This window comes from Arachis ipaensis, chromosome B2 (genome assembly GCF_059453495.1).
Source record: "Arachis ipaensis isolate K30076 ecotype BB chromosome B2, ASM5945349v1, whole genome shotgun sequence".
Classification (NCBI taxonomy): domain Eukaryota; kingdom Viridiplantae; phylum Streptophyta; class Magnoliopsida; order Fabales; family Fabaceae; genus Arachis; species Arachis ipaensis.
Genome location: NC_142437.1, coordinates 123742320 through 124004513, shown reverse-complemented (window position 1 = coordinate 124004513; position 262194 = coordinate 123742320). Strand labels below are relative to the sequence as shown.

At 30.8% G+C, this 262194-nt stretch overlaps 33 protein-coding genes, 3 non-coding genes and 2 pseudogenes across 69 annotated transcripts; 19 read left to right on the top strand and 19 right to left on the bottom strand.

Moving 5' to 3' along the window:
* The first annotated feature begins 14909 nt into the window (after positions 1–14909).
* On the top strand, positions 14910–17092 carry LOC107626385 (F-box/kelch-repeat protein At1g57790). The gene is made up of 2 exons (XM_016329258.3): positions 14910–15079; positions 15834–17092. Exons 1-2 carry the CDS (start codon positions 15048–15050, stop codon positions 16930–16932), a joined length of 1131 nt encoding a protein of 376 aa, XP_016184744.1. The 5' UTR covers positions 14910–15047; the 3' UTR covers positions 16933–17092.
* A 2070-nt stretch (positions 17093–19162) lies between these two features.
* Positions 19163–24456, top strand: ABCB29 (ABC2 homolog 12). The gene is made up of 10 exons (XM_088504287.1): positions 19163–19952; positions 20852–20938; positions 21037–21144; positions 21311–21577; positions 21892–21975; positions 22183–22399; positions 22514–22599; positions 22735–22922; positions 23070–23199; positions 23823–24456. Exons 1-10 carry the CDS (start codon positions 19323–19325, stop codon positions 23967–23969), a joined length of 1944 nt encoding a protein of 647 aa, XP_088360413.1. The 5' UTR covers positions 19163–19322; the 3' UTR covers positions 23970–24456.
* Positions 24457–24672: 216 nt separating this feature from the next.
* Positions 24673–25865, bottom strand: LOC148575495 (uncharacterized). The gene is made up of 2 exons (XM_088506422.1): positions 25664–25865; positions 24673–24958 (listed from the first exon to the last, which is right to left on the bottom strand). The coding sequence occupies exons 1-2, from the start codon at positions 25775–25777 to the stop codon at positions 24812–24814; spliced, it is 261 nt and encodes an 86-aa protein (XP_088362548.1). The 5' UTR covers positions 25778–25865; the 3' UTR covers positions 24673–24811.
* Positions 25866–27275: 1410 nt separating this feature from the next.
* Positions 27276–29694, top strand: LOC107628051 (Pentatricopeptide repeat (PPR) superfamily protein). Its single transcript, XM_088504286.1, has one exon. It carries the CDS (start codon positions 27433–27435, stop codon positions 29314–29316), a length of 1884 nt encoding a protein of 627 aa, XP_088360412.1. The 5' UTR covers positions 27276–27432; the 3' UTR covers positions 29317–29694.
* A 65-nt stretch (positions 29695–29759) lies between these two features.
* Positions 29760–32737, bottom strand: LOC107626383 (4'-phosphopantetheinyl transferase superfamily). Of its 2 annotated transcripts, none has more exons than XM_016329256.3 (9): positions 32544–32737; positions 31758–31880; positions 31483–31658; positions 31264–31331; positions 31039–31140; positions 30732–30887; positions 30515–30634; positions 30245–30374; positions 29760–29923 (listed from the first exon to the last, which is right to left on the bottom strand). In XM_016329256.3, exons 2-9 carry the CDS (start codon positions 31865–31867, stop codon positions 29796–29798), a joined length of 990 nt encoding a protein of 329 aa, XP_016184742.1. In that variant the 5' UTR covers positions 31868–31880; positions 32544–32737; the 3' UTR covers positions 29760–29795. The 2 variants fall into 2 exon arrangements, with proteins under 2 accessions (XP_016184742.1, XP_016184740.1); XM_016329254.3 differs by having other exon boundaries at positions 32539–32736.
* On the bottom strand, positions 32710–32781 carry TRNAP-CGG (transfer RNA proline (anticodon CGG)). The gene has a single exon. It is a non-coding gene; the product is annotated as a tRNA-Pro (tRNA).
* A 7705-nt stretch (positions 32782–40486) lies between these two features.
* Positions 40487–41236, top strand: LOC148575494 (SAUR-like auxin-responsive protein family). Its single transcript, XM_088505449.1, has one exon. It carries the CDS (start codon positions 40584–40586, stop codon positions 40995–40997), a length of 414 nt encoding a protein of 137 aa, XP_088361575.1. The 5' UTR covers positions 40487–40583; the 3' UTR covers positions 40998–41236.
* An 867-nt stretch (positions 41237–42103) lies between these two features.
* Positions 42104–44878, bottom strand: LOC107626381 (uncharacterized). The gene is made up of 3 exons (XM_016329252.3): positions 43933–44878; positions 43015–43183; positions 42104–42712 (listed from the first exon to the last, which is right to left on the bottom strand). The coding sequence occupies exons 1-3, from the start codon at positions 44680–44682 to the stop codon at positions 42261–42263; spliced, it is 1371 nt and encodes a 456-aa protein (XP_016184738.1). The 5' UTR covers positions 44683–44878; the 3' UTR covers positions 42104–42260.
* Positions 44879–45504: 626 nt separating this feature from the next.
* Positions 45505–49044, top strand: LOC107626382 (Tyrosyl-tRNA synthetase, class Ib, bacterial/mitochondrial). The gene is made up of 12 exons (XM_088504309.1): positions 45505–45659; positions 45746–45798; positions 45960–45992; positions 46114–46261; positions 46771–47060; positions 47166–47262; positions 47626–47731; positions 47813–47895; positions 48076–48221; positions 48442–48547; positions 48654–48713; positions 48830–49044. Exons 1-12 carry the CDS (start codon positions 45645–45647, stop codon positions 48848–48850), a joined length of 1158 nt encoding a protein of 385 aa, XP_088360435.1. The 5' UTR covers positions 45505–45644; the 3' UTR covers positions 48851–49044.
* A 464-nt stretch (positions 49045–49508) lies between these two features.
* Positions 49509–51870, top strand: LOC107628611 (pentatricopeptide repeat-containing protein At2g33760 pseudogene; annotated as a pseudogene). Its single transcript, XR_015905255.1, has one exon. The product of XR_015905255.1 is annotated as a pentatricopeptide repeat-containing protein At2g33760 pseudogene (transcript).
* A 7675-nt stretch (positions 51871–59545) lies between these two features.
* Positions 59546–65098, top strand: LOC107628609 (beta-fructofuranosidase, insoluble isoenzyme 1). The gene is made up of 7 exons (XM_016331237.3): positions 59546–59788; positions 62305–62313; positions 62424–63283; positions 63712–63870; positions 63965–64203; positions 64489–64579; positions 64690–65098. Exons 1-7 carry the CDS (start codon positions 59602–59604, stop codon positions 64867–64869), a joined length of 1725 nt encoding a protein of 574 aa, XP_016186723.2. The 5' UTR covers positions 59546–59601; the 3' UTR covers positions 64870–65098.
* A 112-nt stretch (positions 65099–65210) lies between these two features.
* LOC107626379 (ubiquitin-ribosomal protein eL40 fusion protein) lies at positions 65211–67125 on the bottom strand. Its single transcript, XM_016329251.3, has 5 exons — positions 66934–67125; positions 66688–66774; positions 66060–66162; positions 65536–65602; positions 65211–65418 (listed from the first exon to the last, which is right to left on the bottom strand). The coding sequence occupies exons 1-5, from the start codon at positions 67034–67036 to the stop codon at positions 65392–65394; spliced, it is 387 nt and encodes a 128-aa protein (XP_016184737.1). The 5' UTR covers positions 67037–67125; the 3' UTR covers positions 65211–65391.
* A 164-nt stretch (positions 67126–67289) lies between these two features.
* Positions 67290–67369, bottom strand: TRNAL-UAG (transfer RNA leucine (anticodon UAG)). The gene has a single exon. It is a non-coding gene; the product is annotated as a tRNA-Leu (tRNA).
* A 99-nt stretch (positions 67370–67468) lies between these two features.
* TRNAL-UAG (transfer RNA leucine (anticodon UAG)) lies at positions 67469–67548 on the bottom strand. Its single transcript has one exon. It is a non-coding gene; the product is annotated as a tRNA-Leu (tRNA).
* Positions 67549–68027: 479 nt separating this feature from the next.
* LOC107626377 (chaperone protein dnaJ-like protein) lies at positions 68028–71267 on the bottom strand. Of its 2 annotated transcripts, none has more exons than XM_016329249.3 (8): positions 70980–71267; positions 70715–70841; positions 70098–70220; positions 69571–69657; positions 68898–68974; positions 68673–68800; positions 68373–68509; positions 68028–68203 (listed from the first exon to the last, which is right to left on the bottom strand). In XM_016329249.3, exons 1-8 carry the CDS (start codon positions 71159–71161, stop codon positions 68126–68128), a joined length of 939 nt encoding a protein of 312 aa, XP_016184735.1. In that variant the 5' UTR covers positions 71162–71267; the 3' UTR covers positions 68028–68125. The 2 variants fall into 2 exon arrangements, with proteins under 2 accessions (XP_016184735.1, XP_088360411.1); XM_088504285.1 differs by having other exon boundaries at positions 70715–70832; positions 70980–71211.
* Positions 71268–72587: 1320 nt separating this feature from the next.
* On the bottom strand, positions 72588–74496 carry LOC107626378 (uncharacterized). The gene is made up of 3 exons (XM_016329250.3): positions 74054–74496; positions 73696–73749; positions 72588–72903 (listed from the first exon to the last, which is right to left on the bottom strand). Exons 1-3 carry the CDS (start codon positions 74369–74371, stop codon positions 72670–72672), a joined length of 606 nt encoding a protein of 201 aa, XP_016184736.1. The 5' UTR covers positions 74372–74496; the 3' UTR covers positions 72588–72669.
* Positions 74497–75605: 1109 nt separating this feature from the next.
* SNX1 (sorting nexin 1) lies at positions 75606–79767 on the bottom strand. Its single transcript, XM_016329248.3, has 10 exons — positions 79484–79767; positions 78753–78888; positions 78120–78253; positions 77546–77617; positions 77176–77335; positions 76901–77034; positions 76707–76775; positions 76508–76587; positions 76167–76227; positions 75606–76078 (listed from the first exon to the last, which is right to left on the bottom strand). The coding sequence occupies exons 1-10, from the start codon at positions 79670–79672 to the stop codon at positions 75869–75871; spliced, it is 1245 nt and encodes a 414-aa protein (XP_016184734.1). The 5' UTR covers positions 79673–79767; the 3' UTR covers positions 75606–75868.
* A 5778-nt stretch (positions 79768–85545) lies between these two features.
* Positions 85546–87191, top strand: LOC107628050 (uncharacterized). Its single transcript, XM_016330855.1, has 3 exons — positions 85546–86106; positions 86888–86988; positions 87134–87191. Exons 1-3 carry the CDS (start codon positions 85546–85548, stop codon positions 87189–87191), a joined length of 720 nt encoding a protein of 239 aa, XP_016186341.1.
* A 3374-nt stretch (positions 87192–90565) lies between these two features.
* Positions 90566–91701, top strand: LOC107628049 (protein S40-6). The gene has a single exon (XM_016330854.3). It carries the CDS (start codon positions 90743–90745, stop codon positions 91400–91402), a length of 660 nt encoding a protein of 219 aa, XP_016186340.1. The 5' UTR covers positions 90566–90742; the 3' UTR covers positions 91403–91701.
* A 4549-nt stretch (positions 91702–96250) lies between these two features.
* Positions 96251–104291, top strand: SPY (Tetratricopeptide repeat (TPR)-like superfamily protein). Its single transcript, XM_016329246.3, has 18 exons — positions 96251–96681; positions 97093–97520; positions 98309–98470; positions 98589–98764; positions 98877–98952; positions 99278–99406; positions 99537–99656; positions 99756–99824; positions 99913–99994; positions 100564–100658; positions 101300–101364; positions 101714–101912; positions 102094–102288; positions 102398–102492; positions 102603–102738; positions 102832–103049; positions 103152–103279; positions 103428–104291. Exons 2-18 carry the CDS (start codon positions 97110–97112, stop codon positions 103886–103888), a joined length of 2817 nt encoding a protein of 938 aa, XP_016184732.1. The 5' UTR covers positions 96251–96681; positions 97093–97109; the 3' UTR covers positions 103889–104291.
* Positions 104292–105303: 1012 nt separating this feature from the next.
* LOC107628608 (casparian strip membrane protein 2) lies at positions 105304–107770 on the top strand. The gene is made up of 3 exons (XM_016331236.3): positions 105304–105622; positions 106436–106559; positions 107482–107770. The coding sequence occupies exons 1-3, from the start codon at positions 105372–105374 to the stop codon at positions 107698–107700; spliced, it is 594 nt and encodes a 197-aa protein (XP_016186722.1). The 5' UTR covers positions 105304–105371; the 3' UTR covers positions 107701–107770.
* A 2292-nt stretch (positions 107771–110062) lies between these two features.
* Positions 110063–112661, top strand: LOC107628607 (casparian strip membrane protein 2). Its single transcript, XM_016331235.3, has 3 exons — positions 110063–110396; positions 111249–111372; positions 112233–112661. The coding sequence occupies exons 1-3, from the start codon at positions 110140–110142 to the stop codon at positions 112446–112448; spliced, it is 597 nt and encodes a 198-aa protein (XP_016186721.1). The 5' UTR covers positions 110063–110139; the 3' UTR covers positions 112449–112661.
* A 2376-nt stretch (positions 112662–115037) lies between these two features.
* Positions 115038–116420, top strand: LOC107626374 (casparian strip membrane protein 3). Its single transcript, XM_016329245.3, has 3 exons — positions 115038–115371; positions 115801–115924; positions 116082–116420. Exons 1-3 carry the CDS (start codon positions 115118–115120, stop codon positions 116295–116297), a joined length of 594 nt encoding a protein of 197 aa, XP_016184731.1. The 5' UTR covers positions 115038–115117; the 3' UTR covers positions 116298–116420.
* A 283-nt stretch (positions 116421–116703) lies between these two features.
* On the bottom strand, positions 116704–118557 carry LOC107626373 (uncharacterized). Its single transcript, XM_016329244.3, has 3 exons — positions 118227–118557; positions 117596–117994; positions 116704–117052 (listed from the first exon to the last, which is right to left on the bottom strand). The coding sequence occupies exons 1-3, from the start codon at positions 118491–118493 to the stop codon at positions 116891–116893; spliced, it is 828 nt and encodes a 275-aa protein (XP_016184730.1). The 5' UTR covers positions 118494–118557; the 3' UTR covers positions 116704–116890.
* Positions 118558–119831: 1274 nt separating this feature from the next.
* Positions 119832–121276, bottom strand: LOC107626372 (F-box family protein). The gene has a single exon (XM_016329242.3). The coding sequence runs from the start codon at positions 121128–121130 to the stop codon at positions 120087–120089; it is 1044 nt and encodes a 347-aa protein (XP_016184728.1). The 5' UTR covers positions 121131–121276; the 3' UTR covers positions 119832–120086.
* Positions 121277–136296: 15020 nt separating this feature from the next.
* On the top strand, positions 136297–144978 carry LOC107626369 (uncharacterized). Of its 3 annotated transcripts, none has more exons than XM_088504283.1 (18): positions 136297–136496; positions 137207–137681; positions 138204–138298; positions 138755–138919; positions 139024–139411; positions 139906–140024; positions 140334–140406; positions 140486–140706; positions 140786–140854; positions 141161–141254; positions 141753–141944; positions 142376–142479; positions 142617–142692; positions 142935–143081; positions 143245–143370; positions 143664–143834; positions 144217–144276; positions 144380–144978. In XM_088504283.1, exons 1-18 carry the CDS (start codon positions 136453–136455, stop codon positions 144491–144493), a joined length of 2733 nt encoding a protein of 910 aa, XP_088360409.1. In that variant the 5' UTR covers positions 136297–136452; the 3' UTR covers positions 144494–144978. The 3 variants fall into 3 exon arrangements, with proteins under 3 accessions (XP_088360409.1, XP_088360408.1, XP_088360410.1); XM_088504282.1 differs by having other exon boundaries at positions 142617–142704; XM_088504284.1 differs by having other exon boundaries at positions 140334–140410; positions 140490–140706.
* On the bottom strand, positions 144597–146583 carry LOC148575493 (protein trichome birefringence-like 8). Its single transcript, XM_088506257.1, has 4 exons — positions 146249–146583; positions 145371–145760; positions 145054–145278; positions 144597–144906 (listed from the first exon to the last, which is right to left on the bottom strand). Exons 1-4 carry the CDS (start codon positions 146581–146583, stop codon positions 144597–144599), a joined length of 1260 nt encoding a protein of 419 aa, XP_088362383.1.
* An 11866-nt stretch (positions 146584–158449) lies between these two features.
* Positions 158450–161410, bottom strand: LOC107626371 (AP2/B3-like transcriptional factor family protein). Of its 2 annotated transcripts, none has more exons than XM_088504280.1 (2): positions 160373–161410; positions 158450–158895 (listed from the first exon to the last, which is right to left on the bottom strand). In XM_088504280.1, exons 1-2 carry the CDS (start codon positions 161151–161153, stop codon positions 158627–158629), a joined length of 1050 nt encoding a protein of 349 aa, XP_088360406.1. In that variant the 5' UTR covers positions 161154–161410; the 3' UTR covers positions 158450–158626. The 2 variants fall into 2 exon arrangements, with proteins under 2 accessions (XP_088360406.1, XP_016184727.1); XM_016329241.3 differs by having other exon boundaries at positions 158450–158892.
* A 21943-nt stretch (positions 161411–183353) lies between these two features.
* LOC107626368 (bric-a-brac protein) lies at positions 183354–183667 on the bottom strand. The gene has a single exon (XM_016329236.3). It carries the CDS (start codon positions 183665–183667, stop codon positions 183470–183472), a length of 198 nt encoding a protein of 65 aa, XP_016184722.1. The 3' UTR covers positions 183354–183469.
* Positions 183668–183822: 155 nt separating this feature from the next.
* On the top strand, positions 183823–184498 carry LOC107626367 (small ribosomal subunit protein eS17). The gene has a single exon (XM_016329235.3). The coding sequence runs from the start codon at positions 183933–183935 to the stop codon at positions 184362–184364; it is 432 nt and encodes a 143-aa protein (XP_016184721.1). The 5' UTR covers positions 183823–183932; the 3' UTR covers positions 184365–184498.
* Positions 184499–202373: 17875 nt separating this feature from the next.
* LOC107628606 (E3 ubiquitin-protein ligase) lies at positions 202374–203545 on the top strand. The gene is made up of 2 exons (XM_088505113.1): positions 202374–202509; positions 202650–203545. Exon 2 carries the CDS (start codon positions 202682–202684, stop codon positions 203045–203047), a length of 366 nt encoding a protein of 121 aa, XP_088361239.1. The 5' UTR covers positions 202374–202509; positions 202650–202681; the 3' UTR covers positions 203048–203545.
* A 1808-nt stretch (positions 203546–205353) lies between these two features.
* LOC107626366 (uncharacterized) lies at positions 205354–209236 on the bottom strand. 2 transcript variants are annotated; one of them, XR_001617531.3, is made up of 3 exons: positions 208925–209236; positions 206354–208499; positions 205354–205849 (listed from the first exon to the last, which is right to left on the bottom strand). XR_001617531.3 is itself a non-coding variant. In XM_016329234.3 (2 exons), exon 2 carries the CDS (start codon positions 208497–208499, stop codon positions 206454–206456), a length of 2046 nt encoding a protein of 681 aa, XP_016184720.1. In that variant the 5' UTR covers positions 208925–209236; the 3' UTR covers positions 206053–206453. The 2 variants fall into 2 exon arrangements, 1 of the variants encoding a protein (XP_016184720.1); XM_016329234.3 differs by lacking the exon at positions 205354–205849 and having other exon boundaries at positions 206053–208499.
* Positions 209237–209789: 553 nt separating this feature from the next.
* MMT (methionine S-methyltransferase) lies at positions 209790–217233 on the bottom strand. The gene is made up of 12 exons (XM_016329233.3): positions 216851–217233; positions 216083–216276; positions 215629–215835; positions 214882–214977; positions 214270–214458; positions 214000–214188; positions 213674–213910; positions 213390–213524; positions 212682–213002; positions 212397–212576; positions 210719–211678; positions 209790–210399 (listed from the first exon to the last, which is right to left on the bottom strand). Exons 1-12 carry the CDS (start codon positions 217065–217067, stop codon positions 210076–210078), a joined length of 3249 nt encoding a protein of 1082 aa, XP_016184719.1. The 5' UTR covers positions 217068–217233; the 3' UTR covers positions 209790–210075.
* Positions 217234–221586: 4353 nt separating this feature from the next.
* Positions 221587–224149, bottom strand: LOC107626364 (ubiquitin-conjugating enzyme E2 variant 1C). The gene is made up of 4 exons (XM_016329232.3): positions 223852–224149; positions 222988–223127; positions 222345–222470; positions 221587–222021 (listed from the first exon to the last, which is right to left on the bottom strand). Exons 1-4 carry the CDS (start codon positions 223883–223885, stop codon positions 221881–221883), a joined length of 441 nt encoding a protein of 146 aa, XP_016184718.1. The 5' UTR covers positions 223886–224149; the 3' UTR covers positions 221587–221880.
* A 6177-nt stretch (positions 224150–230326) lies between these two features.
* LOC107626363 (putative CCR4-associated factor 1 homolog 11) lies at positions 230327–231523 on the top strand. The gene has a single exon (XM_016329230.3). It carries the CDS (start codon positions 230566–230568, stop codon positions 231421–231423), a length of 858 nt encoding a protein of 285 aa, XP_016184716.1. The 5' UTR covers positions 230327–230565; the 3' UTR covers positions 231424–231523.
* A 9923-nt stretch (positions 231524–241446) lies between these two features.
* LOC107628048 (transcription factor TCP7 pseudogene) lies at positions 241447–242055 on the bottom strand (annotated as a pseudogene).
* A 2124-nt stretch (positions 242056–244179) lies between these two features.
* On the top strand, positions 244180–245080 carry LOC107628047 (transcription repressor OFP13-like). Its single transcript, XM_021116692.2, has one exon. It carries the CDS (start codon positions 244189–244191, stop codon positions 245065–245067), a length of 879 nt encoding a protein of 292 aa, XP_020972351.2. The 5' UTR covers positions 244180–244188; the 3' UTR covers positions 245068–245080.
* Positions 245081–250090: 5010 nt separating this feature from the next.
* LOC110269116 (protein virilizer homolog) lies at positions 250091–260707 on the top strand. Of its 27 annotated transcripts, XM_088504266.1 has the most exons (14): positions 250097–250368; positions 250463–250610; positions 252134–252190; positions 252515–252571; positions 255929–255987; positions 256410–256583; positions 256807–257038; positions 257114–257213; positions 257473–257606; positions 258372–258439; positions 258519–258670; positions 259007–259503; positions 260162–260222; positions 260319–260707. In XM_088504266.1, the coding sequence occupies exons 8-11, from the start codon at positions 257186–257188 to the stop codon at positions 258616–258618; spliced, it is 330 nt and encodes a 109-aa protein (XP_088360392.1). In that variant the 5' UTR covers positions 250097–250368; positions 250463–250610; positions 252134–252190; positions 252515–252571; positions 255929–255987; positions 256410–256583; positions 256807–257038; positions 257114–257185; the 3' UTR covers positions 258619–258670; positions 259007–259503; positions 260162–260222; positions 260319–260707. The 27 variants fall into 27 exon arrangements, with proteins under 27 accessions (XP_088360389.1, XP_088360385.1, XP_088360386.1 ...); XM_088504263.1 differs by lacking the exon at positions 256807–257038 and having other exon boundaries at positions 250091–250368; positions 256433–256583; XM_088504259.1 differs by lacking the exon at positions 256807–257038 and having other exon boundaries at positions 250091–250368.
* Positions 260708–262194: the final 1487 nt, after the last annotated feature.

Here is a 262194-nt window from a genome sequence, read left to right as displayed (position 1 = left end):
ATATATATTCTTGTACGTACTATTTTTTTTTATCAATTTCATTTTGTATGCATTTTTATAGTAAATATTATTTTGATATTAGTATTTTTTTAATAATTAAATATATACTTTTTTATTAATTAAAAATAATTCAAATACACAATTAATTAATAATAATTATATTTTTATACGAATATCAAGAATATTTGGTATATAAATAATGTTTTTTAAATATATCTTGTATATTTTTCTTTTCTTTTCATTTTTATTAATTATATACAAAATATATAAAAAGGTGCATATAAAAATAATATATAATATTCCACTTTGTATTATAGCTATAGTATCTAGCTAGCTGTTGTTGGTTTGTTACAATCTCATATTATTATCCTATATGATTACCTGATTAGTATGCACGAGGTGTGTTTAACCTTAACACATCATCGAAAGCATTCACTATCTATTATGGTATTTGGTTTGAATCAAAATCACAAAGCTTATTACCTTATTAGACACGATTCTTTTGTGAGAATCAATGTTTGGGAACATGTGAAAAATATTTAATATATTTTTTTATTTATAAAATCAGAAAACAACTTTTTCTAACTTGGGAAAAACCTTTTAGAAAAATATTGCGAGCTAGCTAGATGAGCCCACTGATTTACTTACCAAAGGATAAGGTTAAAAGAAAAGGGAAGGAAAAACTTAAGAAACTAATTGGAGTAGGTGTCATTAATTTTTGTTAGGTTTGTTTAGGTTTCAACTAAAAGTGAGAGTAAAAATTCAAAACCGAGGAAGAGATAGCATCCACACTTCTTACCAAATAAATAGGTATTATAACTAATTTAAGTTTGTTGAGTGTGAATTTATTGGTTTGTTATTTAAATAAGTGTGAAGAGTTTAAATCTTGTTTTATTTATATAATAATTTATTGACTAACAATAAATTGTTAAATAAAATTTAGATATATAACAAATTAATCTTTGATATGAAGAACATCGTAAAATAAAGGTACTATATACATATCTTGTGTGGCTCCATGCATTTACCTAATAACATGCGATAATATATGTAGTAACATTGGATTTTCGACTTAATAGTTAAAATCGTCTCTGAAAGATACTTTGATCTCTATTTTGGTTTTCGAAAGATAAAATTAATCGAAATCGTTCTCGAAAGATACACGATTTTATCATGTTAGTCCTTCTATCAGTTGGATGATGACGTAATGAGTTAATGCCCCGTGTTACAAGATGATTGGTTGACGTGTCAGATCAGTGACACCTAACACGCTACGTGTCACTTGACATGTAAAAAAGTTATTTATAATAAAAATAGTCATTGAAAGTTCAGACGTAAGTCATTTTCATCCCTAAAATTTTAAAAATTAATTAAATTAGTCTTTATATAATTTTTTTTATAATATTAAATTTAAAATATTTTTTGATACTACTAATTTTAATAAAAATGTAATTGGCAAACAAAAAATTAGTAATTATATCCTTTCTTCTTAAAAATTTTCTCAATAAAATTATCTCGCTCCTTTAATTCTTCTCAAAATCTCTCTTATTCTTTTTTATTCTAAAATCTTTTTTCTTATATTATTACATTTTGCTGGAATATATATATATACTCAAAATTAAAATGTATGTAGTTGTTAACCTAAACAAAGTTATATGCTCAAAATCAAAATTTATGTATGTTAATCTAAACAAAGTTATACCACTATTTTTTTTTTACTACATCTTTTTTTTTTTTTCATTACGATATCACTTACATATAGGATGTAATGGTAGTGATATTAAAAGTTAAAATTCAAGAAGATTCACAAATTTTGCTTCAATTTCAAACTTTATAAAATATTAAAAATTTGTTGCTTAATTATTATTATTATTATTATTATTATTATTATTATTATTATTATTATTATTATTATATATGCTAAACGAATTGATTCTTAAGCGCACTGCATGTAAAGATCATAATAAATTTTTGTGTGTTTCATGTGTTTGAGATAGATTATATAATTTTTTTTAATATCACTACCATTACATCCTATACGTAAGTAATACCGTAATGAAAAAAAAAAGATATAGTAGAAAAAAATAGTGGTATAACTTTGTTTAGGTTAACATACATAAATTTTGATTTTAAGCATATAACTTTATTTAGGTTAACAAATACATACATTTTAATTTTGAGAAGAGAAAAGAATAAGAGAAAAGAAGAGAAAAGAAAAAGAATAAGAGAGATTTTGAGAAGAATTAAAGGAGAAAGATAATTTTATTGAACAAATTTTTAAGAAGAAAATATACAATTACTAATTTTTTGTTTGTTATTTATATTTCTATTGAAATTAGTAGTATCAAAAAATATTTCAAATTTAATATTATCAAGAAAAAATAAAAAAATTATGTAAAGACTAATTTGATTAATTTTTAAAATTTTAGGAATGAAAATGACTTACGTCTGAACTTTCAACGACTATTTTGATTATAAATAACTTTTTTACATGTTAAGTGACACGTGGCATTGATCTGACACGTGGCGAGCCAAGTGTCACTGATCTGACACATCAACCAATCATCTTGTGACACGTGACATTAACCCACCACGTCATCATCCAACTGACGGAAGAACTAACGTGACCAAGTCATGTATCTTTCAGAAACGATTTCGATTAAGTTTATCTTTTGATGACCAAAATGAAAATAGGTATCTTCAGGGCCAATTTTGACTATTAACTCCTGGATTTTTCTAATATAAGATGCCTTAAAAAAGTTTCTTATACATAGAAAGATAACTTTCATCTTGCATTAAGTTAAAAGAGACTTCTCTGTCATATTAAAACTATAATTTATGAGAATTATTTAGATAAAGAAATTTAAAATATCTTTTTTAAGACGTTTTATATTAATTAAAATTTAATATATATATAATCGATTAAAATGTGTTATTTTGATTAAAATTAGACTAAATAAGTTGATTTAACCAAAAAATTAATAAATTAAATATTGAACCAATTTAAATTAATATTTTTTTAAATAAATAATTATAATACTCTTATTATAATAAAGACTAAAATATTCTTATTATATATATATATATATATATATATATATATATATATAAGTATTTTAGTTATTTTTTATAATAAAAATATTATAGTTATTTTATAAAAAAATATTAATTTAAACTAATTTAAAATTTAATTTATCAAATTTTTTATTAAATTAATTTATTTAGTCTAATTTTGATAAAAATAATATAATATAATTAATTATATATATGTGTTAAATTTTAATTATTAAAAAATATTTTAAATTTCTTTATACGAGTGGTTCATAGCTTATAATAATGTTTGTAAAAGGGTGTGAATCACCCCAAAATCATTTAAAGAAAAAATTTGAATCCAATCGTTAGTGGCAATACAAAAGAGACAACAATCAATGATAGATCTTTTAAGTTTTTAATCATTTTGGATTGTTGAATTTCACAGTCAACAATTAAATTAGTCTCCTATATAAAATTCAAACACCAAATCAAATAATAGATATAACATACTCTTTGTTCGAATTATTGCATATGCATATTTAATTAATTTTAAGTGTAATTATTCTATTAATTTTTATAATTTTATTAAATTTATAATTAAATTTTTGTATTTTTTAATAAATAAATTTTTATATTATTTTTAATTTTATAATTTAATTATTTTCATATTAAAAACATTAAAATTAACAAAATATTTTTTAAAAAAATACATAATCAAATATTTATTTAAATTTTTAATTATAGATATTTTTAATTTATAAAAAAATATTTTATTAATTTTAATATTTTTTATATTAATAAAATCTTAATTATAAAATTTAAAATAATATAAAAATTTAATTATAAATTTAATAAAATCATAAAAATTAACTGAAAAGTTAAACCTTAATTTTATGTACCACCAAAAAGTACACATATCATTTCTATTGTTTAATGTTGAGACGCCGAGTTAATTAGATAGAGTCAAGGCACAAATAATTTATCATTTCTAGAAGATGTGAACAAACACTGGATTGAGACTTAGAGGTGGGGTTATTCGATTATGTCTACTAGTGCTGAAAAAGTGTTGAAGTCAAATCACGTTTAGGTATAACATTATTTTCAAACTCACAAAAAAAAAAAGAATAATGATAAATATATTTTTCTATTATACTAGCTAGTAGCCATATTAGGATAATTATTCTTTATCAAACCTGGCCTTGAGTAGCACTACTCCTTATTGCTTCTAGAAACGTTTATGATATACAGATTATAGAAATATGATATGAAATTATAATATTTTTTAATATGTAATTGATTGTAAAAATAATATAAAAATATTAAAATTTCAATAAGCAGATAATATTAGTTTGATATATTTTTAGAGCGGTTAAAAAAAAGGAGAGAGGGCCCCGGGGGGTTGATTAAATATATGTTAGGTGGTTAATATTTATATTTTAAATTGTTTAGATTTATTTTATATTTGAGTTAATATTAATTAATTTTATATTTTTAATTTTTTATTAAAAATGTTGATTTTCTAATATTCTTAAAATATATACATTGGTATTATATAGGGTTTATAATTTCATATAAATAAAATAAAATTATTAAGTTGTGTAACACACCTACTAAAGTAAAGAAAATAGTACTCCTATTATTATCGGAGTAATAAACACTTAATTGGTCTTTAAAAAATTTTAGTTTTGACACTTCCACCAAATTATTGTTACTCTAAAAGTTCTCGAATTGTATTGATCTGCCTTTGCAAAGGCATTAATTTGTCTTATCATGATTTTTTGATCTAATTATATGATAATAAAATTTGTTAAAAATTTATTTATTCAATACGTATAATAAAATTTTATTAAAAGTGACAGAGAGTCTAATTTATATAATATTAGTAATTTTCAATGACTTTTAAAATAATAAAATTTTATTAGAATTAAAGCTAAAATATTTAACTTAAAATTTGTTAGAGATCAATTTAAATATTTTCTCTTATTAATATCTTTTATTAGGAGGAATAATACTTTCATTCTTTTATAATCACGCTCTTAATAATAGGACAATGTCATCCTTTAACGATGAAGGGCCATAAATCAGAAGCAAAATTTTATATAAACTTAGCTAATAATTTTATCCATACACCATTTCTTCTTATGATCATCACCAATTCACACAATCCTTCATGCTATATTGTGAAGTCTTGAGTTTTACATGCTTAGGATCCGACCTAAACTGAAATCATAAAATGTTCTAAAGCAGCGTTTGAAAGAGAAACAGAGATTGAAAAATAAATACTGAAATAAGTTTTAATATTGTGTTTGGTGTAAAGTGGAACTGAAATAAAATAAAGTTCAAGTTTAATTTGTACAAAAGATAAAATTAAAATTAATTAATTAAAATGAGAGTATTTTAGGTATAAAATGTTATTAAAGTTTCAGTCTCCGTCTCCAAAAATTTTAATCCTTTGTGTCTCTAAAATTTTAGGAATAGAGACTGAAATTTTAATAACAGTCTCTAAATCAATAAATATAATATTAAGTCCAAATTTTCTAGTCTCTGTCCAAGCACCTAAAAAACAAATGCTACCTAAGTAAATTATAGGAGCATCGTCCTTCACTCATAACATTCCTTTTCTTTGTGTTTCATGCTTTTTGCAATTTTTTTTCGAATAAATTGGACAATCCTCAGTCTTAGATATTATAAAACTACAACACACTCACACAATACTTAAGAGTTTTTGATCTATTGATTTAAATTTGGATACCACATATTAAAGAGTAAAGCCCATAATGGTTCCTGAGATTCGAGTCGTTACTCAATGTGGTCCCTAAGATCCCAATTGCACCATTTTAATCTTTTAGATACGGCTCCGGGCACCATAATAGTCCCTAGACAACTTTCTGGTGATGAGTCATCATCGACGATCTGATGTGTCACGAAGTTGCCACGTTGGAGAGAGCCAAAACGTTGGTGTTTTGGTTTGGCACCCCATTTTGTTTAAAACGTCGTCGTTTGACCCAAAATGAAAATATTAAATGGGCTTGATCAAACACACACTCTCCCTTCACTCGTCTTCTCCACTTCCACCATTTGTCTTCTTCTTTTCTTCTTCTTCTTCTTCCTCCTCTCTTCATCAATGTCGCTACCTTAGGGTTCCATTGGAGGTTGAAATTCTTGCACTCAGAAGACATCAAAATTAGGTCTCACTTCGTCGTTTGTCTCCTCCTGCGTCAGAAACAAGAGGTTCTGCCGTTAATAAAGGTAATTTTTTTTTTATTCTTTTTTTTGTATATGCTTGTATTGTGAGTGTGGTTGGTGTTATGTGTCCTTTTTTTTTTCTGTTACTATGGTTCTAAGGTTTGATTAGGTTGGAGTTTCATGATATGCTCTGTTTGATTATGGTGTTGTGTTATTGTCTCTTTCTTGGGCGGACAACATTCGTCGTTAACAAAGGTTTAGCAAGTTTACATTTGATTGATTTGGGTTTAGGGTAGCAATGAGTGTTAACTAGTGGAAGGTTTACTTACTGAAAAAAAAAAGTTGAAAATCATGCTCTGTTTCATGGTCATGACTGTTCTGTTTGATAAAACTCTTATCTGTTGATGTCTGTTATATGAGTGAGTACTGCAATGACTTGTAATGTAGACAATACTATAAATATTTCTACTGCAGTTGTACTGTATAATCTATAATTTCTCTAATTCAGTTCTTATGTATAATGATGAGAATATTTAGAAGATATATTTTACTTAAGCCACTTTAATATTGGCAGGGACTAATATCAGTAGTGCAAGAGGTGATGCCCAATGTGTACCATCATTTTTGCGTCTGCCATTTATAAAAAAATTTCAACAAAAGTTGGAAAGATTTACAACTAAGGGGGCTTTTGTGAAAATGTGCAAGGGCAACGACTCGTCAAGAGTTCAGGGATGGAATGGACAAGATAAAAAGACTGAATGAATATGCATGGGCATATTTAGATAAATGGCAAAGAGATGCATGGACTAGAAGCGCATTCAGCCATAAGCCGAAGTTGGATAGAATTTGTAGCAATACATGCGAGGTGTTCAATGCAAAAATCAAGGATGCAAGAGCCAAGCCTATTATAACATTGTTGGAGGAGGTTCGAATGTTCGTAATGCAGACCATAGCCAAGAACAAGGTGAAACTAAACAATTGCACTAGAGTGCTCACACCGGTTATAAAGAGTCGATCGGAGAAAGTTAGAAAAGAATCTAAAAATTGGAAGCCTATTTGAACAGGGGACAACGGATACGAAAAGTTTGAGGTGCATGGACACCCAACTAATCATGTGGTGGACTTAGGAAAAAGATTATGTACTTACCAATTTTGGATGCTTACAGGTTGTTTGCATTGTTATAATACTTGTTTTTGTGCTATTTTAATAATCTGATTAATGGTATATGAGTAAAACCCATGGTTGCTGTGGCTGTTTTTCATATGCAGGTATTCTTTGTGCGCATGCATGTGCTGCACTGTTTCGGGTTAACAAGCCCCTAGAAGACTTTTGTCACCGCTTGCTAACAATGGAGTCATACAGAAAAATATATAATCATCATATTAATCCAATTCTTGGACAACCATTATGGGAGCATGCAGAAGAATGTAACAGGCCACATGCGCCAAAAATAAAGAGAAAATTTGGAAAACTACAGATAAAGAGAAGGATGGATACTGATGAAAATGGTGGTAGAGGATCTAAAAAGTCTAAAGCTGATCCCAAGCCTCAAAATAACAATGGAGATAATGTTCATCTAAAGAGGCAGTTGGGCCCCTTTACTTGCAGTTTCTGTGATGATAAATGACATACAAAAAAAGGTTGCAAGAAGAAGAGAGCTTGTGATGCTGCAGTTGCTGCTGTTGAGGCTGATAAGAAGAAGAAAAATGAAGGAGGTGCGCCTGCATCTGAGCAGCAACTTCAACAGCCTCAAGGTGATAGTGACCAATGTGATAGAGAAGGCAATCCTCTTGTGCAGTCTACTGAGATTGCACCAGCCATTTCTGATGCACAACCTGTAAAGATAGATATATCTCAGTCAACTGCTTCTGATGTAAAAGATTCTCAAAAGGTAACTTCCTATTTACATTTCTTAAATTTTTTGTGATTCAAGTGAATCATCCTTTATGTGTAATGTAAATTTTTTTTATCTAGGATTATGGAATAAAAAAGCCTTTAAAATTATCACCAAGGAGAAGATCCTCTCCACTAACAATCTCTGTCCTAGTGAATTTCATGCAGGGTGCTAGTTCAGGAACTGCAACAAGACTTGTCAATTACATAAAGTTTATCCCAAATTCAGGATTTAAGGCTCCAAGAAAGAAGAATTGAAGACTTTAGCTTAATATGTATAGGGCTTTCTGTTTCGAGTTTAAAACTTTTCACTAGACAAAGACTACACAAGGAAAAAATAATACTTTATGTTTTGCTGTAAAGCCCTCTCTTTTGAGGCAACTTTGTTTAACAGCTCATGTTAGTTGGCTGCCCTTTGTGTTATGTGACTGACTGTATTAAGTTGAACCATTATCTTAATACATTTATCTTTTAAGTTTGAACCATTATCTTAATACAGTGCTTGCTGATTTTCAATCACTTATGCTGCCTTCTTTAGCATATTACTGTTTTCATTAATTGAGTTATCCAAGTTTATATTCCATCAACAAACACCATTCATCAGTTTCTAATACCATAATTATGTTATCATTTTTTTACATATTATTCATTCAATGAATACAGGGTACACACCACCAACTCTTTTAACTAATGCTTTACAATATAGGATAACCATTAACACTATCAATACAGGCACAACTAATACCAACAATTGGTTAACCAATTTTTTATTCTGGACATCTTCTTCTAATCTCCCAAGCCTCCAATCAAAGTTCATCTTCACTTCATGATTGTCTCTATAAGATTATGGTTTCTCAATTGGTTCATCTTGTCCAGTGTCTGCCCACAAAAAAAGTCCACATAATCTCTTTCTACTTATCTGTAATCAAGCAAACATATAACATGCTCAAGCTTCAGGGAAGAAGAACAAGAGAAGAACAGTGGGGTAGGTAGGAGCAATCATAACAACACAAGTAATATTGATAACTCACATCATAATTAGAACCACTAAAAAAATGGTTCATTTGGGTTTGAATATGTCCCAGACCACCTGAGAACTGGCTGCCGGCCGACAGCCGCAACCGCACCATTCCGGCACCTCAGATCTTCTGCTCCTGCTTTGCGTTCTCGTCCGATGGCTATTGGATGGTGAACTAATAGAGCTTCTAGCTCTAGTGCTCCCACCACCCATCATGGATATTCACTTCCAACTCTAGGAACAACAGCAACAACAAGAATGAGAAGAGAACGATGAAGAAGAAGAAGAAGAAATTAACTTACTGAACATTTGGGAATTTAGGGTTAAATATAAAGGAAGGGACTACATTGAGTATAAATTAAAATTGTGCCAGCTCAACTAGCCGTTGGCACCATCCAGCGTGGCAAAATGAGGCCACGTCAACGTCTTGATGATGACTTATCACCGGAAAGCTGTCTAGGGACTATTATAGTGCCCGGAGCCGTATCTGGAGGATTATAATGGTACAATTGAGATTTTAGGGACCACATTGAGTAACGACCCGAATCTCAGGGACCATTATGAAAATTTACTCTATATTAAAAAACATACAGTTTACCACTCGAGTTAAGGTGTCAATTGTTTTTTTTTCTTGGCATTGAATTTTTTTTTCATTGAAATTTGGATCCTTTTTATTTTTGGGTTTACTTGAGTAACGACCCGAATCTCAGGGACCATTATGAAAATTTACTCCATATTAAAAAACATACAGTTTACCACTCGAGTTAAGGTGTCAATTGTTTTTTTTTTTTTTTCTTGGCATTGAATTTTTTTTTCATTGAAATTTGGATCCTTTTTATTTTTGGGTTTACTTGAGTAGTTGTGTGGGCAACTATTGGCTTACAAGTATCATTCGAGGCCCATTTATAACGTCCATTTTGGAGAATTAGCTGAATTGTCTTTGAAAATTTTTGCATGTTAGACCCAAAATATGAACATCATATTGCTCATACAAATGGACCCTATCTATCTATGGAGAGTCAAAGTCAATGTTGCTTAATATGAACCCCAAAAAACTCACAATACCCTAAAATATCTTGAAGACTTGAACTCAAGCTTGAATTATCTATTGACTAATCAAACTAGAAAAAAGAAGAAGAAGTTAGGTATATATGAAGAGTGAAATGCTATATTGACTACTATCTCATTATTATTATTATTATTATTATTATTATTATTATTATAAGAAAGACAGTACTGAATATCTATACTTTATTTAATCAGTGAATCTTATTATATACCTTCCAAATTTAATAATATTTATTGTGGCCAAAGCCAATGACTAATAATTCAATTGATCATAGATTATTAGTTTCAGTATAACTTGGAAGTTAAAGCTTGCCGTCACATCCAGGGAAGAATAAATACTCCCTTCTCATATTAGCTATCTTTTTTTAATTGTACATACTTATTAAAATCATCATTATATTTTATTAAAAAAAATAAGCAAATAACCAAAAACAAAAATATTTTAGCATTATTTGCTCTTTATATTAATATTTTTCTAACTTTCTTTTTTTTTTTATTTAAAAAAAAACTAAAACAATATAGCTTTAAAATAACTAAGATTGAAAGACTAAAACTCAATATTGTGTTTAGTGATTAGAGATTAAAACTAAAATTTTAGTATTTTCAAGGAGAGTGAACGAGTCTTATCCTGGGCAGCGGTTCAATTCGACGGTAGACAAAAGACCCTCCTCATAGCGGCGCTGTGTTGGAGCACTTGGAAAGCGAGGAATCGGTGTGTTTTTGAGAAGATAATAAGTCCGGCACCAGAGATAGTGAAAGAAGCCAGCAATTTAGTGCGTGAACTCGTGAGCCATACCTGATAGATGCTGCTAATTTTCTTTACTCTTACTTTACTCTTCTTTAAGCTCTTAGGCTTTCGTCACAGTTAGTGATAAATGGAAATACCCAATTCTTTTGTACTTCCTTATAGAAACACTTTTATTTTATATTAATAAAATAACATTTATCTTTGAGAAAAAAAAAAAAGAAGTGAAAATACAGAACACTGAAACTTTAAAAAATATAGACTGAAATTTTAATAATATTTATTCTCAAAAATATCTTCATTTAACTTTTTAAACTTTAAATTTATCTCTTAATTTATATTTATTTTAAACTAAATATAATACAAATGCTTAATTTAATTTCTGTTTTTTAATTTCAGTTTCTCTTTTAAATGTAGCTACAGCAACTATATAATTATTTTTTTTGAATAAAATATTTATGAAAATAATAAAATAAAGGAGAACATGAATGATTTGATGAATTTACAAAGGTTTTCAACGTGCCAAGAAACAATTAGAGATTGACCATGGTGATGGGAGTTTCTGGCACACCAGCTTTTACCAGCCAACCAAAAGAAGACAAAATGCCAAACGAACACTCAAAGACCCAACAAAGCTTGCCGGTGATTAGATGTAAGGCTGTAAAGTGCAACCACCATTTATTTTGCTGTGTTTGGATTGGATAATAATATAGAGGGCATTCTATTCTTTTAACAAACTTTTCATTTTAACAGGGTATTATTTTTTGTAACAAAGTTTTCATTTTAAATTTAATATATACTATCTAAATCTCTTATTATTGAATCAGACTTAATAAAAATATTATTTATACATTAAAACCAATCATCAAAATTAATTATCTATTTATAATAAATATTATTATTTAATTTAATTTTAATATATATTTTATATTTTAATATATATTTTATATTTTAATATATATTTTATGTTAGGAAATTAATTTTTTAATTTGTTTGTGTGCAATACATATATTAATTGTAATCACAAATTATGTTATTTTAAATTAAATGACTTATATAATGATAATCTCATTTATTGTTATAAATACTAATTGAATAAGTCATTATTACTTTTGATTTGGAATTAAATGAGAATAAAATCAGATATTATCTTTTGTTCCTTAGATAATTATTTTTTTGGATTTTAGATATATTATTTTTTGGGCTTTAAATATTATTTTATTTGGGCTTAAGGGTTTAATAGGTACCATGCTCAAATATAAATAGGCCTACATGTTTCGATCTCCAATATACCAAAGCCGCCTTTGTTGCTCTTTTCCCATCAAAAGAGTTGTAGTTCAGCCACCTGAAAATATAGAAAGGCTTTGGTTGAGGAAGATCGAAAGAACCAAGATCCAAACTCTTCCGATCGTATGATTCATGTTTATAAATTCAGGTACGTTTCCGCATTCAAGTATTTCCTTTTTTATTAATTTAACATAGATAATTTTTAGGTCGAAAAAATTCTAACATTTTATGTTAACGACTGAATTTTGTATTCATCAAATATGATCGTAAAGCGTGTATAATATGATATTTTTTACATGTTCAGCATCCATTTTGCTAGTTGAGTGCTCCCTTTAATTTTTTTCATACTTATGATCATCCATCGAATTTCATTAACCAAAATATTTATCTCTATTACTCTCTAATTTGAAAGCTTTCAAAATAAAATTAAGTAATTGAAAAATGATATACAATTATTTTGCTCGGTAATATATTAATATCATTTTTAGACTAATCCAATTACATGCTAATCTTAATAAATTGACAAAGGGGGGATTTGACTCATTTTTTTCATTTTGTTTGTTTCTATTCTTTTTAAAAAATTAAAAGTAAAAGATAAGGCAAGTTACCAAAATAAATTATTTGCAGACCAGTATTATTGAATTGCATATGAAATTGCAATTTTTACATATTTATGAAAATCGCGAGAGGGGTAGGATGGATTAGGTATTACACGTAAATCGTCAGAAGAATATAACAGTTTATGATAGAAAGGTACCGTGATTTCTTTTTTTTTTTTGTGTTCCAACATAAACTACTATACCCCTCTGACAATTTACGTATAATATCTAATTCGTCCTATCCCTTTCGTAATTTTCATAGATATGTAAAAGTTGCATTTTTACATGCAATATTTAAAAATTATAATTCAGTAATATTAGTTTACAAACAATTTATTTTAATAACTTACCCTAAAAAATATTAAAAATAAAATAACAATCAATCAAACTCTTCACGTATAAGCTTACATACAAGTCTTCACTTTACTTAAATAGTCTTTTAGTATTAGACTTTAAGAGTAGTATTAGGTAATTAATTTTTTTCAACTATTTTTTGTGTGATAGATTATTAAAATATTTCTAAGAAAAACTATTTACATAAATCCTAACAAAAACGAGTCAAGATTTTTTAAAGTAAAAAAATTAGTAAAATGATAATGTCATAGGTTAATTTTTCTTAAATTGAAATAATAAGACACACATTTTATGAATAGTTAAGTGCGATTTTGATTCCTAACGCAGAGGTCGAAATTTTTTTGTCGTCGACCTTTTTTTCTGAAGGTTTAACTTAGTTTTAAAATCGTCCTTTTTACCAAAATTTTTGTTTTTATTACCAAATTACCCCTAACTAAAAAATATAAAAAAAAAGAAAAAAAAGAAAAAGGGAAAAGGAGAAAGGGGGAAGGAAAGGTCGCACTTTAGGAGGGGTGTTGTTTCTAGGAAAGAGGGGGAAGGGGGAAGGAAAGGTAGAGAATCTCCGTGCCGCCGCTGCTCCTCGGCACCACTGTTGCTTCCTCGCCGCTGCTCCTTTTTTCCTGAGCACAAACTCACACTAACGGCAAGAGAAGAAAGAGTAGAGGGAGAGAGAAAGAGAAGAGAGGAACGGAGTTGTTCTCGTCGCCACACCCCTGCCCTTGTCGCGATTCGCGGCACCGCTGACTACCACAGCGCCCTCTTCGTCGCGATTTGCAGCTCGTCACCACCGCATCGCTGTTCTCGTCGCAATTCGCGGCGTCGCCATCACTGCCGCAGCCCTTTTCACGTGATCCACCACCACCACTACCGTAGCTCTCCTCCCCTCGCGATTCGCAGTTCACCGCCGCAGCACCCCCTCCCCCACCACCACCGCAGCCCTTTCCTGCAATGCTGTTTCAATTTTTATTCCTTTTTTTTTTCATTTTTCAGATTTAAAGGAAGGTGTTTTGTTTCTGTTTATTCCATTGTTGTTGTTGTTGATGCTTTTAGTTGCTTCTGTTTATTCTTTTTTATTCCATTGTTGTTGTTGTTGATGCTTTTGGTTGTTTTTGCTTCTACTTCTGGTTCTGCTTTTGTTGTTGCTCTGATTCCATTATCCATTGTTATTGTTGTTGTTATTTTTTTGGTTATTTTTGTTTGATTGTTGTTATTCTGCTTCTACTTTCTGTTTTGCGTTTGCTTGTGCCTCTTCGCTTCTGCCTCTGGTTGATTTTGGGAAGAAGAGAGGACAGGTATTTTCGTCCGAATGACTGATTTTAAAACTAAGTTAAATTTTTGAGACCATTTTGTAGTGAAAAAAGGCCGAAGACAAAATAAATTTTCGACCTCTACGTTAGAGACCAAAATCGTACTTAACCATTTTATCAAAGTTATAAAATCAATAGTTTACTATTTTATTAACTTTTTCATTTTAAAAATGTTAAATTCAATAAGAATAAGATATTTTTAATTTCCATTTTTGCCCTTTTTGCTTTTTCACCCTCACCCAAAGTTGATGTTCTCCCATACACTGAAATGAAAGGGTAGCACTAGTAAAGGACTAAAGGCAATTAGCCAATAAGGTAAAGCATGGTCACGTGACTATCACGTGTTTCGCACGTGAGAGTAGCCGCCTCGCACGTGCCACACAGGCCATCACTCACTTTGTGTGTTGTTTGCTCCATTTTTTTTTCTCCTCTCTTATCATTTTTCTCTCTCAAGTTGCCAACTTTCTCTCTCTTCAGTTTTTTCCCCTAAGCTCTCTCTTTCTCTCTCTAGAATCCAGCTCCTTTTTGTTGCTCAATCTTCAATTGGATTCTCGTAATGTCAGGGAAAAGAAGGAGAAAGCTGAAATCGTGAGCTTCTCCTCTTTCTTATTCAATTTTCAATTTCCGAATTAGCATCCCTAAATTATTTATCTTTCTTTAATTTTGATTTAGTTTAATTTACTTTAATTAGAGTAGTTTTGTGGATATGGGGTTATCTCATGATGGATCAGTGTGTTTGGTAATTTGTAAGAAATTTTGGTTTTATAATTTTGTAATTTGTAGTTTGAATTTCATAAGAAAGGAGAATAGCACTGCACTAGGGTTTACGGATCAGATCAGGTTTTTAGTGGTTTAGTTTTGGTAAATTGGATGAAAGATGGGGTTAATTGAGTGTTACTGTAATGTGATTCTTTAGAGATCAGACTACTAGGCCTTTGATTGAGAGAAAGAATTTGATGTTTCATAGTTCATAGTATATAACATTAAATTTGAGGACTTGTTTTTACTGTGTGTCTTAGAATTTGGTATCACTTCAACCCATATGTTTATTGTAGAATTACAGTCATCTTTAACAAACTTAGGAAAATCAACGCCTTAGGTTTGCATCAAAGGAATCTTAAACAAAAGCAGAACATAAGCCACTGCTGTGATTGCTGTTAATTATAGCTTTTCTAAATGACAAATTAAGAGTTCTGTTCTCCCCTTTATCCTATGCTTACTCTAGTCCTATTGTTGTTTATCATTGGTATATCATGTATTTGAGATGTTATAAATCTCTTGCTTCCTTCGCTGAGTACTTTTGAAGCTTTGTTTCACCTGACACTTGTTTCTTGTTGTTCAGGTTAGTTGATACAATTAATGACAATAAAAGGTTGGCAATTGAGGTGAAAAATGAAAATTTAGAACTACAAACTTGGTCTGATCTCCCTGCGGAACTCTTAGAGTTAATCTTATCTCGTTTAGCTCTAGACGATAATGTTCGTGCATCTGTTGTTTGCAAGAGATGGCATCCTGTTGCTATTGCTGTACGCATCGTAAACCAATCACCATGGCTGATGTATTTTCCGAAATTTGGTGATTTGTATGAATTCTATGACCCGGTGCAGCGGAAGACTTATTCAGTTGAGTTGACCGAATTGAGTGGATCTAGAGTTTGTTACACAAAAGATGGTTGGTTACTGCTATACCGCCCCAGAACTCACCAAGTGTTCTTCTTTAATCCATTTACTCGAGAAGTGATCAAATTGCCAAGATTTGAGATGACATACCAGATAGTTGCCTTCTCTTGTGCTCCAACATCGCCCGGCTGTGTTTTATTTACCGTTAAGCATGTTAGCCCCACAATCGTGGCTATTAGCACATGTTATCCTGGGGCAACAGAATGGAAAACGGTTAATTACCAGAATCGCTTGCCCTTTGTTAGTAGCATATGGAATAAGCTTGTGTTTTGTAATGGACTCTTTTATTGCCTAAGTCTTACAGGTTGGCTAGGGGTTTTTGACCCATCTGAACGCAGTTGGAGTGTTCTTTCGGTCCCTCCTCCAAAGTGCCCGGAGAATTTTTTTGCCAAAAATTGGTGGAAAGGAAAATTTATGACAGAGCATAATGGAGATATCATAGTAATTTATACATGTTCTAGTGAAAATCCCATTCTTTTTAAGTTAGATCAGTCAATAATGGAATGGGAAGAGATGAGAACACTGGATGGAGTAACCCTTTTTGCTAGTTTCTTATCATCTCATTCAAGGATTGACCTTCCAGGAATGATGAGAAACAGCGTGTACTTCTCTAAAGTTCGATTTTATGGAAAGCGTTGCATATCATTCTCCGTCGATGACTATAGATACTATCCTCGGAAGCAGTGCCACGATTGGGGCGAACAAGACCCATTCGAGAACATTTGGATTGAACCGCCAAAGGACTTCTCTGGCTTCACATGAAGAATTTTAGTGAGAAAAGTAAGCATTTCCATTATAGTCATGTACAATGCTATTTGTTATGATGCAGTTTCTAACTTGTATAACATTTGGATGTGCACAATAAACCAGCTTATGTTTATGCTTTATTAAGTAATTATGTATACTAGGAACTTTTTGTCAATGTTGTTTACTTGATTATCAATGCTTGTTAAGTAGTCTAAGATGCACTTGGTTAACTATATACTAATGTTTGTTTATAGGATTTTCTCTTTCTAGAAAAAAAAAGTTTTTTTTTAATCTACTATCAATGCAATGGTCCAACCAGTGAAATTAGCAACTTTAGTTTTTTTTTTTAAACATGTGTGTGCATATATATGATTCTAAATGAAGATTGTCCATCCTTCAGTTTTGGAACTTTCTAGCCTTGTTATATTTTGGTTGTTCTACCTTGGTTCAATGGCAAATGATAGTTGTTATCATTTAGTGCTTATGCACAATATTTGTTTTATCAGATTATCTACTTATTTGTTCAATTATTTATATGTTGGACATGATCTATGAAGATTTTCATCTTTCAATTTATGTTTGGTTTGGTTTGGTTTGGTTGCTATCATAATTCAATCTATAGCTCCCTCTACTATCTCAGAGAATGAAAGCTTGTATTCTCTATTTGGTGAATTGAGAATGTATATTACTACTAATTAGTGTCAACAAAATTGGACCATCAATTGGTTGGGATAGATTTTTTTCATTAAAGAAGTGTAACAGCTCAACATTGATAAGGACCTTAGAATTTGGCGTATCAATAATCTCCAAAAGACACAAGAAGATGACCTTGTTTGAAGTTTGATGATGATAAATGAAAAGAATGATACTTGTACTCACTTTTGTTTGGATATTGAGCCAATTTATTGTCTTCAATAGTCAGATGTGACACGAAAATCGCATTATATTAATTTCTCGCACTTAATAAAAGAGAAGAGTATGAGTTTGTTCAATAATAATAAAGTCTTATCTCACTAAGTAGAATTGATTACATAGATTAAACGGCGTTATCAAGCTCTATCATACATCAATAATATTTATAGTAAGATTGTTTGCACATAAATTTCTTGATTACCTTCTTTATAGCCTTTTCGGGTTTTCTTCTATCTTTCTTCACCTATTTATCTTTCATCTGATTTATTATCTTAGATGTTTCATCGATCTTCTCTTCATATGTCCAAATAAAATAGTTCAATGTTGAATTAAAAATAAGTACTAAAAATATTGTTCTTCATGGATGTAGTTAACATGAAGTTCAAATGAGGCAACTACCGTTGGTTTCATTTTCACACAAATCACATCACATTGTGATTGAAGATTAAACGACTCACAAGTGTACAAGAAGCCAATGCAACTTGTGATCATGCATTTTCATTTCCAATCTCACATAGTTCAATAGAAACTCGTTCATGCATGCATGTGGTTTCTTTTCCTAAAAGAAAAGGCATATGATTAAATGTACCTAATTCACAAACGAATTGGCTTTGCTAGAAACAAACAAAGAAAGTGGGAATGGAATGCTTATTGAAAAGAAGAGAAGCTTCCTTTGCTTCACAAACACACAAAAAAGAGAGAGCATATTCTCCATACAAATGTTTGCATATTCTTGCACAGCTGCATAAGATTGAACTTGGTTCACAAGTTCAGATTTTTATTTCAATCAAAAGAAATGTTCAAGTACTTGAGAATAAGCCATTATTTCTTTGTTCTCATATGGTTATATGGCACGTGTTGATTGGAAAAAAAAAAATAGAAGCCTCCACAATTTCTTTCCTAATTTTTTTTTCAACATTTCCTATGTATTAAGAGAGCAACTAGCAATTCTCAAAGCATTCAAGATATTTTTCACTTTCAATAACGATTATATTATGATTGATTATACTATTTGTACACAAAAGTTAGTCATCATATAAAATGTATATTAAAATATAAATATATATTAATAACAAATTAATTTAGTGACTAATTTGTAGTGGTTACATACCATTTTTGTATTACTATATCCCCTTTGTTGGTTTTTCAACCTCAAAACTATGTAATTTCCACCAAAAAGTGGTTGATAGGAATGAGTCTAATTCTAATTTTTTTATTCACAAAATTATGCCAAAACTTCAATCAATATTAATGGAATACTCTTCTTTTCTACTACCCTCCAAAATTTTATTTTGACTACAAAATTATCATCCTTCCATATCAATTTCATTCATCAAAATCAATATATATATAACACCTTGTGAATGAGTCACTCAATTCCCTTGATCATATTTCTTTTTTCTCTATTACCTCCATATAAGATATAACACCACCTTCCTCTTCAAAAAAATTTAAATAAAAATACAAAAAACAAACACCCAAAATAAAAAAAAATGTCCTCCAATTCCATCTTCCTCCTAAAACCTTCATTCCAATTCTCAATCCAACACCATCACCACCACCACCACCACCACCTCCTCCTTCTAAAACCCAAAACACCATTTTCAAAACCCATATTTTCTCCATATTACCCAAAATACCCTCCACCACTTTCCTCTACTAGAATCCACAGCTCCACCACCCCCATAACCAAAAACTCTTCAAACACCAAAAAGAACGAAACTTTACGATTCCTGCAACCTTTTATCATCTCAAACCGCAAACCCATTATCTTGGGTTGGCTCTGCAGTGCCATCTCAGTTTTCTCCCTCTCCCAGCTCGTCTCTAGACTCGGAAAATTCAGCAACGCCGCCATTGATGGACCTCAATTGAGGAGTCAAGGTCTCATCTTGTTGTGTCTTGTGGCTGCCCGTTTGGTCTCCGGGTACGGGCAGCATGCCCTTCTTTGGGACGCTGCCCTTAAGACAGTGTACGAGGTTCGTGTCCATGTCTTTGACCGTGTCCTTGAGAGGGAGCTTGGTTACTTCGAAGGAAGAGAAGGTGGTGCTTCAGCTGGGGACATTGCTTATAGGATCACTGCTGAAGCTTCTGATGTTGCTGACACTGTTTATTCTGTTCTTAATGTGAGTAAGAACATAATTTCTTATAGTAAATCACTGAATCATAGTTAACACTCTTTTGAGATTTTTTTTTGTATGTTCTTAGAGTAAGGATTGTTCTTGTTCTAGTATATCAGTTCAAACCATGTTAGGATTTTAGTGGATAATTAAGAAGATAGAAGTAGCTTACTTACATACAAGGGGGAAATTTGTTGTGATGAGAGAGAAAGGAGAGATTATTTCCTCTTCCGTGGAGGAAAAGTAATGTTGTATCTACCTTTTATTCATGTGGGTTCTTACAATTTTTTAGAGCACTTAAATGGTATAAGATTCATGTGCTGGAATAATTTGACTTCCTAGGTTGAGGACATAGGAACTTTCTGAGATTAAGTCATTGTTTTTTTACTCTGATATATTAGTTGTATTCTACATGAGCTTTTTGGGGTTTAAGTATAACTCAGTCTTTTTAATGGGGTCTGGTTTATAGAACAAGTTTATTTATTTATTTGTTACATTCTAGGTGGTGTGTAGAATGAATGTTCTGTGTCAGTGTGGAACATGATATTCGGGCATATACTTATGCATATCATCTTCCTCGAAAAATTCTTAGTTAGGCATGGTTTACCAGGCTATCCGTATGCCTTGTTAGCTAACATGCATAGACATATTTGTAAGGACTGTCAAGTAGAGCCAATGTTTCAATTTCTGCACAATTTCACTTTTATTCTTTTGCATAAAGTCTAGTGAGTGGATATGAGGTGTGCAGATGTGCAAGAAGCATTGTTCTATCATGCAGTATTCTCATTTAGATGCTATTTGCGTGTGCAAGTGTTTGTCTTTTTTACAATGTGTATCAATTTTGAATTCATTTGCATAATGACTCTTTATATGTTGTTCTCTGATTATAATCCAATCTATGACAGACCATAGTACCTAGCACTCTCCAGTTATCGGCGATGATGGCTCAGATGATAGTTATAAGTCCAGTCCTTTCTTTGATTTCATTCACGGTGAGCGAACGGCTATAGCACTAAGTTGTCTTCCTTGACTTTCATTAATGCTAGATCATGAGCATATATTTAAATGTTATCATGCTTGGAAATTGCAGGTCATTCCTTGCATGTCACTTTTTGTTGCTTATCTTGGTCAAGAACTTCGAAAGATATCTAGAGAGGCACATCTTAGCATTGCTGCTCTCTCAGCATATCTAAACGAGGTAAACTTCAACACTCTGCTCTGCTTCTTGTTCTCTGTACCTTCAAGAAAAAGTTTGAAGGCACGCCTAATTTTCACAAACTTCTATTCTATTGGAACTCTTGCAAGATCATGTTCATTGTTTATTAGTTTATATCACAGTTTTATTCATGCTATTTTTATTCTAGATGCTTCCTGCGATTTTCTTTGTGAAAGCAAACAACGCGGAGTTGTGTGAGAGTGCCAGGTTTAAGAGGCTGGCTCAGATCGACTATCATGCAAAATTGAACAAAAGGAGGATGAAAGCAGCGATTCCTCAGGTCATACAAGCTATTTACTATGGAACTCTCTCCATACTATGCGCTGGTTCGCTGTTGATTTCAAGAGGTTCATTTGATGGCCACAGCTTCATTTCCTTTGTGACATCATTACTTTTCTCGATTGAACCAATCCAGGTATTGTTATCTGTTGGGGTATATCGTCAATTAGCTCGTGATAATTTTCTTGTTTGTTTGTCTATTTTCCTTGTCCACTGTAGTTTTAGAACTTCCTTCCTAGTATTACAGAAGCCTTTTTGGATGATATTTGGTACCGGAGTGATTCTAGCTGTGCTCTGTTGATGAAGTTATTAATTCCATTTCGACCTTTTTTGTGGTCATTTTTATGAGATGGATGTTTGTATTTGCTAATTATTATTTGCACTGTTAACATGGTTCAGCTTTTGAGGAGCTGTATTTGCTTATCAATCTGAAAATAAAGAATCACGCAGGATGTGGGAAAAGCTTACAATGAATGGAGGCAGGGAGAACCGGCCGTTGAACGCTTGCATGATATGACCAAGTTTAAAGATAAGGTGAATGTATGATACTTGATCGGCAAAAACTTGTTTAATCTTGTTCAAGGGAACACTTTGTGTTTGAAATTGATAAAATTCCAATAAGAACGAAAGGAAAAATGAGAATGATTTTTGAGGAACATAATTCATTACTCTGTTATTAAAATTTTCGTCCAATGTAATATGTCGCACTTCAATAATGGATCAATTTATCCTCAATAACAGGTGGTTGAGAAACCAGATGCTGTTGAATTAGGCCATATTATGGGAGAGCTGAAATTTCGTGATGTCTCCTTTAAATATAATGATGACATGCCACATGTTTTGAATGGGTTGAATCTTAACATTAGAGCCGGAGAGATAGTCGCTCTTGTCGGTCCTTCCGGTGGCGGGAAAACAACACTTGTAAAACTATTGCTTCGGCTTTATAACCCTGTGTCCGGTGAGTCATTATTGAAGGGAAAATATAAATCTCTATTATTTACTTTTAAGATCAATATATTGAATCAGATGTTTCTCATATGATTAACTTTTACTTGTATTCTTATGCATGTAGGCTCTATTCTAATTGATAACCATAACATTGAAAACATTCGGTTGCGAAGTTTGAGAAAACATGTTGGTCTTGTTTCTCAAGATATAGTAAGTAACTCGTGCCTTTCTTTTTCTTCTCTGTTATGTAAGCAGATTCGTACCTGCATTCATTTCGCTGAAGCACGCTTGTACTGTGCTCGAATTCCTTGTGCTCAGTAATGCTGATGTATATATATACTTTAGACACTTTTTTCAGGTACAATTGCTGAAAACATTGGTTATAGGGACCTAACAACAAAAATTGACATGGAGAGGGTAAAGCATGTAGCTCAAACTGCTCATGCAGATGAGTTTATAAGAAAACTTCCTGAAGGATACGAAACCAATATTGGACCGAGGGGCTCTACCTTAAGTGGCGGCCAGCGGCAAAGGTAACTTTTAAAGTTCAAACTTATTTCTGTTTTATGTATGGTTAATGCAAAGAACAAATTTCATGGTTGGTATATTTATGAAACCTCGGCTCTGATATATGACCTTTTTCGTTGATCTATCACTTCATTCCTTTCTCAAAATTACAGGCTGGCTATTGCAAGGGCGCTCTATCAAGATCCCTCTATTTTGATTCTGGATGAAGCAACTTCAGCTTTAGATAGTAAATCCGAATTATTGGTTAGAAAAGCCGTCGAGCACTTGATGGAAAATCGCACGGTAAGGCACCAGCTACCAGAATTGCTTGATCTGCCAAATTATTATTGTGCATTTCATTCATCTTATTTGTTTACACTTCCGAGTTTAATTCTTAGAAATACAAACATTTTGAGCCTATGCAAGATTACTATATCAATTTGGTCCTCGAATTATCTTTGAGTACTACCCAAAGAAATTTTAGTTGGAAACTTTAATCCTTAATAAATTTTAATCACCAACTCAGTCTCTAACCTTCTATTTTGTTAGATAAATCAACCCTCGCGTCAAATTTTGGTAAAAAATTAGACAAATTAAATTAGTTCCTATCCGTATTTAATAAAAATATAACAGTCTCTAATTTTTTTAAAAGTTTTTGGATTAGTTTCTCTATATAAAAAAACGATCTGATGTGGGAATTGATTTATCTAACGAAATAGAAGTTTGAGGATTGATTTGATGATTAAAGTTTGAAGTCTAAAGCGCCCGACTAAAAACAACCATTCTGAGTTAGTTTTCCACTGCTATTTTTCATCTTGATTATGAACTTAACTACTTTAATAGTTTGCTTGGATTTAATGGTCTTTTCTTTCTTGGCACAATATTGTTAAATTGTAGAATCATCAATCATTCCTTTTGTGTTATAGGTGCTTGTGATAGCTCATCGGTTGGAAACAGTTATGATGGCTAAAAGAGTATTCCTCATGGATAATGGGAAGCTACAAGAAGTTCCAAGATCAACTATGTTCAATGGTCACAAGGATTCATTGTTATCATCTGGCCTTGTTATTTGAATATTCTTTTGCTAGGTTTTAGTGTCACAATAATGGACCCTGCTTGAATACTTCTTGTAAGGGTGATGTATAGACACATAGTCTACTTTTCGAGAAAAGGACAAATAGGTCCCTGATCTTTTGTCCTGTGGACATTTTTGTTCCTGATCATTGAAAAATACTTTTAAGTCCCTAACATTCACAAAACTTGGACGGATCAGTCCCTAACGGAGGCATTTGGACGGATCAGTCCCTGACAGAAGCATTTGGACAGAGGGACTGATCCGTCCAAGTTTTGTGAAGGTTATGGACTTAAAAGTATTTTTCAATGGTCAGAGACGAAAATGTCCGCGGGACAAAAGGTCAGGGACTTATTTGTCCTTTTTTCTTACTTTTTTTTTTTAACTTTTGGGGGAGGTTGGGGGAAAATCTTGTACATCCTTCTGTAATCACAAATTACTTTGATTTAAAGGATATAGAGAAATATATTATTTATACAATCATTAAACTTTGTCTATATTAGATACTTTTTTTTTGGTTTCACACGGTATTTCTGAATCTGACAAGCGCGCAAATCAGAGTTTCATTTAAGGGTTTGTCGCTACTAAGGATTTGAACTCAATTAACACAAGTTGGTTTTTGTAACTTGTATTTCAATGATCATGGTACATCATAAAATGTGTATACATGATATATGATATTATAATCTCTACATAATGAAAAATAGTATTTGGGGGGTTTCAAGATTTATTTGATAACCCAAAAAATGTGTACTAATTCTTATAATAAAATAATAAAGTGAGGAAATAACAAAATGAAACTAATTTGATAGTACACAAATCTTGTATCAACAATTGGTGTGGTCATTTCTCTTTTAACTTTTTGGTTATGACAATTGCAGCTCCTGCCACAGCCACAACTATGCCTGAGATTATAATTGCTGATTTAAGTGTATGCAATGCTTCCTTCTTTTTCCTTTCCTTTCTCTTCTCCTCTGCCTCAGCTTGTTCCTTCAAACAATTATACCAAAACATATATATAGAGAAACACCATTCAATACATGATGAAAAAAATAAAATAAAAGGCGTAATAAAAGGCGATTGGTTTGCGTTTTTATTTTTTTATTTTTTTTATTTTCATAATTTTTTAAAAAAAATCATATTTTTTATTTTCACCTTTTATTTTTTTTTTAATTCTGAAAATAAAAAATATCGAAAATGAAAACAAAAAATAAAAAACATATACTAAATGCATCCTAAATTTCTTTCGCTAAGATCAATCAATAGTTTAATACTTTTATGTCATGTAATGAATCATGTCTGTTGGCAAACTTTTTAGAAAGCCTTTGATTTGAGAATTTAATTTTGATTCACTATCAATGTAAAATAATTTTACACATATATTCAATTACGGTAATATCATATTATTAAAAATAACTATTTTTCACATTGACTGCACTGTACATCATAATTAAACTCTTGATTTGTAGGTGATCTATCTGAATTAATGGTGATATTAAGATTAATTACACGAACTCAGAGTATTACTTTGTTGAGTAATATCTCTAATAACACAATTTTTTCTTCTGAAATTATCATCTAATCTAATTAGATAGTACATATCAAAGATCCTCTTAGATAATAGTAAATGACATGTTCATTATTATTATGTTATAAATGAAAAAATAATAAATAAATAAATAATATGAAATGTACCTTGGCAGCAGCCACCTCAGATGAAACAGGATCAACTTGAACTTTGGTGTTACTCCCAAGATTCAATTCAGCAGCAACATCTGCAGCTGGAAATGTTTGGTCTGAGTCTGCCATTTTTCTTCTTCTAATTCTGTTTTTTTTTTTTTTAATCAATGGTGTTGTGTATGATATTCTTGCTCTTATTACCAATTTGCCTATTAATCCAAATTGTTGGGAGAGAAAAGAAAAGACACAGAAATAACTCCATACATTATTATTGTCAAGTATTCATGGTCAAATCAATGCCAAGCAGTTGCTGATTGTTTTTGTTGACACGTGTCAATGTTCCAATTGATGAGGTTGTTATGGTTTTGTGGGTATAACCAAATTGCATTTTGGTTCTCAAACTTACCGAGATACTTGCTTAGACTAAGTTAATCTTTATTGGTAAATAGAAAATTAGAAGGTGTGATCAAGTGATTATTTTATTAGGTCACTTAATTATTCTTAACTAAATAGTGCGGGTTTGATTTTTTAAAATGATATAATGTAGTGGGTACTTTGTTAGGGCTTTTAATCAAATAATGAAGCTCAATTTCTTAGAATAAAATGATTTAGTGGTTTCTTTTAGGGGTGTTTATGGGATGGGTATCGGGTTCCTGACCCAGATCCGTCCCTAAATATATACTGGGTCTATTTTTTAGATCTTAATTCAATTCTAAATTCGATGAAATCTAAATATTTTCGGGTCACAACTATATCGGGTCTAAAACGGGTGAAAACTGGATCTTTAAAGCTTTAACAATGATTTATAAAAAAATTTATTTATAAAGAAACTTGTTATCGAAAAGTTGATATCTATATTTAAACTTGAATTTGTCCATAAATTCTAACTTGATACTTCTTTTATCTATTTTCTAATTCAACAAGTGTGATTAAAAATAAAATAATAAGCTTATAATTAATATAATATAATATTAAAATTAATTTAAAACATATATACCTTTTTTAGTTGTCTTAAAGTGCACATAGGTTGGGGTGAAGCCGGATTCATCTTGATTCGGACTCGGTCCAAAATAATGATGGAGTCTATTCTTGAGACCATTATCTGACCCTAAACCCGATAAAATCACATCAAATTAGTCTCTAAAATATTCGAAATCGAACCAAATCTTTAGACCGGACCAAATTATATGCACCCTTAGTTATTTTATTAGGTCTCTTAGTTAAATAGTGCAGTGAGAGTTGGATTTTTTAGAATGATATTATCTAATGGTTATTTCATTAGGTCTCTTAATCAAATAATGAGGATTGCATTTTATAAAATAATATGATCTAATTATTTTATTACAACCATGTTATATATATAGTTATTATCTATAAAATCAGTTATTCGTATAAAATATAAATTAAAATTGTGTAAAATAATACATGTACATACTACATAGTAGTTAATTTAATATTTGATTTTTAGTGCATATGTATTTTTTATTTTCTAAATTTTAACCGAATAATCAGGTTTGATTTTATAGAATAATATGATATAGTAGTAAATAACAAATGATTCTATTTACTCTTACTAATGAAGAGCATTTTGTGACTATTCATATAATTCATATCTAAAAATTTAAACAGCATAAGAATTAGTTATTGTTTTCAACTGTAGATCCTTTAGAAACCTAGGACTAAGCAGAATCTTTTGAACATGATTCAGTTACTGGAAAAGTAGAAAGTAAAAGAACACAACAACAACGTTGTTCGTAGTATACATGCAAATGCATGATTGATTCATGAGCATCCTCATCCACCAACAAAAACAGAACCCTAAATTTCTCGATCAAACCACAACACAACCATGGAATTCTCGTTTAGCAGAGTTAGCAAAACAGCACCAATACCCACAAGCACTCTCTCTCTACCGCCACATGCTTCGTTCTTCCTTCTTTCCGAACACATTCACCTTCCCTTTTCTCCTCAAATCCTGTGCCCTTCTTTCAATACCCATCACCGGTTCCCAGCTCCATGCTCATGTCATTCGAACCGGGTGTCACCCTGACCCATATACCCGAACTTCCCTCATCACTATGTACTCTAAATGCCATCTTCCCAATAATGCACGAAAGGTGTTTGATGAAAATCCCCACTGGGAAAACCCCACCATTTGTTTCAATGCAATGATATCTGGGTATTCCTTCAATTCAAGGATCTTTGATGCTGTCTTGTTGTTTAGGAGGATGAGGGAAATGGGGCTGAATGCAAACTCTGTTACCATGTTGGGTTTGGTCTCTGGGTGTGTTGTTCCGGGTCACTTGAGTGTTGGTGTTTATCTTCATGGTCTTGGTGTTAGGTTGGGTTTGGATGGTGATTTGACTGTGGGGAACTGTTTGATCACTATGTATGTGAAGTGCGGGGAGGTGGAGAATGCGCGCAGGGTGTTTGATGGTATGCCTGCAAGGGATTTGATCTCTTGGAATGCGATGATTTCTGGGTATGCGCAGAATGGGCATGCTAGGCGTGTTTTGGAGCTTTATCGTGAGATGAAGTTGAGTAAGGTGACTCCTGATCCTGTTACCCTTCTTGGGGTCTTGTCATCGTGTGCTAACCTTGGTGCGCAAGGAATTGGTCGCGAAGTGGAGAGGGAGATTGGGGTATTGGGGTTCAGTTCTAATCCATTTTTGACTAATGCACTAATCAACATGTATGCTAGGTGTGGGAATTTGGCACGCGCACATGTGGTCTTTGATTCTATGGCTGAGAAGAGCGTTATTTCTTGGACGGCTATAATTGGCGGGTATGGGATCCACGGACATGGCGAGGTTGCTGTTGATTTATTCAATGAGATGGTTGAGTCTGGCATCAGACCAGATGAGACTGTTTTCGTGAGTGTTCTCTCCGCATGTAGTCATGCAGGTTTGACTGATAAGGGCTTGGAATATTTTGATGCAATGGAGACGAAGTATGGTTTGCGGCAGGGTCCTGAACACTACTCTTGTGTGGTGGATCTCTTAGGCCGAGCAGGTAGACTGAAAGAAGCTATGGATCTCATAGAGTCAATGAAAGTTAAACCTGATGGTGCTGTTTGGGGAGCCCTTCTCGGCGCATGCAAGATTCATAAGAATGTTGAGCTAGCAGAATTGGCCTTTCAACATGTCATTGAACTTGAACCAACAAACATCGGTTACTATGTTCTGTTGTCAAATATATACTCTGATGTTGAGAACTTAGAGGGGGTTCTGAAAGTTCGAGTAATGATGAGGGGGCGAAAGCTTAGAAAGGAGCCAGGATACAGTTATGTAGAATATAAAGGAAAAGTGCACCTTTTTTACTCAGGAGATAGAAGTCATCCTCAAATTGAAGAAATATATAGAATGTTGGATAAATTGGAGAATCTTGTGAAGGAGATTCATCAACCAGCTGTAAAGTATCAGGGAAAGAGTGAAGAACTCTTAATTGGCACAGGGGTGCACAGCGAAAAATTGGCAATTGCGTTCGCTCTCTTGCACACCAAGTCTGGGACTGAGATTACTGTGATGAAAAACCTTAGGGTATGTGTAGATTGTCACTTGTTCATTAAGCTGGTTAGCAAGATTGTCAATCGCCAATTTGTTGTTAGAGATGCCACTCGTTTTCATCATTTCAGAGATGGGGCGTGTTCTTGCAAGGACTACTGGTAAAACTAATGTAGTGCAGTTTCGGGGACGTTCGCGTTTGATAGAACACAAACATTGTTTTGTATTTTCAGCTGATTCCACCTTACCAGTTACAAAGATTAGATTTTATTGTTGTTATTGGTGACTATGGAGAATACAACAATTTTTTGGGAAATTTTCATGGTCAACTCCTTCAAAAGTGACAAGGAAACACCCCACTTGGGAAGGAAGACTGCAATTGCAAAGTGCAATTTCTACTGAAATGTGTATAGCATCTATCAAATGTCATTTAGGGGGAAAAGAACTACTGAGAGGGTAACCAACTTTTCAAGGCTTAACACTTCTTCTGAACTTGTGTCTGTATAAATTATTAATTTATTCAAATAATGTATTTTTTTCATAGACCTTTTTTGTTTTGTTTGTTTTGTCCATTAATTCCAAAATTCTAAAGGAAGGCAAAATTTAAAGCCATTGCCAAAACTTCCATTTGATTACAAAAATAATCATTCACACTCTAATAGTGTAGTCAAACCACCAATTACTACAGCTTTCTCAGTTCCTAAAATACATTCATCTTCAACAAATGGGATTGTTTTCCTTAGCTTCAGATTCACAGGAATGCTTCCTTTTCCTGAAAAACCACAAACATGAGATTGTCTCAACTACTCAAACTCATGATACTGACACCAATAATGCTACACAATCATTCCCTAGATTCCATATTGAGAAGTACTTTTGACCTTTTTCTTAGATACAAATTGCATCTAAATACATCAATATATAAATGGATCATACAAATTCAAACAAATAAGCAATATGGAATGGAGGGAGGATTGTTAGAACCACAAATGAACACAACTACAAATGTGGTAGCATCTATGTGGAATACAAAATAGTTAAACTTGCATCAACTTGGACTTTGATGTATCAAATAAGACTTATCAATTAATACCTCTATTGGTGCTTTCCTGTTCTATACAAATGGCAGCATAATGAGAACCATCTAACTCGAGGAGTACAAACTGCCAATTGCCTGAGATATTCTTCGACTCATCAGGAGGCTCGACGGTAATTTCATGCGCCTGTCGACAAAGTAAAATTCTAAAGGCAGTCAAAACCAATTATCCATCAACATTAAACAAGTTCATTGACATTAATCATATTATTAATGTCTTTGATTAATGACTCTTTCGATTTTAGGCACTACAAGAGTGAGGCATACCTTTGACATCCCATGAGGTCGAAGATGGATGCCGGTTTTCGTATGGTGTCCTAATCGAACAGTAAAAGTATTAAAAGGTGAATTTGAGAAGCCCTTCCCTACAGCTTTTACATATGCTTCCTAGAAATGGGAAAGTCTATTAAGTGATAGAACATAAAATAAAAAATAAAAAATTTACAAACTGGCAACAATATTAACATTCAAAACTATAATTAACCTTCAGAGTCCATAACTTGATTAACTCCAGACGCCGAAGTTCAGGGTCTGCAATCTGAGTCAGCATTTCTATTTCGTAGGGAGAAAAGTATCGTCTTGCAAATGCCAAAACATCATTCTTCAATCTCCTTTGTTTTTCTTCCACATCAATACCAATCTACAATGCAAATGGCAAATTAAAATCAGTTAAAAGATCAAATATTCTTGAGAGACAAAAATGACAACAGAAGAATGAGAAAGTCATAAAACTAGAAGTATATATGATGACCAGTTTACCAAAATAATAATGGTAAACAATCTATACATACCGGAGAGCCCACAGTTACTCCACAAGCAATCAAAGATGAAGTATGTGAGATATTAAAATGAAGTTGTGGTAGGCTCCAATCTTCAGGATATTGCCAATCCACCTATTCAATATGCTGTTAAGAATAGTGTCTTCTCAAGAATACTCAAATGAATAATGTGTTAATGAAGAAATAAGAGAGCTAAATCATACGGAAGTTACAGATAATATCGGTTAAGAAACACACCTCAGGCTTCCCATAACTGTTCTTCTTAAACCTCAAAGCTTTTGGATCAATCTGACAATTTGTCTGATCTAGCAACAAAAATTACTGTTTAGATGCAAATACAGGATGTTTTATGCATATATATCTACTATGTGGAAGGAGTTCCATATTGTTGATAGAATAACATTATACATGACAGGAAAAAACTCAGTCAGTAAGCACAAGAATCATAAAACTTACATCTTGCTAGTGTGGTGCGAACCAATGCACGAGCTAGGATCGCTCTTTTCTTTAGCCGTTCCCCACTCATACGAAATACATTTTCTTTTTCAGAAGGCGATAGAATTTCGAAATATTGGTTTAGTAGGTTTGTGTCCTTTATCTCATCAGGTAAAACATACCAAAAATGAGCTTCCCTACAACAAAACATCCACAAGTAGCGCCGAATGACATTTTATTTAAATTAAGAACATATGAACATGTTCGACAATTAGATACACAAATTAATCACTTACTTTTGCGCCGGAAGTTGTACATGATGCAAGGATGAAGAAGCAGTTACAAGGTTCCTTCCAAGGCAATGTATATTCATCATTAACCGCGCTTTATCCAGCAATGAACTCATGCATACTCTGGACCTAGCATACATATGATTGTCTTCTATATCAGTTCATCATAGCACTAACAGCAAAGAATTCATATAAAGAACAGATACAAACACAATTATATAGCAAACAACACAAGCCATTATTAGTTAAACTTGGATGTCATGTAAATATGAAATTAACAATGTAGCTTAGTAGGCTCGAAAATGAAAATTAAGCAATGTCCATGATCAGAAAACATACAACTCAAATCCCCCTAATCCTAAAAGCATTAATAATGATCTTTTAATGAGAAAAAAAAAGGGGGGAGGATTTTGGTGTGGCCCTCATGGAACGAAATGAATTGAATCTCAAATTCTCTACCTTTTTTACATGTGAACATCAATAATGTCTATTGAAGCAAGCATGAATAAAATCCCAAAACTTAAAAAAAAAATTGCTATTGACATATCATAAGAATAATGATTATCCAAGTAGGTTTTAATTTGTTTAGTAAAAAAAAAAAAATCTAATTTTTATTTCTCCCCTTTTTTGATAATTAGGATGCGAGCTTCAAAACCTAGGGGGGATTTATCATAGTCTCAGAGTTTTGTTGTGGCAATTACTGAACAGTTCAATTCAATTTAACGGTATACGAAGGATGAAAAATGAAATAGTGCAGTAACAAAACAAAGAGACAAAGGAAACGAACCTTACTCAGAAGCAACACCAGAAAGATGAGATTGAGAAAAACCATGGAAACAATTGGAAGGAGGCGCTGCAGAGAGAGAAGGAAAGAGAAATTTTGCAAATGCATCAGAGGTTAATAGCCTCAGAGATGCACCCTACGGATTTTCATCATCAAGAAAAGAGGAAAAAAAATGGGGTGTTCCGAGAATCGAACTCGGGACCTCTCGCACCCGAAGCGAGAATCATACCACTAGACCAAACACCCATTTTTGATGATCTTTACATTGCATATATATAATCAAAATAGATATAAAATTACTGAGTTAAAATGTCGGCACGATAAGAAATCTTGAACATCAACTAATAAATAGATTTTACGGTAATATATGTAAATTTATTGAATTTTTAATTAGATTTTTATATTTTTTAATTAAATTTTTATATCATATTAGATTTTATAATTGAGTCATTATTATAATAAAAGCATTAGAATTAACACAATATTCTTTTAAATAAAATGGAATATAAAGTCAAATGTGAGGTATATTTATTTTGTTTGACAGAACATTATGTTAATTTTAACATTTTTATTACAGTATGAACTTAATTACAAAATCGGATATAATATAGAGACATAATTAAAATATATATATATAATGAATTTGACAAAGTAATTAAACCTAATGAATTTGATAATGCTATTATGTGTAAGGGTAAAAATGGGTAGGGTAGCGTAGGGTTTAGATTTAATTCTAATCCTAACCTTACTTGCAGATTTGAAATTTTTATATAAACTGAATCCTATTTTATTTGCGGGTTGAGAATATTTCAATCCTAATTCTATTTGTTCATAATCCGTAGGTATTCGACTTTATCTGCAACATTATTATATAACTTGATAATAATTTAAAATAGAATTGTCTTTTATGAAAAAAAATATTAAATTATTAATTAATGATCTTCTCTTAATGGTTAAATTTTTTTTGCATTTAGTGAAAAATTTTGGTTCAACATCTACTTAAAACATATTTTTATATAAGTATATAATTTGTACATATATAAAGTACGAATTGATCGAGTAGGGTTGAGACTCAATTCGTACCCTACCCGAGCTGTACGAAAATTCTACTAATATCCTATTCTATCTGTTGTAAATCGAATTAACAATTTTAACCAATTAAATTCAATCGAATTAGATACTTGTAAATAGAATGCATATAATCACCCCTAAGTATGTGGTTTCATTGCCATTACAATGTCAAGTAACTTTCGGTCAAATGGCATTGCCGGCATAGCAACTAGCAAGCAGTTGACTTTGTTATAGAAACCCTATTTCACTTCCAAATGCCATAACACTATATTAGAGAAAGTCAAATAACAGCAAAAGTCAACGTTAAGTTGTAGGAATATATTTCTTTCTTTTGTGTCAACGAGAACATAAGTGAGTGCCTAAACACTAATTACAAAATCATGGGACCCCTCTCTATCCCCCTTAGTGCTATGTATGTTATTGCTAACGAATACAAACACACAATTGTTTACAATAATTGTCAAGCATTAATAAGTATAGCCTACATACAAAATGTTGTACATTCTCCCTTTTTTTATTTCTAAATTTCATTTTTTTTTGGACTTTGTTTAGCGTTAGGATTACATTTGACGTGTTGTGTTCAATTTGTCATTGTTATGAGACTTTTTTTTTTGGTCCAATAAGAATGCATTTATTTATTGAGATATGAACACTAATACATAAATATAGTTATATATGTTTATTAAATACATATTGTTCTTGTGTAAGTAATTTGGACGTAATTCGATTTTTGGAAGCCGACGCTGAGCAGCTAAGAAGATCCGAGCTCTTCATCTAAAGAGATATCACGTCATGGAGAGTATAAATAAAGGAGTAGTGTACCTGCAAAAGACACTCCAATACTTAAGTTAGTATTGTGAATTCAGTCCGTCATTTTAGGATAAAATATCATATTTTTATAGGTGAGATAAAATAGATCGATTACGTTTCTGTTGATCATCTGAATTGAAGAGCATTTATTAGGTTTTAATAAGTGATAATGTCCGGTCGGACATTTTTATTCTAAGATGTAGTCCGTTGAGTTTGATTGCAACGTATAACGCCGAATTATAACGTAAAGTGCCAAATTATGGTGCATAATACCGAATTATTGTTTATAATGCCGAATTATGACATTGAATTTGTAACGACTGTATCACATATAAAATACATATTTTCAGTATACTTTTTTAAAGTTAAAATACCGAGACATAAATTATAAGACACAAATTTTTCTACTCCTATTCCTAATTAATTTTATAAAATCTTATTTCTACTTTAACTTTGTCCCACTTAATTCCTCTTTTTACTCTCTTCTTTTTTAACATTCTTCAGTCTTCTACATCTTTTTGGTAAAGATAAATTTATCATTTTGATATGGATATAAATTAAGTATACTATTACGTATGATGTTACCAAATAAAATAAAATTTTTGTATATATTCATGTCTATGTGTTATTCTATTTTTGTATTTCTATTCATTACTTGTTAAGACAACAAACAAATAGAGTTTAAGTACTCTTAAAATATATTATAAAAATAATTTAATTTTGATGTATTATAAATATAAAGTAATTTTACATATATATATCTAATCGTATAATATTATATCAATAAAAATAATTATTTTTTATATTAATAATGTAATAATTATAAAAAAATATATATAATTAAATAATTATGTAAAATATTTTAAAATAAACTCTTAAAAAAGCTATTTATAAAACATTAATCAACTTGCTTCTTTGTACACAATTAGGGTATATTATGAATAATGTAACTAATCTTTTATTGGTTGGACAATTAATATAAAAGTTTAAAGGTTTTTCGTGATTGTTAACTTAAGTTGGATGATGCACGGACACTGACACGTACAGACATGGGACACGATACGCACGAGATACACTGACACGTGAATTTTAAAATCTTATAAAATACAGGAACACACATACATATAACATATAAAGTATTTTTTAGATAAATCGTAATAATATTTTGATATTTTATTGATATTAAATATAAATGATTTTTTTAATTATTTTTAACGTCTTATTTGAATTATATCAAGTATTTAAAATATTTTTTATTCTAATAAATAATAATATATACTATATCTAAATTTATTTCCATAATATATGTTAAGAATAAGATTGGACACACTGACACGTGATGATATTTAAGTGTGTCCAAACATATCCGAAGAATAATTTTTTATTTTTTATTAAGACACGTTTGAACACAACAGACACGTATGTCGAACGAGTGTCGATAAATTTTGTGTCCAAAATATGTCTGATAAACAAATACGACAACTCAACAAAATGTCCGTGTTTGATAGATATTAGGGATTTCAATTTTGATAGGCGAATGACATGCAAGCATTGAGAGCTTCCTTGTATATATGAAACATGACTTCATGCTGACTTTGTTTTTTCATTTTCTAGACAAAGGGAACAATAAGAAAACTAAAACAATTAGTAAAATATGACTTGCTGAATTGGCAAATGCCCAATTCGATTTATCTCCAAGAAATAATAACTAATAGTATTTTTAGAAATTGTTATACAAATTTTCTTTCCTTTCAAAATTGTTAATAGTGTTTTTTCTTCCGACCCATACTAATATCTCCAAATTCATAACATTTTAAGAAATTAGACAATTTATGTTTAGTTTCATATTCAAATTTTTGAGTTTGAGTATATCATCACATTTTTTTAGATTAATCTTTTTGTCTCCATTCCATTTTTTGAAAATCAATTTTTTTTTCAATCAAATTTAAATTTATTCGTTTGAAATCGAAACTCTTCTACTATATTTCACTTTTTTTTTTCTTCTATTCCATCATACTTTAAGTTTTACATAGAATCTGATCCATTTTTTCATTATGCGAAAAATACGAAATAAATCAAATTAATTTTTTTGATAAAAAATATTGTGTAAAATCTTCAAATTTTTCTTTTTTTTTTCTATTTTTATTTTGTAAGTATAATATTTGAATCAATAAATTTTTTTCCGTATCTATATAAATCGATATTATTATATTTTAATTTCTTTTCGATACCTCCCAAAAAAAAATTTGAATTAAATCTCAAATTAACAGATTAATGTGAGCTTATCGATAAGATTATACACCCTTCCCATAAGAATCCATTTTCCTGAAAGCTTTCAATCTCAAAGCGTGAAGTAGTGTTGTGTTGCTTTGCATTTATCATAATGTTGTTAGTCAAAATATTCGCTTTCACGAGCACTTTTTCAATTTCCATGGCTCCACCAACGTACCCACATATAATTTAATTTAATTTGCATATTGTGATTCCCTCAATTTGCGCATATCTATGAGCCTTTGACAAAAGACCATATGAAAATTAGATTTAATTTTGTTGCATTTATAATTATATTTATTTTTTTAGATGATTATTATTTATATTGTCAATAAAAAAAATAATTATTTATAATAATATAATATTAAATAATTAAATATATCTATAAAATTATTTTATGTTAATAACATATTAAAATTAAATTTATAAAAATGAACAAAAACATAATTTCAATTCAGCAAGATAAGAGTTAATTCACTAATAAAATAAATTACGGTATAAAATAAAAAATATTTAATTTTTAATATTTATTTAAACAAATAAAATTTATTATTCGATCAACTTAAATCAGTTTATACTTTATACATTTTTCTTAACAAATTAATTTTTTTATAGATATATAGTTCTAACAATATTATAAATATTTCTGATTAAATATATTTCATTTTCAATTTAGCCCCCTTGTTTTGTTCCTTTCTTCTCTGCACGTCGTTGTTGATCTTCAATGCATGTGAGTGAGAGCTTAAAAAGAATGAGAATAAGACGCAATTAATGCCTTGATTTTGCTTCTTCTTCTTTTTTATTTATTTAAAAAAGTATTGTTTTGTAATATTATTATATTTTATTTATGTAGTAAAGTATATTTTTTGTCCCTAAATTTTGACAAAAGTTTTAAAAATATCTCTAAGTTTTATTTTATTTTAATTTTGTCCCATAAGTTTTCGATTTGCATTAAATATACCTCTGACGATTAATTTTTCAAAAAATTTAAGATAAATTTAACAACAATTTCATAAAAACAATAACACAAGCAAATCAAACATCATTTTTATGTATTATTGTTAGATTAGTCTTAAATTTTTTAAAAATTTAACCTTTAAAACTATATTTAATGCAAATAAAATTTTTTAGGACAAAACTGAAACAAAATAAAATTTAAAAATAATTTTAAAATTTTGGCCAAATTTCAAAAATAAAAAATATACTTTATCTTTATTTATGTGATATTATTCTTTATTATTGCATTTCTTGCAAATCTAATTAACATTTTCTCTCCCGTATTTTACTTGAATTAGATTTTTTCTCTTGGCCAGTTGGCCCCATTATTTTATTTAATTTTATACAGATAAAAAATCACTAGCTCAAATAATTTGATTACTTTATTCGAAATTAACACGGGCACATACATACACATGCACTCTTGCATCAAATCTTAATTATTATATTTATTTAATATGTCAAAAAAAATGAGTGGTGGAATTGTAAGATTCAATTTCATGAAGCGTGATTGAATAGTGGGAACATCATCATAAGCATTCTATTAGTTCAAGGGTCAACATTATGTACCTTTGGCTGAAAATTCTATTGGTTTGGTCTAAGTTACCTAGAATAATTAATACCAAACCAAATCCATAAAATTATTATGACTTGCTGTTAATTTCAATTCTTAAGATGTAAGACATATGTTATTATAATATATTAAGTTTAAATTTTTCCTTCTTTTTTTTTTTGAAATATGACAAAAATATTTACTATTTTGAGTTCTCATTATTAATAAATATCTCTAAGCATATGTCACATTAAATGAAAATTTCAAAGTATGCATAAGTCATTTTATTTTCAAACAATAATGATAGTTTCACCACTAATGGATTAGTCATTAGTGTGATCTTATCCTTCTTAATCAATGGTACAAGATGTTTAATTATCTACCTACTACCAATATTAATTTTTTTTAATTTTGTTCAAGTCTTAGACAAATTAAAAAGCCTTTAATTTTAGCTAATTCATTGACTCATGTTCATGTATGTACATCTTGCCACCAAATAATTGACAACCAACAAATGTGGAGTTGAATCTCACACACCAACTGAATTATTATGCTAGTACTATATATTACTTTAATTTAAAGTGGTAGTGTGCCACACATTGCTCATGTTTAATTCTTCTCTTAAGTCTTAATCATATGAAAATATATTAACAACCTTTATCTCTAGCTTGAACTACTATTATAAGGTCATGCTTAGCCAATGACCAATCAAGACAACTTACCAAAGTTACATTAAAATATTTAGTAATAAAAAAAATTCTATGTACAACAAAAATTAACTATTAAATTAATTATTATATATTTATTTACATTTTTTTAAAATAGAATAATCAAATATGTCATAATATAATAATTAAATTTGTGAGTAAAATATTGTTTTTATCCCCAACGTTTGGGGTAAGTTTTAAAGTTGTCCCTAACATTTGAATCGTCCTATTTAAGTCCCTAACGTTTCAAAATTGACTCAATATTGTCCTACCGTTAGAAATCTGTTAACATAATTCACGGCGGGTCAAAATTGAGACGATTTTGAAACGTTAGGGACTTAAATAGGGCGAACACGTTGGGGACAAAAACGATATACATAGAAATAAATTTTAATTTTATCCTTTAATAATATCAATTTTTTACGGTACATAGTTATTCAATTATTTTTTAATCAAATCTAAGTAAATTACACTTAATCACATTAATTTTATTCTAAATAAATTTATTTTTTTATAATTTTACTCTTAAAAATTTTTACTCATCATAAAATATTTGTAGAATGATTAATACATAAACTTGTGAGGAAAAAATGATACATATACAATAAAGTAATGTGTTTCTAGTCATTTTACAAACATTCTATGATGAGTAAAAATTTTTAAGAGTAAAATTATAAAAAAAAAGAAAATTTATTTAGAATCAAAGTAACGTGATTAAGTGTAATTTACTTAAATGTGATTAAAAATTAATTGAATAATTATGTATCGTAAAAGATTAATATTGATAAAGGATAAAATTAAAATTTATTTCTTTGTATCGTTTTTGTCCCCAATATTTTCGTCCTATTTAAGTTCCTAACGTTTTAAAATCGTCTCAATTTTGTCCCACCGTCACTTTCGTTAACAGATTCTTAACGGCAGCACAACATTAAGTTAGTTTTGAAACGATTCAAACATTAGGAACAACTTTAATACTTATCCCAAACGTTGAGGACAAAAATGATACTTTACTCTTAAATCTGCAATAAACAATAATATAATAATCTTTTATGAAATGTTAAATACATATTTTTATACATGATGATTAATTTTTTGTGTATACATAGCATGATAGTTAAATAAAGTAAATTAAGACACTAATAATTCATATCCCATTATTTGTTGATATATAAATTAAAACAAACAAATAAAAAAAATGAATGAGAATTTTTTTTCATATTCAAGTGTTTTAATTTGCTTACAACCAAAATAATATAATCTATTATTTTATTTAAATAAATTAATATAGTTGTTAGATAAAATAAAGTTGCTCTACCAACTAATTAAGTAATCATTCAAACAATTAAAAATCTCTTTATAGAATAAAAATATTTTTCTAAGTCAAAATTCAAAAGAAAATGACCCTTTTATACATACATCACAACATGCCCTTGATTGTACCCTCTTTTGTCCTTCAAATTCTTATAATCAACTCATTCACACACATATATATATAGTCCCAAACCTTTCTCTTCACCTTGCTCAAAAGCCATTTTCTCTACAAAAATCTTCTCTTTTAATTTCTTCCTCAAAAACCCATCTAGTAAATTCATATAGCTAGTTCAATCAAACCTTTTTATTTTTTATTTTTGGGAAAAAAAATGTTGGGGAAAAAGGTGGTATCATTGAAGAAACTAGCAAAAAAAGTGAAGGTTGTTGGTATTGGAGCTGAAAAAGAAGCTTCTTCATACAATGAATGTTTGTTAAAAGAGAATGAAGAAGAAGAAGAAGAAGAATCATCACCATCATCCAACACAAGAAGAACAAGAACACCAACAGGTTATTTTGCAATCTATGTTGGTGAAGAGAGGCAGAGATATGTTGTTCCAACAAGCTACCTCACTCACCCTTTGTTCAAGATCTTGCTTGAGAAATCATACAATGAATTTGGATTCTCACAGAGTAATGGCCTCATTGTTCCATGCAAAGTTTCCACATTTCAAGAGGTTGTTAATGCTATAGAATCCAACAATGGCAAGTTTGACTTGGCCAAAATTTTTGAAGATTTTCTATAATATTATGTGCCATCTTTTTTCTTTTTTCTTTGTTTTTTTTTTTAAATGGGTAAGTGTTAAGATATATATAGGATACGAGAAAGTTTAGGGGCATCAATTTTTGTATTTTGTGGCCAGCACTTAACCATCAAAAGAAAAGTGAGTGATTTTTTACCATTGGATATAATCTTACACCATTAAAAACACTATTGATGACCAATTGATGGTTACAAAACACAAAAGTTACTAGCCCTAGCACTCTTCTGTAGGATACACTTTACTAGAATTAGAATATAGACACACTTATGTGCAATATGTATGCAATTTTCATAGGTCTCCAATTCTTGGAGATATTAACTTTAATTAGCTTATGTTAAACGTTTTGTTATGAATAGTTTTTCAATTGAATGATGTTATACTTATTTGAACATTAACCGATAAGTATTTAATTTGACACTAGTATGTAAATAATTAAGAGTTTGTACGACATGATATGTAAATTATTGGGCAATTTATATTAATAAATAATTGAAAATCAATTTTACGCGGATATCTTAAATAAAAATTGGCTACATGCATGCATGTGTTAAATAAATTTATATAAATCGAATTAGACCAATTCAAATTATTAGAGCAAAAGAAACATTGTATCATTTTTGGGATAAAAACTTGTGAATAATATGAAAATTCGTGAACAACCAAACCTAATTTTAATTCTACTTGTGAATCGAATTAGTTGGAATTTAGTCAAGATCCCAAAAACAATACCATGTCATTTTTGTTCTAATAAATCGAATTAAGAATGCATGCTAAATCGAATTGGACTAATTCAATAAGTCAGTATATAGTTCTGAATTAGACTAATTTAATAATTCAGTATATAAATCTATTTAGGACATCTGTGTAAAATTGATCTCCAATTAATTTATTGATGTAAATTTACCTAAATTATTAGTACTATATGCTAGTGAAATTTCAATATTGGAAGAATCACAGTACACTCTTTCTTCAATGTTCTCCCTCCTTTTACAACTGTCATCCACCCAATACCCCAGTAATCAGTGGCAACAATTGTGTTGGGAAACTTACAAATCTTCACATAGTCAAATGTTGTCTGAATTGAATACTTTAAAGGGTATAACAATTTCGGTGGATGATTTATTCCTTCATTATTGCAGTTTACATTATTTCTTACCAATATTTCAATAGACCAAGTACAACCATAAATTGGGATTGAAGAAGCAACATATAGTTGTATGAATTTGTAAATGATAATTATCACCATCATTCAATCTTACAACCATTCAGAAGTATACTCTTCATATGATCAATTAATTCTTGAATCTGCTCTCTTGAATGAAGTGGTGATGGATACACAAAAGCACAATCCAATTTTCCATCCTTAATGGTGTCAAATAAGGACATGGATGTTCCTATACCATGTAAGGAGCCACAACTTAGATAGTCCTCCACCCCAAGCTCTTGACGAATTCCGGCCGAATCATCGACAATGGGGTCTTCGAACACAGAGATCAATGAAGTTCTAAGCGATGATGACGGCGTCAAACCTGGGTTTTCAATAGCCTTGAGCATGAGGAAGTTGAGGTCAGACATGTCTGTGAAATGCTTGTTGCTGTTCTTAGCATTTGCAAAGGATGTGTAGATTCTCTCTGCTAGTTCCCATAGGGTTTCTTTACACACATCATGTGTGTTCATGATTGCAGAATGGTAAAAACCTGAACCAAAACAATATATTCAGAATCAGAACGTTAAAGTGTGCATCACATTCCTTCATGTACTCTGATTCTCACTTATCATCTTCACGTGAAGGTAAAGACAACTTCATGCCAGTGATTACCATATTCTTAATAGATTCTGATGGAAAATGATTCATATTTGGTAGTTTCTTTAAAAGTGATGACCATAACATTTTTTTTTTCTTCTACAAACCAAACTAGGCTCTATGTTAAGGTACCAATAGCAGTACAAAACAATCTTTAAGAAAATGGCAGAAAGAATACAAGAAATTAAGGCTTACCAACATGGTCCCTGGAAAGAACAGGATCGAGCATCGAACGGCAATCGATAAGGGTAACCATACCATATTTTTCCCTTTGATAATCAGGAAGATTCTTAGAGGTCCATGAAGCAATCATTCCAGCTGCTGCAAGTGCTCCACAGAGCTTAATTCCTCTTGATTTGCATGCCTACATGATCTTTTAAAATTAAATTAATCCAAAAGGGAAAAAAATGTTCTAGGAAGAATATGAATAACAAATATGTTACTAGTAGTCTGATACTACAAGAAGAACAAACAAATTTAGCATTTTGAAGGGAATTCTATACTTCCATTAAGCTAAATTGGCCCATATCAAATTTTTGTTTTCAGCATGAATAGTAAAGCATAGACACTTTGAGGAGTTGTAGGGTCCACATATTGCGAAAAAATAAATGTTTTTAATTTTAATAATATCACTCTTATTTTTATAATTTCGAGTACTGCTAGAGAATCAATAGCCTAAGCCTAAGCGTACAATGTGTACAATAGACTAAATCTTTGGTCCATGAATAAAATGAATATCTGGATACTAGAGATAATAAATATCTCATGTAACTCTAATACCATATCATGAAACCATTCTTCACCTAAAAATCGGATCTAAATCTCTAATACCATGTCATTATACTCATCTCAAAAGCTTCAACTAATAGATAAAAATAACACTAATTGTTATATCTTTAATACTCCCTAAATCTCCCTAAATATTCCATTGACTCCACGTACTTTCCCTTTCATATAAATATATTAGCTCAAATCAGTGGACAGTGGACACTACACTAGTGATTAAAATCATAAATCTTCCCATTCGCAACACTTAAATATGTTAAATTACTTGAAGTACTAAAGAATATACCGAAAATTATTATAGAAAATTAGAAATTAGTAACTTCTCACATCAATTAGATTTTTGGTTTCTTCTTCGTTGAATCGCAACCTCAGAATCCTAGAGCTTCTTGGCGAATCAGCATCTACGAAATTCAAATTCCCAAGCCTGAACCCGTTCAACGAATAGCCAAGCATGTCAAATCCACGCGCCCAAAACGGTTTCCTCTTTTTCTCTTCAGGAACCAGATCCTCAAGCGCCACGTTCATCTCTTCCACTTCCATCTTCCTTCCGCCGCCATCGCCGCCGATGCGCAACCGCTCGATCAGCTCCCCTAACAGCGCCGTTGAAGTAACTCGGTCACAGACCGCCGTGTGCAGGCGGAGGAACACCGCTAACCGGTCATCTTCGATCGCGTACGCGCTCGCAAACATCGCGTCGATCTCTCCCTCGCTGTGATCGCGCCACGTGTTCACATTCAGCTCGTGCTCGAAGAGAGCGTGGAAGGGCTCGATTTGATCGTGTCCGTTGGATTGGGTTTGGATGATTTGGGAAGCTGATTGGTGATCGTACGGTTGGATTTCAACGTAGGGAGTTTGTTGAGTAACGAAGTGGAAGGTGTTGGTGGAATCGTCGAAGTGGATTTTTGAGCGGAGGATAGGATGGGAATTTTGGATATCGTTGAGGGCATTTTGGAGAAACGAGATGGTTGGTGGTTTAGAGAGGATGAGGCCTAGTACAGTGATTCCAGTGCCACCGGGAACAGCCTTGCACCAGCTGAACTCGGTGCCGCCAACGGGTCGACTCGTTGACTCGGTCATTTGATGAGAGACTCAACTACACACTCTCTATGCAAGTGAAGTAACAAGAGCAAGTTAACGCCACATATATATACTAAGAAATTATGTTATCTTATCTACTTAGTAATATAAAAATATACTCAAGAAAGTAAATTACAATGGGATTGGGAAATGGGAATAGATGGTGGCTGAGTTCTAAGTGGGAATTCAAGAAACCATTGGAAAGTGTGGGGTTGAATGACTAGGACTAATTACTAAGCGTGTATTGAGAAATGAATTTGACCTTCTAATTGGTGAGTTAATGTAAGTTGTAACATTTAATCTCGCACAAAAATTGACCTGTATGCTGGCATCAAATTACCAATAGTTATCACATGAAGATGACCTTTCATAAAAATGGTGGAAACATTTGCATCTCTCTAACAATTGTGGATCTTTTTGTGTTGGTTACGAAAGATTCGAGCGTTGTTTTTATTATGAAATATATCAAATTAATTTATATATTCGACAAATTATTTGTTTTGTGCAGTGAAAATGTCACTAAATCAATCATCATATATTCATATATAAAATATGTGTTGCTTAATTGTACATATAACATAGTTGTTCACTTGTTTGTGCAGTTTTTTAGAAATAACCTCATCTTATATGTTATAACTAAAATTGTGAATGTTCAAATTTTTTATGGTTAAAAATAATAATTTGTCCTAAATTAACTGTAATCATATATTCACCTAACTATTAAAAACTTAGTTGAATTTTTTTTTTCAAAACATCCTCACATTTCAAGTGTTTTTGGACTGTGAGCAATCTTAAAGAAGAAAAACTTTTATATGAACACAGGCCCAATTGGATGACCCGACCCGAATATCTAACGAGCTGGCGGCCCATTTACTTTAGCAGCCCTATGAGATGAACTCTTCAGACTTCAATCAGATCCTTTCAACTCACTCTCCGGCTGCTCGAACTCTTCCTCTACGTCAATGGCGGAACCTCAGGTTCGGAACCACCCTCTCACCTTCACTATCACTTCTACAACCTTCAATCTGTAAACCTCACTTTTTATTTTTGTTTTCTTCTGCAGACTGATGAAGCTTCCTTGGAGCAGCAACTCAATGCTACTTCTCTCTCGTCGTCGTATGCTTCTTTTCTCTCTTTCCCTTCTGTTTCCGTTTCGTTAATTTTTGTATTTTTATATTTTTTCTTTGACTTGAAAAAAGAAATAGTTCTCTACTGAACTGTCTAATGAGAATTGTGAATCTATGTGGTGGTGGCGGCGGCGGCGGTGATCGGTGCAGTTCCAGCACTTCCGATCAAAATTCAGCTTCTCAGTAAGTTTCCTCTTCAAATTCTTAATTCAGGTTTTTAGTTTCCAGCATTTGACTATTTTTATCGTATTATAATTATTATTATTATTATTATTATTATTAAATTAATTAATTTTTGCGGTAGGTTGACCTTAGATCAGAAGTTTGCTATTGTGAGGAGTATTGGAGAGGAGTGCATTCAAGAAGACGAACTCCGAAACCTCCTTGACAAGAAACCCGAGCCAGTTTGCTATGATGGATTTGAACCTTCTGGAAGAATGCACATTGCTCAGGTTTTTTTTTTCATATATAAATTGTTTCAAATGAATGTCATTTTTCAGTAGGTTCGTCTATTTTAGTGGAAGAAATGTTGCTGATGATTTGTGTTGCTAGAATAGGGGTACGAGTTTTGAATATGATGGATTTACCATATTGTAACTAGGGAATTTTATTAAAATGTGGAATATGAATGTAGCAGTATCTATTAAATGAATAATATATACATAATTATCTTAATTAAATATCCTAATCACTATATCCTTTATATAGAGACATAATGGCTAGACTCTATTGCTGTTAACTTCATCTCATCTGCATGAGACATGGAGTAGAGAGATCAGTCTTATCTTTAATTACAAAATTAGTGAAATGCACAAGAAGACTAAAGTAGCAGTAAATGATATGAATACGTAGCAAACTTTGAGTATTTGTGTATCATAGGCTAATAAATAGTGTATAGTTGATGACTAAGGTAAATGAATATGGCGTGAATGGTTTTGAAGGCCTTGTGGTTTATGTATAGGGAGTGATGAAGGCAATCAATGTGAACAAGCTGATATCTGCTGGCTGCCGCGTTAAAATCTGGATCGCAGATTGGTTTGCCAAGCTAAATAACAAAATGGGGGGAGACTTGAAGAAAATTGAGACAGTGGGTAATTACTTCATTGAGATCTGGAAAGCTGTTGGGATGGATTTGGATGGAGGAAAAGTTGAGTTCCTGTGGTCATCGAAAGAAATTAATGCAAGGGCTGATGAGTACTGGCCTCTTGTGTTGGATATAGCTCAGAAGAACAACCTAAAAAGGATTCTCAGGTTCTTGCTTCTTTTAATGATTTTATTTATATGATTTGGTAAAATGGTGAATTTGGACTTGCATATTGACTTTTTTTTTATTTTTTTCCCCTTCAAATAATATAGGTGTAGCCAAATTATGGGAAGAAGTGAACAGGATGAGTTGACTGCTGCTCAGATATTTTATCCATGCATGCAGTGTGCTGACATATTTTACCTCAAGGTGAATTTCTGCTTTCTTCTTTATATATACTTGCATCGTTTATTTTACATTTGTATAAACAGTGCTCTTATGTGTGAACTGTCTATATTTGTAGCTGGGGAAATATGGTTTGGAAACTTGTAGATGACTAGATGGTTTGGATGTTTTGATTTCTGCATTTACTGACTATTGAATGATTTTGCTATACTGCTTTTCCCCTCCTACTTTCTTCAGTTTCTATAATATCCAACTGGTATATAATTTTTTATTCAAATTAGTATTCAGATGTCGTGATGTCTCTCAATTCCTAACCTTTAAATCTATAGTTGTCAATTTTCTTAAAACATGTTAGTAAGTAATGCATTATGTTTTATCTTAGAACAGGCTGACATCTGCCAACTGGGAATGGATCAGCGAAAAGTGAATGTACTTGCTAGAGAATATTGCGATGACATTAAGAGAAAGAACAAGCCCATTATTCTGTCCCACCGTATTCTCCTACACTCACTTTTTAAACTAATGCATTGTGAAGCTGTTTATCTTTACTAATTGATTTTGCGGTGATTTGCAGACATGCTGCCCGGTCTACTGCAAGGGCAAGAAAAGATGTCAAAAAGTGATACGTCTTCTTCCATTTTCATGGAAGATGAGGAGGTAAGCTGCTGATAGTGTCATGGAAGTGCTTTTTTCTTCTTCCAGTAAAAGATTGCTTATAATCAAAAGGGATAAAAAGTCACAAATATGTAAAATTGTGTCTGTTAAATAGTTTTTTCAGTTCCTTCTTCGTAACTTTTTTTTAAATGACTTCTCAACTTTATATTTTTGATATCACAGGCCGAAGTGAATGTGAAGATAAAGAAGGCATATTGCCCACCACAGATAGTGGAAGGAAACCCATGTTTGGAGTACATTAAATATCTTGTCTTACCATGGTTTCATGAGTTCACAGTGGAGCGTAGTGAAAGTAATGGTGGTAACAAGTAAGTTTTTGCTACCTTATGTCCAATAATAAGTGGTCCTTATGTTGATGACATTTGAGTGGTCTACTTTTTTTCCCCTTCCTCGGTTAGTCGGCTTTAACATCACATTGTTAGCTGGAGCAATTTTCTTGACCATTCTGGTGCATTCCGTATATGTAGCTTCCTTTTTCTTCTGTACAATTTATTGTTGTTATGTGTTCCTGATTTCATTTAATCTCAGGACATTCAAAACCTTTGAAGAGCTGACCGCCGCGTATGAAAGTGGGGAAGTACATCCAGGTGACCTCAAGCCAGCTTTGTCGAAGGCATTGAATAAAATTCTGGAGGTGATTTTTCTGATTTTGTTTATGCATCTTTTACTTTTCTTTGGTCCCTCTTAAGTTTCAAAGCAACAATGTAGCATACTAAATTATTGTTTCTTGAAATATGCAGCCGGTAAGGCAACACTTCAAAAATGACAAAAATGCTAAAGAGCTTCTTAAAAAGATTAAGGTGAGTATCAATTTATATTTAGTAAAATATAATTCATCAAACAATCTTAGTTATTTTGTATAAATTTGTATTTATCTTTGAACATTCAATAACCTTAATTGGTGTTGGTTTTGCAGGCTTACAGGGTCACCAAGTAATGAGCTAGTATCCTCCATGCTAATTCTAGTATTTGCCAGTGCCAGGGTCATTAACTCTTTTTTGTTAGCAAATGCACGTTTTTGTTGAAAAAAATACCATAGAGGTCTGCTTTTTTATGTGAATTCACACAGGAAAATTTTCAGATATTGGGGATTCATTTTTTCTGTAATGTTCTATACTATTTTTGCAGCAATATTCTGTTCTATACTATCATCGTCAACGTCTTTTTTTTTTTTTTCACTTTGAAACCCTTTCGAATGTGACTTGATGCACACGTAACTTTATTAAAATTAATGAGTGATTGGTTTACTCGTACAAGGGAGTAATAAAGGTTAAAATTAATCACCAAAAGATAGTTTAGAAATGCATAATGAAGTTGACTAGTCAAATGCGTTAGTTATATTGGTGTCTCTACGTTAGATATATTTATTATTTTTAGTTACAATATCAACTTTATATGATTTTAGTACAAGGTATTTTATATTACAAACGAACCAAATAAATTGTGGTGTTTATTAGTTTATTACAATTTTTTTTAACAATGTTATATAGGGTTATTCTACAAGGTTTAATAATACACGATTAAATAACTGAATAAAATCAATTTCATTGAACTGTATAAGAATTAAATTAAAAATTAAAATTTTAAATGTTACACTAGTAATTTGCAAATCTATTTTGCAACTGGTAACTGGATTTTCAAAGTTTCTCTCCTTGTTCACTTCATCCAAATTTTGGATACTCCAGTCAGAATCTACGAAGTTCCTTTGATTATGGTTTTGTTAGATATGCTTTATTGCTTTTGTTCACAAGCCACAACATAGTATTTGGTCTAAAACACTTTCAAAGAATAACAACTAGACTCAATGGGACCCGATTCTTGTATTTCTCTGCTATTAAGGTGCAAGAATGTTTTTCAAGTCAGACAAGTTCATGCCCATTTGATAGCCAATGGAACATTACGGCACCTTGTTCTTGCAAACAAGCTCCTTTACCACTATGTCCAACACAAGGCCATTGATTATGCTCATTACCTGTTTGATAGAATGACAATGAGAGACCCCACGACTTGGAGCGTCATGATTGGTGGGTTTGCCAAGGTTGGTGACTATGCTAGTTGCTATGCCACCTTTAGGGAGATTCTGAGGCGTGGTGTCACCCCTGATAACTACACTTTACCCTGTTTGGTAAGAATTTGTAGGGACAGAAAGGATCTTCGAATGGGTCGTGTGATCCATTGCGTTGTGTTGAAAGATGGGTTGCATTTGGATCATTTTGTTTGTGCTTCCTTGGTTGACATGTATACAAAGTGTGTGGTGGTTGATGATGCCCGGTGGCTGTTCGATAGAATGCTTAGTAAGGACCTTGTGACTTGGACAGTGATGATTGCTGCGTATGCTGATTGCAATGCCTACGAGTCGTTGGTATTGTTCGATCAGATGAGGGAAGAAGGTCTTGTTCCTGACAAGGTTGCTATGGTGACTGTTGTCAATGCCTGCGCCAAATTGGGGGCTATGCATAGGGCTAAGTTTGTTAATGAGTATATTTTGAGGAATGGTTTCTCTTTGGATGTGATCTTGGGGACTGCAATGATTGACATGTTTGCTAAATGTGGGAGTGTTGAGTCTGCAAGAGAGGTTTTTGATAGGATGAAAGAAAGAAATGTTATGACTTGGAGCGCCATGATTGCTGCATACGGCTATCATGGTCGTGGCATTGAGGCCGTTGATTTATTTCATATGATGCTGAGCTGTGGTATGTTACCTAACAGAGTCACCTTTGTTTCTCTGTTATATGCTTGTAGTCATGCAGGATTGATTGAAGAGGGCCTTCGTTTTTTCGATTCGATGTGGGAAGAGCATGCTATCAGACCTGATGTCAAGCATTATACTTGTATGGTTGATCTTTTAGGCCGCGCCGGAAGGTTAGATGAGGCTGTAAAGTTGATCGAGGCGATGAATGTTGAAAAAGATGAGAGGCTGTGGAGTGCTTTGCTTGGGGCATGTAGAATTCATAAGAACATGGAGTTGGCAGAAAAGGCAGCAGATTCTCTACTTGAATTACATCCACAAAATCCAGGGCACTATGTGTTACTATCTAATATTTATGCAAAATCTGGTAAGTGGGAAAAGGTTGCAAGATTTCGGGATATGATGACACAGAGGAATCTGAAGAAAGTTCCAGGATGGACTTGGATCGAAGTGGATAACAAAACGTATCGATTTAGCGTTGGAGATAGATCTCACCCTCAAGCAGAGGCGATATACAAAATGTTGATGAATGTGATCAAGAAGTTAGAGATGGCTGGTTATGTTCCTGATACAGATTTTGTGTTGCAAGATGTTGATGAGGAAGTTAAGCAAGAAATGTTATACACACACAGTGAAAAGTTGGCTATTGCATTTGGTTTAATTTCCATTCCTGATGGAGACCCCATTAGGATCTCCAAGAACTTGAGGGTATGTGGTGATTGTCACACATTCAGTAAGATGGTTTCTGCCATTATGAGAAGGTCCATAGTTGTTAGAGATGCAAATCGTTTTCACCATTTCAGAGAAGGGTCTTGTTCCTGTGGGGACTATTGGTAAATATGATCACAGCATACAGCCATACAGGTCAATTTTTGTGTTAGATTAAATGTTACATATGCCCTCAAAAGAATATGATAAATTGAAGAGTGTAGTACCAAAATCATTCACAAAAGTATCTTGTTGCTAACAAAATTACCTATGAAAGAACGAAAGGTCACCAATGACAAATCTACCTAAAATTTGGTTATCTTGTTGGCCACATAATCTTTTGTGAGTAATTGTGGTACTTCACTTAAAATTGATTTGATTGGATAGATTATAGATAGGTACTCTGATAAGTTTAGAGCCCATGTTATCCTTGAACATGTACATGTAAATTTTTGATAATATACCCTGATGTATAAACAGAAGAGCAATCCCTTTGATACACCAGTAATTGATTGAAAAAAAGAAAGAAAGAAGGAAGTAAAGTAGTTTATTTTGATGCACCCATTACTACAAAACAGTTTTACAGGTGCATCCAATCATGTAATGTCGTGTTAGCAAACTAACTATTTTTATATCGACTGTGTGAATGGTTATCTAAAAGAACGAATGTGATTGGACGAGTTTGCAAAATGTTTTATATTATGAGTGCATCAAAATCAAATTCTTATGTTATTTCAAGTTACTTTTCAGTTATTAAGAAGCTTTCAGATAACTGCATTGCTATTTGGCTGAATAAAATGATATTGGAAAAAAGGTTCAAGGTTCCATTCCATATATGTATTTTTGGACTATTGTTATTAGGTAAATATATATGTGCTTATTTATGATAATGATTCGCTTACTTTCACAGGCTTTATATTAAATTAAGGTTTACAAAATGCATGCTATGTTTAAGATTCCATTTTGATCTTTACACCTATGCAGTTTGACATATACTGTTGTCCACCAATTTTCACTGGTTTTCTTTAACAGTAATAGGAATACATGCACATGCATTTTTTATTTTCTCTCCCTCTGGTTATTATCTAGAAAAATATTTGATAGACCAAGAATTTTGGCTAGAATTTCTTTGCTATAATGATATAGCATGTTTATTAACTTTTAAATCAACAAATACTCAGTGCTATTTGGTTCTGTATTACAAGATTCTGACTACATTTTTTTCATGTTAACATTCTTTAAGAATAAATTTTATAAATTATTTCATAAACTGTAACACTCTTTCTTCATATATTGAGTCAATTCACTTTTTTTCTTTTCAACATTAGATGAGGCGTGAATTATTTTATAAATTATTTTAGACAGATACATATAGACATTTATTTTTGAATTAACATAAGCATTCTTTTTTCTGGTAAGTTCTCCATGGCTTATTGTTTCCAACTTACATTATTGGAATTTATGTTTATGCAAATCTAAATTATTTATTACTGTATACAGCATGTCTGGCAGGAAATTTGTGTGTCCAGATGAGTCCAATTGAGTTCTTTCAGGTAAAGTTTAGGGACATAATTAAAGAGAGTTGTATGTAGTGGATGGATAGCATTATAATATTACTTTGACTTGTTCCTTCTCTTGAATTGCTGTCTATCCTTTTCACTGATAGTATGTTAATGCTTGTAAGGTATGTGTTCTTTTCTATAAAACTCACCAACTAAACTTGTTTTTTTATTAAGTTCATCACATGATTGAAAAACTAACATTCTTCTTTAAAACATACACTAGCTTCCCTCAACATTGAAGTAATAATACACTTTTAATATTCTTATATTTTGTAAAATTGATGAATACAGAGAAATTATAAAAGTTTCACCTAACTTTAAAGAAAATCAATGTAATTTGCCATTATTATTATTAGGTTTAATTACTTTGTCAGTCGTTATAATTTCACTGAATTTTCAATTAGGTCTCTATATATATATTTTTTTCAATTAAATCCATATATCATATTAGATATTATAACTAAGTCCTTACCGTAACAAAAATAATAAAATTAACAGAATATTCTATTAAACAAAACAGAATATCAGTCAAGTGTTAGGCATATTTATTTTATTTAACAGAATATTCTATTAATTCCAACGTTTTTGTCACAATAAGGATTTAATTACAAAATCTAATATGATATAGGAATCCAATTAAAAAAAAAAGGCCCACTTAAAAATTCAATAAAATTATAGGATCTGACAGAATAATTAAACATTATTATTATCCTCCATGAATACTTATATTAGGTCATTATATATATATATATAATTTAATTTTAATACACTCACTGTGTAAAAGAATTTTATACGTACATCTAATTACATAGCAACAAAAATTACTTTTAACGATTAACACATGAATAATTATCTAAATGAATGAATATGATTGAACGACTATGTAAAATGATTACCACTGTCATTGCATTAAAATTATATATATAATCAGGGTATCCAGCTACCTTCTAAATTTGAATTATTATTGCTAACCTTGGACTAGCACTACAAAATGTATTAAGAGTAGACTAATAATATTGTTAGTAAAATATTAACTCCTCATAATTGGTAGAACTAAGCTTATCTGGTATATACATGCACTAGTCTTTTCCAAAGGATTATAGTACTAAGTTTAACCAAACATTTCACTATGTAAATTTCTTGTTGTTAGGATTATTGTGGCAACAATTAACCTGACCTATTGGAATGCCATAAACCTTTTTTTACCCAAAAAACATATAAAACTTTTTGTTTGAAACATCTGTGAACAACTTGTTAGGTAAGTATGTGAAGGAAGCCAAATCTCTTTCTTTGCTTTCACTGATTTAGAATGTAAAAACAACTACTGTCACAAAATTAGGAAACTGTCACGAATTATTTTGCAACAAAGGTGAAACTTATTTCATAAAAAGCAGGAGGGTAATCACTTTTGGAATGTAAATAACACTTTCATCACGCCATGCATTGTTTTACATGAACAACTTGGAAAAAAAGAAAAGGAGGAGTGATTAATTAGTGGAATATACATCTATAAAAACAATATCATCATGAATGTTTTAGCTTGAATTCTTTTCAATATATTGTTTTATAACTTTCACATTTTTAGTTGGTTGATTTTTTTTATAACATTCAAAAATGATAGAACAATTTTGTCTATGCTTTTGTTCTAAAATATTTATTATTTTAGTTAGAATTTTGATAAATTCATATCTCATTGTATTTGAATATAAATTCTATTGAAATATATTGAGTTATTAATATACTAAACATATTTCTGGAATAGAGGAATATTATCTTTGCATATACCAATAGAATATTTTTTACTTGTACACAAATACTCACAAGTATTATTATATTGAATATATTATTAATACATATATACCTTACATTATATAAACATCTATAGCACATATATACAATTAAATAAATTAGTAAAATTAAATATTATTGTTCTGCATGGATTGAATTGCATAATAAGATTGGTTCTTCAAAATTTCTTGGATGAAAACTAACTATACTTCTTTGTCACAGAAGGCATGCAAGTTAGTAAAATGCATGGTAAAAGATTGTGCGCAATATTATTATAGTGGGGGCATTGTCATAGAGCACATTCATCACTGCCATGCCAACATTGATTCCAGCAATTATCTATTTATGTTTTGATAATGAGTTTCTCATGTCACTCACATTTTGTTTTTCTTACCATTAAGAATTGACATATGCATTGCATTATATCATGCGGCGATTTATGATCTTCCCATAAAGTTGTGATTTTGTTAGTGACATGTTATATTTTTTACTTGATATTATTTAGTATCTATTTTTTTTAGTGCATAATATAATGACTTTACTTTTCACTTTTCTTTAGCTTTTCTTTTCTTTTAGGCTTACTTTTCTCATATGTTTAAACTATAATTTTTATGAGTTTATTTACTATCAATAATACCTTTTCATAAGTAACTTTTTTTTTTACTTTTAATTTATGATTTTAATTTATAAAAAAATATAGTATTAATGTTTGGTGCAATTTTCGAAATCAAATTATACTTTTTTAAGAAGCTATTTAAGTATTTATGGATAAGTTAAAAAAATAACTTCTCTAATAATAAATTTTTTTTTATCACATTTTTTTAAAAATAAACACTTTTAGAATTAAAAATTCAAACATAAAATAATTTATTTATAAATTATTTTTAATATTAACATTTATTATTAAAATTTTTTTTAAAAAAAACTTAATTAAGCAATTTATCTAAATTGGGTCTAATTCGAATCCAACTTGAGTTACGTATTTGGTTATGGTGGGTGAGTCTCGCATAAAAAATAATTGTATACACTAAATCTTTAACTTGAGACCTTAAACAAATTCGAATTGCTTATCATTCGAATCAACCCGATGATAATCATACATTAATATAGATTAAAGTTTAATTTTGATGTATTGACAGTGTAAAATATTTTACACAATCGTTCAATCACATTCTTTCTTTCAGATAACCATCCATACGATAGATGTGAAAGATAGTTATTTTTACTAATGTGGCATTACCTAATTAGATATACGTGTAAAACTATTTTACACAATATATTAAAATTAATTTTTATAAATTAAATCATGAACTTTATATAGATAATTATTTCATCGAATGATTAAACTATTAAAATTTATAGATAGAAAACCAATAAGTTGAATACGCAGAGGTAATTAAACTGCACAGATAGTTTCAAATTCTATAAAATTAGTTGGAGTGATGAGGAACTTTTAATTTTTTAATCATATCAAAATCTATCCAAGGCAAACAAGACAAAAGTGCAAATGATAAAGAAGAGTTAGTTCACAATACTAATCGTATGTATAAATCAACAGGGAAAAGAAAATTGATGTGAGGTCATAAAAAAACTGCTAATTAAGCATGATATCTTTCTATTCCAAAACTTCATCATAAACTAATTTGACTTGGTTAATTTATAACAAGTCCTCTTTTTAAAGATGAAGTGTCAACCTTTTCTTGCTTTGCATTATCTCCTTACTTCTATTTAGGCCATTTTGTAACGGCATATTTTTCTTACTTTGATATATTAATTATTTGTTACATTAATTTTATAACTATTTTGTTTCTAACAGTACATTGCTTTAGCTAATAACATACCAAATGATTAAAAAAAAATACTTTAATCTGCTGAAAATATTTGAATTGTTATAATTCATACTTGACTCATTTTATTACTTTTAATTTCATTTTTTTCTCTTAAAAGATAAAAGTTTAGATACAATAGAACAATAAATATTTTTATTCCAAATAATAATAATAATTAAAGAATACAAGTTTAACTATAACACAATCTCTCTCTCAACTTCCTACACCCACCACCATCCATTTTACTCGGTTCATTGATATTTTCCCAAGAGTAATGTCTAGAAGATGAAAACAAAATATTGTTAGGCAACAAATAATTATTATCAGCCTAGTCAAAGGGAATGATTCATGATTCCATCACTACATTCTATTGCAAAAGTTATTACCACAAGTTATATCCTAGAATGTTCTTTAATAAAGTTGCAACAAACCGTGAGCTAATTCTATATATATAAAAAATTAATTTTAGAGTAAAGTATCGTTTTGTCCCTAACGTTTGGGGTAAGTATTATTTGTGTCCCTAACGTTTAAATCGTCCTATTTGTATCCTTAACGTTTATAAAAATGATTCAATGTTATCCTACTATCAATTATACTAACAAATTAGATTATATTTTTCAATTATTCTCACTTGGATGTATTCATTCTCAATTAGGTCTCACTTGGATGTGCTCAATTTTAATATTATACCCACTATTTCTGTTTAGATTCAATTATGTCCCTAGAAAAGTGAATTATGTAAATGTCGTAGGAATTAGTTTCAACATTTGATGAGCTGTTTTTCGGAGTAGATCATCAATTCTATCCCAGACTTTGTATTTTAACTTCAAGAAGAGATTTTTAAAACTCAAACTAAAGCGTTCATGATGTGTAATTGGCGGCAGGATAACATTGAATCACATTTACAAACGTTAGGGATATAAATAGCACGATTTAAACGTTAGGGACACAAATAAAATTTACCCCAAACGTTGGGGACAAAAACGATACTTTACTCTTAATTTTATATAAATTTAAGTTCCATTTCATATGATAAAATACACTAAGAACTTGTAATATCTCTTTATTACATTTCATCACAATATACTTTGTTATTATCTTATTATTTATGTAGTTCAAAGTGACAATACTGCTTGTCCATTGAAGAAGTTGCAAAATAATTCAAAAATTAAAAATAAGTTGGATAAAGTGAAATTAATTAAAGTGAGAAAGAAATACAACTGGGTTGACCCTAAAAATTAAAGGTTGAAAGTGATGAGCTTTTTAATGTATGTCAAATCACCAAGCTAAGATTGTTTAATTTTTATTGCTGCTTAAAACATTATAATCTATATATAATTAAATACTAATAAAAAAATTTTGTGCTCTATATATGCACATATGAAAATTAAACTAAAAATATATTAAATGAACATATGACCATTAATTTAAACTATATTCTATAATAATGTTTAATGAGAACATGCATTTTTTTCTCATTCGGCCTGACAGGTTAAAAATTAATCCATCACAGATTAAAACTCTATTTAAAAATTTATTGTTGACTAATGAATTACTACATATACAAATTAGGATTCAAACTCCCAACTATAATAGTTAGAATCCAGATTTAACTCTTAAAATTTTCTGATATTACGATTTTAAATGAGTCAATCGATTTTACGAAATTTATACTAGATCTAACGATTTTACGATTTAAAATTAAAATTTTACTATTTACGTACTTAATTTACTTTTTCGATTTTACGTAACATCTCGATTTTTTCTACCTTACTCCCAACACTTACTTAAACAGACTAGTAATCTAACCATTGTTGTCAAACTCTCGAGTTAACTCATAAACTCGTACGAGTTTACGAGTTTAGATATGGAATCGAGTTGACTCGGGCATAGACTCTATCTTGAGTAAACTCGGCTAGACTCGGACAAACTCGTGAGTCTAGGACCGAGTTAGCGAGTTTGTGTTTTTCTTCATTTTTGCTCAAAAAAGCGTCATTTTGAAACCAAAAAAATACTTTTTTTTATTAGGGTTACGATAACACTCCCAAAGAATGAAAGAAAACTCACTCACAACTCACTCATCTGCGTCGTTTCTCTCAAGTCTCACTTTCTCCATGTTCTGCCGCAATTGTCTTTGTGAATTTTACCTATGTTGCCATCTGCTTTGTATTTCTTCACATCTCCACTATCTGCAACTCCATCGTGCTATCACCATTCACGAGTTCGACTACTTCTCCTACAGTTCTATCTCTACTCTGTTTTGGATCGTCGTGAAATTCATGACTATTTGTCGCCGTCGTTTCGTGCTGCTATTGCACCCTCACCACCGCTGCCTGCTGCACTCTTATCTTCGATCTGTTGTTACTAGGACTTTGCCCCTTCTTTTCTTCTGTATCTTCTATTTTTGTATGCCTTTTACCTTTTCTTTGAGCCTTTGCTTCTTGATTTAGTTTTTTGTTTTCTTTTTAAATTTTATTGCTTCTAATTTTAGCCTATTACTTATCGTTTATGTTAGATGGTCAGATGGTTCATCCATTCATGGCTGATTAGTAATTAATTATTTTGATTAGAGTTAATTTGATTATTTGATATTATTCAATGTTCAATTAAAGATTTAGTATTACAGATTTAGAATTTTTAATTTTGTGTGTTCTATGTTGTATTTGTATAAGAATAATTATAGAGGATTTGAATATGCATTTTAAAGTATTTGTTATAATGTATGCTATTATTTTAATTTATTATATGCTTTAAGATTGATATTATTAATTTTAAAGGTTTAGAATTGAGTATATATATATATATATATATATACACTTTATAATAGGTGAACTCGTACGAGTCTACGAGTTAACTCGCGAGTCGAGTCTAGGTCAGCTCCACGAGTTTACTTAGACTCGCGAGTTTGACAACCTTGAATCTAACCACTAGACCAAATTGATTTCAATAACTTTGAGTACATAACATGCATATATCTCTACCTTCCTTTTTCTCTTCCCTTAGTTGTATAAATAGTGGCAATGGGTGCATCTCATTCATTCATTCATAAACTCTTATATACATCAATTCCACCCTCATTATATTATACACAATTTTTTTTTTATTCTATTTAATGGGTCTCCCAAAGTGCCTTAACTTTTTAATACTTGCTTGGTCACTTTATGTGATATGTAACAAGAAGAATGGAGTAGAAGGGCTTCATAAAATATACCCTCAGCTTCAATCCATTTCAGCACCATCTGTGGGAACACTACACCAAACTGGATACCATTTTCAACCTCCTAGAAATTGGATTAATGGTAACCTTCTTATTAATTTCTCTCTTCAATTCCTTTTTTTATTAGTTTTCCCCATAGCTAGCCCTACCATGCATGCATTTAAAAATAAAAAATAAAAAATCTTTTTTGTTATATTGACTATTATAATGCTTAGATGAGTGTTGAACATTAGTATTCTTGCCTTGCATCTTCATATATAAACCATGCACAGATAAAAATAATAATAATTTCATTTGATTTATTTTAGCTATATACAATTTATTTAAGTAATTAAAATTTGGTTAATCCCTTTATTATATGTATTATATTGTTATCTAAGTCTTAATAAGTGAAGTTATTTTTGTGCACATGACATACCTTGACTTGAGAGTTAAATATTAATAAGATAATGAATTAAAGCTAAATTGTCATCCTAATTTAGATGATTATTGTGAATAAACAAAATAATTTAAAATTACTTATTTTTTTAATCAAGCAAGTGAGAATGACTTCATTCCTAATATAAAAAGAAAAAAGTGAACGAAAAGGTGACATAAATTAAAGCATAGATTATATGCTTAGCTTGATTATTTTTAAAATATAAATAAAGGTACCCAAATTTCAAAAAAAAAAAAAAAAAAGAAAAAACTATGAATCTAAGGTTTTGGTCATTGGAGCAAAGAGTATATATCTAACCCGGGATTTTTTATGGCAAAAATGTAAAAAAAAATTATGATGAAAATGAGTTCTTTTTGTCTTCCATTCTTGATGTGGTAATGATAACCCTTTGACATCATTTTGGTAATTCATAGAAGGATGGTGGAGAAAGAAATCATCTTTATTTTTATATACAACTTCATATATATCAACTTTATTATACCTTTTGCATGGCCTTCTCTAATTGATGCCAAAATAATGCGTGCGGAAGTCTTCTATTGGCCAAAAAGTATAATTTGATTAACCATACTTAATTATTTTATTTATAGGTTGAAATAATGTAACTTTTTTTAATATTGCATTTGATGGTAAAACTTATTTAATTTTATGTATGTCCATATTTTATTAACCTATGAAAAATTATGTCAATATGTTAGTGTATATATACATTTTCTTCTAAATACTAAATAAATATGTAGATATAATTAATATTTTAAAATAATGTTAAAATATAATCAATATTTAATCTATTATTAAATATATAGCTAGGAAAATTTTTAAGTGGATAAATCATTTCCTTTGAGCTTGAAGTGTGGTTGGTGATTTTGTTGGAGAATCCAACAAGGTGACAACACTTGTATATGATATTGGAGTTTTTACACCTAATAAGATACTTTAATTATATGTTCCAAAAAGGGAAATTTTAGGGTAGCTAGGGAATACCTTTTCAAGTACAAAGATGTGATTTGCAAAAGGATAGATACAATTTTTCTTTTTTAAAAAATAATTTTATATATTTGTGTCATGTGTTTGAAAAAAAAATATTATTAAGAATTAATATCCCTTCATAAAATTTTAAATACTAAACAATTTTTTTTTTTAATTAAAATAGTAGTCTTTTGATGTCATCCACAATAATAAAATAATCAACTACTATTTAGTAATTATGAACCCTAAATTGCATGCTTGGAAATGAGAGTGACCTAGCCCACCCTATTCTTATCAAGTTGCTTGAACCTTCTTGTCTTTAATCCCCTCTCTCACTTCCACATTCCCAATAATATTGGACCACTCACACACTCAAAGATGGAGATGCAATCCTAATTGGTATTAAACACATATGGAAAATTGCATATATGCTTTACATATATATGAATTGACCTAAATGTGTGATAAATTGATAATATATATTATTTGGTCAATTTTATTTGATAATTTTAGTACCTTAGCATTACCACATAGAATAAAGAGCTTGTTTGCTATCCCAACTTCTTTGGTGAAACATCATGGAAGAAGTAGCTAACATGCTTGTTTGAGAGAGTGCAATGCACATGAACTATCTTTTTTAAGAGTGCAATTATGCATTTTTCATTTTGGGTTCTCTATGCTTTTAAAGTAATTGTGCAAAAATGGCCACTAGTTCTTTATCCTTTAATTTGCATTCACTCAAAAGGATTTTTTTTTTAAATAAAAAAAGTATACATACATTGTGAATAAATTTTATATTATACTCTACATACTACTATTATATATATGGTTTATAAATTATAGGAAAAATTTTAAGTGTACCGAAAACACCGGTGTTCCAGTTATTTTAACCATTAATTTTAATTAATATATATTATATATATTTTTTATAATTCAGATCAACGGTTAAAACAACTGGAATACCGGTGTTTTCGGTACACTTAAAACTCTTCCTAAATTATAATCATATATAATTTGGATACTAGCTACTACACATATTTTAGTTTGCTCATCTTTTTACTTTCATAATAACCAATTACATTTTTATTCATCATTTTGCTAACTAATAATTTTCTTTGATTTCTAATGCATTATTCATTGTGTTTTATTATATCTACGCATGCAATGATCAATAATCAATCACAACAAACCAGATCCTAATGGTGAGTAGTCCTTCTTTTCATGTTTGTTTTTCCTATTAATTTCATTAACCATACATCTAATTATTTTTTTTTTTTATTATTTGTATGATGCATGTAATTTCACAACATAGCACCTATGTACTACAAAGGACTCTACCATCTATTCTATCAATACAATCCAAAAGGTTCTGTTTGGGGTAACATTGTGTGGGGCCACTCAGTATCAACGGATCTTATTAATTGGAAAGTACTTGAACCCGCCCTCTACCCGGACAAACCATTTGACCGATACGGAGTTTGGTCCGGGTCGGCCACAATTGTCCCGGGTCGAGGGCCCATAATCCTCTACACCGGTGTTATTGATGAGAGGAGTAATGAAGTACAATGTTACGCCGTACCCGCCAATGCATCCGACCCATTTCTTAGAAAATGGGTCAAACCGGACGATTACAACCCGATCGCGATCATAGAACAGGGCGTGAACGGGAGCGCGTTTCGCGACCCGACCACGGCCTGGTGGATAGATGGACATTGGAAGATGCTAGTTGGTGCAAAGAAAAAACATAGAGGGGAAGCATATTTATATAATAGTAAGGATTTTGTGAATTGGGTTCGGGCCAAACACCCGATCCATTCGGCGCCAAATACGGGTATGTGGGAATGCCCGGATCTTTACCCGGTTTCATTAAGATCCAAAAAAGGGTTAGACACATCCATAGTTGGGAATAGTGTTAAACATGTTCTCAAAAATAGCCTTGATGTAACAAGGTATGATTATTACACGGTTGGAACATATTTATGGAAGAAGGATAAGTATATTCCGGATAACACCTCAGAGGATGGTTGGGGTGGCCTTAGATATGATTATGGCAATTTTTATGCTTCTAAATCATTTTTTGATCCTAGAAAAAATAGAAGGATCATATGGGGTTGGGCAAATGAATCAGATTCTACAGAAGATGATGTTAAAAAAGGATGGGCAGGAATTCAGGTAGTTTATTAATTACATGCAATCAAATTTAAATTATTATTATATGATTTCATTTTGAATAAGTTATAAAAAAAAAAAATAAAACTTTAATTGGTCAATATTAATCAACTTTTTATTGTAAAATTATTTTTTTAACTCTAATTTTTGAAGAATTTAGAATTTAAGTTTTTTAAAATATAAGGGAAAAAAATAATTTTAAAATTAGCTTATATATCTTCTTTCTTAGCTACATGTTACTTTTTAAACAAAAAAAAATAATCTATGATTATAAGTTACATATATGAAATTATTTTATTTTATCATTTCTCTAACAAGAGAACATTTTTTAACACACATTTTATTTATCTAAATTCATGCAAGAATAACTAAGCACTTCTGTTTTTATAAAGTTTTACTTATTTTCCATCTATCTATATTAAATTTTCCAGGGGATTCCAAGAAGTGTGTGGCTTGATCCTAGTGGAAGACAGTTAGTACAATGGCCTGTGGAAGAGTTAAACAATCTTAGGAAAAAAGAAGTTCAGACAAGCAATCAAATACTTCAAAAGGGAGATTATTTTGAAGTGAAAGGGATTACTGCTGCTCAGGTCAATTTCTTTGTTAATTAAAACCTTAACATTATTATAATAATAATAATTACACATATAATATTTTGTAATCTATGCTTATATATTATTGTAGGCTGATGTGGAAGTAACATTCTCATTCTCAAGTTTGAACAAAGCAGAGCCATTTGATCCTAGGTGGGTGAATGCACAAGATCTTTGTGCCCAAAAGGGTTCAAAGATTCAAGGTGGGGTTGGACCATTTGGCCTTCTAACATTGGCTTCAAAAAGATTGGAAGAGTTCACTCCTGTGTTCTTTAGGATTTTCAAAGCTCCAAATAAGCATGTCATTCTCATGTGCTCTGATGCATCAAGGTCTGTCTTTCACTAAGCAAATTAGAGGACATAACTTCCACTTTTGCATTGTTTTTAAAACATTAAGCAAAATCATGTGTTAATAACTATAGATTTTTAAGTCATTTTATTAGTAAATCTGCTCAAAATGTTTAACTTATATTATTATTGAAAATTATGAAGAAACACTCAAATTAGTTCTTAACGAATTTAAAATTAGACACACTAATTTCTAACAAATTTTTTATTACTCTGAAGTCTTAAAATTATTTTTGCATGACTTCTAATATGTGCATTTCTTAACAGTTCCTCTTTGGCTAATGAACTGTACAAGCCATCATTTGCTGGATTTGTAGATGTGAATTTAGCCAATAAGAAACTTTCTCTAAGGAGTTTGGTATGTGAAACTACAATCCCTCATTTTGTATCTATCCCATTCATGAATTTTTTTTTCTTCCATAGTAATTACTAACACTTGATTTTTCTTTTCTTTTTTTTTAATGACAGATTGATCATTCTGTCGTGGAAAGTTTTGGAGCCGGAGGAAGAACAAACATATTGTCTAGGGTTTATCCAACCCTAGCAGTGGATAATCATGCTCACTTGTTTGTGTTCAACAATGGTACTGAGAAGATCACAGTGAAGAGCTTGAAAGCATGGAGCATGAGATCTGCTCATATAAACTGAACTTAGCTATAAATCAATATAAATAAATTGAATTGAATAAATTATTATTGAGATAGTAAATAATATTATTCCTTATCTTATTCTATAAGTGAAGGTGTAAACTTTTTAGCCTTATATTCATGCATGGTGGTGCTACCTGCATTTGATGCTTAATTGATATACTAAGTTTTTAACTGAAATTTGTAATTTAGGACTAGTTTAATAATTAATATATATTCTACATGAGCAATTATATTCTATGAGACATTTATGTTTGGATTAATCATTGTTGTGATTTTTTTTTCATGATCGCAAATTGAAATTGTCATTAACAAGAGAATGTTAATAAGCAAGACTTAAGATTTAAAAATGGTAGAAATCATAATGCCATCATAAGTAAAAGTATGTATAGTTGAATGCTACAAAACAAGTCCAAAACAATTTGAAACCCATTAATACCAAAAAGGGGATGAAATCAATTGTAAAATGAAAACTTGTAGGAGTTGCACAACACTGAAGAAGACAAACAAGAACAGACATAATTTACTTGATCTTCTTCTTTGGCCTCAACTGCAAAGAAAAAAAGAAGACAATGTTTCAAGATTTTGTGGTTTAACAACAAAACACAAACCATATCAAGGTTAGAATTTATATCTTACAAATGGATGGATCGGATATCAATATTACCTGATTACTATGGCCACACTTCTTTTTGCGGCAGTTTACGGCCCTTGGATGAAGACGAGCATAGCATCTAAAAAAACGAAAATTTTGAAACTCGGTGAATAAAGGAAATGACAAAACACAAAACTTGCAATCTGTAAAATTCACCCTTATTAGTAAACTAAACGAATTAATAAGACTCCATTTGTAAACTACAGAACATTTATGGAAAAAAGGTTCCTCTTCAAGACAAAGTAAATAGTGTTCAAACAAATAAAAGCAAGATATCAAGCCATATGCTAATGCAGACATTGAGAAATAAAATTTTACTGTTGAAGATTGTCTACTAAGAGCTCATTATTCATATACACAGAAAATTAATTTGATAAACACAACTTTAGTTGAAATTAATGTCTACTAAGGTATATATACAACCTATGATAAACAATAAGAAAGTGAAATTCCAAATAGAAAACATTCGGAACCCTCAAATGCCAAAAACAAAAAAAGAAGACAAACAATTGCAGGTTAGATTAGAAAAGCATTACTTGCGGCAAATCATCTTGTCTTGATTGTACTTGCGAGCCAAAGCCATCAAAGAAGGCTCAATGATACCACCGCGGAGCCTCAGCACAAGATGCAGAGTAGATTCTGAGACAAACCACAACAATAAAAGTTTCACAAGGTCACAAAAAAATGAGTAATACTCTACATCAGTTCTTAAACTTTTTATTTCATTAGATTGTTTGTTTATATGAGAGTTTTAAAAATTCATAGGGACTGTTATGTCTTTATAAAATAACGAAGGTGATTCATTTGTCTAACTTTTTAGACAAAATTTGACATTAGGATTGATTTGTTGAACAAAACAAAAGGTTAGGCACTGATATGGTGATTAAAATTTGTTGAGAATTAAAAATGTTCAACTAAAATTTCCTTGGGGGAATGATTTAAGGTATTATTCCAACAAAAAAACTATCATTCTACCGTTTATAAGAGTAAGCTAACATAAGCTTGGATAGCATAACATAGTATAATACTATAATCTAATTATGTAACTTGGAATTCAATTAATAATACATGGGATTTTTATATACTAAGTAGCTATGATAAGTATTCATAATTGGAAGAGAAATGAAGAGGGAAAAAAATTAGATTAAAAAAAATTGAAGTTACCCTTTTGAATGTTGTAATCAGCTAAGGTCCTTCCATCTTCAAGCTGCTTCCCAGCAAATATCAGACGCTGCTGATCAGGTGGGATTCCTGCTCAAATTCAGATCCCAAAATTCAATATTTTTTTCTTTTTATATCCAAAAAAGAAAGTGAAATTGAGCCGAAACCCTAAATTCAATTCAAAGTCCAAAGCTTTTCCCAATTGATAGCAAAAAAATAAATAAGCAATAAAAATAATTTAATTAATACCTTCCTTGTCTTGGATTTTGGTCTTGACATTGTCGATGGTGTCACTGCTCTCTACCTCGAGAGTGATGGTTTTCCCAGTTAAGGTTTTCACGAATATCTGCATCTTCTTCTTCTTCTTCTTCTTCTTCGGCGCTGGGAAAATTTGAGTTCTCTCTATATATGATTTTGAATTCTAGGGTTTCTCTTTCTTTTTGTTCATTTGGGCGAGGTTTATATTGGGCTTAGTGGGCTTGGATTTGGTATAGAGAATAAGATCTAAAGATAGCTCGACTTATTGGGCTTATTCGTTGAAGGAGATAGGATTTGGGCCTCATATTATTAGAGGCCCAATAATAAAAAACGAAAAAGGAAAAGATTGACAGCTGTGGGATTTGAACCCACGCCCTTTCGGACCAGAGCCTAAATCTGGCGCCTTAGACCACTCGGCCAAACTGTCTTTCATGATGACTAATTGGGCTTATGTCATTGAAAAAAATAAGATTTGGGCGTCATATTGTAGAGGCCCAATAATAGAAAAAAATAAAAACGAAAACATTGACAGCTGTGGGATTTGAACCCACGCCCTTTCGGACCAGAGCCTAAATCTGGCGCCTTAGACCACTCGGCCAAACTGTCTTGTATAACGGTGAATAAATACAAGTTTTATGATAACATTAAACTCAGGGAAGTGCAAATTTTTGTAAAATTATTCTCAAGTTTGATTCGAAAAATAAAGTTTAATTTTAATGTACTAATAGTATAAACGTCACATTTTGCACAGTTGTATAATTACATCATTTCTTTTAGATGATCATTTACGCGATCAATCTGAAAGATAGTTATTTTTGCTGATGTAAGCGTTACGTAATTAGATGCACGTTTTATACTGGTGGTGCATTAAAATTAAATTCCAAAAAATATCAAAATTAAACAATAACTTAACACGACGGTTTCATTTACTTTCTCTGTTTCTCAATGAAAATTGCCATGTAAAATATTTTAGATCAATATGAAAGCTAATTTGACAAAATACATGTGTCGAAACCTTAGATTAAAGTGAAACTAGGAAAGAGAATAGAACTTGACAAAGATTTTAACCCTACAAATTAATGAAATGGAGCTATGATTAACTTTCCTTGCAAAATATAATTATCACACATATAAGTTTAGAGAATGTAGCAAAATTACAAGTTCTGGAAATCAAAGTTTAGAGTTAGTCAAATGGGTCTATTCTCAGATCATGTTCACTTGCCATCATCATCCCAGTGCAAAGGCATGTTGGACACATAACCTACAACACATTATTGATTATTAGTTACAAAATACCAACAATAATTACATTTAAAAAGCTAATTTATTAGTTCACATTATAGTTTATTTGGACACAAAATCTATTTCACATAAGAGTTCAAAGTATTCTATGAACAAATGAAGCAGATTGGAATATATGACACATGTACCTTTCCGGCACCGGAGCAGTTTCCACACCTTTTGGTTGTCGGAACTTGCAGAGGTTTCGTCGATGTACTAGACACCGAAATAGGATCAATGTTCAAGCACACACCACTTGCCGAACACCGAGCACAAGCCAAGTATCCTGTCCAAGTAATTCCCATAAAAGTTTAACAAGCAAGATCATTAAAGTTTTTAGTCAACTATTAAAGTTTAAGAGTTGAGTTTTTTCAATTCAACATCTCTAAAAACTGCATGATTTGAGAGTCTCAAAGAGAATGAACATGTTAAAAGAAAAGGAAACATACCGGTTCCATGGCAATACTTGCACCTTTTTTTCTCTTGCTGCTCAACATTACTAGCCTCAATTAACATCAGCACCGAAATCACGCCTACTGCCCCGCCCGAAAACGATGCCACAATCGGATCAACCTGACTGGATTCACAAGAAAGTGTGATCAAATATTTGATGGAGAAACCAGATACTCATCGAATTAGTAACGAGTGCAAGTCAAAAAAGTTAAACAATGTACCTTAGTTGCAAAGGCAAATGCATGCTTCTTATGAAATCTTCATATGAGGTTCCACCAATGCCTAATTTTAGCTCAAGCTGCCGTTAATTTAAATGCTTTCAATATTTGAATGCATGTATATAACAGATGAGATCAACTTATATACTTCTTTTGTATCCAAAACCATAAATTTGATGGCAGAATAAAACACTTTAACTTAAATCACTATCAAAGTGACTAAAACCATTTGAATAAGGTAATCCGGTGCTTTTTAATGCCATTTGCAATATTGCTTCTAGATATGTCGATCAAACGATGTATCAAATTCAAAATGATGGATAGAAGAGAAACAAAACAAGTTATTGGTGTGCTTAGGAATGAAAAGTACCAAAAGCAACAACAGAAGAATGTTCTACAAGCTGCTATCATTAATCATTAATCATTTGCTCTAATAAAGAATGTACCTTAAGCTGCTATCAACATATCTAATCTAAGCATAACTTCGAAACCAGCCTAGCCCCCAAAATTTCAAATTGTCACAACAGAAGAATGTTCTACAAGCTTTTAGAACATGTTATTGAATAAGAAAATAAACAGGGAGAATAAGAAGGATACAAGGATGATTAACATTGAAATTATGTAACAGTAAAGTTTGATTCTCTGCTATCATAAAATATATGAATAGAAACAATACCGTTGGCGCAATAAGCCCGCCAAATACAATTATTCCAGACATGAATGATATGCTTGTTGTATAGAGCTTCTTCAGAGTCTTGGGAGTCTACTTCAAAAGGAAAAACAGTTAGAAGATTAGAAAATAATGTCAAATGCTTTAGCTTTGTTTCATTCTCATAAGGATGTGCTTCGAATGTTCAGAAAAAAAAAGTATATGGATAGATTTTATTTGAAGTGAATCGAAACAAAATGGTTTGATTTGATTTGTAAAACAAAGGATTCTTTGTTACTTTGAATTGGTGTTCCTCTGCAATATGTTTCTCTTCATACACCACTAATCCATTGAAGGATGATTCATTCAATAACTATATCCTAATCAAAACAAAGTTTTTCATATGCTATGACCTTAAGCTCATTATTAGTTAGTTTAGGCTCATTAGTTACAATTAGGTCCATTAGTTAGTGATTAAGGGGTATAAATAACAGCACTATATTTCAGCATAATTCATAATAGAGTTGAAGAGAATTAACTAAACCAACACTTACCACATGAGGAAGGAATGGAATTGATGATGGAATTTCCGGCATTTCATTTGTTTCTTCCTCTCCCTCCTCATTCACAACTTTTCTCAAACTTTTCAGGCGCTGCTGCACACGCAACCTTCTCACCTGCCATATGAAAATTCCAAACTATGTTCCTATCATTCTCTTCTTTGGAAGCAAAGATATATAAGTGACTACTGATATGAAATATGAAGATGGTTAGAGTAGTAGCTTAATGCAAAGATGATAACCAAGAACCGTTAGATGTTTGTCCATATCTCAGCTATCATCTTCGTACGAAAATGCAGGTGCACTTCAATGTGAAAATTGCAGGAAACAAAAACATATATATAACAAACATGCTACATGAACACCAAAAATCAGCAACTAAATCAGCTATCCGTATAGAGTACATAATATATAAATACAAAATATACATTGAAAATGAGTTAAACTAACAATTTGCATTTATACAAAAATATACCGTGGCTGATTTAGTAGTTGATTTTTTTAGTGCACACTGCCCTTTTTTTTATATAATGGCAGCAATTACCACCGTGATGCTGATATGGAAACACAAAGTATTACTAATACTATTTCATTAAAATAAAAGTTAATACCTCTTCCATGAGAAGAAAGATTTTATTGCGCCTACTCTTTATGTTGTCTTGAATTTCCTGAAGCTGCATCTGAACAAAATCCTGAACCGTTTCTGGCCCCTCAATGATGCAAAAGTTGCTGCTTTCACTTCACCACACAAAAGAAAAAAAAAATGTAATTTTTATTCAAACAAATAGCAAAAATTCAAACTTTTAATGGGTTTAGAGACACCCAAAAGCCAAAAGAACAAAAAGATAGAGTTAATCAGTTATTAATATTGTTAACCTTGGTGTGTTGTCACCATCTTTTGAAGAATAGCAGAGAGTTATCCTTGGCTTCAAGAATGAAAATCCAGACAGAGTAAATTGTTGGTTGGTGTTTCCTCTGAAGATTGAAGCTTTAGAGTGTGATTGAATTTGTGGAATCTTGCATGAAAGAAATTGAGACTGAAGAGAGAAGATGGTCATTGTTTTTTGATGAATGAGTTCATGGAATGGAAAGTGATGGAAAGTTCAATCCATAACATGTTAAGTTGCTATACGTCACCATGACAACACGTGCATCGAATGTGCCAGCTTGTAGGTTGATAGATTTTTTTTATGGGTAATGTTAGGTGGACAAAAAAACCAGCTAGAGCTTGCCTTATTTAGCATTAATTAATTATCGCAACAAAATAAGGCAAGTTATAGTTGTTTTTGGTTGATTTTCTTTGGTTACCAAACATTTCTGTTTTTTATAAATATATTTTTTGTCCTAAAATTTGACAAAAGTTTCAAAAATACTCCTAAGTTTTATTTTGTTTCAATTTTGTCCCAAAAATTTTTGATTTGCATCAAATATACCCCTGACAGCTAATTTTTTAAAAAATTTAAGACCAATTCAATAACAATTTTATAAGAACAACCTTCAATATAAGCAAATCAAGCATAATTTTCATACATTGTTGTTAAATTGGTCTTAAATTTTTAGAAAATTTAGCCGTCTAGGATATGTTTGATGCAAATCGAAAACTTCTAGGATAAAATTGAAACAAAATAAAACTTAGAAGTATTTTTGAAATTTTTGCCAAACTTTAAAAGCAAAAATATATTTTACCCTATTTTTTTTACAGGACATGCATATTCACCGTTAACTAGAATGTCCAATTTTTTGTTACCTTTGTATATATGATGTTGAGTATTATTTCAAATCAAAATTTTTAGTTATTAAATCGGATAAATCAATTCTCACATCAAATTTTTATAGAAATTAATTTTTTTAACTTTTAAGAAATTGTTAAAATTTTTAGATAAATGAATAATTTAATATAAAAATCGATTTATTTATCTAATAAAATATAAAATTGATATATAATTTAATAATTAAAATTTATTAAAAATTAAAATGTCTAATAAAAAATATTTTAGAAACTGATTTAGAATAAAAAAAAATGTTTTTAACACTTTTGTCACTTTGCTTAGGTATATACTTGCATATTTGTCCAAAGATTCTTCTCCTTATCACATGTTTTGGTAAAAAATGTCTGAGAGACAATAAAAATCAATTCAAATTTGTTAAAAGCTGTTTTATTTTATATTTATTAATTATTTTTAAAATAAATACATTATATTAAATATAATAAATATATAATTTTAAATATTAATATATAAAATTAAGATATTAAATTATATAAATTAATTTTAAATTATTGTCTTTCTAATATTACTATATCTATATGCATATATGTACTTCCTAGATATTACTACTTTCTTGCAACTATTTAACAGAATGAACTGCAGAATCATTCATATCAAATCCATATATTATAATATGATATAAATGAATTGGAAGATATATATATATATATATATATATATATATATATATATATATATACACACAATAAATTCAAACTTCTTTTATGTTAATCTTCATCAACTCAAACTTGTTGTAGTACATGGTATGAAAAAGAAAAGAAAAAGAAAAAGAATTTAATTCACAATCTGGCAATTTCAACAGATTTCTGAAGAGCTTGCAGAAGGCTCCTCATGATTCTTGGCTCACCAGGTGGTGCATTATCTTTCATGGGGCCATTTCTGGTGGCACGGAAAATCGGAGCAGAATTTTCCGTCGCCGGAAAAACCACACAGTCAATATGCACAAGAACTTCCGGTTTCCCATCATCAATTGTGATGAAACCCAATCTAGCTCCACCAGCTATCTTATCCACCTGTTTAATTCAAACCAACATTCTTAGATCAATGTATCTCAATACAATTCTGTATCATATCATTCTTAGGTGCCAACACTTTTTTTTTTTTCCTTTTTGCTTTATATTTAAATTTTTGAGAAAAAAGTAAATACGTCTCTAATTTTTTTATTCAAAGATATATAAATTTTTCACTGATTGAAAATATAGAAATGTCCTGATCTTTTAAAATACGAAATATTTAAATCTTTACATCCAAAATATATAAAAACAAATTGGTCCACTGAATAGATTTAGAATGTGTTTGATTTACATTTTCATCTTCTATTTTTATTTTCAATGTTTTTTATTTTTTGAATTTTATAAAAAAAAAGGTAAAAATAGTGAAAACAATCAAGTTGTTTTCACTTGTTTCTTCATAAATTTTAGAAAACAAAAAATACTAAAAATAAAAACAAAAAATAAAAATATAAACCAAACATATTTTTAGATGTCTCATATTTTAAAAAGGAGAAATGTTAGGGGCCAGTAATTTTGGTGTTTTGTAACAATCAATTAGTCATCAATAGTGTTTTTAATGGTGTGAGATTACATCTAATGGTGAGAAATCACTCACTTTTGTTTTAATGGTTAAGTGCTGGCAAAAAAACACAAAAATTACTGTCCCTAGACTTTTTCTTTAAAAAATAATGTTTTTGTATTTTTACTTACTCAATAACTTATTTATCTTCGACATAAAAAATCATATACCTATTTATCCATTGTTCTAAATTTTATATTAAAAGTGTTGACTCTCTAAAATTTTTCTTATACCTTGAGAGGCACAGGAAGTGGCAGATTGGCTCCCTGGCAAAGGCTGTTTGCCCACTGTCACAAAACAATAATCACATCTTAACGAATATCACAACAATATTCAAAATATTTTGTACATACCAAAATCAACGACTAAATTATTTACTGTGTATTTATATATATTAGTAGCTGATTCCTTACCAGCAATTACAACAAGAATTTCAAACTAGGTTTAATTTTTCCTGCTAAACCTGAGTAAGGCTATAACTAACTCTAACTAGTTTCTAACGGTATCTAACAAACTAACTAAAAGTGTGCAAATTGTGAATTACTACAAAGCAAGCAATGTTTTATTGTTAGTTAGTTAGTTAGTTGGTACCTGGAAGAGCAAGGAATCAAATCTCTGAAGATCAGTATCCGAAGGCAGCTTCATTGTCCCCAGAGAGACGCCGTCGTCATCCTCATCAGGAGAGGTGGCGCTGTTATTCCCCGGGGAGGCTCTGGCCACTAAAACAGGAACCTCCGGTGTTAAATGATGAATCTGGTGATTGATTAGAAGCATGCAAGAACGGTTGCTGTTTGAGAAATGAATGAGTGAAGAAGAAGAAGAAGAAGAAGAGAGTGAAACTTGGGAATTGAATCCACTTAGGAACATAGTGTGCCTTAAACTAGAACAACTACCACATGCCATTGCCATGGTTTGCTCTTTCAGTAGCTAAGGTTTTCTCTTTCAGTGAGGTATGAATGTATGAGATTCATTGTTTGAGGAGGAAATAGCTCCACATATTGGAAAAAACGGGCCCACCTACCTTAGCTTGTATTATTCTATATACATTAAGCTTAAGACAACAAATAGGTCCTAATTTTGTAAGTAGAAGATAAATAATTTTTTTATTAATTAAAAATACAAAAACGTTTATGATTTTTAAAATGTGAGATATTTAAGTTTTTTTTATGGACTAATTTGTCCTTGTATATATTTTAGACGAACAAACTTAAATGTTTCATATTTTAAAAAGTTATGAATGTTTTTGTATGTTCAATTAGTTAAAGACTTATATGTCTTTGAATTAAAAAAATTTGGAGGTATTTGTCTTTTTCTCTTTTTGTGATTGGTAGCTATCAAATAGCCATCAATAATGATTTAATGGTGTGAAATTGATGTGAAATTTCATCCAATAACTCACATTTTTCTGCTAGTTACATGCTGGCCAAAATTCAATAAAATTGCTGGCCCTAAAGTTTTCCATTTAAAAAAATAAGGAGCCCAATCTCTTGAACATAAAACAAAATAATAGTAGTTAGGTCTCAACTATTATTTTAATATTGACCCTTTTGCATAAAAATTTAAATACTTTAATTTGTATTATTTAAGACAATAGAGAATAAAGAACGATATAAACATAAGATTCAAACAGATTAGTTAAATTAAAGAATGCTTTGAGACTAATATATGACAAAAATATCTTTTAAGACTTAAAAAGAAAATTTTATCGCACACTTAATAGACCAACTATATTGTATATAACAGAGTATTGGATGATAAATGGTAAACATGTATATAAGTTTAATGTGACCAAAAATAAGAATGTTTTGGTGCATGAGTGATCATACTCAAACAGATAGAAAGGAGTATGCCAATTTTGTGCTTAAACCATTAATAACAGCAACACATTTGCCAAAATCATCATTCACGATACAATACTACAATTATAGAGTAATGTAAATCAAACATGTATTGGAGCCGCAATTAGTTTCACTCTTGCACAAGATCCATTATGTTTGTTAAATGAAGACCGAAGAGCGTATCTGCTAAGTTAAAAACAACATGCACTTCTGTGATGGACTATACAAAAGAGAGGAGAAAGAGACGAGAAGTGCACTCTGGAGACAAGTGTCCAGGGCTTTGTTACCAACGTTAAAAAAAATCATGTTTCAAAGATGTACCTTTTTTACTTTTGTTTTAAAATTTGTACAAAATCATGTGGTAATAAGAAATCACAACTTTTACAACATAATTCGAAAAAGCAGGTAACTTCCCCGTAAAAGCCCTTCTACAAAACAAGAGCTTTCTTCTGCCATTCCCTACTCTCTCTCTTTCTCTCTCTCTCTCTCCCTCTAACCATTCATGAAGTAGTACTTCATCTACACTCTGGAGTGCTTGTAGTACACTAGTACTCACCGATTTGATTCTCTAGGCGGCTGAACACGCTTCCAATTTAGGAAGCAAACTTCTCCATGCACCAGCAATGTCGTTTGCTAGGCGTGCCTGACCTTTGGCGAATTCATGGAAAGCAATCCCCATATCTAGTGTCTTCTGTTCCTGAAAACGCCCAATTTCTTCGTTCATTAATCTCACGATTGACTCGAATGTCTTTGTTGCCTGTTCGCTCTCTGTCTTCAACTGCACGACAAAATCGTGTCAGCCCAGCTAAACAAACTGTTGATTATAATTCTTTAACTGAAAAATGCCAATAATATGCAAAACTTGCCTCGTGATATTCGCGCTCAGCTTCTGCCAACTTTTCAGATCGATGCAACCTTTGCCTTTCACTGCATTTCAGACAATAATGAATTAATAAATAAATCCAAAGTAACTACATACTCTTCTTTCTAGCTCATGTGCAAGATAGAAAACGAAAGCTTATACACAGCAATACAAAACACAAACAAGGCTCATTTGGATTCAGGATATAGACATGAGTTACGGGACTTGTGCAACAGATTATAAAATGCTAATTCAGCCACAAAAGAAGTCACACAAAAAAAGTACTTAATTTTCTGTAATACATACTAAAACAGGAAAATAATAAAAACAGAGCCAGGAATTTACAGATCAATCTCCTTCAGCTTCACTGTTTCAGCCAGCTGACATTGCTTCCGGAAAGAATTGGCCCTCTCTGCTATTGTTGCCTGTTTCAGAAGAATATTTATTAGATTGAAAAATAAGATAAAATCATCCATTCTACTCCATTTTGATCAGATTAGATGATTTAGTTATTAAATAATGAAAGAAAACAAATCCGGCCTACCTTAATGGATTGCACAGCCCGGACATAATCTTTTAAAGGTTCTTCAAAATTCATCAAGATCTGATGGGCCTGCTTGACAGAGTCAGATTAGGATTATTCTTTTCACGTTTTACTTCTATTAGCATGCATACCCTTTTGCAAGCATATATATAAATATTTAGTAAGATAATGTGTGTGATACCACCAAGACTTACCTCCTTTTGTAGCTTAGTAGATAAAATCTCTGACTTAATCCCAAGTTCAGAGAAAGCTTTGCCAAGAGAATTTCCTTCAGACGCACCAAGAAGTTTTACCGCTTTCCCAAAATCTGACAGTGATTGTCCCAATTCTGCTTGACCATTATCAAGTTCAGAGAATCGCCCGGGTCGATAAAACATAAAACAGAAGCAGGAGAGGGTAGAATACAACGGACAAAAGATGTAGAAGGCAGCAATAGAAACCAAAGCAAAATATTAAATTCAATTATCACCTCGATGCCTTTTCACAAGACGATATGCGTGCTTTTGAGCTTCAGCCAAGTGGTTTTCAAGCTCAAAGATGTAGTGTTTCAGCTTTTCATAGTCAGGATCTGATTCTTCCACTGGCTTCTCTTTCCCAAGGACAACATCACTCACTTTAGATTGCACATCCTGTCAATATTCACATAACATAAGCAATAGGAAATTAGGAACACATGGACGGACAGCAAGCCCCACCCAGACAGGAAAGCAAATGTCTCAACAGAAAAATTGCAATTTCAGAAACTGTTTACATTGCAGGCATTCATAGCGATGGCTTCTTGAATATGCATTAATAGCATTCATTACAAACAGGCATAAGAGAATTAAATCAGATCTAACCTTAAAAATCTGCATTAAATCAGATGGCTTCTTGAATATGCCAGTCTCTTGGGCCCTTAATCTCTCCATTGTCTGCATAGTATGGTGAATTAAATCAGCTTAAAATTAGGACTTCTTTTCCTCTTAAAACTTAAAGATCATATGTGAGAAAAGGAGTAGAACTAGAGCACTTATATTATAAATACGACAGATAGACATTCATGGGAAAGAACAGGGACAACAAAGTCTTGTACATCCCGCAATATGCAAAATTTACTGTGATTGTATTTGTATGGTAGCTATGAAATCAGTAACCATAAAGCATAATTCCAATTTCTATCTATCAATCACTAATATAAGCCACAGAATATGAAAGCAAGCATTTGATAGTGATTTCAGGAGACTCATCATCAAATTGAAGAGCTTATTTCATCACAGATTGAAATGAAGATTTAGGCTCAAATGTAAAAAGTTAACAATGGCAGATCAATAGAAATGGAGACCTGAAAGGAAAGTGAACGAAAGCTAATCACATCTAGAATATATAAAGCTGCATGGAGGAATAAATTAGTCTATCAAGGATGAGAGACGTCACCTCTTCTTCTGCCTGCAAAAACATCCTCAGATCCTCACTTTGTTGAAGTTCATGATGCGATGCTATCCTATTTACAAATAGGTCCAATGCTTGCCGCCTCATCTCAATAAATTCAGCACTGAAACGGAATTTCTCTGCAGTAATAAACCAGAACATGTGGAACTTGAGAACACCTTTAGAATGAACATTCAACAGGAATGACCAAGTCACCATCTAATTAAGTTATGATCATGATCAAACTGTTCTTATGATGACCACAGTTGTTTACTAGAATATATTTCAAACAGGGAAACAATCCATACTACTGCTCAGGGCCACTAAGCTCAACCAGAATCTGAAAAACCTAGGCAACATGTAAAGTATTTGACGAGGACCTTCAACTTCATCATTGAACACAATCCTTTTTTTTTTATGCTGGGATTTTCACTACTAAAAAGACATCAGTTAAAATGTTCTCACTACAGCAATTGAAAAGACAGATTTAAGTAATTAACTTCTGAAAATTAATATAAACAAGAAGATGGTGCATTTAAGGAATCAAACTAAAGGTGGCATAAGCTTTCCAATGGCAGCAGGTAGTTTAAACTTCAAACAATTATTATACATACAAGAAAGAGTTTGCTTAGATGTTACCTACAGCACTTTTCTCTGGAAGAGGGGGAATGAAAATTCCTTTGTACTTTTCAAAAAGACGATCGCGTAACCACACAAAGTCACTGTAACGTCGGATGACAATCTTCTCAGGCCCCTGGTATTCTGGAAAATTCGTCTGTCATAGCAATTTATGGAAGTCAGATGATGAAATAACAGATTCTTATAGTTACACAACTCCCTGAACCCCAATACATCTCATAAGAAAAACTCCTCGTGTTCCATAATCGAAACCAATTCTTAAACACAACTAATGCCTAATGTCATCTCATTAAAATTGTGAAAGCAGAATCCAAACATAAACTGCATTTCAACAATAAAGCGCGCACACACACACACAGAGTTCTGCAATCATTACCAATCATTGCAGTTCTGCAAGTTCATCAGAAATAGTTATTTAACTGCATTTACTGAGCCCAAATCATGATCCCTAATGCATCAAACATCAAAACCCCCTAAACTGAACTCTTAACTCATCATCCAAAACAATATCATATAAATAAATTACTTAAAAAGAAAACAACGATTCCACGCGATCCACATTACACTACACTGCTCAACCATATGCTGAGTTCAATCGCAATTTCAGCTAGCTAGCTCCATCTTTGCCGAATCTCACCAATGCAAACACACACAACAACAAAAAATCGAAGCTCGATTCGAAATCAACAATAATAAACAAATAACGTAGAGTGATACAGAGGCGTATATACTTTGGTGATGACGCGATATGAGATATAGGCTTGGACGCCATTGCCGAGCTTAACGGGATCGGTGACGGAGACGGAGAGGAAGGGCGTGGAAGACGACGGAGATCTAGGGCTCTGTGACGAAGCGGCGACTCCACTTCTCTGATGTTGTTGCTGTTGTTCCAAATCGTACGGTGCAGTCGACATTTTCATCCAAAATCAACAACGCAGAATCGTAACATAACAAAACAAATTCTCACATCAGAAGAAAAAAAGAGAAAGATCGTAGCAGTAGTTGAAATTTGTATATTGTAGAGTTTATGAGGGATGGCATAGTTGTAATTACCGGTGGGTTCATGGGCGATTATGGGAACGAGTTGAGTTGAGCTGAGTTGGGGTGACCGAGTTGCGCCGGGTTATTCTAATTCTTCTTCTAATCTTACTTTAACTAACGAGAGAAAAAAGGAAACAGTTGTGTAGCAAGTAAGTTGTGTGTGTGTGTGCGCTTAGTTGGAATTTTAGACCAATGAGGTTGAAGCTATGACGTGTCACGTGTATATCTCTGACGTGTCACCCTTAGATTTTTTCTAAGAAAGATTCTCTTTTATTAAGGGCATATTAGTCTTTTAAAATATTTGGCAACTAAAAAGTGTTAACATGGTTGGTTGATGGGGAAAGCCATAAAAATTGAAAATTGTGGATGATTTACGGGAATACTGAGAAACAGAGAAATTTTAGAGCCATTTTTCAAATTAACCATTTTCTTGGACAAATTGTAATTTTTTTTAATTTCTAAAATATAATTTGTCAAGTTGAATTTAATTTTTAATTTTAGTTTTTCAAAATATAATTGCCAGGATAAACTGGTAATCTTTTAAAAATACTAACAAAGTAAAATTGGCTTCCAACAAATTCTTAGTAAAGTTACATCATTTTGTGAATTCATCTCACTTATGATCATTTGAAATAAAAAAATGCGAATTTGGTTTTTAGAAAATCAGATATTTTAAATTTATTTTAAAAATTTGTATTTTTTTTCATAATAATGATAATGTATTGAAAAATATTTATGACTAATTAAAGGTGAAAACTCAGGTGCAGCCGACTTTACGTGAAGTTGATAGTTGAGAACAATCAAATGATTTGATTGATTTGACTAAATTTTTATCAAATAATTCTTTTCATAATAATTTTATGTAAAATTAACTGTATCTAAATTTTTATTTTAATTTGGTTTATAGTTATATTTTTAAGATTAAATTAAGATGTTAATCTTTTGAGAATACTAGATTAACACTATTTTGATCATCATTCCAAAATTATTTTTAATTTGATAGGATAAATATTTTTTCTGATATATGTTTTTAGATACCACAAAAAGTTTACTTCATAAAATAAAAGAGCATGACTTTTTTTTTCATATGGTAGCAAATGTTAGATTAATGTCAACATATAATATCTTGGATTTATCTCCTCTATATTTGTTAGATATTTACTTATATGGATTAGGTTCCATTATTAAGTCAATGTTCAATTAAAGTTTTACACTGATTGATAATTAATATGGGCATATTATACATAGGTATTTTATAAATAGGGCAATTTACATAAATAAAATAAGTTGGAGAAATTGTTACACAAATACAATATTGTGAAATTGTAGACGAAAATACAACAATCAAAATTATATGTAATCCGCGACACCCTAGTGCGGAATCTAAATACACGTAATTCGATATACCTTGTCGCAGATTACGTAATCCAGCGAACTATAAGGCTCTCATACAATCTGATAGTCACGAGACAAGTCAGCATTGTACCAATGTATACAAATAAGTGGAGGAAGAACTAATAAAATATTGAAAACAAAACAAATGACTTACATCTCGATCACCCAGTCGATCTAATGCCAGACGATACTGAATAATCTGTTGTTCCTTCCCATCAGACGTGAGTAAATATGTGGCTCATCTGAATGACAGAAATATCACATCAATTTGTAATTTCATATGTAGAATGTTAATAACTTGAAAGAATACGTGTATTAACGAATACCTGGATGCCAACGGAAAAGAAAAAGCGTCAAAACCCTGTGGCCTCAGTGTGGGGAACGGCCAAAAGATCCATGACTGTAGCAACTGTAGGGGCCCAGCCAAGTTGGTGACGTTTCTGTTTGCCACCCTACACATGCATCGATACAACCAGGCCAACGCAGCTGCGCCCCAGCTATAGCTGCCTATGTTGTCAAGTCTTGCCACAAATGGCAACCAGCGAAGGTGGACCCGATTAGGCGATTACCACTCTTGTCCATGAACAGTTGTGTCGACAGAAGCATCATAATATATGCACGTGCATATATGCACACGGTCTCCTCGGAAGCATCAGCCGGTAACACCCTGAACCTCTCATGGAACCATGTGAAGTGGACCGTGTATAACTTTCTCTTATTCGGTGGCAGAAGCTCACCAAATAACTCCTGGAACCACTCTCATGCCGGTCTAGCCCCTCGATGTGCAGGTGAAAGTCAGTCATGCACCCAGAAACAGCCTAACCATCTACGGGCAACCCCAACTGATATGCCACATCCTAGAGTGTGATAGTACACTCTCCGAATGACATATGAAAAATGTGGGTCTCAAGCCACCACCTCTCGATAAATATGCTGATCAGAGGCTCATCCAACTAGAACAATGCGCGTTCAGCCTAGCCAGGTGGTACAACCCAACCCTCTCCAAGTAAGGTATGATCCTATTATGTAACGGCATATTTTGTTGTCTACGAACGCTATAAATACATCGGGTTGGCTGCATATTCAGAAATAAAGAACACCTGCTTAATTTCTAACAATGACATCACCAAACCATAGCTTATGTTTCAAGACTTAAACTACCTAGGTTTTAAAATTACTAATTTACCATCCACAACTTAAATTTCAAATTTTGATTTTCAAAACCTAAGCTAAACTAAGGTTCTATCTTTCTAATTAGTAAATACTAAATAACTTCCTTAATATTAAATAAACAATAATGCTAGGGAACCAAGATGGTTTCAGCCAAAAATCAGCCAAATGTCTCTGAGTAAATCTAAAATCTCTACGTGGATGGTACTTATACTAGGCATTATGATGTTTTTTTTCGTTGTAAATTGGATGATTCTGAATCTACTTTCTGATTTATCATGTTTTAGGCATTTAGAGAGGGAAGGAGGATGAAGAGACGGAAGCTAATTGAATCAGTTTCCGTGATTCATGTTGCAATGATACTGAACGTATCTTCTCCTAATTTGAATGTGGTGAAACATTTAATAACCAATATTTTAAATCATAAATAAATAAAACTAATTACTATATTTATAATTAATTAAGTTGTTCTGTTCTTGGCTGATTTGGAGTTGGTTCCATATACTTCTCCTTAAATAAAATATACAGGTATCATCCAATTGAAAAAAAATAAAGAGACTTACCTCTTCATTGATAGTTCCAGTTACGTGAGCAACGCCGTTGAGCCGGTACAACCACCATTCATCTTTCATTGTTCCACTGCTCCAAGAATATCCTCTCCATTCTCTCTATTTTCTCTCTCTAAGTCTCTGCTACTCTCCTCAAATGAAATCCGCTACAGCCTTACGCGGTTTTATAGTAAGCCACTCTCCTTATAATCCGCTACAGGGTGTAGTGAAATATGCTTTGTGCCCATCTGTTCATAAACCGCTACAGGGTATAATGGTTTATGTGAAATCAGCTTCTCAACGTAATCCGTGACAGGATGTAGCAGATTACGTGTATTTAGAATTCGCGTTAGGGTGTCGCAGATTACATATAATTGAAATTATTGCATTTTCGTCTGCAGTTTCACAATATTATATTTGCGTAAGAGTTTCTCCAACTTATTTTATTTATGTGAATTGTCTTTATAAATATCTACTAGTCTTTTGTGAAATAAATACATGTTCGGATATTAAATTAAAATGAATATTATTATTAGTTTCATTTGCACACAAAGTAGAAAAAAAAAAAAACAGAAGTTTATGTAAGAGGAAAATTCATTATTAGATTCATTGAATATTATTATACAATACTGTAAATGGAGAAATTTAATTGTATTAAAAAATCATATAATTCTTTAATCTTTGTTAACCTCCCATGTTAAATTTTAATTACTATTATTATTGGGCTATTGGCCAAAATAAATTGAAAAATAACAATATCACTTTTATTTTTAAGAATATTACCCTTTATATAATTTTTTGTATTGTATAATTATATGAATTTATAAAAATAAAGAGTAATTTTATCAAAATAGAAGTAATATTATTAATTTCTAAAAGATAATCTAATTAATGTCTGAACATCTAAAATATATTAAAAACCACATTTAGAACGAAAAAACAAATATATATAAATAAATGATTAATTTAAACTATGCTGCTTTTAGAGTCATTTGTTAATCTTTGCCTTCTTGCTAATTCAATCGAGTGTAACTATGTCAAGTTAAAACTTCAAACTTTCTTAAATCTAATGATATTTAAAGCTTTCATATATAATTCATGGGTTTAGATTTTTTAAATTTTAAGTTTTATTTTAAAAAATAAAATATAATTTTTTATTATTTATTTCATAAATAAGATTTAAAAAAATATTAAAAAATTATTTAAAAATAAAAAATTACACTTTACTTTTTAAAATAAACATTCAATAAAAAATTTAAATTCATAATTCATATCTTATCCATCTAATAATTTAACAAAAACAATATATATATTTCTTCTCAGTAGAAAAAACAAAAAAATAAATAAATAAATATATAAAGAAAAGTATGTATGCGTCACAGGTTGGTACCAAGTCACTAGCCTCAGCTTATCCAGATGCAGAGTCTGACACCTTGAGCTCCCTAAACAAATTTCCTTTTAATTATTTTGAGCATGCTTCTTGGAATAGATAAAGTTTGTGCCATCTTCAAGATTTTATACCGTGCCATTTAAGTAAACATTTTTTTTTATTTAAGGATTATGTTATCTTAACTAGTAAAAAAAGTTATTCATTTCAATAATTAAGTTCATCGCTATTAGGTGTGATAGCTAGTGACCTTTACTTTAACAACTATTATCATTATTATTAGGGTAATATTTTTTTTGGTCATTGATTTTTTTTCATAAATATAATACACTTTAAATAGTTTTAAATCTCAATAAAGCCTTCATCTATTAAAAATCAAAATACTAGATACTTTCATAACATTGTCTCGGCTAGAAGACGGAATAACAGGATTGATGCTCTGATGATTCATGGACGGTTAGTGTGGAATCAAACCAAAAAAAAGGTTGCAATTAGAGGGTTTTATAAGGACTTGTATCGACAGAAATTTGTTTCGAGGATTGGCTTTCGGGATGGGTTGGTGAGATAGATTGATGGAGCAGAGGCTGTAGCTTTGGAAGTGATGCCGTCTGTGGAGGAAATTAGGGAGGCAGTTTGGGACTGTGAATCCTCTAAAGCCCCGGATAGTGATGGGTACAATCTGAACTTCATCAAACGATGCTGAGAGGATATTTGTCAGGAGTTCACTGCAGCTGTGATGGATTTCTTCCAAAGTGCTAAGTTACCAACCGATGCAAATGTCACGTGGGTGACGCTAGCTCCGAAGTTTGTGGGTGCTAAAGATATTAAGGACTTCTGACCGATTAGTATGGTGGGATGCGTGTATAAAGTGATCTCCAAGGTATTAGTGCGGAGAATGAGAACAGTAATGCCGGATTTGGTAGGAGAGACACATAGTGCTTTTGTTAAGGGTAGGAAGATACATGACAGCGCCCTCATTGCTTGTGAGACGGTTCAATGGCTCAAGACGAGGATAAAGAATACAGCAATCATAAAGCTCGACTTTTAGAAAGCCTACGATAGAGTTAGATGGAGTTTTGTGGATATTGTGCTTCAGAAGATGGGTTTCGGTCAAAGGTGGAGGAATTGGGTGAAATAGTGTGTCAGTACAGCCTCTATGTCTGTCCTCATGAATGGTTCACCTTCCAAAGCGTTTAAAATGGAAAGGGGATTAAGATAAGGAGATCCACTCTCTCCTCTGCTGTTTGTGCTCATGGTTGATGTATTGCATAGAATGTTGGGGGAAGCTGTAAGGAATGGGCGCATTGCTTCGTTGCTTGTCGGGAGGGATCATATTGAATTGTCTCATCTCCAGTTCGTATATGATACTATCTTGTTTTGCCATCCGGAGACAGAAACAATTGCGAATTATAAGAGGCTGCTGCGTTGCTTTGAGTTGATGTCTGGGCTGAGCATCAATTTTGATATGTCGAATTTGATCCCAGTTAATTGTGAGCAGGAGTGGGTGGAGCATGTGTGTGGCCTTCTAGGGTGTAAGCAAGCGGCGCTACCTATTAGATACCTCGGTATCTCTTTTGGAGCGAATCCACGGTTGGTGAAGACTTGGAAGCCGATCATTGACAAGGTAGAAGAGAAGCTCAGCTTGTGGAAAGTAAAGGTTTTAAATAAAGCAGATAAGCTAGTGCTCATCAAATTGGTCTTGAATAGCTTACCGATTTATTACCTTAGTTTATACAAGATGCCGAAGGCGGTTGCTAACAAGCTGATTGCACTTCAGAGAAGTTTTTGTGGTGTAAGGAGGATGGTAACTATGGTATGCCCCTAGTGAAGTGTGGTCCAAACTCTAAAAAAGGCTGGAGGATTAGGGATCGGAGATGCAGTAATAAGGAACACAGCACTGTTGTTCAAATGGTGGTGGCGTTTCTCAAAGGAGGATTGCCCGTTGTGGAAGAAGGTTGTGTGTTCGTGTAATAATATGATCCCTAATGTTATGCTCTCTAGTCAGACTCTTCCAGTGAAGGGGGTCCATGGAAAAACACCTGTTAATTGAATATAGTAGAACAACAGGTGAAAGAAAAACTTATTAGTGGCCTAGCGATGGAAGTAGGGAATGGAAGACGGACGCAGTTTTGGGAAGATAATTGGGTGCAAGATGGTCCTCTAAAAGGGATTTGGATCCTCTAAAATTTGAATTTTATTTTAGAGAGTAAAGTGTGATCTTCTACCCTTGAATAGTTTCTCTTTCATATTTATTCTTGGTCTCACTTATAAAATCAATGGTGAGAGATCACACTTTACTCTCTAAAGTGAAATTCAAACTTTAGAGGATCCAAATCCATCTGAAAGTAAGTTTTCCAAGGCTCTTCTCTATTTCAAACCAACAAGGATTAGTGATAGGGGACTGTGGGTTCTAGGATGGGATAGAGTGAATTTGAAATTTTCATTAGAGGAGAGAGTTGTTCCAATGGGAGTTGGAATTGGTTCATCAACTTCATGAGAGGTTAAGGCCAGTAAAACTATTAACTGGTAGAGAGGATAATATTGTGTGAAAATTTGATAATAAAGGTATTTTTTCTATTAACTCTTTTATGCAGGTGTTGCAATCGGAGACTCTCTCAAAAGAGATTACGAGCTACGGTTTCAGTAGCTCAATTTGGGGAGGATTGGTACCTTCGAGAATTGAGCTTTTTGGCTGGTTCGTTTTGATTGACAGGGTAAATACTAAAAAACGGTTGAGCAGACTAGGCGTGCTTCATCAGAATGATACTTTATGTGCCCTGTGTAAAAAGGAAACGAAATATGTGCATCATTTGTTTCTTTTATGTGAGTTTACGTGGTAGGTATGGTGCGCTTGACTTAGACATTTTGATAGACCGTGGGCGGTCGCAGGAACCATGAAAGGACTGTTTGAGAGTTGGATTGGCATACATAAGAGAAAGAAGGAGGAGCGGTTGTTGTTGGTTGGTTTCTTTGTAGTGATTTGGAATATCTAGATGGAGAGAAATGACAGAATCTTCAACAAAAGAGAAGCAGGTGTTGAGGACATACAAGGAAGGATGTTTTTGAGCTACAATGAGTGGTCCGGTATTGATCATTTTGATTGTTGATGGCTCTGCTGAAGATGACCGGGATTCATCCTTCTGTGTTTTATTTTATATTTTTCTTTGCTGCTCCACTCCCTGTTGAGTTTTCTTTGTTTAAAAAAAAAAAACAAAAAGACAAATCGACTTTTGTTATCGAATGATAAACGATTACCTACTAACATATCAAGTAACAACATCAAGTATAAATTCTAAATAGTTGTAGGGATTAAAAACTTCTTTCTTTTTTATTTTTGTTCTTTTCCTCTTCTTTCTCCTCTTTTTTTTCTCTTTTTTAGATCTATCATCAATGGCTGCACATATTAACTCAGTTTATTTAAGTTTGACTTAGTAACCAAACCAATTAAACCTTAAAAAGCAACATAAACGAAATTAGTGTAAAAGAAACCCTAACAATTGAAGTTTCCAAATCGAAAAAAATAAAAAAATCCCAAATCATTCCAAATTAGGTAATGAAATAAGGAAAGAAGGGAACGGGAAAAAAGAAGATGGTGGTTGAATCGTTGGGATAGCTACGAATCGAAAGAAGATTTAGTCTTTATAATTATTTAGAGTTGACATCTGCTATTGTCACTGAACATGTCAATAAATAATCGTTTGCCATTCGGTAGTAGAATCGATTTGTCTACTTTTTTTAATGAGTGAGGATTTGATTGAAATTTAAAAATTATTAAGGTACTATGTCTTACGAAAAAAAAAGATTAGAGATTGAATAGAATATTTACCTTTATCATTACATCTATCTATTGTTGATGATAATAATTAGTTGTCTAAATTGACAAATAATTTTAATTATTCAAAATTTTGTTTTGACAAACTTAAAATTATTTTTGGTGTTTATATTTATCTACAACTATGTTACATATATACTAAAATCTATAAAATACATGTTATAATATATTAAATTAAATAATATATATTTATATATAAATACATAATAACTAATTTTAATAATTAATTTTTATATACAAATAATATTTTTAATTTATCTAACTATCTGTCTATTACTTTATAATAAGATCCTATCATTTTGCTAAATATCCAATTTAATTTGTATATTAAAGTTTTGTAATTTGATTCTTATACTAGATAAAAATATTTAATTGAATTCCTAAGTTACACAATAAAAGAAATAATTTTAACTGTGCCACTAAGTATATTTTATTGTTTTTCTTAACAACAAAGTGAAGAACTAATTATAAGAACTTATTTATAATTTTTTTTTATTGTAGAAACCTATTTTAATAGAAGTGTTTTTGAGATAAAATAATTAGAAATTATTTTAGATATAAAAAAAATGGTGTTTTATTTAAATACAGGTGTTTAAGATATTTTACAGAATTGTTGAGATATTAGAAAAGCAGTCCAACATGTTATTTACGTGTTGAATGGATGTGCACTACCTGTGACTTGACAAGACGTTACCTACATGTTGCATACGATTATGTAACGTGTCCAACACGTTGGTTGCGTGTTGATTCAGTATGTTACCTGCCAGCAACGTCCACTCACTTTATATATACAAAAAATCTCCATTTTAAGATAAAACATACTTCTAAAATCCATATTAAAAATTTTTAGCCTAAAATAACACTCACCCACCTAATACTTCCTTTTAAAATATAATATATAATTTGGCAAAAATACTATTAAACGTAAATTTAATCCATCCTTTTTAAGTATTCTTTTTAACTTACCTTTAACATACATAGTCGAGTTGAAACCTATTTTGGTCCCTGAAATTTTCGATCGGCTTCAATTTCGACCCCCAAATTTATAGTTATCCAATTAATACCCTCAAATATTAGATTGTGTTCCACGTTTGCTCCTGTAGCTATTTCCATTAACATAAATCTGATGTAACACATTAAATTGATAGAATGTGTATCCACATGACACCCAACTTGACAGAATGGATGTGTAATGAGTGAATGACATGACAAAAGTTAAATGAACTCAATTTCTCCAGCAAAGTCTCAAACATACTAGGAAAAAGAGGGCTGCAAATTGAGTTCATTTAACTTTTACTACATCATTCACTCATCACATATCCATTCTAGCAAGTTGAGTGCCACGTGAATACACATTCTGTCAACTTAATATGCCACATCAGATTTTCATTAACGGAGATAATTACAGGAACAAACGTGAGATACAATCTAATATTTAAGGGTATTAATTGGATAATTATAAATTTAGGGCTCAAAATTAAAATTAGTCAAAAATTTGAAGGACTAAAATAGATCAAACCAAACAATTTAATTCTTATAACAAATAATTTTGTAACTAGTGGTTTTCCTGAAAACTAAACCCCGTGAACACTGAGAAGTAATTATCTATTGAATCACTTTATTATCAGATAATCTTTAGCAATAATATTATTTGGAAATTAAAGAAGTTGGAATTCTACAATGCTATTTAAAATTTTAAATATCAATGGATAAGAAGCAATGGCATTCCCCTTACCCTTACTTAGCATGCGTGTCGTGTTGTAAGGAGTATGTCCTCAAGTTCCATAGCTTACGTGTGGGATCCCACAAATCTCAAATCCAAACAAATACCACTTCCAAATCCAAAATGATAATGATATGCATTTTTTTTTTTCATTTCATTATCTAAGCCAATAATTAAGAACTTGATTAATTTATTTTTATAACTTATAATTACTTCTTATATTATGTATACATACATTAAAATTAACTATTAAAATAATTATAGTATATATTTATATATAAATATATATATATTATTTAACTTATTTTTAATATATATTTTATATTAATAATTAATTTTAAATTAAAAAAATTTATGATTCGATTAATAATTATGTTAAATATACAGACAAAGTAATTATCAATTAAGAATAGTGTTACATATATATTAAAATTAGTTATCAAAATTAGTTATTAATATAAAATATATGTTAAAATATAAATATACATTAAAAATAAATTAAATCACATATATATTTATATACAAATATATTAATAGCTGATTTTAATGATTAATTTTAGCGTACAAATAATATTTTTATCAAGTAAATACTATGTATAGAGATATACTAGAGATACATTATTATAAATAAATTTAATTAGTGGGTATTTTAGTTTTTATTATTATTAGGGTAAATTAAAAATAAAAAAAAATGAATATATTGTTCTTCTCTTTCTTTCTGATTGTGCCACCACATTCTTGATGGCATTTAAGACCTGCTTTTCTTCGTTTTGTGTCTCTTCACACTTTCGCCACATCACACAGAGTCACGGATAGATACACACATTCTCTCTCCTCTCTACTTTCTCTTTTTCATCACTTTTTCTTTTTTCTTAACAAATTAAAAAAAAAAAAATGGATCTCACTGCCAGTTCCCGCCACCGCCGTTCACCACCATCTTCCTCCTCTGACCGCCTCCTCGGCCTCTTCGCCGTTTCACCCTCACATTTATCTTCCGCATCCGCCGCCGGCGCTGAGCTCAATGAAGCAGAACTCTTCTACGCCGCCGACGAAGCTTCCGAGCTGGAGAATCAGTTCTCGGCATGGCCACCGGCGAACAACAACGACCACCGGAGAGTCCGCCAAAACTCCGGCATCCTCGCGGCGTTACCAGAATCCAATCGTTTAGCAGTTCTTCGCCGGAAACCGTCGTCATCTTCGACGTCAACGGTGACGATTCCTTCGATTCCGAGGCCGAACGGCGACAGTTACTTCTCCCAATCGGTTCCCGGCGGCGGATGTGGAGGCCGGAAGTTTCAGCAGTCTGATCCGGTGAAGGTTCCGGTTGCTGCAGCAAAAACGAGAAAGAATGCCGGCGATCTTGCCGATGTGGACGACGGATACGACGACGATGACGAAATGCTGCCGCCGCACGAGATCGTAGCGCGAAGCTCCGGCGCTCTACCAAATACGACGTCGTTTTCGGTGTTGGAAGGCGTCGGTAGAACTCTCAAAGGAAGAGATCTTCGCCAAGTGAGAAATGCAATTTGGCGCAAAACCGGTTTTCTTGATTGATACTAATGAAGTAATGATATTATTAATCAGTTAAAAACTTAAAATTAAGTTAATAAGTTAATTAATTATTATTAGTGTTTTTTTTTTCTTTTAATTTGATGAAGCTCAATTTTGATAGCTTCACATATGGTAACTAACAAGAATTTTAGTTATTTGAATTGGGAATGTTCTCTCAATTTTTTTCCTTAAATTAGTATTAGCAAGTGTGATCTCTTGTTATATATTGTTTTTTTTTAATAAAAATATATAATAAAACACTATTTGATAATAATTAATAAAATAGAGAGGCTTGATTTCTATTTGATTTTTTTTTCATTTATTATTATTTCAGCTGACTAAGAACTAATTTAACACCTACTTATTTAAGTAAATGAGTGATATTTTATTTTTTATGATATTTTCTCAACTAGCTGGTGAATGATTAATTAATCAGGTGCAATATTTGTTTAAATAGATAAATAAATAATAATCAGTTGCGATATTTGTTTAAGTAGATAAATAAACTAGACTGACTAACCCAATAGTTATTATTGATGATTATTTATATGTTTATATTATATGATTATTCTATTAAACTAACTTAAGGAAAGATTTTGTAAATACATATTTTCCAGATTAATGAATCAACATAATTGAGCTTTTATAGATCTTGAAGATTAGGTAGAGCTGTTGTGTCGATTATGATGTCGTACTCTATGATTGAATTGATTATGAATAATATAATATAATATGAGTTAGTGGTTGCTTAGATAATCACTATTAACTATTTAACTTTACGTCATTAGAGATAACAAAGATTAGTGGTTGTTTAAGGTTATTTGTTGTTTTTCCGGGACCGAATAAACAGTTTTGTAAATGACAAGCCGGGTGAATATGAAGCATTTGACCTTTTCTATAATGCTCTTTGAAGCTTTTTTTCTTTTTTTTTTTTTAATGAAAAACTTAACTTCATTTTAGTGTATATGAAATAAACCACTAGTATTTTTTTCACAGTTTTATTTATTTATTTTGTGGTTGTCTATGACTCTATGTAAAAAAAAAAAAAATTTAAAAACTATGTTATAATAATGTGTTTATTTTTTTGAATGAAAACAGCCTCTTCTTATGCCATAGGCATCAAGAAAAGAGAGATGACCTCAACAGACTGTTACATATTTTAAGTATATTTTTAATAATCAATTTAAGTTAATTTAATAATTAATTTATTAATCTATTTAAATAAGTATTGGGATTTAAATTTTGTCTTAGACTAATCCTTAATTTGCTAGAGTGAAAAATGATTTGGGGAACAACAAAAAAGAAGGTACATCTATAGGAACTTTTTTTTTTTATGATAGTTAACATTTAAAAAATGTATATATATTTTAAGCTCAAATGATCATATGTGTGTACTTTATTAATTATGTATTAAATGGGTTAGAAGCCTACAAATATTTCTTCCTTGTTATTATTATTATTATTATAAGTACTAAATTGAGTTTTTGAAACTTTAATTATAGGACAAATCTTGTGCTTACATGAATCAAAGGTCAGCGCAAACTTGGTTCTTTCACCAACCCTTTCCTTGTGATATACCCCAAACAAATAAAATAAATAATTGATTAAAGTAGGGTGTTTATTAGTGTTGTCTAACATTAATTACTTGAATTACATGTAGAATATAACAAGATACCAATAACTCAAAAAGTTTATAGTTGGGAAACTGGTATAAAAGCTTAATAAAATCTAGCTCAAAGTTTGAGCTATTATTACCTTACTTCGGACTAGGGTCATAACACATTGGGGCAAAAAGAATCCTACCTAATTGACTAATTCATAAACTTTTTGTTTATTGAAATCAAACAAGCCTATTTAAATTTAGAAATTAATACAAAAAAAAAAAAAACCAGAGATAATCCTAAGGATACGTTTGATTTGAGTTTTTATTTTTTATTTTTATTTTTAATATTTTTTATTTTTTGGATTTTGTAAAAGAAAAAATATAAATGGTAAAATTTTATTTTTTATTTTTACCTTCTGATTTTACATTTTTTTTTTATAAAATCCAAAAAATAAAAACGCAACTTAAGCTTTCTGAAATTTGTATCATTTTTCAGTTTCAAAAAAAAAAAAAAAAAAATTCATAATGCACGAGCACATTACATTTGTGGTTTTGTTAAAAGAAACCCAAGGTTTTTCTCTTCTTCGTTTTGGTCCAACTTTTTTTTTGGTGTGGTCACTAAAGAAGTCCAATGTGGAGGGTTGTTATAATGGACCAGGATTGCCAACTCAACTAAAAAAAAAATCAATTTATTGTTCCTAAAAAAAGTTTTAGGAAAAAACAAGATTTTTACTAAGAAATTTATTGTTTTAATAAACTAGGAGTGTGTTTTTTAAATTTTTGTCTCTTTTCACTTGGTATTTTCACTAAATTTAATAAAGACAAAAATAAGAATAGAGTAAAAAAAAAAAAAATAGTTGAATACTCCTATACCAATATTTTTTAAAACTTATCATAACTATATTTAAATGACTGATATTATAAGTGTATGAACTATGAAGTATCAAATATCAATAAGAACTATGAATCTATGTCCAACAAATTTTTTTCCTTATTGTTCTCCTTCTCCAAAATTGATATAATTATGTTACCTACTTAATTATACATTATATTCCCAAAACTCTGATTATGTTCAATATTTTTTGTAATTTTTTTTTTTAAAATCTCACTTTTTCTTGTGCCATTAGTTCTTGTGATCATCTAATAATTAATCATTTTTAATAGATGAGTTCTATCTTTAATTAAAAAAATCTAAATTATTATACTTCTCACTTATATATATTTGATCACATTCAAAATTTAATATATTTCTTACTTTTTATCAATAGGTCATATTTAATATCCAAACGGCACTACTTTTAGAAATTCATTCATAATTTAATTCCATGTTTTTTAAGATCCATAATGTGTTCATTGTCATTAAGGAAATCATCTATTTATAGCATATCCACGTTTTCCTAACATTTGCCTAACACATATTATATGCATCAAATTTCCCATCTTAGAAAAAGCCATGGAACCCTTTGTCCTAATTGGTGGATAAATGTGTCCATATCATTCAGAAAAGTCCATCCAACATTGTTTGTCACGCTTTGGGCTTGATTACAACAATTTTCTTTTTTATATGTTTTTTATACACTTTTTTTATATTAAAAATAATTTTTTAAAATTTTTTATCAATTAATTTTAGAGTGAATATCCAATTCGATTCCTGACCATTACCTCGAAAAGACTACGAGACCTTTAATAAAAAAAATACTCAACTCAGCCCCTGAACTTTACTTTTATGAGACTGATTAGCCCTTGTGCAAAAAAATAAAAAATAAAAAAATACTGACACAGAGACTAATCAGTCCCATAAAAGTAAAGTTCAGGGATTGGATTGGATATTTTTGTTTGTTAAGGGTCTCGTTATCTTTCGAAGTAATTGTCAGGGCTGTTTAGAGTTTTTTTCTTAATTTTAATATTAAGAATAAAAAATAAAAAATATATATCAATTTTCTTTTCTTATTTCTTTTGGAATAAAATTCTCTAAAATGAAAAATTAATTATTTTTAAATTAAGATAATAAAATACACATTTTATAGAAATTACAAATTTAATAGTGATTAAACTCACACTTTATTACTTTATAAAATTTTCATTGTAAAGATCTAAATTCATTTCTTTTATAGCTCATCAATCAAACCATGCATGTATTCCATCCAAATAATTAATTCTTAACTAATAATGTCTTTGCCTCAAAGTATGTCTACCCTTTTCTCCTCTCAAGTTGATTCTAAATAAATAATTATATTGGTAATCCAATAAAGGCGAAAAAAAAGGAGGCTAAAAGTGTGATTTAATTTAGTCATTGAATTTAAGGAAGTATGTAAAGATATTAAACTTTATGTAAACAATTTCCCCACTCCTCTTTATGTTCATGGCTTCAACTGATAAATCAAAATCATTAATGATATAATCCACACAAGAATAAAGACATTAATCATTACTTCATTAGCATACATAAAGTTTAGAGGCTAACAAATTTAGAGTAATTTGCTCTCATTGAAGGTACAATTTTTGTTCAAGACTAATTAAATTATTTTTTCATGTATAATGTATGTTGAGTTTAATTATTACATATTTGCACCCTATTGTTTTGGTTTGCATGTTAGATAAATCAAATAAAAATCATTTATCCTTTTAAAAGTTCTAGTTTTCTAATAAAGTACTTCTACTTTATCTCCATCTAATTTTAAGAGTCACTAAGAATATTCACATTTTCTATTTCTTTTTCAAAGATCACTTGTTAAAAATATCAAAGTAGAATAACAATATAGAAAAAAAATATTTAATTATGACATTTTTAGTAATATCCAATGTATAAAATTTTATTTTTTCTATAAAATAAAAATCTTTCCATTTTAGTATTCTTAACAATTGATCTTAAATTATTAATGCCTAAATAAAGCTTATGGTACTCTAATTAATTAATAATTTTAATTTTGATTCATTGTCAATATAAAATAATTTTACACGTGCATCTAATTACGTAACGTCACATCAACAAAAATAATTCTCTTTTACTTTGATCGCGTAAATAGTTATTCAAAAGAACAAATATCGTTGTACGATTGAGTAAAACGTTTTACACTATCAGTGTATCAAAATTAAACTCTTAATTAATTACACTCAAATTAGATCCATGTTTCCCTTTTTTTTTTTTTTCATAGTTGATGTAATAATTGAAGATGATGGATCATTGATAAATTAAAAAAAAAAAAAAAAAAAAGAGAAAAGGGGTTAAAAGAGGAACAACAAAGTTTGTGTTGTCCCTATGCAATTGCGTCCAATGCTGTAATCAAAAGGAACAGTGTCAGAGAAAGAGAGAGAAAGAGGGTTTCTTTCTGGGTTTGTGACACATTCAACCACTGTTTCTCTTTGTCGGAGGGGGAAGAGAAACTCAGAAAAGAAGGAAAAAAAAAAAAAAAAACCCTCAAAACAACACAACCTTCTTCTTCTTCTTCATCTTGAATGCCCCTCCTTAATTTCTTCATATTCTAAAACCTTTCATTTCACCACTCTCCTTCTTCTCTCTCTTCTTTTCCTCATTGTTTATTTTCTTCTTTCTGCTTTTTCTATATTGCAACTGCCCCTTTTCCCAAGATGCTGTTTTTTTGAGGGTTTATGATTAAAGTTTCCAACTTGCCCATGCCCTTTTCCTGCATCCATTGAAGACGCTTCTGGAGCTTCCCCTGTAAGTTTCCATGCCCTAATTTTGTTGCTAAAGATCTAACCTTTGCTATGTTGGTCTTCTTTTGTTCGAAATCTTCAATGTTAGTTAGTTGTAGTTACTTGCTAGGGTTTTGTTTTCATGATTGGGGGGTTTTGGGGTTTTGATCAATTTGCGTTCATGATGCTTTACAGTGTTACTTGATGCTCACTTCTTCAGTTTGATTCCATTTCTATTGCATTTGGATGGAATTCAAGGCATGTTTAGTAACATCTTATTTTGGGATTTTTTATTTTACTTTTATTTTTTTGGAAATTGTCTCATGATTTTGATCTTAAGCTGGTTTGAAAACTAAGCTGATCCAAACACGGTATTGTATTGTTTCATCAGAGTGCAAGAATAACAGTGTCTGTGATATGCTTTGTTTTTGTTTAGGGAAGTGTAGTGCTCAGATGGCATGGATAGAAAACAATGATGGGAATGGGGGAGAAAAGGAATTATCTAAAGACAATGGTTTTTTGAAAGTCTCTCAGAATTCTATAAGTACTGGTGGCTCTGCTGTGGATGTTGGTTCGGCGGATAAGCAAAGCGAAGGGAATGATGATCTTGCTTTTGCGAACATCTTACGGTCAAGGAACAAGTTCGTCGATGCTCTTGCTTTGTATGAACGTGTCCTTGACAATGATAGTGGAAATGTGGAGGCTCACATAGGAAAGGGGATATGCTTGCAGATGCAGAATATGGGCAGGCTTGCTTTTGAAAGTTTTGCCGAGGCTATCAGATTGGATCCTCAAAATGCTTGCGCTCTCACGCACTGTGGTATCCTGTACAAAGAAGAAGGTCGCCTTGTGGAAGCAGCTGAGGTATGTCCATGCCAGTTAAGTAGCTTTGTGATAAATTCCGCAGCATTGTTGTTTTCTTCATTTCGGTTGTTTATGATGCGGCATGATTGTTACCGTTTATGATGTAGAATAAGCATAGCTAGCTCCTTGGTAGTGGATCTACTATCTATCTTTTCTTTAGAAATATACGTTTAGATGATGTAGTATTTGACTGGGAATTCTGATACGAAGACTGCTACAATTATTTAGTAATTTATGAAAGTAGTGTCGAAACATGAAGGGTTGTATTTTTTCATACTTTTTCAAGTGGCTGTTCTTGTTACAGCCTCAATATATTACCTAATGGGAATGGATCCTTTCAGTTGGAAAATCCACTGGACCATATCAAGCGTGAATTTTCACCACATGGTGGACCCTAACATGTATCCCACAAGCGTATCCAATCAACAGTGAAAATCCACAGTTTAAATGGTCTAGTGACTTAAGTTGAGAGGATCCATTTTCATTAACTAGTAAGGCTAGATTTACCTTGGAGGATGAAGGTATAGATTAGGCGTAAGGTTTCAACTTCTTAAAATTTTCAGAGCTGTTTCTGGCTCCTGTATTGTGAGAATATGATGTTTGGGAATTGGGATGCATAGGTTAATCTATATAACCTCAATATTACATTTTGTTTGCTAATATCACAAAGTTTTAACTGTCATTGTACTTCATTATAATGTATATTTCTGATTCTAGAGCTTTAAGAAGTTAGTAGAAAATTTGCCTCGAAGTCATAACTGAGATCATATTTGATGCACTTGGAACAGTCATATCAGAAGGCTTTACGAGTAGATCCATCGTATAAAGCAGCTGCGGAGTGCCTAGCCATTGTTTTAACAGATATTGGTACCAACATAAAGCTCTCAGGAAACACACAAGAGGGAATTCAAAAATATTTTGAAGCCCTCAAAATAGATCCGCGCTATGCTGTAATTCTCTTACATTTCCAATCATTTTGCCTTTTTGGAATGCTACATCCCTTTTTTAAATTTATTTAGCTTTGTCTGCATAATAATACATTTTCTCCCGGATAACGTGTTCCTGCAGCCAGCATATTATAACCTCGGCGTGGTCTATTCTGAAATGATGCAATATGACATGGCCCTCACTTTCTATGAAAAGGCTGCATCAGAAAGGCCTATGTATGCTGAAGCATACTGCAATATGGGTGTGATTTACAAAAATCGTGGTGATTTAGAAGCGGCTATTACTTGTTATGAGAGGTTATCTACAGCTTGCATTATCTTTCCAGAACCAAGTTCTGCATCTAATATTTTTGTTGAATTATTTGACTTTTGATGTTGGCTTCTATGTTCAATCAATGTTCTGTGGCAGGTGTTTAGCTGTTTCTCCTAACTTTGAGATTGCAAAGAATAATATGGCTATAGCTTTGACCGACTTGGGAACAAAGGTGATGCTCGTGAAATTCCACGTATAATCTTATTATCAGCATGAATAATAACGCAATGGTAATAGATTGTAAAAATTGTAGAACCGTGTTACACTATGGTTCTTTAACACAGTTATTTACTTTTGATAGCCATGGAATCCGCAGTTTGTTGCTTAGTGACTGTTGTACTTTAAATTACTTTTGCACAATTTCGAAGTGGCTTTCTGGAAATACAAAATAATATCTTCTCCTTGTTCCTTCTGAATTGGGAAGGGAAGTCGAGTCTTGATACTAATATGCTATCTTCTTTCCGGTTATTGTCCTAAATCACTGTTTTGGTTTATAGGTTAAACTCGAAGGAGATATCAATCGAGGTGTGGCTTTTTATAAGAAAGCTTTGTATTATAATTGGCATTATGCCGATGCCATGTATAATCTTGGGGTTGCGTATGGGGAGATGCTTAAATTTGATATGGTATGTCTTACACACCCACGTGACTATTTTTCCAGTTGCAGATATAAACTTATCGTATTATATTATGATACAAATGTCAACTTCTTCTATGACTAATCGAATTTGTGGAAAATCAATTTATACTGTTTAGGCTATTGTGTTCTATGAACTCGCCTTCCACTTCAATCCACATTGTGCAGAAGCTTGTAACAATCTAGGTGTTATATACAAAGATCGTGACAACCTTGACAAGGCTGTAGAATGCTATCAGGTAATGACTAATGATAATCATGTCCATTTTGTAACGCTTGTGTCAAAATGCATTGTTTCGTTAGCAGTTATCACAACTTTGTCCTTTTGTTATATGCAGCTTGCATTGTCAATCAAACCAAACTTTTCACAGTCATTAAATAACCTTGGGGTTGTATACACTGTCCAGGTTAGGTATTGTGTAATTTTTTAATTTGGGATTAATCAGAAGTTTCTTCAGTAACTGATTCTCTGCATGTTTTCCATTCTTTCTCCAGGGTAAAATGGATTCTGCTGCAAGTATGATTGAAAAAGCTATCATGGCAAATCCAACATATGCAGAAGCATACAATAACCTAGGTATTTTCTCCTTTTTCCTATGATTTATTTGTTTGCTCGTTATGGTTTGAACATGGATGTGGTTGTCTTTGTCTACAATTTAATTCTTTTTGAAAGGAGCATAATTTTAGAATAGGTATAGTTGGACTTGCTAATCTTCACCAGGTTTCTCAGTAACTGTGATTCAGTAACAATGTAACATTATAGACTTAGATGGTTGGAGAAGGTTTACAAAAAAAGTTTAAGTTGGTTCAAGTGAATCTGTCTACTTTCTCTTTCGATAGGCCAATTTTCATAGTAGCATTTTGGTATTTTATGTACAAGAGATCAAACATAATGCTGGCTACAAAGTTTATGTTGAAATGATATTACTGTTTAGGTGAAGATAACTAGAATGGCAGTTAGTGCGGAAGGGGTTTCTGAATACGTGTGATTTATTGTCTTTAGACTTATGCAAGTTATCTCTCTTGGCCAAAAGATTCTACGTTTCTCGTTATGTTCAGTTACAAAATATGATTTAATAAAGTTCAAGCAAGAAGAACTTCTATAACATCTGCATACACTTAATATAATGTATTATTGTTGCGCAGGAGTTCTTTATAGAGATGCTGGTGATATTGCTTTAGCTATTAACGCTTATGAGCAATGTCTAAAGATTGATCCTGACTCACGAAATGCTGGCCAGGTCTGGTGCCTTTTTTTTTTCTTTTTCATTCTCTCTTTCATTGTTCAATCGATGCTTTTGATGTCGGAAATTAAACTTTGGGTGGTGCTTTTGTTTTCATTGTTATCAAGCAACTTCAACTTTCAAAGTGTTTCACATTTTTTTTATGGATGTGATGGACGATGCTTTTATTATGGTGTTGTCTGAACCTTTCTCACTCCATTTAGGTTTTGGTGTATGCTTTCTTAGTGTAAAGCGTCACATCCTATATGTTAATAAATCTGATTCTGCTAACAAATTCACTGCTGTCTTACTTCTACTAATACTTCCTTAAATGGGAAGCCTAGATACATATTTAGCATCCTTGATTAAAGAAGATTCTATGTTTTCGTCGGATTCCTTAGATAAGCTGAGGGACTAAGGAGTCTTAAGTTTCCATAATAATAAAAGGTGGTTCAGTTGAATACTTGAATGTTAATTTTGAAACTAATGTATAAAAATGTAAGTAATATTACTTTAACTTTCTCTTAAACTAGCCTGTGTTGTGATACAAGCTATGGACGACTGAATTTTGTTCTTCCGATGAATTATCTATTATTTTATTCTTGGAGGTTTGTCCATATATTAATTGGCATCTCATTTAAATCCACTTTAATGTGCAGAATCGCTTGCTCGCAATGAATTACATTGATGAAGGGAATGATGACAAGCTTTTTGAGGCTCACAGGTTGCAGTTTTCTCCTATGAACTTATTTTGTACATGAATTTCGATTATTGCCCCATTGGTACTGCTTGATTGGCATCTTTAGCTACAATATTTAGTCGACTACTTTGCCTAACTTTCCCCAGTGATGAGATATATTGTACTTCAATTGACTTCTCGATCAACTTTAATTGGTTGAATGAACTTTTTAGTCATGAAGGAACAGTCTTTTTAGAGTTACTTTAGAAAAATTGTAGTGTCATATTTTCTTTTCTACATGTAGTTTTCTATTTTGTGCATGAAATCCACTTAATGTGGAAGGTAGAAAGATGTGTAGCTTGGACACTATTAAAAGTGAAACATTTCCTTTCAGGGACTGGGGCAGGAGATTTATGAGGCTATATCCGCAGTTCACATCATGGAACAACACAAAAGATCCTGAACGTCCTCTTGTGATAGGATATGTATCTCCTGACTATTTTACACATTCTGTGTCGTATTTCATTGAAGCTCCCCTTGTATATCATGACTACACCAATTATAAAGTGATTGTTTATTCAGCAGTTGTCAAGGTATCGTTTATAAATGCTTCTGTGAAAAACGCATTGGTTTCATCTGTCCCGGCATGCATTTCTGCATAGTTGTTGTCTTGGCTTACATTTCATCATTTCTGATAACTCCGGGTGCATAGTTTTCTGCTGTCGTAATTTTTTCCATTTTTGGCAGATAATTGATTTTCTTGTGTTGTTGCAGGCTGATGCTAAAACCATTCGGTTTAGAGAGAAAGTCTTAAAGAAGGGTGGGATCTGGAAAGATATATATGGGACCGATGAAAAGAAGGTTGCCGAAATGGTTAGAGAAGATCAAGTTGATATTTTGGTAGAACTTACTGGCCATACAGCAAATAACAAATTGGGGATGATGGCATGTCGACCTGCTCCAATTCAGGTATTTTTTTTCACATCTATATGGAGACTCTTTAACTCTTTCCCTTTGTTTTAGTAGTAGGTTTGATTCTTTTTCTGCAAAAATTTAACCTATAGTGCTTGACATGCAGGTGACTTGGATTGGTTATCCAAACACCACCGGATTGCCAACAATTGATTATAGAATCAGTGATTCTCTGGTGGACCCTCCTGAAACAAAGCAGAAGTAGATCTCCTCTAGAACTTCTGTACTTTCTTGTCGTTAATCTGTTCAGAGCACTTATTCTGTATTATGGTTATTCTAGTTTGTTTGCTAATGGTACTTCTATATCTCAGCCACGTTGAAGAGCTAGTTCGTTTACCAGAATGTTTCCTTTGTTACACTCCTTCTCCCGAGGCCGGTCCTATTGTTCCAACTCCTGCCATTTCCAATGGCTTTGTCACATTCGGCAGTTTTAACAATCTGGCGAAGGTAGTGTGTTATACATATATTATTTAATACGAAATGTTTTTATTTAGTCAAGTAATCATGCATATTCTAACTTGTGTTATTTTATTTCGACAGATTACACCTAAAGTATTGCAGGTTTGGGCAAGGATACTGTGTGCAATCCCGAATTCTCGCCTTGTGGTGAAATGTAAACCATTTTGCTGTGAAAGTGTGAGACAAAGATTTCTTTCAACACTAGAGCAATTAGGTTTGGAACCGCTTCGTGTTGATCTTCTGCCCCTTATACTTCTCAACCATGATCATATGCAAGCCTATTCTCTGATGGACATAAGGTAATATCTGTTGTTTGCATTCTAAGTTTTGTTTTTTATTTTCATTGGATAAGAAAAAACTTGCGTTACCGAATTTGTAAACTATTTTTTCTTTTCGTGTAGTTTGGACACGTTTCCATATGCTGGAACGACGACAACTTGTGAATCTTTATACATGGGAGTTCCATGTGTTACAATGGCTGGTTCAGTACATGCTCACAACGTTGGCGTTAGTCTTCTTAGCAATGTTGGTAAGAAATTTTCAGAAAATTTGTGGGTGTTTCCCAATAAACTTGTACTTTTTTCATGTGTTTCATCGCTGACATTTTGGCACAAAAATTTTTTCTTGGCCGATCTAAGTCGTGTAATTGAGCATAGCTTTGGAATTCGAATTTTCAGGCCTTGGACATTTAGTTGCCAAAAACGAAGACGAATACGTTAAGTTGGCCCTAAAGTTGGCGTCCGACATTCCAGCGCTACAAAATTTGAGAATGAGTCTACGAGAACTCATGTCCAAGTCCCCTCTTTGCGACGGAGCGAATTTCATCCTCGGCCTAGAGTCAACATACCGGCAAATGTGGCGCAGATATTGTAAAGGAGACGTTCCGTCTTTGAAACAAATGGAATCGTTGCAACACCCCGTTTCAACGAGCGACACGTCCAACCAAGAGTCCAAGCCAGCAAAGGTCATAACAACCTCAAGTGAGGGTAGTAACCCCGAATCGGTCAAGGCTAATGGATTTAGTTCAAATTCATTGCAACAATCCTCTAAACTCAGCATTCATAATTGTGAAGAAAATGGAGGGTCATTGAATCATAGTAGTAGTAGTAGTAAGCAAGGAATTGTGGGGTCAAGTTGAAAATTTGGTTTGTTCATCTGAGAGTCCTTTATGTAAGTGATTCAAGGATGTTGGAACTGTATTACAAAAAAATAGGATTCAGTATTAGGTTGGCACAATGTATATTGATGTTGCTGCTGGAAGAGTCTTTGGTAGCAACCTAGGCATCCCTAAGTTTCTGTTTTTTTTTTCCCCCTTAAAAAAAAAAAGAAACAAAAAATTGCATTATAGATTGGCAATTTTTTCCTAGTAGGAAAGTGTAGGGCAAGTGTTGTCAAAATTTGTGTTTCAAGTGCTGATATGATAATATGCAAATTGCAAAGAGGTGATGCTGCTTTGAATGAACATCTCTTGGCTATTGTAACTAATTTTTTCTTTCCCTCCATGAATGATAATTGTTCTAATGGTGTAGGCTTTTGTGCAACATTGATTTTTGCCATATCTTGTGAAAACTAGCAATTTATTCATATAAAGATCAAAACTTTAATTGAATTAATAATTGGGTCCAAAGTTGTTAATAATTTTTTTTTTTTTTTGAAAATTTTGATTAAAGGGATTAGGAAGGCTTTATCAGGTTGTTTGACCAATCAATATGCTTGAGGCTTTATTAATTTTATATTAGATTAGTGGATTAATGGATTAGAGAGAGTTTGCATTGTTTGGTTGACTATGATTAATAAATGGACAGATTAATTTGATTTATAAAATGAAGAGAAAAGGACAAATAGGTCTTGACCTTTTGTCCCGCAGACATTTTTGTCCCTGACTATTGAAAAATACTTTTAAGTCCCTGACCTTCACAAAATTTGGACGGATCAGTCCCTTTGTCCAAATACTTCCGTCAGGGACTGATCCATCCAAATGCCTCCGTCAGGGATTGATCCGTCCAAGTTTTGTGAATGTTAGGGACTTAAAAGTATTTTTCAATGGTCAGGGACAAAAATGTCCGCAGGACAAAAGGTCGAGGACCTATTTCTCCTTTTCTCTAAAATGAATTCTAGTTTTTGAACAATTTAAAATACATGTGTCACATTAATTTTTTTTTTTTTTGGTGTCTCTATGTTACAAGTGTATGCATCATAACCTGTGTCAATATTTATTTTATATATAATTTTTAAATTTTACAATAATATTCATTTTAACACTAATTTTTTTTATATTTATTAGTAAATTATATTTATTGTCAATTAACACTAATTAATTATAAGAAGGAGAATAAATAAATAAAATGAATATTAACTTCTCTATTCTCTCATGTCATAAAAAAAAGTAGCTAATAGTGGAAATGGTTTCCAAACAACTCAACTTGACTTCTCATGTATCATATAGTTGACTTTTCCAAATGTTTATGATCCCCCTAATTCTCTATATAAACTCAAAACATTCAATCCATTTTACACATCCATTCATATTACAATCTCACATATCCTTAGACACTACTATATAATATATATACTAATTAATTAATTAAGTTTCCCTAATTTTCCAAAGCCAAAAAAGAAAAATGTCAACCACCATAGATATTGTGCCAGAATCAAGCAATGTTATTAAGGGAAAAGCACCTTTGCTTGGTGCACCACAAAGGCCAGCAGGGTGGAAGAAAGGGCTGGCCATAATGGATTTTATTTTAAGGTTAGGTGCCGTTGCGGCCGCTCTCGGTGCGGCCGCCACCATGGCGACCGCCGATCAGACACTCCCTTTCTTCACTCAATACTTTCAGTTTGAAGCTAGCTATGATAGCTTCACCACTTTCACGTATGTCATGCTTAATAACTTCTACTATTTATTAGAGTTGTGTTATGTTTATGCATTTGGTTTTAGATTAATTATTATGTTGACTCACATTTATTTTATGAATTTGCTAAGAAATTTGAGATCAGATAAATTTACATATTTTAGATAGTTTAGAGGAAAATTATATATTTTTTAAAAAATAAGTATAGAAAATTAATTTTAATTAGTCAACATTAGTCAACTATTTCTATTATAAGATTATTTTTCAACCTTTATTTTTTAGAGAATTTAAGATTTAAAATTTAATATTTAAGATTTATGATTTAAAATTTAAGATTAAAAAATTAGGTTGAAAAAAATTGAGTTTCTAGACGAAATCATATTTATTGTGTCACTTAAAATATTCCATTTATTTTAAAATAAACGTTGTTTTAACTAAATCAATAGATTAGAAATAGGTAAAATATACTTTTTATCTTTAGTGTTTGTAACTTTTTTTTTTAAAATATTCTTAACATTTAGTTGTATTTAATTTTATTCTTAATGTTTTTAATTTTTGTTAAAATTATCTCTAAATGTTAACTCCATGTAAAATGTTAAGAACAAAATTAAAAAATTTTACGGATAATTTTGACATAAATAAAAAAATATTAGGGACAAAATTAAATAAAATTAAATGTTAAGAATATTTTAAAAAAATTATAAATAGTAAAGAGAAAAAATATATTTTACGCGATTAAAAATTTAAGATATTTAGAGATAATCATACATGGATACATAATATTTATTTCAGATAATAGAAAAATTAATGGTTAATTAAGAAAATGAATGCAGGTTTTTGGTAATTGGAATGGCATTGGTGGGTGGGTACTTAGTTCTATCACTGCCATTCTCTATTGTGGCCATCATACGTCCCCATGCAGCTGGACCAAGACTCTTCCTCATCATCTTAGACTCTGTAATTACCTCTTTCACATAGTAACAAATTATATATTTCAAATTAATAATCATTTTTTCTTTTTAATAGTTGTTTTATGCATTTTAGACAACTTATCCATAAGGTTATTTATTATATATTTGAGTAATACTCCAACTCAGTTCAAAGAATTTTTAGTTTGACATTTTAAATAAATTTTAATTATTAATTTCATAACTAATTTTTTATTTCAATTGAAAAAATCAATTTTTACATCAGAATTTCTCGTCTATTGGAATCGATTTGTCAAAATATTTTGGTAATACCTAACAAAATGAAAGATTAAAGACTAATTTGATAATTAAAATTTATTAAATATTATAATATTTGGCTAAAATAAAATTTCTTAGAGATTGATTAAAGTATTATTCTAGGGATTGTTTGGGTGAGTTTTTAAGAAAAGATTTTTTTTTTTAAATTATCTTTTTTCAAAAGATCTTATAAAAAAGTAAAAGTAATTTTATGTTTAGATATCTCATGCAAAAAAATCTTTTTATTTATCAATTATGTTTGGGTATTTTTTTTGGTGACTAATTATGTTTGGGTATAACCATATAAAAGTACTTTTTGTTTATTTATTACGTGAAAAATATCTTTTTTTTTTTAAATCTTATAAAAAAATATGTAAATTGTAACTTTTCAACAAAGATGTATTTTTTATTTTTTAGTATTTTTATTTTTACTACTATAAATTTATCAAACATGCTAAAAAAAATCTTTTTTCAATAAAAAAATATCATTTTTTATATCAACTTAATGGCGCCTAAACAAGCACTATATTTGGTACCAACGAACATTTTCATAATAATATATCTTAATTTGATTATATTAATTATTCTTGAAATCTTAGTTATATGATATTTATTTAGTGATTTGATGAAATTATTATATATTATTATTGTAGGTGTTTCTTGTTCTAGCAACAGCTGGTGCTGCTTCAGCTGCATCAATAGTATACTTAGCACACAATGGGAATCAAAGCTCCAATTGGCTTGCAATTTGTAACCAATACAGTGATTTCTGTAATCAGACAAGTGGAGCAGTTGTCTCTTCCTTCATTGTTGTTCTCATCTTCATGTTCTTGATTGTTATGTCTTCTTTGGTTATTGCCAAGAAGCATTGATTTAATTTGTGCTGATTAATTAAGACACTTTGTTAATTAATTTACATATATATGTGTGTGTTAGTGTTGTGTATTTATCTTTGTGGGTTTTTTTTTTTTTTTTTTCCAATGTTGTCATCATCAATTGTGATCAAATTGATTTTGTTGTACTAAGCACATTACTATATGGAAAATCTTAATTAATTGTGAGAAAAATCACAATTATTGTGATCTTGTATTTCTCTAGTTAACTTTTTCAATTTTGAATTGTTTTTTAATAAATTATGGACACATAGCGAATTAATTAAACATATGGTGTTAATTAAAGATTGAAAACTTAGGATTAGTTAAATAAAATAGTAAGATTAAATAACTAAAATTTTATTTATAGATTATATATAAAAAGCTAATAATCCTTTGTTTTAATTTTAGTATTGCTAAAACATGGTGATAATAATACTGTTTATTCCAAGCTCAGCTTTCTTTTAGACGTCCAAAGGAGACAGTAATTAGGGTCAAGAATTTGGGGAGTGTTAGTGCTGAGACAATATCAGCTGCAACCAGTGGCACAGTATCTAAGTTATTCAAATTCATTCCAACACGAGGGTTGAACCAGTCTTTCAAGAAATGATGATTCTAAGAATTAGTGTGAAAGTTGTTGTCTTAGTTATGTTACCACCTTTTGTTATGTTGGAGGAAAAAGACGTTATGTTATTTAGAATGGTTTCGTTTAGTTTGTGTTGAAGAAAATAAACCTTCTTTTGACTTGATTTGGTTTGTGTTGCTATTGAAGCTAAATATTTATGTGGTTAACATGTTTGGGTTCTCAGGTTTATGTTACTATTTTGATAAATGAACAGACCAATGTCAATGTGTTTTTAAGGTTTGCGTTGAAGTAAATATAGCTTCTTTTAACATCACGAATTATAGGTCAAATAGGTTCCCTATGATACTATTATAAGGCAAATAGGTCCCCCACATGAAAACGGCACCGTTTGCATTCTCTGTCTAAGTGGGGACGAATTTGTCCTCCCCGAAACGACGTCGTTTTGCCCCTGGTTCCAATACGACGTTGTTTTGTCCAGCGTGGATGGGGACTAAAATGTCCTAAAGGTGACATGTCACAGTTAACCTGATATGTCACCACTTTAACCGGATCAAACGGTTTTGGAAACGTATCTGGGGGATATCTGAGAACCTCAGGGTCGAAATCTTAGTTAAATTTTGTGGGAGACAAAACTGTCGGATGGTAAATTTTTTGGGGACCTATTGGGGTATTACTCTTTTTTTTTTTTTTTTTTACCAAAGATAGGAGACTCGAACCCGCAACCTTTGAATTGAGTATGGGGAGACTATGCCATTTGAGCTATAACTCATTGGCCATTTGGATTAGACTATATAAAAAAAATATTTATTTTGTAAACAAATTATTAAATAGTGAAGAAGTAACCACATATATAAATTCCAATAGTTATATCATATATTATAGTTTACTCAATTTTAGGTTAACAAAGAATCCAATAATGTGTTATGGATTAGGGAGGCTTGCTATGTGGTTTGGTTGATGGATTAATAAATTCAAATATCTCTTGATTATTTGCATTTAATGGGGTAGGTTATATGGATTATGAACTTTAATCACATAGAAACTATACGAATTATTTGAATAATACCAAGTCGGGTTTGTTGTTCATAAACATTTCTCATATTCATAATTATATGCTAATTAATCTTTTAAATTATTTGATCACGTACTTTGATTTTTTTTGGACATATTTTAATTTTAACAAATATTTATAGCTATATATTTAGCATTCCTTTAACTCTTCCATTATATCATTTTAACAACAAACATGATTATTTTATATTATGCTGACTTGCTAGCTAGCAACTCCAAATTTGATTTAATTAAGTACTTTATATACTTTCTTTATTTTTTCCCCTAAAAAATGAGAATAAAAGTAAAATAAAAATTGTGAAATTAATTATTATATATATATGTGTGTGTTTTTTTTCTCTACACCTACCTCACACCTCTACTTGCTTTACTATAAAAAAAAAGTTGAATAAGTTGGGTTAATTATTAAATAATTTGATTAAATACCAAATATTTTTTGGCATTTAATTAATTAAGTACTCTATACACTTTATTTATTTATTCCTTAAAAATAATAATAATAAATATAAAATAAAAAAATGTGAAAATAATTTATTAAATATATATGTTTCTCTACACCTTACACATCTACTTGCTTTACTATATAAAAAAAAGGTTGAATAAGTTGGAAATGATTATTTCATTAATTAACAACTTCACTTAATTCACTAACCCCATAAAATTATTATCTCTATATAATCCTCAATCAATCATAATAACACTTGCATCCTTCACTATCATTTTGTTCATCACATAATAACATATATAGTAATTGAATTAAATTTCTCTAATTAGAAAAAAAAATGTCAACAACAATTGATGTGGCAGAACCAAGCCATAATAATGTTTCAAAGGGAAAAGCAACAACAATTGTAGGAACACCAAAGAGGCCAGGTGGATGGAAGAAAGGAGTGTCAATAATGGATTTTATAGTGAGGTTAGGTGCCATAGCTTCCACCATTGGAGCCATTGCCACCATGGCCAATGCTGATCAGAGTCTCCCTTTCTTCAATCAATTTGTTCAGTTTGAAGCCTCATATGACAGCTTCAGTGCTTTCCAGTAATCTCACCTTCCTTAATTATCTTAATTAATTACCTTTTCCAATGTGTTGTTAGAAAATTGTTATTTTATAACTTTTTTTTAAAAATGGATAAATAGGTCCTGACCTTTTGTCTCGCGGACATTTTCGTCCATAACCATTGAAAAATACTTTTAAGTTCCCGACCTTCACAAAATTTGGACGGATCAGTCCCTCACGGAGGCATTTGGACGGAGGAACTGATCCGTCTAAATTTTGTAAAGGTCAGGAACTTAAAAGTATTTTTCAATGATTAGGGACAAAAATATTCACGGGACAAAAGGTTAAGAAACCTATTTGTCATTTTCTCCTTTTTTTTTCCCCTTATAAATCGAGTCGATTCAGTTTTTAATTAGAATTTAATTTTCATACATTGACCAATTGATACAAACATTTAATTGCGTATTGCCGTGTCTTTAATAGTAACAAATTTTTAAATTTAGTATTTAAAAATATGAATTTTTTTAGATGACTATATAAAATTTATTGTATTATCGATGCATTTAAATTAAACTCTTTTAATTCTTGTGTTTCATACTTTTGTCTAATCTTTGTATAAAAAGAAATTCAGTGTATTCAATATAAGAAAATAGTTGATTTTATATAAACATCATGCTTAACAAAATATTAATTAATCCTTAATCTTCTTAATTAATCAATAAGATGAACTAGTTGCATAGTTTCTTATTTATTATCTAGAGAAATATTTGAGAATTAGAAAATTTTGTCCAAATTTAATTATTATCTTCCAAAATGATGTAACATGTATATATACCTTGATCCTTAATTGTGATTAACGATATGTTTCTTTAAACTAAATTAAAATAATGCAGGTTTTTCGTAATTACATTGGCATTAGTGAGTGGCTATCTGGTCCTCTCTTTACCTATTTCTATTGTAGCCATTGTAAGGCCTCATGCAGTTGGTCCAAGGATTTTCCTCATCATCTTAGACACTGTAAGCTCTCTTAATTAAACCTCAAAAATTAAGAAAATTTTGTTGTAGAGTAATACTCAATTATAAAAAGGACCTATTTAGTATTCAAAATTATTTGAAAACCTACTAATCCTTAAAAATTCTCAAGAATCTAATAATGGAATATTACTTTTTTTCTTTATATATCTTTATATTTGTCTTAGTTACCAAATACAACAAGTTTATTGATATTTTACCATGGTTTTAATAACTAAATCAATCGATTCAACTGGATTAACTAGAAATCACTCAATTGTTAGATTTGATTTACTAATAAATTAGTAATTTTATTTTGAATTTAACTTTAATATACTTATAATATAAAATTTTTTATACATTTATTCAATCAAATTCATATATTTTGATGACTTTTAAATATTGAGTTGAAAATTAGTTACTTTTACTAATATGATAATTCATCATTAATGGTTTATGTAAACTGTAAAATTCTTTTATAAAACCAAAAAATTTTCTTATTTTTACTAAAAAACTAGTTTAAAAATTATATTAATTTATTATATTCAGTTTATTTCCGATTGAACTTCTAATTTTTTAAACTTCTAATTTTATCGATTTATTCTGACTCTTAGAAGCTTTAGGGTGCGTTTAATTTGTATTTTTATTTTTTATTTTTATTTTAAGTATTTTCTGTTTTTTAAATTTTATAAAAAAATAAAAATAATAAAATTTTATTTTCTGTTTTTATCTTCTATTTTCACTTCTTCATTCGCATAGAAAACAATGACAATAAAAACAAAAATAAAAATAAGAGCAAATGCAACCTTATATTTACATAACTTAGACTATAGAATCTTATGATATGAATTGTTACATATTTGCAGATTTTTCTGACTTTAGCCACATCAAGTGCGGCTGCAGCTGCTTCCATAGTATATCTGGAACACAATGGAGAGCAAGACCCAAATTGGTTAGCCATATGCAACCAATATGGAACTTTCTGTATGCAAACCAGTGAAGCTGTTATCTCTTCATTCTTGGCTGTGGTTTCCTTCATCATCATGATCATCATTAATACTTTGGCCCTTGGCAGGCACTGATGCCTAAATTCAACATTTCCTAGGGGGCTTCATGCAAATTATTATTATTGCCTATGTGTTCATTGTTGTGTATTATATTGTATGGTTTATTTTGTAATTTCCTAAAATTTCCTCATCATAAGGTTACTTTGTGATGAATTGTGAGGATCTTTATATTTTCTTGAAGTCAATGATGTACCAAATTCAATTTGTTATTGGCTTTTTCTAATTTGATGTTGGGTTGGAATTTGTATTATAAGATTTGCTACTTAATACACACAAGTTTGAGCCATGATTGTGTTACAGCTTATAATTCTCTATTCTTTATTAGTAGCTCTTTAATTAATTAATTAATTAATTAATTAATTAGTTCATATTTAAAATTTATGTATGGACGATCAAATTACATATATGAACTGATCCCTTAATAGAATAAGACTTTGTTGTTGCCGTCGTCGTCATTTCACTCTTTGTTTTTTTATCAAAACGACTATATTACTAATTGTATTTTGGGTAAAGTATCGTTTTTGTCTCAAACGTTTGGGTAAGTCCCAAAATTGTCTTTAACGTTTCAATCGTCATATTTAAGTCCCTAACGTTTTAAAATTGATTCAATGTTGTCCTACCGTTAAGGATCCATTAACAGAATTGACGGCGGGACAAAATTGAGACGATTTTGAAACATTAAAGACATAAATAGGACAAAAACGTTAGGGACAAAAACGATACATAGAAATAAATTTTAGTTTTATCATTCAATAATATCAATTTTTTACTGTACATGGTATTCAATTATTTTTTAATCACATCTAAATAAATTATACTTAATCACATTACTTTCATTCTAAATAAATTTATTTTTTTATAATTTTACACTTACAGTTATAAGTTAATATGAAAATATAAAAAATTTTTTAAAGAATGAAAGTAGTGTGATTAAATGTAATTTAATTAGATGTGATTAAAAAATAATTGAATATTATATACAGTAAAAAATTGATATTATTAAAGGATAGAATTAAAATTTATTTCTATGTATCGTTTTTGTCTCCAACGTTTTCGTTGTGTTTAAGTCCCTAAAGTTTCAAAAGCATCTCAATTTTGTCCCGCCGTCAATTTTATTAACGGATCCCTAACGGCAGGACAACATTGAGCCAATTTTAAAACATTAGGGACTTAAATAGGACGATTGAAACATTAAAGACAACTTTGAGACTTACCCAAACATTGAGGATAAAAACGATACTTTTACTTTTTTTTTTTTTTGTATTTTGTAAGTAGCATATACATTTCTCCAAATTATATTAGCATTTTATTTTCTTTATTCTACTATGGACTATATAGATTTCAAAGCAAACAATGGCAACAACTTACACAAAAGTATGAATTTACCTTTGGCACCACTAGATAGGTCATAGTTTATATCAACAATATAATTGATAAGTTTCTTACTTTAATTTTCTTTTTCATCTCATACTTGTCTTGAATAAGTTTGAGGTTGCATGCAAATAAAAGTTTTCACTCATTATTAAAATATTCATGATTATTAGACCCTCCGTACTAGTTTATTTATCCTTAATTTCTCTTTATTATTATAACTTATATTAGACAAGATTGACAAATTAAAGAGAGTCCAATATTGCACTAATAAATTAGAGTCTATGCGGTTTGGTTGATAGGTTACAAAATACTTTAATTTCTTTGCATGGTATATCACAACTATCAAATCTTTCATCACTTTTCCATTACAACATTATTTAATACCCCAAAACAAAAAATAAGAGAGCCAATTGCACTATCAATGGTTGACTTAAGTTCATGCAAATATAATTTAAGAAAAAAGACCCATGAATTATATTATTTGTACTCATTTTTTTTATATACCAAGTTGATATATATATATTTTAATTACATAAATATTTTGTGAGATTTATATGAAAAAATCTCGTATTTTGTCTAAGGAAAAGTATATGGAACCAAGAGGTGATCAACAAAAAAATAAACAACTTAACTAATTTATAATTATATTTAATTAATTTTATTTATTTTTAATTTATAATATTCGATATTAATTGCTTCTCACCCCAAATTAAAATCCTGAATGATACGTTGAAGAAATAGGAGTGAAGATCACGGAACTTCCAACAATCCTGATTCCTAGTATAAGCACTATTCACGTAGAGATTTTGGATTCACCCAGAGGCATTTTGCTGGTTTTTGGTTGGTACCCTCTTGGTTCCTAGCATTGTTGTTTATTTAATAATACAAATAATATATGCCGATTCAATATACATAATAAAATCAATATTATCATAATTATGAAAAATTTCCTTAAGAAAATAATAAAAAAAACTTTACATAAACATGATCCGTTTTCACTTGAAAAAGTAACTAATGAAATAATTAGATAACATTTTTGTGCCCTCTACTTGCTTTGTTACAAAGTCAGAAGTGGAAATGGTTTTATAACAACTCCTCTTATACCTTCTCCTATATCCTACTTAATTAAGTTCTTAATACCTTCTCCTATATCAAAAGTTGACCGTTGACCACATTCTCTTTCTATATAAGCTCATAAACCATGAAACCATAATATTCATCACTAAATCTTATAATTCATATAATTTTAGACAACATTTTTCATATATATTTTTCTTCTCAAGTTCCAACTAAAGGGTAAGGAAAAAAAAATGTCAACTACTATTGAAGTGGGAGAATCATCATCAAGAAAAATTGCTAAGGAAAAAACACCATTGATTGGTGCACCAAAAAGGGGAGGAGGATGGAAGAAAGGGGTGGCAATAATGGACTTTATTCTAAGGTTAGGTGCCATAGCTGCTGCTCTTGGTGCTGCTGCCACCATGTCAATGGCGGATCAAATTTTACCTTTCTTCACTCAGTTCGTTCAGTTTGAAGCAAGCTATGATAACTTCTCTGCTTTTCAGTATGTCACTCTCTCAATGCTCTGCCTTCTATATTTATGCTCATTTTTGTTTCGTACGCCGAGTCAATATACGTGTCTCAATGCCATTGAATGAGGTGTATGACTTATCTCGTATAAGTCCTGCACCTCATTCAATGATAGATAGGTATATGTAAACTCGATGTGCGAAACAAAATTGCTATATGCTCTAGAACATTTAGATAAATTATGCTTTATCCATTAATAATGGCAACGCATGATAAAATTCACACGCTTAGAGGCTTAGTACATAAAATAATTTCACCAAGTTATCCAAAAAGGTTAAATTTTAATTTATATGAAAAAGGCTCACTTTTCCCCCTTCATTCGTTTTCCTCTCTTTCTAAGGACACCTAAGAATATCTCTCTTTGGATGCATTCATAAAATGTAAGGCTTACCAAAAATTGCAGGTTCTTTGTTATTTCAATGGCATTTGTGGGTGGTTACTTGGTCCTATCACTGCCTTTCTCTATAGTAACCATCATACGCCCCCATGCAGTTGGACCAAGACTTTTCCTCATCATTCTAGACATGGTAATTTTATTCTATGATCTCTCTTGCACTTTTTAATAAATTCATGACTAACTCCTTAGAATAAATTAGACAAAAAAATTGTAGTAATTAGTAATAACCAGTTGCAAAATGCATAATTTGAATTAACCTATTTTTTTTCCTTGTGAAACATTTGTAGGTGTTTCTTACTCTAGCAACTGCAAGTGCTGCTGCAGCGGCCGCCATAGTATACTTAGCACATAATGGGAACCAAGACTCTAACTGGCTTGCCATATGCAATCAGTTTACAGATTTCTGTCAACAAACAAGTGGAGGTGTGATCTCAGCCTTTGTTTCAGTGGTTCTACTTTTGTTCTTGGTTATTATGACAGCTGTGGCTCTTAGGAGTCATTAGAAAGATTTGAAAGAAACTTGCATGTAACATTCTAGCTTGGGCTAAGTTATTTGTGCTGTTTGTTTTTGTTTGTTCTGTTTCCCAAGTCTTAATTCCTTGGGTTGTAACTTGTAAGGTTTGATTTCATGGATCATCAAATTGATTACTTGCATTAATTTGGTCCTAATCAAGTTATGTCTTCAATTTTCCTTCCAATTCCTCTCCTCTAATTTTTCTCTTAACACTTTTAAGATAGGAGCAGGATTGAAGGTTATACTATACACAACATGCAAATGGCTTAAACATACCGACAAAAATTTCCTGACAAAAAATAAGGGTGAAATATTGGAGGTCCTATACAAAGTGTTGATAGTGAAAATTTGTTATAATTGCCAAGTGCTTCAACTGAAAAAAAATAAAATAAAATTTAGTCCTTTTGAAAACTCGCATAATATAAAAACAACAAAACTTGATAACAAAATCCATGGAGATGTAAAATTCATACGTCAACTCCAAAAAGTAAAATACAGCAAAGACATGTAAATTACTAATGAGGCTTAAAGAACAGTCATCACAATCATAACATTTAAAAAAGCAAAAAACTAAGACTTGGCTTAAGCATCAACTCTCTCTTCCTCGAGGATGAGGGTCTTTGTGGTCGTCGGCTTGGCTAGAAAATCTGTGTACTCTTGGAATGGAGACTTAGAGAAGCGAGTTTCTCTCCAGAAATCGGGTGTCAGGAATCCATAGGTCTTCAACAAACACTCAAAAGTAGCCTGGAAAAAACATATATTAATACTCTCGAAACTCCATTTTATACATCTTCATATCAATTTGTCTTGATACGACTCCATACATTGATACAATATGATAAAATGCTTTTGGTAATCATATGATCAAGGTTTCTATCTTATCATAAACTAGCTCTAATGCTATTACAACATACTAAAACAGCAAAGCAAATTTTAATGATTCTAATCTAAACTTTGACATAACAGCATATCCAAACACAACATTAAGCATTTTTCCACTTATTGACCAATTAAATTGTAAATCACTACAATCAAGCATTAACATGGGAACTATTCAGGCAAATTGTATGCCAATTTACTATAAATGCACAAATAATAAACAAACTACATTTTATAGAAAAATTCTACATCTCTTACTCTTCTAGTTGTTAAGCCAAATCCAAATTTATTCACATGTATTTAATAATCTATTTTTCAATACTCAAAATATGTACATATCAACCCATAGATTATAAACAAAATTAAACAAGCCATAAGAAAAAAAGTTATCTCGACAGAATTTCAAACCTTGACAAAATTTCCAAGTGTCTTAGTGGATCCTCTTGATGAAGTAAACACATCTTCAATACCAGCAAACTGCAGAACCTTCTTAGGAACCCTAGCTGCGACAATTCCAGAACCACGAGGTGCCGGCACCATCCTAACAGTGACAGAACCACACTTCCCTGTAACCTTGCAAGGAACAGTGTGAGGCTTCCCAATCTTGTTTCCCCAGTATCCTCTCCTCACCGGAATAACCGAAAGCTTCGCCAGAATGATGGCGCCACGGATAGCAGTAGCCACCTCCTTGCTGCACTTCACTCCCAATCCAACGTGTCCATTTCCATCACCAACGACCACAAATGCCTTGAACCTTGTTCTCTGACCGGCACGTGTCTGCTTCTGAACCGGCATAATCTTCATCACCTATCATACACAGAAACCACAAATAACCGTTACAACAAACTCTAACGGTCTAACTAACTAAATCAAATTAACTCTTCGACTCTTGCAAGTTTAGATCCCTAAACTGAGTTTGTGAGAAGAATTTTACTATACAAGTTTTAACTCAGCTCAACGAATTCATATAAACTATCGAAATTGATTATCGTATTTGTTTATAACTAACAAGAAACGGTTATAACAGATTGTAACTAACCTCATCTTTAAGAGAAGGTCCGACCAATTGGTCTACGATTTGGTGCTCCTTGATTGGGAGGGAATGAAGGTAGATCTGTTCGAGGCTCTGGATTTTTGAATCTTTTACTAAGCGTCCTAGTTTCGTCACTGGAACCCATTTCTCTTCCTCATCCCTGCGGCCACCACCTCTGCGACGACCACCGCGGCCTCTGTCACCACCGCGACCGCGACCACCGAATCCACGGCCGAATCCGCCGCGTTCACCGCCAGCTCCGCGCTCTGCCATGTTTGGACGAGTCTTTTGGCTGCGCTCCGAAGAGTGTGTATTAGGGTTTGTTTGTGTTTTGCGGCAACGAAGTTGAGGTTAGGGTTTGGGGTTTTTATATGGAAGAGGATTAGGGGTGAGAGTGAATGGTGTGGGCTGGGCCTAGACTGTTTTTCTGCCGGGCCTTTTTTTTCTTTTTGTTGATGGATTTCTAAGGCTTCAGTTGGCCTTTGGCACATTCTTAAATTAATTACACAAGTTGATCAATAATAAATTAATAATTAACCTTTAACCAACTTCTTAACCAATTTAGATTAGTCAAATGATTTGTTTACTTATTTGTTTAAGCAAGTTATGGGAATTTGAATTTCATTTTGTGTATGCAGCAATTCATTAGCCAGCAATAAACTCACAAATTAATCATTGTCTTGTTAGAATGAAAAAAATAACAAAACAAACAAAAATTAAGCAATTTTTAATTCAGCTTACTTATTCACTTAAATAAGTATCAAGTATATAAATTCACACTTAAATATATAATAATTTATTAGTTAGTAACAAACTCTCAGATGAATGTCAAATACGAGATTAATTGATTTTTAACTTGGTAAAAATATGTATTTTTTTCATATTAAAAAAATAAAGCTATGATAATTAGTATTTCTTTTGACAATTTTTCTATGAGCTATATTCAAAGATATGCAAGATGTGATCACACACATGGCTCAAAACTCCATAACTACATTACATGTGGATATTTATATCATTTTTGGTTTCTTGCAAGGAAATACCACATCCATATATAGACATATTTTCTGTTTTTTGCTCATAGCCTCATCATATATCATGATTATGATGGTTTAATTTCAAAGGCATATGAATGAGTGAGTAGAGCTGATGTCAAATTTAGACCCAAATGCATTAGATACTACCCCATTTTCATCTATATAACGGAGCTTATTATCACATTTGTTTAGGTATATTTATACAATTTGCGAACTTTTTAATACCTTATAAGAGTGTTTGTATAGTTGGCCAGTTGAAGGTATCTTGACCATTATTATTATGATCTAATGTCAGATCAATATATAAATATGGTCAACAGCAAATATAAATCATCAAAATTAGATAATCATAGTCATATTGATATATATTACACGATGATGATTCATAAGATATTGTGAAGTATATATATTATCTTTTCAATTTCAATGACAATATTTTATTCTAGAGAGAGAGACAGAGAGAGGAATTTGATATTTGCTTCTAACCATTTTTTATCATCCACTCCTCAATATGCTTCAATGAGAATTGGTAGTTATGTGTAGACAAAATGGGAACAGATTCCCCATCACAAACATAATGAACATGATTAATTGAGTTCTATTACTACAAGTTCCAAGTTACATATTACACATTTAATTATACATTGCTATCTTTACTAGTAAATATTAATTCAGTATAACAACAACAGATACTTTGATCCGTGTAATAATGTAAAATCTCTCACTAATCCACAAATGTATGTTTCGCTCTTTCATTCACACTCATCGATTTGCTCCGTAAAATGTTAAACGACAGAAAGAACGTTCGTCGTTTCGTTCAAGTGTATTTTCAGTGCCATCTCCAGAAGACAAAAAGACCAAAAAGCCCCGCAAACGCTAACGTCGCTAGACCCACGCAAAGCATATCCAACCTTCCCTCAACTCTCGCCTTTCTCTCTTTCCTTTCTTCCTTCTCCTTCATAAACTCTTCGTAACGTTTCTCTTCTTCTTCAACGTTCGCTTTTACCCTTTTACCCTCCAGCGCCCTTTTCAAAATTACCAAACTATCCCTACCGTTCAAGTGCGTCCCATCCATGTCTTCAATTTGCAGACTCACCTCTCTCACGTTCATCTCCCCTCCGTCACTCACTCCCCACGTCACCACCGCGCCGCACACGGCCGCTTCCGCCGCCGTCCCTCTCTCTCCGCCCGACACAACCATCGGAAACCTCGCCTCCACCTCACCGGTCAGCCAGTGCCGCCGCACCGACACCGCTCTCCGGCTCGCCACGTTCACCGCTCGCTTCGCGGCGGAATCGATCACAATCCAGCTCAGCCTCAACCTTTCAACCATGTTATGACACGTGTCATCACGATAGCTAACCTCAGTTCTAACCGCCTCCTTCGGGTCCAAGAGGTCAACGCGGAACGGCGAGCACAGGAACCAACCAGTCTCGGTTTCGGTTTCGATAACTTTCGATAATATGAGATCTTCACCGTAGAAGAGATCAACGGCTGAGATTATTTCCGTTGTTACTGCTTCCTGGATTTTCGTGAAGCCGTTGGAGGAGTTAGTTATAGCGGTTACGGGAGGACGAGAAGCGGTGAAGGAGTCGGAGAAGAAAGAGCGGGAAGCGTTGGGGAACGTGGAAATGACTTGGCTGACACGTGGCGAGTTACTGGACGGCCACATGGAGCGGCAGGCGCGTGACCAGAGGTGGTCGCTGGAGGAGAGCGCGTGGAGTTGTGAGCATGTTGCAGCGGCAGAGCCAAGCGAGGCTCCGTCGAGGCGCGTGAGTATGTGGGACTCGATCACGTCGGGGTGGACAGCGGAAATTGTGGCAGCTCCGCTGCGTTGTTCCGCCGTGGACGACTCGCCGGAGGTGCAAGCCATGTTAGAAAAGAGAGTTTGGTCTGTGTGTTCGTTTTAGCGGTGTGAGAGAGTGAGAAGCTTTTGTGGTTTGAGAAAAAATGAGAATAGGTACTTATATAGTGTGTGGGAATAGATAACATGAGATGACTCAAATGCCCTTCAATTTTCATCTAATTACGGTATTGCCCTTCTGCCTTCTTTAATCGTTGACTATATGTGTGTCTACACTCTACAGACTGTGCATGCAAATGAAGTACAAGTCAAGACTATTAATACTCAAAAAAACAAAAAAATCATTTGTAAGAGGTGGTTAATTTTTCTTTTTAAGGAAAAAAATATTTGAGGGAAAAAAATTCTATGGGATAGGAAAACGTATTTTATCAAATCATGTAATTAAAAAAAAAAAAAACATTGATCAAAATATAAGAATGTAAAATTAATTGAACAAAATAAATGCATCCATAATTTATATAACCTCTTATGTTTTGTCTTTCCTATTCTATTTTCATTTATAAAATACATGAAAATATAAATAAAATAAGTATAAAGTGCCTTTAACAGAATAAGTATTATTAATGGGACAAAAATTTTTATATATTAAAATTACACAATTAATTAACTGTGAGACTAGGAAGTCAGTATTTTTATTGAAATTTAGATAGCTAATATTTAATTAATAAAAAAATGAATAATTCTATACTATTTAATAAAATTTTATACTATTAAAAATATTAATAATGACTAATTGATGGTTACAAGTTACAAAATTTGCTAATACTCTAGTAGTTCTCATATAATATAGTTATGTAAATCTTTCTATAATACAAAACAAAATGTAATTTAAGCTGCAAACTTGAAAAGTTAGCGATAAATTAAAGAGCCAGTCTTAACTTCTTAACGATACAAACTAAACTAAGGGTCTATAATTCTATATGACTATGAATCTATATGAGTTAAAAGTGGGAAAAAGAAACAACTATATATATCTCGTAAAAGTGGTCAATTACAAATCCACAATCCAAACAAAATTAGCGTCACGTTAATATTATGTTAATATATATTAAAACAATGATATAAAAAATCTGAGAGCACTAATAGTAACTATATCAAAGTGTCAAAGGGTTGTTAAATGTCATATCACACTTGAGCAAACTTTATATCTCAATGTGACGTAACTATTTCAACTATAATACTTTTGCTAACTTTATTAATGCCATTGGAAGACTCAAGTGCTCAACCTTTTGAAATTCAATATCATCATTATCCCATATAATTCCATTTTTGACCATGAATATACACATGATTGTAATATAATGATGTAACTTCTTCAACTGCTACATGGAAATATATATATATTTATTTTTTTCATGGTATTTCTGTTGGACTAAGAACTAATTTTTTACGAATTTAAATTTTATTTAATGATTTAGTGTTAATTAATAAATTATTGCATATATAATGTGAAATTTAATCTCTTTAAAATTTTTATATTCAAAAATTAAATTTTGGTCACTTCTTAAATTTTATGCTAATTTTATCGTTGCTGATAAAATTTGAATCTCTGATATTTATTTAATCGGATAAATAAGTTAGCTATTCGACCATCTCAAACAAACTTTTTCTTTAGTATATTACATCTTAAAATTTTAAAGTTTAACACAATTTTTTTTTTGCAAGTTGAACAATATATTGCATCTTATTTCTATGGAAATGGCATATTCTTAATTAATATGTTGCACTATCACTTGATTATATGTTTAATTTAGACTGACATATATCAAACGATAAGTAATTCCATATTTCTATATTATATATAATGAAAATATGAAAAAGTTATGTAGTAAAATATATTTTATTATATATAATTTATAAAAAAAATATTTTTTTTCTATTTCTAAATAAAACTTGAACATGAGACTTCTTAATTAAATTTTAAATTAATTTTTATCTAAAGTAATTTTATTTTAATTATTATTTTTATACATATTCAATAAATAAAATAGCAATATAATACGTATATTAGTGCTTATTAATACACTAGTAATAAGAGTGATAATAAATTTAGTTAATAATAATCCCACAAGTTTTGCTTCGCATACTTTAATTTATTTTTCATATAATGTTAAATGTTAGATGTATATTAACTTAATCTCTGACTTATTCAATTAATCAATTCTAGTTTTTTAATTTTTTTAGGTGGACCAGCTAGGCCGATAGTGACTCTTCAGACTTGATTTCTTTTTCAATATTCATCAATGATTATGAATACATATCATCCTATCTATAGATTATTATTAGTAACTTTTTAAAATTCTTACAATTTGATCTTTTTGATAATTAAAAAATTTCAAATTAATTAATTCTAGCCACAAAAATATTTTGCTTAGTTCATTTTCCAAAAAAAAAAATATATGTTTTTTTTGTTTTTAAAAAATTATAAAAATTTGTAAGAAATGATTTTGATTGCCACGCACACAATCTAAAGCAATGCAAAATGCATGCACTCTTCACCAACCATGCAATTTTTTTTTTATTGATTATTTTATTTCTACCTTCGTCGAGCACGGAAATTAATAATCCTTTTATTTCTCATGTATTCATAATGAATAATTTTATAATTATAGGGAATCACTTTCAATTAATAAATATTACTTCTTTTAGCGTAAATTTATTTTTAAAATTTTTATTTTTCTAGAAAATTTAGGTTTTACAATCATAATATAATTTAAGGTTTAATAATATTTAAAATTTAGTATTTATAATTTAAGATAGACAAATCATTTCAAAAATTAAATTTGACTGAAAAAAAGTTAATTAACTATCTAGTTGAATTTATTTGTAACTATATCACTTTTTGTAACTACTCTGTTGGGGTAAGTACGATTTTGGTCCCTTAAGTTTAGTGCCAGAATCGAATTCGTCCCTCTTGTTATTTTGCCATTAAAGTCGTCCTTAATATTTTTTTTCGTATTAAAATCGTCCTTTTTATTTTTTTTGGACAAAAATACCCTTACCACTACTAACATAATTACTTCCTCCACCACCACCACCAACACCAACACCACCGCCACAACCTCCACCACCAGCACCACCACCAACGCTGCCGCCGTCCCCCTCCCCGCTTTCCCCCTCCCCCTCCCCCCTGTCCCATTCCCCCTCCCTGCCTCCCTGCACCCCCACCCCCACCCCCGCCCCGCGTTCCCTCCCCCTCCCCCTCCCCGCACCCCCACCCCCACCCCCACCCCGCGTCACCCCCCCCCTCGCCGTCTTCCCTTCCCAGCACCCCCACCCCACCTCGCGTCACCTCCCCCTCCCCGTTTTCCCTTCCCCGCACCCCCACTCCCACCCCGCGTCACCCCTCCTCCCCGTTTTCCCTTCCCAGCGCCCACACTCCCACCCCGCGTCACCTCCCCCTCCCCGTCTCCCCTTCCCCGCACCCACACTCCCACCAGGCGGCCCCACCCCTTCCCCGTCTCCCCTTCCCCCCACCCTCCACCTCCACCACCACCAGAGAAGCAGAAACAAAGCAGAAAATCAACAAATCCAACACAAATTTAACACAAGCAAAAATAGAAAATAACAAATCAACAAAGAAGAAGAAGGTGATGGTGGTGCGGTGCGGTGCCGGAGGGCGGCAAGGCGGCGGCGGGACGGCGAGATTGCGGCGGCGGGACAGCGGCTTCCCTTCCCCCTTCATCGTCATCATCATCAGAGTTCTGGAGGAGGAGGAGGCGACGACGAGGTCACGGCGGCGATGACGAAGGCTCCCCGGCGCCGTCCCCGTCCCCCTCTTCCCCTCCCCTCCCCTCCCCTCCCCTCCCCTCCCCCTTCGTTTCATAACCCTTTTCTTCTCCCACCCCCAACGCGTTTTTACGCGTTTTCTTTTTTTTTTTAATTTTATAATTTTTATTATTAAAATAGGATAGGGGTAGTTTAGGAATAAAACAAAAAATTTTATTGAAAAAGACGATTTTAATACGAAAAAAAACATTAAGGACGACTTTAATGGCAAAATAACAAGAGGGACGAATTCGATTCTGGCACTAAACTTAAGGGACCAAAATCGTACTTACCCCATAAAAAAATTAAGCAAAAATATTTATTATTTTATATAACTAGTAGTTAATAATGAAAAAATTAAAAGGTAGTTTAATATAGGAACGATTAAGCAGCCACTAGTGGACTTAAAGAAAAGATAATTTGCGTGGAAACATCATTTTCAATTAACAAAACGCAGTTTATAAATTAAATGTGACCGAAGCATTGCCGTCTAAACTTATTTTCTCCCTAACATGACGTTTATTATGTATGATTAATTAATATATCTTCATTGAAAGACTTTCCATGCCACTAATTAACTACTACTATAGTTCCTTATCTTTCGTTCACATATTACTTATTAAGTGCCCCACTTGCTAGGTTATATTGTAAATAATGACTAAATAATCTTTTATGAGTGTTTGAGAAGATGGAATTCATTTTGGTTTGGTTGATCAATTAAACTCATTTTAATATACTGTATACATGTCATCAATTTATTGTGTAGGTATATATTAATATGTATTAATATAATTTATTACTAAGTTAGTAGTGAAAATTAAAGCTGCCAACGTTGTAATAAGTATGTATTAAATTACTTTCATTTCAATGTTTTTATTGGAGTTAAATCTCAATTTGGCCTCTGAAATTTAGTCCAATATTTAGAATAATCCTCACAATTTTGTTGGTTTCAATTAAAATCCTTAAATTTATAATCGTGGTTTCAACTTGTCTCTGCGATTATCTCCGTCACCGAAATATTGATCTGACGCAATTGCATGACATGGTGTGTAAGAACTCGATTTTCAGTAAACAGATTTTTTTGCCTATTTTAAAATTTATTTCACAAAATCTCGAATCACGGTCCAATAAGAAATAGTGAGACTGGCCCAATGGTGAAAAAAACAAAAATAATAAAAAAAGAAAGAAAAAGGCCATTAATATAGTTAAAATTGACTTTATGAGGGTAATTAATTTCTCCTAAATCAAGTTTGACTAGTAAATAATAGATATTAGATTATCATTGGTTTATTTTCTCACTAGAGACTTTTTGAGCCGAAAATTCATTTTTAGTGGCGGTTTTGCGTGCACCGAGGAAAACTCTTGTAACCGAAAATTTTGAAACCAGTGATAAAAATAATTCCTATCTTGATAATTGTGTCCCAAGATTAATATTAGTCATTAATTATTTTACAGCACGATAAAAGTTACCCGAACCGAATTTCTGACTGGTATTCCGCAAACGACTCCAAGAGACCCCAAATCTTCTTATTTGGCATCCAAGTAACTTGTATCTCCTTCTCAGCCTCTAGGCTGAGACTATCTCAGCCTTTCACCCCTCTCTGCTGTGCTTTTAACCTTGAGTAACTAACTGCGGTTAACCGTGGATAAGCTCGACATGTAAGCGCTAACCAAACTCCCTTGTTTTCACGCCCTTATTCATTGAAACTCGGCCCTTGACCACGAAAATTTTAGCCCCTTTTACCATCATAAATTCAGCAAGACTTTGATTTTTTATTTAAGGAAACATTTGTCACAAAATTTACAAAACACTTTACACATTTTTACACTCTTTTGACCGACTTCTTGAGAGAGAAAGAGAGAAAATTTTGCACATAAAACTTGCATTTTCAGCCCCTTATATCACCATTCATACACTATTCTTCAAGTGTTCTTCAAGGACTCAAACCTTACAAGCACAAACTCTTGTCCGTTTTCGTCAATCTTTGCGTTTATACCGAATTCGGCTAGGTAAACTCTTGTTCTTTCTCCTTTTCTTTTTCTTTTAGAAAGAAACAGTAATCATGATGAATCCTCACTCTCCTCCATGTATAGAGAACTTCTCTTGAAGCACCCATAGAGAACGCCTAAGGACTTAAGGAGTTTTGAGCTCACAGTGGTTGAATTTCGATGTTTTTGTGACACTTTCGGCCAAAAATAAAACTACACCATCACCATATGTGCTTCTACCCTTGTGTGCACGTTTTCTAGTGTGTGAAAGGTTTAAGAACTTAATTCGATAAGAGGTAAGGGTTAGGATTAGTTAGAATACATTTGTGCTTGTTTTTGGTGTTCATGTGAGCCACTTTGTGGTGATTTTGTGTTTGATTCTTAATTTTAGAAATTCAATGATGCTTCTCTGTTTTTGGACTATTATTTGAGTGATATATGAAGTTTATTTGCTTTTGAAAATTGTATGAAATCATTGAAATTATTTGGAGCCCTTGGGGTTTAAGTTTCAAGGCTTAAGAGTCATTAAAAATGGATAAAAATAAAAAAACTCTATTTCTGAAAATTCAGCCACTAAATGATCATGAAAGTCACGTATATAAGGGTTAAAAAGAGGTTAGAAAAACTGATTTTAATCCTATGGAACAAAGGTGTAAAAGTAAGAAGGGTGTTATGGTCAATTTTCGGTAAAAAGAGGATTAAAAATATAATTTAATGGAAAGATAAGTAAAATTCTGAATTTAGTATCATCAAGAATAAATTAGTAATTATTAAACTATTTGGATCAAAATTATAATTAAAATAAAGTTTTGGGCCTAAATAAAAGTTTTAGTAAAAGTTAGAAGTAAAACGGTAAAAAGTGGTAACTAGAATAAGTAAATAAATTAATAAAGGGTAAATTAATCTTTTAGGTCCTAAGGGTAGAATTGGTATTATTTAAAAGTATTATGAATAATTTGGTCATAGAAAAATATTAGGATTAACCCGGTAACATTTTGATGGTAAATCAAGTTAAACGGTAAAACTATAGTACTTAGGGGCATATTAGTAATTTTAGGTATAAAGTCGAAATTAAAAAGTATTAATTAACTTAATGGAATGTAAGAAGGTCTTTTAGTAAAAATATGAGGGTAGAATGGTAAAGTAATAACATTAGTGGTGAAAGCGTCACTAAAAGGCTAAAGAAAACGGTAAAGAAAAGTCATGTACAAAAGGGCAAAATTGAAAATATATAAAATTACTACGGTAAAATAGTAAATGTGACAAAGACTGAGATTTAAAGAGCAGAGATCGGGCACAAGTTGTATTTAAAAAGAAAGGGAGAGAAGTCCCTTAGAGATAAAGTTTATTGAGATGTGCTGCGGAAAAAGAACTGTAAATCCCAAGGTGCTAGAGGTTGTTTGGAGGCGAGTATTTACCCAATGATTGCTAAAACTATGTTTTCCCTTTGTGCGTATATTATGGCGTCAAGCTTTGCGACGATTGCCTGTTGTCACGGACTGGTGGTATGCTTAACCACATTGACACGTATACACGGACGGACGCAATTGGGAAACCATATCTAGGACTAGTTCCTAGGTAACGTCGGGTTGCGGGTAGTCAACCGACGCATGAGCTCATGATCTGCATAGGACCAGGCATGCATCATACTTGGTTGCTGCATTCTCTATGTTTGTGATTGCTTACCTGTACCTGTGTTTGTATTTTGTCTCTGTTTCTTGTATTCTGTGCTTTGTTACTATTCTGCTATATACCTGTGCTTGTACTTGTTTGTGTGACTTGCCGACCTAACTGCGCGAAGTCTTAGACTTAAGCTGCGGAACCCCTTAGGTTTTCCTGTGTAGTACCTTGCTGGGAACCTTAGGTTCTCACCCCTTACTTCCCTATTTCGCAGATGCAAACCGGCGAGATCTTCTTTGAGTTTCCAGTCTTGGGACTAGCGAGCAGCAGTAGCATTACCGGAGGGTCAGAGCGACTTCTCTTACTTTCACACAGTACTTTCGTGTTTCTTTAGCTACCCGAGATCGATGACCAGCAGTGGTTACAATAATAACAAACTAGCAGCAGTAGTAGTCTTTGCCCTCGCTTGGTATAGACTTTTAGAGGGTTAGGTGCTTTTGTAAATATCTATAAAAATAAGTTAGAACGGGTCCCAGACTAGGGTGATTTTTGTGAGTCAAGGCCTGTTAGTAAAAATATAGAATCTGTAAATATTTTCATGAATAAGCAACGATGTAACCTGGTGTGAATTATGATGTACTAAATGAGCCTTCGGACATATATGTATGATATTACTATGTTTTCTGTATTTTCTATGCATCGTGTATAAATTATCTATTTCGTTATATCTATATATATGACGCGCGATCTCGACTAGCACTACAGGCTCACATGTATATATTTAATATAAGGTCTAGAGTCTCTAAGAAAAGCCGTGAAGTAGCGCATAGCGACTAGCATTGGTCATAACATGCTAGAAGTTGGGTCGTTACATATAATACCTGATATATCTAATTGGATATTAACCAAATATGTTTATGAAAATTTATTAATTTAGTCATTTTTTAATTATAAAAATCCTATTCCTAATATGATCTAGTGACTAAATTGATAGTTTTTTGTAAACATATTTAGTCAATATCTAATTGAACATGTTATGTGTCATGTATGCTATCAGTTAACATTTCACATCGTTAATCGTTGACGAAAATTGTGAATGGAGTAACTGAAGGACAAATGTGATTAATTTGTAATCTTTGAAGGATCAATTTTATTGAAAAAATCTTTTAGGGACGAATTTAAAGAATACCTTATCTTTCAATGACTAATTTGATTATTAACCCAACGAATATTTCTTTTGTTCCAATTCCATTTAGTAAAATTCTCACTGTTTTTGCTCCATACGAGTCTTTGTTTATTTCTCTCGACATAAGAGGTGGATATCCGTAGATATCCATGGATAATTGAATATTATTAAATTTTAAATTAAAAAAATAATACAATCATAATAAAATCTTATATAATTCAACCAAATATATAAAATCAAACATAATTTAAACATAATTTTAATATAATAATATACACATAAAATTTTTAATATATAAATTAAAATAAAATAAATTAAAATTACATACACAACAAATATACAAAGACATTTAAGTAAATTTTTACAAATACTTTAATCCACGTCCCTATTTATTTATGAAAGCGAATCTCTATTCCAATAGAAATTTTACGAATTTTTGATAACTTCTCTGATCCGTCGCAAATAATCTCCGCAGGATTTTTTTTCCATCCCTACTTTTGAAGGTGTAAGTATTCTTATATAAAAGTAGGATAGGGTAGGGTAGGCTATCCGACCCGCAGCGAGTAGGATAGGGTACGGCCGTACGGATTTAAGGTGTACCCTACTCTACCTGCACCTTATATATAACACGTATTTTTTAAAAATTAGGTATATAGTGAAGGAAGTGAGAGTTAAACCCACAACCTCCCTTATGTAATGAGTTACAATAAGTGAACAATCACTAAACTAGTTAGTTAATTTAGTAATTTAGAGCATTAGTTTTTTATTTTTTATGTTATTAATATGTATAAAATTCGAAATGATTGAATTTTATATTTACTGTAAAAAATTTTGATATTTTTGCGAGTAGGGTAGGATAGGGTAGAATTTAAAATTTTAGAGTGTGGATAAGGTTAGGATTGAGAGATTCTCAACCCGTAGATAAAATAGGATAGAGTTTTAATAAATTTTTTAACCCGCAGATAGAATTAGAGTAGGATCTAAACCCTACTCTATCCTACCCATTGCGAGCCCTAATCACACACACAAACAGTGCAACAAATTAAAGTTATTTATATATACATGTCTATAAGAGGTAATAACTAGCTAAAAAATTATTATATAACTGACAGTAACTACCTCAGTTTTCCCCCAAAACTCAGTATTCTACTAGCATTATACGCACATGCACAATTCTTTAATTGAAAAGCATCATCATCAAGTACTCAAAACACTAGGGCAAAAGTACACATCAGTGGCCAATTATTTATATTTTTACATATATATGTTTTACTCTTTATTATTTGATTATTTTTATGCACGAGGTACACGATGATACGTGTGTTATTCATGAAAATAATATAAAATATAAGAGGAACAAATTTATATATATGATATAGATTCTAATTCACACTAGTCATCATTACTACTATGCGATGCTTCTCATCGAGCACTACAAAATCTTTCGATTTTTTTCTTTTATGAATCAATCATTAGTGTGTGAATTACATTATTTATTAATTAACCATGCCTTCATAATTCAAATAGTAATGGTTAGAGATATAATTATTTATATATTTTTTTATAAATTTAATATTTTTAAACAATAATATTATAAATTTATAACATAATATCGAGTTTGTATGATTAAAAAATTTAAAATTTAATAATCCCTAAAAGATAAACAAAATAGCACATAAAACAAATTAAGAAAAAAAAAAGATAAAAGATCGAGCCTATACAAATAAATTTAGATAAAGTTAAAAAAAATTCTTGCATAAAATACGAAGTTAAAAATATAATAATTCATATACTCAGCTTCAAATTAAAGAAGACATATTTTAAATACTTTTAACATTTTTGGTCTAAGAGCTTTATTTTTTAAAGCAATTTGTATTCAAACGAATGTTTTAAGGTGTAAATTCAGTTGCAGTCGATTTCACTCTACCTGAGTTTTCACTATATTTTAATTACCTATTATTAAGATTTTAGTTTAATTACTTAACTACGTATCAATTAGTTCGTACTTATAACATTATTTAATATTTATACTTATTATTTGTACATTTGTTTAATGAAATGAAACCTAATAACAGCAATAATTTGAGAACATGATAGGATTTGGTTGGGGAGAGCAATATGGAATCATCATATTATATAAATAATATAAATATTAATACCCCTCGTGAGTCACATGTACGTGCTCTTCTCTTTTTGCATATTATTTGTTTAATTTTCAGTGTCCAACAAGATTTATAATAATCTACCTATCAATCAATAAAAACATTATTCTAGCTATATATGCATCTTCGTCACAACAATCAACAAAATACTAGCAAACTTTTATTTATAATTTCTAGATTTCTTTCTTTATTATTGAAATAATATAATTCACCACCGCCATGCAAATGTCATGCCACAAACCTAATTCGTATATGTAGGGACCATCATTATCATATCTACATTTTTTTTTATGTGTCGTATATATTATATATATAATAAATCCAATTTTGTTGATAGAAAACAGTCCAAAACGTCATCATTCATCACCCATTCTTGAGCGGTCTCTGGACATTATTATTTTCAATACATTATATAATTAACTTTTAATTAAATAATATTAAATGTTTTTTATTATATATAATTTTTTTTAATCTTAACTTTTTAAGATTTAAATTTTATAATAAAAAATAATTTTAAAAATTAGTTAATATCAAGTACAAAATTTTACTCTTTAATAGTATATATATATAATCCTTATAGAGCTTCTAATATTGCTAGAATAAAAATAAATAAATAAATAAATAATTTTAAGATAAGGTCAATGGAAATGTCATCGGAAGCAGTAGTTTTGTATCAATGATTATCTATATACGGGAAAAAATATTTTGTGGAAATATTCTCTGAAAAGCTATTTGTTTGGCGAATTAAATCCCAAAGTAATCCCTGAAATTCACGGTTTGCACCAATTTAGTTCTTGACTTATCAATTTCTCCATTTATGTCTTCAATTTTGTAAAAATTACACTAAGATCGTCCCTAACCACATCTCCGGGCAAATTAATGAACGTCGACAGTGACCTGACACTGAGAAGCCACGCCCGCCCAACCTTCTTTCTTTCTTCTCTTCTTCTCTGAAACACAGCTCAGCCCGCAGACCTCCACACCAACCTTCCGTCCGTCCGTTTGTCCCTACCGCCGGCGACCACCGTCGCTAACCCTCCCTCCTCCCTTTTTCCTTTTCTTTCTTCCCTATTTCTCCATTTCTTTCCTTCTATACGCAACACCCCTGTTCGTGGCGCCACCTCTGTCTGCAGTCTGCACCTTCCAGTTCCGGTGAAAACCACCAGCGGCGGCGAAACTCTGTGCCGCTACGACACTACCTCCGCTCTTTACGCTATCTTCTTTTTTCACTCCTCAACGCATGTTCCATTCCATCCTTTGTGTCTGTTTCTTTTTTTTTCTAATTATTTTTTTTATTTCAGTGTCTTTTGATTCTGCTTTTACTGATCTTGTTAGATTTAGGATAGTTGATTATTTGTGTTTCTGGACTAAATGTGTATTGGCTGGTTGAAATTTTTGGGTTGATTGATGCTTACATTAAACTGAAATTGCTGTTTATGAATCCTGTATACAACCTGTTCGATAAATTGCCTGAAAGTTAAATCTTATGTCTGATCATCATAGGCTTCAAATTTTGTTTTCATTAGGCATTGTAATTCATATTGTGCGGTTTTCTAAAAGTTTTTATGATGATTGAGATTGAATTTTGGTTATGCACTTGGTGAATGTTCTTGCTTAACACCAAATTGAACTGGAATTTTAGAATTCATTCCTTGTTTGGTGTTATATGTTAAGTGCATACAGAGTTAGCAAGTGAATTGATGATATTGCGTATCCATGTAGTTGTTGAACATAAATGATCATATACACAATCACACGAAGGTGACGATGCCATGCTAGAAAATGGAATTAAAATTAGGTATAGGGACCACATTAGGTCAAACAGTTTCAATTGCCACCTTAGCTTGCCGTTATCTACGCCAGCGTGGCTTCTCAGTGCCAGATCACTGTCGGCGTTCATTAATTTGTCCGGAGATGTGGCTAGGGACGACCTTGGTGTAATTTTTACAAAGTCGAGGACATAAATGGTGCAATTGATAAGTTAATGACTAAATTGGTACAAACCGTGAATCTCAGAGACCACTTTGGGGTTTAACTATTTGTTTGGCCCTTTTTCTAACTAGTTAATGAATATATATGGATGATTGATTAATCACTGAGAAAAAGGAATGAAAGGTACGAGGGGTTGTGATGTGAATTTTGAGAAAATCTAAAAAATTAGTATTTTTGTTAAAATTTAGTCAATACTTAATCATTAAAAGAAAAATAATTAATTCTACACTATTAGATATTATCTCACACCATTAAAAATATTAATAATGACTAATTAATAATTAAACATCACAAATTTTACTTGCCCTAACACTCTGGTGAATTTCTATATTAATTAAGTTCACTTGGTAGCTTCATATGCTTTTATGAGGAATTAAATATTTCTTTTCATTTTGTTTGTCGAGTCATCACCATATATATATATATATAAATAAAAGATACCACATCTCAAATTAATTTGTCGGTTACCAACCCTAAAAGTACAATTTGAAAAATTTATTTACAAATAATATTTGCTAAAATAGAAATTTCTATGGATAAACAACAAATAACATTATTTCAATTCATTTATTGCATAAAAAATGAAATTTATATATTAAAATTCTTATTACTAGTGTCTTTTTAGAGTATCATTCACAAGCAAAAACTTCATTACATAAAGTAAATGAAAAAATAATTTATCTCTTAATATATAATTTTAAGATCCAGTTTTACATGTTAAATAAAGCTAAAATAATATTTAGTATATTTTTTTTATAATTTTATCAATACTCTTGAGAATATTTTTATTTTTTTGAGTTTCTATCATCTCATATCATTTTATCATTATATACATATCTGTTCGGTTATTTATTGGGATGGGTAGTCGATTATACAATTAAATGTGAACAACAATGAAATGTTGAGAATCTAAATTCGAGTGTGAGTTTGGCGAAGAATGCGGCCACGATTGTCGGTAAATCGACGAATAAGATCACCTGTAAAAATTAACACTCCAATGCTAAAGTAAGTATCTATACGATAAAATGACTAATTAGAATAAAAAGATGGCGCATCTAGGGAGGGTAAGGATAAATCCCTCTCCCTTTATTTGTATTTGTCGGGTAAGTCTTTTGTTTGAATCTTCGTGTCTAAAAATATCCATCTGCTGTCCAAATTCTTATTAAAAGATTATATCACATGAAATGCATTGACTTGGGTGCATAATATCTAACATGTGAAATATTTTTTTAAGTATTTTATTTAAATATAAAAATTTGCATTTTACTTAAAATCTAAATAGATTTTTGGTATTGCATTATTTTTTTCTATTCTAAACGGGAATATAGAGTTTAAAAAATATATGAGTAATCTTAAAGTGTATTTAATACATGTTTCAAAATTTTTTTTTTACAAACTTTAACTATAAATTTTATTAGTTAAACTTGTCACTATTTCATATATTAAAATACACAAAATAAATTTACCATACTAAGACATAATAAAAAATAATTTCTCTTCCAAAAGATACCAAAACAATTGTCAAATCCTAATTAACTTTTAACCTCCATTGGATTGGGCTGCAAATTTGTTTAAGGCTTTTCTCTATGGAGACAAAAAAAAAAAAAAGAGGTTCTGATTTATGATTTTAAGTTCCAAATCCAAGCTGCTCATATTGTCTGACCCAAAAGTAAAAAGGGAGGAAAAAAACAAAAAGTAGCACCCATGGCTTACTATTATTAGCAAGACCATAATTTTTCAGAAAATATTATGAATACTTCTTTCCACCAAATTGATAATAAAAAACTGTTATATAATAATTTAATTAAATATCTTAAATGATCTAATTGCATGTGAATTTTTATTAAGAAATCTTCATTACCAATGTTTAAAAAAAAATATTTATTACTATTTCCAACAACCAAATTATCTTCTAGATAATTGTATTTCTTGAAAATTGGTAGTTAAAATTGTAAAAATAAATTTTTGGAATATTAATTAAATATATTTTTTTTAAAATTACACAAGTATTTTATTAAAGTTTATATTTTTGTAAAATAAAAATAATTGGATAAATTAAAATTTATATATAATATTTTAAGTTTAAGTAAAATATATAAAATATTTTATATGTTAAATATGTGAATAATTAAAATTGTATAAAAAAAGTTATTTTATAATTTCAAAAAATACCATAACAATGTTAATTTATTATGCACAGGATACTTAAAATCGAATTTTATATAAAATCAGAAAATCAAATTAAAAACGTAAAATATATAATGTTAAAATAATTTGAATATGTTAGCATTTAAAATTATAATTTTAAAAGATTGTAAGAATTAACAAATTCAGCTTTTAACTGAATCAGTTGTGTGAAGTGTGAACTTTGAGTGTGTGTGATTTTTGTGTTGTACACGTCTTCGGATAATAATAAAGCACCCATCTCTGCCACGTCACCACCTTCTCTCTCACACTCTCTCTCTCTCCTCTTCTTGTCTTCTCTTCTCTCTTTCATCTTTCCCTTCTCTCTCTCTCTCTCTCTCTCTCTCTCTCCTCTTCTTGTCTTCTCTTCTCTCTTTCTTCTTTCCCTTCTCTCTCTCTCTCTCTCTCTCTCTCTGAGCTCAATTTCGTGATGGCGCTCAAATTGAACGCTAACAACAACTACCTTTCACTAAGGTGAACTCAAACTCCATCTATTCTTTTCTTTCTTGCTTCATTTTTCGCTGATTCACTTCAAGATTCCAGCTAGGTTTCCATCAAAACGTTTCTAGGTTTCGTCTGAGCTCAATTCGCTCTAATTGTGAATCTACTTTACTGGATTGTACTCTATTTAAGCATGATTTGGATTTAGCTACTGGAGAATAAATGGAAATGTCTGTGTGTTTTCGAAATTAGTGTAACTGTCACGAGTTTGGTGAACAGTGAGGCTCGGTGAAGAAGGATACATGATAGGTGTAGTGTAGTGTAGTGCTTGCTGCTTTGCAAGTTCTTTTCTCTTTTTACTTTTTTTTTTTCATTTTCTTTAGTAGGTAATGATTTTGATTGTGTGTTATTGTGCTGTTAATTTATCAAGACGACTCAGTTTTTTGGTGGTGGTTTGTTTATACAATGTCAAACGGCGCCTTAACACTAAACAGAGTGTAATCCATTAAGAGTTGGTGCTTGTTTAAATTAAAGGGAAAAATTCTTGTTGTTAAAAGAATTTCCCGTTAAGTATGATTAATCCAAACACCCTCCCTCCCGCGCAAGCGTAGAGATTGGGTCAACCAATGAAATAGTATGGTTGAGCTATTGGTCCTTTGTTTCTATATATATAAATAATTCCAAGCTTGTTACTATGCAATTTTTTGAGTGAGTGTTTCTTCTGATTGCAATATATTCTGCAGCTCTTCAAATTGTTGGCCTTCCAATGGCTCCCCTTGCACAGGCAGAAAAGTGTTGGCTTTGCGGTGTTTCTTACAAAATAAATGGGGTAATTCAAGAAAGGGCTGCCTGATACGACAATTTTTTGTGTCGAATGGTGATGCTGGTTTGGTGGGGTGTGGGAAGTACTATATAACGCTTTCCAAACCCAGGAGGAGAGGATACATTTTCCCATTTGCCTCAGCTGATGATGGTGTGACTGTCAACGGGAGTCCCCAATCTAGCACGAGTACAGACCTCGAGAAAATGAGGGTGAAACTTAATAGCTCACTTGAAGATGGAGACTTCTGTGATGCACTTGTTCAAGCTTTATATGACGCTGCCAGGGTTTTCGAATTAGCTATTAAAGAGCATAAATCATTAGCAAGAGTATCCTGGGTTTTAACTGCCTGGCTTGGGGTAGACCAAAATGCATGGGTGAAGGCAGTGTCATATCAGGTATTGTCATGAACCTTTTGATGGTATTATTTGGTTCATATCATGTGTAAACCATGAATTTTGATGGACAGCCTTTAATGAGAAACGACCAATTAATTTTGCTGATCAACTTGTGCATAGATAAGACAAATTCTTGCTAGATGAAATGTAAATGGGAAAAGTGTCACTATTGGCTTTAGTTGCGTGCCTTTGTTGCAATCCAAGATAAGCATGCCGCAACGTTTGGCAATGTCAAAGTATGGTTATGATTATATGAACACATGTACTTGGGTTCATGGATATCAGAGATGATTGAACCTATTATTGATTATTATTTCTGGTCATAATATTTGAGCTATGTCTAGAATGGCTATGTATGTGTATGTGGATCAGCTTCATCATGAATGAATTTGGGTAATGTTTCCTCTATTGTCTTTGCTACAAGAAATGCTACTATCCCATTGGTCATATTTTACTCAAGCTCTGTTTCAATTCATCAAAATTTATGACAAATTAAGAAACAGGTTGCTTTAATTCATCCAGGCTGCTGTTTTCTCCTTATTGCATGCGGCAAGTGAAATTTCATCGCGAAGAGATGGCGGCGACGACAGAAATGTCAATGTCTTTGTTCAAAGGAGGTAGCATTTTGCTTTGCCTTTTGGTTCATTATTTCTTTCCTTCTTTTGCTTTAGACAAAGCAAACAATAAATAAGTTAGGCTTATTTATTAGAGAGTAATAGAAATTCTATACCTGAACTTGTGTGAAGAACTGCAGTAATATATTTTGCTATTGTCTTACATTTATGGATTTGTGTGTTAACGTTAGTAAATACTGACTTGATTTGTACCTTCAATGTCGAAGTTTTATATCATACTGATGACTTTCAAATATCAACAAGAACAAGAATCGAACTTTTTTCCCATTTGCTGGGGTTGGCTACTTGAACTTAATGATGCAATAGTTTTGTATACTGTTATTGCCATGTTAATTGTTATTTCTTCCCCCTGATTCCTGTGAGTTGCTTAATTTCAATACTTTGTACTACTCTATAGTTGTTTTGGGACTAATTTGTTCAAGTGTGGCATTGACCCAGTTTGCTGAGGCTATCTGCTCCCTTGGAGGGTTTAATTAGAGAAAAATTATCAACCCAAATTCCCGAAGCATATGAATGGTTCTGGTCTGAGCAGGTTCCAGCTGTTGTGGCATCCTTTGTTAATAAGTTTGAAGGGGATGGACGCTTTTGTGCTACTGCTGTTTTGTATGTTCACTCTCAACATTGCATTTTTATTTGTTGAGCTATTAGCTTTCATTGTTCTTATTTTTTGATAAAATACATGATTGATCTTTTAATTAATTTCCCAGGAATGGAAAAAGTATGGGTTCAAGCAGTGCAAGTGACACGTCCCTTCTTCTGCTTGCACTAACATGCATTGCTGTAGTCTCTAAACTTGGCCCGGCCAAAGTTTCTTGTTCACAATTCTTTTCCATGATCGCAGAGATAACTGGTAGTTTAATGGACATGCTGGCTGGTCTAATTCCTGTAAGCCAAGCTTATAATTCTATAAAGGATATTGGTCTGCACAGAGAATTTCTCGTTCATTTTGGGCCAAGAGCTGCAGCCTGTAGAGCAAAAGATGAATGGGGTTCAGAAGAGATTGTTTTCTGGGTGAATCTTGCTCAGAGGCAACTGCAGCAAGTTATTGATAAGGAGAAAATCTGGTCAAGACTGACAACTTCTGAAAGTATTGAGGCAAGTTACATGCATCTCTGAAGACAGCTTGGTTTAACCTTCTTGAATTCATACTCAGTTCAACTGACTACACATAAGTCTCACAGCTAAATTACCATAGTCAGACCTATACTTTGCTTGAAAATACACTGGTATACAAATTCTTATTGGTTGATGGGGTTATGGTCCAATGTTTCTGACCTTAGTTTAATTGTGTTGAGATACACAATTATGACATTGTTCTTGAAATTTTTATTTTGGTTAAATTTTGAAACAGAAAAGTAGTTCATAATATCTAGATTTATTTATCTATTTAATTTTAAATGTGGAAAAATGTACGAACTAAGTTTACTTAATATGAAAACTAAAATGTTATGAAGGACAGATATTTCTTATAAGTAACAAAAACAATGAAGAAATGAATTGATTTGAGTATAGCAAAGCTAAATCATCTTCCTGTCATGTATTTACTTTGTCGTAACAGAGAGCTTCAATAAAACTTTTTCATGGTGCAGGTTTTGGAGAAGGATTTGGCTATATTTGGATTCTTTATCGCTTTAGGAAGAAGTACACGGTCCTTCCTTTTGGCGAATGGTTTTGATACCCTTGATGATCCACTGGAAGATTTCATCAGGTTTAACTTCTACTGATGTTATTCCTTTAGAATGTCAGGTTTCTTACAGTTCTAAGAATCTTATTATTAGTAGCTTTGTGCTGAGCTTACTAGTAGTTTTGTTGTAGTACTTGACCAAGATAACTATTATTAATAGGTATTTTTGGTTAGTATTTACAAACATTGTATCATCAGTTCATTATAATAAACCATATAGACTGTACCATTTCTCCTTTTTCCATCAAATTCCTGTATTTTCACTATCTTCCTATTCACCTTTGCTTTTGTATTCTATGATTATTTATACATTTGCTTATTTTATTCTTACAGGTACCTTATAGGAGGCAGCGTTTTCTACTACCCTCAGCTCTCATCCATTAGTTCATACCAATTGTATGTGGAGGTTGGTATTTAAATTCACTGCATATGGCAGATTTGCTTATTAGTTAATTTAACTTGGCAAAAGCTCTTTAACTGCATAGGTAGTTTGTGAAGAGCTGGACTGGCTTCCTTTTTATCCGGGTATCACCAGCATTACAAAACAGACACACACACATAAAAGTAAAGATGAAGGCCCCCCAAATGCTGAAGCAGTACCCCAGGCATTTTATGTTTGTTCTCATTGGATTCAGAGCTTTATCAAATATAGTACATGGCTAGAAAGCCCCTCAAATGTGAAAGCAGCTGAATTTCTGTCAATAGGGTAACTGAACCACCATTCAATATAATTTAAATACATTAGATTCTTATTTAAGATGTTTATTATTTATCTTCTATGTTAGGCACAAGAAATTGATGCAGTCCATGGAAGAACTTGGGGTGAAAACCATGGAAGAACTTGGGATGAAAACGTAAGCTGCAAGGAAAATTCTACATATTTCAGTTTTTTTTTTTCCTGCGTCCGTCTGTCTGCTTTTCTAATTGTGTTCCAGTAGATGCATATGCATATTCATTGAAAAAAAAAAATTCAGGCATTTAAATTTCAATTAAATGTTTGGGGTAAACTATGGATATTGGAATCATTTGTAGCTGAAAGCTTTGTAAGAACAACTGAAAGAGACTGTATAGTTGCAGGGGTTGTGAAGCTGATTTTTTACCTAGATTTTCTTAATCCGAAAATTGTTTCATTTTTATCTTTGTAAAAATGTAAAATGCAGGGAGAAGACATTAGAAAAAGAGATCAAGAAAACAGTTGATAAACAGAGATCTGCAGTTAAGTCAATTGCAAAAGATTCAGATTCATTTGATGAGGTATGTTTCCCTGCTTCAAAATTATTTTATCAATGTATGCTGCTTCCAATTCAGTTAAGTCTGCAAAGCTAGACTTTGAGGGTTAATATGGTTTTTTTGATAAGTTATTGTTAGGCTTTATTTGGTTTTAACAGGGTAGGTTGAGCTATCTTCCTAGCCTTCTATGCTGTCAGTGATAAGGCAGTGTCAACTTATCCAGATGATTTTACCTTTTACTTAGTGTGTGTGTGTGTTATATTTGATTTATCTGTTATTCCAAAAGTAAAATTTGTACATCTATTGCATTTTATAATGGTAAAGATTAGGAAGCAAATTTAGATATTTTAAGTTGATCTGTTTAGAAGGGACTATAAATATCCTGATGTCTGTGCTTCCGTAGTTAATATTTAGTATTGTATGAATTACGTAATGAGCACAGTCAAAATAGATGCCGAGAGTGTTGTTTTGATATATCTTTTTTTTTTTTTTAATTTATGCCTTATGTCTGCCATTTCTCAGGCATTGAAAAGTGTTGAAGAAGCTGTGACAAGACTCGAAATGTTGCTTCAAGAGCTACATGTATCAAGCTCTATTTCTGGAAAAGAGCATATAAAAGCAGCCTGTTCTGACCTGGAAAAAATACGAAAACTTAGGAAAGAAGCTGAATTCCTGGAAGCATCTTTTAGGGCAAAGGCTGATTCTTTACATCAGGTATGGCTTCCTTTCCCTCAATGACTTTCCACTTTGAAAGTGGAATATGCATATCCCTATTTGGTTTCTAATTATAGTTGTTATCTACTATCTAGTGTTTCTCACTTCTATATGTTCGTTAGGAGATAAGACTGACTGGAGCTATTGAGACTGTGTTTGTGTCTTAGCTTTCAAAGCATTGTGAATATCGATGCAACTTCAGTTGTATGCTTGGATAATGTTCTTTTTTTTATTCCCATAGCATTTAAGGTGTCTTGATTATTTTATTTTAGAAAAGGATTAAATTCTATAAGTAGTACCCAATTTCATTATTTTCTTGCAAAAATTCATCAGTGTGTTGCTCGACGTCCATGGATACTTGTCCCCTCTTGTTTCCCCTTATAAGAGTGTGCATTTTCTGGTCAGTAACAATTTTATTATACTCACTTCAGGGGAATGGTGGTGGTCAGTCCCATACACAAGTTGGTGATGATCAAGAATTTACGAAAGGAAAAAGCAGAAAGAATGCAAATGCAAGGGTGGATAGGAGCAAAAGGTATGAAATTCCTTAGTTTTTAGCTTTATTGATTTCCTTATCTAGTGACTGGTATTCTGAAAGCTTCACTCTATTGTCAGCTGTTACCTTCTTCTGTAAAATGTTATTTCTGTTTTTTTATTTATGTGTTTTTTCAGAAATGTTGGAAAATCTCGTGGATTCTTGGACATCATTATACCTCGTGGAAGCAGAAAGTCTGACCTGGAGGCTGATGTGAGTGCTTCTGTATGCTTCTTTCTCTTTGCCATTTTGTATCTTCAGCGAGAATTCTCTTGCCTCTTTGTGTCTTCAGTGAGAACCTGTTATTTGCCTTTGATTTGTTAATGTATCAGCATAGGATATCAAACTGGCACTATGATTTCTTGCTTTATCTCTGAATATAATTATCTGCTCTAGTGGTTGGGTGGATACTATGTTGACCTCTGATTAATGTGGACTATGAATCTTATTTGCAGGATAATCATGATGAGCAGTCTCCACCAAATGTAGGGGTCATGGACCAAGAATCCAGTGAATTCCGCCGGTTTGAGACTCTGAGAAATGAGTTAATGGAACTCGAGAAACGCGTAGAAAATAGTACATATCAATCAGAAAATAACGAGGTACATCAGAAATTCTGACTTGTAAGTTGCAAGTACGAAATTTTGTGTTCCTTTTCATGTTGCTTCTGAGAAACTATGAAGGAGTAACTATATTCTTTAACTTTCTGTTGGTTTTGGCTTGGTGTACACTTTTAGATTTAACATTTTATATTTGCTTTTGTAGGATTTAGTAGTCATTGATGATGGTGCTCGTTATAGTGATGCTGCTGGATCTTTTCAGTTGTCCAGGGTTCAGAAGAAGGAAAATATCATAGAGAAATCTTTAGGCAAATTAAAAGAAACAGGAACGGTATGTTTTATTCTGGAGGTGTTTATTTAATGTGAAGAATTATCCTTATTTATTTGGTTTGAGTTCATCTGTCACATTAATCAATGAAGCTGAGTAATTATTTTTCTCCCATGCCATCTATAGAAACTGAAATGGAAAATTGGGTAGCATGATATTTATTGTGCAGTGTTGGTAATATTGACAGTGCTCACTGTTTCATAAAATGAATAGACATAGAAGTTTCGACCAAAGTTATGAGTTGTCTTTATAACATGAGACCTGTCTGAATTTGAAATTCGCTACTCAATGAGCAGGACGTCTGGCAAGGAACTCAACTTCTAGCTATTGATGTCGCTGCTGCTACAGGATTGCTTAGAAGGGCTCTGATTGGGGATGAATTGACTGAGAAGGAGAAGAAAACGCTTAAAAGAACGGTGACTGACATGGCTTCAGTTGTTCCTATTGGTGTTTTGATGCTTCTTCCAGTAAGTTTTAACTCCTTGAATCTCCATTCTGACTAGTGTAGCATACTGTTAATTCTTAATCATAGATCCAACTAAAAGTAGTTGGATTTATAAATCCTTTTCTTATTCTTGTTATTGATCGTGAATCAGAGTGAGTTATTTGTACACAATCAATCTATTCGTTATCTATTTTAAAAAATATGCTTTAAATATCTAAAAGAAATAATAAGATAAAGCTGCGTTTATACATTAAGGAATTAGAAAGATATGGAATCCATTAGCAACGAAAGAGTAATCGATTAGCAACGAAAGAGCAAAATGTCCACCAGTAGATGTGTTTTTTATATCCTTATGATAGCAATCCAGTGTCACCTACTAAGGATGACAATGTTATTTTGCACAGGTTACTGCAGTTGGGCATGCAGCCATGTTGGCTGCAATTCAGAGATATGTACCGGGTCTGGTATGTACATGTGGAGCTCCTACTTTTTATTCGTTTCATCATCTCTTACAACGATGATCTTCCAGTCATCACCTCATACGAATTTGACTCGTCTTTCTTGCAGATTCCATCGACTTATGGACGAGAAAGGTTGGAGCTCTTGAGGCAGCTTGAGAAAGTGAAGCAAATGGCAGCCATTGATGTGGACTCGGATGACGAAGACGACGTAGAAAAATAATCAAAAGCAATTCAGATTATGTACAGCTACCAAAACATAACATTCTTTGTGGTCAGATAGAAATTTTGATTGGCCTTTGTTCTGCACTTTCTGGGGGAAGTTCTTAGAGAGTTAGTTGAGCATAAAGAAGTTGATTCCATGTGTCCGGCACTCCAGGTAAGCACCAGTGGCTACAATCCTGAGGAGCATCGACTGGGGTGCCTGGCTCCCGGTGCTTGGAAGGGTGACCATCTTTCCTCAGCTCTGAAAGATACGTGATGTTCAAGAATTTCACTTTCCAGTTCCCATATTGCATTTGTCTGATAACATCAGATATAACTCTGTTATAGTATGGATCAGGTTCAAGTTTTTTAGGGTCTTTTTCTGGTTCTGTCTCCATGTCACAGTTTCCCCCTTCATTCCATGTCCCATTCCTGCAATTTCACTGTATAGTTAATTCTCATTCAAATATACGGGAAAATCAACAAACAAAAATAGTTTTATAAGCCAGGCACCAATAGTTGAAAATCCTCAAATCAATTTTTTCAAATGGAATTAGTTTTTTTTGTTTTATGCATTACTGTGAGTTCACGGAGAGTGAGTGTTCTAACAATGTGTAATGAAGAATCATTTCCCGTACTACTTGCCTGTAATGAACAGGGGCATAGCTTCGAAAGAAGATGAAACTCTTCGTTGGATCTAAATTGTTCAATGCCCATGATCTCCATGTCTCTAAGGATCTCCTAAATGCTTCCATCACATCCATGGTCATATTCACCTTCCCTCCTTCCTGGAAGTAGCTACCCCTGAAGACAAAGCAAAAAAAGGGAGTTCATCAATCATCAGCAACAACTCTTAGTCACTGAAAGGTTTTTTTTAAGGTTGTGGTTGGTCCTACGATTTGATAGTTTTGTCTTGGTTCCACCAGTGCCCTGAATTGAAAACAATAATATCTGCTCCCTCCCACTTCTTGGAATACCAGTGCAACTCATCAACCCTAATAGTCGTTCGAACCTCGGTAGCTGAATTTGGTGGTGGGCGACCAATGACGGAGAGGAATGGTACCCTATAGTACTCTACTGTCATGTTGTATTCCTTGAACCTCATTGCAAGGTAGCCCTTGTGTTTGCTTATAGGGTTTCCATTCACTTCATGTATGTTGGACAGGTTAGAGATCCCTATAGAAAGCATGCACAGCAAAGACTCCCAATGGTTTCTCCCGACCGAATCTCCGGCAAACACCACCCGTCCATTTCGAGTCCTCTCTAGGAAGTCACTGGCGTTGAATCTGAGAATAGCAAAATATGACTATACAAGTTGAGAGAAAATTGAGAATGCTAGCATAGAATTTACTAAACCGGTTAATAATTTTCCATCGAAATTAATAGTATGATACACACTTATGGGAATTAAGCATTACTAGCCCTAGCCCTAGCCCTAATATAACTACTATAAATAGATTATTGTGTCCACTAGTGCTCGATTGGCTTCATACTCAGCTAACGTTTCTAACAGACTGTTAACCATTCTCCACTATACTCGCTTTTATTTACCAAATCAAACCTCTTTTCTTCTCCAAAAACAACAAAAAGAAAGAGGAAAAAATTGATGAAATCCACATGTAACAATTCTTGTTGGCAATTTGAACTCTAATTTATCTATAAATTGTTACACAAAGACGTTACTATATATGAATAGTTAGAATTAACAATGAGAAAGCTAAGTCTCACTCACTCAAGTTCATGCATGCATGCATGCATGATTCAGCTCACATACCGGGGAAGATCACAACCTTCCGGTTGCCATCTCCATTTGTGAAAACCATCATCTTGCCGTCCGTTTTGCCGGCACCGGAAACCGGGATCAAGAAACGGGCATCTTTCATCATATGATTGACTAGTGTAGGCTTCATTCCACACCCACCGGCCTCTTGAAAAATCGCAGCCTCCGGCGAGTGATGGCTGTGCATGAAAATTCTTGGGGATGATACGTGACAAGAAACCAAATTGTGAAGGAGAATCTTGATCAAAAGGGGTTTCAAAGTTGAAAAATAATAGGGAAGATAGTAAGAGAATGACAAAAGTGACTGCACAAGCCAATTCTCTATTCATTCTTTTTGGACTCTATTTAGTAAAATGTTTAAAAGGCATGAATTTAATTTTTATGTTGAGGGTTAGATGTTTAGTTTGATTATAGGGTTGAAGAAGATCCACGAAAAGCGGAAGGATTTTGATAATTATGTTGATAGGTAGTTAGTATGTTAAAAATTAAATTGGAGAAGAGCCTTTTCTACAAATTTTAGATTCATAAAATTCAAAATCCGGTTGATAATGAGAGAGATAAAAATTTCTCAAAATTCACTAATACCCTGGACATTTTTATTTATTTATTTATTTTTAACGTCCACGGTATTTTTCAGTCCAGCAGGCTAAAAACTAATCGATTGCTAGGGCTGCACACGGATCGGATCGGATATAGCCTAAAATTCTATCCGATCCGCACTGCACTCATCGGATCGGATCGAATACGATATCCGCATTTTTTCAGGCTGGATCCGATCTGATCTACATACTTGCGGATCAGATCGGATTAGATATCGGGTATATCCGCATAATTCAAAAAAACTATTTTAAGATTTTGTTTGGCTGTTTTTACAAAAAAAAAATCCAAAAAATTTATTTTTCACCTGTTTAAGCCTATTTATTTCTAAAATATTATCAATAAAAGTTCTCTTGAATAAAAAAAACAAAATAATAACACAAGATTTAAGTTTAATTATTCTAAGTTGAAGTATAACATAAAAAATTAAAAACAAGATATCATAAAATTTATAAAATAACACACTAAAATTCATATCACATTAGGGTTTACTTTCTTAAACTATTCTATTTATATGAGATGTGCGAATATGCGGATTTGCAGATCAGATCCGCGGATATCACTGCCAAATCCGCAATCCGATCCGATGACTCTGCGGATTGGATAATATCCGCAAAATTCGGATCGGATGCAGATAATTACCGCGGATATGCGGATATTATCTGATCCATGTGCAGTCCTATCCATTGCGAATCTGAACTTCATTTAAGGGTCTGCTGACTAATAAGTTACTGCATACATAAAGCACATAAATTTATTGGATAATGACTTATAAGTTACAAGTGTAAATACTTTGGGCTTGATCCGGTGGGTGTATTGATCCAATGTTTACATGGAGAGTATTAATTTATTCCCTTAGTTATTATTTTAATATCTATAAGTAAAATTTTAAATATATGTTTTTTTTTAAATATAAAAATAAAGTTTACAATTTTTTATTTAAAAATTAGAAAGATAATTTAAAAAATAAGTTAAGATTCCTATTCATTTTACTTTGCTTTATGAAATTTTGTTTAAGATTAACTTAATTAACCACAAGACCTAGACCTACAAAATGATGTTCCTAATAATTACCTTACAAACTCAATATTTTTAGTATGAAATTATCTAAATACAGGGAGTTAGATTGATATTTTATAGAAAGAATTTTACATTAACATGGTATTATATTATTAGTTTCTTAGTTTGGTCATTATATGAATATGCCAATGATAAACACCTATCATATAATTTTGGTTGGGACCCTCCCATTATATATATTAGAGAATGTGAGCCACTCAAAATTAGCCTCCATCTCAATTGTAAAAGCTAAATGGGCCTCTTGTATGGACCCTATATTAATCACATGGCACAGTATTTATTTATTTATTTTGTCATATTTGATTTTTACTATTAATGTCCTAGCTTGCATAATTATGTTGCATTATTTGCTTAATAATGGGTGCCTAATTATGTTGCATTTTCCCTTGGATAAGCCAAGAATATGATACCACTATTTGATAAAGACAAATGATGAGTTCTAGTTCTCATACTTCATTTTGGGTCCACCAAAAAAAAAAAAATGAATACTTGTAGAGATTCAAGTTTAGGTAACTCATATATTCATAGTATTATTTTATATATCAATCATTAATCAAAAGCACTTCTTCACTATACGTGGCACACCCTGATTTCAATAGCTTCTAACAGTTTTATACAAATAGCTTCTCATCCGAGAAAATAAAATACTTTTAGGATTCATATTTCATAATGTACAAATAATTAAATATTACAAAGATACTTATCATAATGACGAGTATAAGGGCTTAGAAGAAGCACCTCCAAAAGATAATTATTAAAGCTGAGCCTAGATAGCGTTTGTTTTGAGGTACTGAAATAGAGACTGAAATTTAATATTATGTTTATTTATTTAGATATTGGTACTAAAATTTCTGTTTCTGATTCTAAAATTTTAGTATTTTAATACCTCTAAAAAGTGAAGACACAGGAGACTGAAATTTTTAGAGACAGAGACTGAAATTTTAATAATATTTTATACCTAAAATACCTTCATTTCAATTAATTAATTCCAATTTTACCTTTTGTACAAATTAAATTAGAGTTTCATTCTTATTTTAATTTTTGTCTTCTACTTTGTACCAAACAGAATACTGAAATTTATTTTTATCTCTGTCTCTCAGTCTCAGTCTTTCAGTCTCTGTCTTTCTACCAAACACTACCTAAGAGTTATAAAATTTTTATTTTAAGGTAATTCGTTATATTATTGTTATTTCTTTTGAAAGTTGGCTTTTCCATCTCTAATATTTTGAATTGTTTCACTTGGATAATACTTTTTTTCTTCTTTTTTTTCATTGGTAAACACTTAATAATATTTTAAAATTTTATTTGACTTCTCTGTTCAAAGTGATGTAATTGATGAGCCGAGACTTATTACAATATTTGATTGATATATATTAAGATGATTATATGAATATAAAGTTACTTGCATTGGATATTGATGTGTGGAACACTACAAGAATATGACCGATTAACTACCACAAAAAGAGTCGTAAAATCATCGCTAATCTGACGCAAAATATAATTTGTGACGAATTAGCTACCGCCTAGCAACTAATGCTTTTCTCGCTAATTACAAGTCGTAGATCAGTGAGGCAAACACAACAGTCGTTAATTCATCGGAAAGTTTTTTAGCTACCGATTAGATAGTCGCAAATCAGTCACTAAAGTAAAAGCTAATTCCATAGAAGAAATGGACTAAACGGTAGTCGCTAATTAACGACAAACTCTACTATAACAGACTCATCACTAAATAATGCAATCTAACTTTATAGACAAAATAGAAAAATTAATTGACGATATAATAATTATTATCTTTAAGATTCTATTTAAATAGCACTTTTACTAAACATTTATATAAGAAAAAGTTTAATTTATATATAGATTTTCACGATATATAAAATATTGATTTTTTTTCTTTTTCTATTTATTGAGGTGGGGATCTACAAACTAAACCTGAAGAATATAGCAGGTACCGTGCAAATAATACATAGAGAGTGGTTGAAACTTGAAACGGTGAAAACCTAATCAATCAATCAAAGTGTTGTTTCTTTAGTGTGTGTTATCATTTTCATGATCATGATCATATATTATCTGAGAAGATAGATAGATAGATAGATAGAAAGATAGATTGCAAATAAATTTGAAATATATTGAATTGAAAGAAGTGGTGGTCCAAATAAAACTCCTTATTCATCCACATACATACATTGAATTCTAATCAGCCAAAAAGACAAAGCTCAGGTTGCCACAAATGATATCTATCACTCACAATCATCGCTTGCTTTCTGCCAGTTTCCCCGCATGACCCCCATCTCTTATCTTATAAATTATTAATCTTCTACACATAATAATTAATAACAAAAATTATTTTTTATGTATTAAGTCAAATAATTTTATACATATATGTCAACAAAAGGGGCTATTTTTTATATTTATAGTATAAATAATTATTTAAAAATATAGATATGATTGAACGTCTATATAAAATGTTTTATAATGTTGGTGTAACAAAATTGAATTTTAATAATAATAATAATAATAAATGGAACATATTTTTATAATTGTACAAGACAATTACGAAAAAAATGGTATATATATCATGTATATTTATTTGTTTATATCAAAAAGTTACTTCTTCTAAAAATTTAAACTAATATAAATAAGGTTTAATTATTTTATTAGTCTTTATAGTTTTATGAAATTTTCAATTAGGTCCCTATACTTTTTTCTTTTTAATCGGGTCCCTGCACCAATTTTTTTTTTCAATTAAATCCCTCTTAGTAGTAATTGATGACTTAATTTTATAAGGACCCAACTAAAAAAAAGAATTGGTACAGAGACCTAAATAAAAGGAAAAAAACGTGTAAATACCCAATTAAAAAAAAATTGGTGCAATGACTCAATTGAAAGGAAAAAAAGTATAGAGACCTAATTAAAAATTTCGCAAAACTATAGAGACCAGTAGAATAATTAAACCTATAAATAATTATATTTCTAATATTTCTTTTCTTTTAAGTTGTCATTTTACCTGATAAAATTTTGTTTTTTCGATGGATTAACAAAGATCAAATCCTATTTTTTGTTGTAGAAATTCTGATGTTATATTAAAAAATTGTCTTTTAAAATTTAAACTAATAAAAAGATATACATGAGTGATTATTTAATGAGAATATTATGTATATATTTAGCAACTAAATATTTGAAAGCAAAACTATAATGTTAAAATATATAAATGTATAGAAAATAATAGATATAATAGTCATTAAAATATTTTAAAACATTATTAATTTGATTTTTTGTTTATCCAAAATTTATATGCGGCAAAATCAAAGAAAAAGACACAATAAAATTTACCTATTATTTTTTCTATTTTGCTATTTTAAGATCTTTCTATTTTTTGTCTTAACATACTTATTATAACAATTAATTTTGAAATAATATAATTTGACCAAAAATATGATGATAGTAATCTCAAAATGAATGATTTCTCAAACACCTATTATTAGAAGGGGGTGAATCAATCACACATCATAAGTAGATAAAAGGATGAAGTAGGCATCAATTTTCTTCCAATGAAGCATTAATGTTAAAATTTTCCTTGGATTGATATGCTGTGTTTTTTGCTTACTCCAAGGATATATCTTTGTCTCCTTTTTTTGTTTCTTTGCCTTATTTTCACTTTTTCCCATTTTTGTTTAAACATTTCACCCCACATTGTGTTCTTGTTAACGTTTCTCCTCTTACCTTCAATTTCTTGCGTGTTGCTTATAGTATTGCAGTAGATGCTTATAAATACATACATAGAATTACTAACATATATATAAAATTTTAATAAAAAACAATAAAATGTTACCAAATAAAAACAGATATCTGGCAAGAAGACAGTGGAGGAGGGGGACCATATAGCATGTTAAATTGTTGACGTGTTTGTATTAAATTTCGTCTTGTGTTGCATTTCCATCTATGCATATATGACTTTCATCCATTCACATGTTTGAGTCTTGATGACAAATTAAGATAAGCAAGTGTAACCAACACCATCCTTATGATTTTTGTCTCTCATCACCGCCATCACCATCATTTAAACAACAACAACAAAAAATGCTATTTATATTTACCGATAGAATTGTCTTATTTAATATTTATTAATTATTATAATAATTAATAATTAATAAATACTAAATAAACTAAATAAATTTTAATTATTTTTAATTAATTTTTTTTAATTACACACTATTATATTATAGCACTACAAGAGATACGCTGAATAGCGGTGGTTTATTTAGGGATTTGTGGTAATTTTAAATCGCTACGAAACGAAATTCTAACAGTTTCACAAGCGTCACATATTAGGGGGTGGAGATTTGATTTTACGGCGGTTCCAACGAATTGCTGGTACAACTGCTGCAAGTTAGCCTATAGGTTTAATTATTTTATAGTTCCTATAAGGTTTCTATAATTTAAAGACTGTAATTAAATCTTTATAATAGGTAAAAATTTATAATTAAATCACTACTAGTGGTTATCTTTTGAAAAAAATATAATAATTCTAAAATACTTACTTTTAAAATATTCTATACAAATTATTCTACATCAAAAATAAAAAACAATATTTTAAAATAATTTTATATTTTTAACAAAAATAATTAGTAAAGAGTAATTAATAAAAAGTTTATCTAGTATAAAAATTTAATAACAAAGTTTTAAATTTTAAAGACTTATAGAATAATTAATCCAATATTCTAACTCATTTTATTTATTATTTGATAAAAATGTAAATTTAATGAATATTGAATTCATATAGATAAAATATATTGAAACTATTTCAAAATTGAAGTGATGAATTTTAAGTAAATAAGTCAATTAAAGCATATTAATAAAATTATATAATATTGTACAATGATAAAGTGATAGTTATATAATCAAGTATAGATAGACCAGGAACTTAAGATAAAAGATTGTTATAATTAATAGACAATCAATAATCTAATGTGATATGCATGACTTATAAGGAGTTTTTTTAAAAACAAAAAAAAAATCATTTCAATATATATAATTGAATACCTAGGATGAAATCTTTTAACATTAAAACTAATGATTTAATTTAGGTTCTGAATTGATATATGATATTAATTAATTAGTCTAGTATTATTGTCATTATTTAGCACCTGCTTTGTGGTAGCAAGAAAAGATAGATAAAGCTAATAATCAATTAATTTTATTTAATTAATTAATTAATTAATTAATGTTGAAATAATGTTGTTGTCAAGTTGGAATTATCACTCAAGTTGAAGATGTCAGATTGAGCACATGAATGAAAGTATTTAATTTGTAAATGGAAGAAGGAATGGTTTATATATATGTATTTATATTTGCTACATGCATCTTGGGGTGTGTTATCTATCATATCATATCATATCAAATCAAGTACACATCCACCACCTTCAACAACCCACCAAGGACCAAATTAACAGCACACAAATATGACTATCTAGCACTACCATGCCCTCCCATATATTCATATTGATTTGATATATATACACAAACTTATCTTATTTATATTTAGGTATATATTTTCTTGTATATATGGTATTGGAAAAATTTTAAGTGTATCAGAAACACCGGTGTTCCAGTTGTTTTAACCGTTGATTTTAACCGTTGATTTTAATTAATATGTATTATATATATTTTTTATAATTCAGATTAACGGTTAAAATAATTAGAACACCAGTGTTCTCGATATACTTAAAACTCTTCCGTTGGTATTGACATACACCTTTTCTAAATAAATAAAACTAAAACTCATTCTCATATTTTTTTAATGGTATAAAATATAACAATTTAAAGTTTTGCTAATAAATACAAAATTATAGTTTATAAAATTAAATAAATTAAAAGTATTTTCCTTTTTAATTATTATAAGAGTTCAAGTTTGATACACTAACAGTGTAAAATATTTTATATAGTCGTGTAATCACATCTGTTCTTTTGAACTATTCACATAGTTAATAAAAGATAGTTATTTTCCTGATGTAAATGAGTAATTAGATATATGTATAAAATTATTTTACACTAACAATATATCAAAATAAATTCTTATTATAATTAAATTTAAATTAAAACACACATTAAAAAACATCATTTTATTATTATTATGCAAAAATCCAGATTCAGTCAACTTAATGTGAAATTGATAACTGAATATCGTTAGATAAAAATTTATTTAAATTGATTAAGTTATTTAAGAACTCTCAACTATTAACTTCACTTAAAATTGACTGCAACTGAGTTTTACCTTATTATTATTATTATTATTATTATTATTATTATTATTATTATATGAAGAAGAAGGTGGGTATATATGTGATTGTGTAAAATCTTGAGGGAGAATCCCAACAGTGGGGAAGTAGATTCCAGAATAATATAAGTGAATTACAACAAAGACTTAAAAGTAGTTCTTCATGTTCTCAAAATGGGAGGGTGGATGACGTCAGAAAACAGTGAGTGAATGGGGCCAATGGTACCTCACCACACCATACCTTACTCTCTGCCCCCTCTCTGCACTCTCTTATCTTTTCTGCTTTTCTTTACCTTCCTTTCCTTTTTGTGTTCACTTACTAATTACTATACTCTTTCTCTCTCTCTCTCTCTCTAACCCACCAAATTTCTTTTTTCTTTCCACTTCTGTTTTTTCTTTTTTTAAAAAATAGATTGGATATTTTAGTTTTATTAAATTTTTATTATTTCAGATAATTATTGATCAAATAAATTGGTTTTTGAAGAAAAATAATTTATTTTATTTGGCATTTTTTTATGAATTTATTTGTTTTTTAATAATTTTTTTATTTAATATGGATGTTAAAAATTTTATTAAAAATATAAAAAAATTAACATGTTTAAATAACAAGCTTATTTATTAAACATGTTGATTTTTCTGTATTTTTAAGAATAATAAAAATTACTCAAAAATTAAAGTATTTAATAAGAAATTTGTTGAGGATTAATTTGAGTGTTTCTATTTTTTTAGTTTTCTTATCCAATTTATCAAGATTAATTAACTTAATTATATGGCAAGGAAAGAATAAAGAAAAGTATTACTTTAAAGATCATAAAAAATTTAAGGATAATTCTATGAAAAGAGGTATTCATGTAAAAAAAATAAAGAATAATATGAATAATTTATTTTTAATAATTAATAAAAACAAAATAACTTTTTTTTAAAAAAAAATATCTATGTAAAAATAAATTTTTTATCTCTTTATTTTTAAACTTATTTTTCATCTCCTCTTTATTATTTTTATCTCTCTCTGACCTACATTTTATTTGTGTTTTAGGCACGGTTTAAAAGGAAAAAGTGAGAAAATGAGATGTTAATTGGGTCAATTCATGAATGTCACATCCTTATATCTTTATCCTCGGCGATTTCTCATCTTCTCATCTGCTTGACATCCTGTTGCAATCACACACATCCACACAATCTTATTATTCACTACCTGCTACTTTGTTTTTCACACAAATTCATCATTCAAATATTCTAATAACTATAATATTTATTTACCGTCATGACCTTTTGTGAAGTGTTATGGTCATGTTTGGTTGGACACCATCATTAATACTTAATTCATAATCATAAAAGATGATGACACACACTACAACCCTTTGATGGAGTTTGCAATTTTAGGCAATTGAAGATGACCTTATTATGCTATCTTTGGATTATTTTTTGAAAAAAAAAAAAAGATACTATTTAATATTTTACAATTTATTATGAGTTTAATTTTGATATATTTATAGTGTAAAAAATTTTACATACTCGTACAATTAGATTCATATATTTAATTTATTTTTTAAATATAATAAGTAATTATTTTTATTGATATATTAATACACGATTAATTATTTGATTTTGTTAAAGTTTTTTTTATATTAAAAGTACATACAAATTAAATTCTTATTATATTATTTCAATTTGATTTACTAAATTTTTATAACATATGTTGTTATTATTATTCATATGTTTAAACTTAAGACTTTACTTAAATAAACTAAATGTATGTATAGGAAAATGGTTAGTTCTATCTAAAAATACCTTTTACATTACAAAATGAAAGAAGAAAAATATTTTTTATTTTTTAATTTATTTAATATGTAGAAGAATTTTTAAATTTTTATGATGTTCATAAAAATGACACTAATTATTTATATTAGTAGTGGCTTTTCCAAAATGGAAAGATGCCATGAGAATGGCTAGTTGACTTCCATATTTACCAAATGTGTTGGATTTAATTTGTTTGGGCTTTGGAGGATATTTTTGATCAACTTTAACTAGAATGTTGGGAAAAGGAAACCGTTTAAAGATGTTTCTATTAATTATGTATAATTATGATGCTTAATTACAAAGCTTTTGAAGGCCCACAAACATTGAAGGCCGTTTCAAAGAAATTATATACTATGATCTTGCCATCCATTAATAAAGCCAAAAATCCAAAAATCCAGAGTAGTAAGGTCAGTTTAGGCAAACAACTTAATTAATTTATTTTTGAAAAAATAGCTTAAATAATAAATGATTATATTAAAAGTAATTTATAAATAAGTTATTTTATATTTGGATTTTTAGTTTTAAAAATATTTATTTTATAGAAATGTGATAAAAAGTAATAGCATTATGAGAGAAGTCATATTTTTTTAACTTTTCTATAAATTCCTAAATAGCTTCTTAAAAAGCTGCAATTTAGTTTTGAAAATTGCACCAAATATTAATTATTGGTTAGTTGGCTGAAGTTATTCAATATTTTTTTTGTTGTCTACAATTTTTTTGATACGATAATTGAATAATTAATTTGTTACAAATTTGAGCTCTATAAAATTTGAATATTTGATATTTATTTAAGCTAACCAGTGATCTATTAAACCAAGTCGATTAAGTTATGCAACATTTATTCCCTTCAAATAAGAGACTCAGTTGAATTTCAAGTACTCTTATATAAATAGAAAACAAATTATTAGTACCAAAGCATTATCAATTACCCTTATATAACAGAAGCATATTATTAATTATATTGCACCCAATAACCCAACCCAAAAGAAAAAACAAATGGTCAAATTAAACTCTAGATATTCTAAAGAAGCTAGTGTTCTACCTTAAAATCATAATTGCCTTGGTTGACTTAGTTAAAGATAACAGACAATATAATCGATCCATTAGAGATATACAAGTCAATTGCATTGCAAACAACATCCAAAATAAAGCTCAAAATGAGTAATTATTCTTAGTTGAAGCATGGACCTCAATAATGTGAAGGTTCAAGCAAATATGAGTGCATCATTTGCCAACTTAAAAACTTTTTATCATTGCTAATAATATATTGGAAACCTTTATTTCTTTGTTATGTTATGAGATTATTTGTCTAATTATATCTATTTATAATGCGTTACTCATATAAATTATTTTTTTAGATTTATGTAACTTTTTTTTAGTTTTTTTATTTGTCTTATATTTTTTATGTTTTTTTTTTTTTTTTGAAGATTTACAAAGGTCAAAGTTTAAATTTTTTGACATATAAAAAGTTTTAATTTTATGTCATGAAATTATTTGTATCAAAAGTTTAAACTAATAAAAAAAACACATAAATAGTTATTCAACATATACATACAATTTTTTTATTTTTTAAATATTATAATATCAAAAAAAAAAAAAAGATGCATGCTCAAATTGTATGCACACAAAATAATGAATTTATTGAAATTTTCAATGACAATTATATATACACACACTTTTAATACATTCATAACTTAGATTTTGTATGTTATTTTTTGCAAATATTAAGATTTTCTCCCCTTTAATTAACATAATGCAAACAAAATTCTTAACTTCATTAAGCCTAATACTACTAATACATATTAATTTAGGTACGTAGTTTAATTTAATATCATTATTTAAGTCTTTATACAATATTAATATATATCCATTCCTTATTTAATACTCCTAGGTACTACTATGTAGAAGCATAGTTTTAATTAACAACATTGGGAACATGGCCACTTATTCGCACCATGGTATATAGATAAATTGACATGTCGGCTTGAACCAAAACATCAAGATCCCATAACAAAATAAAATAATACACTTGCATCTTTATGCACCCCCCCAATTTAAGACAAGAAAGATACTCCATAATCTTGAACAACATGACCCTATAATAATAATAATAATAATAATAATAATAATAAAAAAAAAGTTTAATTATTTTGTCAGTCCTATAGTTTCATAAAACTTTTAATTAGATTCCTATATTTTTTTTAATTGCTGCACTAAACTTTTTTTTTCAATTAAGTCCTTCTTAGTAGTAATTGGCTTAATTTTATATGGACCTAATTAAAAAAAAAAGAATTGGTATAGGAACCTAAATAAAAGAAAAAAAAATTTGTACAAGGACTCAATTAAAAAAATATATAAGAACCTAATTGAAAATTTCACAAAACTATAGGGACTAACAGAATAATTAAACATAATAATAATAATAATAATAATAATAATAATAATAATAATAATAATAATAATAATTAACCGGATAAAGATTACATATAGTTATATCTTACACCTGAAGCATACCCCAAAAAAACAAAAACAAAATCAAATAAAGCAAATCCAATCAAAGGGGGTGGCATTAATTAGCACATATATAGTATATGCTAATTAATTAATTAATTAAGGTGCTAATAGTAATATGATTGTTGATGAGGTAACATGTGATTGTGATTAGGGTGAGAATTATTAGAAGGTTGATGATAATAATTATGGTGGTAGAAATGGTGGGTAGTATCTGAATTACTAGTACCCTCTTTTGTTGTTGAAGGTTGAGAATCATCATCATCATGTTGAGTTTGGCATTCCATGTTCACCCCAAACAACCTAAGTACCTTCGAACTTGAACTTGAACAGTTTCCAACTGGTCTCATCCTTTGGTTCTTCCCTTGGGACCCTACTTCAACCATTTCAATTAAACACGTGCACATGTCAGTGCCAATGCTTCAATCATAAATAATTAATTAATTAATTAAATAAACAAATGAATTAGCAATACTTTAATTAATCACCTAACTATCACTACCTAATACTTGTGTTACATATATTTTAATATTTTGTCTAGGTTATTTATTTATTTATTTATTTTACTATAAATATATATATATTAAAAAAAGTACAACGAAAATTTTGATTGTGATGAGGATGAAGTGATGGAAACAGATTGAAGGGCACCGCCTAGTTTTCTGAACCTGCAAGCTTTTGTTAGAAAGAAAAGGTACTAAGAAAGAACATAGAAAATTGTTTTCATGTTCATGATTTCATTCAACCAAAAATGGGCGCGTATTCTTCACGGGGGTAGTTTGGTCAAATCCCAAAAAATTACGCAAACTACAAGGTGGAAGCTCAGGTGCAGTCGACTTCACGTGAAGTTGATAGTTGAAAGTCGTTAAATGGTTTGACTGATTTGACTAAATTTTCATCTAATGACTCTCAACTATTAATTTCACGTAAAATCGACTGTACCTGAGTTTCCACCAAACTACAAAAAAAAGGCTTCTAACTTCTAAAGCTCTAATAAACTCACATTTTTCCCAAGTAATTGGAAGGTAACCTCCACGCACTTCCATGAGAGTGTAATTAATAATTATTTTATATAATCTAATAGTAAATAAAAAAAAGGTGTTCTGATAGTAATTAGAGATCACTAATTAAAGAGAAATGGAAATGATGGAATTATATTCATCATGCTTTATTATTTCTCATTGTACAAATAATAAACATCATTTCTTCCCAGCAAAAAACAATAGGTTCTTCATTATATTCTTATCTCATCAAAAAGACATGCATTATACATCATAATCATACTAAGCTAAAGACAATTATGTTACCAAATTGGATGCACCGAAAACGGAAGCTTCATTCCTAAGACTCAAGAGACAACATAATCAAGCTAAGGTAATAAATCATCACAAGAACAAATAATCATTAAAAAGGTCATCTAGGTAAAATAAGATTGCAGCACTCATTCCATAAAATCACCAAATCCTTGTGAAATAATAATAATACCCAATTACCCACCCACCCTCATCAATCAAACTAAAGTAATAAAATGAAAACAAAAAAATCTAAACAAAATCACTAGAGAAGAGTAAAAAAAAAAATCAAAATGAAAATATTTTTAAAAAGTAGAAAATTTGTAATACTAAAGATTATATATAATCACATTAATAAATTTAATTGTGATATACTAACGTATTATATACGTATATTTAGTGATATAATAGTAAAAATAATTATATTTAATATTAATTGCGTAAATAATGATGGATTAAAGGAAAATGTTTTTAAAATTATACTCTTAGTTGATTGTATAATTTTAGATTATTAATGTATTAAAATTAAATAAAAAAAAGTTTAATACACAAAAACCATACCTGCATGAAGACTACTACTACTCCCCTCATGTTGTTGTGGATATGTTAAGTGTTGGTTATGAAGAGGATGCGCAGGATAAGGAGGGTGCGCACAATAGAATCCGCTAGTCCACGCTACACCACTCTTGTCATTATTCACATCAGCGCCACCAGCGTGAGCCGTTCTGCTAACTTGCGCCAGCGGAGAAGATCGGCGCCTCCAGCGAATAAAGAGCCTCTGAGAGTCGGCGCGGTGGCGCTCGAAGGAAACGACGTCGCCGGCGTCGAGACGCTTGTCCTTAACGTAACGGCTCCATCCTTTGGTTAGCACATAGCTCTGGCTGCTGTTCCAATACGAATAACGGAATCGCCAACACTTTCCTGACTCGTCCTCGAAACTCAGTAACAAACCCTTGCACTCGGTGGCTGACTCAGTAGCGGAGGAGGCAGTTAGAGGGAAGTACTTCTCGGCGTGTTGCTTTGGGATGACGAGACGGTTAAGCTTTCCAACGTCGCTTGGAGTTAACGGCTTCTCGAACATTCTCTCGTTATGTTGTTGGTGGTTATTATTATCGTCTTGTTGGATTGGTTCTGGAAGATTCTCTTCTTCTTCTTCTTCGTCTCCTTCTTGTGACGTAGTGGCGGTGTCGGTTTCTTCGTTGTTGAGGTTGAAGCGAGGGGTGTTTTGGGAATTATGAATATTATTGTTGTAGGAAGAAGGAGGTTGTGGTTGTTGAGTCCACCACAACGGTGTCGTTTCTTGGAGGTCCATAGGGGAAGAAGAGTAGTGGTTTATAGACATTCCTTTCTTTTTGTTTGTTTTTTGAGGGGGCAAAGAAAAGAAAAGAAAACAAGTGCTTATATTTAGTTTTGGAGAGAGAGAGAGAGAGAGTGGAAACTGTGGGAAATATTTGATGGAGTTTGTTTATGTGTTCTTTGCAAAGATATGACAATGAGAGAGAGAGATGCAAGAAATAATAGTAGGGTATGAGTAGTGTATTATTATTGTATGACTTGATAACTTGTATGAAGTATAAACTAGTTTATGATGTGTGTGTGCAAAATGTGCTACTACATGGAGGAGGAGAACACAACTATATACATATATATATATATATACTGCAAAAGTCATACTTCAATTAAGGCTTTATAATTTTTTTCAGAGTTTAATTTTGATGTATGAATAGTAGCTTAAAATATTTTGTATAAGTCGTATAATTATATTTAGATGAATTATATGATAAAGATGTAAGTTTATAGATTTTTCTTTTAATAGAATGAAAGAGAGATTAATAAAGGTAAGATCCACATTTTGAATAATAATAAAAAATAATTATAAAAGAAATTATATTCTCTCTATACCATTTTAATCTGTACAGTAGAGTGTCCCTTATATTTATTTTTTGATGACTATTTATGCGATTAATATAAAAGATAATTATTTTATTGATGTAACGTTATATAATTAGATGTATATTAAAATTCTTATTTTTATGTGAAAATATTTTTTTTTTAATGATAAATTATAAAACTATATTTTGATGTCTTATAAAATTATTTTTTTATTAATATGTGGCTAAATAAATAAACTATATTTTTAAATAAAATATTTTTATAAAAAATATATTTGAATAGTGACTAAAAATTAATTCATATATATATATATATATATTACGTGTACAAATAAAAAATTAGTTACAAAGGTTGCTATTATGTATTTTTGTATATATATATATTATTTAATCACCAAAAAAATATATATATTATTTAATTTATTTTTAATATATATATTTTTAATTTATTTTTAAGGTATGTTATTATATTTTAATATATATTTTATAAATATGGCTAATTTGATGATTATTTTTTGTGTACACATAGTAAAATTCTCTGTAATAAATTACTAATAATATAAAAGAGTTTTACATACTGTGTATTGACATATCAATAAAAATAATCTAATTTTTAATTTTATTGTTTAAAAAACTTTTTAAATATATAAACTTTGTTCTGAGGTGATAAATGAAACTAAGGTAAATTTAGATTTGGATGCGAGATTCACGCTTCTTTAATTTGGGTGAAGGTTTCTACTTGTTCATAAGGACAATGGATGAATTATTCGACATTTTCGTTTGGACGATGGTGAGAATCTTGTAAGAAATTCTGATACTTAAATAAACAATAATTTTAAACAGGTTTAAATGAATTGAAATTACAAAATACTTACATTTGATGGAGATAATTTTAAAAGTGAGCGATCACTTCTGAATTTTTTTACTTGTAGTAATAGTGATTTCTTCCTTATTAGTATTTGAAAATTTATCCCATGTTATAGTGAGGGCTGAGTTGAAGATAGCATACATTTGAAGCAGTGAATGACAAGGTCTTTGCTTATTATACATGCAAGTCGGGTCAGCCTGAATATATCGAGTAGATTAGCTCGTAGGGTTGGAGCTTAGTTGAGATAATGGGGCCATGATTTTTTAAATTTTTTTGTAAAAAAAATTAGTAGTCATTTTTTAAAAAATAAAAAATAGTTCAATTGGCTCAAATATTTTACTATAACTTAGAGCACGTTGAATTTGAACTGAACTGGGTGGATTTTTGTTGGCTTTCTCAATACATCAAAATTAAAAGATAAAATCAAATCAAATCAAAAAGTTATCTAATAAAAAAAGATAAAAATAAAAAAAATCATCTAACAATCAAATCAAATAAAAAAAGTAGCTTTTCTATTCGTATTTTACAGCTCTCTATTCAACAAGCAACACTCCCTCTACCTTTGAGTTCAAATATAAAAAATTAGGTATTTTTATTTATTTAATTTAATATTATTTTATATTTTACTGTTTATTTAATTTAATTTTTTATCTGATAAATAATATTAGAATATTCAATAAATATTGATATTATTGTATTTGTATAAATTGATAAAAAATTTAATAAATATTATAAATTATTAAAAAATTTAGTTCTGATTCAATTATTGAAAATTTTAAGTCACTAAAGATTCGAAGAATATTATTATAAACTATTTTATATTTTTTATCTATAGAATTATTTATTTATTATCTTATTAATGACAAACTTAAAGAATAGTTATATTTATAAATTTTTGTCCTCCAAAATTTTATGTCAAACTCCGCCATTGTTGGCTGACATAATGACTTTTTGGACTGATCTTACTGGATCTAGTAAATTTCTATGAATTCTCTGTGAAATTAAATTAGTTTTAATTGGATCATGACTTTATATATGTTTGTCATGAACAAATTTTATTAAATAATTGCATAAATTTTTTTATAATATAAATATTATAAAAATGAACCCATTTTGTAAAATATTTATGGTTAAATAAGATTTACATCTATAATCACATGTTAATAATAATTGATAGTGATTAATGTTATAGTGCTTAGGTAACATTATTTATATTCTTTTTTAGTTTAGTTTTTATGCAGTAACACACATATATTAAAGATAAATATTTTTATCAACATGATAATTTATTATTTGATATTTTATGTAAAAATTAAGTAAAAATATTTGATTTAATTATCCACTATTTTAGAATTTATTCAAATATAAGCATACATTAATTAATTAATATACAATATAAATCTCTTGATGTTATTGGCATATAAAAATATATTATTTGTATATTAAAGTTGGTGTACCATTTAGTTTTATTTTTTCAATTTTTATTCTTAAATTAAGTGTACTAATTAATAATTAAACATTACTATTCACTGTCCTTAGTATATAATAGTGATTAACATTGGACTTGTATGTTTTTGGGGGTGAGGTATATATATATATGCATATGAATTATTAGCACTCGTGTTGGTTTTGTATCATAATTAGTATTTTATAATTAGTGAAAAAACAATGATTGGTGTATGAATTGACACAGCAGAAGGTGTACACTTTGTACAGGTGTGGTTATGCTACGTGAGACATACTGTGATTATAAAAATTCAATTATTATCACTGAATTGGGCCGAACATGTATATGTGTATGAATCTTAAGGGGATGAGATTCTCTTTTAATATATATATAAATTTATATATTGAAAAAAAAAATAAATAATTATTTCGTGTAATTAGAGACACGCCCATGTTACTAAATTGGCAAACAAATCAAGTGATGTGGTGGCCCTTTAATTTCTCTTCCTATCTCATACCAAAGTAATCATCAATATTTTCTGCTCCTTCATTCCCAATTAGTTCCAATCCCTTGCCGGCCAAAATATTATATAAAAAAAATTATACAAATAATTAATAATTGTTTATTATTATACTGTAAAAATAAGTAATTTTAAAAGTTTATATCTAAATACATAATTTTAATTAGATAATTGTATAAATTTTTTTAAATGTATATTAGAAATAAGAGACTAAACTGGAGAAATGATTTGTGTATTTTGAGTATATTCAAGTTGTCTATTCAAGTTGTCTGGAATGATACAATATAAAAAGGATATTTATAGGTACTAAGAGAATCAAAATAGATGTAATTTCCTATAATAAATATTTAAATATACTAAATAATACTAATTGATCTTAATTATATTCTAACATCCCCTCAAACACAAGTGACAACTTGAGTTTAAAACTTATTTAAAACAATGAAATAAAGAGAAAAAAAAACTGCATAAATTTTCTAAAACAGGTGCAGACAGAACTTTCGGAAGGAAACATAGATAAAACTGTCGCTTGTCTAAAGGAAGCGCAAATAGAATTACCGCTTGATCTACTTCGTTTTCTTTTACATGCATGCTGAATACCAGTTTTATCCTTTTATTATTATACATTAATTATCATATAATCCAATATTAATATTTATATAAATAAAAAAATTATATACTTTTGATAATATAATAATTTTATATCGACAATAATAATACATATAATTAATTTATTGACTTTAGGGTTTGTTAAAATTTGGTTCTTTATTATTTCCTATCTTCTTACCAAATCAACCTCACTTGTTTTGGTTATAAATAATTATTACAATGAAGAAAAATATATGTATATATTTTTTTTATGGGTAAAAAGTTCAGGATGAACTTTTTAAATTTAGTTTTCAATGATTGTTCCTTAGTTCTTTATTTATTTTTGGTACCTCAGGTCGAGTGGTGGTGATTGATAATTGTGTGAGAAAGAAAATGTAGCCAAAGGAGAGGGGTACAGTGGTCCATTTCTTCACTTGTTTTGTATTGGTTTTGGGTATATATATATAAGTCTATTATTTCATTATTCAAGTATCTCCAAAATGTGTATTCTAATTCAAGATGGAAGATTAGAATATTGTTTATGTCACGTGCTTCCCTGAATTATTAGTGTTTGGCCATTCCTTATTTTTAATAATAGGAAATGACTAGAATGTTTATGTTATACATTGAATACAGTAAAGACTAAATTATTAAATTTATATTATCAGTTAATTAATATAGAGAATTTAAATTTTGATATTTATAGCTAAAGAATTTTATACAATCATATTTATATATTTAAATATATTTTTTTAAATAATAAATTCAAAAATTATTTAATTTTACTGATCTAATTAATATTAATACATAATTAATAATTCTTATATTAATTAATTCTTATACTTGCTATTGAATTAGTTGATAACATACATTATAAAAATTGAACTTGATATTTATGAAATTGAATTTGGATGAAAAAGGAAAAATAATTAAAATATATTAATAGATAGATGCCTTCATTTCCCAATGAAGAGATATATGTAGAAAAAGAAAGAGAGATGAGATAAGATCTGTCCAATTAGAGAAGACACATAAACCTTTCTGGGCAATCGTGTTTCAATCCCCTCCTCACACTTTGCATCCATCATTTATTTTATTTTAAAATTTTTAATTAGTAATATGTTTTTAATTATTCCATTTCATTTATAATAATGGTTTTTATTTTATTTTATTTTAATTTTCTTTTTAGTTAGATTGTGTCTTTTCCATGACTTAAAGACAAAACTCACCTCAATTTCCAGGTAGATTCAGACACCCTTTTCTGCTCTACAAAAGGTTAAACTTTTTTTTTTTTTTTTTTTAGTTTAAGTTCTTGTTGGAGTCACCACCATAATTATAGTGCATTGTTTGCCCTTTTCTTATCCTCATTCTCTATTCTTCTCTTAATACCAACAACTCTCCTCATATGTCTTTCTTACTTCCGATATATATTATTGGAAAAATTTTAAGTATACTAAGAATATCAGTGTTTTAGTTGTTTTAACTATTGATTTTAATTAATATATATTATATATTTTTTTTATAATTCAGATCAACGATTAAAACAATTGAAACACTGCTATTCTCGATACACTTAAAATTTTGATCTTCCCTGTACTTTAATAATATTCACTCTTAAAATATATTTAATTTATTAATTATAAATATTAACAACCAATTATTTCTATCTTAAAATTATAAATTAAACCAAACAAATTAATGTAAATAATAATTTTTAATAAAATGCATATCAAATATTTTTTTAAAAAATATTCTAAACTATAAATTTTAAGTTCTAAATCCTAAATTTTTTAAAAAATAGAGTAAAAAAAATAATTTTATAATAAAAAATTAGTTAATATTAACTAATTAAAAGTTTATTTTTTATATATTTTTAAAAAAATATATATATTAAAAAAATATTTTTCCTTTTCAATGTGGTGATGAGCATGGAAATGCAAAACCAGAAGAATAACACATGGGGTGCAATTAATTGCTAGAGATCAGAGGGAAAAAGATCTTGAAAATGATCACAGGGTTTCAGCAGCAAATGATCACTTACAAGTAAATGCCGAAACATGAATTTTTGTATTACTTGCACAAAAGATCTTGCTTGGCCTAGTGCATAGTGCAAGCTAAGAGAGGAATCCTTTAACATGAAGAAAGACCCAGCCTGGGTTGAGTTATTAGGTCTTAGCACTCTGCCATGCAATTATTTTAATTATATTTATTTATTTATTTATACGTGAAAACTCAGGTGCAGTCGACTTCACGTAAAATTGATAGTTGAAAGTTGTTAAATAAAAATTTAGTCAAATCAGTCAAATCATTTAACGGCTCTCAACTATCAACTTTATGTGAAGTCGACTGCACCTAAGTTTACACCTTATTTATATTATATGATATGTTACATTTGTGGTATGGGTTGGTCTTTATGTATGGAAAAATCTGAATTCTTTATTTCAGGTTGATGAGGTGAGAAACAAGACAACCTCCATAAGATATTTAAGGAAAGTAGGGTAGGCACCTCCAAATAGAGGGACTACTAATTAATAAATTTTTTTTAGGGTTTTTCTTTTTAATTACAGGTATTCCAGTGGAATATTTAATTAAGGCTTTGTTTGATTTATGTTATTAATTATCATTAAATCTAAAACTATTCTCCAGTATTTTTCGAAAGAAAAAATACAAAATATAATTAAATCCTAAATTTAGTAGTTTATACATCATGTTGGACTAACCCTAGCTATTAGTGAATAAAAAAAATTAGTTGGTATAAATTAATAAGTAATATACATGATGATGATTAAAAAATTACTTGAGAAGAGCAGTTGTTTCTAGTTTAAGGTTATATATGCCTTTAGACTATTCAAGTTAAAAACACCAACAATGTTAATTAGTAGTCATAATAAAAAATAAAAATTTTAGTTATAAAAAAAAGAACAAAAATTTAATTTAGATGTTTAATTAAAGTAATGATATATATGTGCTTGGACTAATCCAAAAACCAAACTTAATTATAATAATAATAATGCAATAAACAAAACCTTAATTTGACCAATAGTGAACCAATGATGCCAACCCTAGTTAGCTATACATGTAGTCATACAGGTATATAATACATTGTATATATAACATTTAAATATTTCCCATTCTTGGAGTTCCTCAATTTCCCAAGTGAGAAGAATAATCCCTCCTCATCAACTTGAACATTTTGCAAGATCTATCTTACCTTGTAAGAATTGATAAATTGCATGAGCATATATATATATATATATGCATGCATTTATAATATAAGAAAAATTTCAAGTGTACCAGAAATACTGGTGTTCTAATTGTTTTAACCGTTGATTTTAATTAATATATATTATATTTTTTTTATAATTTAAATCAACGGTTAAAACAACTGAAATACCAGTGTTCTCGATACACTTGAAACTCTTCCTATAATATAAACATGACCTAGTCTACCTAGCCAAAAGCATTTTTGTTTTTTATTTCTCTCAATCTTTATTGTTGGTTTGAAATCCATTTAAAAATGACTAATTATTTTCAAAAAATTGTATGTACAATTAACTTCATTTGTATTATTATCATTTTTTACCCTTTAAAGCATTGGAACGCCACTAAAATGTTTTTCGACAGTTTAAAACCGTTGCAAAAACTTGCTAAAATCGTTATTATTTATTACTGACTGTACAGTGAATATATAATTTTTTATGTCTTTTTTTATTAATTTAATTTATTGAAATAAATAATTTTATAACAATGATATAATTTCAAAATATTTACAAGATAAAAGTTTAGAATTTAATTTTGTGATAAAAAAATTCAGTATATAAGATAAGAAAAATGTATGTAGAATTCACATAAATTCAAGAGATATATACACTTGCAAGAAAATTGCATATATTAATTACAAGGGCAGGAATTTGTATCTCTATATTGTTGTTTATTGCAATCGATGAAGAGTTTTGTGATAGAGATGGTATGATTGGTTTAACTAAAAAATTTGTCTTTTGTATAGTAAAGAGATACAACAGAGAGAGTGTTCGAGATTGTAATAATAGTGTTCATTGAAGTGGTGACATATTCCAAACACCACTTGTTAATAAAAGGCCAAAGACGATGTATGCAATCTATAATGTTGATACGCATCTTGCACCTGAGTGTGTTTCGTACACCGTGACTTATTAAACAAATTCAACAACAGATACTTACTCATCCAATTATTAATTAATTAATGGTGTAAGTTCAAGTGTAGTCAATTTTATGTGAAATTGATAGTTGAAAGCGATTAAATAATTTGACTAGTTTGATTAAATATTTATTTAACGACTCTTAATTATTAACTTTACGTAAAATTGACTGTACCTGAATTTCCACTTTAATTAATTAATGTGTGTTTGTGTGTGTTTTTGGAAAACCAATCTAGGGCTTTATTAGTTAGTATTATTGAAGAGTCAAGACTATTTTTGCACCGGTTTTGAACTTATATAATCAAACTAGCTAGTTCATTATCCTCAGGTTTTTTTTCATTTTTTTTATTTTCTTAAAAAAGAGTCATCATTATTATTTGAATAAAATAATAAATAAATTTCTAAAATTTTATACTTCGAACAAATTAGTTTCGGAAAAAAAATCAATAAAATTCTTTACGATAATAAATGTAAACGCATCTGTAAATTAATCCCTATAATCAGAATATAAGAAGAATTTAATTTAAACGTAATTTATTATCGTAAAAAATTTTATTAATATTTTTTTTACAGAGTAATTGATTTGAAATATAAAATTTAAAAAATTTATTTGTCATTTTATTCTTATTATCTTTTACCAGAATTACACACACCTTGCATGTGATACTTGAATATTTCATACTAATTGGTCAAATTTTAGACTATGGGTGAGTAGACTAGCATAATTAAAACAAAACATAATTTTTATTTTATGCATTTTTAGGATAAAATATTTTATTTAACATTGTATGTCAATACACACAATACACAAAAATAATTAAACTTTCATTTCTATTATATATCTAAATAAAAATATTAATTATTTTAATTTGCATACATCTATAATACCACTTAATTAAATATCATCAGTACAAAAGAATCTTGTACTAATATTAATACATATATAAAAATTGAAACCTTAAAAAAGCATAATAAACAACAAGAGCAAGGCCGGGTTAATTATAATAGTGGGCCAAATAATTAGTTAGAGAGTGGATCTCACTTAGAAATTAAACTAATTAATTATTAATCATTATTGGTAAACATAGTATTAGCTAATAATAATATGTTTTGCGTGATGCCCTTTTGAACCTGAAAAGTGTACAAAGATATCTAATCCCAGATATATAGCATCAATAATTAATTTATAAATGTGAACACAAATGTGTGACCCTAAAACTCCCACAAAAAGCATAGTAGTAATTAACTAAAAGCAAGTTGAAAGTCATAGTTCCAAACGGAACCAAATAAGAAACCAGAAATTAAAGTTGATGCCAAAATTTCAACAAAGGTTTGTGCCTCACATATAGTTCATTTATTTTTTCAATTATTTTTTTCTAAATTTGTTGATTCAAGAGGTTAATTAATTAGTAGGGGACCATAGTCCTTAAGTTCATACTTGACACATACTTGTCTTTTGTAGATGGACCATTAAACTTTGATAATAGTGCAGAAATGCAAAATGCAAAATGGCCGATATCTTAGACTTTCATTTGATAGGTAGGGACTCAAGTGGTACTGAACTTTGCATTGTCTTTGCACATTAATGATATATCTTATATCCGCGTGATTATATTCCACAACAATCTATTTCATTTGGGTCGAATGTGCATCATTAGATCAAAAGTTATAAGAAAAAAAAAAAAAAGTACCAGGAGTTAATAGAATATTTGTACAATATGTACAATGAAAGTTTAGAGAGTATTAGAAATATAACCATTAGTGTTACTTTTTTTCATCAGTTGAAACTTTTGAAATGAGTGGTATCATGATATGGTATTAGAGCGTTAGATCTGAAAAGTTAAGAGTTTGATCCTTGGTGAACCCCAAAATTATTTTAAGCGTTTGGGATGATGTTTATTATCCCTAGTACTCGGATAATTATTCTAGATAGTATGAAAGATGTTCATTTTGTAACTCAATAGCCCATTATACACATTGTACAAATAATTCATTATCTTCCTAGCGAGACTCATAAAAAAATATTATTTATATACTAAAATTAATTACAAAAATCATATTTATGTATAAATATATATTGGTTAATCTAATTTTAATATATATTGTATATTAATAATTAGTTTTAGTACCCGATTTTAATGTACATCTAATATATATATAGTTGAAAGTTATATAATTTCTGGGAAGATAAAATATTATTTAATATGTATCGTATAAATCATAATTCTGTTATTAATATTTTAAAAGTTATATTTTTATCTTAAACGACTTATTTCGTCATATTTTAGTTTTATGAGTAAAACTAAAATTTTTCTTTCAAAAATATATTTTTTACATTATGTTTTTTTTTTAAAATAGTGACAAAAATCATAATTATAATAATCATGGTAGTAGCTATAATGATTTAAAAATAATGAAATAACAGAAAATTAAGAAAAAAAATAAAATAATAATAGAAAAAATGATATTTTTGAAAAAAAAAAATAATAAAATATTTAGAATAAAAATAAGATATTTTAAATGTTAGAAAAAAAATTAGTATTTAATTTAGTCTAACATTAAAAGACTAAATAAGTACTCTACCTTGTTGGAATTAAAATTTGTGTATAAAAGCTATGATGCTATCTATGACATTAAAGAGAGGTGTAGTAGGGTTATACATGAGTGTTTTTTTTTTTTTTTTTTTGGAAAGAAAGATATAGCTATATGCAACACAAAAATGTTAAAAAAAATACAAATGTTTTTTAAAAAAATGTAAAGAATGGAAAAATGTTCATCAAGTCTCAAAACAATTTTTTTTAAAGAAAGTATTATGAGAAAGTTATTTTGGACAAAATTTTAAATTTTTTTTAAATTGTATTTAGTATAAGAGATTGCACCTGAGACAAACTTATCAACACAAACATGAAACATGTATCAAACAATGGAACTTTAAGAATAATATTAGTCAAATAAAACTAACAATGTGTTTCAACTAGCCAGCTAGATAGGTTGAATTTGAACTATATTATTGGAAGACTTGAGGGGTGGGGAAAGTGGAATGAACATGACTAATAATGTATATCTAACAATTAACCTAGTCCAAGTATTTGTAATTTGACTAACATATAAACTCATGATTATGAGTGAAAGCAAATTTAGAAAACATAAAAAGCTAATTGCATATTAGCATGACAAATGGCAAGGTGATAAACATATATATAGATATAGATATAGATATAGATATAGATACTCTTAAGAAAGAGATTATCATCACCAAATAATAATAATAATAATAATAATAATAATAATAATAATAATAATAATAATAATAATAGAGACACTTAGATAAATACACTGAAAACGTTTTTTTATAAAGATGTTTTTTAATAATTAAAATTTAACATATATAATCGATTAAATCGTGTTATTTTTGTCAAAATTAGACTAGACAAATTGATTTGACCGAAAAATGGTGAATCAAATCTTGAACTGATCTAAATTAATATTATTTTTTATAGAAAATGACTACAATACCCTATTATAAAAAATGACTAAAATACTTCTATCATATATATTACTTTTGAGAATCCTAAATTTTACTCCTTTATTTTTTTATCGTAGGATTAGAATTTATAATTTTTAAAATTAATATATATAATAAAAGTATTTTAATCATTTTCTATAATAAAAATATTATAGTCATTTTTTATTAAAAAATAATATTAATTTAGACTAATTTAAAATTTGATTTATTATTTTTTCGGTTAAATTAATTTATCTAGCCTAATTTTAATAAAAATAATATAATTTAATCGATTATATATGTTAAATTTTAATTACTAAAAAATATCTTTAAAAAAAAAATATTTTAGGCGTCTTTATCTAAAAACTCCCTAATAATAATAATATAGTTACTTGAAGAATTTTATGAGGGAATGCTATACGCTATATGAGAATGTGTCTCATGGTGAAAGATTATAGCCAATATATATATAATTTGTGATAATGAGTGGTTCAATCAAAGTTTTATTGTTAATCACTAGTCATGAAATGGATGTTTAATTAAGACACATACCCAAGATTTGGCTTATCGAAAACATCACTAATAATGGGTTAACATCATTCAATTGTTAGCAATAAGTCTAATTCTTTTTTCTTTTTTTTTTTTTAAATAAATCTTGTCGTTCATCATATGAAATTAATATATATTATATTCTTTATTTATGCTAGTGTCCCACGCAACTAGATTTCTTTCCTTCTGATCTATATATAATAATTCATGGTGCTTTACATGGAAAACAAATAACACATTCCAAAACTATAATTTTGTTTTTGCCTTGTGGTGAAATGTTATTAGACCGAAACCCAAGGCAAGAAGGTTGAAAATTATATATAATTATATATCCACTACTATAAACTTTGAAAAACTTGGGTAGTCATAATCATTAGAGATATAATTATTTATATATATTTTTTATTAATTTAAATTTATTTAAAAAATAATTTTATAATATAATATCAAAATTTGTAGAGTAAAAAAAATTTAGACTTTAATATTTATTATTCTTCAAAAGAAAAAACAAACACCTATACAAAAATTTTAGATAAACTCAAAATTTATTCGTATTTTAAGAAACATATTAAAAATATAATTTTTTATATATTTTTTTATTAGTTTAAATTTTTTAAAAAATTAATTTTATGATAATAAAACCTAATTTTATTGTTGTTATTATTGTTATTATTATTAATTAAAATTTATGTCTATATTTTTAGATTTTTACATACATTTGAAGGTATTTTCTCAGTTTATGAATTGTTGTTTTCTTCATTTTATGAATTATTGCTGAAATGATTTCAAAGCTATAGTCCAAGCATGTCAAATATGTTTTCTGATTTATTTATATTATTATTATTATTATAAAAAAGAAGGAAAAATCACTAGCAAACCCTAGTCGGCTTGATTTACGTCACATTTGAAGGATATGCATCAGTTACATTCTTATGAGTTTCTAATAAATATATGCATTGTGTTTGTGCATTTATATATAAATCAATTGAAATCATCATTTTCCGAAACTTGCATTTCACAGGTTAGTGGTAGGCATATTTCCATTATTGCTGAAAAGGGCAGGGTTTTTTAATTATTATTATTATTATTATTATTATTATTATTATTATTTCTTTTAAAGAAAAGCTAAGAGACAAGCAATTGATGATGCGAAAGTGGGGCGAAAGCAGCATGGATGACGAAAAATATGATAAGTTTCATGAAGTTTCATATATCAACTTGAAATGATTATTAATTAAATAATATATATAGCAAACCGACAAAAAAATTAATAATTTAATTATTCCAAGAAAATTATAAAATAATTAATAAAATTAATTAAGGAGCAAAAAACAAACATAGCATGCAAACCTGGGAGTCCTCATATATTTATCAACTTTACTATTTATCAACTTATTAAGGTATTAATCTATACTATACTTTATGTTAACATTTTGTCATTAATCCAAAAAAACTATATATATGTATCTGGCATGATGGGGTCACTAGTCTAACCTTTAATACAAAGCATCAACCATAGGCTAACAAAACAACCTACACCCAGCTACCTATAATTAGTAATTTATTTCTATGTATTTTATAATTTTATATTATCATTTCTATATGTTTAATTTAAATTAATTAAATAAATGGACAATTTTCTAAAGTATATATAATATTAGTACATCAGAAATTACTCAGAAGCATGCAGCTATACACCAGCTAGATAGATGCTTCACCCTCTCTTCTTAAAGCTCATAATAATAATAATAATAATAATAATAATAATAATAATAATAATAATAAGAGAAAATAACAAATAGATTCATGACTTTTTGTCTCGCGAATATTTTTGTTTCTGACTATTAAAAAATATTTTTAAGTCCCTGACCTTTATAAAATTTGGACAGATCAGTCCCTCTATCTAAATACCTCCGTTAGGGACTGATTCGTCCAAATACCTCCGTCAGAGACTAATCTGTCCAAATTTTGTGAAGGTCAGAGACTTAAAAATATTTTTTAATGGTTAAAGACAAAAATATCCGTGAAACAAAAGGTTAAGAATCTATTTGTCCCTTTCTCTAATAATTAAGAACCTCTCATCAAGTCTCACCATAAGTCATAGAAAATTAGAAATTAAAAATATATACAGTTTAATTATTAAGCTTTTTATTACTGATGAATCATTGATAATTAAATATCTTTCTAAACTGTTAATGATTTCAAAAACATGTTTCTCTCTTCTTTTTTTTTTTAAATATATAATATAAGTTTCAGGTTAAAATTATAAAGTAAAGCTTCAACGATTTAGGGTTTGTATATACTTTTAGATTAATTGAATGCAGATATATAAAAATATTTACATAAATTTTCTTAGATATTTTTTCCTTTTAATTTATTTTATACTTTTGTTTCTTCTAAATCAACAAGTGAGAATCGAATTTTAAATTTTTAGATAGAAATTCTCAAAAATTTATATTAATAAGAGATACATGAACAATTATATTTTTAACAATCCCAAAATTATAACTAAAAATCATTCCTAAATAATAATAATAATTTTGGAATTTTGACAAATTTAATTTAACATTAAAAATTACATCTTTGAAACCATATTAAAATTAAAATTAGACGAGTTTAACTCAATTTCAAAGATTTATTCAAGAAACAAAAGATGCTTCACATTTAATTTATAAACTATCTAGAAGTCATGTTTTTAAAAAATATGAGACGCATGATACACCGTGTTAAAAATTATATAACTATTCCAATTAATTTAACATTTTGAAACAAATAATTTCATAATATATTAAAGCTTTTATAATTAAAAAATTGAAATAAATCTTTATTGACCTTAACAAAAATTACCATAAAAAACCAATGCAAAATTACACAACATCCAAAAGAGAGGAAGAATATTTACCAAATAAGTATTATGCTATTGATCATATCTTTGAATGTTTGTGTTTTTCGAATTTTTTAGAATCTATTTTGATGTAAAATAATTTATGTTAAACAATTTCTCTAAAATAATTTTTGATAAAGAAAGTAATAAAATTTAAGTTTCTTTAAATCAATTTAAGGTGGTATTAATAATTTGAGGTAGTGAAATTCAAACAATGATGTCACATGAAAAAAATCAGTTCTACTCCTTTAGCTTGAAATTCGATTGAGTGTCTGTGTTTCTCGGATTTTTTAGAATCTATTTTGATGTAAAAAAATTTATGTTAAACAATTTCTCTAAAATGATTTTTGATAAAGAAAGTAACAAAATTTCAGTTTCTCTAAATCAATTCAAGGTGGTATTAATTTGAGGTAGTGAAATCTAAACAATGATGTTACATGGGAAAAATTAGTTCTACTCCTTTAGTTTGAAATTCGATTTTGGCATGCTCTATAATAAAAATATTATTCATACACTAAAATTAGCTACAAAAATCAATTATTAATGTAATTACTATTTTATTGTGTATAAATATATACATAATTTAATTAATTTTAATATATATTTATATTTTAACATATATTTTATATAAATAACTAATTTTAATATACACATAATATACTTGGGGGTGATAACACACTGTGTTTCTGTAACATTTAATGTGAAACTTTTAACATACTCTTTCATATCCAAAACAAAAATTTTGAAATGTAAAGCTTGTAAGACTGGACTTTTATAAATGGTCTAATATAAAAGATAAAATATGATCATGTATCATATCATTTCAAGTTAATCGGATATATTTAATTCAAATCTAAAAATTAGTTCATAAAAATATATATATTTTTTAATGAATTATAAATACTGTAATAATGGTCACTTCCTCTAAATAATGTGAGATTCTAATTTTTTTTAGTAATTTTCTCAAAATAAAATCAAATAAATAGAGAAACATAAATAGAAAGAGAGACAAATATTTTGTCATAACTTTAGGAAATATAAAAAATATAAAAAATTATATTGAGGCAAAAAATTGTATTTATATTTCCATCTCTACAATCAATTTTATTTTATTTTATTATATCTATAGCCTATAAAATACATATCTATTTAAAAATAAAGACAAACATAAAAACAGGGAAAAAAAATTATATCATATCTAAGACTGTATTTGTCAACTTTGTCCATAAAAAAAATGTAGTAGATATAACATAGGCACAAGCTTTGAGACATTTTCCAAATACACACTAATGACACTATAATAAATAATAGGTCCTATAGTTTAGTGAAATTTTTAATTAAGTTTCTATATTTTTTTTTTAATTAGGTCTTTGCACCATTTTTTTTTTTAATTAAATCCTTCTTAGTAATAATTGACTTAATTTTATAGGGACCCAACTAAAAAAAAAAATGATACAGAAACCTAAATAAAAGAAAAAAAAAATGTAGAGACCCAATTAAAAAAATTTGGTGCAAATACTCAATTAAAAGGAAAAAAGTATAGGGACCTAATTAAAAATTTTGCGAAACTATAGGGATCAGTAGAGTAATTAAACCTAAATAATACACAGAAGAGATCTTTTTTTTTTTCTTAATTTTATGTTTTTTTTCCTTTGGGACCGTATGGGCTGGCCCTAAAAATAAAGAAATGGATTTGGTGAATTAATTTTCACACTTCTCACTTGTGTTGTCTGAGTTCTCACCCATTAAGGCAAAGGCATGCGTTGTGGTGGGGGCTACACATAAAGGGAAGTGGGGCCCACAATATCAATGTAAATATTTCTATACCCTTTTGTGGGCCCACATTGGATCAGAAAGGCCCCCTGGGCCCCTCAAGAAAAATAAAAAAAAAAAGGGAAAAGAAAATTAATTTGTTGTTCCATTCCCAAGTTCCTATTTGTCAACCATGCTTGCTTTTATTCCTCATCACTCAATGGTTTCAATAGGAATTAGCATGCTCTCTTCTTCTTCTTGTTCTTCTTTTCCGAGTTATTATTGTTGGGTGTACTACAAAGTGTAACAAAAGCGTTGCAGAGAATGGTGATGGAATTGGTTAAGTGGCACGTGGCACGTGATGCTTGTGTAACCCTTTCTCTTTAGGGGTGGATCTAGAGTATAGGACTCTAGTTGTGGGACCATCCCCACAGGAGGCCCAATATATTATAGCATGGTCCACTAGGCCCCATATCTCCATTTCCTTATTTCTCATTAAAAAAAAATTACAAATTTATTGTCTTTTTAATATTTTAAAAATTTAATTTTAATACACTATCTGTATAAAATTATTTGTATACGTATATTCAATCACATAACTATCATATTAATAAAAATAACTACGTTTTATATTGACTGCGTAAAGAGAACGGTTGTAATTATATGATTGTAAAATATTTTTCATTATCAGTACATCAAAATTAAATCATATTTTTAATATAAACGTTTAAAAAGTATAAAATGGATAGAATCTAGTTTTAGGTGATTTTTACATATTTAACAAAATATTAACAAAGTCCAACTATATAAAAAATTATCAATAGAAGATTTATGTGTAAAATAATTTTATTACAAACATAAAATATGATAGATCACAATAATATCATTATATCTATGTATTCAATCAAACTTAGTAACATAAATTTTTATTGTTATCATAATATATATAAGAACTAATTTTAACATTTATTTAAAAAAAATAAATAAAAATATTATATACATATAAAAAAAGCATTAATTAATCAATCATAACATTTAATATATATTATATATTTCAATATATATATTTTATACAAATAATTAATTTTAAGTGTATTCATAGCATGTTTGAAATTAAAGTTTTGTGGGTAAACATTTAGAAGTAGCTTTACAACGAATTGAAGAACATCTCAAATTTGACTTGCCTTTTAAAGTAATGGGAGTGCATGCGCTAATATACGGTCTAATAGGACACACAATGAATGCATGTACCAACACATGATGATAATAATAATAATAATAATAGTCATAATAAATAATAAAAAAACACTAACTAACAAATAATACATCAACGTCCACCTATAAAGTCCGCCACATTGAGAGGTCTTAAATTATTTTTCGTTCCTTAACCTGAACATACTCTTTAAGTGATGATGAATGCTAACGTAACTATTATTATTACTTTTGAAAGAGTAATGTACAAAACAACAAAGAATTTAGAATGTGATAGAATTCATGTGTATGTGAAGCCTTGCATGTGATGGACACTAGCTAGCTAGTACTACTTAGTTGAGGGCTAATAATATATATGCTTATGTGGTTGATTAAGACATTTATATTCCGTCCATAAATAATTAGTATTAATATAAGTCATATATATGTATGCGTAATAATATGTTATTAATATTTTAAAATAACATCAAAAAAATAAAAATATTATGTATACACTAAAATTTAAATATTAAATTAATTATTATATATATTAAATATTTATTTTATATTAATAACTATTTTTGTTATAAAAAATTATCAGTATAACGACCGATTCTGGTAGTTACTAAAATTATGGTCGCTAAATTTAAAATAGATTGCTGCTAATTATTAGCGAATGATTTTAGCAACCGATTTTCAATCAAGGCTATCAAATCCTCACTAAACAATATCGATTGTTAACAAAAATCAATCACTAAATAACGATCGAATTTTCTGTCACTAAATTAGAAATTAGTGATCGATTTAGCGATCAATCTTTTTTTAATATAGAAAAATCAATTGATCATCGGTCGCTATTAGCAACTAATTTTGTTAGTCGTTAAAATCTTCACTCGCTATTGTTAACAATATCCATTGTTAACAAAAATCAATCACTAAATAATGATCAAATTTTTCGTCGCTAAATTAAAAATTAGTAATCGATTTAGCGACCAATCTTTTTTTAATATAAAAAAAATCAATTGATCATCGGTCGCTATTAACAACTAATTTTGTTAGTCGTTAAAATCTTCGCTCGCTATTCTGATAAATTTTTGTCGTATTTAAAGACCAATTTGAATTAAAAAAAAAAGGGATAGAAGTTCAATTTGAAATGATGATGCCTAGTACGACAGATAGCATTTTCATAAAACAGTTCAAAATTATTTTAAGGTGCAATGAACATGCACATAAACTATATGTATATATACACTCTTGGGTTTAATTAAATAAATCCTATCTTTCTTATTCACCCAGCCATATGCAAATTTCACCTTGAACATTTCAAAGTTTTACACCCGTATGTAGTTAGCTAGATAAGAATACAATGTAACGTGTTTATCAATTAAACAATGGGAATAATAAATTAATTAATTACTTATATACACTATTATAAAGAAATTTAATTAATATAATATATATATAGTTACTAGAATTTATACGCATCCGCGTGTAGATTTTGTCACACAAAGGGACACTTATCACTTATGTGGGTGTCAAAAATGGAGACTAATGAAATGTCACAATCCATGGCCTAACTTTTGAAGATTGAAGTCAATTGGTTGAAGACTCAATAGAAGACCTATTATTATAGCTCTCCCATCATCACCACCAATCAAGCATTGCCCATATGCCAAGTCATGACAAATCAAACTTCATAATTTCATTATGCCTTCTCAAAATGATTAACATTATAAAATCAAATAATAGTAATCCCAATAGAAATTAAAGATAATTATTATTAATTAGTTTATTTGATTCTTCATTGGTTAACATAGTATTTTTTAAGTGTAAACTATGCTTATGTCCTTTGCTTCTTGGATGTTAGGTGATATTACTTATGATACTATTTTATATAAAAAAGGAATATATGAATGTTGAGTGTTTTATGATCTAAATCTAATATAATATTAATATATATATTTAAAAATATGAGTATTTGTGCAATTATTTTTGAAAGAATATCAATGTCTCCTGTCTTGTTTAATGCTTAAATAATAATATTTGAAGAGTGTTAGGAGACAGTAAATTTTGTGATTTGTAGTTATTAATTAGTTATCATTAGTTTATTTTTTTTACTGGTTAAGTATTAGCCAAATTTTAATAAAAATACTGATTTTCTAGACTTTTTTATAATATTTAAAAAATTTAACTATGAAGCCAATTTTTTTAATTTTAAATTATAAATTCTAAATTCTAAATTCTAAATTTTAATTCTGAACTCAAAATTCTCTAAAAAATAAAGTTAAATAAATTTACAATAAAAATAACTAATATTGACAATTAAAAGTTAGCATCCTATATTTTTATATTTAAAATAGTAAGTAAATATGTATGTTGATGGAGTAGTAGTTGAAACAAGTAAAATTTTGTCCTAGTGTGAGAAAAGAGACGTGAAGTGAAGAATTTTCACCTAAAAGTTGATTTGCTTTTTCATCCTATGCTGTAGTGAATATGACATTTGATAAATATAGAATCAGAAAAATGGGTATTCGGTGAACGTTAAAATGAACTCAAAAGGCAACCATATATAAGTCAAAAACTAAACTTTATCAATCATGGTGAACTGTTATTAGTACTTTAATTAATTAATAATAATTAATCACACTACTAGAGTTTCATTATGTCCTTTTCTGTGAGAAAGATATACATATAGGAGGTGGAGACAAGTGTCACACTTAAATAGATTCTTATTATTGTTGTAATTATTATTATTTCTAGAATGATTATTATCCATTCGTCATGTATATCTGATATCTCCTTTAATTAACAAAGCATCATGCTTTGTGTGGAAGCAAAGCAAATAGAATTAACGAGGTATTATAGAAAAGATAAGGATAAATCCAGCTACTAGGTATGATTGAGGAAGACAAATTAATAATAATAAATACGTAAAGGGATAAGGTGAGATTTAAAAAAAAAAAAAATTTACTGCTACTTGGATTTGGGAGTAATACACAAATTCTAATCTGTATTTTGCTGTGTATGAAATTAACCTGATATTTTGTATGTGCTTATTATGATCACAAAACACTTAAATAAATAATGGTACATTATTATTTAGTTTGCATCTTCAAATATCTTTAAATTAATTCTTATATTATAGTTCACTACAAATGTTACTTTTCATTGTTTATCTAAACAAAAGTAAATAAACAAATAGTTTTTTTTTTGGTATTAAAATAAACAAATAGTTAATAATGAGACAATATTTATTAGTCCAATAGTATATATATAAGTAGTAAGTCATTTATATTTTTTTTATACTCTTTTGTTGGACTGGATATTTTTTCAGTTTTTAAGTGAGTGATTTTTTTCTTTTGCTCAGGTGTAAGTATGTTTTGGGCTGAAACTTGAAACCGGCCCTATATATTAAATAGTCCATACATTTTTTTTTACCTTTTTTTAACCCGATAATATTTTTTATTTTTTGCGGTAATCCCTATCTTAACAAGTAGGAAATTGGAGCTATATTTAAAAGTTTGTAGTTAACCAATAAATTTTAAGAAACATTTTAAGTGCACTGAAGAGTATTGGTGCACCAGTTATTTTAATAGTTGATTTCAATTAATATATATTATATATGTTTTTTATAATTCAAATTAATAGTTAAAACAATTAGAGTATCAGTACTTCCAGTACACTTAAAATGTTTCCTAAATTTTATATGTACATTTGAAATTTTGAACTGAATTTAACGCTTGTTTAAATAAACAAATAAACTATCTAATTAACTAATCTAAATTGATTTTTTAACTTGATAAATTAAAGAATTAATTCATCATAAATTTAATTTAAATGTATACCAATTACATGTATATATTTAAATCGAATTCATAACAATTATTTAACTAAATCAGTGAGTTAACTAATTAATTAATATAAATTAACTTTAAAAAATTAATTCGTTGTAAATTTGATTTAAATATATACAAGTTATTATTCGAATTCTCAACGCATTGAGCTGACACTTTTAGGAGAATAATAAACATATAATTCAATAAAAAAGAAATAAACGTATAACTCCAAGGGAAAGGGATGAAGCTTCATTCACTATAGGACCTTAAAACTGAAGCTTTCTACGCAAAATTTATGAACTGCAAAAGGCACAACACGATCCAAATTCGTAACCAAAAACTACATTCATTCATAATATTACAGTTTAGCCATAAATATTCATCATAACAAATTAAACAACTTTCAATTACACGCATGAAACCCTAATTTTCTAACAAGTTGCTGCAATCAATCATCGAGAAACTTCCTCAGAAGCTTCTTGATTTCTTCACTTCGAGCTTTAGCACGAGCCTGCTGTGGGCCTATATTCGCCATTGATAGGTATGCTCCGGCCGCCACCAGCGACGCTCCCGTCAAAAACACGGCGGCGCTCACCGCCACTTGCTTCCGTGTCGGCGGGTACGACCACAACACCATTTCATACATCGACTCCCACCCCTTAACAAATTCACAGATTTTTAAGTATTTTTCCGAAGAATGAAAATAGGCCCAATAACTAAACAGTAAGGCCCATAAAATAGAAAAAGGCCCAGCCCAAAACCCAATCAACAAAAATTCCTACAAAACCCTACTTTCAGTTTATAATTTCTCCCTCAAACCCTAACAAGTAACAATCCCCTTTCGTATCTTCTTCTTCTTGTTCTTCTTCTCTCCCTAACTCGCTGCACGAACTCACTGAGTGAAACACAGAATGGGACGAGTTCGCACAAAAACGGTGAAGAAATCCTCGAGGCAAGTGATCGAGAGGTACTACTCGAAAATGACGCTGGATTTTCACACGAACAAGAAGGTTCTAGAAGAAGTAGCGCTAATCCCATCGAAGAGGCTCCGAAACAAGATCGCAGGGTTCTCAACGCACCTGATGAAGAGGATCCAGAAAGGACCGGTTCGTGGAATCTCGCTGAAGCTGCAGGAAGAGGAGAGAGAGAGGCGCATGGATTTCGTTCCAGAAGTTTCCGCCATTAATGTCGATAGCATCGAGGTCGATAAGCAGACCATCGACATGCTTGCTGCGTTAGGTATGTCTGATATTCCTGGTGTTGTGCAGGTTGAGCCTACGGCGGTTCAGCAGGTTCCGTTTGGCCGCGGTGGTTTTGCTGGCGGCGCTGGTAGGAGGTTCTGAATTCTGATAAATGGTGGTTGTGTCGTTTTCGTTGTTATTTTTGTCGTTTTATTTATCATTCGGACTTTAGAACTTTATATTGTTAAAACTGTTGAAAGCGTTTCTTAATGGAATTAATTTTTGTTTTGGTTAAATTGTTAGTGCCATCAGTGTGTTCTGTGTTGCATTGGGAGAGAATATTTCAATGCTGCACTATTGCATATTGGTGATTTTAGTAGCTTTTAGCTGAGTTTTTATTATATTTACATATTAGAATTAATGATTTCATGTTACAAGGGAATGTCCTTTTTGTTAAAGTTAATTTAGATTAATCTTGGTGCAGTAAGGATAAGAATGAGGCTAGTTATTACTTTATTTATTTTGGGGAAACTAGAATACAGGAAGTATTTTTGGGCGAAATTCAGGTTCAATTAATTTCGTAACTTCATGCAAAATTGATAGCTGATACTATAGATGATTTGTTATTCATGTATGAACATAGCTAATCATGTTAAGTAGTTTTTAAGAAGAGTCATTTTTATGCGAAGATGATATTTGAGAGTCAACAATTCAGTCAAATACATCAAACTATATCATCTTTTCACAAGTCACTAGATAACATAAACTATATCATCTTTTCCTTGCTTGCATGGTTTAAAGTTTGAACTTAAAAGCACAAAGATGAATACAGGGGATTAGTTTCACGAATTAATAGATCAAGAATGTTTGTTTTAACAAAAAACATAAAGGATATGTTTGGGATGACAAATTGCTATTTGCATAAACAAAACATAATCAACGAAGACTATACATGATAAAAATATCCCCTGTTTAGTAAATATCCCCTGTTTTCTTGATAAAAATTCTCCCCAAGGGTGAAATTGGGCTTCAATGGGATTGAGGCCCAAAAGGAGTCCTAACCCTCCATTGTTTCATTTCAATGGTTTTATGTATAGAAGGTTACAAATCCAAATTGGAGCTTGAAGGTCCAGCAAAAATTGAAGGAGTTGCGCACATTATGACATGTATTAATATGCCCAAGAATTTTTAAATGTAACAAATATATGATTAATTTGTTGATAATATAATTTTTTACTAATAGTTTAAGCATGCTTGAACCTCTTCATAATATGAAGGTGGTGTACCTTAAGATAAGAGCTTATGTAATTTCTAATTAATGAACAAATTAAATTAAAAAATTATGTAAAATCTTCATCTGACTGTACGAGATAAACTATAGTCTTATTGACACTACTGTTTTAGTATTATGTATTATATTTACATAAAACAAAACAAGATCAATGAATATTTACCAGCATGAGGACAAATTGAATAAACCAATAGCTACTATACATATGTAGTCAATAAGTGAAAAAATAACACAGTAGTCAATTGAATAAACCAATCTTCCTGAAGATTTTGCATTGAATATCTTTGAAGTACATGACAGAATAGTTGGGTTAAAGTACCCAATGGTCTTGGATAAATTTAATATGAAACTTGAAAAATAAGATTGCGTGCATCCCGTATATATATGTGTACATGAACGTAACTTGGGGCAGGTTAGGTAGGTAGAAAGTATGAAAGAATTTGCATGATCCGTAACATTCCATAAAAACATTACACTATACACAGACCAACATGAATTCAAATTCAATAATATAACGTACTCTCATGGACCTAGAAGCAACCTTAAAGTGCAGTTAATTTTGTAGTCCATCTACTATACATAAATTTCATTTTATTTTATTTTTTATTAATTTTTTGAGAAACTAATCTACGTGTCACGTGAAACGGTGGATATATTGGAATCTGGAAAATATTTTGGTGATTATATAGTCACAGTGTTTACTAGTGGCAGCATTGAAGGAATTTTCACCGGAAAGTGCAACCTTGATTCTACATATGCGGTTCACTTAATAAATCATATCCAAAAATTAGTGTTATTATATTATATGGTTAGTAAGAGTAACCAACTTTTACATTATTCGAGTAGTTAATTTATTTGTCTGCGTAAATAAGTGTCTGAGATTTAAATTCTGTTTTGTTATACAACAACTCATTAAGAATTAACTCGTTATAATTAGATATCTTAAACCCTAAAATATTTTGTTTCCATCATTTTAAAAATATTTTTTTGTAATGAAATTTGAGTTTAATTTTGATGCACTGATAGTATAAATCGTTTTATACAGTCGTACAATTACATCCATTATTTTTTTGGATGACCATTCTTGTGGTCAATATGAAAGATAGTTATTTTTACTATACTTTATACTGATAGTATATCAAAATTAAATTTATGAAATTATATTAACAAATTTAAATATCCTAAAATAATGCATTACCTTCTAGAGTTATCCCATCCAAATTAAACACAACCTTAGTACAAAGCAGCAAAATATATTGAAAAAACTTGAATGGGTGTATTAATAGATTGCAGAGAAGTGTGTATAGTTGGCACATGAATGCATGAGTAGTAGAATTGAAATGCATATACACTTTCTCTCACCAGTCATCTCCATAATTTTTAGAGGCTAATATATAGGCATGCAACTTAATGCTTCCCATGCATTTCAATGAGAGGAGGTTGAGAATTTAATTCAAAGTTTCATCAATAGGGTATTATAATTTATGGTTTCAATCTGCTTGGTCTGTGTAAAAAATATGTTTAGGATGATCAGAATTTCTTTCTTTCTTTCTTCTTAAAAAAAAATAATTATTTTTGTTATTATAGCCCATAGTTTCATTTGGACTCCTTGTGGTAGAATTAATTTTGCATTTGACTATCTCAGGAATAGACCAGGTGACTATTGAGGGCCTAAATTATTAATAACAAATTAATGATAATATTTCAAGTTTTATACAAAATAATTTTCGCCAGGACAGCATGGTATGTATGATATTAAATATGTCCATCTTAATACCAAAAAAATGTTTCCATTAAAAATACGTAGTAAATTGATTTAAAATATTATTTATTTGTTAACATAAATCTTTAGTTAATATTTAAATTTTGTATCCAAATCTAAATGTATAAATAAATTAGGTAAATAATTTTAAATATTTAATTTTCAATATTAGAAAAATCTAAAAATATTTGTTTTAAATTAAAGTGTAAATAATTAGTCACCAAAAAAAAAAAGTGTAAATAATTAATTAGGGGGTTAGTTTTTTAAGTTAATAAAAATATCAATCAATTTAGCTGTCACGTGTTCTTTAATTTACCTTCTTATATCTCTATTTGTCTTCATGCTAATTCTATCGGATCTCATTTTCAAAAACTGTCCTCTTTTAGTTTATTTTTCTTTAATTAGGTTTTAAAGCAAGTTGTTAATAAAAAAAATCAATTAATTTGGTGAAATTATTTTTTATCTTACTTAAATCCTAAATTTTAGAATTGTCAAAATGGGCTAAATCTATCGGGCCAGTCCGTTTACCCATTTAAATGGGCGGACTTTGTCTCTAAAATTAAGTATGTTTAAATTTTGGGCTAAACGGGCTGAGTCCGATTAACCCACAAAAAATGACGGGTTAAACGGATTAGTTCGCGGGCTGAACGGGTGCCCTTTTTTTTTTACATTTTTTTTAAAAACGGCACTTTTAGGAGATATTTTTTTATCCGACCCGAAAATTCGACCCATCAACAAAAAAAATTATTTTTTAAAGGTTTTTGCAATAAAAGTAATATTTTTTGTCAAAATATTTTTTAAAAAATAAAATAAAAGAATAAACGGGCTGACTCGTTTAACCCACGGACTGACCATAAATGATCCGAACTGAAAAATTATTCGCGGGCTTAAACGGTCCAGCCCGTTTAACCCACGGATTTAATGGGCCGGGCCTAAATGGGCCGGGCTAACCCGTTTGACCGCCCTACTAAATTTTAATCATAAACTATAATTCCTCCAAAAAAAAAAATAATTTAAAATATAATTTTATAATAATAGTGGCTAATCAAAAGTTAATTTCATGTACTTATTCAAACGAAATCTCAATGTTGAATAACACTGAAGTTTCTCATGTTCTCATCCTGTTGCTTGTGAGTTGTGACTTTAATTTGTATGGTACTATATGAATGTTAATTAATTATACTAATGAATAAATCAGGCAACTACTTCTGTTAATTAATTAAGAGTCACTTCTTTCAAAGTTCCATCTACCAAATTGTTCATTCTCATTAATTATTTTCATTAACAAAGACATAGAAAGGTAGATAATTTTCAATGTCTTACATAAATTAAACTTCTTTATGTGGCAAGATGAAGAATAATTCTCCATCTACCAACTCTACAAATGGAAAAAGACGAAAACAAAGTGAGTTAAAAATAAGTATTATTATTCACAAAAACAAATTTAGAATTATTAGATTAAAGCCCGCATGATTGACTTTTGGTGGTCCAATAATATTCTTTTGGCGTTCGTTGACCAAACGTTTTACAGTTTGGTAGGTGAGTACAATGTCTATGCTTATATAGGAAAATATAATTAAGTTAACTAAACCAAAATGGGTAATATAATTATGGAGGTGTGTGAAATTCTTAGCCATTACATGGCGTATTTTGATAAATTAGTGACATAATTATTGGTAGAAGGAAGAAAGAAAGATGTTCATATTTGACTTATAACCCTCCGAGTTTTAACCTACATGGCTTGTTCAAACATGTACAAAATTATGGACCTAAATCTAGTTTGAGTAGCAATGCAATATCATTATAATCAATATTTCTTTTTAGTTAAATTATATTTTTGTGACAATTATATCTTTGTATTATTATTATTATTATTTAATTTATAAGGTTTTATAATGATTAAAAAAATTCATTATTGATCACTAAAATATTTTAATAATAAATATAAAACAACTAATTTTAATTATTGATAAATATATTAACGGTTATTTTTATTGTTACTGTAGATAAAATAAATTGTCGATTATTTTCACTACAAAAAAACAGAGCTATTTTAACATTGTTTTTTTAACAGTCATAATTAAATGTAAAAATTAATATATTATTTTTAACAAATATCACAAATATAAAATTCTCTATGTTTTCTTGATGAATAATTTGACCATAGAAAATTACTCCTCAATTTTGACACTCATTTGTTTTCAATTTACTCTACTATTTCTCTTCTTCTCTGAGCTCCGTCAATTTTGGCATCACACTGCTCTCAGTTTAGGATCATATTACTCATTCTTTATCTTCAAAATCTCAGTTTATTCTTCAGTTTTAAAATCTCATCTCATTCTTTGTTGAAAATTTTTCATGATAAATAAGTGTCAAAATAAATAGTATTTTTAACGGTTAATAAGTATCACAGAAAATATATTCTCAAATTTTTATAACAAATTATTTTTGACAGTCAATATTTATCAAAATAAAATTTAAACTTTTTTCACAATTACTTATATGTTAAAAATATTATTTTTAATAAAAATTTTATTAATATATTTTTATAGTTAAAATAATGTTAAAATTTATTTTTTTGACGAATTTTAATTTTTTTTACATATATAACCCTAAAAATAATCTATATTGTTGTAGTATTTTATTAAAAGTTTCCTTGGAGCTACTTGAGTAACAGATTAACTTCAATATATTTTCCATATATTAATCCTTATTATTTCATCATATATTGATGTCTTTTGTTGCATATTATAATGTTAAGATACATGTACAATGTGCATGATAATATAGTATAATGTTCATTTGGGATATATAGTACAGAGGCTATTTTATTACACATACATTGGTACAAGCTAAGGCCTTATCTACAACAATATATACTATATTGTTACATTCAATTAATTAATTATACCAAGTACCAACTACTATGAAAATTAAAATAAAATTTGAGCAAAATACTTGGAACTTGAGTTCGATTGGTTATCCGTTAGTACATTTTTTTTCCATTAAAATTCTTATTAGTCTGCACATTAAAAATGTAAGGTGAGGTGAGCCAATTTATGGAGTATTTATTTCACGTTTTTTGTTGGTACATATTTATGAGTAGCAATACGTAAACTAACACGGATACTATATATGTGCATAAATGCCAACTTGGTTTGACAAGAACATACACTAATTAAATGGAATATAATAATTATTCTATCTTAGCCTATATCTTGTGGAGAAATTAAAGGGTTGATTCATCATATGAGTTATAAGTTAGGTTTATGTTAAATTAACAACTCATGATTGATTTATACTAGTGTATGTTTCTTGTGAGAAAGGAGAATATACCATTAATCTTACAAGACTCACAATAATTCATTGTTATAATTTTATCAAATAAAATAAAATTTATTTTTCATCATATACCATTAGTAGTTTAAAAGAGAATCAAACATATATTATTTTGTTAGAAAAATAATTAATTTTTAAATTTGTAATTGTTAATAAAAAAATATTCTCGATTAGGACGAGCTAATTCAAAGTATTGAAGAAATAATGAGAAGGAAAGTAAATGTCGAAAAGATGCACGTGCAGGCATTAGTTGGGAGTTGTTTGTCATGCATGGACTCGATTTTGAATTTTTCCTTAAATCGAACGGGTCTGGGTCTGATTGAACAAAGTATTCGAATGAGAAATCGAATAGTTGCTCGAATGAGGAATCGAACGGTTACATAGGTGGAGAAGTTAAATGCTTTTACCATGTGAGGAATTGATAGGTAACATTTATTGGCAAAAGAGCAGAAATGGTTACTGGGAGTGCGCATACAAGACAGCGCTATGAAATTAATAATTGGTTATAAAAGTATACTATAAATACTAGAAAGCTTCAGGGAATAAAGATTAGAACTTTGCTTCAGAAATTACTCACGCACACTCACATTTCCAGAAACTTTCTGAGTCTGTCTCGAGTTAATTATCTGTAGGTTCCTTTCAAGTCTTTATCTTTTTAATTTAACTTTCCTATAAACTTTACTTTTCAAAGCAAACCATCGATTTGTTAAAAATCGACAAAACAGTAATAAATCTGAATAAATAATTGTACAAATTTTTTTAATATTATTATTATATCAAAATTAAACTTACTAAAATAATGTATATATAATGTATAGTAATTAAGATGAATAATCTTTTTTTAATTTAAAGATGAGATTAGGGAGTGAAGAATATCCGAAAGTCCATTGTTGGGAGAGAGTAAGAATATTTAAAGTAAAGAGTTGATTTGAAGAGGCACATGAGCATATTGGTATAGAATGGTTAGGCAATCGCTCTCCACGAATTTAATTCCGTTATATTTTTGTTTCGACACAAAAATTCAATGGCTTTAAAGGTTTAGACAGACACCAATACTATTCCTCTTTCTCTCTGTTTGACTTTGCAACAGGCAAATTCTTCAATTTTCTTTAGCGTTGGATCAATATCACAATAATTAATCTTATAATGTCAAGTAGCTACGTCATTTCGAGATATATATGACTGTGTGTTTATATCCATTTAGAAATTTACTGTTTTATTATAATAAATATGTGCTTTAAAATTTCAGTATGTATTCTAATAAGGAGGCCGCTTCGATAAAAATATTTAAAATATTTTTTTTTAAAGATGTTTACATGTGTTATGATATTATTAGATATCATTATTAAATTGGTTAATAATTTATTTTTTAATAAATCAGAATAAAATTGGTTTATTATAGCAATAATAATAAATTAAATTGTCCGCATTAAATTATTAGACCCGATTTGATTCGATCGATTTACATAATCTAATCCGAATCATGTTTAAATTTTTTTAATAAAAAGACAAATATATTCCTGATTTTTGTTTAAAAAAACAAAAAAAAATCATGATCTAGTGGGTTATGTAAATTGGTCGGTTCGACCGGATCTGATAACAATTGTGTATGTGTTTATTGTTATAAAAAAATCGATTTTATTCTAATTTATTAAGAAATTAAAAAATAACCGATCCATTAATACATCAAATAATAATATGACACATAAATATCTTTACAAAAAAATATTTTATGCGTCTTTATGAAAGCATCCTCCTTCAAATAAATAAGAGGTAATTCATGAATGATAATATATCAAACATCTTTTATTTCGCAAGAATTTTTTTTTTTGGACTTTAAATTTGATTGTATCTCGATTTTTCTTTTAGTATATCTTATGTTGAATTTTTTTTTCGAAAATAATAATAATAATTAAACTATAGATATTTTAGTTATAAAAACTATAATAACTATGTCATAAAATTATTTATTCTAAGAATTTAAATAAATGAAAATGATGTATAATATAATTATATATCTATCATCAATTAGCAATAGATATTCAATTATAATACTTCATAATCCACTCTAGTAATCCTCATCAATTTTAAAAGCCTCACATGTTGTTTAATTAAGAATATATATAACTATATAGGAGAGATTTTATAAAACACTTAATAATTTAGATTGTTGTAATATAAAGAGTTGATATGAGAAATGGAATGTACACGTGGTTTCCAATGGAAGACTATTTTGCACTTTTCGTTTTGTACGACGGACCATGCATTCATACACGTACATGTTCATCACTAAATTCACCATGCAATTTCTAGGAACATCTCTACCTACCCTACATTATCCATTTTTTCTCTTTCTTTTTTTTTTTAATTTATTTTTCCTTCTTTTTCTTTTATTCTTTTTAACACAATAAAGAGCTGAATTTTATGGATAAAAAGAACAAGTATGAGTCATACTAAGGTGAACAATACTAAAGACTAAGCATGTTTGCAGCATCAAAAATTATATTCCTACACTAAAATCTGTCGTTAAAATCAATTACTAATATATTTGTATATAAATATATATGTAATTTAATTTATTTTTAATATGTATTTATATTTTAACATATATTTTATATTGATAATTTATTTTAATATACACGTAACATAATCGTTGCACAAAAATACCATATAATTAAACAAGTGTCTAAGTACTTACAACAACCCTAAATATACACACATTATAAGATTCATGAGTTTTTATATTTACAAATTAAATTACCTCTTTAATTTGCTTCCAATTTTTTGTTTCCTTAGTAAAAATCAAAGGGAAAAAAATATTAACGACGAATTTTGTTTGTTGTTGTAATTGAAACTTTAAATTTTTCGATCATAGAAGTTCTGACTGATATTATATTATAAAATTACTTTTTTGAAAATTTTAAATAAATAAAATGAGACGAGTGATTATATCTATAATATTCAGAAATTCAAAGTTTTTTGTTTTAGAATTTCAATCGTGAAGTTGCATGTCAAGATTTTCTAATTATAAATGTTATTTGTTCGGATAACGTTTGAATTTTAGATATTGGACTTGGAACTATATTATGTCTAATTACTTCAATTCACTTTTCCTTTTTCTTATTAAGGTCACTGAAAACTGAAATTTATTAGACTCTAACTAATTTTAGTTAAGTTGGGTTAGTCATCATAAGGATTAAACTTTCATAACATTGTTTCTAAACTAAAAGAAAAAAAAATATAATATTTAATTTAATTGCAATATCAGTGTAAAACAATAATTTTACATATATATTCAATCATGTAGTGTCACATTATAAAAAATATCTACTATTTTTATTGATCGCATGAATGGTCATCCAAAAAGATAAATATAATTATACGATTGTGTAAAATATTTTACACTGTTAACGCATCAAAATTAAATTCATATATATAACTTTGAATAAAAAATAATATGTATACCACATCCTAAATATCACCCTAAGTTATCTCCTAGTTTTAAATAAAATAAATAATCACGTATATATAAATATATATGTATATATTCTTTTATAAAATAAAAAATAAAATTACTAATTGAATAATTAAGTGGATAACTTTATAAAATATATATGTGCCTTGGACTTGTGAAAGTATATATCTAATGTTTAACAAGACAATAAATACATATTTCAACCACTTATCTCATCAACCTTTGAGTATTTTAAGGTGAATTCATTTATTTTCAAGACAATCAAAGGGAGAAGTTATGACTACTTTTATTTTTTTGGGTTGGAAGCAACCCCATATATATATTCTCATAAATGGATGACCGATATTATTATTAAATATTTTGTACTTATCAAGCAATATTTAAAGAAGGATGGTATAGTAGCATATGCTTCGGGTGGCTCTCATTAAAGCTCCAACTCAATACACATTATTTCAATGCAGCTTTCAATTTAATAAACAAAACCGGACTCATCAATTTTGCATTGATACTATTATATTGAGTTAAAACTCAATTTAATTGCTAAATTTATATTTATATTTTAATTTAATTCTTAAAATTTTAATTATTTTTATTTAATTCTTAAATTTTGTAAATATAATTCACATTAATTTTTAAAATAAATTTTGACATACAAATATTAATATAATGTTGATATAAACAATCAAATAGCACATTAAAACTTGTGAAATGATGCAATTTTAATTTTGACATTCAAATAAATAATCAAAAAACAACGCCGACCATATCACTTATTTTGGAAAACAAGTTTCAATAAACATTACTTACGGATGCCACGTTAGAACTTGTGAAATGATGCAGTTTTGATTTTGGCGCTTAAATAAGTAGTAAAAAAATAACGCCGTAACACTTACTTTGGGAGAAAAAATTTCAATAAACACTACTTACAAGTGCCAAAACCAAAATGATATTATTTTACATAATCTAGTATAGCATCTAGCTGTTTCTGTTTTGTTTTTTTTTTTAGTTTGATTAGTTGTTTGTTTTAATAAATTAAAGCAACTTACGTTAGTGGAAGAATGTAAAAGGAATAAAAAAATTGATCATATATTAAAAATTTGGCTTTAAAAAAAATATAATATGTCATTTGGCGGCGGTTATGAATCCACCGCTATAATAGAAACACAGTATTTTGGCAATTGACATTTTGCAGCAATTAACAACCATCATCATCTACAAGTAGGCTTAGTTATGTTTGTAGTAGCGTTTAGAACCGTCGCAAAAATAATCTGTAGTAAAATATCAACTAACAGTGGTTATTTCAACGGTTATTATTAACCGCCGTTAAAGGTTTTACCGCACCCTATCTTTGAGTGGATTAACATCCACTGCTATTCGACTTCATAATTAGCGATCAATAACTGTCGGATATGGTGTAATGTAAAATCCACATATACAAAATCAGGGACTAAATTAAATATTATATCCTATTATAGCCCTTATCTTTATTTAATAGTCCACGAATATTCTGAATAAAAGGCAGAAAATTACGTTTTTTTATATATTTTTTATTTATGTATTTGCTTTATTTTTTCATTCCTACTATTATACGCTTGGTATATTTGTATTTATAACTATAAGATGTACTGCAGTTTCATAATTTCAGTTTGAACAACAAAAAATAAATAATAATAGATTGAGTACATATGATGAGTTAAAAATTATAAATCAAGAAAAAAAATTATCCTAAAAAATAAAATTCAAAATTAAAGTGGTAATTGAAAAAAAAAAGCTTAATTATTTTCTTGTTTGACAGTATGCGTGAAACATTAGACATACAAAAACTATTGGGAAATCACTTATATAAAAAGCTTAATCTAAGTGGTAAAAAACTAAAAATACGCAACTGTCGATTTCTTTTAGTTTAATTAATAATACGAAAATACATATTTGAAAATTTGATAAAAAAATTAACAAGAAACGGTTAAAAAGAGAGGATCAAGCCAAAAAGAGTAAATAATATTGATTCCTAATATCTATTTTTATTTTCTTATTTTGTTAAGGTAAAAAAAATAAAAATTTTATATTTTGAGACAAAATATTTGTATATGTACTTATATAAAAAAAATTATTTTAGAATATTATTTATTTTAAAATTTAAATTATTAGATAAAAATACATGAACTGAAACACCATATTTAACTTGGATCATATGATCATTACAAACAAACAAAAAATAGTAGATGGTAGGCAGAAAAATATAATGCGACCGAAAATGACAAGAGTAAGATATTTATTTAATTTTTCCTGTGTTGGTATAGTATACTTTGGTTTATGTATGTATGATAATTATTTGGTGTGTGGTTTTCCACTACTTTGAATAAGTTGAATAATAATAATAATAATTCATATATTTATGAGTGAATACCCCATCCGATCCGTGATAATTATCTCGAAAGGACAACGAGACACTAAAAAAAAAAAGAATATTCAATTGATCTTTAATCTTTTTTATAGGACTGATTAGTTTCTGTGTCAAAAAAATATTATTGACTTTTGTTGACACAGAAATCTCGTTGTCCTTTTGAAATAATTGTCAGATACAAATTAATTTTTTTTTGTCAAGAATTTCATTGTCTTTTGAGATAATTATCAGAGACTATTTTAAATTTTTCTCTGTATTTTATTTATCTAACTATCTAAGTTGTTTGTACATCTGTCATCGATAAGAATAATAATAATAATAAGATGGTGTGGTGAAGTCTTGATGAATGAGAATGGAATTGTTGTCTACTTATTATAGTAATGCATCAACAAATCATTTAAAGCACATTCCATGAACCTTTGCCACGTTGACCATTTACTTCCTTATATGGAAAATTAAATAATGTCTATTTACAGGTTGATTTTATTTCCCTTCATCACTTTGGTCAAACTTCTCCATAATTTCCTTTTGACCATTCATCAATTCTTGTTAGTGGTTTCCAAATCATGCAAAGCAGGAGCTGGATTTTAATTAGGGTTTTCTCCAATTACCTTGATCTTGATCACCAATTTTTTTCGTCCTTGATTGATATAGTTAGGTAGGAATTTTTTATTTTTTAATATTTGAAATTTTATATTAGTTATGCAGTCAACTCAATTAGATATTTATATAATTCGCTGTTGAACATATGATTCTTTGTTTTTTTATATATATATATATGCTTCATTTAAATTTGAGATGTTGTGTTTGACTTTTAACTATCTTTCCATATCTGCCAATGATTATATTTCATAAAAAAATTAAATCCCATTAAAAGAATAAGATATTCTTTTTTTATAGTTATCGGTAATCAACTCAATTTTATAATTGAGTCATTGAATTATTAATTCAACTGATAAATTATTGGTTCATTTGATTGATTCAGTCATAATTAAATAAAATTAAAATAAAAAATTAAAATGCATGTCTTTATAAAAAAATAATGTTTTTAATATAAAATATTTTTTAATTTAAATGAATAAAAACAAACAAAAAAAAAAACAATTAGTAAATTAAATTCAAGAAGTGATTTCAAAATCAGAATCTATATCTATCTTCACAAGACATTTTTAAAATTAAAAAAAAAAAAACAGGACAACAATTCAGCAAATTAAAAATAGAAGAACAGTGATGTTATCCAGCATTTGCCCAACAATAAAAAAATTTGCTTAGTGATATATATTCAACAACAATTCAACTTACAATAAAAATTTAGCTAATTAATAATTTACAATAACAAATTTAACTATGGTAATTTTTAAGGTATAGTAAAAATTTATAGCAATGAAATACCATGCATAATGAAAAAAATACCATTCCAAATTTTTAATATTCAGCTTCATTCAACTATTTTAAAAAATTACATACAATAACTACCATAAAATTCTAATTTCACTAAAAGAATAGGATCGAAGGAAGCTCACTTCAGATTGATGGTAAAAAAAGTTGACAAAATGAACTAATGGCCGAAACAAAAAGATGACGACCTCCACCACTCGAGAAATAAAATGGAGTAAAAAAAAAAATAACACATAAGTTTTTTAAAAAATATTATTTAAAGTTAACTACATTTTACTTTACAATTCTTTTTTATCTCGTGCACTTTAGCCTTTAAATTTTTAAATGTTCATATTAATATTTAAAAGTTTAATTCCGAAAGATGCATTATTTTAGCCAAAAGATAAAAAAAGAAGAAGCATATTTTACTCCTAAACTAATTTGGGTTACCCACTAATTACTTAAGTTTCTCTAAATGTACAATTTTTTATATCTAAATTTTATTAAGAAAACGGGTAGGTGGCATATACAATTGGAGTTCACCTCTAGAATTCAGTAAATGCTCCATATTCTTGCTACACTAGCTACTATATAACAAATCATCATGAATAATAAAATTGACAAATTAAAGAAGAAATGTATTTATTTATGAATTTCATTTTGATATAGTAATAATGTAAAATTTTATATATTATAATTCAGTTATGTTCATTTTTTAGATGATAATACATGATAAATGTGAAAAATATTTTTTAACAAACGTGACAATAATATATACTTATATATACATATTTTTTTAATACTCATAATAATTTCTAAAATTAAATTATTTATTTGTGAGGGGAATATATTATATTAAACAAGGAATGGTCCAATATTGGTCCCAATGAAAGAAACATAGAATAGAGATGAGATCCTGTAAATGTAATGCATGTCTGTCGGATGATGGTTGCATATCTATTACTTTCTTGTACTTCCTCAAACAACTACACAGATTTATTACTGCATGCTTCTTGTTTTCCCTTAGCATATTTTTGTGTCAAAATATTTATGTATAGAGAGACTGAATTTAATTTGTTTATTTATTTTTAGTGGTAGAAACTTTTAGGGTTGAAGATTTATTCTATAAAAACCTACAAATTAGAGATATTGATACTAACACATGATACGATACAATACGAGATACAAAAATACTACATTTAAAATTTTGATAAACAATGAGTCACAATAAATATATAAAATAATTTTTTTTTGATAAACTATAATAATATCTTGATATTCAATTGATATTAAAACATAAAATTTTATGTTGTTTTGAACTTATTTTTAATCACAAATTATTTTAGGTAATTTTTATATTAATAATTAATAATACATGTTAGTTTTATATTCATTTCAAGAATATGTAAATTAGCGACCATATTTAAATATATTCAAATATTTAAAAAAGTATTTTTTTATTTTTTATTAAGATATAAATATAATACAAAACCATTTAATGAATGTTAAATAAGTGTTATGTCTAAAATGTATCAAAATATAGATATGATAATTCAAGAAAATGCTCGTGTGTTTAGATGAAGATTTTTTTTTTTCATTTTTTTGGTCTAATTTTTTAAATAAAATAATTGCACCCACAGCCATAATGTTCAACCACTTTTTTTTTTTTTTAATTACTACTAGTTTCAGAAGAAAAAGCAATAAAATTACCATGAGAAATAATTCATCGATCAAATAAAATAGATGTAACTATATATATATATATATATATATATATATATATATATATTTGAGTCAGATCAAAATTTTTTTAATTTATTATTTATTTAATTGTTTTGTTGACTTTATTATTGTTTAGAAAATGAAAAGTTTAATATCTCAGCTCTTCGAGAATTCTTATAGGAAAAGTATAGGTAATCAATATGACATTTTATTAAGCGTAAATAAGGGTCAACATGTTGTTATTATTAAATAATTAAAGTCTCAAAGATCAATTATTGTGAATGCCAGAAAGTAAAACCAAGCAATGAAAGAAAAATTAACCAATGTGCAATAGTAGGTTGATTAAACATAATAACGATAACCTTAGAGTTAAATATTGGCAACCCCCACACTCCTCATGAATTGAACATTATTTGGAATCGGTGGTCCAATGTAATAATAGTATTATAATATATTTAATCATTTTTCTCATCTCTTTGACCATTCTTTTTACTTGTTTTGTGATTCTTGCATCGACAAAATGGGGTGGAAGGGATGAAGATGCATGAGAGTGTATTCTATTGTATTATATTTAAAGAAATGTTAGATCAATAATATATTTTTTGTATTTGTCTTGTAATTAAATTAATATTAACTAATTTGTTTTTTTTGTTTTTGTTTGTGTTAATGCAAATATAGAAGGGTATTGACGTATTGTTATTTAAATAAAATTACTCTATGAGGTAAATATTTAATTGTAATTAAAAATATTGAGAACATAATATAAAAAATAAATAAAACATCATTTTAGTCAATATAATAAATTTAAACAGATATAAATAAGAGTCACAAAAAATATATATAAATAAGTAATTATTTAAAAAATAATATTCGATTTTAACTTTCTGATTAGTCCAATGTGTATGATTTTTTTTTTTTTTGGGTTGAAAACTTGAAATTATATGTTAAGATATGTTATTCCTAAACTAATATGAGAATAACAAATCCGCTATCTCTCTTGAAAGTTGAAACTATGAAATTTAATTCATCAATATTAATATTAAAAATAATAATATCTCTCTTCATGTGGTAGATATTTTTAATTTTAAAATTTATGAGCATTTATTACAAAACAAATTAAGAGAAATTATTGTACGCCTTTTAATTTATAGTAGTTATCACTTTGGTCACTTGTTTGCTAAATAAAGGAACCTAAAACAAGTCACAAAAAAAGGAACCTAAAACAAAGTTGATTAAAAAATAATTTATCAAATTATTCTTATTAATTGGCTAACTCATATTGTAAATATTTTCACTGTTTGTTGTTTGTGTAAAGTAAAAAAATTTAAAATAATACCTTGTAAATATTACTTTGAAATATATGAGAATGACAGATATATTAAATGAAAAGAATTTTTTGAAAGTAACACAAATATAGTATGAAACGGAGAAAATACATAAATTAAAACTTCAATTGTTAAACAATCAAAATTTAAGAATATTAAACTCAAAGCATAATATAAATAAATTCTCAATAAATTTTAATATTATTATAAACCAATTAAATTAAATCTTAAAAAATATTATATAAAATAAATTAATCTTCCTTTAAAAAATAAAGAAAAGACCAATCTATTCAATAGAAGAAATTCTCAAGGATTTTTGTAAAATAAAAATTTGTTAGAATACAAAATATTCGATCTAAAGTTTTTTATTGACCAATTTTAATTTACAACTATACAAAACTTTATCATTAAATCAACACTCATATGTAATATACATTAAAATATAAAATACACATTAAAAATAATTAAAATAAGAGTAAAGTATCGTTTTTGTTTCCAACATTTGGGTAAGTCCTATTTGTGTCTCTAACGTTTAAATCGTCCTATTTGTATCCTTAACATTTATAAAAGTGATTCAATGTTATTATACTATCAATTATACTAACAAATCAGATTATATTTTTCAATTATTCTCACTTGGATGTATTCATTCTCAGTTATGTCTCACTTGGATGTGTTCGATTTTAATATTATATCCACTATTTGTGTTTAGATTCAATTATGTCCCTAAAAAAGTGAATTATGTTAATGTTGTAGGAATTAGTTTCAACATTTGATGAGCTATTTTTTGGAGTAGATCATCGATTCTATCTAACTTCAAGAAGAGATTTTTAAAACTCAAACTAAAGCACTCATGATGTGTAATTGACGTCAGGATAATATTGAATCACTTTTACAAACGTTAGGGATACAAATAGGACGATTTAAACGTTAGGGATACAAATAGGATTTACCAAAACGTTGGGGACAAAAACGATACCTTACTCTTAAAATAATATATATTTTTATATAAAAATATATTATAATTAATTTAATAACTAATTTTTTATGTATATATATATTATTTTTGAAAAAATTAATATATTTATGAGCTTAATCTATCCAGGCATATACGGTAATGTCTGAAGTATTGCACATATCACTGAAGGTCTTAAAGACCGACTCACATTGACACATAAATAAGCAAATAGCAATGAATGAAGAAAGGCCCTCACTATGCACTTTGTATTATATTTATTTATTATATTTATATTTATATTTAGTCTTGCTTTCAATTTAATTTTCCGCTTCCTGCATACAGCATACTCACTTGCCATTTCTCCATACAATTAATACTTTTCTTGCTCACAATTTACACTCTTCTTCTACCCCCCCTATACAACATCACTTCAATGAAATTCAATTCAATTCAATTCAATTTCATCACACAACATACACTCTCTCTCTCTCTCTCTCTTTCTTTCTCTCTCACAATTAAATTAAGCTTTATTAAATCACCCCCCCTCTCTTCATTATATAAACATGGCCTTCCTTCAAGGTCCAAACCCTCCAATACAAACATAAAACATCACTTTCTTTCTTATATCTTCCACTTCTCCCTCAAATTCTTAAGGTACATACACATACACATACAGATATTTTATTTCCCTTTTCAATTTTCACTTTTTTGTTTCATGTATTTCTTTTGTCACATAATTTGATTTGAAGTATATGAATTTACACTTAAGTCCTTTGCTCTCTTGTTAAAAACAGGTGAAAGAGGAAAAGCAATAAGTAACAAAACCATGAGTCAGAGGAATGGAAGGTTTCCAAAGCTTGACTTGAAGCTGAACCTATCACCACCAAGGGTTGACCGGAGGAGGGTGGTGGAGGAGGAGGAGGAGTTATCGCCGGCTCGATCGGCAACGGTGTCGCCGCCGAGCTCGTGCGTGTCAACTGAGCTGAATAACCAAGATGACAACGACAGTGTGAAGTGGTCGGACAGCCCTGAAGCTACGTTCATGGTGGTTGTTGGTTGCCAACGTTGTCTCATGTATGTGATGCTCTCTGTTGATGATCCTAAGTGTCCCAAATGCAAGAGCACCGTTTTGCTTGATGTTCTTCAAGACAACAACATTGACAACAACAACACAAGGAGGAACAAGAACTAGACTAGTATTTTATTTTTCTACCTTCTTTTGAGTACTTCTTTTGCGGCAGAAAAATCTTTCTGTGACTCTTTTATTTTCCTTTTACTTGTTACCTTTCACTCTGTCACTATTTCTAGTGACAGAGTGATAAGTACTCAAAATATAACAAGTCTAAGAAAGATGAATCGTCTTATTACTTATTTTTTCTGCTGCTAGAAATACTTGTTATTAGGATTTTAGTTCTAGTAACCTCTCCTTTACAACTCTATCATCTTTTTTTTTAAACCTATCTTCTTATGTTATTGCTCTTTTCTCTTGTAGGATGAGTATAGTGCTACTTGCGCTCCATTTTCTTTTAACGGTTTTTCCCTCTTCTTAGAAGTGAGGGCATCACAATTCTTTTTTTTTTCCCCTAAGAGTGGAGCGTAAATAGCACTATTCTAGTTATATAATTAATATGTAATATTGGAAGAAAAAAAAATTGAGTATCTTTCTGAGACTGGATTCAGAATTTCTGCACTGGTAGTTTTACACTTTTACTTATGTTTAGGTGAATTCGATCCTAGTTTTTTTATGATAGATATATAACTGTTTTATTCAATCAAGAGCACATGCTGTTTTTGTTATAGCCACCATTTTTATATACTAATTGAAAGGAAAGGGTTAAAATTTGAGACAAGATAAAAGTAGCAGAATCCTAAGTTTACCGTGGCACACAAACAAGTAGATAGATCCTGTGTACTTTGTTATTGAGAGTCAAAAATAGATTGCAAGGCCCACTAAGGTTGTTGTAAAAATCATGAATCATGTGGCTGCCACACCGACCTAACCCATTTTTATGTCTCAGTCCACAATAGTGAGAAACAATCATGATTATTAACACCGAAATAGTGCAGTGATAGAGCTCTTGAATTAAAATACTAACAATGGTAAAAACTCATTGTTGAGTAGAATTTCTGGTAATAGACATGTCTTTAGTGCATACCTAACTATTAAGTAATGAAGCATTTTTGTTGAACTCAAACATATGGTTTGCAACTAATGGGAAGAGATAATGTTTTTGTTGACTTTGTCGATGAGATTAAATGCTAACAATTTATTAAGGGCACGCCCATGGAAAAATCAATTTTATAGTTTCAATCACTATCCTTATGACCTGTAACAACCATGATCCACGAGCATAATGAGAACAATGGCATGAATTAGAAAAACTTAATTGTGGGTTTGGAAGAGAAGAATCTGATCAATTAAATTGAATTAAGGGATGGTGGAGGGTGGGTTGGGTAGTTCCAAGCATTGAAAAAAAAGAAGGCGATCTATTAAGACCATTTATAATCACATAAATGCAATAGTAATTGGGGCGGTTGAGAATAATGAGGGAGATATTTAGTTCAGATTATTAATGCCCACCTTTTCCCATCCATTTTTTTTTCTCTTGCTTATTTTCCCCAATACACACCTCCAATCTCCATGATCCTTTGCACTTTCATTTAAGCATTTCTCAACTGCAATGCATTGGTTACAATAACTTCAATCCAAAAAAACACAAAGCAATACCCCAAAACTAGCATCCATTTTTGTTAACCTACCATTCATTTCTCCTTTCCTTTTTTATTTTGGATTCATGTGTTTGATTTGATTTTGATGAAAACCCCACACCAAGGGTCTCAATGTTGTTACTTAGTGTCAGCAATAAACAAGGGGAATTTGACAAAGGTAAAGTTCAGAGGTGAAAACATTAGAGGTGAGGGAGATAAAAGAGGGCAACATCAACAACATGAGGGACCAAGGCTCAGAAGTCAGAACCGAAACTACAGATCAGGAGATTAATACTAAGTTGTGGATGGGGTCAAATGAATGAATATGAATGCATTGAATCAGTCATCGTTATAATAATAATAAAAGTATAAGAAAGGCATCATGATATGATATAAAAGAATACATTTTGGGGAAGCAAATAAATGTTCAGTTTGCCCAAAAACATCAGAATGAAAATATTGTATTACTCTCATAAGTCACAACAGCAAAAGGATAGTTGGGGATTGATTTAATCATAGCAGTTGCATTCAAAAATTAATTTATCCACCATTACTTCTTGAGGATAACCCCATGTCAATTCTTTTTCTCTTTTAACTATCATAAAAATAATATATGAAGTTTACTGGTTCAACTAACAACACTGTGATGCCTGAAAGGGACTGCTTTCTCTATTAAGATAGATGTGGTTTCACTAAAAAGAATGAGAATGTTATTTATTTTTTTTTCAAGCCAAATGACAAACCAATAACTTAAGTCTGTTTCTTTTTTAAAAAAATAAAGTGCCATGCTATTTGAACTGAACAAATGTTTATCATATTTTTTAGCAATGTGTACATAGTACATACTCAGACACCCCCCCCCCCCCCTCTTTTCTCTCCTCTTTTTTCCTTTTCTTTCTGACACCCCTCTTCTCCTTCTTGTCTAAGAATTAAATTGACAAGCTCAATGGCAATAATCCTTCAATTAAGTCCATCATCAGACAAAGAAGAAAAGAAAAACTATTATCCTATTGTTCTACCCAACACATTACAGACACAAAATGCCATTTACCAGCAAAGCAAACGTTTTTTTCTGATTAACCCGTACTATAGTTATTTCTTGATTTTCTGATTCCGCACAAGATTAATAGTTCAGTTATTATTTACATGAAGATATGCTAATGTGATTCAATCCAAAACCCAGCCTACTTGAAAAGGAAAGGAAATAGCTATAGTCCACCAGTCAATGAGATAACCTAGGATGATGAGCAACACCCTTTTTTTTTTCCTCCATGACATGGCAAGCCTGCAACCATAAAAGCCTCACTAAATGTTTTCTTAATTATCATAATAAATGCACGTATTCATATTTTTGCAAGGTAATAAACAGGGCCTCACTTCATCGATCAGAAAATCTGACACAACATAATTACTAAGGATGAAAAACAACTCGAGTATAATGAAATTCAAAAGAATTACATCATATATGAAGGCTTATCCAACAAACGCTTAGTTAAAATGATGTTCCACAATAAAATGAATTTGACACTTTGACCATTTGAAACAAAACATGGAAGAATGAAAGGATAATGTTTGATTTGCTATACGATGAACAAGTAACTTGGTTCTTACTTCAGTTGTTAATTGATGTTAACCGTAGTTGTCTCCAAAAAACTATCATCGGTTATCTACAATCTCTGCATTTGGCATGCTACATTTCTAATATATTTTTATCAACTTTTAAATGGTGTTGTGCCAATAGTAACCGGAAATAAGTTGGCAAAGCAATACAGCATGTTTTGCAAATTACCTGGGCAAATACAGAGCCATGCCGAAAAGAAGAACATCACAATGTAGTGCACTCAACGAGGATAAATCTACTAAAGAGGGGATCACTTGTAGCTGCAGTATTAAGAATTCACAAGATCAACTTCTCCCCATCCACTGCTGCTTCTTATATACTTATCAACAATGCCAAATTCCTGATTCTGTGCAACACGCCTAGCATAGTTCTCAGCTGAAATTGGGCCCTTCTTCAACCTACGGTAATAAACGATATGCCAAGGCCACAATCGAGCAGAACCAAAGAATGCATCCACTGATAAAGTTTCTTCATTGTCTTTTGGAAGTTCCAACCCATAATTCTTAAGAACCATGAACATTTCCTCTGTGGATATGGCTGTTGTATGACGAGAATGGGAATTGACACAAGTTTCTGAAACTTGGTTCTGAATTCCCTTCTGAATATCATGCACCAATGGTGTCTCAGTGTGACAAGAAAGCTCTTTCTCTTTCACAACCTCTGTAGACAAATTCCTGGTAACAAGCGATTTGGTTAAATCTGCTAATGTATCTGATGGTCTTAGACTCCTATTTTTATCATTGTCCACCTGAACGCATTGGTCATTTTCGATGTCATCCACCACTGTAGATTGCACTGCAGAAGTTCCATTTACAGCAAGACCTTCATCCTTGGATTGAACATTTACCGACTCCATTGCACTCCCATTCTTATGTCCCTGTACAACCAAATGATCCATACATTCAAGTGCAGTAGCATTAATGGAAGATGATTTTGAATTGGGCTCGATCTTTTTTGCAGATGATGGCAAAGGCTGATTGAGTGAGACAGACAAAGATCTATGAGAGCTTGACCTCCTATAATCTGAACTTTTGCCATTGCGGTGTGGAGATTTTGAAGAAGATATTAACTTTGAAGATGAGGAGTGTGATCTAGAAGACACTGATCTTGATCTGGAACGGAAACGTGACTTCCGCAGAGACTTGGGTGATCGAGAATTTGGGAGTGAGTGAGAAGTAGAGTAATCTGAATGCAAGGAAGAACTGGTTGACCGTCTTGATCTTTTTCCCCTAGGTCTTTTAGGTGATTCTACTTCGTTTCTGCACCGCTTCTTCCCTCCATATTCCCTTCTTCGGTGCCTGTCGGTTTCCTTTGCCATAGGGGACAATTTGTTTCTTAATGGTGAATGGTATTGTCGTGATGCAGACCCCCTCCGTTCATCTCTCTGGTTCCTCATTGATAAAGCATCCCCACTTGACCGCATCTTCGACCAGGATTCAGACCTGAATTTATCTTCATCTTCAATTCTATGATTTCCATCTATTTTATTATTTCGCCTACCATCCAACCTCTCATACTTTCTCCGTGAAGAATGCTGTTTTGGACAATCTCGCATTTTGTGACCTGGCTCACCACATCTATAGCATGTTTGCCGGAATTTTGAGTCCTTTGGACGATTCACGGTTTCCTCACCAATCCGCACTCTGGCCATATTCTCTAAGGATGTTGCTCTAGGAGAACTACCGCGGTAACCTATATGATTATCATCATGCTTCATGTCATAGCCATGGTAAGGTTCATACCGATCAAATTCTAGAGCATTTTCGTTTCCATTGCCAGCCGATGTGTCCTGAATTGGCTCACCCCATCTTCCATTTTCCTCCAAGGCAGGCACAACTCCACTGCCATCATCACGAAACTCTTCCCTATAATCTCTTTCTTCCCTAACATAGTCTTTAAAATCATCTTGATGATATCCTCTCTCCTCACCAGGAACCCCAACAGATTCAGCCCTACCATCATTGCCCATCTCCTGATCCCTCCATCCATCGGAACCCATTTTCCTCCTCGCATGCCCTATCCTCTCAGAATTCCTTCCACGTCTTGGTTCGTAGATCTTACCACCACCCCTAGGAAACCTCTGAAAACTCCCAGCAGGCTGCTTATTGGACCACGTCAGAGTCAGTGGTTCCCCACATATATTCCTACCTTTCAATGCCCTCAAAGCCTTCGTCGCATTAGGAGGAAAGTCAAACACCACAAACCCATATCCTTCCCTTTTCAGCTGAACGTTACAATGCCCAAACCTACGGAAAACATGCTCGAGCTCATCCTTTCGGGTGTGCTCGGACATATTACCAATATACAAAGACATCTGCATGGTTACAGGAACAAAACCACATTCAAAACACAAGCACAAATAACATACCAAGCAGAATTTTCAATTTTCAACGTCTCAGCAGATAGCTAGATACACATTTTAAATTATCATCACGTCCTATGCAACATAAGTATCAATAACACCATTGCTCTACATATCATAAACTATGTATAATGACAAGTAATGAAAATCCAAATCTATTTTCAATGGTTTTTTTTTTCACTAGAATAATAAAAAAAATAAGGGTTTATCGTCACAGGAATTTCGTCGAACACGTAAAACGCATAAGTTATAAAAAAGAGAGAACAGAAAACCCTAAGTGCAAGGCAAAACGAGGATCAATCCACGTGTGTTTATTCAGTGAATGAAATCATTTACAGGTGCAAAGTGCGTGTAGATGAAGATTTAAGGAGTGGAACCTTCTAGAAGCGATGGAGAAGTCAGTGGAGTTTGTTGCGTCTGGTAGCTCTGTTTTTTCTTTCTTTTTTTTTCCCTTCTGTCTGTGAATGAGTTGGCGGAACTCGACTCGCTGTTATTCAGTGAGTTGGAATATCGGCGTGAGCAAAGCGATGCGTTTCGAAAGCGTAGAATGCGTAGTGTAGTGGAGTGGAATGAAGGAGAAGAAGAAGAAGCAGCACTCGGAAAGGAAGGAATATGAAAGTGCAGTGAAAAATGAAAAATGAAAAATGGAAAAGATGGTGGCACTCCTCATGAGTCCTCAGCTCAGTCACGAGCCACGCACGTTGTTATTATTATTATTATTATTATTATTATTATTATTATTATTTTCTTTTGTTACCCTTTTTGAAAAGATTATTTTTTAATTTTATTAAATTAGAATTTCTTTATAATTTTCAAATATATCATATTTTATTAGAAAGATATTAATATCATAATATACTATTGAATTTACCTTCACCTTCTTCTTTTTTCAACTTCATTTATCCCTTTGTAGTTAAATTAAATACCAAATTTTTCATATTAGTAATGAAACATATTTTACCTCCTTCGCCTTTTTAATATTATATGCTCCAACTATGTCCATGTTTATGCATTATTAATTTCTCACGAGTTATGCTACGTGTACACCAAAATCAGCCACCAAATTCAGCTATCAATATAAAATATATGCTAGAATACAAATACACATTGAAAATAAATTAAACCACACATACATTTTAAAGACAAAATTTTAGATAATTAGCTTGCTTGGGAACTTAGACTTGAATTAAATCAAGATACAACTTGAAGATAGGATACTAAAGATTAAGGACAATAATATACATCCTAAGACCTTTAACATTAAGGGAAGGGGAAACAATTTCATTTTAACGTTGGAAGTTCACATTTCACAATGCAGCGAGTTACTGCATGCTGAGTGGCCATTATACTATGTGTATATATCAAAACAATGCTACACTAAGTGGAAGAACAGAAATTAAAAGTTGGGCATAACCTTTCAAGCATCATAGCCACTGCTTTTTTTTCTTTTTTTCTCAAACAAAAAAAGGACCACAAACACTAATGATCAAAGCTAAAAGAATACGTGTGCACTAATGGCAGAGCTTGTTTAATGTAGTGCAATCACTTTGAACTTCTTAATGCAATCCAATGCTTTGCTGAAATCGCTCTCTTCCAACGCAATGTTGAAGCGACAGTATCCAGGAATTCCAGTCCAGGAGCCACTATTGATGCATAGTCCAGTAGATTTGAGAAGGGCATTCCTAATATTGGAGTCATCAAGTGTGATTTTCATGGTGGCATTGTCTTGTCCACCTTCACCTTCTGGCAAAATCTTTAGTGTAACAGTCTTGTTGAGATAGGCAGAGGGCTTTGCCACTACCGAGACACCAGCACACGATTCAAGCACTTCCCACCCATTTTGCTCAAGTGCCTAAGATCATAACCCAAAAAATGGCAAGAATTAAAGCTATGAAGACAAACCAATTAAAACACAGACCAGTTCCAAGATTAGGTGATATTACATGCATCATCTCTCAATTTGTACACAATACACTAACCTCACCTTAAGTTTAACCAATGTTACAACTTACAACTGATACCCTTGGATTTATAAATGTAACATTGACCTCAGTTGTAAACATGACAAATCAAAGGGTGCGAAGTGTAATATCACTTAACCTTAGGAGGGATCAATGTAATATACATGTTAAATACATCTCAAACATAAAAGTTGACAGATCTGGAATTACCTCTTTCAAAGACTTGGACCTGTTTTTCAATATTGCAGTGTATTCAACAATAGCATCTGATAAACTTGAAGGTTTTTGTGCCCTAAGCTCCAGCAACTTCTTTATAGCATATCTAGCAGTACTGTGAGGCCTGATTAATCCTGGAAAACTATGGAAGGTGTCAACCAAATGCGGCTCATTTAGAATAAGAAACCCGAATTTGAGAACACCATTTAGCATTGGCAGAGACAACCCTCCAAGAAGAGACACACAAAATGATGGGTTGCATGAAGACTTCAACTTAGATAAACACGGCTCCAAATCCCAGCCATTGCTGTCAAACTCGAGACCAGAAGACGATGTATCAATTATAACTCTTGCGCCAAATTTAGCACAAGTGCTCAAAATCTCTCCTATTTCATTGTTGCTATAAACTAAGCCTGTTGGGTTAACTGTAGGGCCAGAAATATACACCCATGGGTTTTTCACAGTCCCAAAGACTTTGGTGAGTGCCTTCTCTGTAAACTTGAAACCCACATTGGCATCTGTAGGGACTATCACTGTGTCAGCTTTCAAAAATCTGGCAGAAGAAACATAGTTCCCATTTGATCCAGCCGGAAAACAGAGGGTGCCAGCTTCTTTGATGCAGCAGAGGACAAGCTTATTGAAAAGAGCCTTTGAATTGTCAGCGTATATAAATTCAGTGCCGCTTTTAGTTGGAAAACCATAGTTGCTTTTAACATAGTTTTTGATGCTTGTGTTAACATCAGCCTCGGATTCTGACATGTTTTGCCTAGCAAAACTTTCAAAAAGAGCACCCTTAACAGGAGATGGAACAGGCAAGAAGGTTTGATCAACATCCATGTGAATAACAGAGTCGCTCTCCACCCCGTTAATTGAAAGCTCAGCATTATCAAGCACTGATGAGGCTGCTGCGGAATATCCTATCATATCTACTGATTTGGCATTGTTGCTCTTTCTCTGAAGGATGAGTTGAAAAATGAAAGCAATGAGAATCTTAGCAGCAGATATGACATAAATAGATAACATAGAGATGCCTATCCTATTTTCTGGCATAATTGCCATTCTGAGCAACAATAAGCTTAGAAAAAAACAGCCATAAAAATGTGCTGAATTGGAAAATTTAGCAAACAAATTCTCCCTTTAGTTTCCAATCTTACAAAGTCCCAGGACCCAGGGTGTTTATGATATTCAGGTCAGTAATTAGCCATGCATCATATCAGATCATGAATGCTGGAGAAAATATTTTCACAAATATCTCAACAATCTCAACAACCAGGTTAACCTTATTTTTCTACTTACTAGATTAAGTGATGGTCTTTGCTCTTCTGCTAGCAAAATTTAGACCTTAAGTTCCCAATGTAATTGATCAAAACATCCAACTAGTAGAATAATGGCACTGACATGATTCCTTGTTTGAATTTAATAAGAGGCAAAGATAAAGAGAAATGCATTTTATGTAACGAAGGCAATTAAAATTGTACCAGGAAAATCCTTGGAATATGTATTCCATATTCAACTTTTTGCACATATTCAACAAGGTTCTTTTATGGTCCATTTAGAGCAAAAAGAAAGAACTAATATTTATATTATATCAGGAATGAAATTTAGGTAATGATGGCAATTAAAATTCTACTAGGAAAGTTCAACTATAGGCAACAAGAAAAGAGTGACAAACCTCAGCTGGTGCATGTCGGCCAGAAAGCTGAAATGCAAGCAGCTCATGAAAAATACAACCATAATAGTATTGATTAATCAATGAAGTATTGCCTTCTAGTAATTCCACAGTTTTGGACAGTGCACTAAAGAGGGATTCTTCTTCTGTAACGACAAAGGCTGTTTCTAAATCTGGATAAACCTGAAAACCATGTGAATGCAATCAATAAGAAATTGCGAAAATCAAACCAAAATAGAATGATATCTTACAGACTAAGAAAGCCAGGAAGTTAGCATGGAACATCACCTTGTTTTTTACCAGTCCGCATATGATTGCTGCATGAGACGGCAAAGGAGTTCCTGAAAGATACTTAAGGACACCATTTGATCCTGGAAGACTGGATAGCTCAAAGTGATCTGATATGTCCAAGAAAAGACGAGACCCAATCTCCTGTGTTGTATCTAGAAGGTGCACAAAAGCTGAACTAGTAACTGCCTCAAAATGAGCAATCCCTGTCACCACCACTTGAGGCTTCAATTTCTTTATTAGTTCTATCAGTAAATCTGATTGCCGAGGGGCTTCAATTACAGTAATTGCATCATCTAAAGGCTCAATGGTTTCTGTGCCCTGCAAGAAAGAGGAAAATCATTAAAGTAGACTCAAACAATCAAACTACATTGTTCACAAAAGAATATTCAAAGAAAATCATTCAATCCTTTGTTTTCTTTTATCAATTTATGGAATCCAAAGCTACATAATCAGCAACCATAATGGTAAAATTTGAAAAGGCAAACAGGCATGAAGCTACATTTCTTTCTCAATAGTGCTGCTCATCTAAAGAACTTCTTAAATGATTGTTGCTATAGCAGAAATTTCACAGCAAGGACAAACATACAATTAACTGCATTCATTGACATATCAAATTCTAAAATTCACAGAAATAATATTGCAAATAGCATATGCCATTTGGAAAAGTATGAGAAACAAGGGGAGGAAGGAACAGCTACTCCATACCTTAAGGGCCAAAGATGTCAACCATTTCCTAGGGAGGTGTCGAGTTAGATGTTCATCAACAATAGCAAGGCGAGGCGAGAACAAGTGAAGAGCATTTTCAATTGCAGCAGCCCTTGAGGGGAAAATGACAACATTCTTGCACAAGATTTCAACAGATCAAGTCAATATTATGTTAGCAGAATTTCATGCTTAAATCAAAGACAGCCAGAAAATCAGAAGAGAATGCTGGCCTGCAGAGTTATACAGGATCTAAAGTAGAACTAATAACATATTTGGAATCTTACATTAGCAGAAAGTGGAATATGGTGATAAGTCTTCAAAAACCCTGCAATGAGATTGCGAAAACGTTTGCTTCCAGCAGGTGGCTCGTATGGAAAATAAGAACTATTTTTTAAAGTGCTTGCAAGATAAGCCAAAAAAGGAATCTTCTCATCGGCAACAGAATCATCCTCAAAGGACAAATCTAGAGAGCTGCTGATCCCTTGAAATCCATTTTTAAGAAACTCAAAAATAACTTTGATCTGTCATATACAAATGGATTTTGCATCAATTTCCTTCAGGGAAACAGATATTATCTTCTTGAAATATCAAGCTTTAGAGAAGCACCCACCTGGGTAGGATTACGAAGTTGACAACTGTAAACTGATAAAGCATGGGAAATTCTGCCACCAGCCTTTCCATAGGCCCATGCTGTCCGTGCACAAATAGGCTGATCACCAGAAAGTCCCATAAAGAATTCAAAACGGTGGGGGCTGTTCTTCTCAATCTCAACCAATGCTGCAATATCTGTGTCACCAGCCTATACCAATATTTCTCAGTAAGATTGCACTTTCACTGGAGAATTGATGTATAGCCAAATATCTGTTTTCTAAATTCTAACCTGAAGAATTTTGGTTTGCCAAAGCTTTGTAATGCAAAACCCCCGTCGTTCAAACAACCTTTTGCAAACAGCTTGACCTGGTCGGCCTCCCATATTGAAGATCATAATTCCGGCAGCTTTGATTACTGATATCCCCTCTTCAACCGCCCTAGCAATTAAACCCAAGCCAAACTGATCCTCCACAAAACCCTAAATACAAAGTAAAGTAAATATGAGAATGCTGCATTAGGTCGTCTAATACATCAATCAAAGACATTTCTACAAAGCCAAAACATCTTATCACAAGAGTGTATCAAGGATAAGTTGTGCGGGTAGAAGTAAAATCTTAACAAGATTCTTCTAGACTTCTAGTGGCTTGGAACATTTATGAATTATTTCATGAACAAATGGAAAAAGCTTGCTCTGAAGAACAATATGAATATACAATAATAACTAAGCATGTGACTTAAAGAAAGTTGGAGCCAACCAAAAAATCCAGTGGTGTATAACTTTTTTCCTTTTAAATTGACGAGGTTCACATTAAAGCACTTAGCATGAAAGAATGCAAGACATAATTCTCAAGCTCCAGCAAAAGAGCAGATGACCATGATAATAGAATAAAGATCCATTTACCTGAAGTGCACAATAATTACTCAATGCATGAAGGAATTCTTCACTTGCATTTTCTGTTATCATCTTAGACATTGCATCTGGATTTGGATTAAGAATCTGCATAAAGCCAATAACAAGAATAACTGATCTTTAGTTGAATTAAAAAACATTACAATATCGTTTGCTAAAAAAGATTCTCCAGCCATGATAATTTTCTTTTATGAGCCAAAGTTTGCAATTAATCCAACTTATAAGACTGCCAGTAAAAGCTACCAATGACGACAACAACAATTAAAAATAATGATTACACTTGTAGAGGTTAATATATCAAATGCGAAAATTATTACTTTGTTCCACAAAATTAAAGAACAAAGACTCTAGCAGTGGCAGGCCCAGCTTAGAAAGTAAGAACATGAAGAATAACATAAAAGACATATTAGCATCTGTAGTCAAATCAAAATTGCACTAATCTATATTCAGTAACTTTAATTCAACAACACTCAACAAGGGAATCTAAATGAAAAACACTATGCATAAAATATTTTAAGGTATAATTTTAGAATCAATAATTTGCCACTAAGCCACACAGTACTAAAAGGTATCACCATGTCAAAAGGTCAACATAGAAAACAGCAGGTAGAGAAGTGGCCCTCGAAGAGGCACCTCAATGAAACTTCTATGTACTAGGCATACTAATAAGAAGCAACTATATCATTAATCATAGTAACCTACTTAGTGCTTGGTTGGAAATATGTAATGGTTCTGTACCTGTGGTATGCATCCTACAATTCTGTCAAGTTGAATATGATTTTCTCTGCAATATGACAGAAGATCAGATTCATAGAACTCTACCCTGTCCAGCAAAGTTTTCTTCTCCTCATCATAGATGAGCTGGCCTTTATCATCTAAAGCATTTAAATATAAGTTTATCCAGGAAATCTTTATCGCTCTAGGATTGATATCAAGGCCATAAACCTGCAAAAATTACAGCTTGTGCTATGAGTGATTTCAAGGAATAGTTGACAGAAAAAAAAAATGCATGTAGAATGTTTCACTGTTTCTAGGCAGTTGTATGAATTTTTAAGAGTCTGTTCAGTTACCATTTTCATTTCATTGTTTCATCTTGTGTGTTTATGCATTCACAATTATGTGAAAAAAATTGTGATGGTCACTATAATTAAAGAGGCCTTAAATAAAAAATGCTGCACATGATTGAAAAAACCTTGGAAGGCAACCACTTGTCAGCAATGGCAATGGATATCCACCCATTTCCACAGCCAAGCTCGGCAACAGTCCTGTCCTTGAAAATGGAGTCCGGGTGCCTATTAATCCCTTCAAAGAAAGTAAAAGACCAGTCCTCTGGCAGAAATATGCTAGGAATCACCATCGTAGTCAATTTCTTTCTCCCCTTGTGTCCTGCAACAAAGCAAACAAGTTTCCCATTATGCACATCAAAAATGGAATTAATGTATATGCAGTAATATAATACAAAAAATTTTACACTGCTGACCAATAACATTGTTAGAAAGTGTCAAAATCAACTTAGATAACTAACCACCATGATTTCTCAGTTCAATTTGATTAACTGCCACTATAAAACTTGTTTACCCTATCAGTGCATAGAAATTAACATAAATACCAACCCATCACAAAAACCACACACCTTTATTTTTTACAACACAACACTACAAATAAAATTTTCTTGTCTTTTAGTCTTTTATTACTATTATTAATTAACTAATCTTAACTTTTGAATTTTTACAGAGCCATGCATTAACCTTCAACATCAACATCAAAATCAGAGTTGTAATGTCATTATATCACACGTAAAACCTCCAAAATTGCACAGTGAAATTAGTAAACAGAGTCAAAGTGAAACTCAATCCAATCAAATCCAATCCAAACAAATTACGTTGTGGCTTTTGGTTGGTGCGTTTATGACTGTGTTGCGGCTATAAACGACAAAAAAGGGGAAAAAAAAAGTGTATACCTTCGTTTTGGTCCAAAAGCACGTCTTCGATTCGAAAGTGGTAGGTTTCAAAGCAGCTATCACAATCTTCCTTCGTCGGAAACCGTTTCTTAAGCTCCGACAAGAAGATCCGAGTGTCCGTACGAGTCTTCGGATCCTCGAGCTTGTCAAGCACCGACCTTAGGGCGGCGTACGCGGCGTCGCCGGAGACCTTGCAGGTGTTCAAAAACTCGTCCATTGTTTGTTCACCGGAAAATCTGTGAATGCTGATTGGTTAATGGATTGAGTGTCTCTCTCACTTTCACATCAGAAGAAGAATGCTCCACTTGTTTCTGTGTTCTAAGCTCTCAGTCTTCTGACTCAGTTAGCAACGACCTTTTCCTTTTTCTACTAAAAAATATAAATAATATAAATAATTATAATATAAAAGTGTAGCTACGTCAATTAATTTGTTTATTTAATTGAATTGTTTATTGTTATTTGCATTTGTATATGTAATCTTTCCTTTTTGGTGTCTATATATCAATAAAATCATATTAAATATACAATTAATTATTATTATAAAATATATATTAAAATATAAATATATATTAAAAATAATTTTTTTTATCAAAAATAAATATGAAAAGACTATGCCATTTGAGTTATAATTCGTTGACATATTAAAAATAAATTAAACAGTGTATATATTTATATATAAATATATTAATAACTAATTTTAATATATAAATAATATTTTTTATATCTGTATATGTAATCTTTTTAATTAATTAATTAATAATTTTAATATTACAATAAGATTTTTTTATACAATATCTTTTAATTTTGTAAGTTAAAGATTAATATACATCAAACTAAAATTTTATTATGTGTTTATTTTTTGTCAATGAATTACAATATATGTAAAATTTAAATTTTGATAGTTATTTAAGTTAACTAGTAAATTAATTATTCGACTAATTGATATTAGTTATTTTGTTCTAATAATAATATAAGAGAATCAATAAATTCTTTTTCAAAAATGATTAATAAACTAAATTTTTAGTATTTTATCAATTTTTGAACATATATATACATGTGTAAATTAATATAATTTATATCACATAACAAATTTGTTTATATAAATTGACTAAGAATATACACATAATTTATTATATTTTATACTTTTATACATTTATTCAAGTAAATATATGTATTTATTTGTTTTTATTAATGTAATAATATAAAATAGATGCATGTATAAAATAATTTGAAAGAATAAGATTCAATTGTTTATTTAGGGTTGATTTTTTATGATTAAACAAGCATTGACCGGAAAAGGTGCGCATGGGTAATTGTGAATGTTTATATATGGGGACACAAATTATTTATTATTGACGTTGTTGGTGGTATTCAATCACTTTCTATAAACAAATATATTTTGTAACTTGCAATTTTTTAATGTTAAAAACTACACTATTATATTTGAATATTGTTTACTCTTTTTTTTTTTTATTCCAGGATTTAGTACCTACTACTGAATATAATGATTAATTATTTCGATGGCTTATTTCAAATCTTTAATGGGTGAAATTAAAATAATAGTTTGAACGTAAAAATAATAGTTAAATAATCTAAGTAATAATTATAATAATAAGAGGTGGTAAAGAAAATAATTATTATTTTGCTTATCTTTTCTTTTTATATTTGGTCATTCTTCAAAATATAAAAAAGGAATCAATATTTTAGAGATATATATAAACGTGATTTTTTTATCGAAGAAAAAATCCTTTCAAAATATATAAAGAATTTGTACATTTTGTAAACATAGAAAATTCAACATTTTAGAGATATATAAACGTGATTCTTTTGCTGGAAAAAGGAATCCTTTCAAAATATATAAAGGATTTGTACTTTTTTATATTAGATTATTTAAAAAAAAAAAAATCTAAGGAGTCAGTAACTTTTGTGTTTTGTGGCCAAAACTTAACCATCAAAAGAAAAGTGAGTGATCTCCCACCATTAAATGTAATCTCACACCATTAAAAACACTATTGATGACCAGTTGATGGTTACAAAATACAAAAATTATTGGTCTCCTAGCACTACTCTTTTCAAAATATAAAAAATGCAACATTTTAGAGATGCATAAAACGTGATTCTTTTACTCTAAAAAGAATGCCAAAAAGACAACTAATAAAGAGAATGTGAGTGAGAAATAGAGAATCCTCCTAAAAAATAAACATGTAAACCCTATTGCAATTTAAAAATAAACAATAAAGAGAATGTGAATGAGAAATAGAGAATCCTCCTAAAAATTCTTCAAAATTCACAAAGATACATGGTGGGTTGCCGTACAAGCAAAATATTTTAAAAAAATATACTTTAATGTCACGCACATTTGGTGCCAATTGGCTAATTGCAAATTTATGTCCCAAGCCACTTGCTTATATTATTAGAATAACGTTCTTTTTAATTTGGTCATGTGACATGTGACACCTACAATAATATCATACCATATGCGCGATTAGTGGGTGCCAAATAATTGATAGTAACATAAATTAGAATACCTACTTATTCATGACTTTCACACCGTCATCTAAAAGTCTAACTTATTGCATAATCAATTAATTTTTTTAACATGAAATGACTATAGAATAAGGATGAGATTCAATATGAATTGACCTTGGTAACTTGGTAGTAATTGTATGATAGAACAACTTCTATTTTAATTTAGAGTTTAAAACATTTATCCGGTCATTGTAATGAACCAAAACTACTTTGGTCGTCTTAGTTATAGTACTAAAAAGAAACAAAAATAATAATAAAAAAAAAGTCTTGCTAAAAGACATATGTTAAAGTCAGTTAAATTTTTTTTTTACTTATTTTGATAAATGTATTACAAAAACATTGAAAGCTTCAAAATTTTAAATTTTCAATAAACATTTTTTTATATTTAACACCTTAATAAATACTCTAGTAAAATCTTAAAACATAACAAACATTAAAAAAATATATGAAAAAAAATATGAATAGTTGCTTTTTATACATGATCCAAAAGAGTGTGAATCTTCTTTTTTGGTCTTACTACACAACATGCCACACTATCCACTCACACATACTAAATAGATTTCTATTCCACTTTTGGCTTTAGCTAACTTTTTTTTAAATTTTGTACGGTATCCCTCAATTCGACAGATTAAAAACTAATCCGTCGCAGTACTAAGTTTTATTTAAGCATTTGTTATTAGCCAATATGTTACTGCCTGAAATTACTGCATGTACAAGACAAAATTTGACGGCCCGACACTATTTTAGACTAACTTCACTCTCTTGAGAGTGAGGACCTAATCCACTCTCTAAAAGGAACATGGCAAAACATATGCAACAAGCCCTAGTACACGCCAAAAGCAATTGGGTCCAACCTGGCCCAATAAAGCCACTCAGACCACATGACAAGTCTCGGACCCCAAACCAAGTCCACATGACCTTGCACCCGACCCGACTTGGAGAAGAAGTTAAGACCTTCCCACTACCACAAGTTCAGCGATGCAGGCAGGGCAGTAACCTTCCACCACGCCTAACCATCCTGCAATATGCAGATAACTGCCGCACCACTAACAAATGAGCCCTCCTCTTTGTTATGATCAACTAGGGTTGAACTCAATTCAATAAATACTATAGAAAAACTCTTAAAACAAAAATAAAAAGTTACTATTCTCAAACCACTCATATAGTTCAAATCAAATAATAAATAAATCAACACAATATCCTATTAAGAAAGAGAATGAGTTAAATTTTTTCTTTACTTAATAATAAGATTACTTAATCCAAAATAGTCTAAGTCATCTCTTGAGAAGAATAGAAGTAGAACTCAACTCAAACACCTATGACTATGATCCTCTTCAAGAATCACATTGCCAAATTTTAAAAAGCTTCGGTGGCAAGATCCCACGGTAGGGTTGTCAACCCGATCCGTAGCGGAAAAGGCAGGGTACAGATTGTGCCTCAACCTTATCCAACCAACATGCACCTTATATATGTATATGTTATATACTTATATAAAAATATGTTTTAAGTAGATATTAAACCAAAGACCTCTCACTAAATGCAAAAGATCCTTAGCCATTAAAAAAAGATCATTAATTGATAATTTAATATTTTTTTTTTACATAAAAGTCAATTCTATTTTAAATTATCATAAAGTTATATAATAATATTGTATCTTTTTTTGTAACCCGCGATTAAAGTCGGATACCTACGGATTAAGAGCGGGTAAAATTAGGATCAAAAATAGGGTTGACTCCAAACCCTACCCTACCCTATCCATTGCCACCCCTTGCCCCCTTTTAACAAAGCAAAAGATTCAGTTTCGATCACGAAATTCTTATGTGCTTAGATAATAGAAATGAGTATATAGAATCACGAGAAATGCTAGAGGGCCAGCAACTTGTGTTTTATAACCATCAATTGGCCATCAATAATATTTTTAATGGTGTGAAATTACATCCAATGGTAAGAAATCACTTACTTTTCTTTTGATGGTTAAATGCTGACTACAAAACACAAAAATTACTAGCCCCTAGACTTTCTCTAGAATCACAAACAAGTTGCTCTACATACTCAAAAGTTTGAAACACTTGTTAAATATACTCTAACGTCTTAAGAGCATGCCCGAATTTCTAAATAGCCCCTTTTCCATTTGGCTTCAGCTTACTTACATGTTACAATGCATCAAAATAAAGAAAGAAAGAAAATAAAAGCAGAAAATTGAAAGCATTAATCCGAAGGGAACATTACTACTTAAAAAGAGTTGCTTTCAATATTTGACACACACAGTTTTGATTTTTTGTTTTTTTAATCAAACAGCATCCCCTTCAGCACAGTTAACAAAGACAATTAAAAACAACTCTGAAGCCATGGGAGGGAAAATATGAAGCTTTTTTTTGGGAGGTTGGGGGGCATTCCCCTAAATATGATCTTGAATTCAGAATGATCCACAAAAGGCAAACACTATATATTGCATACTGCGAATGCAATATGATCCCGACATCTATATGCGACCTTGGACGCTAAAAGTAGGTGCCTTCCGGTGGCTGGACAAGCTTCCGGTTATGAGGGGCGGCCATTTCCTTCTTCAGCTGGGTAAGTATGTCCTCCATGGTGTACTCTCTTTGCCAGTTTGCGAGAAGGCCGAATTTCTTTGGTTCAACCTGTTTTCATTCACAAGTCTATAAATCTTGCTACAAAGAAATTTGCCATCAAGTTCGTTAAATCAGAAAACCATGTATAAACCGTAAGTGATAAGGGATGGGGATGAGGCAACCCTGCATTTTCTCATCACCGGGAAGGAGGAATATATTTCAATATTCCTCTCATTAGTTAGAACTATATGCTATCATTCATCTCAAAGTTATTGAAAGAGAATTCAAAGTCGAAAACATTGTAGTAAGCATAGTTTATGTATCAGAAAACATCATGCTCTAAACAAGAAATATTTAAAAGCTGAAAGCATGTATGGAATTATAAATGATACCACTCCAGTTTCATGATTAACACAAGTCATGTTAATCCTTGAATGAAACCGAACACTTGGGGGCTTTTCTGGGTAGTCTTTGTCACAGAACAGCTTCAACTGATAAATTCTTCCCTCATGAACAGTCTAACAGAGAAAAAAAATTGAAAAATTACACAATTATTTCAAGTAATTATAGAGAAAAAGATGTACTTAGATTAAACTTTGAAATTTATAGATAGATAAATAGTTTATACTCAAGAATTCTCTACAACTGGAGCAAATACGCTACATTAATCAGGCACAATAGCAACGATCCAACACCCCAACAGAAGGTCATATATATATATATGATACACTATGTCATTCTATTATCAATAACACTACCAATTATAAGTTAGCAGTCATCAACATCATCATGCATACTTAAGTTTCAGAAAGATAGACAGTGTAGTTGAATCTTGCACAAACACATGCTCCGTTGCTAAGAGCTGCAAGTAAGGTCTCAAATTTTAGAAAGTCTAACTTCCACACTTTAATTGGTTCTAACATTGAGGATTAAGCTAATCGCTTCATGTTAATTCAATTGTTTAAACAAAATAAGCTGAAATGCATACACATACAAAAGGAAAAATTGAAGTAATGCGGCAACATAGCTATTTACATTGTGGGGGCCGATGATGGTTCCAGTCCAAGAGCGCATGTAAATGTCATCTCCATCATCCATTCCATAGCTAACTGTGCCATCTCCAATACCTTTTTCTCCGCGCTCAAGTTCCTCCAGCAATCTGAAGTTCCTAGGAACTGCGACCGAGAATAAACCACACTTAACAACTCACACTACCAATCTTAAATTGAGCTGAAAAATTAGCATCTTCTAATATCAAAGAGAAATAATTTACATTTCCACACAGTGGTTCATAATAACATTTCAATAATGCATACTTATACACAAACCTATTTATTTAAACCCAAAACAAGTGTAACATATTTAATTGAACCTCGGAATCATCACAAACATGTTTCATGAACAATCTCAGTAATTGAAATGGCAGAATTAACTCATGCAACAATGCATTTATCACTCAATCAAGGTATTATTAATGACTAACCATCATTTCAAGTTTTCAAGTTCTCAAACCCACGAATAAAAATTCAAATTACAAACGAAGTGCACAAAATCAAACAAAAGGCTAATTTATTAATACATCAATCAAAGTAAACCCACAAAAAAAATATCAACAAATAAAAGCCCCAGCTGAGAAAACTGAAATCACGATCCAAAATTCCACCGGCATAAAACGAGACAAGAAAACAAAATATTATATTTATTAATTATTGTTTTTAACGAGAAAAAAATAACGCATCGAATGTTCTAGGTCAACGGCACACAAACATGAGCAAAATCTAGAAACTCGAAGAAACAAAAAAATCAACAAGAAACCAAAGGAAAAGAAAAAATAAAGAAAACGAGAGAGAGATTATAAAGGAAATGGCACGGTTGAGGTGTATAATAAGGGTTTCTCACCCACGACACTGGATCCTGCTGAGCCAAGCGTCATGGATATAGCAGAAAGAGGGGTTTTGGCGATGTGGATGTTGCGGATCTGATGAAAGAGAATCGAACTTTGGTGAGGGAAGACGCAGAGAGAGGCGAAGGAGAGAATCTGGGGTGCGGTGAAATTGGGAATTGGGAAGAGAAGAAAAGAAGGAATAGGGTGTGTGTGTGCGCGACTGACGAATAAGGGAACAAAGGAAAAAGGAGGAAAAAAATGTGAGACTAGAGGGTAATGTAGTAATATTATGGATTTTCTCTACTTAATGATGAGAAATGGAAAATTGAAGAGAGAGAATATAAGAGAAAAACAAAAAAACAAAAAAACAAAAAAGAATGGGTCTTATTTTTTATTTCAAAAGTATTTTCAAACAATTCATCAAATTAAAGATTAATTCGTTACGAATTTGAATTTTATTTTAAGATTTATTATTGGCCAATAAAAAAATATTTAGATTTGGATCCTCTAAAGTTTGAATTTCACTTTAGAGAGTAAAATGTGATCTTCTATCATTAAATAGTTTCTCTTTCATATTTATTATTATTGGTCTCACTTATGAAATCAATAGCGAGAGATCACATCTTACTCTCTATAATGAAATTCAAACTTTAGAGAATCCAAATTCTAAATTATTACCTACAAAAATTAAAACTCAAATACTTATTTAATCAAACAAGTAAACTGACTTAACCAACTTAACTTGCATAATTTCTTCCTATTGGACCAAAGGGCCCATTTGCTTCTAATAAGCTCGTTTGTTTTATATTTTTTAAAAATAATATTTTTTTATTTAATTTTAATATATTATCAATATAAAATAATTTTATATTTATATCTAATTATATAATGTAACGTTAGTAAAAATATATTATTTTTACATAATAATTATCAAAAAAAATAAATATAATTATACGACTGTATAAAGATAATACTATTAGTACATTAAAATTAAACTATATTTTTTAGTGGTATTTTCAAAAGTAGTGTTACTCAAAAAATAAGTAGATGCTGTAATAAAAATGTTTTATGTATATTAAAAGACTTTAATTTTGATTTATTTATTGTATAAAATCTTTTACATGTTTATTTAATTAATTTTATTTTTTAGATTATTATTTAATCAATTCATGTATAGTAATTATTTTTAAGGTTAAGTACTTAAATCGTCCCTAAGATTTGGGGTGAAAATCAAAATTGTTCCCGACCTTTTTTTGTTATTAAAATCATCCCCAACGTTATAAAATCATCCTTTTTTTTATCTCAATTTTATTTTTTGACCAAATTACCCTTAACTATTAATAAAAAAATAAAAAATAAAAACAAAAACAAAAACAAAAAGCTCCTCCTCCCACCCCACCCCCACCCCCACGCCCACCTCTACCTCCGATGTCTCTTCCAAGTGAGAAAACCCAGCTTCTTCCTCTTCTTGTTCAACTTCAACACCGCCACCCTCCTTCGCCCTCCCCTCACGCTCTCTCTCCTATACTCCTCTGCTACCAGCAACTCCATTCTTGACCCCTTAACGCCTCTCACTTCTTCCACCCCTTCCTCTGCCACACTCACTGGCCTTGGATCTTGATATCACTTCTTCCACCCGTTCCCCTTTTCCACCCAAAAAATCCCAAGTCTTCTTCTCTCCTTCAGCAACAGCAACAGCAACAAGTAAATCTAGCAACAACAATTCTTTTTCTCTTCTTCACCAGCAACAACAACAAATCCAGCAAATTGAACAATAACAAATTCAGCAAAATAAATCACTAACAAATTTAAATTTGACAACAGTTCAACAATCATCAATTGCACTTTAAATCCAAAATCAACAACCATATAAATTAAAAAGAATTAAAAAAAAGATGTTCATGTTCTTAAATCTCAACATGTCGAACACCGAAGCCGAGCACCGCGAAGAGGAGGAGGCTCCTGCCTGCGAGGACGAGGACACCGGAGCTCAGGTAGCTCCGATCGTCAGACTCGAAGAGGTCGCCGTCTCTGGTGGAGAATAGCATCTTCGTTTTTTTCGCCAGTGAAAAAGGTTCAAGCAGAAGCAGAAGGAGAAGCAGAGGCAGTCAATCACAAAAGAAGAAGCAGCGCCGGCGGAGTCCACCTCCCGATGACGACGCGACGGCATGGTCTTTCGATGACGACGCGACGGCGGCGGCGGTGAACCCTAGAAACGAATAAATAGGGTGGCGGCGGCGGCGAGAAGAAAAAATTGAAGTTGAAATTGGAGTTGGGGATTTGAAGAGAGGGGCATGAGGAAGGGGATAGGGGGGTACGGGAGTGGGGTGAGGGGGTGAGGGATGAGGGATTTGGGAGTCGGGAGTGGGATGAGGGGTGAGGGGTGAAGGATGAGGGATGAGGGGTGGAGGATGAGGGAGTGGGCTGAGGAAGTCAGGGAGGGTGAGTGAGGGAGTGGGGTGAGAGAGTCAGGAGGGAGTTACGGGAGGGGGGAGGGGGGAGGGGGGAGGGGGGAGGGGGTGGTGGCTTGTTTTAATTTTTTTTAATATTATTTTTAATTATTTTATTAATAATGAAGGGTAATATGGTAAAAAAATAAAATTGAAGTGAAAAATGACGATTTTATAACGTTTTGTAACGTTGAGAATAATTTTAATAACAAAAAAAGGTCAGAGACGATTTTGATTTTCACCCAAACCTTAGAGACGATTTCAGTACTTAACCCTTATTTTTATTAACATAATATTTAATGTAAGTATAAAATTGTTTTATATTAAAATTAAATTTGCATAAAAGATAATTATTATGTATTTGTGTGAATATTTATAATATTAATTCACACATTGTTTTAAGTTAATAATCAATTATTAGAATAATAAAAATATGCCTAATAATAATTAACTACGTACCAAACAAACAATTTATTGTATTTAAAATAGTATAATAAGTTGATATAATATATATCTTGAGTAACAATAAATGTATAAATTGTTTTATTAATTAAGTCCAAATAAAATGGTTTAAGACTATTAAAAATTAATTTTTTATCACTCTCACTTATTTACTCATTCAAATTTTATTATTCAATTTAGTTGAATTTAATTGATAAAAAAATTTATGCATATAGTATTTTTTTATTTTTTATACTTAATAATTGTTTTTTTTTTCACTAAACTCCAAAATGATTCATGAGATTTATGAATTATACTAGTTTGGTTCCTTATTTGTCAATGACAATGTTTACGTCTTTGACATTGTAAAAAGTGCACTTAGTTAGTCCGTCACCCAATTTTCGACCATTTAATATTGCCATCGACAGTGATATGACACTGACATACCACGTTGGGGTATGTAATAGACAATTGAACTGCTAATTGAAACTATTTGATTCAATGTGGTTCGTTTACCTATTTTAACCCTAATTTTAGCAGTATTTCTCTATCGTTCTTCTTCTTCTCTTTGTTCACCAACGTTCTTTTTCTTCTTTGTTGTTTTTATTTAAAACTGAAAGTAGAATTATAATTGGAAGTGTGAGTCAGAGTAAAAAAAAACTTTATGCTATTAACATCAATCACTTTAAGTCGGACTACAGGTTTGCGGGTGTCAAAACATTGTGGGTGTAACTGTTGCCCTGTGCTCCGATGGTTTGAAACAGATACTAATCAAAATAAATCCTTCTTCAATTGTTCTAATTACAATGTGAGTTTTTGCTTAAAAATGATTGTTAAGTGTTTGTATGTTCATAACTTCTAACCCTACTTCATACAAACTAGGGACAAAACATAGCGTGAGTTTTTCATGTAGATTGATGATGTAGAAGAAAAACATAAAAAAAAAAAGTATCCACTAAATCTTTATTTTCGATGAATTAAATTTCGCAAAAAACTCTTTCTTCTTCCCTCAAAGTACACAAAGCTCAGAGTGCGAGCGAACTCCACTCCGTCGAATAGTTTCACCCTTCAAACCCTAAACAACATTCACAGAAGATTGCATATCGTTAAGTGTTTAATTTCATAGGAAGAAGAAGATAAAGTGATCACAAATTTTGGGATTTTAAATTTTTAACTCGCAAAATTTGTCAAACAATGTTGTTCCAAGAGTGTTTTAGTGCCATAATCTGACGACATTATTTTATGATGTATAACGTAATACTCATTTGTCAAGTCATTGCCACCAGCAATATTAAATGACCGAAAATAAGGTGAGAGATTAATTAGATATATTTTTTACAATATCAAAAATATAAATACTACAATTAATAAATTAAAAATTAAATTGATATAATTCGTAAATCTCAAAAACTATTTTGGAGTTTAATTTTTTTTTTTTAATCTATACATCATGTAACATGATTGTTATGTCATAAATGAAAACCAATCAACATAATAATACGTATAGTTAGGGGTGGCAATGGGTAGGGTATGGTAGGGTCTGGAGTCAACCCTAACCCTACCTGCGGGTTGAGATTTTTATATAAACTCAACCCTACTCTACCTGCGGGTTGAGAATATCTCAACCCTAATCTTACCCGCGGGTTACAAAAAAAATGCAATGTTATTATATAACTTGATGATAATTTAAAATAGAACTGACTTTTATGTAAAAGAAAAATTTATTAAATTATCAATTAATGATTTTCTTTTAATGACTAAGGATCTTTTGTATTTAGCGAGAAGTCTTTAATTAAACATCTACTTAAAATATATTTTTATATAAGTATATAATATATACATATATAGGGTGCGGGTTGGTCGGGTAGAGTTGAGGCTCAACCCGCATCCTACCCGACCCGCACGAAAACTTTACCCGCACCTAGGGGTGGCAAGCGGGGAAGCCCGCCCCGCCCGCCAGAAGCCCGCCATTTGGCGGTCTGACTCGCTTGCCCCGCCTAACGGCGGGCTGGCGGGCCGGCGGGCTAAGCCCGCCAAATATCCTCTTTTTATTTTTTACTTTTAACTATTATAATTTCTAAAAGTATAAACAAATTATAATTTTTGTATTCACAAACATTAAAGTCTTTGTAATTATAAATATCTAATAAACATGATTATAAACCAAGTTTTCATCCAAAACATAATTATAAATATTGTTTCCAAAGTAAAATAAACATAATCCAAAACATAATTAACAATATTGTCTCTAAAACAAAACAAACATAATTTAAAACACTCAATTTTCATCTTCATTCTCTTGTAAGTTGAGTTGGGGGAAGTTGGGTTTTGGTAAAAAAAATTGTAAAAATACCCCTTACTAAAAAAATACTAAACCCGGCGGGGAAGCCCGCCCCGCCCCGCCAAAGCCCGCCAAAACCCGCGGTTTAAGCGGTGCGAGTTAAGCGGGCTTTTGCTATTTGGCGGTCCCAATTTTCCAGCCCGGCCCGCCTTTTTTGGCGGGTTACGCGGGGCGACCCGACGGGTTTAAGCCCGTTTGCCACCCCTACCCGCACCCTACCCTACCCGCTGCGGATCGGATTGGCAACCCTACCCGATTAGATGGGGTCGGGTTGGATACCCGTGGATAGGGTACATATTACCACCCCTACGTATAGTCATCAATTTGAATAATAAATTATTTTTTTAATTAATTAAAACATAAATTTTTTATTATTTTGATTAATATTTTAGTTGATATTATATTATTATCGCACTGCATAAATATATAAAAATATATAAAACTTAAAATTAGAACATTAATAAAAATAAAATAATAATAATAATAAATATAATTATAATTTTTATTACGTATAAATCTAGGACTGTCAAACGAGCTAACCCGGTCTATTTAGGTTCGGCCCATTAAACCCGTGGGTTAAATGGGCTGGACCGTTTAAGCCCGTTTTATTCGCAGGCTATAATTTTTCAGCCCGGACCGTTTATGGTCAGTCCGTGGGTTAAACGGGCCAGCCCGTTTATCCTTTTATTTTATTTTTTAAAAAATATTTTGACAAAAAATATTACTTTTTGGTCAAAAATCTTTAAAAATTTTTGTTTTTAGTTGATTGGTCGGCTTTTCGGGTCGGATCGAGAAAAATATCTACTAAAAGTACTACTTTTTTTAAAAAATGTAAAAAAAAATTAAACGGGCCACCCGTTTAGCCCGCGGGTTAGCCCGTTTAACCTACCATTTTTTGTGGGTTAATCGGGCTCAGCCCGTTTAGCCCGAAATTTAAACGAGTTTAATTTTAAAGACAAAACCTGCCTATTTAAATGGATAAACAGACTTGCCCGATGGATTTAGCCCATTTTGACCCCTATATAAATTACATTGCATTGATTTAAAAATAATTAAATCTTTACTTTCTTATTTTACAAACATTTTTATTTTTACTTTTATTTTTAAACACACTTGACGAGTCCTAATTAGTAATTAGTAATTAGTAATTACATGCACACGGCACACAAAAAGGTAACAAAGATTTTGAGGACCGACTAACGTAATTCATAATAATTTATTTTATAATTAATTAAAAAAGTTGCAAGAAATAAGAAAGAGGGCAATGGCCACCAAAGCGGTAATTAGAAGGAAGGAGAGTTACGTAAACACCAAAATGTTGTTCATCTCTTTCGCTTCCTATAAAAATTCAATGACACTGTTAATCACTCTCTCTCTTTCTCTTCCTTCGTCTTCTCCTTCTTCTCATTTTCATTATTACAAACCCTAAAATGTAACCGTTCCAAAAAAAATAAAAAATAAAAACAAAAATCGGAGATTCTTTTCAGCTAAACACCATGATCGTGCCTCATCCGCCGTCACTACACGGCACCTCCTCCGCCGTTCCCGCCATCGTCACACGATCAGTGTGGTCATCGAATCTCGAATCGGAGTTCAAGTTGATCCGTTCCATCATCGGTTCCTTCCCTCTAATCTCAATGGACACAGAGTTCCCCGGCGTCGTAGTTCGCCGCCTCGCCGATTCCAACCTCCACCGTCCCTCCGCCCACTACGCCGTCCTCAAATCCAACGTCGACAGTCTCCCAATCATACAGATTGGACTCGCTTTCTCGGACAACAAGGGAAACCTACCGAACCTCGGAACCTCAGAGAACTTCATTTGGGAATTCAACTTCAACGACTTCGACGTGGCGCGTGACCCTCACTCGCACGATTCAGTCGAGCTTCTCCGCCGCCAGGGCATCGATTTCGACCGTAATTTGAGATTCGGCATCGAGTCGAGGCGTTTCGCCGAGCTCATGATGTCGTCGGGGCTCGTCTGCAACGACGACGTTTCGTGGATAACGTTCCACAGCGCTTACGATTTCGGATACTTGGTTAAGATGCTGACGCAGAAGCAGTTGCCGGTGGAATTGGGGAAATTTTTGGGGCTGGTTAGGGTCTTCTTTGGGGATAGGGTTTTTGATGTGAAACACTTGATTAGGTTCTGTTCAAATCTGTATGGAGGATTGGACCGGGTTTGCAAGATGTTGAAGGTGGATCGGGTTGTTGGAAAGAGTCACCAAGCTGGTTCAGATAGCTTGCTGACCCTACATGGTTTCCGGAGGATAAGAGAAGTTTACTTCGGTAAAGAAGATGATGCTGGTTTGGCTAAATATGCTGGGGTATTATATGGTTTGGAAGAGATTTTTTGATATTTTTCCGAGTTTTTCTTTTTTACTTTTTGTTCTAATAATTGTGTAGACTTTGCAAGTGGTTAGTCCTTAATAATGAAAATTTCCTTTAAATTATGCATATATGTGTAGATGAGATTAGATTTTACGTTTTGATTGTGTTTTTGTTAGTAGATTGATAGCATTGTTGTTGGAAGTGTGCATTTTAAAAGTAATGAATTTCAAGTAGAGTGGGATTTTAACGCTTAGTTGAGGAATGCTTTGGATTCTGATTTTTGCTTCTCAGGCAACCATGAATGATGTTGTTGAGGCCAATTTTGCTTCAAATGGATGCAGAGGAAGAGTCACTGATGGTTTGTAAGTCATACTTTACTCACATCTTCAAAGGGGCAGATTTTCATCTATTCTTAGGGCTACCTATAAAACTTGTACATGATAATAGAATAACAAAAAATGTTGAGCACATGAATGCAAGCAGTTCTGGCCATACTTTATGCCTCAAAAATTGTACGTTCTGCATATACTCATTACTTAGTAGTTAGTATTATATAAGATTGAATAGATATTTTCCAGAAATTTTTTTGCTAATGTGTATTCAAGAATTCAGATAATGGTTTATTGAATCATATAGCTATTTCTGCCTTGGAAAATAAGATTGTATCTCATGCAGATTCATTACTTAGTACTGTGCAGATTGATGTAGTTTTTATCAGAAAATATCAATTCATATTTAATATTCATAGTGTTTTCTTCCTCAGAAGAGACTAAAGGGATCCCCTATCCAAGTATGCATTGGCTCAGAAGCATTTTAGTTGAGTTGAAAGTTGAAACCATCTGCTGCCAACAACCTTCCCTCTTTTTATTTTGCTACTTTGATGATTTTTGAGATGCAAGAGCTGTTTAGTTGAAGAGTATAGTATGGAATAGTAAATGCACATGCTTCTATGATTTTGGATGACTCCTAATTCTTTGGTTGAAAAAACTTAATAGTTGAAGAGCTTAGCATGTATACCATGTTCAAATGTCCAATTCTAATATGTTTTGATTTTTGGATTACTATAGCTAAAATTTCATTGTCTATTTAACCTTCTGTCCAGTAAGTGTTTCGTAGTCATAGAGTAGAGCTAGGATATTAGTGCCGGATTTCTCTGTAGATTTATAGAACAGAATTGAGTCATCCACTAAAAGAAGGTGGCTAACTGCTAGACTTTTTCTATAAATTTGAATACATTGTACCATCTTATTTTGCCCTGGGTAGTATGGAAAAAAAAAATCTTCTCCACAAAAAAGAAAGAGGTATGGAGACAAGAGGTCTCCTTGATGGATTCCCCTTGTTGGCTTAAAGAAGTCATAAGGTTGTCTTTCCTCAAGTACAAAGTAAAAAACAGTAGTGACAAGTTCCCAAATCCAAAATATCCATCTAAGCCTTGTTCTTTGGAAGATCTATCTCGTGTCTGGTACTGCATGGTTCCACCCTGCAAGAACTCCGAATCATTCTCTTGAAGCTCATCCTCTTCCTCATAAATGATCCGCTTGCCCCGAAATGACCTGGCCCAATAGGGAAATCCCAATTCATTGGGCCTTTCGATACAATTAAATAGAAAGCCCCAAGGGCGCCATATTCTAGGAGCCCAAACTATGTGATTGAATAAATCCTCCTCCATCTGTTGCGGGTCGAGGACTCCTTCCCCTTCTTCAAACAAACCCCATTCTCTCCATTATAAACTATAGGAAATTGCACTCAACTATCATATCCTTTGCTCTTATCCAATTTAATGGTCATCTCATATTCCAAACCAGATTTCTTAGTCTTTAAATAATGCATGCATTCATGAGTCACAAGAATATTGTCAGAAATCAGTTTACCCTTCAGGAAAACACTCTGATTGAGGCTAATAGGATCATTCATAAAATGTTGCAATCTATGCACTAGACTCTTTGAAATAATCTTATACAAAACCGAGGATAAACTAATTGGTCTGACCTGTGTCATGTCTCTGGCATCTAGAATCTTCGAAATCAAACATATTTGTGTATAGTTAAAGCCCTTTAAGATTCTTCCTCTAGCAAAGAAACTCCCCACTGCTCTAAAAGACATCATTGCATACTACATCCCAGGAGAATTAAAAAATTTTGCAGTGAACCCATCATCACCTATAGGCATGACAAGGATGGTTTTGGAGGCTATTTTTCCCCGTGGGAGTGGGGGACCCGTATAAAAAACAGGGCGGGAGCGGGGATAGAGGTCCCCATCCTGTGGGTACCCGTATAATACCCATCGTAGGAAATGACTAAAATACCCTATTAGTTTTACACTTTCAAAAATCTTAAACCATCACTTCTCACATCCCAGTTCATGAAGTTTGAAAACCTAAGGGATCCTCTCGACTCTCAACCTCTTCCCTCATCACCTTGGTGCCGCCTCCACCCTCACCGCTGAGCTTCCCCTTTTTACTGCTTTCCCCTCGCTCTCAAGGTCACTGCTCACCGCAACAATCGCGTGCCTGAGAATCCTGCCCAAGGAGAATATCGCGTCGCACCGTCACGCGCCTAACCCAGCTGAAGAGGACGTCATCGTTGTGTGCCTAACCGAGCCGATGAGAATGTCGTCGTAACCACCCTAACCCAGTCCGAGGATAATCATCGCGTCAGAGGAGGGTCATCTTCGCCGCTTCCAGCAAGATCGTTCTTCATCGCGCACCTGACCTAGCTGAGGAGAACGTTATCGTCGCGCGCCTAATAAGAGAGAAGGGTCGTGGGGATGCTGTATGTAGAAATAACGTTCGGTAAAGAGAGATTGGAGAAGAAAGAGAGGCGACGTTGCTGATGGAGGTTCTGGCATCGACGATGTTACAGTTGGCGAAGAAAAAGGTGTTTCTTCTTTTTTTCAAAACAGATTTAATTTTTTAATTTTTCTTCTTTTCATAAATTGATTTATTTACGACTAACAAATATTGTTCTATTTTTTTTCAAATCTGCTTCTGTTTTTTTATGAAGGTTGAGGCAGGTTTGCAGAGGATCTGTTAGTTTTTTTATGGTTGATGGCTGGTATGTATAAGGTAGGGGTAAACAGTTTTAGATTTGGTTTAAATTTTGTTTTTGGATGAGTGATGGCTGGATGTAACTTGGTGTTTGATGTCGCTGGTTGATTAATTTGGTAGTAGTTGTGTTTGACTGAAATGGATTTAGAATTGAATGAATGAATCTGAAAAAAGTTTTGTTGGTTTAGGTGTTTTTTGGTGTCCGATTGATTTGGTTTGGGTATGGTTTGTGAACTTATGACTGAATGTTGCTGGTGATAGTGCACATTTCTATTATTTTTTTAGTCTTTTTAACCCCCGTTATCCGATGTGATGACGGGGCGGGGGACGGATTATGGGTGGCGGGGGACGGGGGGATCCTCCTGTCCCATGGAAAACCGTTACCATCCCTAATCACCTGGAGCTCTTGGAGAGCAAACACTGAAAGTGGCTCCTTTGTTTCCTCCATTTGATACTGGTTTCAGCAGCCTACGCTTCATAGAAGCTGTCACTTGTATAGGGCTGAAATTATCAAACACCTTTCCAGGATCAAAGTGATTAGTGGATGAAAATAGCTCTTTGAAATAGTTTTCAGCCATCGATGTGATGTCTTCAGGATCTGACACTATTCCATTATTTCTAATTAATCCCCAAATTCTATTCGTCAATTTCTGGCTTGAAATTTCTAGTAAAAGAAGCGAGTGTTTTTGTCTCTCTTTTAGCTACTTATATCTCGATTTTTCTCTCCAGTTCTTCTCATTTAACAACTCTTTCTCTAATTTATTTATGATGCAACTAATTCTTTCAATTTTCATGTTCATTATTTTATATTTATCCTCTCTCATGAATTATTCATGAATGATTTTTGCGGATGTATAATATTTTATTCTTTTCGTTTTGGAAGTAAAAAAAGTTTAGATTCTGGAAGATATTGCTATTAGCTGGAGACTTCTATAAAAGGATGAGCTCACCTCCGTTGTAATCAGATCTCAATGAACATTGTAATATATTAACTTTTTTTATCTCACAAAATGTTCTAAATTTTTTTTTATCTCTCTCTGAAAGCTTAGTTAGTATTATTTTCTTCTTTCTCATCCAATGTCATAAAGTATGTTCTGAGTTTGCCTCTAAAGAGGATCCTGCTCATAAAAAAATGGCATGGATTGGATCTACGAAAATTTCTCATAGTGAAAAAAGGACTCGATGTTATAATACTAAGTTTTACTCGTACCCTTTAATCTCACTCGATAAGATGGTTGATAAGAGTTACTGGGATAAGCATTCAAAGTATTGTAGCATTTTAAGAATTCAAAGTATTGTAGCATTTTAAGAATTTTAAGTTTGTCTTATTTTCAAGATTACTTTCTATGAAAAAGCAAAAAAAAAAAAATAATAATAATAATTCTCAAGGTCTCTTCAGGTCACAGAATGAAATATCCTTTTCGTAGAAGGGATATTATAATCCGTAACTTATTGTTAACTAAAATTGTTTTATTTTACTATTATTTATTAATAAAACGAAAACTTTAAGGGAGTTTTGAACTACATCAACAACCTTTTTTATAGGCCAACTGAAGAAGTTAAAGAGCAATATATAAGGTTACATTTTAACCGAAGACTTTAATATAAGAAGAGATTATTTCTAGGGGTGGCAACGGGGCGAGTTTTTATTCTACCCGACTCCGTCCCGCTATACAACAACCTGCATAAATCTCGCTCCGCTTTTATCTGCGGGTAGTAAAATGTTGAACCCTAACCCGTCTTGTGGGTACCCGTCCCGTCCCTATCTGCTAGGGGTGTTCGCGGTGCGGTTTGGTTCGGTTTTTAAGAGAAATGTCATCCGATCCGATCGTTTAATTAAACTGCGGTTCGGTTTGGTTCGGTTTTTTTGTCGAAGCCATCCGAACCAAACCAAACCAATTAAAATTGGTTTGGTTTGGTTCGGTTTGTTCGGTTTTTTCAATCAATTCAAAATAAATACAATACTATTATAAATTACCAAAGTTGCAAGAACAAATTAGAAAGAACAGAACCAAACTAATTCATTGAATAGCATTACTGTAACAACACAAATACACAATCCACTAGGGGTGTTCAAAACCGATCCAGACCGAACTAAACCGCCAAACCGAACCGAAAAAACCGAGAATTAAATTAACCGAAAACCAAAAAAACCGAAAAAAACTCATTTTGCTGTTTTTTGTGCGGTTCGGTTCGGTTTTCGGTTTTTATTCTCAAAACCCTAACCGAACCGAACCGAACCGGTTCGAAAAAAAGCCCTAAAAATGCCTAACCCTACCCCCCCAGACCCCCACCCCCCAAACGAACAAAGGTTGCTGCGCGAGTGTGAGAGCGCCCCCCTCCCCCAGCCGTCCCTGACCCTAACCCCCCAAATCCCCAATCCCTAACCTGCGGCTGCGCTCTCTACTCTCTAGTCTCTATCATCAGTCGCTCTCGCTCTCGCCAATCCCAGTCGCTCTCGCTCTCTCTTCTCCAAATCCCAGTCGCTCTTGCTCTCTCTTCTCCAAATCGCCAAAGCACGACGCCGTCGCCACCCACAGCACCACGCCGAAGCCTTCCTCTTCGCGGAGACGCCACCCGGCAGCGAACTCACGTTGCAGCACCTCCCAGCGCCGCGAGAGACCCTTCCTCCCAACGCCGTCGAACCTCTTCACGGACAGAGCACCACGAAGACCCAACACCAGCACCACCCTCGCACCCAGGCGTAGTAGTCTAACAGAGCACCCACTGACCCGGCAGAGCACCCACTGACCCAGGCGTAGCAGTGTTTCTGGCCACCCAGGCACCCACAACACATCACTCCTCAATCTCCCACCCACAACACAGCAGGCACCGGTTGGCCCTCTTCCAGTGCTCTTCCTCCTTCCCATGATTTTCTCTCCTTCTATGTATCTGAAGCTAATTAGACATATTAGGTTTATAATTATGAAATAGTTAGGGTATGATTTTGTTAATTATAATTTCTGTGATTCTGAGTTGCTGGATTTGTTTAGGGTTTTGTTATTTTCTTCTTAATAACTCTGATTCTGTGCTTCTGAGTTGCTGGGTTCAAATTTGCTTGTTTTACTTAGTTCAAATTCTGTGATTCTCTGATTCTGTGATTATGTGATTCTGAATTGATTTTTGGTTTTCTGCACTTATTTTGCTTGTTTTGAAATTTTGTTAATAATACTGATGAGTTACTGTGCTTGTTTACTGATTTTGTTAATTTTAGTTGTTTGTTTTGAGTTGATTTTGTGATTTAATTTATTAATAATTCTGATTCTGTGATTTTGAGCTACTGGGTTTAATTTATTTTTGCTTGTCTTGAGTTGATTTTGTGATTTATCTGTATTCAATTTCTGCTCAATCTATTTGTTCATTGTTGCTGAATGCTGGTAATCCTATTTTGTTGTGTTTCTACTTCTGTTTTTTTAATTATTTGTTCATTGTTGTTGATTCCTAGTATTTGTTGTTTCATTATCTGGTATTGGTCTTTGGCAGGATATAAGAAGAGAACTTGGAGTTTGTTTTGATGCTAGATGTGGAGCCACAATATTCAGGAGCAAGAATAGAGGGGGATGTTGTTACTTTGGATTTTGTGAAGAAAATGATGGATGATTTCAAGAATCAAAAGTGCTTACACAAATGGTACTTAAGCATAGGAGTTCATTAATAACTTTGAATTTCTTTAAGTGTTATCACTTACTAACTTTGCTTGTTTTGTCTTGGTTCTTGTATTAGTTATGCATTCCAGATTGTATTGCAAACCAGAGAAATGTTGAAAGCTTTGCCTTCTCTTGTTGATATAAATGTTCCCGATGGCAAACATTTTACTGTTTGTGGTGATGTGCAATAATTCAAAAATAGAAAGTGTGTTGAGCAAATATGGATACTTGTGTACCACATCTTTGTGCAGACAAAGAGTAGGACTCCAGAAAAGAATTTATGTACTTAACTCTCTTTTCAAGTTAATAATTCTCTAAGTACATAAATTCTTTTCTGGAGTCCTACTCTTTGTCTGCACAAAGATGTGGTACACAAGTATCCATATTTGCTCAACACACTTTCTATTTTTGAATTATTGCACATCACCACAAACAGTAAAATGTTTGCCATCGGGAACATTTATATAAACAAGAGAAGGCAAAGCTTTCAACATTTCTCTGGTTTGCAATACAATCTGGAATGCATAACTAATACAAGAACCAAGACAAAACAAGCAAAGTTAGTAAGTGATAACACTTAAAGAAATTCAAAGTTATTAATGAACTCCTATGCTTAAGTACCATTTGTGTAAGCACTTTTGATTCTTGAAATCATCCATCATTTTCTTCACAAAATCCAAAGTAACAACATCCCCCTCTATTCTTGCTCCTGAATATTGTGGCTCCACATCTAGCATCAAAACAAACTCCAAGTTCTCTTCTTATATCCTGCCAAAGACCAATACCAGATAATGAAACAACAAATACTAGGAATCAACAACAATGAACAAATAATTAAAAAAACAGAAGTAGAAACACAACAAAATAGGATTACCAGCATTCAGCAACAATGAACAAATAGATTGAGCAGAAATTGAATACAGATAAATCACAAAATCAACTCAAGACAAGCAAAAATAAATTAAACCCAGTAGCTCAAAATCACAGAATCAGAATTATTAATAAATTAAATCACAAAATCAACTCAAAACAAACAACTAAAATTAACAAAATCAGTAAACAAGCACAGTAACTCATCAGTATTATTAACAAAATTTCAAAACAAGCAAAATAAGTGCAGAAAACCAAAAATCAATTCAGAATCACATAATCACAGAATCAGAGAATCACAGAATTTGAACTAAGTAAAACAAGCAAATTTGAACCCAGCAACTCAGAAGCACAGAATCAGAGTTATTAAGAAGAAAATAACAAAACCCTAAACAAATCCAGCAACTCAGAATCACAGAAATTATAATTAACAAAATCATACCCTAACTATTTCATAATTATAAACCTAATATGTCTAATTAGCTTCAGATACATAGAAGGAGAGAAAATCATGGGAAGGAGGAAGAGCACTGGAAGAGGGCCAACCGGTGCCTGCTGTGTTGTGGGTGGGAGATTGAGGAGTGATGTGTTGTGGGTGCCTGGGTGGCCAGAAACACTGCTACGCCTGGGTCAGTGGGTGCTCTGCCGGGTCAGTGGGTGCTCTGTTAGACTACTACGCCTGGGTGCGAGGGTGGTGCTGGTGTTGGGTCTTCGTGGTGCTCTGTCCGTGAAGAGGTTCGACGGCGTTGGGAGGAAGGGTCTCTCGCGGCGCTGGGAGGTGCTGCAACGTGAGTTCGCTGCCGGGTGGCGTCTCCGCGAAGAGGAAGGCTTCGGCGTGGTGCTGTGGGTGGCGACGGCGTCGTGCTTTGGCGATTTGGAGAAGAGAGAGCAAGAGCGACTGGGATTTGGAGAAGAGAGAGCGAGAGCGACTGGGATTGGCGAGAGCGAGAGCGACTGATGATAGAGACTAGAGAGTAGAGAGCGCAGCCGCAGGTTAGGGATTGGGGATTTGGGGGGTTAGGGTCAGGGACGGCTGGGGGAGGGGGGCGCTCTCACACTCGCGCAGCAACCTTTGTTCGTTTGGGGGGTGGGGGTCTGGGGGGGTAGGGTTAGGCATTTTTAGGGCTTTTTTTCGAACCGGTTCGGTTCGGTTCGGTTAGGGTTTTGAGAATAAAAACCGAAAACCGAACCGAACCGCACAAAAAACAGCAAAATGAGTTTTTTTCGGTTTTTTTGGTTTTCGGTTAATTTAATTCTCGGTTTTTTCGGTTCGGTTTGGCGGTTTAGTTCGGTCTGGATCGGTTTTGAACACCCCTACTATCTGCCCCTATAATTATTAAAATCCAATAAATAAAATTAAATTTCAAAATTTATATAACTATCATTACATACATAACATAAATTAAAATAAAAATTTAAATATGATACAATATTATTAATTATTTACTAATTATTTTACATATATTATACATATTATATATTAAAATTATATATATTACATAGAGTAAAGGACAAATCCATTCCTGACCTTTTTTTTTGCGGACATTTTCGTCCCCGAAGATTGGAAAATACTTTAATGTCCCTGACCCTCCGAAAAAGTGGACATATTTATCCCTCCGTTAGAGTCGTTCCGTTTGCCCTGATGGAAAACAGTGACGTGGCTCCCGTGGCGCTGACCTGGCCGTTACGGACTGCCACGTTGGATGGGCTTTTGAAAAGAGGACATATTAGTCTTCAGGGACCAAAACGTCGCCGTTTTTACCCCACCCCCAATCTATGAAATCCGGTAACCTCAGAAAACACTGGTCTTTCACCCACACTATAATGACCTCAGAAAACAACATCATGATGAACAAGAACATATCATTAACAAGAACAACACATGTGAAAGTGAAAGAAATAGAGAGATTGAAAGAGAGGATAGCATTGACTACTCACCACACCACTCACCATCTATCAAGCTGTGCCAAAACCCATATGATTAACAAGAACAACACATGAATTCTTTCACAGGTATTGGAATGTAGTATGGTGTGTTGTGTTGAGTTGTGTACTTCAACAAATTGGAAGCAAAGTTGAGTTGAGTTTGACCACCATTAACACTAAATCTACTAGTAATTGCACTTGAGCTGGCTGCAACAACAACCAAACTTGTACACTCTATTAGGATTTAGGACATGATGGACGAGAGTAAGTGAAAAACTCAAAAACCAAGCAACCAATAATGCAATCCATTATCATTACAAAGCTTATTAGTCTCTCCAACTTGGAGAACTTTGCTTTCTTTTAATCACAACCAGCATTATGAATTTTCAAGCTGCATTTGCACTTGCACACAGCAAACACTGATGATCAAGATCCTGAAAACCGCTTCCAGCCTCAATCTGCAGCAATTCATCATCATCATAATAAATAACTTAAAACAAATCCTAATTGATATCATGGACTTCTCCACTCAAAAAACTAAAAACAAAAGAGCCCTAAACCTAAAATTTTTCGGGCCCTCCCAACTTAGAAGCCAGCAAATTCAGATGTCCAGGAAGGTAATTTCCCAACCTCGCCGCCGAAGCTTCTCCCATGGCTTGTTGTTGCTGCTGATGCCGATGGTGAACGAACAAAGAAGCTTGTTGCTGTTGAGACACCGACACCGCCGCCGACTGCACAACCATCTCCAGCGGAGGAGCAGCCGCTGCGAAACTCCAAATTTGACCAAAATCGGGCCTGGCCGGGAGGGCCCAGAGCCCCGCGGGAGCTCTGGGGCCCACTAAGGACCCTACGGAGACGCCGTCGTCCTTAGCGGAAGCGTCGTCGTCGGTACATATGCGCTTGCCGAGTATGAAGGGAGTGAGAGCCAGCAAGGGCTTGTGGTCGAGCGAAGACGCTGCGGAGGTTGAGGAAGGAGAAGAGAGAGAGCCAGCACCGCCGCGTACGGAGACGGAAATGGAGGAGAAGCTGGCGGGAGTGGTTCTGGTTCTGGTAGCGGCGATGATTGAGGGCTCAGCCTGGCGGAGGAGCCACTCGATGGTCTGGCCGTCGGACTTGGGGCCGACCTCCGTCGGATGCCATGAGTCGCAATGCTCCTTTTCTTCCTTCATCCGCTTCACTTTCACACTGCATTTGAAGGATTAGGGCTCACAGGATTTCATAGATTGGGGGTGAGGGAGAAACGGCGACGTTTTGGTCCCTGGGGACTAATATGTCCTCTTTTCAAAAGCCCATCCAACGTGGTAATCCGTAACGACCAGGTCAGCGCCACGGGAGCCACGTCACCGTTTTCCGTCAGGGCAAACGGAGCGACTCCAACAGAGGGATAAATATGTCCACTTTTTCGGAGGGTCAGGGACATTAAAGTATTTTCCAATCTTCGGGGACGAAAATGTCTGCAAAAAAAAAAGGTTAGGGACGGATTTGTCCTTTACTCTATTATATATACAGCGGAACGGGTAGGGGCGGGTATTACCTAAACCCTATCCCGCCCCGCCCCTCTCAAGAACCCGCCCCGCTGAAAACCCACCCCGATGCGGAGTGGGTAATTACCCGCCCCAAGCGGATAGAGGCGAAGTGAGTACCCGCAAGTTCGGGTGGTATTGTCATCCCTAATTATTTCATTGTCCATAAATATATGTGAACAATAATGAGTAATACTCTTTCGAACCTTTGAAAGAAAAAAATTAGACACTTTTCTTTCGTTAATTTAAGAATTGAACTTCAAACAGAATACTTAAGAAATTAAGTCATATACGTATAATGAGATGAAATGACACTAGTATTACTTTAAGTAAGTATTAGAAAACAATCATGTTAAATATATATTAAAATTAATCACTAAAGTTTATTAGTGTATAGTATATTTTAAAATATAAAGTATATATTAAAAATAAATTAAATTATATATATTCATACATAGATACATAATAATCGATTTTGATAACTAATTTCAGTATGTAAATAAAATTTTTTATTAAAAAATATTAGAAAACTAATACATTTAATATTAAAAAAGAAAATTAGTTAATATTGATTCAAATATAAGACAAAAATAGAAAAAAGAAATATTAGTCATCTAACATTTCCTATATGATCATTTCTCAAGGTTGACTATCTAAAATAATTTTTAACAATATATCGTCAAAATCATACATAGTTGATAGTACATTCATTTCCGAATTGACATTATATTAAAATTTGACTATAATGTATTGGAACTTTTAAAATGTTTTAATACATTAGGATATTGGTCAGCAAAACCTTAATATATCATTCTTATTACAATAATATTATTGGACTATTGGTCAACAAAATATTTATGATTACATTTGTTAGTTCAATTCCATATTAGGAGTTTTGGAAATAAGTATATACTAATAAGATTTTTTTAAAAAAAAAAAATCAAAGCATTTAATGATATTCAACATCATAATTTATTTAGTATTTTCTGATGGAAATGGTTTGTTTTAAAAATATTAATAAGTACCTTTAAAATACTTGCTAGCATCTCATTACTCACACGTAGTCAAAATTAAGCCTTAACATTCAAACGTTTTTCTTTGAAGAGAATGCATTTTGTTCACACAGATTATGACTTAAGAAAGAATCCAAATTTTGCGGCACAATTTTTTTCTTAAAAAATGAAATTAATTATACTCAATATAAAATTGACCTCATTCCCTAACAAAACGACAAAAGATTATACCCTTCAAAAAATAAATAAATAAAATACTAGTAAAAAAGTAAAAACTTTTGTTACTCATATTCTATTGCATTTAGTGCCCCAAAGCACGTACCCATTTCTCACTATTAATATGTATAAACACCAATAAGGGTAGCAATAAATGGCACACAATAAATTGGACTGACTGAATTATACATTACATTTATTTCTAAAGCCTGTAAAAAAATACATAAAAAAAATAATATAGTAAGATAATAATATATATTGGGATTTGACCCCACCAAAACCTACCCTTAAAATAGAGGTATTCAACTTTCTCCCAATCTTATGTCCCCACAATTTCTTTAAAATCTTCCCAATACCATCTCTGATTTTGTCCCATTAATGCTCTCTCTCTATGGAGTTATTATTAACACACAAATTTTCACAACCTCCAAAATTCATTTGAAAAAAAAAATCCAACTTTTTTTTTTCAAATTTTTTTCCTCCACCACCCTCAACATCATTTGAAAAAATTTTATTACACCCAAAAAAAAAAAAAATTATGCTCAAGAAAATGAAGTTTCTTTCATCACTTCTCAAGAGCAAAAGAATTAGGTCTTCTTTGCCATCTTGTCACCAACAACCTAGAACACTTTCTTTCAAAGCCTTAGCCAACAAAAACAACAATGACATGTTCAAAACTATTAATTCAGCCTTTGACATTATTGATGAAGATTTAAGCCCTGAATTATCCCTTTTCACTGATCAATCTTTTGAGTGTGCTACTAGCTTCTCTACATCTTCTGAGGATCATGATCCAATAGAGACATTGATCCATGAATTGTGTTCGGATAATGATGACAACAACAATAGGATTTTCTTTGAGCTTGATGAAACAAGTTCCATTTTTGAGGCTTCAAAGGGTCCATTATTCAAGGATAGTGTTGTTTTGTCCATGGATTCTAATGACCCTTTTGTTGATTTCAAGAAATCAATGGAGGAAATGGTTGAAGCTCTTGGATTGAAGGAGGATTGGGAGGGTCTTGAAGATCTCTTGTGTTGGTATTTGAAGGTTAATGAAAAATCCAATCATGGCTATATTGTTGGTGCTTTTGTTGATTTATTGGTAGGTCTTGAATTTTCTATTAATAATAATAATAAAAATAATAAGTCTTCTTCTTCTAATTCATATTTATCTCCTAATTTTCTTTCTTCTCCTTCTAATAATTTATCTTGTTATAGTACTTTTCAATCTTCTTCTTCTTGTAGCACTAGCACTACCCTTTATGCTTCTAATTCATTTATAGAAGGTGAAGGAGAGGGTCATCATAATCATAATAGCCTTGTTATTAGTGGCAGTTCTTCATTGTTGTTAGAGCAAGTTAAGGAAGAGATTATTCTTCAAGAAAATATTATTGATGAGGCTTCATCTTCCTCTACTAGAAATGCCTAAGGTATTAGGAAGTTGTATGTAAATCTTGAACAATGAAAATTATTATTATTATTATTATTATTATTATTATTATTATTATTATTATTATTATTAATTTTTTTTCAACGTCTCTCTCTCTCTCTATATATATATATATGAAAAGATTTTTGTATATTTGTGAGTGTATATTTAATGTGTTTTTTTAGAAATATTCAATGGTCACACATATTTGTTAAAAAGGTTATAGAATTATGCAATAATAATAATAACAATAATATATAATAAATATTTTTTAATCTTATTGGATTAAATGTAATAGACCAACAAATAAATATTTCAAACTTTTATCTAAATTATATTGTGAATTTTCTGTTTTGGTAAAAAGAAGAATATTAATTATCATCTCATATAAATAAATATATATGCTTCTAAATGAACAAACAATAGAAAAATCATCTGTAGTTTTCACTGCAGACAGTCTAACTCTTTTTCTCAATTTGAACATAGTTTCATTTTGAAAATAATAATAATAATAATAATAATAATAATAATAATAATAATAATAATAATAAATGTCCCAAACATGAATATAGTGAAAGGAAATGAGGTCATCTTGTTAGGTGATGCTTTTGCTTCAACGGCAATCTCTCATTTATGACATAGAGTTATATCGTGGCAAAAGAAAATTAAAAATGAAAAATTAAAAATTTATTAGGTTATGGGGACAAAACTTGTTAAAAAGCAACACAAATCTTGTGAACTATAGACTTCATGTGACTATGTTATGATTTCGTACAGACAAATTAATGATGCATATACGATATATAATAAGATATTCATATAATAATAATGTGACGAATTCTTGTTTATAGTGATAATTTTGGTGTTTTCTCCATTAAAAAAGATATATAAGGTTTAGGCAAATGCATACCATATACACTTGTAGCAGCATTACTCGTGGGTGAAGTACAAATACTTTGCTGAGTTATCGTGTCTATGTGTCGGACATATTTTGGATATGACACTCATTGATATTTGTCTGACATCCGTGTCTGTTATGTTCAACCGTGTCTTAATAAAAAGTAAAAAAAAAAATTTCGGACATGCTTGGACACACCTAAATACTATCATATGTGAGCGTGTCTAATCTTATGCTTAACATATATTTTTGAAATAAATTTAGATATAGTATATATTATTATTTATTAAAATAAAAATATTTTAAATACTTGATATAATTAAAATAAGCCATTAAAAATAATTAAAAAATTAATTTATATTTTAATATCAATAAAATATCAAAATATCATTATGATTTATCTAAAAGATACTTTATATTTTATATGTATGCGTGTCTCGTGTCTTATAAGATTTTAAAATTCGCGTGTCGGCGTGTCCCATATCGTGTCGTGTCTATATCCGTATCCGTGCATCATAGCTTATTCCCTTATCTAATTTGTTATTTAATTTGAAAAATAAAACACTTTCCAAAAATAACAAATTATTATCCTTAGAATACATGCATCTTATAAAAATATAATTTAAACAACTTTTATGTATGGAATGTTTGAATAATTTAAATAACAATAACAAGCTTTTCTTAATGTCCAGTGTTTTGTGGGTGCTTGAATATAACAAAGGGTCGACGTTGTTTTGTGAATTAGTATAAATTAATATATCAAAAGTCAAGGGATGTTTATGTAATTAACAAAGATAACGAAAGACTAATTTACTTTTTGAATAAAAACTCACATGTAAAAATATGTTAAATTATTTAATAATTTTTAATTATTAATTTTATATAAAAATAACTGTAAGTTTTCATTTACTTTTAAACAAAAAATTGAAAATTTATTTATTATTTTTCTTTCAATTTTTTACCTCTTACGCATTTTTTTTAAATAGATATTTTCATTAATCCAAAGAGCCTAATCTATGTAAAAGGTCCAAATTTTAAATTTTCGTGGGAAACTCATTTACCCATAATCGATTTAATACAGTAAAGACTAATTTTGCTAAGTTACAAACTACTGAATCTATAATCCTTTTTATATAAGATAATTGTTTAAAGCTAAATCTATCCAAAAGATGTCTACAATTTAATATAATTACTCCAAAATAATTTTAATATTTCTGGCCATACTTTTTTTATTTTATTTTTATGTTAGAAAGGTGAATTAGATAGCCTCCAACTTTTGGTATTATAATATCATAATACTCACATTATAAATTCACGCATCCAAATTTATAGTCCAGTCTCAAATTTGGATGTACTTTTACAAGACAAAGATTACTATTAGACTAAAGATTTGCATTACTTTTATATGCATGTGAATTTTTTTTTTATTTAAATATAATTTATGAATGACGTTTCATCAGAAAAATGTAATCCGTCACTAATATCTTGTCAAGAATAATGTTATATGATTAGTAAATATTATTATCATACTCTGATCTAAAATTTAGCCAAATCTAAAATAAGTAAAGCCCAATTAACATATAAGAGATTCATCGGTATTTATCCGAACTTGCGGAGGTCAAACTCGACAACACTAGCCTTGGTCCTACTCATTCGAATCAATAAACTAACTTCTGCAGTCTCTCATTCATTTATAAGAGAGATTTCAACAATTTTTCCAAACAAATAGGACGGTTATCTACCATCAAAAGTAGAGCTACTAAAAAAGGTGGTTACATACTCTACACCTATAATTATAAATATCTTGACATCCTCAAGTATTATTTGGATCTAATTTACAAAAAAAAAATCGAATTAAAACCCTTGCTAACATATGTATCTTGCATGTACCACCCATACCTTCATCAAGACGTCAGATAGCCGCAGAAGAGGTCGGACAAACCACACATACCGTCTCGCAGTTTGTGTCGTTCACGCAGTCCTGCATCGCGCCAGTCGTGTAGCCCCTCCTCGCACGGACGGTTTCTCCCTCTCAACGTCGTCATTCGCGACATATAGGGGACACACAAGTGTGTTGTTTTCATACGTCCATCACGCCTCGTAAGATCGTAAATGGAGACACTCTCTTCGCACAAGTTGTGTCCGTCGCGCAGCTCAAGACTGCCATGGCCGCCACCGCCTTCAACGACGTCGCCTCCCCCTACATAGGTATAGGTCCAAGATCAACGCAAGATAGCACAACAATGATTGTGCAAGCAATTAGTTTAGTCATGATGCTCTAGTTTTTGTACATGCAAACGTAGCTTACTTCAAAAATGCCCTGTCTTACGCAGCCAACTTGGCTTTTTTGGATTTCGCTTCCCTTGCGTCTTCAAGAGTATATACATTAACGGATGAATTTAGATGCTAAATGTGAACTTTTTTTTTTAATATTGTATTACTAGAGGTGAAATCCTTCATCATGAACCAAACTGTGTGTTAAACACAACTATGGCCATTTACAAAACGTCAATAACGTTTTGTGTTTCTTCAATTAAAATAATATTTTTCTAACAAAACGTCAGTGACGTTTTGTGTTTTAATAATTAAAATAATATTTTTTATTACAAAAAGTCAGTGACGTTTTGTTTTTTGATGATTAAAAAAAAATTTTATTGCAAAACGTCAGTGACGTTTTGTGCTACTACCACAACCTTGTAGAACACCAAAATCATCAAATGTTTTTGTATTTCACATTAAAATTATCCATATATAAAAATTTTAGCCGCTAAATGTTCAATTCACTTTACTGAGTATGTAGATGGTTATTTTAATTCTTAATTGGATGATTATTTTGTTTGATTCAGTTTAAGTATATACAATTAGCAAATGTTGGATGTTCATTTCACTATAACTACGTGGGGCAACAGACATTTGGGGGAGAAGATGTTTGGGTAAATTCCATTGGTAAATTAGAGTTGGGATGATTAATTTTTTGAAATAATTGTTTGGTTTTTTTTGTTGTATTGGACCAAATTTAAAACTCATTATATACATTATCAATATTCTTCGTTGTCTCTCTAGCATAATTTTTTTTAATATAAAAATAATAAAATTTGTTGGGATAAAATATAAATTTTTAATTTAAAATTTTAAAAAGTGAATTCGTTAGGAGTAAATTGTCAAATTTTATTTTTTAAATTTTTACAAAGTGAATTTATTGACGACGAATTCTATTTTTTATTTTTTATTTTAATTTTAAAGACGAATTTGGCAACAGCAAATTATTTTTTTTTTATTTTAAAATGTTAAAAATACAATTCGTCGACGTGAATTGTTATTTTTTTAAAAAAAAAAAAAAATACACTATGCTAAAGACAATTTCTAAATATCATATATTAATGACGATATTACACTATTTTTCTGAAAATCACTAAATCTAAAACCATATACAAATTAAAAAGTGTGCAGAAAGCCTAGTCTTCTATTGCAGAAGATTAAAACTCTATGGCTTTTTGGATTATTCAGCACTTTCCATTACCGAACCTTGATGTGATCATAAGCTTTTCTGCAACGAATTAAGCAAATGAAAGTACTTGAGGTAATAGTAGCTCATAATAAGCCGTTTTTAAATTTCATTAACAAAATATAAATATATTTAGTAAATTAAATTAAAAATAATTTTTAATAAATAAAAATATCAAAAATTGTGTTTAGCAAATTAATTTTTATTTTTTAAATTACAATAAATATAAATATAAGAAATTAATGTATAAAATTATATTAATTTTTAAAATTTTAATAAATATAAGTAAATTTTAAAAAATATCACCTTAAATTCTTTTAAAAATGACAAACACAAGTACAAGTAACTTTTTTAATTTTTAATTTACCAAGCGTTTGTGTTTTTAAAAGAAAAATGTTTGTAAAACCAAACTTCACTATTATAATATTATTTTTTTGGGTTAAAGGGAGGAGGACGAATTTGTTGAGAAGCCATATGGACAATTCTGATTGGTTGATACTATAAGGAGGAGATCGCCAACTGTGCCTGTGCTTGGCCTCCCGATGCGCGACACGTGTCTGGTCCGATTTTACTGAACTGAACAGAGTTATTATATATATACCTGGTAACAGTGTTCCGGCAAGAATTGGTTTTTTTGCTTCTCTCTCTATCTTTCAAATTTCAAATTTATCATTCTCTCTCTCCCATTCCCGATTTTGCTTCTCCTGAAATCAAATCTCAAACTCATGCACAACCAAAGCATGAATTTTCACTCTCCGAACACATGAGTGAGTAAAGCGAAGAAGTCAATGGAAGAAATCGGAAGGTCGACAATTTTACTTGAGTATAATTAAATGGTATTAGCAAAAACAGAGGAAACAGACTTGAAGAAGGTGTGTAAGTGTTGAAGGAAACTCAGGTATTAATTTGATTTGCATTGTTCAACAAAACAGTAATTAATGCTTGTAATAAAAAAGAGTTAGTAACTAATTTTCTTTTGCTGCAACATTCAGTTTATCAATAAAAGTCTTTGGAAAAGAAAGAGGCGCATGTTCCTTTCAGGAATTCAACACTTACGCACCTTCTTCAAGTATGTTAACCTCCGATCATCAGCCAGCGAGTCGCTTTGCTCGTTTCGTTTTGCGGACAGAGTCCATACATGTACAAATTTTCATGTTTTGAGGTTTTTCATTTTTTAAATATGTCACTTTGAATATGTTCATTACACCTAATCACTCATGAAGCTAGTTTAGATAACAACTTCCTAACTAACTAACACATTAATCAATGTTCATACTAGTACTAGAAATGGCTTAAAAAACCAACAAGTATTTACTATTTAGTGTTGAATTGTATTATTTATATATTTGTACGTTATATTCCACAAAGAGGTAGTGAGTGTATTGATAACAAACTCAATCTAAAGATGGAAAACAAAAATTCAAAGTTAAAGTGGAGTTAAATACCAAAATTCAAAGGCCAAAGAATGAGTGTGAATGAAGTTGATAAAGAGTTCAATATTAGAAATTTTAAAAAATAAAATACAATATCTTTTCTTGCTTTTGGTCTACCCTACCAAAACAGAGGAAACAGACCACTTTTCTGCCAAAAGTGAGCAATAGTGCTGTAAGTTAGATACATTTAGTTTCAGAAGCAAGTTTCCAACAGTTCCATTAGCTATTAGCATTGTTGCAAGCTTCTAGCCAAAGTTCCTATTTATTAAAGAATTTAATTTTGATACACGGGTCAATATAAAGTAGTTTTACATGTGCATTTAACTGTATAACGCCACATTAACAAAAATAATTACCTTTTCACATTGATCGCGTGAACGATAAAAAAAAAAAACAAAGCAGGTTTTTAGATGTATTTGTGGTAAGTTTTAATACCATATCCGAATTCAAAAGTTTAAATGGATAAAAAAAATTCATATAAATGATTATATTTTTAAGAAAAAATAGATAAAAGTACACCTGAATTTTCACACGGTAGACAAATATCTCCCTCAATTTTTTAATGAATCATTTATACACATCAATATACAATTTCGTTGTCAATTCTACCTTTCCGTGACTTGAGTAACTTTTCTGATAGTAGTGGAGGGTTTGGGGCTTGTGGGCTCGGGGGGTTTGGGGGTTCCGGGGTTCGGGGGTTCAGGGTTTAGGGTCTAGGGTTTTAGGGTCTAGGGTTTTGGGTCTAGGGTTTTGGGGTCTGGGGGCTAGGGGCTTAGGGGGGTTAGGGGTTAGGGTCGGGGTTTAGGGGTTCCGGGTCCACAGTCGGGGTTCGGGTTTTGGGGTTTGGGGTCCAGGGTCTTAGGGTCTTAGGGGTTTTGGGGTTGGGGGTTCAGGGGGGTTCGGGGTCTAGGGCTCTAGGGCCTAGGGCCTCGGGTTTAGGGTTTAGGGCCTGGGGCCTGGGGGTTTGGGGTTTGGGGTTTGGGGTTTAGGGGCTCAGGGTTTATTTAAAATTAGGATGTAATAATAAAAATTTAGATAAAAATAAATTAGGATGTTATGTATTAGTTTATATGACTGCTGACATTCATAATACAAATACTTGACAACTTCCTGATCCGGTTGAGGTTTAGTTAATTTCCAGTATAGATGATTTGTGTGTGAACTGCTTTGATAAGATCAATGCCTTGAGATGAAGACTAATTCTTTGTGTTTTTATGTGTTTGAAATAAGGAAAAAACATGTTGAAAGCAATCTTTTCTGATTAGGATTGTCCATGATTCCTTAAAGGTATATGTTTTTTTAGTAATTTTATCTAATATCAACAACCTTGAAGAATTGATTTTTGCTGTTTGGAATATGCAAAATAGTTCTTTATTTGTGGATTGAAATTGTGGAACTTAGGTAAACATAAATAGTAAAACTCAACTCAAAATCTATTCAATGAATAAACATGTAAACTTTCGAAATCTATGAATTAGACTTTGTAGTACTCTTTTGTTTATTGGAGAGAACGAATTTAGGGAGGATTTGGTTTTCTTCTTCTCAATGGAGCTGAAATTATTTCCTTGATTTGAGTAATTAATAATTAATTAAGTTTTAACGTCTGTGCAGCCTGTAACCGAAAACAACGCCAATCTGAAGACATGCTTCTTTTATGTTCTCTTCAAGGTTTGGTTTATCTGGTTATGTTCTCTTTGCATACTATGAGCCATATTTATTAATTAAAGGTGTATGCATATCTTAAGTTGTGGAGGTCTTTCTTAAAATGTTGGAGTAAAACAGCATCACACTTAATATCTTGCAAATTGGTGAGATATTTAGATAGCAACCTTAACTAGAATCTAAGCCAAATTATCCTGGAAAAAAGATAAATTAATTTTACTAAATAAAATAGCGATTATAATAAAAGATCTATAGCAACCTTTTAATATTAATAAGACATCTAAGGGATGGAGAAGAACACAATGACGAAACAATAGTTTATGAAATCTTTTAAGAAAATCTGGACCAAAGATTTTTCAATTCTTCGACTAGTTGTTGTTGTTTAAAAATATAAAATAATTGATCACACTTACTTTATTACCATTTGAAAAGACAGAGAATTTTTATACTTGCATATAGTTCAATTTAGAAAATTAAATCACTGATACCAATAATCTCGTTAGAATCTCGTTATTAATTACTGGCATAGTAGAAGCTTCTACTTTAAGAACTTTACAATAAGATAATATTTACATGTGATATGAAATATATGGATGATTTCATAAATAAACCCTACAAAAAAAATTTAAAATAAAAAATATCTACTGTTGTCTCTATTTTGGATTGTTCCCTTGTTGTTTTTTCCTATTTATTTATTCTTTCTTACTTTTTATGAAATTTTTAGTCTCTCATCCTCTATCATTTATTTTAATTTTTTTAGTTAACTATTTATTTCATCATTGTTAGTTTAAAAACGTGGTTTTGGCATGGCTTGAGTTTTGTAGTATTTGATTATGCCATATTCAGCATTTCACTTTTTATGTGTTTTTTTTTTTTTTTTGGTAAATGACTTGATGTTTTGTTTTTTGATTTTGCTATGCTGTATGAGTAGAAAATTGTTTATATTAATTTGACGTGTGTAGTTTGTTGTTTTGTACTGTGCATATACTTATTTTTTTACACCACATATCTAGTATTACAATATTACTTAGATCTATTGGTTTACTTGTGCAATTGAATCTTATTATTCAAATTTAAATGGTTTAGAGGGTTTTGCACTTTTTGCAACTATATGTTAAATTAGTAATGCAACTGTTGTTAATTGACTTTGCTATAGTAATCAGTTTCATCCTATATTTATGTTGATGCTGCTGGTTCAAGTAAACATGTTTCAGCTTCTTCCTCTCTCCCCAACTCGAAACTCTATTCTTTTTGTAGAACATTATTGTCGTTATTTTTGTATCAAGTTATCATTGTTTTGATAGTTGTATATTGTTTATTTTTTTTTATTTCTTTTTATTGGTTGTTATGGATGTTGATTGTATGTGCTATTTTCAAGCTTTTATTTTATGTTTTTATAGATTTATATATAGATTATTTGCTTGTTTCCATAAATAAGAAGTTTGAGTTTGGGGAGAAATTTTTGTTCTATAGTTTAACATGATTTCGAATTTTAAACTATTACAAAGAAGAAGTAGATTTACAAAGTCAACCCCAAATATTAATATCTGATGTAATTATATCAACAGAGTTTTATGTTTAAAAGAGAAAATATAATGAAAGGGAAGGGATATTAAGAGACAAATGTTCTGTGTGAATTTGCTTATGATGACCTCGTATTTTTTACGGAAATAAACAAATCAATGAACAGAGCTTTATATGATTTGTTTCTATATTTCATTCGTTATCATAAACAAATCCTCTCGGAACATGTGTCTCCTATTCCTTTCATTATGTTTTCGCTCTGAAAGATAAAACTTTGTTGATATGATTTCATCAGATTTTGATATTTATGATCAACTTTGTATATCTGCTTCTTCTTAATGGTAGTTTGGAATTTGAGACCCGTTTCTATTGTTTAAATTATATAACAAAAGCTTCTCGCGAAACTGCACTCTCTTTTTTAGTGGAAACAACAATTTCTGCAAGTAATTTATATATAAAAATATAAGAATATTGTTAATGAAAAAATATAAAATAAAAGTTTGACAATAGCACCTAGAATTAGTTTCTAAAGCAGCCAATGAAAATAATAACAATATACAGCGATCAGGACGGTGATAACATGCTACAGAAATTATGATAATAATAACAATATTCCAAAGAGAGTAAAATGAGAATTTTGGGTTAGTGAGGGAGGAAGAGGCCGAAGCTGAGTGAAACTTTCTGAGAAAGTGATATCTATTTTCATGCAGTAGTATATCATGAAATTGGCTAATATCTTGAACTAGCAACATCAACATGAAAACTAAACTGATTATTAGAGACATCTCACAAAGTTAACTAACAATTTTATCACTAATTCAAGATGTAGTTGTAAAAGTAGCAAAACTATTGAAATCAATGAAATTTGAATAACAAGATCCAATTGCAAAAGTGAATCAATAGGTCTTAATTGTATCACATTACTGAATTTGCAGTTTAAAAAGTAAAAGTATATGCACAATAGAAAAAAAAAAACACGTGTAGTAAATTATAAAATCTAATCAATATATACAATTTTTCTCATTCAACAAGGAAGAGAAGTTAAAGGCACGGTGAAATGCTAAAAAAACTCAAGACATACCAAAATCAAGTTTTCACACTAACAAATAACATTGATGAATGAGTTGTTAGAAAATTTTTGGCCAGATTTTTTTGAAAAGTGTTATGAGCTATTATTTCGTTGTTCTTTTCCCCTCCATTCTTTGTATGTTTTAATAATATTAAAAAGCCGTTATTGTGATTTCATTTTTTTACTATTTTATTTAATAAATTTATTCTATTATTTTTTTTTTTGGGAAAGATAGATGCAAATTCTAGTAGAAATTACCATGTGAATGAACATAGTCCAACTGTAACTAAGAGCTGCATTATATTGATTTATCACTGGCGCAATGTTTTGAACAAAGTTTTTATATGCTGATTTGGTAGTTTCGAAACTCCATGCTCTTTTGACAAATTTTTTATATGATGATTTGGTAGTTGTGTATTAAACTCCATGCTCTATGAAAGCAATGTGTTAAGAATTAGGATTTTCTGAAAACTTTGTGATATCAATTTTCATGTTTCATGCTAAATCAAAATTCCAATTCTAATTCTAATTCTAATCCTTATCCGAATTTAATTCTCATGTTTCATTCTAAAACAAATTAGATTAAAAAATGTATAATTTTTAGTTTTATTTTTTTTGAGTTGTGATACTATCAAAATTATCATTATTAAAAAAATTTTAAAAAATGTTATTAGGACAATAATTTTAGCTACTATCAAAATTATTATTATTTTTTTGAGGTTTGATTTTTAAGTGTTTATATCCTTAATCTTTTATTCTATGATGGACAGATTTGACAATATCATCAATAAGGAAATTTCCTTCTACTGTGGTTTACGAGAATGATAAGGTACTCTCTCTGGCTATTGATCAAATCCTTAATTTGACTATATTACTCGCATTTCTTTCCGTATAATTTGGTGCTCGAACCCTAGGTCTAAAGTTATATTATGAAAAGTATATCCTTGTTCGACCTCATGAAATACAATTGAGTTTTCAACAATAAACGATAATTCCTTAGCAAAAAGATCAGATAGTGATTATGCTTCAATGATTTCTTAATCATAATAATAATAATAATAATAATAATAATAATAATAATAATAATAATAATCACAAAAGCAACAAAAACCATTGTGATTAAAGAAAAAATATCCAAAGAACAAGAAACAAAACAAAAGTTTGCTAAAAAAACATTAAACAGAAGCTCATTGTTTTGGTGTGTGGTTCTATTTTATATAGTCTCCCACATGTTTAGAATTGTTTAAGTAGTTTTAGGAATTACGAAAAATCAGAAATGTACCCACGACGGAGTAGAATGGCGGATCGGATTCATAGACGAGAGAGATGGTGATGCCAGAGAATAAATGAAGCAACGGTGGCAATGACTGTACACTCGTCTACTTTGCCGTTGAACAGAGCTGGAAATACATAACAAAGTTACAGGTAAATTCTAGTTTTCAGCACCTCTAAATACTATTAAAAGCCTCGGTTACTACTATGCAAGGTCAATTATTAGAGCGTGATCCTCAAAATCTTAGTAAAACTAACACATGATTTTGATTCAGCAACACTAAACCAAGATAATCCATGTTGATCAGCATCATGCTATAATTCATCTTTACAAAGTTTAATTTATTGTGGTCTATGTATTTATAAGCATATATAGATTATTGTCAAAGATTGAACCATAAACATTGGGGTATTGGTCTCATACATTATGATGCTGTATTGGCTTCTGGAGGGGATGCCCAGTTAACTTCAATTAACATCCTAGTGTCAGATCTACCTGATGTTGAAATTATTGTTGGAGAGTCTTCCATTGGCAAGACTCTTCGAGATTCTTCATTGGGCAATTGACAACGGCACTCAGGATTTTATCTTCCATTTCTGAGAACCCTGTATGTTGCCGGCTATTTTGAATTGTTTCACTGATAATAGTTAATGCTTTCCTAAAGTAGTTTTGACTTGTGCAGACTGTTGCTGCAACTCTCTATGATGAAGGTGCTGTAATAGTTATCTTTGCTATTTTAGTGAACTGCAGATTCATGCTGGAGAGATCCTCAAACCGTTATGGTAAAGTCAATTACAATGCTCAATATTAAAAGTTGCTTATATGATTATGTTAGCATGCTTGAGAGACAACCCTCTAAAAGAATTGTGTTCCTTTCTCTTGCTCCATACCCTACTACATTTTCACTTCTTTTTTTTCTTGTTTCGTTTAATATCTACCTCTTCCTCTTAGTTCTTGCATTCATAAAAAAAATTATATCTGTATCTTTTCTTTCTACTCTTTCCAAAGTTGGTCCATGTAATTTTCCTTTCTTCTGAACAGATTACCTTGTAGATGAGGGTACAGAATGCAATGCTATATCTGATTTAATATTGGAACGTAATCGTGAGCTTAGCATAGTTGATCTTTTGGTTCCTTCTCTGATGCTACTGATCGAACTCCTACAGAAATTACAGGTGTGACTTTTAGATGTCCCATCTCTTCTCTCTATACTAGTTTTTATGTAGTAACTATTCTGTCAGAAACTTGGAGTTATTTATGCTTAAAATGTGAGCATGTTACGTATCCAACTGTTACTGACCAGGAAATTGCCTTAAGAACTCTAATTAGTTTCAAGGTTTTACATTGGTTATTGCGTGTTGAGCTGTTGATTGGGGATTGCATCTTGAGCATACATGCAGCTTTAGCTTAGTGGGGTCTCTGAGTTTCTTGCTAGGAATCTGTACTAAATACTATGCTCAATTTGTGGGAAGGTATTGAATTGTTTGAGTGAGTTTTCGTTTTATTACTTGCCTTTATGTGTATTTTTCTTTGCCTTGTCTGGGATTATCAATGGATAAGAATAGGTTGTGGACAATGGTACCTGCAGTTATTGCTGGATATTGAATATTTCCTTCCATTATGCTTCTGGAATTATATGTATCATTTACAACCTTTATAATTTTGATATTCAAATGGATGAGACCAAACTTTGATGTTTATTACAATGCTGATGTAATATATATCAAAATTAGATTGTTGTCTTATATGTGGTGCTTGTCTTTGTATCACATTTGTTTTATTCCTTGATTATTTTTTATGACATTGTGTTTTACCCTCTTAGGTATGATACTTTGATCAAACATTGTTTCGTCATTGTTTTGTCTGATGGAGTAGTAGTGCCTTGTGTATTGTTAGTTATTAGTCAGTATTCTTGATGGATTTTGTTTGCAATTTTATAGGAAGCAAATGAGCAGCACCGTAATACAAAACTAATGAATGCTCTTTTACGATTACTCAGAGAAATCAGGTATTGTCAGCTTCCTTTTTATTTGCATCTGTTGTGGGGTCATGCTATCTTTAAGTTGATCAAATTCTTCTGGTTGCAGCCCCAAGCTAGCTGCTTGTGCAGCGGACCCTTGCCTTTTGGCCGGTATATGGATGGAGTCCAGGTCTTTTTCACACCCTTCTCACGAGCGTCCAAGCTAGTTCAGTGTTGACACTTGGTCCAAAGGAAACATGTAGTTTGCTCTATCTTTTGGTATGTTCATTCCATTCAAAGTGTTTCTTTACCTGTTCTGTGTAACACTTCTCAGTGCTCATAATTCTTGTTTTATTTTATTTTTAAAATTAATAACAAAGGAAAGAGTTTCATTAAGGTATTGAGAGAAAAATATAAAGGAGTGGAGGAAAATATTTCCTACCAGAACTAAAGAAATACAAAAAATACAAGCTTGAATGAACTGCCACTTTCCAACCGGCTCATCATGTCTGAGAGGGGACTTCAGTGCTCATGGTTAATTATTTGAACTGCAAACAATAACATCATTGAACGTAAAATTTATTTATCTCTTCTCTATATGTTTCCTATTGCAAGAGTGATTTATTCCCTGAGGAGAATATGTGGCTTTGGACTAGTGGAATGCCTTTGTTGAGTGCACGAAGAATGTTGTCTGTTGGAACTTGGAACCCTATTTGGGCCCCAGAAGGAGAGACATGTCAACTGGTATCTGGAACCCGCACACCTTGAGAAGCTGGTTTGCCAATTTGGGCATCACATTGATGAAATTGCTGAGATTATACAGCATTATGCTGTTTCTGCCGATATGGCAATGTTATGAGTTATGAATTTTAATTTTCTTCCATCTTCTATCTGGCAGTGAGATATGATGGTGAGTTTATGTAAGTGCTCGTTTTCTTGTGTCGTTCTGTTTCCTTGACAGGCATTAGTGGTCATTCCATACCAAGATGAAGTAGCTGTTGGATGAAGTTGTTGAGATCAATCAACACAAAGGATGATTTGTCAACTGGTGCTGTTGATGCTGTTTATGTGCTATCTCTTGGGTCTCTGCAGTTTTGCATTGAAGAAGACAGGTAAGATTTTTTTCCCCATTTCTGATTGCTGCTTCTGATTACTTATACGGTTGTGATCATTTGCAATTAATTTTGTAAAAAACTTCTATGCTCGTATCAATGAAATTCTAAGTTAATGTTACTCAAGAATGTAACAGTTGAAAATTGAAATAATTAAGGCATTGTTATTTGACCATTGGTTTCTGTTTTTTTTTTTTTTTTTTTTTTTTTTGTAAAGAATGTGTCACTGATGGTTTGCAGGAGATAGTGTTTGGTTTAATTGACTAAAGACTAAATTTGGGTTGCAATTGAAATTTTTTGGTCAGTTGTGTGTATATGTTGATACCCAAAAGTTTGAATTATTGAAAACATAAATATGTTAAAGGACATTGGGAATCGGCCTACTCTCATATTTGCGGTCTCCCTGGTGTTTAGCAAATGATGTAGAGGTGTTTATTTATTAGATATTCATATCTTGGATGCTTGTTATTTACATTGCTCAAACCAGAGTCACTGTTTTTGTATGGGATAATATAGAAGAATAAACTTATAGTTACTTTGTTGCTTAGTTTGAATGCGGGTTGAAATACCTCTATGGGCTTTCTTATGATATGACAAGATCAGCTGATTTTCCTGAAGAAAATATTAATTACATTCTTGAATTTGGTACTTTGTTAAGTTCCAAGGTTGCTATGGATGACGGTTTAGTTATGCCTCACTTGTAAATTCCACTCTATCAGGTATCAATCTATTATCTGTTCAGGTAGACCTTCCCATCTCAGTTTTTAACCTGGATTCATTTTTTTTAATGGTTGCTGTTCATCTGTGATGTTAAGGTTTCCGAGTTGGTTAAGTCATTGTCATCAGTATTGCAAAGATCAGCAAGTTCCATGGTGGTGGATGAACTTGTTTTGCCCCAAAATGATGCTTTAAGTTTTGCAGAGACACGTCAAATGCTAGAAAACAGTGTTGAAATGATTGATGATCATCTATACAATGGAGGACTTGGGGACAAATTCCTTTGGGAATGTCCGGAAACATTAACTGATAGATTAACGCAGACAAACCTTGCAACTAAAAGAATATAGTTTATGTCATATAGTTAGATGGAGATTTTACATAATTTCGGAATTTAATTTGTTCATTAATTAGAACCTACATATGCTCTTGTCTAGAGTACAGCACCATCATATTACGAAGGGATTTCTATTTTCTAATTCAAAAATCATGCTTAAGATAATTAAATAAATATAAATATAATCAAAAGTTTAAAACACACTTAATGGAACTAACAATTTAACTAAATAAAAAATTCTCTCTATTAAAAAACGTTTTCAAGAGTTTTAACAATCGAAAGTCCATTAAAACGACACAAAGACCATGATCAGAATTCAAACCTCTTACAAGTTTAAGAAAAGAGTTCTGATCCATTATCCATATATTAGCTTTCGAGGGCGTTATGCCCCGATTGAAGTTTTAAAAAAATGCATCGGTAATATATAAGTCGAATATATATATATATATATATATATATAAATAAATGTTTGTATATATGCCCCATACAAAATTTATGTAACTATTACTTTATGCATTACTTTATATATATTGTTTCTTCTAATATTTTTTTTTTATTTGTCACCGTGTGGCATATTAATACATGGGCATGATATACTAGATTCAATTTGGTGCATTTAAGATAAGTTCTTGCATGAATTATTTTTTAGTCTAAGGGAATGGTAAAAAAGTGGTGTTAATTATTATTTAAAAAATGAAAATAATGGAAGATTTCAGTTTTAGTTTTTTAGAATATTTATTTGTTAATTAGTTATATTTCTTTTTAGTTATGTATTGTATGATGCTTTGATTGTCTGTGTTGTATATTTTACTCTTTTATATATGTTTTTAAAAAAATTATAACAAGTAAATTCGAGTATATTTTGTAGGTATTTTAGTATTATGTTTTTTTACGTTTGAGTTATACTCATTTTATAAAAAAAATGCGTATTACAACATGGCAGAACGAATTATACTTCAAAAATTCATCTAGACAAGAATATTTAGTGTGCAGAATAAAATAATTTGTTAAGACCTGCTCTATCGAAATTCATTCAAATTTTTTAACTAAATTTAACAACCTTTTACAATATTTGATTTAATATTTTTTAACAAATTTTGAGGTGGTATAATTTACATATCACCTCAAAATAATTTACGTACCCTAAAAAATATTTGTTACTCAACCTTATTTGTTCATGTTCATGTTTTACTTAGTATAACATCACAATATTTGATAATTTTATCTTTAATAAATTTAAACAAATTATAATGTCTTTACAAATAACTTAATTAGTGTAAAAATAAATATGATATAAAAAAAACTAACCTTTGCTATTATCTATTTTTTACTTTTATGTTTTTGCAATCCGTAACTTTCATTAATAATCGACCCTTACATTTATTATTATCAATTATTGAAAGCTAATAATTCCTTCAAAACTTGTAATAAAATTATTCAATAATATTATATTAATTCAATCTCTATTATTTATTTCATCATTAATTTAGGCACATACACTTGTTACATTATTGTTAATTCACTAACGTTATACCCAAATAATAGAATTACAATATTTACGGTTAATTATATTTTTTCAATTATGATGTATATAAACTCCTTTAGAGAAGTGTATTGAGTTATCAGTTATCACTCTG

Bases quoted from the DNA above. Each gene is read 5' to 3' on its own strand.
- LOC107626385 (XM_016329258.3), top strand. From the start codon at position 15,048: ATGTCAGGGAAAAGAAGGAGAAAGCTGAAATC. The intron at 15,080-15,833 runs GTGAGCTTCTCC...CTTGTTGTTCAG, and splicing joins AGAAGGAGAAAGCTGAAATC to GTTAGTTGATACAATTAATG.
- ABCB29 (XM_088504287.1), top strand. From the start codon at position 19,323: ATGTCCTCCAATTCCATCTTCCTCCTAAAACCTTCATTCCAATTCTCA. The intron at 21,145-21,310 runs GTAAACTTCAAC...TTTTTATTCTAG, and splicing joins TCTCAGCATATCTAAACGAG to ATGCTTCCTGCGATTTTCTT. The intron at 22,400-22,513 runs GTGAGTCATTAT...TTATGCATGTAG, and splicing joins GCTTTATAACCCTGTGTCCG to GCTCTATTCTAATTGATAAC.
- LOC148575495 (XM_088506422.1), bottom strand. From the start codon at position 25,777: ATGGCAGACTCAGACCAAACATTTCCAGCTGCAGATGTTGCTGCTGAA. The intron at 24,959-25,663 runs GTACATTTCATA...AATTGTTTGAAG, and splicing joins CTGAGGTGGCTGCTGCCAAG to GAACAAGCTGAGGCAGAGGA.
- LOC107628051 (XM_088504286.1), top strand. From the start codon at position 27,433: ATGAGCATCCTCATCCACCAACAAAAACAGAACCCTAAATTTCTCGAT.
- LOC107626383 (XM_016329256.3), bottom strand. From the start codon at position 31,867: ATGAGTTCATTGCTGGATAAAGCGCGGTTAATGATGAATATACATTGC. The intron at 31,659-31,757 runs GTAAGTGATTAA...GTTTTGTTGTAG, and splicing joins GTACAACTTCCGGCGCAAAA to GGAAGCTCATTTTTGGTATG. The intron at 29,924-30,244 runs GTATTAATTGAT...GTGGTTTTTCAG, and splicing joins ACAGGAAAGCACCAATAGAG to GAAAAGGAAGCATTCCTGTG.
- LOC148575494 (XM_088505449.1), top strand. From the start codon at position 40,584: ATGTTGGGGAAAAAGGTGGTATCATTGAAGAAACTAGCAAAAAAAGTG.
- LOC107626381 (XM_016329252.3), bottom strand. From the start codon at position 44,682: ATGACCGAGTCAACGAGTCGACCCGTTGGCGGCACCGAGTTCAGCTGG. The intron at 43,184-43,932 runs GTGAGAAGTTAC...AAGATCATGTAG, and splicing joins AAACCAAAAATCTAATTGAT to GCATGCAAATCAAGAGGAAT. The intron at 42,713-43,014 runs GTAAGCCTTAAT...GTTTTGGTTCAG, and splicing joins TCTTTCCAGGGACCATGTTG to GTTTTTACCATTCTGCAATC.
- LOC107626382 (XM_088504309.1), top strand. The intron at 47,061-47,165 runs GTTCTTGCTTCT...CAAATAATATAG, and splicing joins AACCTAAAAAGGATTCTCAG to GTGTAGCCAAATTATGGGAA. The intron at 48,714-48,829 runs GTGAGTATCAAT...TTGGTTTTGCAG, and splicing joins AGCTTCTTAAAAAGATTAAG to GCTTACAGGGTCACCAAGTA.
- LOC107628609 (XM_016331237.3), top strand. From the start codon at position 59,602: ATGGGTCTCCCAAAGTGCCTTAACTTTTTAATACTTGCTTGGTCACTT. The intron at 63,871-63,964 runs GTCAATTTCTTT...ATATTATTGTAG, and splicing joins AAGGGATTACTGCTGCTCAG to GCTGATGTGGAAGTAACATT. The intron at 64,204-64,488 runs GTCTGTCTTTCA...ATTTCTTAACAG, and splicing joins ATGTGCTCTGATGCATCAAG to TTCCTCTTTGGCTAATGAAC.
- LOC107626379 (XM_016329251.3), bottom strand. From the start codon at position 67,036: ATGCAGATATTCGTGAAAACCTTAACTGGGAAAACCATCACTCTCGAG. The intron at 65,603-66,059 runs GTAATGCTTTTC...TCGTTTTTTTAG, and splicing joins GACAAGATGATTTGCCGCAA to ATGCTATGCTCGTCTTCATC. The intron at 65,419-65,535 runs GTAATATTGATA...TTTTCTTTGCAG, and splicing joins AGTGTGGCCATAGTAATCAG to TTGAGGCCAAAGAAGAAGAT.
- LOC107626377 (XM_016329249.3), bottom strand. From the start codon at position 71,161: ATGACCATCTTCTCTCTTCAGTCTCAATTTCTTTCATGCAAGATTCCA. The intron at 70,221-70,714 runs GTATTAACTTTT...TTCATATGGCAG, and splicing joins TCTTTCTTCTCATGGAAGAG to GTGAGAAGGTTGCGTGTGCA. The intron at 68,204-68,372 runs GTACATGTGTCA...AATGTGTTGTAG, and splicing joins ACTGCTCCGGTGCCGGAAAG to GTTATGTGTCCAACATGCCT.
- LOC107626378 (XM_016329250.3), bottom strand. From the start codon at position 74,371: ATGGCAATGGCATGTGGTAGTTGTTCTAGTTTAAGGCACACTATGTTC. The intron at 73,750-74,053 runs GTACCAACTAAC...GTTTTGTGACAG, and splicing joins TTGATTCCTTGCTCTTCCAG to TGGGCAAACAGCCTTTGCCA. The intron at 72,904-73,695 runs GTATAAGAAAAA...TGAATTAAACAG, and splicing joins CACTTCCTGTGCCTCTCAAG to GTGGATAAGATAGCTGGTGG.
- SNX1 (XM_016329248.3), bottom strand. From the start codon at position 79,672: ATGAAAATGTCGACTGCACCGTACGATTTGGAACAACAGCAACAACAT. The intron at 78,889-79,483 runs GTATATACGCCT...TTGCTATGACAG, and splicing joins CATATCGCGTCATCACCAAA to ACGAATTTTCCAGAATACCA. The intron at 76,079-76,166 runs GCAAGTTTTGCA...TTTGTCGTGCAG, and splicing joins CTGAGCGCGAATATCACGAG to TTGAAGACAGAGAGCGAACA.
- LOC107628050 (XM_016330855.1), top strand. From the start codon at position 85,546: ATGGTTGATGTATTGCATAGAATGTTGGGGGAAGCTGTAAGGAATGGG. The intron at 86,107-86,887 runs GTATGCCCCTAG...TCTTTTATGCAG, and splicing joins TAAGGAGGATGGTAACTATG to GTGTTGCAATCGGAGACTCT. The intron at 86,989-87,133 runs GTTCGTTTTGAT...TTTACGTGGTAG, and splicing joins AGAATTGAGCTTTTTGGCTG to GTATGGTGCGCTTGACTTAG.
- LOC107628049 (XM_016330854.3), top strand. From the start codon at position 90,743: ATGGATCTCACTGCCAGTTCCCGCCACCGCCGTTCACCACCATCTTCC.
- SPY (XM_016329246.3), top strand. From the start codon at position 97,110: ATGGCATGGATAGAAAACAATGATGGGAATGGGGGAGAAAAGGAATTA. The intron at 99,407-99,536 runs GTATGTCTTACA...TATACTGTTTAG, and splicing joins AGATGCTTAAATTTGATATG to GCTATTGTGTTCTATGAACT. The intron at 100,659-101,299 runs GTCTGGTGCCTT...TTTAATGTGCAG, and splicing joins ACTCACGAAATGCTGGCCAG to AATCGCTTGCTCGCAATGAA.
- LOC107628608 (XM_016331236.3), top strand. From the start codon at position 105,372: ATGTCAACCACCATAGATATTGTGCCAGAATCAAGCAATGTTATTAAG. The intron at 105,623-106,435 runs GTATGTCATGCT...AAATGAATGCAG, and splicing joins GATAGCTTCACCACTTTCAC to GTTTTTGGTAATTGGAATGG. The intron at 106,560-107,481 runs GTAATTACCTCT...TTATTATTGTAG, and splicing joins TCCTCATCATCTTAGACTCT to GTGTTTCTTGTTCTAGCAAC.
- LOC107628607 (XM_016331235.3), top strand. From the start codon at position 110,140: ATGTCAACAACAATTGATGTGGCAGAACCAAGCCATAATAATGTTTCA. The intron at 110,397-111,248 runs GTAATCTCACCT...AAAATAATGCAG, and splicing joins GACAGCTTCAGTGCTTTCCA to GTTTTTCGTAATTACATTGG. The intron at 111,373-112,232 runs GTAAGCTCTCTT...ACATATTTGCAG, and splicing joins TCCTCATCATCTTAGACACT to ATTTTTCTGACTTTAGCCAC.
- LOC107626374 (XM_016329245.3), top strand. From the start codon at position 115,118: ATGTCAACTACTATTGAAGTGGGAGAATCATCATCAAGAAAAATTGCT. The intron at 115,372-115,800 runs GTATGTCACTCT...CAAAAATTGCAG, and splicing joins GATAACTTCTCTGCTTTTCA to GTTCTTTGTTATTTCAATGG. The intron at 115,925-116,081 runs GTAATTTTATTC...AAACATTTGTAG, and splicing joins TCCTCATCATTCTAGACATG to GTGTTTCTTACTCTAGCAAC.
- LOC107626373 (XM_016329244.3), bottom strand. From the start codon at position 118,493: ATGGCAGAGCGCGGAGCTGGCGGTGAACGCGGCGGATTCGGCCGTGGA. The intron at 117,995-118,226 runs GTTAGTTACAAT...TGTGTATGATAG, and splicing joins GACCTTCTCTTAAAGATGAG to GTGATGAAGATTATGCCGGT. The intron at 117,053-117,595 runs GTTTGAAATTCT...TGTTTTTTCCAG, and splicing joins CACTTGGAAATTTTGTCAAG to GCTACTTTTGAGTGTTTGTT.
- LOC107626372 (XM_016329242.3), bottom strand. From the start codon at position 121,130: ATGGCTTGCACCTCCGGCGAGTCGTCCACGGCGGAACAACGCAGCGGA.
- LOC107626369 (XM_088504282.1), top strand. From the start codon at position 136,453: ATGGCGCTCAAATTGAACGCTAACAACAACTACCTTTCACTAAG. The intron at 142,480-142,616 runs GTATGAAATTCC...GTGTTTTTTCAG, and splicing joins AGGGTGGATAGGAGCAAAAG to AAATGTTGGAAAATCTCGTG. The intron at 142,705-142,934 runs GTATGCTTCTTT...TCTTATTTGCAG, and splicing joins AGGCTGATGTGAGTGCTTCT to GATAATCATGATGAGCAGTC.
- LOC148575493 (XM_088506257.1), bottom strand. From the start codon at position 146,583: ATGAATAGAGAATTGGCTTGTGCAGTCACTTTTGTCATTCTCTTACTA. The intron at 145,279-145,370 runs GTAGGACCAACC...CTTTGTCTTCAG, and splicing joins CAAGACAAAACTATCAAATC to GGGTAGCTACTTCCAGGAAG. The intron at 144,907-145,053 runs GTAATGCATAAA...GTGAAATTGCAG, and splicing joins TCACTCTCCGTGAACTCACA to GAATGGGACATGGAATGAAG.
- LOC107626371 (XM_088504280.1), bottom strand. From the start codon at position 161,153: ATGTCTATAAACCACTACTCTTCTTCCCCTATGGACCTCCAAGAAACG. The intron at 158,896-160,372 runs GTATGGTTTTTG...AAATGGTTGAAG, and splicing joins TAGTAGTAGTCTTCATGCAG to TAGGGTCCCAAGGGAAGAAC.
- LOC107626368 (XM_016329236.3), bottom strand. From the start codon at position 183,667: ATGTATGAAATGGTGTTGTGGTCGTACCCGCCGACACGGAAGCAAGTG.
- LOC107626367 (XM_016329235.3), top strand. From the start codon at position 183,933: ATGGGACGAGTTCGCACAAAAACGGTGAAGAAATCCTCGAGGCAAGTG.
- LOC107628606 (XM_088505113.1), top strand. From the start codon at position 202,682: ATGAGTCAGAGGAATGGAAGGTTTCCAAAGCTTGACTTGAAGCTGAAC.
- LOC107626366 (XM_016329234.3), bottom strand. From the start codon at position 208,499: ATGTCTTTGTATATTGGTAATATGTCCGAGCACACCCGAAAGGATGAG.
- MMT (XM_016329233.3), bottom strand. From the start codon at position 217,067: ATGGACGAGTTTTTGAACACCTGCAAGGTCTCCGGCGACGCCGCGTAC. The intron at 214,459-214,881 runs GTAAATGGATCT...CTTTGTATTTAG, and splicing joins GTAATTATTGTGCACTTCAG to GGTTTTGTGGAGGATCAGTT. The intron at 211,679-212,396 runs GTTTGTCACTCT...CTCATCCTTCAG, and splicing joins GCCGACATGCACCAGCTGAG to AGAAAGAGCAACAATGCCAA.
- LOC107626364 (XM_016329232.3), bottom strand. From the start codon at position 223,885: ATGACGCTTGGCTCAGCAGGATCCAGTGTCGTGG. The intron at 223,128-223,851 runs GTGAGAAACCCT...TCTCGGTCGCAG, and splicing joins AGCAGGATCCAGTGTCGTGG to TTCCTAGGAACTTCAGATTG. The intron at 222,471-222,987 runs GTAAATAGCTAT...TTTCTCTGTTAG, and splicing joins CCATCATCGGCCCCCACAAT to ACTGTTCATGAGGGAAGAAT.
- LOC107626363 (XM_016329230.3), top strand. From the start codon at position 230,566: ATGATCGTGCCTCATCCGCCGTCACTACACGGCACCTCCTCCGCCGTT.
- LOC107628047 (XM_021116692.2), top strand. From the start codon at position 244,189: ATGAAGTTTCTTTCATCACTTCTCAAGAGCAAAAGAATTAGGTCTTCT.
- LOC110269116 (XM_088504257.1), top strand. From the start codon at position 250,304: ATGGTATTAGCAAAAACAGAGGAAACAGACTTGAAGAAG. The intron at 250,343-250,462 runs GTGTGTAAGTGT...TGCAACATTCAG, and splicing joins AGGAAACAGACTTGAAGAAG to TTTATCAATAAAAGTCTTTG. The intron at 252,572-255,928 runs GTTTGGTTTATC...TATGATGGACAG, and splicing joins TCTTTTATGTTCTCTTCAAG to ATTTGACAATATCATCAATA.